Raw genomic sequence first — 288,358 nt, forward strand, 5'->3', positions numbered from 1 at the left:
GGCCGAGGGCTGCCTGGCGGGAGGGGTCTGCCCGCGGCTGCCGGCCTTGCAGACGTGCGGACCATGTCCGCGGGCTGCCTCCGCGGGTGAACAGTTAGAGCGCCCTGAATGCCGTGCTGCTTCCCACCGTGGCTATCTGTGTGCAGAAGCGTTTAAATCAGATACTGTTGGCGGAAACCCTGCAGGCGAGGTCAGAGCCCTAGGGAGGAGCTCGCAGACGGAGCAGAGTTGCTAAGAGCTGGTCGGCGTTCAGTTCAGCAACTGTGTTTGCAGTGAATGGAGTGTAAATGCAGGTCCGGCGGCCGCTCCGCTCCTGCAGTCTTTCTGTCTGCGGTGTCCTTGACTCCTGCATTCCTGGTCCCGGGCCCTAACTGTGTACTCACCGTGATGGGGTCACGGAACAGTCTTAAAGGGTTCGCTTTCTGAAATTCCCAAGCAGGAATTTCTGCACCCGAATAGTCTCCTACTATAAGCTAAATAAGTAAAAATGGTCAAGTTAGGAAAATAGCTGAAATCATGAATCACCTGCCACACCTCTTTTCTCCCCTTCATTTCTTTATGCATTTTCTTTACTTTCCCCATTCTGCAATAGGAATGTTTCAGAGTTCTAGACTTTTTTTTTCTTCTTCCGCAACTGCATTAAACTTGACCACATGTCATTTTTAGTAAGACTACCAGTAAGGATGTAGTTAGCAAACGGGACCAAGTGCTGTTCTTGTGGGTGAGTGATTCAACAGCAAATCGGCCGACAGCTCAGTGTCTTCCTGGGGTTCTCCACCCTGAGACCATTTCTGATTACGCCTGCATTTAGCACTTCTCGTGCATAATTTACTTCTGGTGAGTGTGTGCCTTCCTACTGATGTGTAATCCACAAAGTCTGGGCGCAGGCCTATGGTGTTCCCTGCTGCTCTCCAGCACCCAGTACAGGGTCTCCTGCAAGACTGGTCCTCTGCAGTTGTTGAATGGCTGATATAATTTTAAATTATCCCGTCATCCAGAATTATTTAGAGATTTGTTTAGACTTTGATTAATGTAGATGCCCACAAGACAATTTATTCCTAGAGCTCTTGGTCCAGTTTTGCAGCGAGTGTGGTCCTGGCAACGGGAAAGTAACACTTGCTGCAGTAACTTAATTCTTCACACCAGGTTGCTTCAGTTTTAATATTAAGCAGGAGATAGCCAGAGTGCATACTTCATGAATACAGAATCCTGTGTAGGCAGGAGCCTTGTAATATCGGAAATGCTCTGTTACTTGCACGCAGAGGCTGTCGACTGAAAAAAAAACGCACAAAGTGAGAGTTGTGAGTTAAGTTTTATTTGCGGGAAGATCAGGACTCTAGCCCGGGAGACAGCTTTTCAGATAGCCCTGAGAAGCTGCCCCGAGGAGGTAGGGGACGGTCAGTGTTATACAGGTTTTTAGTGCATTGGGTGCACACACGTTTTGGCAGAGGTTTGCCGCTAGTCACGAGGAGCAGATGTCACTGCTTATGCTTTTAGTGCTTTTCTAGGTGTGAGGAGATGCAAGAATTGGGCTCATGAAATCTTCTGAGACTATCTGACTGTCTGAAAGCCTGTTCCGCCAGTTTTTCCCGGAGCACAGAGCGCCTCATTCCTGATCTCCAACCTGAGCTCCTTTCAGGGGGTGCTGAAGGTCAGCAGCTGCAGCGGCTCATGATTTAATCCTTGTAAAGGTAGATGGCGAATGCCAGTGTGTAGTTGGCAGGGCATTCGGCAAATGCTTATTAAACTAAACCAAATTCAGAATACAAACTACTGTCACCATCCTGGAGTTCACATTTCCCAAAGTCATGGCAAGAGTTGTTGCATGTTCTCTTCAGCCTCAGGATTGGAGGTCTTCGTGTGTTGCCCAGATTAACCTTAAATCACCTAGTTATTTGCAAACACCTCTGTTGCATAATGGGCCTTGGTTATGATTTATAGTGAGTGCCAAGTCTGGTCTGAGGCCTGAAAGAATTTCTTTGTATCTTTCATTTGACCTGCAATGTCTGGGGAAAATCCAGGACTAAATCCTACTAAATATGGAACTGTTTTGTTCTGCAACTAAATTTCCTCGTACTATTTTCAGTACAGTTACAAGTCCATCGCCTCCTTCCCCGCCCAACAAAAAAATAAATATCTCCTCTCTAATAAAAGAGAATTAGTTTCACTGTACTTACTTTTCTGTTTGAAAAACAAGAGCCACACAACGGCATTTCCTTACTGATTTTAAGAAACATAAATTTGGCTTTTTGGGAAGATGGTCATGTTTCTAGAGTAGGACTAGAATTTGGAAATGAAGGAGAAAACTTCAGACCCTACATTCCAGAGGAGTGATATCTATGTAATTTACAAATCGAGGAAATACAAAGCAGTCTCAGAGCTGACAGATGAAAGGGAATCTTTTAACTTCGTGACAACCTTTGTTTATAGCCATTAGCACTTTGTTTTATTCCAAGGTGTCTCCTTGGTGTTGCGTCCCACTGTGATCACTTAAGATTACTGAGAAACATTAAAGTCAAAATTCAGGATTTCTCTATGACAACATAAAAGTAGCTTATCCTCTAGAAGAAAAGTGAAACAGACTTTAAGTCAGTGGTTCTCAAAATGTGGTCTCGGGTGGCCTCAGCCTGCAGCAGCTTGAAGCAGGATTTCAGTTCCCGGCCAGTGACTGAGGTCAGGTCACAGCAGTGAGAGCACCGAATGCTAGCCACTAGACCAAAGGTCAGTGACAAGGCCCTGGCCCTACAGCTTTGCAGAAAAAGAATTCCCACAAAGACGGAAAGTAGTGAAACAAGTAAAGTATTTATTAGGAGAAAAAAAAGTACAGTACGTGTGGAGAGACACACGGGCAGACTCAGAGAGAGAGTCGTGCCCTCGTGAATCAGTGAATCACTCTTATGGGGCATTTCTTCCTGGTTTCCTTTGGCCAATCATTTTGATTTGCCTGATCTGAGTCCGTATTTGGTTTATCTCAGGATTTCCCCACGTGTGCGTGCACATCTCTTAGCCAAGGTGGATTCTACTGAAGGGGCCTATGGGCCACTTAGCATCACTCCCCTTTTGACCTCCAAGGAGCCTTTCTGGGCATGTGTAGTCGGGGAGGTCTCCTGACTTGGAGAATGAGGAAGATGTGGTCTCTTATCTTCTATCTGGACAGGGCCCAGCCTCCTCTCTCAATTGTCCTGTTATTCTCCTCGGAGTACCTGAGTATCAGTCCACATGGAACGAACTGCAACCATTTGCCCCGGGGGCCAGTCTACTTCCTGCCTCAGTCTGGGCCCAGAGGCATCAAATCATAAGGGAACTCACCGGAAGTGTAAATCCAGGGGGCCCAAACCCAATTTAACAAGTCCTCTGGGCGATTCTGATCAGTGCTGAACGTTTGAAAATAGACTTTTTCAGTACATCTTTTTTCTAAAGTACATACATATGAAACTGGGTGGAAAACAGGCTTGCTTTGGTGAAAATACTCCATTCCTGGTATTCCCAGTGGCTATAAATCATCTCCTAGTAAGGAAAGTGTACTCATTGTTCATGGACCTTCCCCAGTGTTTCTTCCTTTATGGGCCTTTCTCAATCCTTTGAGCCACAATATGAAGTTGTTTTGTTGATATTTTTCACAGTCAAAGATGCTATTCGTGATGATGGGTGTGCACGGAAAGACTGCTCAAGCAACCCTTCCCACGTGGGAAAATCACCTGGAATCGGGCACCACCGCTGCTTCTGTGGGCCTGAGCCTTTAGTGACTCTTCTGTATTTTTTTTCCCTCTGAACTACCCACCCAGAATGCCACATTGATCTGCAGACTCCATTAGTTTCCCAGCATTTCAAAGCTATACTGTATTTTCTGAAACTTCTTAATATGTTAAAAACAAACAACAACAAAAAAACTACGACAAAATTTATTTAAAGTTATTTTATAGTAAGAGTCTTTAAAAACCTGGAACCTGGAACAGCAAAGAATTCAATTCTTCTGAGACCAAGCAACAAATGTAAAAACACATACCTTGCTGTGTCTAACCACCTCCCTCCACTGGAACTATTCACAGCAAAACACTGAAAAGCAGAAAAGTTGCTTTTAGCTTCTCAAATTCAGTAACCATTGAAATCTAAGTAATAAAGGAATTGTATGTGCAATTAAAAATAAAATTATACTTTCCCCAAGTCACTCGACCCTATTCTTTGAGTGGATACTTCCAAAATTTCTGCTCTATTGAACATTAAGAATGAAACCTGTTTGTGCAGACTATATTCAATTAGAAATGACTTTTAATTGGAAATTTAATCTCTAATAATATTAAACCATAATATACATCTATTTGTGTTACCCTGCTTTTATATATAGATCCCTTTTATTCTATCTAACAATACATAAAATGTATTCTGTCTGACAATACCTAATACCAAAGACATTTAAATGACTATTTCAGGCCTTATTTCTCACTTTCTCAGGGTTTACTTGAAAATAACTTATCTGATAATGGACTACTGATTCCTACATCAACTCTTTTTCTCTTTTCTGTTGGCTTAAAAGTCTTTATACTCAAAGAAGCTATGCAGATAGCCCCTTTGATCACCTAAATTGAGAAGTCTTAAGGTTACTTATCTTGTTGCATTTGCCTAAGACTCTAATTGTATACTATGTAATATTAAATTGGCCAGATGGTTTTCAAAGTGATGTATAATATCCATTTTATTAATAAGTAAATTCATAGAGATTCAGTGAAAATAAGAATAAGAAAAAAAAAAGGACAAGGGCCAGCCATGTTAAAGAGAAAATTTCATTTATTTAAAGATTTGAGAGATTGCTGTATTTATGTTCATATGTTTTTATCTCATATGATAAACGTTGGGTCTAAAATGTTGATGAAATCGATAGTTTATTACTATATACACTTAAATAGATGAAACAACTATTTTGAAGTGATGACATAACTTTAATTGCTTCGTCCTAAACAATTGAAGGGCTTCCCTGGTGGCGCAGTGGTTAAGAATCCGCCTGCCAATGCAGGGGACACGGATTCGAGCCCTGGTCCGGGAAGATCCCACATGCCGCGGAGCAACTAAGCTCGTGTACCACAACTACTGAGCCTGCGAGCCACAACTACTGAGCCCACGAGCCACAACTACTGAGCCTGCAGGCCACAACTACTGAAGCCCACGTGCCTAGAGCCCGTGCTCTGCAACAAGAGAAGCCACCACAATGAGAAGCCCGTGCACCACAACGAAGAGTAGACCCCGCTCGCCACAACTGGAGAAAGCCCGCGCGCAGCAACAAAGACCCAATGCAGCCAAAAATAAATTAAATAAATTTTTTTAATTGAAATAATTGTTTAATGATTGTATAGTTATCTTTGCCTATTTTTTCTCTTACTCTGGAACCTGCGTTCCCTCCACATGTCAGATTTCACCCCCTCTCTGACAGATTAAAAGTACAAAAAGTTAAAATCATTTCCCTAAGACAAATATTTACATTATATCTTTGTTTCAAATTTGGCAAAACAGGCTTCTTTCTGGAACTCAAATATGATCATGTGGTTTCCTTTTTCATTAGAATAACAGCTTAGGGGAGAAATTGCCCTAATAAGCTAACTATATATCATAGGTTTATATATTTTAAGCTACTAACATAATAAATGTAATGAAGATATTTTTATTGACAAAAATAGCATTTAAGATACTCTATTTCCATGAAAACTTTCAGCCTCTTCCTCTCGTCCTTTCTCCACGTCTTCACCATCTTTTCTACTGTGGGCATTCAGGCACTAGTAAATGGAAAGAGGAAGTTATTCCATTTTCAGAGATGATTAACATTTAAGAGAAGAGAAATCTAACCATCTTGCATCTGGATTCAGATCCACCTTTAGATTTTTTTTTTTTCCCTATCAAAGCTTATTCCAGAGAGCTGCCTGTGGGCAAACTTCTATTATAAACTTGAAAAGTAATGGCATGATACCTTCAAATTTGATAAGATTAGGTTTTTTGTTTGTTTGTTTTGGGGCCACGCCCGCTTCTTGTGGGTCTTAGTTCCCTGAACAGGGATTGAACCCCGGGGCCCCGGCAGTGAAAGCACTGAGTCCTAACCACTGGACCACCAGGAAATTCCCAAGATTTGTCTTTTATGAATGAATGACTGAGAAGGAGAAAAACACTGGAAGTGTACCCATTTTCATACTTCCTATTCCTTGGTACTGTGAGAATTATATTCTATAAAAAATATATATATATTACATTTGTGCTAAGAAGGAGGAGGGGGGAGGGGCGGGGAGGAAAGGAAAAGCCTCCCGCTCTCCATTTAGTAAAATTCATAGAGGCCAAATTAATTGATTCTTCTAATCCTTTAGAATTATCATTCCCATATTATCTTATTTTTAACGGCTCTTACAGCTATGTTCACATTTAATTTATGGTGTCGACAGGCCTCTCCACATAGATTGTGAGAAGCTTAAAAGAGGCCTAGGGCCTAGCACAGTGGCCCGCGGGAGGGGCTCTACCAAAAAAGCATCAGTAGAATGTTCATAGTCTATAAACCTCTGCGGGAGAGAGACAAGCAGTCTTGTTAAGTGATGCGCTCATTCGTTCAACAAGTGTTTATTAGGATGTGAGCTCTGCTGGGCAAGGAGATACAGCAGGTAACAGTTGGAAAAGGCCCTGCCTTCTTAGAGCTCATATTTTAGTGCAGCTGTACATAAACAGACAGTGGAAATTATGGGGCAATAGTATAAAGAATTTCAGAGCTAACCAGTACCTTAGAAGGCATTTGGTCAGCTCTCATGTTTTAACAGATGGATTGAGTATTAACTGTAACTTTGCAATTACAGTAGATTTCATATTGATAGGATACTGGAAGTTCTTCCAGTAAAAGGAAATATAAAAATTATCAACAAAAAAGGAATTTATTTTAGGAAAATAAGCATTTCTACTTCATTGTCTGCAGTAAATAGTGACTTCAACTCTAATATGTTTTTTAATCTATAGAGATGCTTTTCTTTCACTAGGGATACTGCTTGTAAATTAGATGCATTGAAACTATAGATTTAATTTTTTTTCATTTATATGTAACTAAATTTTAAATTAATTTTTAAAGAATCTATTAAAAATTTAATGAACATTTTCTGAGAAACTGTGATAGATGTTCAAGATATGAAGCAAAATGTGACATCATTGCTTTCTTAATAAACTTGTATTCAAATAATGCAAGGAAGAAAGTGACGCGGCACGTGCTTAAGCTATGGCATCTGAATTCTGAGATGAAGATGATAAATTCCTTGGTCAATAAGCCTGTCTTTATTGATCAGATAACTGAACCATAGTAATGAGTCCAGGCACTGAAATGATAACTAGTATTCATAGATTCTTTCTGCTCTAAATGGGTTGATAATCTTGAACACAGTAATTAGGAGGAATTGACCAGAACCAACTGGCCTTCAAATAGAGTGTTTTTTAAAAAACCCCATTAAATGGAATAGTTTGCTAAAAATAATACTAAAAATAGGGATTGTGTCAACAAATTCATTATTAGGGCAGAACAGAGAATTTAAATGAAAAACTAAAACAAAGCCTTGGCCTAAATAATCATCAACACCCTTCCTTTTGGCAAACGTGGTATAAATCAGAATGTGACTTAAAGTCTACGCTTTTTCAAGGAGATATTTACAGTCTGGTCCACCCCAAACACTCTGGAAGAGTGTTCAGTGTAGCCCAATTTGAAGGTCATGGTTAAGTGACAGAGGCAGTCCAAGAGCACAGGTGCTTGGATCACGCAGCTCCCCGGCCAGGACCAGCTATAAACCAGCACTTAACGTGAGCAGCACATCAGCTCTCCTCCTCTGCCTGGTGCCGTCACGCTGCCCGACCCCTCTGTGGTCTCATCCCCACCTTCCCCACCAACATTCCCTCTGCCTCTCTACAATGTGTCCTGTTGGACCCAGGAGTAGCACCATGTTGGAAAGAACTTATAAGGGATTCACGGCAAGATGCTTCATAGACATAATCAGCTCGGTTTCCCTCCAGGAGTATTTTTACTTAGACAACTCTCTAAAAAATGTAGAATTCTTACAAAGGAATTAACTAACGATGTTCTAATCACAGAGGACTTTGGCCTCAGCGGTAAGCCGCCACTGAATGTTACAGGGAGAGGGCTTTCTGTCTCCTTAGCTTCCTTCAATTTCTAATGAAAAGGCTGAAATATGAAATACATCTCTGACACTAGTTTATATTTTTATTCTGCATCTGTTCCTTTTCCCTTGATCTGCTTGAGCAGGTAGGCAAGCCATGTGGCTTGTGCCTTGTGGGAGAGGTGAAGTTGGCAGGACAGAGAGCTGACTTTGTTAGCACAATTATGCCCCAAGGCCTCCCTCCCCAGATGGGAATGAAACAGATGACCCTGCGTCCAGTGAGCAGCAAAGCAAAACCAAAACCTGTTTACCAAGCCAGGGGCGAGACCTCGGAGCAAATGGACGCGCAGTATAGCTGGAGAGGCCGGACTTTCAGACTTGGAGTTTCTGGTTGCACGACATTCTCTCACGCCCGTAGGGTAGAACGGACTCAGTAGGACCTCCAGAAGCCAAGGGTCTACACCAGGTGGGACAACGGGCATCTCAGTAGTAACTACTGTGAGCTGATAGCTCCAGGCCAGGACAGCCTCCTCGGTGGTTTGACCTCACACAAGAACCCAGGAGGTTTAATCATTACGGACATAGGAGACCTACAAGTATAATTCAAACGGCAATTTCTCATTGGTTCCGTAGGTTACGAACTCACACTCAAAATTCTTTTGACTAGGAAAAAATATTTGACTGTATTGACTTAGACTTTAAAATTGCACAGTCTGCTGTGGTTTTAACTGCATTCCAACATACCACTGGAGTATTACTGGACGGCTGTCTGGAGGTCAGATATTCTCAGCCCACAGACTGAAGGTGACCATCCGTCCTGGTGTGCTCGTGGCAGTCCCAGTTGATGACTGCCGTCCTGTCATGATTATTAACAGTGCACCCTTTCACTTGCAAGTGCGCAGGTTTGGATGATACACTGCATGGCTCCCCGATACAAAACTCTCAACTACCGTCTGCACAGGCTAGATTCTGCCTCTGTAACAACACAGAGTTGCCGTGGTTTCCCCCGACACAAGTTTATCAGGTGAACTCTAGGCCGCCGTCCCCGTGGGTTGGCTAAGGGTTCCAGGCCCCACCGTATTAACATGTGTTTTCCACGACCTTTACAACGGGAAAAGAGAGCTCTTAAAGCGTCTCATGCCAGCAAATAAATGATCCAACTTGCTGGCCAGGACTATTCATACGGCTCAAACTATTGGCAAGGGCAGGGGTGGGTAATTTTGCCATTTTCCGAGAAGAAAAGAGCAGAATATGAGTGTGAAAACTCTCACTGCTAGCTATTCAAGCAAGAAGCCAAGGGGCCTATTTATTGTCATGTTATGAAGCTGAAAAATGTACTCTCAAGTAGGCGGATGAGTTCTTTGCCACTTCCCTCGGGCTTAACCACAGTTCTAGTCAAAGTGACTCTGAGGTTCCTTGATGGCGCAGTGGTTAAGAATCCTCCTGCCAACACAGGGGACACAGGTTCAAGTCCTGGTCCAGGAGGATCCCACGTGCCCTGGAGCAACTAAGCCCGTGTGCCACAACTACTGAAGCCTGTGCGCCTGAAGCCCATGCTCCGCAACAAGAGAAGCCACTGCAATGAGAAGCCCGCGCACCGCAATGAAGAGTAGCCCCCACTCGCTGCAACTAGAGAAAGCCGGTGCGCAGCAACGAAGACCCTACTCAGCCAAAAATAAATAAATTAATTTATTTGTTAAAAATATATATTAAAAAAAAGATAAGAGGGTTTAAAGTTTTGTTTGTCACTAAGAAAAAAATCCAAAATACAATTCAAGATCCTTTGAGTTTGAGAACATTACCAGTTAAAAATAATAGTCATAAAACAAATGCACACTTCATAAATATATATGTATTGCCTAGCCCCTAACGTAACTAGTAGTCAGGAGAAAAAGAAAAAAAAAAAATCTAAGCTAATTCATACATATGCATTCATGGTCATTAGCATTCCTGTTGAAGAAATTAACCATTTGTTTTGACTGTAGAGAGAAACTTTATGTTTCAGTAGAAAACCATACCACAGCCTCTGGGTTATCAGATTCTAGTCCTAGTCACTGTCTTGGAGCGATGTGTCGCCTCTTTATAACCTGCATGGTATTCGTACCTACCTGTCAGTTGGGCTGGGTTCTGCTGTTGTGCACATTCTGCCCATCCTTTACCAAGTTTTCATTTCTTCACATTGGTTCATATTGTTCCCCTCCCCTCAGTGTGATCTGGGGAAGCTTGCCCAGGGGTCTGGTGGCTGCAGTCTGATGCTGCCAGAAGGTCACTACCTCAGCCCAGCTGTTACTAGTACTCTGCAAATACTGCTCGCCCCAGAAACACTTAGTGACCACTTCAGAGGAAATGTTTAACTTAGCACTTCTTTGTTATAATCTACCACGTTCTCAAAATTATCCCGTGTTGTCATTTTGCTTGATTACAAATTTTTTGTTGTCATTTTTCTTCTGAAGGCTACTTTTGTTTTTCTTATTAGTAAGAAAAAATATTCCTTCTTCAATATATTTCTATTATCTTAAATTCTTAATCATTGTTATTTGAATACATTTCAACCTGTTCCTTTTCTTAACATTTTTTTTGGAAATAATTATAGATCCACAGGAAATGATAAAGATAGTACAGAGAGTTCCCATGTACCTTTACCTAGTTTAATATCTGATGTGTTTATAATATGATATCAAAACCAACAGCTTGGGAGTTCTCTGGTGGCCTAGTGGTTAGGTTTAGGTGCTTTCACTGCAGAGGCCTGGGTTTGATCCCCGGTTTGATCCCGTAGAGCAAGCCGCAGTACGGCCAAAATAAATTTTAAAAAAAAAGCAAAAAAAACAAAGAGCTTGACATTGGTGCAGTATGCACTCTTCTGCTGGATCCAGTCTGAAGCTCTGTTGCATTCTTCACTTCATTCATTGAATCCTTCAGCTCCAGAACCGACCTTCGGTTCTTTTGAATGATTTCTCTCTCTTTGTTGAACGTCTCGTTTTGTTCATGAATTGTCTTCCTGATCTCACTGTCTATCAATGTTCTCACTGAACTTATTTAAAACATTTATTTTGAATTCTTTGTCGGGCAATTTGTAGATCTCCATATTTGGGGTTGGTTACTAGAAATTCAGTGTTCCTTTTGTAGTGTCACATTTCTTTGATTTTGTGTGTTCCTTGCAGCCTTGGTGGGTGTACAGTGGCCCCTTCCACACTTGACGGACTGGCTTGGGTGGGAAAGACCTTCCCCTGCAGTGGTGCGAGGGTGCCTGCTGGCGGGGGGGGGGGGTCACACCGCGACACGTCCAGGGATGTGGGGTGCCGTGGAGGCATGGACTCCGGGGGAGCACAACGGCACCGCGGATGCGGGGGTGTGCGGTGAGAGGGTCTCAGGGGCGCCTCCAGCTGGGCAGGGGCCGCGGGGGCAGAGGTGGCTCCACAGAGGGAAGGTGGGGTCTTCGGCCCCTCGATCAGCATCAGCAGACTGAGGAGGCCATCCTGCTCTCCTTTTTCCCCCCAGAAGGAGGCTGCAGCTGAGGGTGTCCCTCTCTACACTCAGCTGTGCAGTCTGCAGGAAGAGGCCGACGCAGGTAAAATGCTCCCTACGCTTTTCTGTGCAGCCATCCTTGGTTTTTATGCTCCACTGGGTCGCTGAAGCATTTTAATTGTATTCTGGAACTTTCCCAGAGCTACTTTCTTTCTTCCATGGGTAGTTGTTCATTGTTTTTCTGGGGGAAGGAGGGCTGGGAGGTCTTAGTCTACCATCTTGCTGACATGACTTCTGTATGTAGAACTCTAGGTAATCTTACTACATGTGTAGATTCCTGTAATCATTACTGCAGTCAAGACATAGCACGATTCTATCATCACAAAGATCTCCCATCTATTACCCATTTATAATCACATCCACCCCTTCCCCACCATTCCTAACCCATGACAACCACTAATCTGTTTTCCATGTCTATAATTTTGTCATGTAAAGAAAGTTATAAACATGGAATCATACAATAATATGACATTTTGAGACTGGCATTTTTCAATCAGGTTAACGTCTTTAATATCCTTCCAAGTTGTTGCCTGTATCAGTAGTGTGTCCCGGGCTTCCCTGGTGGTGCAGTGGTTGAGAATCCGCCTGCCAATGCAGGGGACACGGGTTCAAGCCCCGGTTTGGGAAGATTCCACATGCCGCGGAGTAACTAAGCCCGTGCACCGCAACTACTGAGCCTGAACTCTAGAGCCCGCGAGCCACAACCATTGAGCTTGGGTGCTGCAACTACTGAAGGCCGTGTGCTCTAGGGCCCGTACTCCACAACAAGAGAAGCCACCGCAGTGAGAAGCTCGCACACCATAACGAAGAGCAGCCCCTGCTCACTGCAACTAGAGAAAGCCCACACGCAGCAACGAAGACCCAACGCAGCCAAAAATAAATAAATTAAAAAAAATAGTGTGTCCCTTTTCATTGCTGACTAGCATTCCATGGTACAGATGTACCACCGTTAATTGAACTTTTCATCATCTATTGAGGGATACCCTGATTATTTCCAGTTTGGGGCTGTTACAAATAAAAGTGCTATGCGTAATTATGCTATGCATAATTTTTCTGCAGATATAAGCTTTCATAAGTAAAATTTCTGGGTCATATGGTAAGTGTATGATTAGTTTTTTAAGAGTTTGCCAGGCTATTTTCTTTCTTTTTTATAAATTTATTTATTTATTTATTTATTTATGGCTGCATTGGGTCTTCGTTTTTGCGCACAGGCTTTCTCTAACTGCAGCGAGCAGGGGCTACTCTTGGTTGCGGTGTGCAGGCTTCTCATTGTGGTGGCTTCTCTTGTTGCAGAGCACGGGCTCTAGAGCGCAGGCTTCAGTAGTTGCGGCACGCGGGCTTCAGTAGTTGTGGCTCGTGGGCTCCAGAGCACAGGCTCAGTAGTTGTGGCGCACAGGCTTAGTTGCTCCATGGCATGTGGGATCTTCCCGGACCAGGCTCGAACCCGTGTCCCCTGCATTGGGAGGCAGATTCTTAACCACTGCGCCACCAGGGAAGCCCCTGCCAGGCTATTTTCGAGCGGTTGTACCATTTTACATTCTCACCGGTAATGTATCAGAGAACTAGATTTTCCACATCCTCACCGGCCTTTAGTATTGTCATTTTTTTTTTTTTTTAACTGTCCTACTAGTAGTGATTCTGAACATCTTTCTCTGTGCTTACTTACCATCAGTATATCCTCTTCAGTGAAGTGTTTCTTTAGGTCTTTTTCTCATGTTCAAATCGAATCTAAAATAGGACACAAATGAACTTACCTACGAAACAGAAACAGACTCAGACATAGAGAACAAACTTGTGGTTGCCACCACTAGGTTTCAGGACCTCGGAATAACCATCTGGGCTCACAAATTCACCCTCTGAATTACTGACTGTCCTCTGGGCTTGTAGTCCCACCCTCTGGTTCCGTGTCTTCACACGTAGAGCCATCCTTCTTCTTTCATGAAAGGTAGCAGGTTTGCGATTGAGTAGTTTTATCAGCCTGTTTCCGGCCTGGAGAATTTGGGGAGTCTGACACCCTTGGCATCCTTCCTTCATTCTGTTCTGTCTGGTCCAGTTCAGCTCAGTTCAGTGTTTCTGCCAAGAACCGTGTGAGTCTCCCGTGTACGTCTTAGGGATTCACTCCATTAGAGACAAGAGGCTTCTCTACACATCGTTCCTGGATTTATTCCTTGTTTACACTTGTTTACACTTAGGTGGCTGAGGGTGGCCATGAGTCAAATACCTGTTCTCTTCAAAGATCCCCCTGTGTGCTTGAATACTCTCACGACAGCAAAAGATGTCCAGCCACACTCCTGGCTTGCTCTCAGAGAAGGCTTTCCTGCCAGTGAATCTCTTACTTCTAGCATCTTTTGCAATCTGAGTAGAATGTTTCCCAAATCATCAAACCCCGATTCTTTTTTGCTTCACAGTTCTTCCTTCAGTTTATCTCTTTCCTCTCACTTTTTACTTAAAAGCTGCAAGAAGAAACCGGGCATCAACTTCAACATTCTTGAAAATCTCCTCAGCTACATAGTGACAAGGACTCTCTCCTTTGACCAGACTCTCTCCTCTGAGCTCTGGTTTTGACTAGGTCTTGCCCTTGGGCTCTGTCCTTGGCTTACTTTGTCCAATTTTAGCAAGAATCCTGCTGATTCAGTTTAGTGAAAAACCCCACCCTGATCAAATTCCTCATCCTCAAACTTCGCTAGCCGCCTTCAGCAAAAATCCTGTTGGGCCAGTTTAGCCAGAATCCCCCTACCCACAGTGCCTCCTCTTAGTAATTTTCCATCCACGGACCGCCACCTGCTTCCTGGGGTACTTGTGCTTGTATTTGGCGTTAAGCTGAATCTCTTTGCTTCCTGCAAACCCCGTCGTAGTGGTCGCTGAATGAAGTCAACCTTACTGTCTTTCACATGAGTCATGAAAATTTTTCTTTACCATTGTCCCAGTTCATCACTTACAAGTTCTGCTTTCCACAGAAAGGCAGGAAACTGCCAGTATGTAACAAGGATCCCCTTCCTCCAATTTCCAGTAATGTTTTCCTCATCTCCTTCTGGGCCCTTAGAGCAGAGCCTTCGGCGTCTGTTAACGGTCTCTTCCTGATGATTCACGAACTCTCTAAAACAATATCCTTTCTCTGCCATGCTTCTCACTGCCTGCTGAGTCCATACTAGCAGACCCACTAACAACCACATTTTCTAATAGGGAAGAACAAATCTCCCTTTATTTAACCTGTGTATTCTATCGCTCTTGCTCCAAATTCATCACTAATGGGATGTTGCCTATAGCTTAAAGTACACACAATTGCCCATCTCAGGGAACCCTGCCCCCGCGCTTGAATGTTAAACTAGAATACCTTTGTTCAGCTCACAGAGAACATCCGGACCCCGCCCACCTGTAAATGGCTGCAGGAAAGAAGACATTAATACATCCCCTACAGAGTCTGGCGGAAACCCCGAGATATTTGAAACAACCTATAACCTAGTTTGCCTTTTCTGTTGTTTCTTGCTTTAACAGATGTGCGGCTAAGCCTCTGATAAAATGATAATGTATAGTTCCAGATGAGATTGTCGACTTAAAAAAAATGCCCAGTGTGAGGGTTACGAGTTAAGTTTCATTGGGGGCAAAATGAGGACTGCAGCCCGGGAAACAGCATCCCAGATAGCACTGAGGAACTGCTCCAAAGAGGCGGGGGGCGGGGGGGGGAGGTCAGTATATATATATGTGATTTTGGTGTACTGCTATAGTCACGCGGAGCAGACGTCACCGTGAAGGAATTTAGTGCTTTTCTAGGTAAGAGGAGATACAAGAATTGGGCTCATAAAATCAGCTCCTGAAAATACCTGACTATCTGAAGACCTGTTCTGCCGGTTTTTCCCAGAGCACAGAGCGCCTCATTCCTGATCTCCACCCTGAACTCCTTTCTGGGGATGTTGAAGGTCAGCGGCCGCAGGGACACCTGATTTAATCCTCGAAGACATAGAGGGTGAGTGCCAATGGCGAGTGACAATTTGTAGTTGACAAAATCTTCGCCAGACCTGGGGATGAGCATTCCTACCACCATGGGACGAAACGGTTATGAAATGCCACGAAAACCATGGTCAAATTTAGGACCATGAAGGGGCCCTGCTGGCTGAAAATTGACACTTACCACCTGCCTCTCCACTGTAGCTGCTGTCCTTCAACACGCCCTGAAAGGAGTTAAGGGTGATCAGGAACGAGGCCCTCTGTGCTCTGGGAAAAACTAGCAGAACACGTCTTCAGATAGTTAGATGTTTTCAGGAGAAGATTTGACGAGCCCAAATTCTTGCATCTTCACATATCTAGAAAAGCATCAAAATCACTAATGGTGATGTCTGCTTTGGCCATTGAGGAGAGAAATGCATTTGGAAGTAAAAATGGAGTAGCGGTGTCAGACTTAGATGCCGCCAGCCATTCTCAAAGCAGTGTCGGCCGGAATGTGGGTATCTCTGTCAAGTTTATGATTAACTTCCTTATCTGAACCTTTATTCCTTTTCTTCTTCAAAACTTGTTCTCCTCAAGACTGAGGAGTAGCAAAGAAAAGGGAGAATTGTAACCGAACAGGACCCCAGGGCCTTCCCAGGACAGACCTCCCCCATGTCCTCTGCTGTAGCTCCTCTCTGAAGGACCTAGATAGTAGTATTTGATGCGAATTTCCTGAGTTGTTTTGCAGATGTGAAAAAACCCCACCAAAGGGAAGATGTTAACAATTGGCACCATGAACACACAGCCCCAGGCCTCCTGGAGCCTAAGGATTGATAATGTGAACCCCTGTGACACCACCCTGCAACCTCAGCCGCGGGCTTCAGTAGTTGTGGCGCACGGACTCAGTAGTTGTGGCTTTCAGGCTCTAGAGCACAGGCTCAGTAGTTGTGACACATGGACTTAGTTGTTCCATGGCATGTGGGATCTTCCCAGATCAGGACTCAAACCTGTGTCCCCTGCATTGGAAGGTGGATTCTTAACCACTGCACCACCAGGGAAGCCCCTTCCGTCCCTCTTTGGAACAGCTTCTCAGAGCCACTGAGAGGTTGTCTCCCAGGCTACAGTTCTCAATAAGACCCTAAATAAAACAACTCACAGCCCTTACGTTGTGCACTGTTCCTTCAGCCAACACTTGTCAGTTACCCTTGCTCATTACGAGTTCTTTAGGGTCTCATTCTGCAGGAATTCCTGGGTACCCACTGTGAAAACACCTGTGTAATGAAGATTAGGAGTTGACTTTGGGACCCTAATTAAGTGGGGAAGAAATGAGTAGACAGAGAAGAAATATTACACATTTTGCACATAGAATTAAATGAATAAGATGAAATAATGTCTTTTCTCATATACCCTTCAATTTAAAATTGAACCACAGATCTTATAAACCTTGCTAAAACATGATGATAGATACAACTTTTACTACTATCTGGTTTTTGCAGAGAACGTAAAAGAGTGAGAACTATAAAATACGCATCAAGGATGGTCAGATCCTAAAAGTAAAGCTAGAACATTTCCACAAGGATGGTCCAGAGGCTGCGAAGTAACTTCTCCCAGCCTTGACAGGTCGCCCACCCCAGGCAATGTCAGGGATGGTGAGGAATTCTGGGTGGCATTGAAGAGGCAACCGGGAGAATTTGGGGAAGAATTGGTGTTTGCTCTGACCACTCCCCTCCCCCTCCCGCGCAGGAGGCCAAAGGAGAGGATCTCAGCAGCGTGGGGAGCTGTGGTCACCTGGGACTTGTGGGGTTAACGGGGCCGCTAGGCTCGTTCGTTCAGCAAATGGGTGCAGGAGTCACAGTGGCTGCTTTTTTAAATTAATTAATTAATTAAATTGTTGGCTGTGTTGGATCTTCGTTGCTGTGCATGGGCTTTTCTCTAGTTGCAGTGAGCAGGGGCTACTCTTCGTTGCAGTGCACACGCTTCTCACTGCGGTGGCTTCTCTTGCTGCGGAGCACGGGCTCTAGGGGCATGGGTTTCAGTAGTTGCAGCACACAGGCTCAGTAGTTTTGGCTTGTGGGCTCTAGAGCGCAGGCTCAGTAGTTGTGGCGCACGGGCTTAGTTGCTCCGTGGCATGTGGGATCTTCCCAGACCAGGGATCGAACCCGTGTCCCCTGCATTGGCAGGCGGATTCTTAAGCACTGAGCCACCAGGGAAGTCCCCGCAGTGGCTGCTTTGAACGTGAGCTCTGCTACCGGCAGCAACACCAGCTTGGGTGTGGTCCTCAGTACCTCCATGCCTTTGCTTCCTCATCTGTAGAGTGGAGTCACAGATGACCCACGTCCCAAGACTGTTGTGGGGATTTAATGACGTTTGTGAAGGATAGTACTTCTGGGGCTTCCCTGGTGGCGCAGTGGTTAAGAGTCCACCTGCCAATACAGGGGACATAGGTTCGAGCCCTGGTCCAGGAAGATCTCACATGCCGTGGAGTAACTAAGCACGTGCGCCACAACTACTAAGCATGTGCTCTAGAGCCCACAAGCCACAACTACTGAGCCCGCGAACCACAACTACTGAAGCCCGTGTGCCTAGAGCCTGTGCTCCGCAACAAGAGAAGCCACCACAATGAGAAGCCTGTGCACCGCAGTGAAGAGCAGCCCCTGCTCGCCGCAACTGGAGAAAGCCCGGGTGCAGCAACGAAGACCCAACACAGCCAAAAAAAAAAAAAAAAAGAATAGCAGTTCTGACACGTGGTAGGACTATGTGTGTAAGAACTCCGCTGATTAATCCTTGAGTGCCAGGGATTGTTTCTGTCTCTAGGGAAGCAGCAGAGAACTAAAGTACACAGGACTTTGTGATTCTGACCGTTGTCAACTGTGATCTGAACATCTCTGATTTCAAGATGCTTCATCTTTCAAAATCTTTCCAGCTCTGAAATTCTATGAAAAAGGGAAATATTACTAAATTGACAAAACACCTATCAATTCAATGCTAATTATTTTCCTACTATGATGGTTAATTTTATGTGTCAACTTGGTTGGGCCACTGTTCCTAGATATTTGGTCAAATACCAGTCTAGATGTTGCTGTGAAGGTGTTTTTAAGATGGGATTAACATTTAAGTCAGTAGGCTTTGAGTAAAGCAGATTACCCTCTGCAAGGTGGGTGGGCCTTATCCAATCAGTTGAAGGCCTTAACAGAAAGAAGACTGAGGTCACCTGAGGCAGAGGGAATTCTGCTCCAGATGCCTTTGGAATTGAGCTGCAACTTCAGTTCTTCCCTGGGTTTCCAACCTGACAGCCCACCCTGTGGGCTTCCCAGCAACCCCCATCATGTGAACCAATTCCTGAAAATAAATTTCTCTCTCTCTCTCAATAAATACATAGACAGATGGATAGATAGATAATTGGTTCTCTTTTTCTGGAAAAATTCGACTAATGTACCTACCAAAATTAATGTACGGGCCCTATGTTTTCTTGTTTGGGGATTGTAAGCAAGATTACATTGGTTAAAGTGTGATATACACTATCTGATACGTGAAACTGCACAAACTCATCTTTTTATTTATTTATTTAAAAAAAATTTTTCTTTTTATAAATTTATTTATTTTTGGCTGCTTCGTTGCTGTGAGCAGGCTTTCTCTAGTTGCAGCGACCAGGGGCTACTCTTCATTGAGGTGTGTGGGCTTCTTATTGCAGTGGCTTCTCTTGCTGCAGAGCACGGGGTCTAGGTGCGCAGGCTTCAGTAGTTATGGTACGTGGGCTCAGCAGTTGTGGCTCACAGGCTCTAGAGCTCAGGCTCAGTAGTTGTGGTGCAAGAGCTTAGCTACTCTGCAGCATATGGGATCTTCCCGGACCAGGGCTCAAACCCGTGTCCCCTGCATTGGTAGGCGGATTCTTAACCACTGTGCCACCAGGGAAGTCCTAACTCATCTTTTTAAATTGCTCAAATCATTAACCAAGGAGGTGAGTATATAAAATGGGCAATTGTTAACAGATGTCAATTCCTTCCTGTATCTCACTAGCCTCTCCGGTTTCCTACTAAATTTAGATACTGTAAGATATTAAAAGAAAAAGTCCCCACCAATTTAGGTTTTATTTTATAAGCTCTTCTATCCTTCTGGAATAATAATAATAATAAAAAAATCCCAAGTTTAGCTGCTGGAAGCTGCATCCTTCTTAGAGGAGGTTTCCCGAGATCTGGGACCATCTTCTCGCCAGCTGAAACCCAGTTATCATCCACACAGGACTGGTTCAAGAAGCATTCAAGGCCCTGCTTGCATTTGACCATTATAAAGGTGAACTGTAGTTTCTGCATAAGTTAACTTGTCTCTAAATTGAGGTTTGCTGGCCTGGGGATTCAGGGGCGGTCACGAGCTGGCCTGGCCTCCCCGGCTTGTCAGGTGCCCTGGAGGAGGTGACAGCTTCTGTCCTCTGTTCCCGACTCCATCCCAGAGATTTGGAGTCTCCAGGTCACAGGCAGCTCCCGGAATCTGGGGGGCTTCTGATCCAAATGTGAAGAGAGACTTCCTTTCCCTTTGTTTTGTCCCAAATTTAAGGTATGAGCCCCCTAGAGAAGAGTTTTCAGTAGTGTTTTAATTTTGCGCCCCAAAGAACACTCAGAAATACGATATTTTCTGCACCAGTTTCTCCATCTTCTACTGAGGCAAAATTGTTTTGCTTGTTGTGCTTTGGGTTTTGGTGATGTGTTTCAAAGTTCTGAGAACTGGAGGCCCAATGTTCTCAGGAGAGGTGACCAGAAAAGTGTTCATTCATAATTTATCACAGGGCTAACAATAGTACCTGCCTGACAGGCTGACCTGGAGGTTTGCTAAATCAGCACCACCGTCAAGCTGTCCAAGTATCAATCAGCACATAACGAACGGGTGCCACGGATCTCAGTTAAGGGAACCTGTGGTCAAGCTTTGTAGAGGCTGCCTTAACCCTAGCAAGGGGACCTGCCGCCCTCTTTTACTACTCCAATAGCATTAAATTGCAACCCTGCCTTTCTTATTTGAGGGCATGGAGGGGAGAACTAGATCTGTTTTGTAACAAAAATGTAGCAAAGTTCCAAGCATACAGGAGGCTAGAGCAAGATGAAAAGATCAAAGACCATCTCCTGCTTTTGTTCTGAGACCAGAATAGCAGCATGCCCGTTCCCTAAGGCAGTTTATCCAGGCCAGACTTGCAGAGGGATAGAAACACTCCCCACAGGCAAGGAGGCAAGCTGTGGCGTCCCAGGGTGTCCAAGTGTCTCAGGCACGTTTAGGAAATGGGATTTTTGATACCCACCTCAGATAACTCTCATGCAGGTGGTTTCAGGATCACAATTTTGAGAAACAAGGGTCTAGTCCCTTATTAAATTTCAATCAAACTCAGAACTTTTAAAATACGTTGCAATTTAATTGAATAAACTGCCTGAGGTTTTCTATTCTTTGTAATTTTAGATGAGATAGGAATAAAGGACTTAATAACAGTTATGCTGGATTTTTACAAAATGTAAAATGTGCAAAATGTTCTTTGCATAGGAGCAGGTTCCTTTATTTAGCATTTCTGACCTACTCCTTAATTTCACATTAGAGTCCTTAATTCTTTTTCTGTTTTGTAAATGACTGAGAGGCTTCAAGCAACCCAGGTGCCTGCATTCCAAGCATCGGTTGTCTGGGTCTATGCACTGAGTACAATTTTGTCCACTGGGATTTTGTTCAATGCTTTTGCAATGTGCCACGGAAGACGGTCCAACAATGTTTTAATTGGTTATATCAAAAACAAGAAAAAAATTCATGGTGGATCAAGCTGTTAAGATAAATGTTTGTAGCCATAACTTAATAGTACATGAAATTGTTTTGCTTTTTTTTTTTTTTTTGAGTTGATAAATGTGGGCATGTTTGTGGGTAAATTTACCTGAGGCTTTACTTCTAACTTTGTCCTTATGTAACTATTAGGAAATGGCTCATATGGGACACTTAAAAAAAAAAAACACAGTGCCATAAATAAATGTCACATCTCACAGAAATCAAGATTTTCCCAAAGATGAAAATCACAGGAAACAGGACTGTTGAATTCTAGGAAGTCGTTGTCTGTACCAAGGACAATGGTCTTTTAAATTTCGACATTCCTTTTAAATTGTGCCTTTTCAGATAAGCCAGTGGGCCAGTAGGTGGTTATACACAAGGCCTTTGGGTTCTGTTCATGGATTGGGAAATTTCTGGCCTTTTCAAAATGCTCAAAGTTACCATGTCATAGCCCAGCACCCTCCTTGTGTCTTTGTTGAAAATAAGAAGACCTATACTAATGGAAAAAAATCAACACTGTTTTTGTGAAGTATTTTTTCTCCTAAAGAAAAGAAATGCCTTTAGTAAAAAAAAAAAAATTATCTTTCTATCTCCAATGTGACATAACAGGGCCTTTAAATATTCTTTTGTACTCATATGGTGAACGTACCATTCCCTACTTAATGAGGATTAATTCATGAAAGTAGCAGATGGTCAGGAGTGGGTATGAAAGGTAGGGGCTCAAGGGGAACTACAGTGTCACAGTGAGTGGGAGAGAGAAGTAATGACCACCCTTATCTAAAATCATCTGAGGAGAGAGAGAAATCCTCAGAAGATGCAGAGGCAGCGGTGAGTGGCGTGTGACAGAGGTGATGTTAATTAAATGAAACAGCAAGAGGACCCAGACCGTGTGAGCGCCTACAGGCTGTGGGTGATTTTATTAAGGAAGGTATTCGTGGCACAAATGTAGAAGGATGCCCATTCCAGAAGATTCCAGAGCATTCTTCCCAACCTCATCGTAGGCGAGGACGTCGTCTTTCTTGCCTAAGCTCTTTCCGCCACTTTCCACATGGCCACGAGGACAGAGCCCCCATAAATGCTTCCACATTTTCACCGCTGCTTGGAGAAAAGAAATTCCACCCTTCTTAATAATTTAGACTCACAACCCTTCGGATCCAAAAGATCTAGGTAGAATTGGGAGAACCTTGGCCAGTTCTGTGGAATTGTGGAAACCTGTGGAAAATTCTGTGGAGCCTGTGGAAAATGAACCTCCCCTAAGATTTTATGGGAATTTCAGAGCCTGTTCTGAGTCTACACTTCTGTTTCTACGAGAGCGGTCTCTGGGAAACACAATGCTGTCCCATGGGTGAAGCCCACGAATGATCAGGGTGATCCACTCATACAAACTGTGGGTCAACATGGACGTGCAGAGGTGCTGGAGGTCTGTGGTCCCTGGGGAGTGACACACGGGGTCCCCACCCTGCCCTTCCCTCCTCTCTCCTCACACTGTTCCCCATCTCCTTCCCTGGGGCAGAACCACACTTTTCCCACGGCTGCCTGTGTAGGCATTTAACCACCAGCGTTTGGGGGTTCTTGGGTGTGCGTTTGGGGTCTCACCATCCATCTCAAGGCGCCCACTGAGGCATTTTTCCCCCATAAGGAGTTCTCCTGAGCTGCACATCCTCTTACTGTCCCTCAGAATTTTCACTCTGTCTGGCTCTGCGGCCCAGCGAGCCTGGGGACCACATGGGCCAAAGTCCCTCATCTTAGGCTCTGGTCACATCAGCCAATGGAGGCTCTGAGGTGATGGGGCCGGGGTGGGGGCCTGTCCCCAGCAGCGTCCCCAGGGAGCGGCGTTAGCTCTTGCTGGTGTCCTGAAGCCGTGATCCCTCTTGGTGAACTGTCTGCTGATGATCTCCGGTTACCAGCCTGACGAGGAGGCAGGTGCCTCTGCTCTGAGTGCTGGAATTTGCCCACTTGATGTCACAGGAGCACCAACACGTCATGGTTTGTTTGCATCCTGTCTCCTCTCTCCAAACGCCCGGCCTCTCCTTGAACCCAGCAGTGTTGTCCCTTTGCTTCCCCTCCTGCAGCACAAGTCTCCTTTCTGCCCACACCTGCCTCTCCATCTCCAAGGCCCTTCTCAAGCATCCTGGGTCTGGGAGCCTTTCCCCTGCCCCCTCGCCCAGAAGGGCTTGGATTCCTGCCCCTGACTGTTTTGTGGCATGTCTGTCTGCCCCACAGGAATGATGTCTTCATTCCCCCAAACAAATGTACGTTGAGCATCTTCTATGATTCAGGCGCTGTTCTACATCATGGGACACAGCATCGATCAAAACCCCATCCCTGCACTCCTGGAACTGAGACCCTCGTGGAGAGACAAACAATAGACCAGGAAGCAAGTAGGTCTGTGAGGCATCCAGTGGGGATGGGTACCACGGAGACAAATGGAGTGGACGGAGGGTCCGTCTGTGTTGGAGAGAGGGGTCCCCAAAGGCAGAGAGTTGTTGCCAGGGGCGCCTGAGTGAAGACAGGGTATTTGAACAGAGGCCTCAGTGAAGTGCGGTGATCTCTGAGGCTACGTCTGTAAGCCATGGAAACAGCAGTGCAAATGTCCTGAGGGAGAAATGGGTTTAGCACTTCCTTGTGAGGAAGAGCCGGGAGCCGCGGGCTGGGGGAACCCTAGGACAGGAGGTGGGGGGTGCCCAGGGAGGTGAGCCCAGGAGCACAAGATTCAGAGGCCCCTGGAGAGCTGTGAGTTGGGGGAGGGACCCGGACTTGACTGTGCAGCCGGCTTCCCCTCCCCAGGGCCCAGATGAGCAGAGTCATTCACAGTTAATTCTGTGCTTTTTCTTTCCCCTTTTGCCAACATACTTTCCTAAGTGTTATCAAAATAACTGTAGCTTTTCTTAACTACAAAGCACCAGGGCAGCACAGCTGACGCCCACGGGGCCAAGGCTGGGAGGTGGCCCGTCCGTCCCCAGCTAGCCTCCGCCTGTGTGTGGGTCTCTCTGTGATGTGTGAAGTTCCTTTCAGTCTCGGTGCCTGGGCTCCCTGCACAAGCGTGAGGGCAGGAGGTGACGAGGCTCTTCCACCTCTGTCAGGACCACTGCGCATAGTGGTCACAGATTTTTTTTTTAATATAAATTTATTTATTTATTTTTATTTCTGGCTACCTTGGGTCAGAGTTGTTGCGTGCAGGCTTTCTCTAGTTGCGGCAAGCGGGGGCCGCTCTTCGTTGCAGTGCGTGGGCTTTTCATTGCAGTGGCTTCTCTTGTTGCGGAGCACGGGCTCTAGGCGCGTGGGCTTCAGTAGTTGTGGCACGTGGGCTCAGTAGCTGTGGCTCGCGGGCTCTAGAGCGCAGGCTCAGTAGTCGTGGCACACAAGCTTAGTTGCTCCATGGCACGTGGGATCTTCCTGGACCAGGGCTTGAACCCGTGTCCCCTGCACTGGCAGGCGGATTCTTAACCACTGCGCCACCAGGGAAGCCCAGTGGTCACAAACTTTGCCTGATTAGTTCTACCTTCTTAAATCAATTTTTATTAAAATTTAAAAAGATGGTAAAAAGAATGATTTACACTAAGAAAAATGCATGCTGATAACCCATGAATTAACAGAATGGTCTCCTTGCTAAGGATAGATTTGTGAAACGTTTTATATTCTCATTCATGAATCAAAATATGAAGTTACCTGTAAAATGTATTAATTTCATTATGCTTTTTCCTCCTGTAAATTTTAGTATCATGTCATTACTCGGGGGAATGAGGATATAGATAAAAACAGAAAAAGCTTAACCTCTAGTTCTGCACTGAATATTTATTTTAGTTTCTGGATTATGCAAATATTTGACCAGAAAGAAACTATTCTAGAAGTACATATTTATCCGTGTAGTTTATTGTACTTGCAGTGAGCTTCATTGCTTCTATTAGGTATACTTTGTGATTGAGAATTCCAAAAGGAAAACTTATAAAAATATATATGTTTAAATTTCAAAACAAACTAATTTTTGTGTGTGTGACATGGTGGATGGATTTGGGTGAGGCAACCAGGAGATCCGGGTTTTTTTTCCCGTTATCTACCATTCTTTATTTATGACTTATTTTACTGAACTATAGCTGATTTACAATGTTGTGTTAATTTCTGCTGTACAGCAAAGTGACTCAGTTATACACATATATGCATTCTTTTTCATACTCCTTTCCATTATGGTTTGTCACAGGTTATTGAATAGAGTTCCCAATGCTATACGGTAGGACTTTGTTGTCTATCCATCCTGTATATAATGGTTTGCATCTGCTAATCCCAAACTCCCAATCATCCCTCCCCCACTCCCCCTCCCCTTGGCAACCACAAGTCTGTTCTCTGTGTCTGTGAGTCTGTTTCTGTTTCGTAGATAAGTTCCTTTGCGTCATATTTTTGATTCCATGTATAAGTGATATCATATGGTATTTGTCTTTCTCTGCCTGACTTATTCACTTAGCATGATCATCTCTTGGCCCACACATGTGACTCTCTGTTTTTATTTTTTTATGAGCACCATCCTAATGAGAAGTGGGTTTTTATTTAAATTAATTAATTAATTTTTGGCTGCGTTGGGTCTTCGTTGCTGCCCGCCGGCTTTCTCTAGTTGCGGAGGGCGGGGGCTGCTCTTCCTTGCAGTGTGCAGGCTTCTCGTTGCGGTGACTTCTCTTGTTGCAGAGCACGGGCTCTAGGCGCGTGGGCTTCAGTAGTTGCGCCATGCAGGCTCAGTAGTTGTGGCTTACGGGCTGTAGAGCACAGGCTCAGTAGTTGTGGCGCATGGGCTTAGTTGCTCTGTGGCATGTGGGATCTTCCCAGACCAGGGATTGAACCCGTGTCCCCTGCACTGGCAGGTGGATTCTTAACCACCGTGCCACCAGGGGAGTCCCTCGCAGTGGTTTTGATTTTCATTTCCCTAATGGTTAGTGATGCTGAGCATCTTTTCATGTGCTTATTGGCCATCTGTGTGTCTTTGAAGAAATGTCTATTCAAGCCTTTTGCCCTTTTAAAAATTAGGTAGATGGCTTTTTGTTGTTGTTGAGTTTTAGTTCTTTATATAGTCTAGATATTAATCCCTTGTCAGATATATGATTTGCAAATATTCTGTGGGGGACATGGTTGAAGTAAAAATTTTAAAAGTTACAAGTAAAAATATTCTAACGGGAGTCAGATAGCACACAGTGGGAAGTGTCGCGGGCCACAGCTGATTTCCCAGAAACTGGCCTCTGTGTCGCTTATTTTCTTAGGCTGCGCGCCAAGAGCGAGGTTTCCCCAGATGTTCGTCTCCAAGTGGGATGATTTAAGTGATCGCAGACAGGCTGACACCACTGAAGGTTTCCCAGCACCTGCCCGTAGACTTGTTTTCAAGACCCTGTGTGACCCTGAGTAAGTCATTCACACTCTTGGGGCCATAGTTTCCCATTTCCAAACTCCCCTTTAATGCTAAGTTCCTCTGTGGATAAGTTATACCACCAGCACCCCTGGTTCTTGTTCTTGATATTGAATAGGCTATTTCTAGAACTCACTTGGGCAGAAAATCCAGCATAATCTGTAGAGAATATTCTCACGATTTGCAGTAGCTTTTAGAACAAGTTAAATTCAGAGTCACTAATCATGTACTTTCTCTTCTCTCTCCTCCTCTCTCCAACCTCACGCTTTTTCTTATGATCTTAAAATATTATGTGGTGCTATAAATATATTTTGAAGTGAAAATCTTTACATTCTTTCATGTAAGGCACTCAGGGTACTAACTTTATTAGCAAATTAATTGTAGTCAATGTTAATATTGTACAAGTTATTAACATTTTATTGCCAATAATTTCCAAAAACCGTTTTAGTTACTAAGCATTTAGTATCCAACATTACGGCACCCATAGTCGGATGGTGATTTCCTCTTGCTTAAATTACGTTTCAGTACCCACCAGTCCTGCGTGAAAGCACTAGAAGTTTCACGTTATGGGACGCGAATGATGGCAGCTTCGGACATGGCGTGTTCAGATTGGAGTCTGTGGAGGTCAACATGCTGGGAATGCGGCGAGTGGTCTTAGCTCTGGTTACTGTTAGGGAATTCCCACCGTTACCCATCTCACTGCCTGGCAGCACTCAGGACCTGGGGTTTATACGCCCTTACTAAGCATGACTCTGGGCTCCCCTATTGCTGGTTCTCCCCCTGTAAGGTCCCTGACAACCCTTCCATCAACCTGCCTTGCTATTTAGAGCTAAATAGGTGTTGGAAAGCCCTCCTCTTGAAGGGCTTCTGCCCAGGAGACTAGTTTGGTTAAAGGGCCAATGTGCTCCGAGATACTGAGCACATCCAAAGACCCTGCAGCTGTTAGCACCTGGCTGGGACACCCTTGGTCTTTTTTTTTTTTAAAAAAACCACTATTTTATTTATTTATTTATTTTAAAAACTTTTAAAATTAATTTATTTATTCATTTATTTTTGGCTGCGTTGGGTCTTCGCTGCTGCACGCGGGCTTTCTCTAGCTGCGGCGAGCGGGGGCTGCTCTTCGTTGCTGCACGCAGGCTTCTCATTGCGGTGGCTTCTCTTGTTGCGGAGCACAGGCTCTAGGCACACAGGCTCAGTAGTCGTGGCTCATGGGCTCAGTTGCTCCGCGGAATGTGGGATCTTCCCAGACCAGGGCTCGAACCCGTGTCCCCTGCATTGGCAGGCGGATTCTTAACCACTGCGCCACCAGGGAAGTCCCTGGCACCCCTGGTCTTTGATCCCTCTGCCTGGTGAATGTTTTACTGGTGAGAAAAGCCATATTCCACACCGTTCCTGGCCCTGATGGTTACTGTAGCCACTCAGTGCTGCCCAAACAACCCAAGGAGCAGCCTGTCGTTCTATTTTCATATTCTACTCGAGCCGTCTGTCTAAGGGACACCTTTGCAGCCTTTCCCTGGATTCTGTGTTCAAGTTTACTTGAACAAACAAACTTGCTTATTTGTTTGTTTCTTTCCTTAACGTACATTGATTGTAGGATATATCACCCAGAGGTAAGACTTTTAGGTATTTCCACAGGGTGACAATATTTTTCTACATTATATTGGTGATGTAAATGATATTCCTTCTGTCTTCCATCTTCCCACTTCAGTGAGCTCCCTCCAAAGCTAAATGTTCCCTACTATCAGCGCATCAGGACACTGGTGGCTTGGGTCTGCCAGCCTCCAGTGTAGGTCCCACCTGTGACGGAAGAGACAGCCACCAGGTTCTGCCTCTCGGTGGGTCAGAGGCTGCCCCCGACCCCGAGCATCTGGGCAGACTTCAAATAGAATGTTGACTTCCTGTGACACCAGCATCACGGGATCAGACAACACTTCCATCCCCGACCTCACAGTGCGTTTCGGTCAAGACTCACATACATTAGTAAAGATCTCCTGGCTTTATGTGAACCGTCAGGCACGTAAGGCCCACTTTCTAACCGGGGCAGGGTGAAGGCCAGGCAGGGTAAGAGGGGTTCAGGGTTTCTGAGGTGACTGTTTAATGAGACAGGAAATTAACAGAGACAGTAGATTAAGCGTGGGAAATGGGACTTAAGGCAGGTCTGGGTTTCAGAGCACCCCCCTTACTTGTGATGTGTACTCTGAGATCTCAGTTCTGGTCAACCCCCCGCCCCTCCCCTCCCTCCATATGACACCAGGGTCTCAGAATCAAGCATTTCCACGTCTCACAGGGCGGTAGGATCAGTGACAAAAATACCACAGAATGTGTTTGTCGAGAAATCACATTTTGTCTTCATTTTGTAGACCGCTTCCCTATTTGCAACGCGGACAAAGCCTCCTGTGGAGCCCGTTGTTTCCATGACAACCCCTCCCAGCACCGCCTCCCACCCCTGCACAGCCTGTCACACCTGGTGCCCCCTTCTGGCCCTCGAGGGGCAGGACGCTGCGCCCAGGGACGGTGAGTCCAGGGTGTGGCCCGGATGCCCTGAGCTGGCTGCGCCAACACCTCCCACGCGTCCCTATCTCTGTTTTCTCGTTCCCCTTCCAGCTCCGAACTCCTGGTGGCTCTGGAGCCGAGCTGGGGTGATGGAGGCGACCCCCTCCAGCCCCTTTACCGGCACACGCACGGCTTTTTGCTAATCACGGATCAGAATTCAGGTAAAGGAAGCCGTGGCCTCCCCAGATCGCATGGGCAACGCCTCTGTGTGGTGTGGGATCGAGCGCAAAGTCCCCACAGCCCGGGCCCTCGGGGTCCTCGGAGGCAGCTCGCTGAGGCTGGGGGCTTTGGAACGCAGGACGGGGTCTGCTCCGAGACAACCAGGAGGTGAGCGGGATGGGAGAGAGAACAAGGGCAGGAAGACCCTGAGAGGGGCGCCCGGCCTCCCGGCCCTGATCTTTTACGAGACGATAGGTCCCAAATAAAGTCACTTACACTGAGCCCATGTTGTCAAACTGAGACCTAACTGCATTAGTCTCTGCTCTCCCAGAAACGGAATCTTAAACCGGCCAAATGGGAATGGTCGTCCAGCACCAGCGAGGTCATGTGCCTGGTAGACCCCGGGCGTGCCCTGAAGGGAGTGACCTTGACACACTAGCCTGCTGTTTGCTGGCGTAACCTCCTTGCTCCCTGCCTGTAAAGTCTCACTGCATGCAGCTCCTCGGAGCGCCTTTCCATCTGCTGGATGGGATGTCGCTAATTGGAATCATTTTTTTGTTGTTGTTGCTGTTTTTGCAGTACGCGGGCCTCTCACTGCTGTGGCCTCTCCCGTCGCGGAGCACAGGCTCCGGACGCGCAGGCTCAGCGGCCATGGCTCACGGGCCCAGCCGCTCCGCGGCATGTGGGATCTTCCCGGACCGGGGCACGAACCCGTGTCCCCTGTATTGGCAGGCAGACTCTCAACCACTGCGCCACCAGGGAAGCACCTGGAATCAATTTTTGCACAAATAAACTCTTATAAACTTTAATATGCTTCAGTATATCTTTTAACACCCGCTTCAGCCCCCTTTTGCTCTAAATGAGACCAGGATTGTCATTCTTATTCATAAATGCATCCTTGAGGGGGAGACTGAGCCACAGGCAGCAGGGAAAGGAGGGGACCTGCGCTGTGCTTGGACCCCCTGCCCTTGGGCCACAGGCCGGCATGGGGAGCTGATGTCCTTCAGACGCAGCACCGGAGCCTCAGCCAGAAGACGGCAGACAGGCCAGGCCAGCAGCCTTGACGGGACCCCTCCTGACGCCTGTCCCTGTGGTCTAAGTGCACAGTCTAGAGCCTGGGAAATGTCTCATGCATTTGTACACAGCGGGGACTTCCTGAGTCTGCCATCCCAAAGAGCATCGCGACAGCACGTCCCTGCCGTCTGGGCAGCTCTCCTTTGGCAAGTCCCCAGTGTGTACGCCCAGAAACCAAGCGAGAGCTGCTCTTGTCAACAGAGGTCTCCCCAGGCTTCCACCTTGAGTGACTTCATATTCTGTGTCTATCAGAGACTTAATTAATGAAGACTGTGTCGTATAGAATGTAGAACTTTTCGAATAAAAGCTACAGAACGGAAACTCTTATCCCAACGTTAATTTTCTCTTCATGGGGCTTGGCAATTAGTTTTCACACAATCCCTGAGAAACTAAAATTTTCTGGAAACAGAATAGAAACCCTGTAAATGAATTTAATATAGTAACACTGGATACCTCTGCTAGAAAACAAAAACGCTTCTAAACGCTGAACGATAAACTGTGAAGTGCAGCGGTTAATTCCTCCATGTCAGATTCCAGTACCAGATGCTATGGGGGAAGGTTTAAGGGTAGGGTGTGTGTGTGTGTATATGTGTATATATGTGTGTGTGTGTGTGTGTGAGTATGTGTATATGTGTTTGTGTGTGTGCAGCGCATATATGTGTATGTACGTGCATGTGTACATGCGTTTGTGTGTATACGCATATATGCGTGTGTATGTGTGCATATCTATGTATGTATGTGCATGCATATACATGGGTGTATGTGTACGCGCATGTGTGTATGTATACGCATATGCATATGCGTGTGTATGCTTATGTGTATATGTGTTTGTGTGTATGTATGTGTGTGTATATATGTATGTGTGTGTATATGTGTGTGCCTGTATATATATATGTGTATGTATATGTGTGTGTGTGTGTGTGTGGTGTTACTTGGAGAAAGACCACATTAAAGCAGGAACTGAAGGAAGATTTTGTCTCTTCTCCTCACTTGCCCCCGGGGTGGTAGATTTGGCAGTAAAGGTGAATGAAGAGGCCAAGATGATGTGTGTAGACAAAAAACCCAGAGGGGCGGCTGGACCCAGGATCAGCGACGGTGTCTGCACGGGTGGAGAGCAATCCAGGAGGAAGGAACAGTAGATGCCAGAAAGCAAAGACGAGGGAGGACAGATCAAGGGGGCAGCAACCACAGTTGGAGAGATGGCCCTTTGGTCTGAGGAATGCGTTAGTTTCCCAGGGCTGCTGTTACAAGGTTCTGCAGGATGGGTGGTTTAAACAAAAGGAATTCATTTTCTCCCAGTTCTGGAGGCTGGAAGTTGAGATCAAGGTCCCAGCAGGGTGGGGCTTCCCTGGTGGTCCAGTGGTAAAGAATCTGCCTTCCAATGTAGGGGACGTTGGTTCCATCCCTGGTCGGGGAACTAAGATCCCACGTGCTGCGGGGCAAATAAGCCCGCGAGTCACAACTACTGAGCTTGTGCTCCACAACGAGAGAGCCCGAGTGCCATAAACTACAGAGCCCACATGCCCTGGAGCCTACGTGCCACAACTAGAGAGAGAAAACCCGCGTGCCAGAACTAGAGAGAAGCCCACGCCCCACAGTGAAATATCCCACATGCCGCAACTAAGACCCGACACAGCCAAAAAATAAAAGAAAATAAAGAAATAAATATTTTTTAAAAAAAGAAAACAAATAGCATGATATTTAAAAAAAAAAAAACCCACCAGGGTAGGTTCCTTCTGAGGCCATGAGGGAAGGGCCTCTCTCCTTGGCCGGTGGGTGGCCGTCTTCTCCATGGGTCTTCACACAGTCTCCCCTCCGTGCATGCATGTCTGTGCTCACCTTTCCTTCTCTTATAAGGACACCAGTCACACTGGACTAGGACCCACCCTAATGGACTCATTTTAACTTCATTGTCTCTGTAAAGACCCTGCGTCCAAATATAATCACTATCTTAGTGCATTTGGACTGTTTATAACAAAAATGCCATGTAACTAACTTATATGTGGAACCAGCCGCCAAAGCAAACCAAAACGAAAGAACAAAACAAAAATAAACTCATAGATGCAGAGAACAGATTGATAGTTGCCAGAAGGGGGTGAGGTGTGGGTGAATTGGGTGAAGATAGTCAAAGGTACAAACTTCTAATGATAAGATAAATAAGTCCTGGGATGTAATGCACAGCGTGGTGATTATAGTAAACAATACTGTACTGCAAAAAGTTACTAAGAGAGTATATCTTAAAAGTTCTCGTCACAAGAAAAAAAATTTGTCACTATATGTGGTGATGGATATTAACTAAGCTTACTGTGGTCATTACTTCGCAACATAGCCAGGTATCAAATCATAATGCTGTACACCTAAAACTACAATGTTATGTGTCAATTATATTCAATAAATAATAAAGAGAAGCAAAACGAGAAAAAGGTACAAGGATTAGAAGATAATTATGGGAGGTCCAACATCAAAATAATAGGAGTTTCAGATGTACTACAACAACAAAAATTTTAAAAAGGGGGAGGACATTTTTAACAGGATACTTCAAAAAATGTTTATGTTGGGAAAAATATTTGCTTCTCCGTTTGAAAAATTTACGAAATATCCAGCAAAAGAAATGAAATGTAGATATTTTCCATCTGTTCTCATCTACACTAGGACTTTGCCTTCCTTCAATCCCATTTGAGAAAAAACTTGGCCAAGCCAGAGGTTATTTTAAAAACTGGCCCCTAGAGGGGAGCCCAGCAGGTTCTACCTAGACCTCCCGGCAGGTGGAGATGTGACAGACGGGGGCCTAGAGGAGGCTGGTCTGAGGGGGTTCCCACTGGGGACTTGGGCAGCGGGGAGGTCCCCAGGGAAACAAGTGCCCGGTGTTCCTGGGGGCTGGCTTTGCTAAAGACCTCGTCTTCAAACTTGGCTCAGAATTATTTGAGCTCCCAAACTTCTGGACTTGGACTGTGAACTTGTTAGCAATGTCCAGTGTTCTGGAAGGTGAGGAAGGAAAGGACCTCGTTCAACCCCCAGGGGGGGACTTTAGAAAAACTAAATTTGTCTTGGAGAGATGCAAACCCTGTGACTTTCCTCATCCAGGGAGTGAAGCTCAGGCTTCCTGTGAATGGAATCTTTTATCCATTTAATGCAGCAGAAATAAGAAATAATCATAGCTCCACCAGAATGTTTGACTCCACATGTGAAATTCAAAGCAAGAGTATACGGAGTAGGAATGGTCTGGGTGCTGTAGGGTCCGTAATCAAGTACGGGGAGCATCTCCATGGGAATAAAACCTATACACCTGGGGAAGAGAATTCGTAGACTCGGGGCCCTTAAGCAACATTTATTTCTCACTGTGCTGGAAGCTGGGGAGTCCAAGGTCAAGGCTCCGGCAGATCTGGTGTCTGGTGAGAGCCAGTTCCCTCGTACATGGGCCAAGGGACTCTGCCCTCGTGACTGTGTGGGACCCTGGGTGGGTCGCCCCCAAAATGTGCCTCAACAGCACATTGGCTATTTTTGCACTAAAGTTACTTAAGAAACACCCGATGCAAGAGGGACACTCTGACCCTCTGCTCTATCTCCCTGAAGCAGGAAATAAATCTCCCTTGTGAAACGTGCTTCTCCCTGCGTCCAGAGGTAGAAGGACGTCCTTATCTCCAGAGATAGGGAATTCGGCCAAGCAGGCTGGATGAACAAAACTTGTGACTCCTCTCGTTGACTCCCCAGGCCCAAGGTCTCTTTAGATTCTTCACGAACTGAGCACCCAAACCTAGGTTTCTTTGTCCTGTCAGTTCCTCACCAATGTATTGTTTCTTTGTCTAAAAAATATAAAAGCTGCCTGCTTTGACCACTTCTTAGTGTCATTTCTCTGGAACCTCCATGCACACAATTAAAATTGGTTTCTTTTTCTCCCGTTCTTCTGTCCCGTGTCAACTTTATTATTAGTCCAGCCACAAGAACTCAAGAGGGGTAGAGGGGGAAATTTCCCCTCCCTGACATGACTTAATCACCTCCCAAAGGTCCCACTTGCCAACACCGTCACACTGGGGGTTAGGTTTCAGCGTGAACTCGGGGGTGGGGGTGGGGGGGTGGGGGTGGGGGCTGGGGGGGGAGGGCGACACAAACACTCAGTTCACAGGAGACACATTCTGATGCACTGCGCTTAGGGTTTCAACACATCAATTGTAATTCAGCCCGTAACAAGGAAACACGTTTTTTATTCCTGTAACAGAAGGGGAAAGCTGGGCAGACCTGGGTAGGTGTGTGGACTTGGGGGCAGAGATGGGGGGAGGCTGCGTAGTTTTCGGGGTCTAGCATCTCAGGGAAACAAGTTGCTTGTTGGCCATGAACTTGCTGAAGACACAGAGCAGGAATCCGGGCTGCGGGGAGGCCTGGTTCAGGTCATGAATTTAAAGTGAAACCAGTCAGCTCGGTCTGTAATTTCTTCCAGCAGCTGCTCCGGAAGAGCAGAAGAAAGGGGAAGGGCCCTTTACCAGCAAGCGCCACTCACCCCCCGGAATGAAAATAACACGCAATGACCAGGGGGTAGAATCCATCCCTCTCTTCACCCAGTGTTAGCTGCTACCAATCACACATTTATCTCTTTCTGGTGCTCTCCGAGCTTGGATAAACGAACTTGCATCCAATGCTGTCTTAGAACCAAGACTTCCCACTGACCGTGTCACATCTCCGGGCTTCAGAATAGCTGACCCGGGCCAGCGAGATCCTCTAGATGAGACTCGGGAGAATCCAGCTGCAGGGGGTACAGCAGCCAAAGCTCCAACCTGGGGAAGGCTGGGAATCCACTGACTTTCTTGTTCCCTTGTAACCAGGGAGCCTGGAGAGGTTCCAGCGCTGCGCGTTCACAGCCTACAGCGAACTCCTGTTTGTTGGCTCAGCAGACGTGTCCTGAGAGCGTTCCACGTGCAGGTGCTGTTCTCGGACTGGAGGAGGTGAACAGATCTCTGAAGTTTGCAGGGACATAAATGTAAGCAAAATTCCTGTGATTTAACATGTGGATAGCACTATGAAGAAAATAAAGCGCAGGAAGGAGGTTGGGGGCCGGGGAGTCAGCCAGGCGTGGAGTGAACTCAGAGGACGTGCATTTGGGGAACACATGAAGGAAGTGAAGGACAGGCCCTCCGCAGGCCTGCAGCCCCCAGAACCCTTTGTGCTCAGTGTTTGCTGAGCTGCAGGTGGAATGACGATAAACCTGTGCCTTGAGGATTCGACTTCCTAACACACAGCGCTTTGCATACAAAGTTGATTAGCCGCTGCTTTACTGGAAACGTGGCCACAGGGTAAAAAAGTCCTGTTATCCAATTATTAGTGAATACACAACTATTGTTTCCACTGTACCTGTTGGTTCCCCTATAGCTGAAGTTTTAGTGACTTTTTAGTACTCATAAACAAAGTTAATAGAGACGTTGAAGGCACACAGACTGTCAGTTTTCACGGACAGCGGCTGGATACTAAAATATTCCCCCGCCCCCATCATTACAACTGCTAAGTGGGCTTTTGGACTAGGGGACTCTTCTGATGACACAGGGGATATTTCCACATCACAGGACTGTCACATGAGCTTTTTCCAAATATAAATTCATCTCTCTGCCAAGGCACCACGACATGCTAGCTAGACGAGTTTGGTATTAAAAGCAGTGGAGACATTTAGAGAGAGATAAGGTCACAGTTTAGAAGGAAGCTTGCGCGCGCGGCGTCTATGTAGATATGTGCGTCCATCTCCCAAAGTGCTACACTTCTGCCTATTTCAGCACATTTAGGAGTCCACAGGGGGTGGTTTCCGTTAAGGTAGGTCAGCCCCAAGGTGCTACTTCATTTAGGTGATGCCTTTTTAGGGTAGTACTTTGCGTCTGCCTCTTTGCCATGTAGTTGAAAATATGCTGTTGGTTCAGCTTCCATCAGGATGGATTCCCACCAGAAACGGTCGGTTCCGGCGGATCAAAGAATCCGTCTCTCTTCTCCTTGGCCGACCACCGCTCAGTCAGGTGAATAAAACAGTGGATGTAAAAGCCCTTTGAAAACTGAAAAGCACAATACAAATACACAGCTCTGTTGTGTTTCAAAACCGTTCAGAGAACGATAGATGCACATTTGTCCATCTGTAGGAGACTGGTTAATTATAATATATTATCATATAGCGAATATTTCTGGAAAGTTCCGAATGCACAGCTTCCATTGACCTGAGGACGTGGAACCCTCTCAGCATCAATGCCTGATACGTGGAGTATTGCTGAGCAGGGCAGCTTGTCCGGGGTTCAGTGTCAGGGTTTTTACTGAGACTGTATCACAGGGCATGGTTGATTGACTGAGTGATTGATTGCCCGAGGGCTGACTCAGTCTCCAAGCCCACCACCTGCCCCAGAGGTTGGGCTGATGTAAAGTGGCCCATATACCCACCATGCGTCAGCTTGTTAACATAAACTGTCAGGGTCATTTGAGGGGCTCAATGAAGATACTATTATTGCTTCAGAAATTCAAGCGGTTTAGGGGTTCCCTCCCAGGAGTTGGGGACAAAGGCCAGACCTCTTATGGGGTAAGGTCAGTTCTTTACCACACAACCTTTTTTTTTTTTTTAAAAGCTATTTTATTTATTTATTCATTTATGTCTATGTTGGGTCTTCATTTCTGCGCGAGGGCTTTCTCTAGTTGCGGCAAGCGGGAGCCACTCTTCATCGCGGTGCGCGAGCCTCTCACTATCGCGGCCTCTCCTGCCGCGGAGCACAGGCTCCAGACACGCAGGCTCAGTAGTTGTGGCTCACGGGCCTAGTCGCTCCGCAGCATGCGGGATCCTCCCAGACCAGGGCCCGAACCCACGTCCCCTGCATCAGCAGGCAGACTCTCAACCACTGCGCCACCAGGGAAGCCCCACCACACAACCTTTGTAACAGAGTTGGACTACTATTGTTTAACTAAATCATGAAAACAGAAATTCATGCATATTGGAAGCATGCAAAGCTAAAACTATATATCTTGCACATATGAATTGCTTATAAAAAGTAAAAAAACCGGACTTCCCTGGTGGCACAGTGGTTAAGAATCCACCTACCAGTGCAGGGGACACGGGTTCGAGCCCTGATCCAGGAAGATCCCACATGCCACGGAGCAATTAAGCCTGTGGGCCACAACTACTGAGCCTGTGCTCTAGAGCCCGCAAGCCACAACTACTGAGCCCACGTGCCACAACTACTGAAGCCTGTGGGCCTAGAGCCTGTGCTCCACAACAAGAGAAGCCACCGCAATGAGAAGCCTGTACACCGCAACGAAGAGTAGCCCCCTCTCGCCGCAACTAGAGAAGGCCTGCGTGCAGCAACGAAAACCCAATGCAGCCAAAAATAAATTTAAAAAAAGTAAAAAAACCTTATTTTCTTATTTAGATAAATGATTTGTCAAAATGTATCAAAAAGTCTTAAAAAAAAAAGCATGCATTGCATCCAGTGATCTCATACTGTGACTCATTCAAAGAGTAATATCAAATATATTAAACAATTAATGTCGAAAAATTGAAAATAACCTAAATTGGGAAATGTTTATGTTTGGAGGAATTTAATGAAGCTCTTTGAATCCACCAAATTGAGAAATGTTTCTATATATATAGTGTTATCTGAAAAAGTATGTAAAATTATACATGTTACATGAGTAAAATGATATTTTAGAAGGCGTACTAAAATTTTTATGGTAGCGATCTTTGATCTGTAGAAGAGAAATAAATTGCTAATTTAGTTTTACTTTTCTGTATATTTCAATTTTCCACAAGCATGAATTTATAACAAATTAAAATTTAAAACATAAAACACAAACATAAATTTGCATGGAGAGTTAGTTTGTAAGTAGACTCCTTATGTACCCTTCACATACATGGTGTTTAGTTGTTTTAATGGACTTAGACACGATTCACACACAGAATTTGTACAAAATCCTTGATTGAAGTTTGGATCTCAAGAAAGGATGGGATTAGATTACTCAAAGCAGGAGACACTGCCCCCTTGTGGCAAGATTGAGAATTTCAGGGATGGTGCCCGAAGGAGTAAGTCAGTTGGAGTGTTAATTTATAAACTAGGGTGGACGCCATATTATTAAATCACAGTGAGTCAAAAGAGTTGTCTATTTTGGGGCGGGGGGAGTGAACGACACTGAAAAACTAAGTGAAGAGGAACTCGTACCTATCATAAAAGTCCAGTACACAATATTTTTGGGGTGGGTTTCAAAGTATGGCCCAAGGAACAATCCTAAACGGAGTTGACAAACTGAACGCTTATGAAGTAAATTTGTACAGTGTGACATTGTTCCCCACCCTGCAAACTCCTCCTCCCGTAGGCCTTACCTGTCAGAAGCCCTGTCACCTGTAAGAAACCTTGTCACCTGTAAGAAGCCTCATCCCACTGTCCAAGCAGGGGCGGCCACTCCCCTCTCTGTGGTCCCATGACATCAAGGATGTCTTGCATAGCAATTATTGGATAAGTAAAATTCGAGAAAAAAACAGATGATTTAAGATTGTTTCCAGCCTTTCTTCTTCTTCCAAACCAGAGATGGAAGGGATAGGAGGAAAAGCTGGAGGCCAGCAGAGGAAAGAAGTTTATCTCTGGGGAGACCGCAGGGCACGTAAGAAATTTTAGGAGAGTCTCATGTTCCCTTAGAGTGTTTGAAACTACGGAAAGTCCAGGGAGCGCACCCCTGTGACCCTGTCCAGCCGGGGCCCCCGGCCTGCCCCCCGCTCACCTCCAGAAGCCCCTGGGGAGATGCAATGTTACAACACACCTGTTACTGGCTTCGCTCCCTCCCCGTCTACTGGCCGCGTTTCCCGGGATCAACTCCCCCGTTTCGGGGCCTGGGAAAACCCAGGTTGACTTTAAACTCACTCTGGATGGACCGTGTCCTGGCTGTCACCACTCACTCCAGGACCGGCAGGTGAGGTCCTCCACGTGACTGTCTCAGAGGCCTGGTCTCATCGATCTAACGAGCAGCAGATTTTTGTGAAGTGAGTAAATGTATGACTGAATGAAGGCGACCCCAGAGCGGCCACACGGTAACGTGGGAGATTCCTAAAATGCTACCAGTTAGGGTCCCCATGGCTTTCCACTTCAGCAGACATACCCACTCTTCACGGACCGAGCCATGTTAGGTAGTGAGTGAAGCTCTGAATATCTGAATCATGTGTGCGCTCTCCAAATGAGTCATTGTTTCCAAAACTATGTAATGCATTATTGGCTTTAAAGATGTTTTCACTACTTCAAATGATAATAATTCAGTTTCAGAGGAAGAACGTTTTACTGAGTTTAATGATCCCGGAGACTCATTACTTTTCTTTCTTGAAACACGGAATCAAAACATTTCCATCTCTTCCTAAATCATTTTTATGAAGCTGACTTCCTCCACCACTGAATTTAGAGAGAAACCTCTTAATTCAGAATCAGATATTACATACTCTGTGTTAAGACTTAAATATGTAAGTATATATGTAAAGTAGCTTATTTTCTGCACCATGGAACAATACAATATTCAGGTTGATATTTTAAAGTCAAAATACAGAAACTGAAAGGAATAAGTGTTAATTATTTTTAGTGGGTTAGGAATCAGGTTTAAGACGCTAAAATATTATATTCAGCAGAGGATGGTTGATACTCTTCACATCTCATGTGTGGTTTGAAAGCATTCTAATTTTTTTTTTTTTTTTGCGGTACGTGGGCATCTCACTGTTGTGGCCTCTCCTGTTGCGGAGTACAGGCTCCGGACGCGCAGGTTCGGCGGCCATGGCTCACGGGCCCAGCCGATCCGCTGCACGTGGGATCCTCCCAGACCGGGGCACGAACCTGTGTCCCCTGCACTGGCAGGCGGACTCTCAGCCACTGCGCCACCAGGGAAGCCCCCCCTTTAGACTTTTTAGGATCAGGTGAGCCATCCGGTGGGTCTCCCCTCCCCCTGCAGGTCGCTGGTGTGGGTTTCTCTGCAGGGGCCACTCCCTTGAGCGAGGGCTGGCTTCAGAAGGTCAGCAAGGCGGGCAGGTGTGTGGACGGCAGGTTTCACTTTAGGGTCGCGGGCAGGACACAGGCAGGCGCGCCGAGGGCCCGAAGCGCCAAGCAAAGCCAGCCTTCCCTGGCTGCGTGGTATTCCCGCCCTGGGCGAAAGCTCCCTCTTCCTTTCCTTCTCGTTTACGTTTGTGTTGCTGGTCCAGGGGTTCCTGAGACACACCCACTGTCTTAGGTGTTTTCTCCCCACCAGAAGGCTTCCTGGGGCCTGAGTTCACTCTCTGCACAGGGCAGGTTTCAGGTTTCAAGCTCTGGTCCCGGCCAACCGCTGACGGATGCTGCACCCTGTGCGTGTGCACACAGGTGTACACATGTGGATGTGCGTACACGTACACGTGTGTGCATGTGCATACGCGTGTACACAGGTGTGCAAGTGTATGTATGTATGTGTGTGCATGTGTGCACGTGTGTGTGTGGCAGGGGGAGCTCTCTGCCCACCCACCTGCTACCAGGATGAGACTCGCCGTGGCCTCAGCGGCCAGGATTCCCCACCGGCTCTCGTCCACTGATGCCCACTTCCTGGTTCCCAAGGCTGCTGTGTATTTCCTGTTTCTGTCCTTCCTTTCTTTTCCTTTTCCTCCTTCCCTGCCTCCCTTCTTTCCTTCCTTTTTTTTTTTTTAATTTGTATTGGAATATAGTTGATTTACAATGTTGTGTTAGTTTCAGGTGTACAGCAAAGTGAATCAGTTATATATATATGTATCCACTCTTTTTAAGAGTCTTTTCCCATAATGGTTATTAGAGTATTGAGTAGAGTTCCCTGTGCAATAGAGTAGGTCCTTATTAGTATAGTAGTGTGTATGTATATATATTTTATGTATAGTAGTGTGTATATGTCAATTCCAATCTCCCAGTTTACCCCTCCCCCCTTACCCCCTGGAAACCATAAGATTGTTTTCTACATCTGTGATTCTATTTCTGTTTTGTAAATAAGTTCATTTGTACCATTTTTAGATTCCGCATATAAGCAATACTGTAGGATAGTTGTCCTTCTCTGTCTTCCTTCTTTTTCTTGTTTCCTGTCATTTTGTTTTCAGTCCAGTATCTGAATCCAATCCTTCTTACTTACTTACTGGAGCCCCATTTTTCTTGCCGGAGAGACCGTGCAGGATGGTGGCTGAGAGCGTGTACCCTGAGGCCAGGCAGCCAGAGTTGGAGATTCAGCTCTTTCATACATTCTCTGTGTGACCTTGGGCAAGTTGCTTTACTTTTCCGTGCTCAGTTTCCACCTCTATTTGATTGTTTTAAGGATTCAAAGTTAATATGTGTAAGTCAGTTAGAACATTGCCTGGCAAAATATTTTTATTGTTTTATATATTATGTTCTTAAAATTCAGTGGGTTCTTTTTTTTAATATTATGATTAAAAAAACTTTTGGTTTTATGGATTAAACTGTTCATTTAATTTACTTAGTCCAAAGGTGAGAAAAACATAATTTGTATAAAGATAGTTGTACAATGTATTATTCACAACTAGAAGTGATTCACATGTCTAACAATTAGAGAATGGATAAGTAAACCACAGAATATATTATTGTGCATTAAAAGGCAGATGTGTAGGAAAAGCAGATTCACAAGTATTTGTGTGGCATAACTAGTAATATTTATACATTGTTTTCATGTATAACATTTGAGTGTTTATATATAACTTTTGAGTGTTTGAGTTTTATATATAACCTAATAATATTTATACATGATTTTATATATAACTTCTGAGTGTTTCTGATTAGAATCAAAAAGATTACATTCTACCTTTTTTTGTTTTAACTTGGTAGATTGTTATTTGCAAGGAAAGGACAGAGAAAGGAGACGCTGGAATTCCTGTAACAACCAGCTCAGGTTTTAAGTTTATTTTTTATTTTTTTAAATTATTTTTTTGGCTGCGGTTTTGTCTTCTTTGCTGCACGCAGGCTTTCTCTAGTTGTGGCGAGCGGGGGCTACTCTTTGTTGCGGTGCGTGGGCTTCTCATCGCGGTGGTTTCTCTTGTTGCGCAGCATGGGCTCTAGGTGCGCGGGGTCAGTAGCTGTGGCTCGTGGGCTCTAGAGCACAGGCTCAATAGTTGTGGTGCACGGGCTTAGTAGCTCTGCGGCATGTGGGGTCTTCCCGGACCAGGGCTCGAACCCGTGTCCCCTGCATTGGGAGGCAGATTCTTAACCACTGCGCCACCAGAGAAATCCCCAGGTCAGTTTTCAGATGCCTCCCAGCTCTTCAGGCCTGGAGATCGACGATGCTCTTGTTCAAGCAGGCTAGAAATGAAGCCTCAGATGCCGTAATTGCCACTGGGACCCACCCTAGTCTAAGAAAACAATTCTGAGACTCTATTTTGCTGAAATGAAAGAGCTCTTTGTGTTTCAACGTTCGAAGGCGGCACTCCCTGCCATGTATATTACAACACCATAGCTACAGTCAGAGCTTCTAGGAAGAATTTTCTAGCGAAGAACAAAGCTTCTGGAAGCTGAGATTAGAGGACTCCAAAGGAGCCTAGAGAAGGCGGTTCATATTAAATACGCCCGACAGTGTTAACGTAAATAAAAATGAGGATATAGTTGGTGAAAAATATTTTAGGTTTCCTTTTAGGGGCGGGTCCTGGGACAAGATGAGCCAGATACTTAGAGTGTTTCTTTCTTTCTCGTCTGATTTAGGCTTAGACAATCAGCAAGGTATTTTTAAATTGTGGACAAGCAAAGAAAGCTAGGGGTGTGGTTAACATGTATGATTTTTTTTAAATGCATGTTTTGATGGCTACATTTTGGAGATTTTATAATTTTATTATCTAATAATCACCTGCATTAAAATATTTTAAAAGGGTAATCATATCCAAGCTGGTGTTGAGCACCTTTAATCTTTTTTTATTTATTTATTTATTTAATTTTTTTTGCGGTACGCGGGCCTCTCACTGCTGTGGCCTCTCCCGTTGCGGAGCACAGGCTCCGGACGCGCAGGCTCAGCGGCCATGGCTCACGGGCCCAGCCGCTCCGCGGCACGTGGGATCCTCCCGGACCGGGGCACGAAGCCGTGTCCCCTGCATCAACAGGCGGACCCTCAACCACTGTGCTACCAGGGAAGCCCCCCACCTTTAATCTTTTAAAAATTAATTTGAAAACTAATTTTTCAATCATGAAAGTAGGGTTAAGCTTATCATTCATTAACGTGTTGCTTCATTTTTGTGTTGTAAACAAGCGAGAAGGATGTTTATACATATATATTTTTTCCTTTTAGGAGATCAAATTCTGTACAATAATACTGATAAACCCTGATTTGTATACTTTAAAAAAATTATATGTGGAAAGATACACTACATCCCTTAAAATGTCTCTCTGATATTTTCTTTTAGTTAACAAATTAAAAGGGAAAAAAAGAAATGTGACAGCTGAGAAATAGGAAAGAGTGTATTTACTAAAAACTAGTTTACAGATCGAGTTAAAATAATGTGCTGAGGAGGCTTCCGGCAGACACATAGGACTTGTTTACGTTTTGATTGCAGTTTAATAATTTGTTGATTGCATTATAATCACAGCAATATTGCATTTTAATCACATGCATACATTTGGTTAACAAAATTAATGCCTTTAAATCACAATTTGATTTTTGCTAATACATAACCAGTTCTTTTTCTGTCCCTGCTCCAATAAGGATCATAAGCAGTAAACCTGGTTTTGGTGAACTCCCTAGCCACAGCCGGCTTCTAGCCTACCAAAGACACTATCTTTCACACAAATGTGGAAAAATGAATAATGCTTCATAGAATCATGTATAATAAATTGGGAGCATGCCTCATCTAGCATAAACCTGCAATATTCCCTGTGTGAGTAAAAGCCGCAATTACGGAGGCCGGCAATTGCTCTGCTCTTCACACACTGGACACCTGTCTACTTGGTGCCGAGGCGGCCTGGCTTCAGAGGACCAGTGGCTGGACCAGCTGTTGCAGGAGGGGACCCAGGCACGTCATCAGACCCGCTCAGATCTGCAAACACTGTGAAGCTTGTAACGTGCCTCTCCCCACAGGAGTCCAACATCTACTCATTTTTAGTAGAAAATATTATAAGAAAGCAAAAATGACTCATCAGCCACTGCCCAGAAAATCTCTGTGCCATTTTAAAAATAAAATGAAAGTACTACACCTGCGGTAGAACATTCAAACCATATAGAGGGGTTTGGAGTGAAAATAATTACTTTCCACTCATTCCCACCTCATTCTCTTTCTAGAAAGTCCACAGTGCCATGAAGCCCTTCCAAAAGAGTTTTCTCTAACAGAAGAACATTGTTTTACTTCTTTACGTCTGAGATGTGATGTTCATGAATAGGCCAGTTCTACTTGAATTGTATCCCTTACTCCTTACAGCTTCAGGCAATATCATCTCATTTTTACAGATGAGGAAATTGAGATTGGATGGATGAATCTACCCGAAGTTGTGCAGCCCAGAAGTGGTGCACCAAGTTTTGTGCCCAAGGCCCTCAAGTCCAAAGTTATTTTGCACTGGGTCAGTCAGGGGACAGTCAGAAAGTGGAAACCACACCAATGGAGAAAATTTGCGTAACGTTCACTAGTGTCAAAAAAACGGAAAACTCAGAAAGGTGGACACTTCTTCCTGTGTCTCCTGGACTATGAAGGTGATCGTTGGAGCCCTGGGCACCATATTGGACCTTGAGGTTATCTTAAAGATAAGAACCACAGGACTCAGAACTTGAGGATAAAAAAGCAGAAAGAAATTTTGAGGATCTCAAATGACAGTGGAGTTTATGTGTGATAGAAATAGATGTTTATCTTGGACTTCCCTGGTGGCACAGTGGTTAAGAATCCACCTCCCAATGCAGGGGACATGGGTTTAAGCCCTGGTCTGGGAAGATCCCACATGCCACGGAGCAGCTAAGCCCGTGCGCCACAACTACTGAGCCTGCGCCCTAGAGCCCACGAGCTACAACTACTGAGTCTGTGCTCTAGAGCCTGCAAGCCACAACTACTAAGCCCACGTGCCACAACTGCTGAACCCGCACACCTAGAGCCCGTGCTCTGCAACAAAGAGCAGCCCCTGCTCGCCTCAACTAGAGAAAGGCCACGCACAGCAACGAAGACCCAATAAATAAATAAATAAGAAAAAGAAATAGATGTTTATCTTGTTTAAGTCACGGTCATTTGGGGTTTCCTTTACATGTAACCAAGCACAGTCCTAGCTACTTATGGATACAGGATTCCAGGAATATTCAGTAAATTGCCTCAGATCATGCAGTGTATTAGGAGCAGAGCTAGGACTCAAATCTAAGATCTGATCTTCCTTTGCATCTCATAGAGTACTATGCAGTACTGAATAATAACACATAATACATTTATATCAATTTATATCAGTTCATTAGTGCAGTTCACTTTCAAAGCTCCACTGGCATACTGAAATGGTACTTAAATGAAGTAGCAAAAAAAGATCAAATATTAGGATCAAAGCAGGGTAAGACAGTTTTTTTTCTTTAAAGTTTAAACAATCTATTATCCAGATCACTGATGGTTTAACATTTTTAAACTAGGACATCTGCTTTCATCTCAGCAATGAGCTTCAGCGGTAAGAAGCTTTCAGTGACTGGGTTCGTGGCAGAATGCCGCTGTAGGAAAAGGTGCAGAAATTCTGAGCTGTACAGGTACTGCCGCTATAGTCCAGTCTGGAGCTGATGGGGGAGCTCTGTGACCGCTGGGTCAGGGCGAGGCCGGCTGGGACCGGGATGCTGCCCTCCTGCGGGAGAGGCTGCTGTGTATGCGTTGCTAGGGCTTTTCAGGGCGCAGGCTTAGAAAGGAAAACCCAACTAGAGGCAGAAAGCTTGCTCAGTCCCTTTCTCTGAATTCACCTGAGCCCCATGTCCTTTAGAGCTCTTGGCAGGATAGATTTTTACTGATTAGCCTTTATTTTACATTTTAAGTAACAGAGTCTTAATCAATAATCTGAAAAGACCACATGTTAGAAAATATAAATCTAAAAGCCCAAATGACAATAAAAAAATTTGATTTCGACCTTCCTAGGTACATTCTCATCTTTTGCATTTACATACTCAGTTTTTTTTTTTTTTTATGTTACGCGGGCCTCTCACTGTTGTGGCCTTTCGCGCTGCAGAGCACAGGCTCTGGACGCACAGGCTCAGCAGCCATGGCTCACGGGCCCAGCCGCTCCGCGGCATGTGGGATCTTCCCGGACCGGGGCACGAACCCGTGTCCCCTGCATCGGCAGGCGGACTCTCAACCACTGCGCCACCAGGGAAGCCCCCTACATACTCAGTTTTAAGCCATCTTAGGGATTTGATGATATTTTAATAAATTGATACAGTGAGTTAGTATAATTAACATAATTATGACATAATAAATGAAACTTTGTATTTTGTTTGACACTTACACCTTGGTGAGTTAGGTAATGATTAAAAATTATACCACTAGGGCCTCGATTTAATTAGTGTTCTTTGACTTGAAAGATGCAGTTGCTAGGTTATAAGAATGCTGAATTGAGATCATTTAGTCATTTCAAAGAAAAGGACCCTTTCTTTAGTCCCATAGGATATTATAAAGTCTCTAAAAGGAGAGCTCTTCAGAAAAGGCAAATTGGGTGAGAATTTTTTTTTTTAATATTTATTTATTTGGCTGCATTGGGTCTTAGTTTCAGCATGTGGGATCTTTTGTTGTGGCAGGCGGGCTTCTCTCTAGTTGTGGCGCATGGGCTCTAGAGCGCACATGGGCTTAGTTGCCCCATGGCATGTGGGATCTTAGTTCCCTGACCAGGGATCGAACCCACATCCCCTGCATTGGAAGGCGGATTCTTAACCACTGGAACCCCAGGGAAGTCCCTGGGTGAGAAATTTTAAATGCTAATGATTCAGTTCTTAGTTTCGGGCTACTTTAACCCAGTGAGGAGGTGCAGTAACACTGCGGCTGATTGTGGAGGCATTTGAAGCTGATGCAAGTGGAAATGAAGGGAGAGGAGCATCATGGGAAGCCACAGGAGGACGGATGTGGCTGGAAGGATGTACGGGCACTAGTCCCAGCAGCCCTGGGACTTTCGTCATCATCAAACCGCCACACAGCCCCAGGGAGGGGTATCAGCTGCCTCTGGGCTTGGTGACCAAAGGGTAGACTGTCCAGCCTGCAGTACTTCTGAGGATAAAAGGAGTCTCTAAGTTTAATAAAATTGAACACTTGTTGGTTTTATTATAGCGGTAGACCTGTAAAATAATTACATTACAAATAATGTTCAAATATAAATTTTCTAAAAACTAAAAGTAGCATATGTTTGCCTACATTAAGGAAAACATGTAAGCTACTTCATATTGGTTATCTGATCATTAAAATAACACAAGCAAGATCATTATTCTTGGTATATATTGAAACACTTTAATCAATTTTTTTAGACATCTTTTTTTTTTTTTTTTTCTTTTTTAAATACCGTGGCACTGGTATTTTTTCTGGAAAATGTTTCACAATTTTTGTTATTTTGTTAAGTTTTAAAAAATAAAATTGCCTGCAGTTTTTTTCCAAATTGCCTTTAGCATTAAAGTTGAAATTATTGGTACTTCCCACTGAATTTTCTGTATGGACCGTAATTGGTTTTTTTTTGGCTCAAAACAACATTTATTTTCTCACAGTTTCTGTGTGTCAGATATTCAGAAGCAGCTCAGCTGGACAGATCTGGTTCAGTCTCTCAAGAAGCTGGAAAGATAGAGTTGCCGCACGATCCAGCAATCCCACTCCCGGCATGTAACTGGAGAAAACTTGAATTTGAAAAGATACATGCACCGCAATGTCCATTGCAGCTCTATTTACAATAGCCAGGACGTGGAAGCAACCTAAGTGTCCATCGACAGAGGAATGGATAAAGAAGAGGTGGTACGTATATACAATGGAATATTACTCAGCCATAAAAAAGAACAAAATAATGCCATTGGCAGGAACATGGATGGACCTGGAGATGTAAGCCAGGCAGAGAAAGACAAATATCATATGATACCGCTTACATGTGGAATCCAAAAAAACGATACAAATGAACTTATTTACAACACAGAAATAGACTCACAGACGTAGGAAACCAACTTACGGTTACCAAAGAGGAAAGCGGGGGCAGAGGGAGGGATAAATTCGGAGTTTGGGGAAAAGAAAAAAGAATTTGCCGTCAAGATTCTTGGACCGTAATACTCTTAGCTGAGAAAATTCTCCACAGGTGTTGAGCACTCGGTAACCGCAGAGTAAATTCTGCTTCGTGGAAGACGCTTAAGACGATAATCCGGAACGTTTTGGGGGCAGCGCAGCAGGACAGTGAAAGTGGTGGCCTGACTAAGTGGAGAAAACCAGGAGCAGGAAAGCCCCGGATTTGGCCGAGGTGTAGACACCATCCCCAGCGCGCCTGCACCCGCTGCAGTGTCGCTTGGGTCTAAAGAGAGGCCGCAGCTGTCAAAATGCACGAGTGTTCGTACACGTGTCCATTGCCGAGCGCATATCGTGTAATCCTTAAGTGCTGGCCTGAGTCCTTGAGAAGGAGGTGTTAGTAAAACGCTTCTGGAACGGCCGAGAAAGGACATGGGCTGTGGCCGAATCGCCCGCACACGGTCGGCCTCTGCTCACCGGGCAGGGGCCTCCCGTCCACCGAGAGCCACCGAATACAGGGCTACAAACCCTTCCAGCTTATTTCAGTGCAGCTATTAGCGCTACTTTGTTTAAAGATCAAAAACAAATCCAGGAGAAGCGCCAAACTGGATGATTCTGTCAGGACACTAGGTGCGATGTAAGGCTGTCCTGGGGGCCCCAGGACAGGGGGCCCCCACCCTTAGGCTCTGCGTCAGTGATGTGTCCAGCAGAAATCTCACACCCGTCCGAGAGGTCATTTAAATAGTAAAAAAGGAAACAGGGGACTTTTTTTTTACAGGTGACATTTTAAATGATATGCTTTTAACCGGTAGCTTCAAGATGTTCTAGCTGTCGAGGTAGCTGTCGTGGAATTGCTGATGAGCTTCTCCGTGTGCTCGTCCGGGCCTCTGGCTTCTGCGGTGCATTTGCAGCTCGAGGCTTTCTCCTGGGACCATCACACTCCACGTGCTCAGCGGCCTCCTGTGCCCAGCGGTCCCTGTGCTGGACAACGCAGCTGTAGATGACAAGCCACTCGTAGGCGGCAGAGAGGCTCCCACCTGGGTCTGGTGGCTCTGGCGCCCAGGGCCCCTCACTCTTCTCTGCAGAGGCAGCTCCGTCGCTCGGCCTCAGGGCTGCGGGGGGCCCCCATGAGATCGCTGCGCCCAGGTGCTGCCCCAGGACGGGGGGCATTTCCCCTTTTCCTGTCACCCTCGGGTCCCCGGCCCTGGCAGCAAGCCACCACTCAGCCACCCCCAGGCCTCAGGCTGCAGGTCCCCCAGGTCCACCCCTGGAGGAGAGACCAAGGGAGAGACGAGAAAGGCTGGACGTGGACGCAGGCATCTGGGGACGGAATTCTGAGCCCCTCGTACCTGGAGGAGGGGCGGGGACGGCAGGAGGGCCTGGGGGCGGGGCCCGGGGGGGCCTGGGTCTAGGGGTGGACTGCGTTTCATTCGTCTCCTTCATAAATAACTTGCTAAGTAAGTACTTAGCCTCATTTAGAAACTCAGTTTCCGCAAACAGTTCTGGGAATGACCTGAGATCGGTTCAATTCTACCGATGTGTCCACAGCTGCCCTCTTCTCTCCTAGCATCAACCCTGCACTTGGGCAGCCCCAGGCCTGACCCACCTGCTTCCCGGGCAGTAACTCGATTTCCTCCCCGCCGGGCAGTACCCCTGCTGGTCCCTCTGTGGGGTGCAGTCCCTCCCCTTCAGACTGTCCCCACCCAGGGTGCTAGGCTTGGTCGAGATGCGGCCGTCCCTGGTTGTCCCCGTGGACACGGTCCTCATGAGGTCCACGTGTCCGGTCACTGTTCGGGCGCAGGTGAGGCCTCCTGAGAGGACGGGGCGGGGGCAAGGGGGCGGCCCACAAGCCCCAGGGTCTCTCTGTTGCTTTCATCACCTGCCACGTGGTACAGCAGGGGTGGGCCGCGCTCAGCGTAGGTGCAGATTACGGTGTCTGGTATTAACTAAACCAACACCACAAAACGAACAAGAGACCAAAAAGATTCCTGCAAAGACATCATGACTTGAAGATAATAGCACCGAAATAAACACAAGCTAAAAATAACAAAACTGCGGAGCTGTCACTCTGACCCCTAAGACAAGCCCTTTATCAGTCACACGACAAGGCAAAACCCCAAAAAGCAACAAAAATCAGATCTGACAATAAACCACACAGAATTGAGATTATCAATAAGACAACTTTGAAAAATAGGTTTGTACATGTAACCATGAGCCTCAGCCCCATCCCTTGAGGAGCCCTAACGATAGTGCAGAGCGCCCCAGAGAGCAGCATGTTTACCAGAGCACAGAGACACATCACTACATCTTTGTACACGTGATAATGAAGACAGAAGCTCCCTCATAATCACCAGTATCTCTTGTTGGTTGTTAGAAAAAGAAAGCAAATCCCAGCAAAATACACGATAATCGGCAATATTGGGTTTTCTAGACAAACCCTGACATCCTTTCTGAACAGCCTTCCTGCAGTTTGCCCGTTGTAATGACAAGACCACCCCTTGCAGTTCTGTGAGCTGGTCTAGTTTGTGAGAACCCCTATACTTTGGGTTCGTTACAAAATCAGTGTTATGACCACCTAACTTCCTGCTGGGAATAATCCCTTTCTCCTGGCAAAGCAGTTCTGAACGGATGACCGTGGAGATTTTAAATGTGATGTCTGAGTTCTTCATCTTCAACAATACTGAATTCAAAACTTTAAAAATATTTATTGAGTTAAATGAAAAAGTGATTAGAAGCCGTTTTGTGAGTTTTTGTTTTTAATAGCAAAAGGCAAAAGCCACATGGTATTGGGGAACCACCAAAGCCCACCGGAACACACCAGGAACACACCAGTTGAGGAAGCTGGGTTATTGCTGGTTGCAGCCAGGGAGGGCACACACCATGGGGAACGGTGGCCTTCTCAACAGAGGGAGCCGGAAGGAAACGACTGTGGGATTTGGGAGGAAGGTTCAAACGAGAGGGTTCTGCTAAGGCTTGATGCTGTCAGGGAGCAGGGGCGATTCTACGACTGGGCATCGTACTACATCTTGCCCTATTTCTAGCACAGAAGCAGGGCTGAAGCCGGGGTCTTCGCAGAAGCCGCATTACCTGTCCTGGCCGGCAGAGGGGGATGTTTGGTCATTTGTGCCTGAACCGCTGGTGTTCTATCTGGACAGAGTGGTCTTGCTTCTGTCCCCATGGGTCATGGTCTCAGAACGGTTTGTCTGATGTCGGTGTCCTGTGAATGGTTCCACAGGAGGACACCCAGCCTGTCCGTGAGTGCCACGCGACTCCGACGTCAGGGCTGTGCTTCTGAGAACTTCAGCAAGTGCTCCTAGGAGATGGGAAGCTGCTCCAGGGCTTGAGCTCAGGGGCACCGTCATGGGATGCTGGGCGGGGCGGACAATTTATTTTACAGCAGAGTGCTTTTATATACTTAATAAACAGTCTCAAAGCTATGAACTAATCTTTCATAAAAGTGCTTCAAATACTGCTTCTTTCTGCTGGTCAATTTGCCAAGGCATCTTGCGTTGTATCTTAATGACTACGACAGATAGAGCCTGAAACATAGTAACCCTGATTTTTGCATACAATTTATTCCTATAAAAAATTCAACCAAAATAAAAATAAATGAATAAATGAAATAAAATAAATAAAAATAAAAATATTGAAAATAAAAATAAATAAAATAAAACATATTTTTATGTCTCTGGCATCTTTAATGCACTTGATTGTATTAGCTTGAACATAAGAAAAAAAAAAAGAAATTACTTTAGTAAGACACTTGATTTTACACTGTAGAGATAGAAGAGAAATGTGTATTTTGCCTAATTATTACTTTATTTTAGTAAAACTTTAAGCTCCTCGCTCAGGATACCCAGTGCTACACATTCAAGTAAACAAATAGAAAAGCATCTCAGCAGTTAGAAGTCTCCAGACTTAGTAAGTCTCATCCTCCTTTCTGGAAATGAAGGGGCATTTAGGGAAATTTGGTTTGTACCAGCTGTGCTGTCACAGATTGTCTCTTTGCCCATCCTGCCTATCCAGGGGTAGGACGTTACACACCAACATGAGAATCCTCTTTTGACAACTTCCCTAAAATGTTCATGTCATTCTGCTCCTACAAGTATTCCTTTATACTATTTATCATTTAAAAAAGTAATGATTAAATATTTAACATATTCAAAAACACAGTAAAAAACATAACAGGAAACTATAACCCATATTTAACAGAGGTCAACATACTTTCCTAAGAAGATACCCTCAGACCTTTTCTTAGAGATTAATGGGTTTAGGGTTGAGATTTTGTGGACAGGAAGTGGACAGAGGAGGATTCTATTGGATGTCAAGTGAACGGAGTGTGTTAGTCCAATGTAAACGCCATCAGCGATGTTTAAACATTCCCACCATATTTTCGCCCCATGGACGTGATCTTAAGTTTCCGGCATCAACCGCACATGGCAATGTGGTGTCCAGGAGTCGGATTTGGGGTATCCAGCACACGAAGAATTTTATAAAACACGTCTTACAAAGTGAAAACCATATTTTGTAAAAATAGTTCTGAAAGGACAGATGCCTAAAGACATATTTCCAAAATGCATCTTCTAGTGGGCTGTGAAGTACAGCTAGAGCAGTGGGAAAACCTCATCTTGTCATTTTTTGTAATAACCTATTGTCAGTTTGACTTCTGATTAGGGAGACAAACCAAAAACACAAATTGTATTTCCTTGATTAACTTGTACAGAATAATTTCCAGGATGAACCAACTGGCTTCCATCCTTGAAACTCAGAATTTGTGGACCTCAGAGGTCCTCAGTCACTGGAGATTTGGTTAAATACAAAATCAAACCTAATTCAGGCCATTAATTACAGAGCCCTGATGCTCTATTCAGCTCTGATAGCTGTATTCTTTTGAAGAAAACGGCAACAATTATAAAAGAGTTATTCCTGTTGGCTTGGAGATTCCAAGTTCTTTGGGATTCTACCCAACTCTAAATTTATTAAACCTTATTTTCCCACGTGCTAGGAGCGAGGTGCGTTGGGAATTTGCACAGATCCGCTAGGGTTGTCTCGCATTCAGCATCGGCACAAGTAGGCAGAGCTGTGAAGCAGGAGGACAGGACCGATGTCGTCCTATCTGCCCAGCGTCTGTTCCTCCTCAGTCATGACGGCCCATCCACTCCATCCACACAGCCTACGTCTCACTGGGACTCTAAGCCAGCACTTCCCCCAGCCTGTGCCATCAGTGGTGACCTGATGGGACAACGAGATGCCCTCCATCCGTCCATCCCAGACTCCGCTCCTCCCAGGTGTCCAGGTGTCCAAGCATCCCTGTCCCCAGGTCTCCAGAGCTGCCCGTGGTTCCCATCAGCCCAAAGCCCAGTTCTGCAGCTTCTCTTCCATCCCGGAAACCACCTGAGGGCCTGGAAGGAAGTCCCTTTTTCCCTGTTACACAGAGTGCGTTCCTGTTGCTTATAACCAGAGAATTCTAGCTAACACATTTAAGAAAATTTGTATTAAAGGGAAAATATTTTAATCTCAGCATCATCTTTTTTTTTTTTTTTTTGGGATACGTGGGCCTCTCACTGCTGTGACCTCTCCCGTTGCGGAGCACAGGCTCCAGACGCGCAGGCTCAGCGGCCATGGCTCACGGGCCCAGCCGCTCCGCGGCATGTGGGATCCTCCAGGACCGGGGCACGAACCCGTGTCCCCTGCATCGGCAGGCGGACTCTCAACCACTGCGCCTCCAGGGAAGCCCCCAGCATCATCTTAATCAATGTCCGGTGGCCGTCCTCCACCCACCGTCTGATGATGGACCCCCGTCGCTGGGCGCAGTCTGCCAGCTCCCCCAACCTGACCTGACTTTCTCATCTGTAAAACGATGATACGAAGATGACAAGATACCCTTTTATACAGACTTGCTGTGACCGCAAGTTTTTTTTTTTTAAACGGAAATAAAACTTTTTCAAATCACAAAGCATTCTATAAAGTAAGGCATTTTTATATACCTCTCACTTTTTCTTTTAACAGATATTTCTTTAAAAAAACAAACTGTTCCTACAGAAAAATCTACCCTGGGGATATTTTAGTGTTCATAGTACATGTTCCAAAGAAGTAGTCAGCTGTTCCTTAAAGTGTGTATCTGTGTATCTGAACATTGACTGTGGGCTAAGATTGTGGTCTTAGGCTTTTCTAAGTCTTTTCCTTCACTTTGGTGTGGACAAAACCGGATTGCAAGTCCACACGGTCATGGCTGCATGGCACCTGTGTCACAGATGAGCTGCGTCCTTATTTCTAGGTGAAGAGAATGAACTTATGAATCTGGTCTTCAATTCAAGTGAGATATTAGAGTTTAATGTGCTTCACGTGGAGATGTTTGTTGCATGGTCTCTTTTAAATTATTCTCAGGAGTTAGGTCATTATGTTTCCTTTTTTGTTTTCTAGAACGTTTTGCATTGAGCCATTCTTCAAGATAGTGGACGAGAAACACCCTGGACCCACGCTCACCAGGCTTGGCAAAGGGTGAAGAAAATCAGGAGAATAGAGAGAAATTCCACAGGTGGCTGGCAAGATGCCTCAGTCCTCCCCCGACTGCTGCCTGGCATCCCCTCCAGCTGGGACGTGGGGACTCTTCTCTGGAGAAACCCAACAGCCTCAGGGAAAATGCCGAGACGAGGGACCCAGAGGCCCCCAGCTCCCTGGCTGATTCGTCTTCAAGTCCTGCCCACTGAGAGGAGGTTCCGAGAGATGTGTTAGTGTCGTATTCTTAGTTATGAATTAACAACCATCACCAGCAGTAAGTCATAAACTCAATGATTCAAGAAGGAAAAACAAAATAGGAAAAAAATGAACTCAGTTGGAAAACGATAATAAAGATATTAGAATGAAACAAAAAAAAAACACTATGCTTAAAACCCTTGGAGAAATAAGAGATGACATTTTATTCAAGAAAAAAATATCGCAAGGGACAGAGAGGGAAAAAGAAAGAGCCCTGTACAATAGAATATGTGAGAGTTGAAATTACAAACTCGGCTGAAGATTTGGAAGAGAGAGTAGAGAAGACCTACCAGGAGAAATGAAAATAAAATGGTAAAAAAAGAAAAACGAAAGAGGAAGAGTTAGAAAATAAAAAAAATAGTGTTTGTGTTCCAACGTATTTAAAAGAATTTCATTAAGAGACAAAGAGTGGGAGAGAGAGAACGTTTTTGTTTTTTTAAATGCAGATTTGGTTTTTTTTCTTTCCAAAACTGAAGAACATTAGCTTCTGGTTTAAATGCCTCTCCTCCCACTAACCTGATTCCCCACGACAAAGAGCAATAAAGCAAGTGCAGAAGGTCAGAAGCTCTGATATTTTTGAAGATCGCTCTCTACAGTGGAGATGTAGCTACAAAATGTCAAAGGAAAATAGTCCTACCCAGTGATGGCAGAGAAAATGAAACCACAGAAAGGCACCTCGGGGGGGCTCTGAGGGGCTCTGGGTCTTTTTTTTTTTTAATTTATTGTTATTTTTAATCTTTTTTATACAGCAGGTTCTTATTAGTTATCCATTTTAACAGCTGATGAGAGTAGACTTGATCCAGGAATCAAAGAAGAAGTCGTTTCATGGTAGAGAAACTTCCAGACCTTTCAGAAAGGAGTCAAAGAAAATGCAGTGAGAAGTAGGGCCTGGGCTATTATACGTCATGATACAGGTAAAGGGAAAATAACTACTCTGCAAACTGTGATTTCCTGGTTTTGCAAATGGGACTAGTCATGACAGCACCTTCCTCCGGGTGGTCGTGAGGATGTGCTGACACAGGGCCGGGTCCAGAGCCCACTGGGCACACAGAGCTCACGCCAGACGTTCGCAAGGGGTCCCCGAGCCTCTGAAACTTCCCCCACGCTCACCACTTTCCACATTGAATTGCCTTTTGGTAAAACAGTAGTAAAAGCTGAAATACCAGTGCCTTTCTCTTTCCTGAGGCAGCAGAGAGAAAGTGACCTGGAGAAATCAGGACAGTCTGGTGGCCAATCTCTAGAGGAAGGCAGTGGGATGTCCTTGAGAAAGGCCATGTGCAGAGAGGAGGGAGAAAGCTCAAATCTTGAAGGTCCAGGCAAAACCGGCTTTAGGGGCCCACCTGGCAGGAGGCGCAGGTATCATTTTCTGACTCAGAAATGCCCACTGTCCAGCTGCAGACTCCCCCTGGCATCCGCCTGCCTGTGCGTTTCCCGAGTCCTCCTGTACCTGGTCCTGTGTGTTGGGCCTCAGGGCAGGGAGACAGCTCAGTGCCGTGTCTTCAGCCGCTGGAGCCGGGCGTTGCTAGCCTTTAACCCACCAGAATCACACCTGGGCCCGTTGCCTCCAAGTTCCCAGACTTCTGGCATGACGGGCTGGCATCTGTGGCCCACTGATCTCTTTGGTCCTTTGAGCACTGTGTACCCCTGGCGGGGTGAGGAGTTGTCTGTGATCACGTTGGTGAATTATGGTCTTGTATATTCAGCCTTACCCGTAACTGCAAGCAAGACTCAACCTAAAGAGAAGGTGAGATGCATAGAAAATGTTCACGGCCTTTTTAATTGTCCTGGGCTTTTCTTGTCTTTGAGCTCTCGCGCTTACATTAGTGCTGGAAACGGTTCATCGAGTCATTCAGCAAATATTTGAGTATGAACTGTATGCCAGCTACTGCAAGGCAGGGCAGAGGCTACAAAGTCAGAGATGTCCCAACCCCCTGGGGCTTGCTGTCACACGTACAAAAGTAGCTTTGGGATTCTGCAGGTATGACCACCCTGGAGCGAAAGAGAACAGTGTTTCAACTACCGAGACACTCATAAATTATCTGGAAAGTTTTCTGACCTCAGACCCAGAGAGTCAGTGCTTTCCCAGCCTTGTTTGTCTCCTTTAAAGCTCCATTGAGGGGACTTCCCTGGCGGTCCAGTGGTTAAGAATCGGGCTTCCACTGCAGGGGTTGCAGGTTCGATCCCTGGTCAGGGAGCTAAGATCCCGCGTGCCAGGTAGTAGTGCAACCAGAGGGAAAGAAAACCTCCATTGGGATTGTTACACAGTAATCTATGTTAATTTTGTGAGAAACAGACAGAAAATTTCCCTGAAAAGCGACACATTTATGTTTATCACAAGTGGTGATGAGAAGATGGAGAGAAAAGTACTGCATTGGAATGGTCACCACGTCTGACCTTCCGGGATTTTCAGAATGAGCTCCAGAGTCTCTTAAAGTCAAATAGTTGTTTTTCATTAGATATTCTTTTTATATTATTCATATATTGAAATGTGCCTCTTCTATGTTGAACAGGAGAATAGATATCTCCACAGTCTTTAAGAAATACATGGGCAGGGCCACTGGGTCCTGGAAACACTGTGTGTTTTTCAGGTTGGAACAGCTGTGGATGGTGAATCATCCTTGCCTCTGAGGTGAGCAAACAGTATTCAACTACTTAATCCTATTATCAAAGTGAGTTAACAAAATTCAATGTAAATTGCATCCGTTCAGAATTGCTAGTGCAGATCTTCTGGTTTCTCTGGATATAAGACGAATACCGTGGGTTTCAAAGTGTCTAACACCGTGCTTTTCAGAAACTGAGGACCCACGTCTGTGTGTTTGCACACGTGTGTGTGCTTGTGCATGCATGTGTGTGTGCGTGGGAGTGTGTGTGCAGGTGTATGCGTGCACGTGTGTGATGTGTGTGTTCGTTCAGCATTAAATATATCCCTGACATTTGACTGGCTTGTGCTTTTTCATCTCTGTTGAAAGAATGCAAGTCCTTTTCCAATAGCCACCGCCTCTTAGTTGACTAGTATTTAAACTTAGAATTTTCAGGAAGAAAATTGAAACGTAGACGTCCATCGATGGGTATTGATTCTATGCCAACATCTTTTTAGTAAACACTTTACTGTTATTGAAAAATAGTATAATATGTAAAGACATGTTAGACATGCAGTGTTTGACTCTATAGAAAAAACGGGAGAGAATGAAAACTAATAGGTCAGAATGAGGTGGAATAATAATAGCTAGAATATAAAAAAGGAAGATCAGTAAATTTTATAGGAATTCAGAAATCACAATCAGAAATGCAACTTACAGATAAACAAAATATTTGATCTAGAAAAAATCTGAACAGAATCTATCTTCTATGTTATCATGAGATAGTCATAATTAACCTTGTTCCAAAATTATAAATGAGTCCACACTACTAAAAGGTGTTCTGACATTGAGAGCTCTTTTCTAGAGGAAATAAATAGACCTAATTTTCAATGTACTTAAACTAGAATCAAATTTTAAATGAAGTCAGCATACGACTTAGCATCAGGTTTTGCAAAAGTTTGATCATGTTGAATGAGCAGTGTCAAATGAAATATTTTTTACTTTTAAATTAAAACTTAGAGGGTATATGAATAATATAAAAATCAGATGGCAACTAATTCAGATGGAGTTTTACCATTATCACTAACATTCACGGCATGAAGAGGACCAAAAATGTTTTTGCCAAGCACAGGATCAAAAGTTTGTAAACTGCTCTGTCGTGCTGGTGTCAGTACTAGCAACCTTCACATATAAAAAGTGGGCTCAAATCACGCATATAATTCACAGAGCATCTTTGGGATAGATGTTCTATTTTCTGAATACAAATGACAATTTGCAAATGTAATTCCATTTTCTAAAATACGTTGGATTCCTAATAACACGCTCCTCTGCTCAAGCTGCTTGGAATGTCGGGACTCTTTCCCTTACGCCACAATGTGGAGTTTGCTGTTAACTTTGGGGAGGATTCTCTTGAATTCTACTACAGCAAAACTGTGGTTGAATTGTGACTTTCTTCTAGAAATGAATCTCTCAAGCTGAGTCTATGCAGTATTAAGAGAAGGGATTATCTGGAACTTGTCCAGTTTGGAGTGAAGAAAGAGATCATGTCTGGATAATGGAAGTCTCCAGGTGAACGTTTGGAGTCTGACAGTTTCCACAGTTGAAGTCAACCCAACAGATTTCATGTCAGCCCAGAACCCTCTGCGCTTGGAAGCGGACTTGGCTGTCTCTCAGCGTTTAACATGTGTTCAGTTCCCCTTAAGCTGTCCCAGCCCTCGGAGCAGCCAGATGTTTCAGAATCTTGTAGAGAAAGCCCAGCGAGTAACAGATCTTCCAGAGGCGGGAATCCTGCTGGGTCAGGGCTGACCCTGCACTTGGGGAGCCCAGGACTGTCCCCGGGAGGGGCAAGCGCCTCCTGCTGTGGGCCTGTCTCCTTACTGGGGTGCCCTTGACCTTGGTGGTCTGTCCCGTCCCCTCCCACCGCCACTCCCACCAGCAGGAGGCATATTTAGCAGGTTTCAACGTTCTGTCTGCCTTCGCCGCTTTCTAACCCAAATTTAAGAATTGAAGCCTGCCCCTGTCCCTTAGCGCTTTTGGGTTCTATTTTCCTAAAATGCTTCTCCAGGTGACGGATCCATCAATCCCATTCGATGATTAGGTTTCCGCTGTTTCCGCGGCTTCATCTTCATTCCTCTGGAAGAGCTCGATCTCCTCACCTCTCACCCATGGAGTTCACTGTCCGTCCTTCAGGGAAACGGTATCATCAGTGTCTTTGTGGCTTTGGACGCTCGCAGCTTGAGATGGGGATGGAAATACAGCCACTCGGTGTAGTGAGCACAGTCCCCTCCCCCATGGCTGGCATCGTGGCTGTGGCTCATCCCCACCCGTTATCCTAAACCCCCCCACCCTTTTCTTCCTGCTGTCCCCATAGCCCCCAGGCTGGTCTCCGCACTCAGACTCCACCCACCCCAGGACATTTGTTGCTATGCTAGCGGGATAAACGAGCTTTCGAAAACTCATCCTGAGCATGTGATTCTTCTGCCTAAAATTCTTCAATGGCTTGCAACTGGGCAAATTCTAAAATCCTTCTCATGACATCTGAAACCTTTGAGAACTGAATTTCTGCCCATGTCTCGGTTCCACACTAGAGCTGGCGGCCCCTGGGGACCTTCCTGCAGGGCCTGTGGGGTCTTCCTGCTTGGGGACCCTGACCCTGTCACTGGGAGGCCTCCCATGACACCCCTACTCTGTCCCTTTCGAGAACCTAACATGAGATTTTTTTGCATCATGTAGTGTAGTGGATTACTGTTTACTTGTCTGAATTTCCTGTTAGAGTCTAGACACGGAGCCCTGTGGGGATGGACCATCTCTCTTTATATTGGATTTGTTTTTGCCTGTTTAACACATAGTAAATTCTCAAAACTTTTAGTGGATTAATAATACATTTGTGAAAATCTGAGGTCAAAATATATTCCCAATATCCTTTCCTTGAGTAATATAATGATCAATCATCATTTGAGTCACTGCGTCATTTACCTGTCACATCTTTCAAGAAAATGCAGTTATCTTTCGAGAAATCTACATCGTATCATTACAGGGAAGCTTAAACAGCAGGAATTACACAGCATAGGATGGGCTGGAGGCTATGATTCTACCTTGACTGTTGGGGAAAAGCACAGATAAAAAGGCAAAAAATAAAAACACACAAAAAATTACCTACCATTGAGTGCTATAGCTTAGCTTAGAAACCTTTAAATATAGAAGAGTTCTTTTGTAGCTGCCGTGCTCTTTCTACTGACTGTATCTCCTCTTCTCCTACCAAACAAGGATGGTATGAATGTCCTGGTGGGGAGTGTCTTGGCCTTGGGAGTCCATCAGGGCCATATTTACAGCTTGGCTCCTGCAGAGGCCTGGAGCCCGCACACCCTCCCAGGCCAGCATTCTGTTTGGGCAGAGGCCGCCAGGTGCCTGATTGCACAGAGAGATGGGATGGGACCACTCAGTGTGCAGTCAGGGAAGGTTTCACAGATCGCGCGTGTTTGCAGGGGCTAGTCACCATCGCGCCATGGAAACGCGGCCTGCCATCTTCCCGCTAAACGGGGGGGATCCGCCGAGCAAGAGGCCAAGGTCACACGACAGCACCGCTCCTTTGGATGATAAGCCCGGAGAAAGGAACGCCTGTGGTGTGACATGGGTGGATACCATTGTTTGAAAAAAAAATTCCAAACTCTGTTCTTTACCTGATCAGCCAGCAAGCACGGGAAATTGGAGTTTAGCATCACTCAGTGGATAATAGCCTTTAAGTAATGACATTTTTGCAGTCCGTCCTCAAAGGAGTCCAATGCCAACTTTGTTGTAAGGCAGATGGTGGGGAAAAGGTGGATGTGACTCTGATCATTTAGCAGGCAGATTAATTTATGTGACAATAGCCAGCGTCCAAATTGGGTTTATTGACTCATTACATTTTCTCCCTATGAAATTTAGTAAAATGCCAAACTCTATGTTTTAAAGGAGCTGAAGGTTATTTTCCCATTTTAAAAGGGGCACATTCAGCATTTGTTAGGATCTATAGGAACAATATTCCCACAGCTTCAAGGTAGTTGGTGATTTTTCTGTAGTTTCCAGATAATTTGTTGGTAATAAAATTTTGGTCCCCTCAGCAATCCTTAGTTAATCTTAAAAATAATCAATTATTTGATTGCCGGGTCACTTTTTTTTAGGAACCCAAGTAATTAAGAAAATAGATTGAGTAAAACTTCAAATTATTTTGATAAGTAAAAAATAAAATAAAATAAAGAAGGAATGAAAGGAAAGAAGGATGAGGTGAAAATGTTAATGTCATTTTAGCTGCTCCTTGAGTTTGCAAGGTCTGCTTGTAATAGAAAGGTTGTCTTATTTGACCTGCTAAAGCCAAAGTAATGAAAAGGAAGGGCTTTGACTCTAGAAAATCAAGAAGAGAAACAGAAACACAGACATTATTGATTAAACCGTAGACTGTGCACTAAATTCTTCTAACCCAGACCTCAGAATCGCTGGCTGGCCCTGCAGGACCGTGTCGGTGTCCATCCAAAGCGTCTCTGAAGGTGGCCTTGTGCTGGCAGCAGCAGGAGGCTCCTTGGGCAGGTTCTCCAGGCCCCGCCCACCCCGCTGCAGACTCCTGGACCTGCTCATCTCGACTTTTAAAAAGCCACATCTGGGCTTCCCTGGTGGCGCAGTGGTTGAGAGTCCGCCTGCCGATGCAGGGGACACCGGTTCGTGCCCCGGTCCAGGAAGATCCCACATGCCGCGGAGCAGCTGGGCCCGTGAGCCATGGCCGCTGAGCCTGCGCGTCCGGAGCCTGTGCTCCGCAACGGGAGAGGCCACAGCAGTGAGAGGCCCGCGTACCACAAAAAAAAAAAAAAAAGCCACATCTAACCCACATTTTCTCGCTTTAGTTTTTGCTTATCTCCACAAGCCAAGAAAATTTGGTAGAGGTTTCCTTTTTGTCCACAAGACAAAAATGATCAGTTTGGGAACCATGCTTTTAAATTTATCTTTTAACAAAATTATCACATATATACATTCTTTTTTTCTTTTTTCTTTTGGCTGCATTGGGTTTTAGGGGTGGCACCTTGTGGCATGCGGGCTTCTATCCGATTAATTCCCCGACCAGGGATCCAACTGCGTCCCCTGCACTGGGAGGCGGATTATTTACCCCTGGGCCACCAGGGAAGTCCCTACACATTCTTGTCGGCGCAAATGTGAGTGGTGTGGTTGGATACAGGCTGACAAGGGCGTGTTCCCGGCCCCTCCAGCGCTGCTTCCGCGTGGCGTCTTTGTACTAGGCCCACGGAGGTCTGAGTGGGCTGCGGCCGCCCTATTTGTTCTCTAAATGAGTCGGCGGGTCCTGTGATGCTGTCTGCTGCCGCGCGTGATTCACAGAACGACGTGTGAGTTCTCCGAACCGTGCGGCATCACACAGCTTTTCCACCGCTGCAGAATACTCTGGGGTGTAACTGCATCGAGTTTGTGTATCCAGGCCTTTTCTTTCCTCCTCTGAGAGGACGACATAGGACACATCTTCCTCGTTGCGGGAAAAAACTCTAACGTCACCATTTTCTTACGTCTTGCCCAGAGGGAAGATCTGGCAGGACACATGGGAAAATAATTATAGCAAAGCATAACTAGGATTAACGACCTTTAATGTATCTAGGAAGCCATGTACCCAACAGATCATTTCTGTAAAATGCTCTCAAGCTGGTCCACCCAGTATGTCCCCTAAAACACACACTCCATTGCCTCCCCCCCGCCCAGGGGCCTCCCTGCCCCCTGCTTTTCTGCTCCTGCCTGGCCTTGAGCCTGACCGCAGACCGTTCCTCCTATGACCCGGATCACGGCACCTTGTGCGCAAAGATCGCTAACGGCTCTGCCAGCCGTCGGGTTTGGATTAGCCGAGTCCATGCACTGATACTCAGGGCCCCTCGCAGCCCAGCCTCAGGACGGATGTTCTGACCCGTCTCAACCACTGACCAGCCATGGGCTCGTCCATCACGTCGCTGACCCTCCCCCCGTGGCCGTGTCCGCACGTCCGCAAGGGGGGATCTTGACTGCGTAACCTGCGTCGTTCTTCTCCATTGTGAGACCCTCAGCGCATCTCAGTGACGATCAAAGAGCTGGGAAACTACTCGCGGCGCCAGCTCTCAGATCCGCGTATTTCATCCTCACTTCAACACGGTTTCAGTTCTTTTGAAGGATTTTGCTTCCGCTTTAAACATATGAGTGCGGATGTTTATAGAAATCCGAAAGCCCCTGGGGCCTGGCTCACTCCCAGCTTGCCGCCACTTGTGGTGACCGACGGGTGAGCTGGGCGGCTTTGGGCAGCAAGGCCTGCTTTAATCAAACGCTTTCGTCTGAAAGGCAGTTCACAACTTCTGGGGGGCAAAGAATAGCTCCCTGCAGGGTGGATGTACAAGGCTGTGGTGCTGAGCTCTTTAAACACGTTCAGCGGGAGGGAAAGCTCCTTTCACCGGACGAACTTGCAGCACGTGCTCTTTGGGGTCACTGTCCTGAGGACACGCGGTGACCACGACGATGTTCCTGCCCTCGTGTGGCTTTGAGTCCAGCAGCGCCTAAGCCAGCAGCACTACCCTGTGTTAGAATATGGCAAACGTCACTCTCGAAGTTCCAAAAACTCCAGGAGCTCACAGAGGGGAGACGACACTGGGGACCAAGGCGAGGAGGGAAACCGTCCCGAAGAAAGTGGACTTTGCGTGTTCTTTGTTGGCGTTTGTGGCGGTTAAAAGGGTTAGGAGTAGGCAGTCGGGACTCGAGGTTAGCATTGCACACGGGTGTAGACTTCACTTCCCCTCGCCTCCCCAGCCAGGCATGACTGTCAGCTGAGACCCAGTGATACACCCCGTGAAAAGCGCGGCTCCCCTGGAGCATATGTCCTGGCATTAGTGGCGGGAGGGCCGGGGTGGCAGAGCTTCAAACAGGGACCAGAATGTTGTAGCCACCACGCTCTAAGTCCCAGGCTGTCCAGCATCTCCAGCAGAGCTTTCTGTTACCGCAGTTGAGGTGTGAGTGGTGATAATCCTGCACACTGGGACCCTTCTCCAAGTGTGCAACCGTGAAGGAGGTGCAGAAACCACAGGGGTCTGTCCTAGCGCGCTGCTGAGGTGGAGAATGAGGATGGGGTCTGGCCAGCAACGCCCTGCCCCGCACCCCTTCTCCACCCGCCTGAACGGACTCCCCCCGCCCCCCTGAGCCACAGGCCCCCCACCTACAGGCTGCAGTGTTGACTGAACGAGGGAGGGCAGGCTGAGGCCAGGTCAGCCGCTCCTGTGGAAGAGGAAGGGGGGGCCACCCAGACAACTCGTACCCTGGGGATTCACCAGTGAGAGAAGCCACGCCTCCCCTGGGGAGAGTGACGAGGGGCAAAGGCCAGGGGTGTCCTTCTAGGAAAAGTGCCCAGGGAAGTTTCCAGGGACTGGAGAGTGTTCCTGGGGGCTGCATCTTCTACCACAGGCTTGTGGTGGGACCCTGGGTGGAGGAGATCAGAAGTCTGATGTTTTCTCCCCCAGCCTTGCTCCGGCTTCTTGAGCTGGGTGCCGCTGCCCGTGTCCCCCGAGATATACGTCAGCTGTATCAGCACAGGTATTCATGCACCTGTTTTCTCCAGGACCGTGTTGTTCTGAGCCGACAAGCCCCTTCCTGCTCTACCTGCGGCCCTTGTCCTGCCCAGTCGGGTAGTCAAGTGTAGATCTCCAGACATCATAACGCGAGGGACAGGCCAGCACACTCCCAGCAAAGTAAAAACGCTCCAAATTTGACCACTGTAAATTCCTGTACGCAAACAGATCTCCAGGGAGAAAGACGAAGCCCAAAATAGTCCTGACCAGTTTTCATTCCTCTCTGCCTCTGCCAGGACGTCTCCCCTGTGACCCCGGGTAGCAGCCGAGGCTCAGGCTGCCTCCGCATCCCACGCTTTCTTCCGGACCCTAGAAGTCCAACCGCTTCAAGATGACGCACGTCTCTCACTGCTTCCCTTTCTAAAGAATCATTAAGAAATCCCAGGAAATCCTTAGGCTATGGAGGTTCTATGGCAGTAACTCCACAGGCTGAGGATTAAGTGCCCAGGATATAACATGATTTTCCTTCTTTCTTTCTTTCTTTCTTTCTTTCTTTCTTTCTTTCTTTCTTGCTTTCTTTCTTTCTTTCTCTTCCTTCCTTCCTTCCTTCCTTTCTTTCTTTTTTTCTTTCTTTCTTTAAAAAAAATATTTATTTATTTAGGCTGTGCTGGGTCTCAGTTATGGCATACGGGATCTAGTTCCCCCACCCAGGATTGAACCCGGGCCCCCTGCACTGGGAGCGTGGAGTCTTACGCACTGGACCAACAGGGAAGTCCCTAACATGATTTTCTTAAATACATTACGCATAAACTTCCACTGTCTCCATTCATGAAAATAAAAATGACAGAATACATATTTTATATGTATAAGAAGGGTTGGAATCATTCCACTCAAATTTGAGGGCTCCTGGAGAAAACAACATCAAGGCAAAGGCAGGCGCTGCCCCTGGTCACCTCCCCGAAGTGACACAGCCTGTGCCCGGAGGTGGCCGAAGGGGACAAGCCCCGGACGCAGGGATGGCTCTTACCCGTGGCTCCGAGCCCGCGGCTGGGCTACCACATTCCCTGCCTTCCCTCGGGGCCACGGGAACGCTCGCGGCGCCGCAGAGGCAGGTCCATTCCTGGCAGAGGCCACGGCCGCTTCAGAGACGCCGGAGACACACCAAGCCCAGCTTGGAGCCTGAGGGAATGAAGGCGAATGTTTTCTTCTCAGCTGAATGTCCCATAATTTATTCCTTTTTCTGTCAATTGTAGCAGATCCTTGGATTCAGCTGTGGTAGTTAATATTTAATCAGAATGGAAAGTGAGGATAAAAATCATCCCCTCGAATTCAAACACAAAGGCTTCTTCCAGAAAGTGGCCCCTGGAGACCCGTCCTCCACCCACCGGTGACCAAGCAGCTTTGCAGGTGTAGCTGCCAGGGGCTGAACTGTGTCCCCGCATCACATGTGCTGAAGCCCTAACCCCATCCCTGAGAAAGGGACTGTGTTTGGAGGCAAGGTCTTTCAAGAGGTGATTAAGGTGAAATGAGGTCATTAGGACGGGTCCTAATCTAACCTGACTGATGTCCTCACAGGAAGAGGAGATCAGGACACAGAGACATCAGACAGGTACACACAGAGGGGAGACCACGTGAGGACATGGGGAGAAGACGGCCGTCCACACGCCCAGGAGAGGCTTCTAGAGACAGCCCTGCCGACACCTTGACCTCAGACCTCCAGCCTCCAGAACTGTAAGAAATCAATTTGTGTTTTTAAGTCACCCAGGCTGTGATGTTTTGTTTTACTACCCCCTCGCCCTGCCAGGAAACTAATGGAGTAACACACACATTTGATTTTTCACTTTTGTTCTGCGTGAACAAGTAGTGAATCTGATCCAAACTCACAATCTCTTTTTCTAGAAAACTAAGGAGAAAATGTGTGAGGTCTGTCTCTGAATCCTTTTCTCCTACCAAGTGTCATATTTTGTGAGAAAAGTAAGGGATCAGTCATAATTCTGGATCAATTCCAAGGTTTAAAAGAAAACAAATGACTCATCCACAGTTCTTTAACAAATAGACACGATGTATACATCCACTAAATTAGACAACGAAACAGAAAGCGTTTTCAGAATCAGGAAAATATTTTCCAAGATAAAGCCAACCGGTATTCATAAATTGGCGGGTAAATTCGCTTTGCTCAAACTTCTGCAATTGTTCCTGACAAGGATGATTTTCAAGAGGTTTTAACAGACACTCGAATGATTATTTCAGCTTCAGACTAGATTACAGTCAGAACTGGGTACACTACAAACTCAAGCTTCCAGTCGGAATGCTGGGGAGTGCCCTGATCCTGCAAAAACACTGTTTCTCCACTAACTGACAGTGGCCGGACCCAGGGTACATCTTGATACAGAAAGCCTAAAAATGGCCAAAATGAAGTGACTATTTTCCATATTCATCTTATAATGTTATGTGAATTCATAAAAAGAACCAGATGAATGACAAAAGAAGCCTAAAACAATTTTAAAGGTAACTAGTAACAATACCCTAAAAGCTTTTCTTAATGTACATCACCTGAGAATGTCAAGATCAAGGTTTTGTACAGGTTGATTTTAAAGGGATTTGGGAGGGGCAAAGTTTTTGGTTGCTTGCTTTTGAACAAGTAAAAATCAAAACACGGAGTAGCTGATAGCAATTAGGACACGAAGGCTTCTGCTGCTCTGAGGCACCGGAGAAATCGGAAGGACATTTCAGCTGAGGATGTGGCCTGAACTTTGGATTCTAATTTTTGTCCAGGCTTTTTTTTTTAACAGACTTCTTGTCATGTAATTAAAATAAAGGCCAGGGAGCAAATGAAATGCATGTTCAAACACCTAAGGACAAAATGTGTCTATACAGTCCAATTTCTTAAGCCGGATTCAGGGTACACGAGTGTTTATAAAATTACCTTCAAAACGTTTTGCGATGTCTGAAATATCACATAATAAGAAAAATAAAATGAAAAGAAATGTATTCTCAGCATTTTAAAATTTCCTTCTTTTGTGGATGATGACCCCGGCCCCCTCCCTCTGTGTGCGGTGGGTCCCTGTGGCTGGATGAGCAGAAGGAAACCTGATGGCCTGTCCTCAGGGCCCTTAGAAGGTCTGAGAGGGCCTTCCATGCCTTAGGACCAGCCTGGCCCTGTGGTACCCATGACTTCTGTTTGTGTCGCCATATAAAAATGCACTTGGACACCTTCAAGTAGGGAATCAAAAATTTTTTTGATGACTGGGAATCTCATAATGCTTCAGGAAGCTCTTGTGAGGTTTTAGAGATTCAAAAAAGGGAATCCTTTGATACCGGGGTGGGAAAAGCAGAAGAGCCACTGTCAGGGGGTGCCCATCGCTAGTCACTGGTTAAGGCAGATGGTTTTGTTTAGAATGTTGGAAACAAAAGAGTGTTAAGATGGGAAACAAAGTAGCTGCTTAATAAATACAGAGAGTGAGAAACATTTGGGTAGAGGAGCCCTAAATAGACCGCCCTGCTCAACTTATGCAAAAATATTTAAACTGTGTTATTCCACACTTACTAAGAATCTGTTGTATAGCAGACACTTCAACCTCTACTGCAGAACTTCAACTTAAATGAAAACCTGGTGTCTCCATTTGAGTTGCCCATTCTTTCTGTCTTCAGCTCCTCTCCTCTCTCTAAAGACCAGAAAACTCCCAAGTTAGCCAGCGCTTGGGGAGCTCGTGGGGATTGGAAGTGGAGGCTCTGAGTCCAGCCCACCTGGGGCCTGAGAAGTGGATAAGCAGGGTGGTGAAGATTCCTAGTGAATTCTAGCGAATGTTCAAAAAATTAATACGAATTCTTCATAGACTACCTACCCCCAAAAGAAGACGAGGGAACACTTCCCATGAGTATGGAAGTCTTCCTGTTTATTTAGTTATTCTTTAATTTCTTTTAATGATGAGTTGTAGTTTTAGAATTTTGCACTTTTTTGTTAAATTTATTGCTAAGCATTTTCTTCTTTTTGATGTTACTGTAAATAAAATTGTTTCCTGAATTTTATTGTTCGTTGCTGGTGTAAAGAAATGCTACTGACTTTTGTATATTGGTCTTGTATCCTACAGTCTTGCTGAGCCTATTCTAATAGCTTTAAAGTATACTACCTTGGAGATCTCTCTCTCTCTCTCTCTCTCGTATATCTATATCTATATCTATCTATCTATCTGTCTATCTATCTATCTATCTATCTATATATCTCATCCAAGGAGAGAGGCCTCAGCAGAACCAAACCTGCCCACATTTGATCTTGGACTTCCAGCCTCCAGAACTGTGAGAAAATACATTTTTGTTGTTAAGTTCCCCAGTCTATGGTATTTTGTTATGGCAGCTGACTAATACAATAACTGTGATAATTACCTTTTTCATCAATATTTTTCCCCAGAAATCTGAGCCAACGCTATCCCATCCCCTCCTCTTACCACTAAAAAAATTCCAAAACAAAATAAGACAAATCCTGGCATTTTTTTCCCAGGTGGAAGTGGTGAGAGACATTTCCACTTTCAGATGGTTTTCTCTGTCTTTTTGGGCAAACCTCCAAAAGAACCGATCCCCGTTAGCTCACTTTTCTGAAAATTGGATGGTATTGCAGGATTTTGGAGGGTTTATAAATCACCCTTTCTCCCCAACACACACACAATCCCTGTGGGTTGAGAAGCAGGAGTGTGAGCTACTCAAAAGGCTCAGTCCCCTTTGTCTTTCTTTCTTTCTTTTTAGCGGTACGCGGGCCTCTCACTGCTGTGGCCTCTCCCGTTGCGGAGCACAGGCTCCGGACGCGCAGGCTCAGCGGCCATGGCTCACGGGCCCAGCCGCTCCGCGGCATGTGGGGTCTTCCCGGACCGGGGCACGAACCCGTGTCCCCTGCATCGGCAGGCGGACTCTCAACCACTGCGCCACCAGGGAAGCCCTTGTCTTTCTTTTTGAATCACCCTCTTTTCAAAGATCCTAAGCAGTGTGAAGTGTGTCCCTCCCCTCGTGGAACGGCTCCTGCAGAGTTTAAACTGCTTCTAAGCTTCGTTACGGTCTATTCTGTTCAGTTTTAGAAAACAAGGGGTTGCTTTCTGGCTTCATTCTGCCACGATTTCGTTATTTCATTCTTCCCTCTGGATTCAGAGGGGCCTCTCAGGTGGAAGAAAGATGGTGCGAAGGTGGGCTTCCCAAGTCCATCCTGGGAGGCTTGGATTCTGTCTGAGGCAAACCTAGAGGGTCCTCAAACTAGGTTTTGCATTTCTGGCAGTGGTCTTGTGTGAGTGTCATCAGATGCCTCTCTCCTGCCGTGCGACAGAACATGGAGAAATGTGTGACCTAGGAAAACACGCTTCTGAGCGGCACCAGCAACAAAATCTGCTCCTCCGTGACTTAAATCATAATTGGAATTATCAGTCCAAGGGTGGTCTCGATGCTAAACAGTACGCTCGTGCCATCTGTTCCAACACCGTAGTCTGGGGAATTTCGATGTGATGTACTGAAAGATTATTTTAAGAGGTGCAGCTTACGGTGAAGCCTTCCGATAGCGCCTCTTCACTAAACCAGTTCAGTATTTATAAATGCCTAGGGGCGAAAGAGCCCTGAAACTTTATCCCCACCTTCAGAAACATTTTGAAAGGGCTTGTTGAATGTTAATGTAGTGTACAGTTACTTTTGAGCTCTTGCCAAGAGTGCCAGGATAATATAGGATATGCATGTCCCAGTGTGCCTGAAAGCCAAGCTGCTGTTGGTAGATTTGAACTTGAGGGCAGATTCTGCAAAAGGGGAGGAACATTTGCAAACGTTGGCAAATAGGCAACAGAATGCAGCCCGGGGCTGAGAGCACGTTAATGCGCGTGAGATCACAAGTCCAGGGGGAGATATTACATAATATTCAAAAGGACGAGATGCGTCAGGGCCTGCAATTCTACAGCCGAGGTCACAGGTGTCTGTGAGGAAAAGGGAGGCGTGGAGGCCAGATTGCCCCGCTCACGAGTCCTCACACCCTTGTCTGTTCTGGTCTCTGCGGTACTCGACTTCTCTCTTCTAGTTTCTCCATCATTTCATTAAGCTGAAAAACCAGCTTTCTCTGTTCTCCATGCCCTTCCAGATTTTACCCTGGGGACCTTACCTTTTCCCTCAAAAACATTTTCCCTAAACTAAGAGCCACCTACTGTGAGATGGATTGTGTTATCTTCCCTCATGTTTTAAATAGCACTTTTCCTTATCTCTATCATGTCATCATCCTTTCATATAAAATGGGATGTATTTGTATGGATTATACAAAAAATGCAAATTGGTATTAGCCTGAAAGAAGATGGCATAACGTTTAAAATATAAATAAGCCAAGCTTGAATTTAACACTCTGAACGGGAGCTGGGGCCTCTTTGCTAATTATCTTTTGGGTTATACAGATAGTATGTGCACAGAAGTCCTGCCATCTAATGGCTAATTCATGCAATAAGAATTTATTCTAACATTAATTAGAAAGCAAACATCACAAAAAGGCTTTCTATTCAGGGAATGGAAAATAGGTGCATTCTTTGTAGACTTACGTAAATTTTCAAAAACTGTCCCTGCAACGAATAGATGAACATAAATGTTAGCGCCAGTAATTGAGTGCGATTATTTTTATTAGAAATACTTTATCTTCATGGAGGATATAGACAGAACTAAAGAAAAATTGAATAGGATCTTGATACATATCACAATATTATATCTAATCAACAAAAAATGTAATATCAAGAGTGATACAGGGATTTTTTATTACTGCTCTCCAGAAAAAGGAAGTAGATTGCGGGGAAGTTAAGCAAGGTCCAAAATCACACAGAGAGTGATCAGCAAAGCCGGGAATTCACTCCATGTTTGTCTAATTGCAAAGTTCATGCTCAGGCCAAATGGGAAAGGGGTGCTTAAAAGTCCTGTACTCTCAGTGGTGCTCAAAATAGTCGCTTTAACATACATCTAAGGCTAAGAGGTGTCCCTTGGGGCCGAGGCCTCTCGTTCCACGGCCAGGATAGCGACACCGTACAGTCACTGGCAGACGCCCCCTGGACACACCATGCTGTCACCGTGTCTGCTGTCCTGCCGAGGGCACAGGGGGCGAGGGAGCCCCTCCATCTAGAAATTCATAGTCTCCATCGGGGCAGAAGAACGGAAGCATCAGCTTTGTTGTTTCAAAGACACCTCGCTGTTACTGTTTTCTGGCATTCCTCATCCCCAGGCAGTGAGGCGGAACTTGTCCCGTTCCTACGTGGGCACAGGGAGCTTGAAGCTGGCCTGGGGGCGCCTGGACTCTTACTCGGGTCCTTAGACTGAAAGCCTGAGCTCCACCAATCCAATGAATGAGTAACACTGGACCTTGATTCTGGACCAGGAGGAACCAGTCTGCAGAACCAAAGTGCGTGGAGGCCTTGGAGAGCGTTTGGTAAAGAGTGTCTTATTGTTGCAGAACCAACGACCTCGAAACTTTGCCTCCCAAACCGCGACCCTCTGAAGTTCCCTGACTCTGGTTAGGGATTCAGACGTTCATCCTACTCCATGCGGCGTCTTCTGGGGCTGCACCAGGGTGTCCTCCTCACTTGTTTCTGGTTCTTCGGCTCAGGCGGTTCCAACAGGGGGGGATGGTGGGCACCCTGGACGGGGTGGGGATGTCTAGGTCTTGGGGTCTCTTCGTGGGCTGTGGCCCTCTGCTCCCCTCTGTGGAGTCACAGGCTCTCTCCTCTCTCTCTCTCTCTCTCTCTCTCTCTCTCACTCACTCTTATACCCTGGGTCCTGTCCACCTGGTCTCTCCAGCAGGCTTCTACGTGGAAGCTCAGGGCTCCCAAAAGTGCACAACTGAAAGCTTCCAGAACAGAATCAGTGCGATCCTATTTCCTGTTTACATAAGGGAGCTGGATTTCATCAGTGAGGCCAGGGTTACCCCACATGCGGTAGCGTCATGGCACAATTCAATTTCACTGCAGAACAAACCGGTAAGAATTACAGAGCTATTCACTCTGTTCTCCCAACAGATTCTTTCCTTGTCCAGATAGTAGGAAGGACGGGCATGATTACAGCTGGCCACGGTGTGGTTAGTTCTGGGCTCCAGGTCAGTTGGGGGCAAAGCTCACCATCCTGTCTTAGCTGAGAGGCTTCTATTGAGGCTGGTTTCCATGCTGCGCCCCCCTGCCTTCTACAGAATATTTCCCGCCCCAGCCAACTGTACTATAGAATGTGTCTGATTCTGACTTACTCTTGGAGTGAAGGCAGTCACAGTGCATGGAGGTTAATTACAAGCGGCCTCTGAGAATTTCCATGGCTTTGGAGGTCCACAGATTTCCCACAGGAGTGCCTCTCGGACCTCATCAGCTCGAACGAGGCCGCTGTCCCACTGGTGCTGCAGCCTCCATTGTATTAAAATAGTCAGGAGGCCCTGGGGGTCAGGGCACAGCCTCCACAATGCTGGGCCCGGGCTCTACGCAGCCAGGGTGTGTGTTGAGTCTGCCTGACCTACTCACTAAAGCCTCATTCTCTTTCCAGGTGGCTCTTCTGTCGTGCCTCTTCCTGGAAGAGAATTCCCTCTCTTCTTTTTCTTCTCCTTAAAAAATCTCCCCGTGAATTCTGCTCCTCCTTAAAGGCAGCTTCACCTTGACCTGGGACCCCTAAGCCAGCAACCATCTCCCCTCAAGCCGTTCTCTGTCTTGCCAGCGTTGTTTAATCCACCAGGAACGTCATTGCCCTTGTGAACTGATGGCCTGGGTGCAGTTAGAGACTTGATCTGTACCCCGAAATCCCAGGTCCCCCACCTGCAGGTCAGGTGAGCTGTAGTCACACCCAGATGTGATTTCATCTGAATATGCCGCCCACAGCCTTCCTTGTCTCAGGTGCGGCCACTTCCCAGGGAATTTTGGACCATGTGATGACCACTGCTTAGTTCCCATCATCCTTTCCTATTGTTTCATAGCTTTTCATCCGCACAAAAGGGCTGGTGTATATTTGTGCGCACACACACGGCTGCGTGTCGGCATGCAGCTGCTGTGTTTTTTGGTTTTTTTTTTTGCGGTTCGCGGGCCTCTCACTGTTGTGGTCTCTCCCGTTGCGGAGCACAGGCTCCGGACGCGCAGGCTCAGCGGCCGTGGCTCACGGGCCCAGCCGCTCTGCGGCACGTGGGATCTTCCCGGACCGGGGCACGAACCCGTGTCCCCTGCATCGGCAGGCGGACTCTCAACCACTGCGCCACCAGGGAAGCCCCGCATTTTTTTTTTTTTAATTGAAGTACAGTTGATTTACAAGGTTGTGTTAATTACTGCTGTGCAGCAGTGATCAGTTATTCATATACACATTCATTTTTAAATATTCTTCTCCATGATGGTTCATCACAGGGTATTGACTATAGTTGCCTGTGCTCTACAGTAGGACCTTGTTGTTTATCCATCCTGTATGTAAGAGTTTGCATCTGCTCACCCCAGACTCCCGGCCCATTCCTCCCCCCACCCCTTGGCAACCGCACGTCTGTCCTCTAAGTAATTCCTTGTTTTGAGCCTCCCTGGAGGCAGGAAACATAACATTGAGTTTCCCTTGTTCCGTAGCTCACGCATGCGTTCCTTTACTCTCAGCTGCTGGTTCTCTTTTTCTCCATGTGTCACTGATTTTCCCAGACTTTTCCAGCTTGGAAGAAATACTCGATCACACCACTGTGCTGGGCCCCTTGCCGGCAGCAGCGTTTGCCTAGCAAGTGCGTCGCTGTGGGCCACTCCCATGGATACAGGGCCGGTGCACACGCGGATGTGACCCGAGGGCTGTCTCCGCCACCAGGTGACACAGCCGCCTTCACTGCCAACGCTCATTTTGCCAGACGGGGTGGAGGTGTGATCCACCTCTCGAGGCCCGTGGCAATTCTAGCGTCAGGGTTTAAAGGTGAAGGTCCTGCTGAGGGGTCAGCCCCGCAGCTGGAGCTCTGGTCCCGGAACAGTCGCGGTCACGAGGGAGGACTGTGCAGGTGTGCACGGCCCTCCCTCCCGCACCCTCTGCCCCAAACGCGTTTCTCCACGCATGCGCAGAGCCAAGCCCACCGTCCCCAAGTTAGTCGCGCTCACAGCCCACTTTGGTAAGATCCTAATGGCAGGGAATGTCAGTAGTCTCTTGGTTTCGCCTCCTCACCACCTAGACTACCTTCTTGCTGGTCAGAGGTCCTGGGGTGCTGTCTGTCGTTCCAGCATAAATTTTCCTTTTGTCAGTGGTGCTGAGACTAGAGATGCAAACGCAGAGACATGGGGGCAGGAGGTAAGTTGACGAGAAGGGAGGTCCCCGAGGTTGCAGTGTGGTGGAGAGTCCTCTGGGGAGCAGTAGGGCAGGAACCAGGGGACACAGGGTCTCGTAGCCTTGCTGGGACCCTCCTGTGTCCCTGTGCAGGGCGCTGTCCCCGCAGGGAAGGCTCCTGGATCCCTTCCACCCCAAGGGGACCCGTGAGTTCCCTGAATGGTGGGACTGGGAGACACAGCCCTTCTGGGCTCTGTCTTTGTCGGGGAATCCACTTGCCCGCAGAAGGCGTGTGTCACGTCTGTGCTTGGCCGTGTGATGAGGTCTGCCTGCCCTGTCCTGGAGCCCAGGATCGTCCAGCGGTTCCACTGCGCAATCCAGGGCAGCAGAGTCAGCAGCCCCGCTGGCTCCCACCCGGAGCTGCATTCCCCAGCAGTGCTGTCAGAAGCAGAGACGGTGCTTTGCCCGCTATATGTCCGTGTCCTGTGTCCGGTAGGACACAAAGATATTATGTAGGTAACCCATGAAAAACAGGCATTAATAACTTAATTTTTTTTTCCAGCTGCAATGGGAAGATTTTGAAGCGTTTCAAGTTGCGGTTGGGGGTGAAATGATCTGATTTATGTTCTGTAAAGATCGTTTTGACTCCTGAGAGCAGAATGAAATGAGGAGGTCCAAAATAGGAGCTCGTTAGTAATCCAGCCACAGGAGGAAGGTAGGTTAACTTGGGATGTGTCTGGACTGGACGTGGGGAAGGGAATGAATGGTAGGGAGGAGTGCATGGTATCCCTTGGTTTTTAGGTTTAATCGTGTGGAAGGAGCTCACAGGTACTGAGGTGGGAAATTCTGTTTAAGGGCGTATCTGTAAGAACTGCGTTTGCGATTTTTAGTTTGAACTTCCAGTAGCTAGTCAAGTAGAGACATCAGGTATGCAGCTGAATTCGATGCTGAAGGTTTGGGTTACGTCAGGACTCTGGAAGCACACGTGTGGAAGTCGTCAGCAAAAGGTGGTATTTAATGTCTTTAGATTCTGAATAAAACATAACAGGTGTTTGGCAACTGTAATTATGTAGTGGGTGAGTGTGATGCCATAACAATTCGGGCTTGGGGGGATGAGTTGGAGGGCAGCGATCACAATTACCAACGACAGAAACAGTTGCTTTATGAAATACACACTCTCCCCACAGCTGAGGTGATGGGACGGTAAAAAGGCATGAAGCCAGAAAAACACTGTCAGGAAGGTTGTGTTTCACCAAGAGCATGAACCATAGTCTCTGATTTTAAAATGACTTATTTCACTCTTTTATGATTTATTGCTAGTGTATAATTTTTTGAATGTTATTCATAAAACAGAATTTCAGAAAACAGGAAGAATGCATATATCAACAGTCAAACCAGGAAAAAAAATTCATTTTGCTGCTGCTTACCTAAAAGGACAGGTTCAAAATGTATTGAGGGAAAAAAGTCCTAAAATCCAAGGGAAACCAAGGATATGTAAAACGTTATGGAAAATTATGTAATTTTTTAATCATTAAACAAAAATTTGGATTCACTTATGAGAATGAATAAAAGAGACCCTCCCAAAGTCTTTGCCATATGAAATTGAATTTTTTTCACTGTAAAAACGTGAGCCATGGCTGCTGAGCCTGCACGTCCGGAGCCTGTGCTCTGCAACGGGAGAGGCCACAACAGTGAGAGGCCCGCGCACCGCAAAAAAAAAAAAAAAAAAGCAGCTTGATAATAACATAAAAGGATGAAACCTTTTTTTTTTTTTTTAAATGATGCAAAATGGATAAAAACCATCACAACCACTGCCAGGAAAAATCCGACAAACAGACTCTGCTCTCCTGTTATCAGGTTGGTGTCAATAATTATCCAGGCACCAAATGGCAGTTTGGAGAATTAGTGAAAGAAGACTTTCAGACCAATTCTTCCAGTTGAGACATTCAGGGACGGAGAAATGTGTGGAATTGAATTAAAACACTGGTAAAGCAATCTGTTTTCTCTTCTCGGTTACAAATAAGCTCATGGAGCCTGCTGGTGGACTCTCGTAGCTGGAAGAGGGGAGGGGAGAATGAGGTGACATCCACCGAGACCAAGGGTGCTGGGCCCCCGGCAGTCGGTGACGATGGCCGCCACGTCTCCCCGCAGCTCCTGGATAGACAAGGGAACAGACAGAATCGCTCTTTCTGGATGAGGACACACAGGCCGAGTGAGAGGATGGAGAGGATGAAGGGAGGATGCCCACCGGCTCCCCTAATGTGTGCTGGCGGGGCTCCCGCCCAGCCTGGTTCAGAGCAGAGAGACTGGAGGTTGGAGATGTGCTTTGCCGGGTGGGCGGGCGTCTGTAAGGCATTTGCGATCCACTGGTCCATTCATTGAACACGTAGAGTGTGCTGCCAGTGGGCTTATGGGGTATGGACCTGTGATGTGTCCTTTCTCACAAGATTTGATGGCCCAGCAGGAGGTGATCATTATGGAGGTGACAGGCAGTGTGGAAAATATTGTGACTAGAAGCACCAGGGTGTCTACACTTCTCTCCTTAACAACCCACGCCAGTAACTGAGCCCCAGCAGAACTCCTGGACCCTCTCAATCCCTTTTGATTAATATGAATGTTGGTTATCAAGGGCTTATAGCCAACTTGACCGAACCGATAGGTCAATCAATGCATAACTGGTGGGTTATTTTGGGGGGTACGTATGATTCCTCTGGTTCTAGGTTGCTCACCATAACTCCCCAGTTTTGTCTGGGAACAGGAGGAATTGCTGAAACTCAATTCTGTAACCAATTTTCTCATTTGCATGTTGGCTTAGAAAGAGAAGGTAAGAAAGTAAGTTTTAAACTATCTGGAGATTTCAGTGATTCATGCCTTGGTTGGCCTCTCTTTTTGTTTCTGAAGAGGTTTATCTGCCGTTCCCATAATTTGACTCATTATGGAGTAGGTATGTTAACCGTCCTGATGTCTTTGAAAAAACGGAATCAACTTGAGAGTTTTAAAAATTAAACTTGCCATTTGCAGCAACGTGGATGGACTTGGAGGGCATTATGCTAAGTGACATAAGTCATCAGAGAAAGACAAATACTGTATGATCTCACTTACACGTGAAATCTAAAAACTACAACAAACTAGTGAACATAGCATGAAAGAAGCAGACTCACAGACATAGAGAACAAACTAGTCATTACCAGAGGGGAGAGGGAAGCAGGGAGGGGTGACACGGGGTGGGGCAGTGGGAGGCACGAGATACTGGGTGTAAGACAGACTCAAGGATGTATCTATCGCACAACACGGAGAACAGAGGCAATATTTTGTAATACCTGTAAATGGAAAGTAACCTTTAAAATTGTATAAAAATTAATCTTGAAAGATATAAAAATATAAGTTTATGGTAGTAAAATTTAAAAGTCCATATTGAAGAAAAGAAATATAAATATATTTCAACAGAAATCCCATTAACCAAAGATAACCATTGGTAATATTCTGTTATATTTTTACATTGTTTTAAAGTTTACAATTTTCTTCTTAGGCATATATCAGGAAAAATTTTTTCTAGATTAATGTGTGTAATTCAAATTATCTTTTAATGGTTATTGAATTCTACTACATGAATATGCCATAAGTGACTAAACCATGCTCTTATTTGACAATGAAGGTATTTCTATATTTCCATCATAAGCAATGCTACAATTAACATCTTTGCACACATCTTTATTAGGCCTGATTTTTAGAAATAAAATTGCTGCGTCCACGATAGTAACACTCGTAAAGTTTTCGATACATCTTGCCAGATTTTCTTCCAGAAACGTAGCAATTTATGCTCCTGACAGCAGTGTAACAAAGGCTTATTTCAAAAACCCTTGTCAAGACTAGTTTTATCTCTTTTTTTATCTTTACCAATTTGAAATAAGTGCAGCTCATTGTTTTTAATTTAAAATATTTTAAATACTAGGGTGTTTTATGTTAAGGTATAGTTTTTTTTTTTTTTTTTTTTTTTATGTTTTAGGCAGACAGCACAAAGCAGGGGAAGTTAAACATATGCTTTAAGTACTGAGGCTGCATGGGTTTAATTCATGACAGGAAGGAAAGCTTTCTTTGATTTCAGACCGGATAGGAGGTGAGACTCGCTAAGGGTCAGAGTCCTGAAGGTGGAGTGAGGCAGGCGAAAGATCTCCAGCCCTGGTCATTGGCTCTGGGCCTGTGAGCAAGGAATTCTGGAGGGTGAATGAGTCTTTGGCAGATCCTAAGATGAGCTGTCTGGAGATGCCTGGGGAAGGGGAATGAAAGCTGGGGTGGGGGGCGCGGCAGAGACACTGGGACAGAGCCCAACGGGAGATTACAGGAGACGAATGAGGATGTTATGAAACCGCTCAGAAGTGAAGAGCAGAGTGACCCAGAGCCTGTAGCTTTGGTCATTTCACAGCTCTCACCACTGCCCTCCCTCCTTCAACCACGGAGATCTGGGAAGAAAGGACTCACTCACAACTTGCTCTTTTTTCTTATTTCAAAAACGCTATTATTTAAGCATCTTTCAGTAGCCGTTAATGCAGATTTCAGTCTACATACAAGGCACCTAAGATAAAGCACCTGTCCCTTCTGACATAGGAAAGCAAGAAAGCTGACCAGTGAGGGTGAAGAAGGGTACGTTTTCACCCAAGGACACGTGTTGGAGTTAAATGAACACCTGCTATATCCATACCGGGCATTGAGAGAGTCCAGGGGGCGGAGTTTGGTCCATGTGGCTCCTCCCACTGGTCTCAAGTCAGCCTCCATCCTAGAGGGAAAAACAGCTTTCTTCTGGGGAGACTTCTTACCACCAACCCAACTAACAAAGCAACATCCACAGAGAGGCAATTATGGTTGTTCACAGATTCGCAGGTTGGAAAACTCTAGATAAAGCACGGCCAAGAGTAAAGACGTCCCTCCACAAGCCCCTTCATCCTTTATGAAGATGTGTAGGACATAACATAGAAACTGTTGAATGTTCATCTTTGTCTCCTACACTATCTTTTTTTTTTTTTGCGGTACGCGGGCCTCTCACTGCTGTGGCCTCTCCCGTTGCGGAGCACAGGCTCCGGATGCACAGGCTCAGCGGCCATGACTCACGGGCCCAGCCGCTCAGCGGCATGTGGGATCTTCCTGGACCGGGGCACGAACCCGTGTGCCCCTGCATCGGCAGGCGGACTCCCAACCACTGCGCCACCAGGGAAGCCCCCCTTCATCCTTTAATCCAGCGATAAGATCAGCTGGTTGACTGTACATCACGAAGTATCACAGAGACGCTTTACAGGCACGACTCTTCTTTCTCAGGGAAACAGTCCGCGGGATGGGGGGACTGAGGCTGTTACCTAATGTCCTTAATCACATCAAGGTCTGTTAACAACGTTCTCTGAAGTGTTCATGTGCCTATTGCAAAAGTGAAATTTGTTTTCTTGGTGTTTCCTTTCGAATGTTATCAGATCAGAGGGAGGGATTTGCCCTTGAACATCACTCAGATACAGACGATTAGTGGTACAATGGCTCATCATCTCTGTCCCAGGAGAGGGAATTATGGGGGTGTCATATGGTTACACGTTACACCCTCCGTATTTGCCCTCCAAAAGAGGGTGAGGCTCAGAACCAGTTTGGACTTTTGAAAGAAAAAAATAAGAATAAATCTCCCTGGCAGATGGCGTAAATGAATCCAGCAGAAGGTTGTAACTAATGTAAACAATATCTAAATGTTGAATCGTATTTTGGGTACAAGATAAATGAATAATACGAAAGCCTGGACTTCCCTCAGTCTCTTGTTGTCACAAAATGTCCATCTTCTTGTTTGTTTTCACAGAATCAATATTTAGCTTAAAGAGTTGAGACAATTAATTTGGACCAACACCAAAGGCATCTAGCCATAGCACGTTTAAAAACCAAACTTATGATAGTTGAGTTAAAATACAAATATTACTTTTCTCTCCACAAATAATGTCACAAAACCAAATTTCTTACTCATGGTATAAATCAGAAGAAATTTACCATTTGTTAAAGTTTATCCATTCTAACATTAGAAAATACCCACCTTTTAGGAATTTCAACACATGTTGCCAATTTTTTTCTGCTGTGAATTCAATATTCTAATATAATCTGTCATCACTAGAATGACTTCCCTCAGGTCATCTTAGACAAGTTTCTGAAAATCATGAATGAAGATGTTTTGATCTGTTCTTGCATAAATAAGCTCTCTTGTGGCTCAGCCCCAGAAAGAAAATGATATTAATGTGGAATTATTAGATTAAGTGAGTTTACTGGTTCCAGAGCAATTTTCTTGATGGACATAGAATTTCTTTTGTTTGTTCCAATATGTTATTTAAGGCGAACTCTAACCTTAACTTCATTCTGGTCTGACTTATTCATTATGAACTGTACCTGGACCAGATGACTTCTGTTAAGAGGATTATCTTCTATTACTAGTACTGGTGTTAAAAAGAAATGGTTTAGAGAGAGATAGAAGAAACAGTAAAGTAGCACTGGGACTATCACAGATAAAACAATTACGAACATTCACGTACAAAGATTCTCACGGACATAACGCTTTCACTTCTCTTGGGTCAATACCTAGGAGTGAGAAGGCTGCTACTAACAGATTTAAATGTTTAGCTCTGTACTAATCCTCTCCTATTAGAATGTCTGGAAATTGAACCCTTCTCTGTATGGCCAGTCGGATGATTTTAGGCAGAAAGTTTCTATAGAGATTGTCCTAGGCTCACAGGATGACCTTAGCAATACTTTTGACAAGAGCAATGAATTTAAAAAAGTCTGTGTGGCTTCTGAGGATTTTATTTAAAAAGAGAGAATTAATGTTGCCTGTAACATCTATAATTTTCAAATAATATTTTCAATAGCATAAAATTATCATAATGAGATGCTATTAACCAGAATTTATACTAGTGATTGTAATAAACACAAATTAATAGGTCAGAAGTTTAATTGATACAGGAAAGTAATATTATGAAGGTGATGGAAGGGGATGTAAAAGACAGATAGTTGAAAGAAGATGAAAGAGGTTAAAAAGGATGCCTGAACTGTCATTTAAGCACATTTCTTTATAGATAATACCTGTGCCTCTAACCAGTTCCTTCCCATCCGCCTATAATCACGTTCAAGTCTTTTCCCTGAGAAAGGAAACAAAAGGACACCTCGCACCTGCCCTTCCCGTGGTGGCCTGTCCCCTTTCCTTCTGTCTTGCACCCGACACTGCAGAGCCAGTTCTCTGGGAAGGTCCCATGTGCCTGCAGGTGGCCTCTTGGGGAGGATGGGTTTCCATCATCGCCTCATAAGACCTGTTTACGCATCTTGTGCTTCCTGCTTAGATGCCAGCTTCCCTGAATTCTGGGCCACTGCTCCCGGCCCAGCCCTTCTCCTGCATCCTCACCTTTTGGGTGGACCCCTCCCCTCCATCCCATCAATGACACCGTCCTCGCCACGCTTTGCTCTCTGTACACACTTGCTTTGCGGCCGCGGCGAGGACTTCAGCTTCCCTTGAGTGAATTACAGACACAGGAGCCCCTTGAATGGGATGAATTAGGAGAAGGCAGCCTTCCCATCCAGAGGCACCGTCGAGCCTAGGGTGCACGGCTCCCCAGAATCCGCACCCTCAGGCGCCGCCCTGTGGGCACCCGTTTCCGGCTCAGGGTGACTCTTTGCTTCCTGAGGGTTTTCACTGTTTCGGGAAATGCAGCTTAACACGTATCTCTGCACGGCGGGTCTCCTCCTTTAACTCACCACCCCTTCATTCTGCTCTGGTAGATGAGACCAGCGTCTGTAATTACAAACAAGATTCACCTCCAACTGGCATGTTTTCTGAGAGCAGCAGGAAGCACAAAATTACTTACAGTAATGTTTTCTGGATAAAATTACACGGTTTTTTTTCTTCAGAGTCGTTTATCAGAAAGGTTTTAACTGATGTGATCTTCCCACTCATCTCTCCAGCTATAAAATTTTAATACAAATATATGTGTTCATTTATGTTAGGAAACTTCTTGGAGAAATATTTGGGAGAAGGTGAGAAGGAATTTGCTGCCACCAGGAAATGGCCGCTGATGAATGTGTCCATTTAAAGATCAACATTTCATAAAATCTCTTTGTAACATTTCTTTGTATTTCCTAATTTCCAGTGCACTTTTGTCTATGTTTACTTGCTAATGTATTTGTGTGCCAGTGAAGAATAATTTGCAAGAAGAAATACAACCCAATATTAAATAATAACCAACATCATCACTGCTATTTCCACCAGAGGTCAGACCAAATAAACGTGGCAGAGACTTTGCTCCTGTGTCCTTCATGAAATATAATAAAGCCGAGCTATTTCCAATGCATATTAAACACATGCCTGTATTTCTCCTAGCTTTTCCACGGAGCCAAGAGAGAATATGTCTAGTACTGTAAATTATATAGTTGAAATCGTATCTGTTTATTACTCTGACTTTTAAACGAAAAGTTTATGAATTAGTAATGAAATTGTAAGCATTTGTAATGCTATATTCCTTACCCAATTGTTGCTAAAGCGACTCATAAAGATAGATGAAGTTTCATATATATTTGAAAAAGACATACAACGTGAATCAGTGAAAGGGATTTTGCTCGAGATTCTTTTATAATAACTAGCCTGCCTTACCCCTTAGTAATGAGAATATTTTATACATTATAGTATCTTCTTTACAGGATATGTTAGAAATAGACTCACAGACATAGAGGACAGACTTGTGGTCACCAAGGGGGAGGGGGGTGGGGGAGGGAGGGAGTGGGAGTTTGGGGTGTGCAGATGGAAATAACAGCAAGGTCCTACTGTGTAGCACAGGGAACTCTATTCAGTATCTTGTGATAAACCATAATGGAAAAGAATGTTAAAAAGAATATATATGTGTGTGTGTGTGTGTGTGTGTGTGTGTGTGTAACTGGTCACTTTGCTGTCCAGCAGAAACTAACACAACATTGTGAATCAACCGTACTTCAATATAATTTTTTTTTTTTTTTTTTGTGGTACGCGGGCCTCTCACTGTTGTGGCCTCTCCCACTGCGGAGCACAGGCTCCGGACGCGCAGGCTCAGCGGCCATGGCTCACGGGCCCAGCCGCTCCGCGGCATGTGGGATCTTCCCGGACCGGGGCATGAACCCGCGTCCCCTGCATCGGCAGGCGGACTCTCAACCACTGTGCCACCAGGGAAGCCCAATATAATTTTTTTAAAAAGAGCTTTGTTCAACATTAAAGCTCAGTAAGATCCTCACATGTACCAGGAGGATCTCCCTGCAGCGCAGCCCACTTCCCCAGCCACATCCTACCCTTGAACCTTTGCTATGAAGCAGGAGGGGACAGGTCTGGGGGCAAGAGGACCCGGCTTTGATTCGGGAACTGTGTGATCTCAGGTGAGCTCAGTAATGTCTCTGGAGTCATGGCTGAGGTTCACAGTGGGATTCAGCCACGTGGACCAGGGCCACAGCTGCGAGGGCTCTGCGGGGTCACCCGGATCCGTGCAAGCAGGAATTCATAGAGAGAGAGGCCATCAGAATGCGGTCCCTCTGGGGATCCTCGTACATATTGGAGAAGCTGCTGGAATGCCTATAGCTTACGGGGTAGAGACTTGGTTTGCAATTTCCTCTAATACCCAAGTGACTCAGAAGCTAGAACTTGAAGACATTATAATACAAGTACTGCTGCCCAGAGCTAATATTTTGTCTTGTGCAAGACGGTTAAGTTAAACAGATCTTACAGGTGGAACACCATTAGCTCCTTGGATCCCATCTCCCGAGTGTCACGGATGTGCTGTGACCACTTCCTGCGGACCCCAGCCTCTCCCCGTTCTGAGTCTTCCTCCGTCCCGCTCTCATTGCCTCTTGTTACCGTACCTTTCCTCCAGGTGCTGCCCCTGTGTTACCGTCTGCACTAGTCAAATCCGACCGTTCACTGTCCGGCCCCCGGCCCCATCCTGCGCTTCGTGTGCTTCCTTCCTCTTTTCCTGCCGTTTCCTTTGCACAGGTGTCCATCTCCCATCTCTTTCCCGTGATTCTGTCCATCCTTCAAGTCCCAGCTCAGATATTACTGCCTGGAAGGGAGGGCCTGGGGGGTGCACCCGGGCCCAAGCACCAACACCCCTTCCCCAGTTTCTGGGAGGGGGTGCCCTTCCTGGAGGGAGCCCCCTGGGCCAGGCCACTCCCGACAGGCTGCTAGGTCTCAGGACTCATCTGTGGGTCCGAGGCGGGTCTTGAAGGCCCAGACCCCTTGCTTCAAAGTGGACCACCTCTGCAGGGGCATCCCAGCCTCAGAGCCCCCCTTAGGCTTGGCTAAGGTCTCTGCAGTGACTGCATCACTGCTCAGCCCCTCCCTCTGCCCCGTCCTGTTTCCACAGGGCCTGATCCTAAGGGCACCTCCCACTAAATTTCCCCCATGCAACTTCCACCTCAATGCCTCCTTCCTGGGACCTCGCCTCTTCCTCCTTGCATGCCCCTGGACTGTGTCCGCAGTGAAGGTGCTGAGATCGCACTGGCTGATGGACAGAGTAGAGGCTCTGAGCCCCGCCCTCTGTCAAAGCCCAGCAGCCAAAGGGGTCCAGCGTGGGCCTCAGGCTCATGACAGTGACTCTGGGCTCTTGAGAGGATGTATGCAGGAGACCGGCCCTTTTATTCCTGGGTGGGAAGGCAACACATACTGAATCAGATCAAAGCCCGGCCCGAGAGCGTGGATGAAACAGAGGCCAAGGAAGGTTACAAAGTTCCCCGAGATCACACAGCTCGGCGGGTAACAGAGCTGGAGCTGCAGGCCGTCCCGGTCTCGTTAGGGACAACTGCCCCCGAGTCACGAGCCTGTGACTCCAAGTCTCTGAAATCTTGATTCCGGCAGAATTATTATAGAAAACAATTTCCTAAAAATGAGAGCAAATCAGGTCTAGCTCCACCTTGGACTTCACGTTTGAAGCCCTACTTCACCCCTGAGCTGAAGTCCCACCTTCTTTGTTGAAGCCGCCGGTGGTCTTCTCGTGGTCCCCACTTTCCCTTTCACAGTTTCATCGACTTCTCTCCGGAACCTGGGCCCTTTTGGGGTGGTCTCTACCTGCAGCTCTGGGAATTTTCTTTGAAGCTGGGGTGTGACTGTCCCAGGCATCACTGGGAGTGTCAGGCATCCCTGGGCTGCAGGGCGGAGCTGGGATGAGGGCTGTGACGCGGGAGGAATGGAGAGTCGGTGTAATAGAGTCCAGGTTTCTGTCCCCAGCGTTACGACACCAAACCCCGATTAGAGCTCTGCACGGACCTGCTGAAGCCGGCGGGGTCGTGTGGCTGGAACACATCCCGGGTGGACTCCGCTCCGGACAGACACCGAGTCAGCTTCCTGGAGCCCAGCACCTCCTCCTCTCTCTATCCTGCAGCCTCTCAGAGACGAGGTTACGTCTGCTCGACAGCTTCGGGGATCAACCGTCCTTGGCGGATTCTCCCATGGTTCCAGGGGGCACAGTGTGGAGGGCAGAGGGCCCTTCCTTCCGGCTTGAGAGGATGCCCTGCAGGGGATCCCCCCCGGAGGAAGATGCGCAGGAGGTGATGTCTGTCGGGTGATCTTTGGGAGAGACAGGACGTGCCCCACTAGGACTGCTCCTTATGCTTTTTATCTGGTCACTTCTTTGGATTCCCCAAAGTTAAAAAAATGTAGAGTTTATTACCAGTTTTTTTGTTTGTTTTAATTTTTTGGCCACACAGCGCGGCAAGTGGGATTTAGTTCCCCTACCAGGGAATGAACCCGTGCCCCCTTGCCGTGGAAGTGCGGAGTCTTAACCGCTGGACCACCAGGGAAGTCCCTATTACCAGTACTTTTAGAAAAAGACTTCAAATATTTTAGGGGCTATTAAAGGACATTATTAAGAGAAAATTTTCTGGGTCTATAAAAGAGGCTGGAGATGAATTGAGTATAAATAGACGGACCAGAGCTTTTGACCAAATTCAATCAGAGAATAAGTTGGACTAATCTTCAAATAGAATATTGTGTAGGTTTGACTGGAAAAGAGTCATGACTGCAGAAGAGATGGAGGAAAAACAAATTAAAATGAGTTGTTGAAAGCTGTCATGGTCTGTGAAATCCATGTAAACTGGCCCCCCTGTTAGTGAGTTCCTCCCTACAGATCCTGTAAACCAGACCTTCTCCTAAAGAGTCAGGTGTCTCTCTGTGACAGACGCATGTTGAGCGCTAACCAAATCAGGTGTTGGAGGAATCAAGTGCAGAAACAGCCTCACAATCCTGAGGGAACATTCAGGAAAAAGATGCACATGATGATAGGAAATGAATTTGGAATCAAGAGCGTCGTGGGAAATGCACATAATTCAGTCATAGGAACAGAGGCTAAAAAAGGCTATTGAAACCTTGATTCACTCATTGTGCAGGGCCAGATCCAAGTGTAATTGCAGGGGAGAAATTAGCATTCCATTATGGCGTAGCGGTTTTGAAAAACTGTGTCTTGGCCAATTTGTTTCTCTAAATCTGTATAACATTATAGAACTTGAGTCAGGCGATAACATTTTTCTGGCTCTGCCTACGTAGTGCCAAAACCGCTAGATGCAAAGTAGAAGAACTGCATTCATACAGATGCAGATGTTATTAGCTCCACACCAAATACCTCACCTACAGTTTTTGTTATTATGAATCATAGTTTACAGGCTTTGGGTGAAAAAAAACCCCCAGTGATTTGCCTGTTAGGTAGGATTTTTCAAGGTGGAGTGTAGAGGGTGACAGTCCTGGCTCTGGGTTACCTGTGGGAATTTTAGGATTGGGGTCTTTTAGGAACCACTCTTTAAGCCCCTCAAATTCAGTCATATACATAAATGCATATAAACTTTGGGCATATGCAATCCTTTTAAGGAAGAGTCCAAGAATTGCAAACTTCTATTTTTCAGGAAGAAGAAAGACTTACCAGAGTTATAAAAATAATAAATAAAAAGTATTTTTAAAATAATGATTTTTAAAATTGCATTGAGAGGAATGCTATTATTTGAAGAACACTCACCCAATTCTACCCTGGATAAATGAGTCACAGGTAATGCTCTACGTCAAGTGGACTCAGAGGTAGAGGATGAGAGATGAGTACCTCAACATCCATTCTGTTCCCACTGAGTAACAGAACCCTGAACTCCAATTTTTGGCTACATACATTGTTATCCAAAATAAAAGATTTTGTCTAGAGTTAGCTAAGTCCACGTGACTAATTCTGGCCAATGAAAGTAAGTACCCTCAAAGTTCATTACAGCACTATTTACAATAGCCAGGACATGGAAACAACCTAAATGTCCAACGATAGATGAATGGATAAAGAAGATGTGGTACATATATACAATGGAATATTACACAGCCATAAAAAGGAACGAAATTGGGTCATTTGTAGAGATGTGGTTGGACCTAGAGTCTGTCATACAGTGAAGTAAACCAGAAAGAGAAAAACAAGTATCGTATATTAACGCGTATATGTGGAATCCAGAAAAATGGTACAGATGAACCTATTTGTAGGACAGGAATAGAGACGTAGACATAGAGAACGGACATGTGGACACAGAGGGGAAAGGGGAGGGTGGGACGAATTGGGGGATTAGGTTTTACATAAATACACTACCATGTGTAAAATAGGTAGCTAGTGGGAACCTGCTCTATAGCACAGGGAGCTCAGCTCAGTGCTCTGTGATGACCTAGATTGGGGCGGGGGGAGCGGGTTCACAAGAGGGAGGGGATATAGGTATACAAATAGCTGATTCACTTCATTGTACAGCAGAAACTAACACGACACTGTAAAGCAACTTTACTCCAATAAAAAAATAAATAAAAATATTTGCTAACAGGAAAAAAAAAAAAAGAAAGTACAAGTGTTATATGTGGTGCATGGGATGGGTGGTTAAAGGGATCTGCTAAGCTTTGTGGGTCCCTTTTTTGCTCTTTTGTCATTCTTTCCAACCTTCTTTTAGTCTAGGATGCAGGTGAGATGGCTGGAGCTCTAGCAGCCATCCTGGCTCATGTGATGACCCTGAGGATGCAACCTAGTGATAGAATGAGAGCTCAGAAAGACAGATGAAACTAGAGCCACATTAGACTGCCTGCTATTCAGCTTCCTGAATAAAGAGAGAAAGCGAGAGAGAGAGAGAGAGAGAAACCTTTCTATCACTTGTATTAGGGTTTTACTGTTATGCTCAGATGAACCAAATCTATCTAATATAACTACTCTTTTTTCTATTAAGTTAGAAAAGCTCTGACATAATTATAGGTCATTACGATGAAGGCAACTGCTTCGTGGCTCTGGCAGGAAGTTGGATTGAACTTGGATTGAACATGGACGCAGAAACAATCCTGAGATTTCTCATTTCTTACTAGTTTCAATGCTTCAAAGGTATCCCTGCGACAAATACCTCACCCTTGAACACTGAGCGATTGAATGTTAACTCGGACGATAGCCGGGAATGGCTTCCTAACCCCTTCCTTGCTTGTATGTGTCTCTGAAAGCATTCTGGAATGTACTTGATCTTAGCATAGTTGATTCTACTCTTTGAAATGTTTCCTTGAACTTGGTCTCCTCCCAATTTCCTTCTCGGTCACCTTTGCTCAGGACCTCACCGTCTGCTCAGCTTTGCAAGCGCCTTGGCATCTTCCCACATCTGCCCCACCGTCTACTTCCCACCCCGACCCCTCCCCTGTCCCCAGATCTGGGATTTTTCTCAATCAAGGATCAGGTTCAGGGTAGCGAGGTGGGAGCACCGTGGTGTTTGGAATCAGACAGACCTGGGTGTAAATTCTAGCGGTTCCATCGCCAGTTGGGTCATCGGGGACAAGTTATTTCACTTTTTGGAGGCTTCAATAAAATAAAAATACAGCGGCCATGCCTCGTGGTGGAAGATGTCCTCAGGTCACACAGTTCAGCAACTGGCAGCTCTGGTTTTCCTTAGATATCCCTCCCGTGTGTTCTGCCCCAGGCCTCTGCGCATCACTTCCACCGCACTCAAGGCTTACCTGTGGATCTGCTAAGGGCGAGGGCGGGGGTGGCGGGTGCGTTCTCATTAGCCCTTTTCACGGTGTCCAGGCTGACGTCGTTGCCACTGGTAGGTAACCGGCTTGTGCCTACCAGGTTCTGAGAACATGCTGTGTCGCCACACCAAGGAGCGCGTGCTGACACTGGCCACCTGGTCCCCACACGTTTCCTGAGGCCGTCCCTGTCAGCTCTAGGGCCCTGGGATTCCTTAAGTCCGCAGTAGAATCGCTGCATCTTTACCTTGGTGAGCAGAAACTACCCCCATGGTTTACCATATAAATCAACACGGCCTTCCCGTTGCAGGGCCTTTAGGCACATGGCTTTACCAGTCCAGGGAGTGCTGCCCAGGACGGTAAAGCTGCAGATCACCACCTTGCTCGTTTCAGGAACCACCCCCCCCCATATCCACTTACATGAATATTGGCCAATCAACCTCAGTATCCGTTTACCCTCCCCTTCTAACCACGGAAAGATCTGCCCTAAACGAGTAACAGCCACCTTCCCCTTCCCTTTCAGGAGCAGATGAGCTCCTGCTGTGGGAACAATAAACTCAGATTCCTTTCCCACAGATGATCACCCTTGCTTAAAAGAAAAGAGATACACACGATATTTTTTGGTCCTCTAACTCCGGATCGGTTTCCTAAGCTTCTAATTCAGCATCATACGCAGATATGTACTAAAAAAATTATTCCAACTATCACTGTGATCTTTTAAAACAGAATTTGCTTCTGTAGATTGGTAATTGGTTTTAAAAAAGCAAAAATGAGTAGATTTCCCGGTTATGTGACCGTATTTGACATAGTTACAGATTTAATGGTGCGATTAGCCACTTCGGTTTTTTACCTGAACACGTAAAGCTTATGTTCTCAGATGTTTTCATAATTTGTTCTCAGATGGTTTCATAATTTGGCAATTTCTCCCTCAAAAAAGCAAAAAAGGGAGAAAAAAGGCCTTGTGATTTCTAAGCTGCAGAAATTCACTCAGTTTTTCTTCTTGAAAACTCTCAGGCCTCTTATAGAAGGAACGGTCAGATAACCCCTTCCAAGAGAAGTAGTGAGAGCCACACGTGGACTTTACATTTTCTAGCAGTTACATTGAAAATAAGTACAACGAAAGGAAAATTAATTTTAAAACTCTATTTTATTCAAGCTACCATATCTAGCCTGGTTTTAGGTTTCCCTGTGGCACCAGCCAGCACTCATGCGGGCCGCTCCTGTTCAGGACACGGGAGGAGGGGCAGGTGGGCGAGGGCGGCAGGAAGGACGGGTGTGGACAAGCGCGTTCTCTGGGGACTAGAAAGGGGCGCCGCGGCCGGCTGGCCTCAGCTGAGCTCACGCGGCTCGGCCACCGCGTGACTCCTTTTCAAAGTGCGTGATGAGTATAGTAATCCAGAGCTCTCGGAACTGTGGTGAGAATTAAATCGAGTGTTCATGGCACTTAGGAAACTCCTGGTGAACATTAAGCACTGAACACACGTTAAAACAGACACGTGTGCGTGCGTGCGCACACACGCACGCACGCACACCTCTTTTTAAATCCTCATGGGTGCTTGGCGGGACCCGTGGGAACCAGTCAAACTCTGGGCTCGTCCAGGCCCAGGAATTAGCTTCCGTTTTTGCCCATGAGGAATTTGCGTGCACTTTTCATTTACTTTTTCTTTTTTTTTTTTGCGGTACGCGGGCCTCTCACTGTTTTGGCCTCTCCTGTTGCGGAGCACAGGCTCCGGACGCGCAGGCTCAGTGGCCATGGCTCACGGGCCCAGCCGCTCCGCGGCATGCGGGATCTTCCCGGACCGGGGCACGAACCCGTGTCCCCTGCATCGGCAGGCGGACTCTCAACCACTGCGCCACCAGGGAAGCCCTTTTCATTTACTTTTAAAAAACCATATGATACGAGGGATGGCTCATTTTCTATCCTTTTTCTTCTCTCTTCCTCTCCTCCATCCTTCCCTTCTCCCTCCCCTGCTTCTGCTCATTATTTACGTTTTTGCCATGGACCCAGGTGATTCTCTGGAGACAAAGGGCATGTGGGGAGAGCAGAAGCATTTGGTTTTCCTCTGTGTTCACAGAAGCGCCCAAGAGGGTTGTTGGCAAGGCTCGGAGTTAAGCTTTCAGATTTGTGATGAGTCTAATCGAGCCACCGATTTATCCACTCACGGAAAGACGGGAGCTGTAGGTGTAACTCGTGGCGACGCAGGAACTCCTTGGGTCTGTCCAGTGCTGCACCCACAGACAGCACAAAGCTTGGTTAATGTAACCCTGGCAGTCCCCTGAGGAAGGTGCTGCGTGGTTTGAGGAGGGCTCTGCCTGGGATGGTGGGATTGGCCCCTGGGGGTTTTCCCCACGTGCAGGTTTGGAAGAGATACTCCCAGCAGAGAGCATCTCCAAGAGTTAACGGTCATTTCGGGGCGTCTGTTGTCCTGGAAGGGTGTCTCCAGCGAGAGCACGCTGAGTCCTTCCCGATCGGATACGTGTATTGTTGAGAAGCTGCTGAACAAGTACTGAAGATATTTAAACTTTTCCGTCCCGGGCAAGGATTTCCCTGAGTGGCAAAGGCATGTCAGGGAGACACCAGTGGTCCAGGTGTGTCAGAGCCCAGCACAGCCAGTGGTGGGCGTGGAAGCTGCTGGTCCTCTGGGTCTTGGGCCTTATTTTTGGAATTCAAGGACTCTAGTCTTGGGGAGGAATGTTCACAATGATTTCCAGTGGCTAGAAGTTTGATCCTTTAAAAGCATTGTTAGTGTCCTGTCCCCGGAGTGCCATTCTTACTTCAAAACATCTACAACATCTACCCCTTTCCCCCAGTCCCGGATCTCATTCCAAACTGAATTAGGTAATCAGTCGCAGAAGGAAAATGACTGCATTTATATGTGATAAATACATATCTGAGGGGGAAACTCTGAAACAGCAGCTGTTTCTTAAGAGCAGGAAATTCACATTCTCCTTATGTTTTTGCATATTTAGTAACTGGTAAAGGTCGGTACAAAGTGTCCTTCTACTTGTCAGAGGCCAATGCAAAGCTGTCAGGCATACACAAAGCAGCTTATGACCGAACACGATAATCATGTTGTTTCGCCTTAAAAACAACAACAAAAAATGAGTTCTTTCCATTTTCCTTATTTTGGGGGCAGCAATGACCCGTATCAAGATTTTCAATCCCAGTTCGTCAAATCGATGATTAGGGTGTCACATTTGCATGATGTGCCGGTACAAGAAAAGCACATCGTAACAATGTGGCTAAAATGTGAAAGTGATGCTTCTTTGAACAACTTTATCCGGACTGGTGATTGAACTGGCCCCTCCTGCCCGCGGGCTGTAATCTGAGGCAGGTTGGGATGTTGGCCGGGGAGTTGGGGGTTGGCTAGACGGTGCTGGTGGCCTGCAGAAGGGGCAGGAGCTTCTCGGGGGGTCAGAACTGGGTTGAATCCTGACCTTGGACTTATCTCTGGGGTGTCAGGCAAATTCTCCACTCTCCAAGTCTCACGATGCTGGTGGGAACACTCCGTTGTGTTGTGTCTGGGAAGCTAAGAGATTCAGGAGCTCAGGACACCAGGAGGTACTGCTGTCACATCAAGATTTAGGGATATTCCATGTGTCTGGGCCCAACAAAAATGTTTGTTTGTTTGTTTGTTTTTTTATATTCAATATTGGAAACTGCATAGCAGTATTTACTATAGCTGGCCCTAAAATTCCATTCTTAGTTTTAGGCCTAATAGAAATGAGTGAGGATCAACAGATATCTTTTTCTTTTTAATTTTTATTGGAGTATATTTGCTTTACAATGTTGTGTTAGTTTCTACTGCACAGCAAAGTGAATTAGCTATATGTATACATATATCCCTTCTTTTTTGGATTTCCTTCCCATAACAGATATCTTAACCTTGACTAATTCTTGTTTTCTTTCTTGCAGGTGAGACGGCATCTAACAGGTGAGTAGACAGGTCCCCATGGGTTAGATCTTAAAACCAGTGGAAAGTGTTCAATCTGGCTGTGCCTTTTCCCAGTTTTCTGGTGTTGGGCAGCTTACTAACTTTTCTGAGCAGCAGTTTCTCCATCAGTATCACTGATATGATATTTACTACATAAACGTGTTTGAGGATTTCAGGAGCTGAAGCATCCAGGCATCGTTGATGGGGTCTGACAGTGCAGACAGTGATTAGCCAATTAAATCTGCTTGCTTTGTAATTAGCTGCTAAATAAAGAGAGGAAATAGCAGGGTACTATTCCCAGACCACAATACGATGGATGTAATGTGTGGAAAGAGATGTAGAAAACATGAGTTTTAAGAAGATTAGTAAAATATTTATGCACCATGGCAAGTTAATTTTTAAAACTTTTTCTAGGGAGGCAAATCAAGGAATCATTTACCCTCTTCTTTTCACTCAAAACGTGGTTCCAGTAGAAGCGTCTAAGGCTCTACTTCTGTGTCTAAGGCTCTAGGGCCTTTCATGGGCTGGTGACAAGGGTTTCCATACAGCAGCCCGCAACTGATCACAGCAAAACCCATTATCAATTTTTATTTCCTACCAAGTATCAGAGGTACAGCACTGAGCACAATTTTGTTGCCTTCAGGTAGGAAATGGTAATTGTTTGAACTGATGGAATAAATTGTCTCTAATGGAAACCCGATCTTGGCATTCTTTGGTTTAGATCTTTCTTTGGTATTCTGGGGTCTGCATGTGGAAATTACAGTTCTTTACCTTGGATGTTTAATATGACTCCCTTTCCTACCTACCTGGGCTTTTTGCCTCACTTCTCACTAACTTTTGGCATTTTAATTACCTGCTCCGTGGATGACTGTCTCACCGTCATCTTCTGTAGGTGCTGTTCGCGCTGTGCAATGCCTTTCTCCCGACTTGCCAGCTCATCTGTAACCAGCCCTTTTCCCAGGAAGTCAGAGGCAGGTGGTACCCTGCACAGTGTTTCCGCGGGAGCCTGTGTACCCATCACTCATTTCCCCTCCCCCACCAGGCTGAACCCACATCGGGGTGGGCCTGGCACACATGCCTTCTGATAAAACATCTGTCATGTGAACATAGGACCCTTACTGTTCTCTTCGACATGAGATGGGAAAAACATGCAAGCCAAACAGGTGCTGTCAAGAATTATTTTCCGGGGCTTCCCTGGTGGCGCAGGGGGTAAGACGCCTGATACAGGGGGCCCAGGTTCCATCCCTGGTCAGGGAACTATATCCCACATGCAAGCCGCAACTAAGAGTTCGCATGCCGCAACTAAGGAGCTGGCGAGCCACAACTAAGGAGCCCGCCTTCCGCAACTAAGACCCGGCACAACCAAATAAATAAATAAATATTTAAAAAACCACAATTGATTATTTTCCTTGAATCTGTGTTCAACTGGCTTACAGGAATGCACGGATATACTCAGCCCCCAAAGTGATGTCAGCATCAGGAGGGCGGGGCCTCTATCTTACTGCTCACTAGATGCAGGTGAATTTCCTGCTGGCGCAAGCAAAGGTTTCCTGATCTCAGAGGCATCTGCTGGTTTGCACGTGTGTTTACTGAACCCCAGGCTGGGGCAGCTACCAACTGGCAAAAGTCCTGTCCACTTGGGGTGAAAAAATAAGCCAAGCAGACTAGCAGACCCCAGGGCATCAGAGCGACTCACAGGCTCAGCTGTGCCCTCCCCCCGCTGAGCTCCTTGGTGGGAGGGCACAGTGCTTCCCATGGGATGGCCACAAGCGTCTCTAGTAGCTCAAGAAGGACCACAGCAAAACTCTTATCAATTTTTATTTCCTACCATACACCAAATGTACAGCACTGAACACAGCTGGTTGCTTTGATGTAAGAAATATTAATTGTTTGAAGAAACAGTGTACAAACTACTTCAAATTAAAAAAATGCGTACATCATTGCCTTTCTGTTGTTTACAAAAGACCCAATTTACAGCATCGATCATTAACATAGTGGAAAGGAAAAAAAAATTCAGTGCACATTACAAAACAGATCAAGTACAAAGGAGGCAAATAAATACAAACATCCTTCACAGAAACGTCCTGTTCAAACTACGCAAACACAAATCGACGAACTTGAAGTCACAGTAAATTATAATAATAAATACATAGGTCGGTCAGAGGTTTCTTTTAAATTAAATAAAATATATAACAAACTTGTTAAAATATTTAGCAAATTAAACTTTTGTCTTTGTAATAAGTGAACTCATCTGTGTGCATCTATCAAGGACTGTACAGCAAAATGTTTGCAAGTACATAACTTTAATAGAAAATTTTGTTTGGTGTCCCATTTATAATAGACAGCACACATGGTAGCTCTTTTTTTTTTTAAAGTTGATTTTTAAATACCCACCGTTCCTACCTAAGAACAGACATCTCATTTTCACTAGACTAAGAGTCAGGGTTCAAGTGAACCCCAAACCAAAGATAAGCCCCACTTAATAGCGAACAATGACCAGTGTCATGGGGTGAAATCACCGTGGACGGTGCTGTAGTTTGTGCAGTAACAGTAACAACAGTGGAAAACATCAAGCCTGTGAGCGCCATCGCATTCAGTCTACACACCCAGGAGGCTAAGAAAAATAAACACTTCATTACAGCACAGAAATCAAGCCCATTTACACAGAGGCACGTTGCACACCCGGGGTGTGTGCACAGCAAAAAGGCAGTTTAGCTGGTTGTCTATACCTTTTTCTTAAAAAAAATAAATATAAAAAAACTTTTGAAACAATGCTTAACTACTTTACAATCCCTGAAATAGACATTGCCTTTACTATAGCAACTCCTAAACTCTGATCCACCCAGAAATGCGAGATTGTGGGCTCAATTTCGTGTCTGTGAGTGTGTCTGTCTGTGGGTTGCGAGTGCGTGTGCTTTGTAGCACTTGTTGTTCTGCAGAAAGACTTCTGTCAAATTGAAAGCTGTCTGGCTGCCTAAGGAGGCTGAGACAACGTCGCCAGCATTTCAAGCAACGACTCAGATCTGGGTACCATTTTTGCATGTGTGATTATATTTTCCATTTCTTCCCAGTCAACCCAGTAAGATAAATGCTATTTCAGGGGATATGGTATCTACACAGTTTTCCATTTGGATGCGTTTACATTTGCTAAGTACAAATCTACATCAATATCGTCCCTTGTATATTGTGACAACGTGTGGCAGGAAAGCCTGGCTGGTCACATCAAGCCTTACTTCTCATCTCAGGGTCAGAGCTGCCCACTGTCTGGTGTGACTTGAAAGACAAATGGACAAACCTGCATCACTAAAAAAGCTTGTTTCTTTAAACCATTTCAAATAAATAATTCATATGAATTGAAACCGTACAGCCAAGTCGAATACTTTGCTGATTGCTATGTTTAATTATTGCTAACAGATTTGGAACAGGCTGTTTTCCAGTCTACTGTGCTTCTGTGAGGGCGCACATCCCACGAGTGGGTGCCTTTTATCTTGCTGTCCCTCCTGCGCACCTTACCTAAGCCTGTCTATAAACACAAAGCCAGTGAAGGTGGGACGGGGGTTGGGGTAGAAGTGTGCAATAAAAGTCAAACCGGACCACAGTGCAGTCCGTAGACAAGGATTTCCTTCATTCTTATCTGTCTTCTCCTTTAAACCCAGCAAGGTATGTGATTTGAGAAGAGCATTTCTATTTAAATTCTATTGGAAAATAAATTAATAAACACACTTGTAAAAATATGGCAGACTTCAAAATGCAATTAAAAGATAAAAAAACTCTTTGATTAGAAATAAATAAAATATAAAAATGTCACGTTTATTTTACATATACTGTACAAAAAGAACCCAAAAGAGTGCAATGAAGAAATAAAAGGAAAGCATATGAAAATAAATAAGATCTAATATTTGACTGCATTGCTTTTCATCCAAAGAGTCTATCATAGTTTTTCTTTCCTTTTCACGTTAGCTGGGGGGGGGAAATTAGTGCAATGTTGCAATTGTAGATGCAGTACGGCGCCTGCCTGCCTTAGCGGCCGGGGGCCCTCCAGATCCGTACACGCGGCTGCCGGTGGAGAGTCCGCGGCCCGTGGCGCTGTGCTCCTACACGTGGATGCCCTTCACCGCCTGCTTGATGCTCTCCAGCAGAGCCTTGCATTCTGGGGAATAGTCCCGTTCCAGATTGCTGTACATGTCTGTGAGCGTGTTGACGTACGCTTCAAAATTCTGCTCACTGATGGGCCCCTGAAGGAGGACAAAACACATGGCATCAATCACGTGACCCAGGCTGCTGGGAAAAGGGGAGCAAGTCCACGGGGGGTACCATGACTCTGGCATCAGGGAGGGACGCGGGAAGGCAGGCGGCTGCGCGCTCTTCACTCGGTTAATGGGGTGAGCGCGACTGCCCGTATTTTGGGGTCAGTTTGGAGCCACACCAGGTGGAGGTCTCGCTGCTGGGCTGGGCCCTTCCCAGCTGCACCCTCCTCCCGAGAGGGGCTCTCGGCCTCCCTCACGTGCACGTGCTCAGCATGGAGACCTCGTCTGCAGAAGGCGGGTGTGGGCCAGGCAGGAGGAGGGCTTTGCTCGTCCAGAAGCTTCCTCTGACAGCCCTGGGCCGGGGTTTCAGGGCTGTGAGGCTGGACAAGGTGTCACCAGCTGTCTGGTGGGAATTGTCCTCCTTCATCGTCAGACTCCTTTGTCCATCTCCGCCTTGAGGGTCCGAGCTAGGCTTTCCCCCTCCCTCTGTCTTTCCAGGTGGAATACGGGATTCACATCGTCAGACTCCTTTGTCCATTTCCGCCTTGAGGGTCAGAGCTAGGCTTTCCCCCTCTCTCTGTCTTTCCAGGTGGAATACGGGATTCACAGAGTCCGGTCTGTTCACCCCCTGCTCTTTGCTTGTGCGTGGGCACCTCCTGTCCCTAACGCGGCAGCTCAAACAGAGCAGCCCCTCGCAGCGTGGAAACTGCACGAGTGGAAGGAACGAGTGGCTGGGGAACTGCCGCTCCGCCACTTCTTGGGCCTGCATTTCCCAGCTTTTTGGAAACGTGCCTTACTTACTGCACAAGAGGCGTGGAAGAAGGGACTTGTACAAGGTCTCAGTGCAAAGGAATAAAGGGTATTCCTGTGATTGCTGCTGCTGAAGAGCTCGGCTTTCTCAACGTGGAGCTGATTTCACTGTGCCCAGCCGAGCACTGACTCCACCAGCTGCCTGACGCGGCTCTCCGTTCCCTTGTCATTTCTGCCTTTGCCGTGTCACGAGTTTCTAGCTGGACGAGGACCCGGATGGCAGAGTGATAAAGGCCACCTCGCTTGTGCAGGCTTTGGAACCTGCATCAAGTTACGTAAGGCTCATAGCCTCCAATCCCTCCCCCACAAGATGGGAGACCAGTGCTCGAAATAAATTGTGAACATTTAGTGGGACCCGCCCCCACATCACCACGAGAGTGCCTTGTATGTAACTATGCAAAGTATATCTTGCACGGTAACTGTGACTTTTATGGTGCCACTGAAGAAAAAACTATTACAGAATACAAATTTGAAGTATGAGAGAAATGTTAAGAAATAATATAACAAAACAAGAAATAATATAACAATAATATTCAATAATTACCTTAATACCGGCCATAAAGTAATCATTTATTTTCCTTTGGGTTCTTTTTTATTACATTATTGATTTTTTAAAAAAAATATTGTTTTCTTTTCTTACTGTCAGGAGACATATTTGGAATTGGTGAAGATGAGGGTTCCATGCTGGGAAGTTGGACAAATTGCGAGATTTCTTGCTTTCAGGAAAACCAATCCTATTTCTTTATTAAATTGCTGCTTTTTCAAACCCTCTGTATATAAAACTTGCAGCTTTAGAAACCTTGTTCTAAACATGCCTGTACTGAGGAAATGGAAAGCATTCAACAATGCAGCCCTCTTCCAAATGTTTATTATATTTATGAAAATGTAAAGGAAATCAATCTTCTATGAATTTTAAATAGTTGCAATGTCTCAAGCATATGGTTAGGTTTTGGAAATAGGATTCCTTGCTCACTCTTGTGCTTTTTATTCTATATGAGGAGTACTTATATATATGAAGAACATACTTAGGTAAAGACGCAGACGTAGAGAATGGACTTGAGGACACGGGAAGGGGGAAGGGTAAGCTGGGACGAAGTGAGAGAGTGGCGTGGACATACATACACTACCAAATATAAAATAGATAGCTAGTGGGAAGCAGCTGCACAGCACAGGGAGATCAGCTCGGTACTTTGTGACCGCCTAGAAGGGTGGGATAGGGAGGGTGGGAGGGAGATGCAAGAGGGAGGGGATATGGGGACATATGTATATGTATAATTGATTCACTTTGTTATACAGCAGAAACTAACACACCATTGTAAAGCAATTATACTCCAATAAAGATGTTAAAAAAAAAAAAGAAAGCATGGGTCTCAGATTGTGTAAGCCACGTTAGCAAGCTTCCCATCTGGAAACAAATTTTGAGAGCGGGAACTTTGGCCTCCAATTTTCATTTTACATGATAAACCTAGTTTCAGATAAACCCTCATCATCTGTGAAAGGCTCCTGCGGTATCAGAAGCCCTTGGTCGTGACATAGGCTCAACGTAAACATCCATCACGTTCCCAGGGATGAAGTGTGGGTGGCCCGTCCCCTCGGAGCCGACTTTTCGCCCCAGCCCTGGGTGACGGCTCGCCAGCAAGGGCAGCCCTGGGACGGAGCCGCGCGGCCTCAGACTCACCATCTGCGGGAGTTGGATGTCAGCGAGGCTGGAGATGAGGGCTTGACTCAGGCCCGCCAGGTCCTTCAGCAGACTCTCGTTGCTCTGTTCTATCAGTTTGTTTTCCTCCTCTATCGTCTTTAAGTTGCTCTCCATAGACGTGATCTGAAATGGAAAGAACTTGGGAACGTGGGAAGCGGGGTTTGGAAGGGCGGGGCTTTATTGGGGTCCGGCGCTGATCAGGCCTATGGCCACCTGTCCTCAGAAAGCGGCAGCCCTGCCCGCCCCCGCCCCCCCACCTTCGCTCTGAGGGCCGGAATCACAGCCCCAAGTGCGGCTCTTCAGCCCAGATTCTCCCACGCCTGCAGTTCCACACCTCCACGTGGCTGTAAGGCGGACTGCAAGGGCAAACCTTCACTATTTCCCCAAACCCGCTCCCTACACAGCCCCCTCCTTCCCAGCTGATGGCAACTTGCTCGCTGCCCAGGCCTGGGAGGCGTCCCTGACAGCGCTTTGTCTCGCACTTCATGTCCACTGGGCTCCCCCGTCAGAGGGCCCAGGACGGAGATGGTGCCCACCTGCACTGCTGCTCCCCAGGGGCAGCCGCCGTGGTGACTGTGACCCCTTCTCAGGGGCGGCCCTGCACCCAGCTGGGCACCACCCAATCTCTTGCTGACCTGTCTTCACCCCACCTACCCACGCGGGTCTCTTCAAATGTCAGGCAGATCGTAGATCAAATATGATCGTGTTAACCCTTGGCTCTAAACCCCGTAATGGTTCTGCGTTCATTCAGAATAAAAACCAACGTCTTAAAAAGGGCCTGGGAAGCCCTGTGTGTCCCCGGGGCCTCACCTCCTACAACCCCCAGGTCACTGACCTGTAGCCACACTCACTCTGCTATTTCTCAAAACGCTGGGCCTTCTCAAGGGTTAGGGGCTTGGCACTGGCTGTTCTACTGTTGGAAACACTCCTCCCCCTTCCTGTTTGGCTAACGGCCTCAGCTCCTCGAGTCCGGCCACATGTTTCCTTCTCCCTGTGGCTGAGCCCCGCTCTCCTCTCTGTATCGAACCCTGGCTGCTTCTCCCCATGCCCTGCCCTCGTGCGATGTAGTTTATCGCTTCTGATTTTTTTGGTTATTGTTTACCTCCCCTTCTAGACTGTAAGCTCCATGAGGGCAAGGCCTTTGCTTTCTTCACTAATGTTCTCAAGACAAGTTCTCATGATTGCGAAAACCACGCATGACGCTCTCTTTGTAGCTTAGATTGCTATTAATGGAAGATTATGACACTGGTCACGCAGAAACCTGCTTTTCAGATGGACTAAAAGCTTCTGTTTTAGGCCCCTGTGAGTGAAGACTTCTGAGAGTCAGTAACCTCAGTGGCCCAAACCCCACGTTTCAGGAAAGGAGAAAAGGGAGAAAGACACTTCAACTTAACTTTGTCTCATTCTTTTCCTTCTGATTTATTGCAATAGAGTTATTATGAGTGTTTTTAAAAATCCTGGACTCGAGAGTTCCCTGGTGGTCCAGTGGTTAGGACTCGGTGCTCTCATTGCTGGGGCCCGAGTTTGATCTCTGGTCAGGGAGCTAAGATCCCGCAAGCCTTGGGGCATGGCCAAAAAACAGACAAACAAAAAAAGACAAAAAACAAATCCTGGACTGAACTTTTAATTCCCTCGTGGGTAAATTTAATCAGGGGCTGGGGCAGACCCAGGAGAATGCGGAATTGAGAAACTGCTTGAATTTTCAATAAAGAATGTCAGGAAAATCTGGGAAAAGATCCATTTCTATCAAAGACTGACTCATTCAGAGGTGTTCTAGAAAAATTAAATTTAAAAAGTTGCATTGCTTTACTTGAATTTCCAATAAAACTAAGGCCTCCTATATCTTCTCGTGACGGTTTTTCTAAAGCACCACATACTCCAGAGGCTCTGCAGTTATAGGAAGATCGTCTTACTTGCTGATACAGCCCTTGGTGCACCCAGGCTCACCCAGGTGAGCAGTTTGGCTACAGCTGCCAAACCAGCGATCGTCCAGCGTGATCCATGGATTCAAGCCTTCACAAGGATGTGTACAGGAGACACACTCTGTGTGTTCATTGCAAAAGATCCGTATGTTTTTCTTAAAATTTATTTTATTTATTTTTCGCTGCGTTGGGTCTTTGCTGCTGCGTGCGGGCTTTCTCTAGTTGCAGCGAGCGGGGGCTACTCTTTGTTGCGGTGCGCGGGCTTCTCTTGTGGAGCACGGGCTCTAGGCACACGGGCTCAGTAGTTGTGGCACGTGGGCTCAGTAGTTGTGGCGCACAGGCTCAGTAGTTGTGGCACACAGGCTTAGTTGCTCCACGGCATGTGGGATCTTCCCGGACCAGGGCTCGAACCCGTGTCCCCTGCTTTGGCAGGAGGACTCTTAAGCACTGCGCCACCAGGGAAGTCCGATAAGTTTGTTTTTTATCATAGGGTTTAATAGTTCAATGTGTTCCCTCCATTTAGGATTATGATTACCTAAAGATAACTCATTGCTCTCCTGCCTTCTCCTTTCCTCCATCCCTTCCCCCACTGCTTTTCCCTTCCTTCTTCCTTTTTTTTTTTTTTTTTTTTTTTACCTGCGTCTGGAGTTTCATCATATCTGCTTCGATTTTAAGGTTGGACTCATTGAGTTCCTTTATTTCTTCATCCAAATGCCTAATTTCTTCATCACTCTCTATACCTGTAAAAAGTCAGACTCTTTTAGTTCAAACAGAAAATAAGAGACTGAGACAAATCTGAGCCCTTTTACACTGAGTTTGTGGTTTGCTAAGTGAAAATGAGACTTTAATTTATAACGTTGAATTTTTACCCATATTCAAGATTCTTAAAAAGTGGGTTCAAAGAGTTGCAGGATTTTCTTCCTTAGTAAGAAATGCCCCAGCGTTTAATGTAGGTCTGCTGTGTTCCAGGTCTGCTGCTGGACCCTGTGGGGCAGATGTCATCACCCTTCCTTCCCCCCACAAAGGCCAGAGCTTCACAGAGGTTAAAGGAGGCCACGGTGACCCCCGACGGGGTCGCATCACCTGCCCCGGGGCCAAAGGAAGGGCAGAGCCTGCCTGAGCTCCAAAGCCCGGGCATTCTCTCTTGTGCGACGCTGCCAGGACAGGAAGACCTGGATGGTGCTGACTAACGACCAAACGTATGGGGTCTTATGAGCCATTATTAGAGGCAGAGGGGGTCCTGGCAGGTGGGCTCGAGCCCAGGGACACACAGCTCGGCTTCTCCCCGGACCAGAATCAGAAGCAAATGCCGCCCGGGGAGAGTGTGGCTTTGGAGTTTGAATGCTGCCTGGCTCCTGTTCCTGAACTTGCGTCACTTACTTCACGTCCTTGTGCTTCAGTAAAACGTTGTGAGAATTAACGCAATAAAACATAAAGTGCTGAACATACAACGGGTTCTCAATGCACGGGAGTTATTTTCCCATCATTCTTTTAGAGAAGGCATATGAATACATTTTAAAGATTTTAAAAAGCTGGGAAGAGGAGCTCGTGATCAGGATGCCAGAAGCAGGATTTAAGGTCATTTCAACAGTCCAGAATGATGACTCTAGACCAAGAGATGACAGTTCAGCGGGATAAACGCGAATGCCAGCACTTAGATTTAGTGAGCCCAATGCGTGAGCAGAGCTGACAATCTGTGCGAAACAGCTCTAGGCTCTGGTACTTTCCTGGGTCGCTGCTCTAGAGCACAGCTCCTCACCTACTGAAGGTGGACCTCACATGCCCCACAGCCCAGCAACGCCGTGCCTAGGCACACACCTGAGACAAACCTACAGCAGCAGGAGGTGTAAGGTGCACGTGGTATGTTCTTCACGGAAGCACAACCTGGAAGCAAGCCACCCTTTTTAAGAGTCACACATGGATTTAAAAGATGGAGTGATGCTTTCAGAGAAATAAAGTAACAACAGGTCACAGTCCCCGGCTTGGTTCTCCCCATGTGCTAAAGACGCCATCAGATAAAATCCCCAAAGTAAAGTAACTGTTTTGCCTTTGTTTCCCAGATGCGTCAGGATGGTCTTCGAAGGAAACAACACACGCCTGAGATAATGCTGGAGAGAACTCAAGAAAAGTACTCAAGAATCAGAGGGACACAGGAGGATCCAATATAGACCTCAGCTCAGCCACTGTGTACATTAACTGTGGTTGGGGGTTGACACTAGGAAGGCATGTAGAGAAATAGAGATAGAGATGCTAAATTAAACCATGTGGATTCTCCACAAAAATACCATTCTGAGGGTAGAGCAGAATTTAAGGATTCAAACATAGGTGCCCCAAACTTGAAATTTGATAGAGGGCTTATACCAGGAGCGCGCGCGCGCGCACGCGCGCGCGCACACACACACACACACACACACGTGCAGGCTCATACAAAAAACTATCATTTTCAGGACTGAAGCACAAAAGTTCAGCCAGTGCACCCTAATTCATCAAAAGTCTCATTGCTTGGTTTTCTCTGCTGGAGATCCTTCTTAAAAAGTAAGGTAAACCTAAGACATGGACACCACTAAATTAATTAAATCAGCCTGATTTTTAAAACAATTAGCATCTGCAACACCACATTTACACTTTTATTTTATCACAGCAATTAAAATTCCAACTGAAAAATCAGTAGAGTTGGGGTGGGTTCTGCACGACTCCAAAATCTTAGATATTTTTCTGAGAACTAGAAGACAGAATTTTCTCTGAACTCTGTTCTCTGAAGACCTGAGCATAAATGAGAGCAGAAAGGCATTTTGTCCAGTAGCAAAAGAACATTACATACCTGTTTGTCATGCTGTGTTTATATTCCTTTTTATGTATTAAAAAAAAAATTGTCCTGCTCTAGACTGATCTTTCAACCTACAAGTTTCTGGAAAAATAACACACCAGTCAACACGCACATCTGAAGGCAGCTAATTCCGAATTTGACTCTCTTTTCTTGTGACCTAAGTCATCTTCTCATGATACCACTTGTGTTCACAAGCCTGAGTATTCCCAGGAAACTTTATTCTTCAAGCACCCTTTGTCACATGTCGCCATGCTCTGCTAACTGCCCTAATCACATCACCTGTGAATCTGACCCCCAAGGGTGACAGCTGCAGCATGTTCCACTCTCTCATCATCCCTATGAAAAATCAAATATGGAAATTTTACCCCCATAACATAATACTGCCAAACATTTTAAATTGATACCTGAAAAAGAAGGTTTGTACCTTCTTTTTTCTCCAAGATGGCTAAAGTATTCCTTAGTTGTATCTTTTATTTAAGTTTTGGATTTCACTTAAATCTCCACACATTTTGAACTGAGCTCCACTCGCTGTGCTGTATGTCACTAGAGGCCACTAGAGGTCACAACAAGGTCACTAGGCTATTCTCTGAAAACATCACACAGTATATACAAATATACCTATTTCAGCATTTTAACATCATCATCAGGAACTCTAGCCCCCATGACCTAATACATTCCAGCAAACAAGCCCCCTTCCTCACCTACAGGTGACCAACGAGTTCACACCAGGACTCTGGCCTGTCCTTTGAAATAGCTCTTGGTCCCTATGATGAAAGTGATGGAACTCTGATATATCAGAGCCATTTCCAAACCAACTAGTCACCCCCATGTCACTTGCAATGAAGAAAAAAAAAAAAAAGTAAGGAAAACAACCCAAGAGATTGTTCTTTAGAGAAAGTGATAGTTTAGTTCAAAGTTGAGGAAAGCTTCCTTCTTGCCTAGTCAAATAGCACTTCCCGCACGGAGGATGGTTTAGACACAGGACCCGCCGGAGACCAGGGTCCAGACCTCGGAGGTGGCCGCCCCGCCCTGCCCTCTTACCTCCAGATGCTTTGACCTTGATGGTCATTAGTTCCTCAGAGACCTTGCCCTTCTTGATGGCTTGTGCGTTGAGAGGACATCCAGATAAGCTGTGAAAAGAGAAATCATACCGATATGTGAAACACATAATACTTCTTACAAAAATTAAAATTTTGTACTCGCTACTTCCTCTTTAAGTCTTTGCCTGCCTACTCATTACATTACAATCTGCAGTCTCTGTGCAGAAAGTAACAATATCTATTAAAACAAAAGCAAAAGGCCCTCAAATAAAGTGTTTTGTGTTTTTTTCTCAAATCAAAATACAAATAGCTACTGTTGATAATTATCACTGAATTAATTTTGTTAAAATGTTACTACTTTGCATTCATGTAAGGGCCTTTTTTTAGTAGTGGTTATTTTATTCACTGTAAATGTAAAACTGTATGTATACATTTTGCATAAGATTTGTTCCAGATTAGTCAAAAATGCCATGAATAATAAATCTAGCTCTTCCTGTCTTTATACACACTGTCATTTGATCTTTACAGAATGACTCAAATTGATACAAGCCCCAAATAATATCCCTCCCCCCCGCTTCATGGCAAATCCAGTTTGGGTAGGGGAAAGTTTCGAATTTATTCTTTAACTTGTAAACATCATTTTTCATTAAAGAATCTCTACCTGAAAGGAACAGAAAAGGCAGGGCTGTAGGTGTATTTAAGCAGCCTCACTGCCCACGCAGTGCGCTGCCCGGCAGGCTCTTTATACACTTTTCCTGGAGATCCACACCCTTCACACCTGCGTCCTTCCTATAATGTCATCTGTTTTGTTTAAATTACACCAAAATGATAATGACAACATTGAACGATACTTGTTTCCTGTAGCACATGATGAGATGATTTCGTTGCTCTATGCAGCCATTAATTCTTTTGTCATTTGGTTATATTTTTGGAGATACCATTTTTAAATAGAATTAAAAATGATAATTAGCCATTGAAAATATTTTTTCCCAGAGAAATTTGTTTACAGTTCATGCATGAAACAATCATTTTCCATCCAAAGAGTGGAACACTTGGCAGAGTGAAAGGAGAGTATTTCTGAAACAAAGCCCTTAATAAATGTTTGCAGAATGAATTTTTTTTAAGAATTTAAAATTGTTCTATATTAAGATTTTATGAAATAAAACAATAATAGATATGTAATACTACATATAAAAAGAAGGCTCTGTGGGTTGCCAAGGTTTGATAAATTATGAAATATTTTACACAGGAAAAGAAAATAATGGAAAAGCACAAACTGAACTTTGAACCTGACTTTTCTATTTTGGAAGCTGCTCACTAAAAAGAGTGGCCTTTATAAGCTACATTATCTTTTTTTTTTCCTGGAAAGTTTGTACAAGTCTGTCTTGTCTTCTGTCACATATTGTGTTCTGACAAATGGTTACAAACAGGAGTAATGGTTGGCTGGTAAACTGGATTTTAAAAGTCACCTGTGGGAGGTTTGTAACAAGATGGATGTTAATACTTCCCAAGAACTTCTGTCTCTCCCGTCAAGGGTCTGCACTGTTTAGACAACACAGGGTGAGCGTCCAGGGGGGACAGCCGTGTGGAATGCTAGTGAAACTCCACAACCATGTGCGTTAGAACCGAGTACAGTTAAGTGATGGGAGGGAGGCTTTGGTCTAAAAAAATGCCACTGGATATTTCGTACCTCCCAATGTGGTTATATCTTCCGGGATATAAAACAAATCCTAAATTTAAGAAAACTGGGGCAAGAAAATATTTTTAATGTCCCTTTTCCTTTTGAGGATGCCACATCCTCCACAAGGCTCGGTCTTGCCGCTCAGGAAAACAGGGAGGTTGGCTGGGCGTCGCCTTTGGGGTTCAGGCTCCGTATCGTAAGGCAGGAGAAACATGCTTTATACGGCCTGGACCAAATTCACAATTCTATGAAGGAAGGGAAAGGCAATTTTTTTTAAAAAGATTTTTAAAAAATTGTTTTTCAAAATTTATTTATTTTTAAAATTTATTCATTTATATATATATTTTTGGCTGCATTGGGTCTTCCTTGCTGCACGCAGGCTTTCTCTAGTTGCAGTGAGTGGGGGCTACTCTTCGTTGCGGTGCGCAGGCTTCTCATTGCGGTGGCTTCTCTTGTTGCGGAGCACGAGCTCTAGGCACGGGGGCTTCAGTAGCTGTGGCTCACGGGCTCAGTAGTTGTGGCTCGCAGGCTCTAGAGTGCAGGCTCAGTAGTTGTGGCGCACGGGCTTTGTTGCTCCGCGGCATGTGGGATCTTCCTGGACCAGGGCTCGAACCCGTGTCCCCTGCATTGGCAGGTGGAGTCTTAACCACTGCGCCACCAGGGAATCCGCAGGGGAAGGCAATTTAAAACTATATCTTCATCTGCCCTGTTACAGTAAAACGGCAGGTGACAAATCTGTGTGGTGGACATCATTATTTATAATATGTTAGTAAACCTCAATAAAATTACAGTTATGGTGTGGCACTAAATGAGTTCTATTAGTCACAGGACTTCTGGTTTTAAAGCTGCAGACATCCATAATGATGTGTATTTAATATAATGCCATTTGTCTTCTCAGTTGCTATTCTTTCAAAGTGGAAGTCTGTAACATGAAGTCTTAAAGAAAGGTTTTAAAGTAATTAGTATGTAAACAAAATGCTGATGTAATGCACAGGTAATTGTTCTCAGCCATCCTCTAAGGTAAGTTTTGTAATTATTCCCATTTTGCTGAACCTTAAATGGGAAAAGTTACAGACCTTGCTTTAGAGGACAGCTGAGGAAAGTCTGCACGAGTGCCTCGTCGTCGGGAGGATCCGGGAAACACCAGGGATGGGCTGGTACCCAGCTCGGGAGAGGGGCTCTGGGGCCCCGATGCTGTGAGCTGTGCAGGAGGGGGGCAATCCCTGAACTTCCCTGTGCTCTGATTCTTCTGTCAACTGAGGGCCACCGCAGTCCCTGTAGCTTACAGGGTTTGTAAGGGTTTAAAGGGATAAGTCACGTGAGGAACTTAGAACAGGCTGTCTGCTGGGACAGAGCAGCCTGGAATAGCAGTTGGCCCTTGGCAGTGACGGGAAAGAGAACAGAACAAGTCAGGACGTCAGGGTTGAGAACAGGACAGATAAAGGTGTAACGTAGGTCAGTACGTGTGATTCCAGCATGTCATTCCTACTTTAATGAATTATTGCATAGCTACACATATATTCATATAATTGTACAAAAGGGAAAGGAAATAGTCTGTGCTGAACACTTACTATGTACCAGGCAATAAGCCAGGTATTTTATTATCTTATTTGCTTAAATCCTACACATAGTAAAGAAAAGCATTCCACCCCGAAGAGAAAACCCCAGGTTACATTTGGGCTCTTAAATCCTTTGAGTAGCAAGAGTGAAAAACAGTGAAATCTGAATTATTCATCTGTCTAAATTCTTAACTGTTTTTCTTCTCCTAGAACATAATATCTCTGCATTAATACTGCAGCCCATATTTTTGAACTCATAATTTCCTTTTCTTATTATGAAATAAATAGTATGTACACAGACACATACAACGTGTACTTGCAGTTGAAAGAATACCCTTGAGGGGCATACCTTGAATTTACCTTCAAACACAGAACGCGCTTTGAAGGTTCACCTGCCCCGTAGCAACAGCTGTCCCCTGTCCCGCAGAGACAGCCAGTAACTCCAACTGCAGATGAAACATTACCTAGTTTTTTAAAACGTGATTTTGCTACACGTTTTTTCACTTTGTGGGACAGAATCCTACCACACGTAGCCCTCAGCACTCTGTCCCACTCAACACCTGCTCCAAGCCCGCCCGCCGTGCCTTTGCAACCACACGGATCCGAGGTCCTGCAGGTGGAGCCACTCCTGTGCCCTGCGCTGCAGGGGCCAAGGTGGCGGGCAGGCGGTCCCCAGCCTAGCGCCGGGAAGCCGACCTCCTGGCACACGTCCGTCTCCATCTCCGGGTGCAGGAGAGCCTCTGGGACTGAGCCTGGACGCCTGGCGGCTGGACAGCAGGGCACCCTCACCAGCTCCCTTACATCTGAGGCATCAGCTTCCTGACATGGTTCTACCAATCCCTCTTCCACTTAGAGCTCTGAGGGTCCCTGCAGCTCTACATCCTCACCAGGCCTGGCGTCATCACGTAAAACCACTCCAGGATTTTTCAAGAGAAATCTGTGTTCTAACTGAGGGATGCACTCGCCACAATCCAGTATTAATATTTCATTATCGATGTCAACATGGATATGACAGGGTCCATGGTGAGAAAGCACAGCTGCTGTGCAGCTACGAGGCTCACTTGACGTGTGACTGTCCTTCCTGGACAGGAAACGATGGTACAGACCCAGAAGAAAACAACGTGCACTGTTGTGAACGTGATCAGGCATCTGAGAACCGTCAAAAAATAAACCACCTGAAGAGATCAGGTTTCCTCCATAAGCAGGTGTAGCTCTTGGAAAACTTCATCTCCTGACACCGTCGGTGTGCACCTCGAAACCGGAACCAGCTTTGCTCTGCGGGCATCCTGCCCATAAGCAGAGCTTCAGGACTCGCGAAGCTTTGTTAGATCCTAAATCTGTATCGTGCACCACAGCCCCACGACCAGAGACGTGTGCAGTGAACCTTCCAGCCCCGCTCCTTAGTTTGTAGTTTGGCCGTGCCGCTTGGCCCGTGGGATCTTAGTTCCCTGACCAGGGATCGAAACTGCACCCTTGGCAGTGAAAGCGCGGGGTCCTAAGCACTGGACCGCCAGGGAATTCCGCCAGCTCCTCTCCTTGATGGAGAATGTGGACAAAAGCCTGGTTTAAGATCAGTGCTCCTGACAAAGAGCCTGGTTGACATACGTGCCGCTCGATGATGAAGGAGCTGAGTCCTTGTGAAGCTAAAAGAGTTTTCTCAATCTCTCTTGTCCTCCGTGTACTTAGTAATCGCTGTGTCCTTTTCTTTCTGGCCGCTGGGGATGACTCACAGCTTCCCAGCTGCAACATAACTACCATTTGGCCTGAAATGGAGCCAGTTGGCGAGCAGAAGGGCATGACGTAAACACGTAAAGTGAACGTTCACGATCACACGACAGAAGTGAGGAGCTATCACCACTTAGAACTGAAGTGAACCACTGACAGAACCATTAAAAAAAGCAGCACAAGCAATATTTTAGAATAAAAAAACCACAAGCACGGTTTCACAAGTGGTGGAAAATCGTGCAGTGAATTTCAGAAATAGAGAAAATAACAGTTTCCATCCTTCAAACTGGTCGAATATCTAACTGGCAAGACTCATTACTTGGACATCTAAGATGCTATGATTAATGACCTTGAGGGGGTCGCTCCCTCCCCCGGACAATCCAGGTGACAAACAATCACAGCAACCACACATTAAGAAGCAAAGCAGGGCTTCCCTGGTGGCGCAGTGGTTGGGAGTCCGCCTGCCGATGCAGGGGACGCGGGTTCGTGCCCCGGTCCAGGAAGATCCCACATGCTGCGGAGCGGCTGGGCCCGTGAGCCGTGGCCGCTGAGCCTGCGCGTCCGGAGCCTGTGCTCCGCAACGGGAGAGGCCACGACAGTGAGAGGCCTGCGTACCGCAAAAAAAAAAAAAAAAAAAGAAGCAAAGCTTACCTCCTGTGGGTGACAAACACGTTGTTCACGTGGCCCAGCCCATTGCAGCCGGGCAGCGGGCAGTGGGGAAGTTCCTGTTTGTTCAGCTTCCAGGAGAGGGGGGCCCCATTGAGAGGGTTCTCCTTCTGTCTCTTGGCGGCCAGGGGACAGCCAGAAGCCGTGCGGTGGGATGTGTATTTACCTGATATGTGACCTTGGCCGTCACACCCGATCACAGGGCATCTGGAGAGACACAGACAGTCGTTAGCAGCTGGGAGAGACGAGATAAGCCAGGTGACTTACTGAGGCGAGGCACTGAGGCGAGCAATCGAGGAAGTGGTGGTGAGAGCAGACCACACAGGGGGCAAGTGGGGAAACGACAGCGTCTACCAGATGTCTTCCAACCAGGGAGACAGCAGTGCTGGCAGCAGGGATGGCCCTCAGGCTCCCAGCTAAGCAACCGTCATGCATTATCTCACGTGAGCCTCACTGCTCACCTGGTGGGCAGAGACGCTGTTACCCCACTTTAGAGGGGTGGAGAATGACTTCTAGAGCTCAGGGGACTTGCCACCCGTTTAGAAGGAGTGGAGTCAAGTGTGTGGCCACACTTCTCAGCTCCAGAAACAGCCAGGGGAGCCCTTGGTTACGGGTTACGTTGCCTCCAAACAAAGACCAAGGGTCTAACGTGTCAACTGGCGCTCCCTCATCACAGAGTCCCTGGCTCAGAGGACGGGAGTTCTGATTTCCAAATGTCTAAATATTGCACGTTGTCGAGCAAGCCTCTGTACATTTCTGCACCTGTATCTGCATCTGTCACCCAAGACCTGAAGCATGTTTCTCAGAGGAGGGAGTTCGCTTTAGATAAAATTGCGCCTTAAGTTTCAGGGGAGGCCGCAGCCATGTGTGTCACACTAGGGCATGTCCACGAGGCTGCTTTCCTTTAAAACCGCTGGGCAAGGACCAAGTCCTGCTTTCCTTTGCACCATCGGAGACCCGTGTGAGCACGACTGGGGAGGGTGAGGTGCTCTGCAGCCTCCGAGCTCCCATGCTGCTCCCAGGGCCTCGTGATGAACAAGACATGCAGTTGCCTCCCAACCGAAGTCCCCCCGTTTGTCCCACAAGTGGCCTCTGCCCTGATGCCGCCGCCTCAGTTGTCACACTTACTTGAGTTCAGGGTCTTCTTTTTCTTCCTTCGTAGGGGTCACCTTGACACCACCTTTCCTGGCACGAGGGCAGCCGGACAGGCTGAAATACGGACCCAACAAAGAACAAAACAGAAGCATGTGATCTCACGGGCGCGGCTGCCACCGCTCTGATTTCCATCTCGGGCATGGGGTCAGTCTTACCTTCGGTGGGAGGCATAGTTTCCGGTCACGTGCCCCGAACCGTCACAGCCTGGAGTGGGACACCTGGAAGACACGAGAGCGGAGCTGGGGCCGCGTAGCAGTGGTAGGGGGTCACAACAAATCACACAGAGACAAGCAGTCAAACAGAATGAGCTGATTTGTGGGACTCTTCGCTTGTACAGAACTGGTTTTTGGCTAAGAATCCTTTTTTAAAAAAATAAATTTATTTTTAATTTATTTATTTTTGACTGTGTTGGGTCTTTGTTGCTGTGCGTGGGCTTTCTCTAGTTGTGGCGAGCGGGGTCTACTCTTTGTTGCGGTGCGCGGGCTTCTCATTGCAGTGGCTTCTCTTGTTGCGGAGCACGGGCTCTAGGTGCATGGGCTTCAGTAGCTGCGGCACGTGGGCTCAGTAGTTGTGGCTCGCAGGCTCTAGTGGGCAGGCTCAGTAGTTGTGGCACACAGGCTTAGTTGCTCCGCGGCATGTAGGATCTTCCTGGACCAGGGCTCGAACCCGTGTCCCCTGCATTGGCAGGCGGATTCTTAACCACTGCGCCACCACAGAAGCCCTAAGAATCCATTTTTAAAGGAAATATTAAGATGTGTTAACTACTGTCCAATGCTTGGAAGACACCGTATTCATTGTTACCCTCCATTCTTTTTTTCTTTCTTTTTAAGCCTTCTATTTTTAATTGAAGTGTAGTTGATTTCCAGTGTTGTGTTAGTTTCAGGTGTATAGCAGAGTGATTCAGTTATACATATATGTATATACATATATATATATATATATACATAAAATTTTTCCGATTCTTTTCCCTTATGGGTTATTACAAGTCTCGAGTATAGTTCCCTGTGCTACACAATAGGTCCCTGTTGTTAAACCTTATTTTGGAAGGAATCTGAAATTCAACCCACAACTTACTGCTGGGCTTCTGTCTACATCATGCAAAGTTCTTATCTTTTGCTTAAGAAAAAAGAGTTTCCAAATTGTTTCTGTGTGTAATTTATTTCCTTTGATTTGCTCCAACACCATGATAATCCCTTACATTCAGATGGACAGCAGTGGTGGATGGGACAACCGACACCTGGTGGATTAATGCACCTGCCAAAGAACCTAGGACATTTGCACCTGATCTGTTGTGCCTCAGGGTCCACCTGAAGAAGTCTTGTGGAAACTCTACCAATAACTCTGGCTGACAGTCAACCGTTAAATTCAGAGTCAGGGGAGTGAAGGTGGAAGGAGATTCCAATTTTACCTAGAATGCTAATTAGGAACAGGGTTTAAAATACACTTGAATGCAAAAATATACAGAGATTCTCACTCTTTTGTTGCCTTAAAAAATGCCAGATACTAACACAAATGTAGAGGTGGGCTTCCCTGGTGGCACAGTGGTTAAGAGTCTGCCTGCCAATGCAGGGGACACGGGTTCGATCCCTGGTCTGGGAAAATCCCACATGCCGTGGGGCAACTAAGCCCGTGTGCCACAACTACTGAGCCTGCGCTCTAGAGCCCGTGAGCCACAACTACTGAGGCGGCGAGCCACAACTACTGAGTCTGCACTCTAGAGCCCATAAGCCACAACTACTAAGCCCGCACGCCACAACTACTGAAGGCTGCGCGCCTAGAGCCCGTGCTCTGCAATGAGAGGCCACCGCAATGAGAAGCCCACGCACCGCAATGAAGAGTAGCCCCCTCTCGACGCAACTAGAGAAAGCTCACACGCAGCAACAAAGACCTAACACAGCCAAAAGTAAAAAAGTATAAATAAAACAAATAAATAAATTTATTAAAAAATAAAACGCAGAGGCTGTCGTAAAATGTTTGCTTTCCCGAAAGTTCTTGTAGACAAGGTCATTGTTATTATTTCACTTGTATGCCCACCTGGGTTCAGATTTCTACTCAAACAAGAGTTTGAGAAAGATAATAATCCAAAGAAGAATGTGAACATTATTCCTTTTCTTAAACTCTAACCCACTGAACTTTCACAGAAATTCTTCTATATTCAATCTTGAGGCGGAACATAGGGAGTGAATGCTTTTCTCGAAGGAAATATGCAATCTGCATATGTCTCCTCGAGCTAACCAGAGAACCCTGCAATGATTCTCTAATCAAACATTTAGAGATTTAATACATATTCTATACTGTAAGAAAGGCTCAGATGCTATTAATATTTTTAGTAAAATAGTGGTTTACTAGCACATTGCAATTCTGGAAAAGTCTATGCCAAAAAAACCTTGTTTTGAAATTCTCCCTGAATATCCAAACAAGAGGTCAATGAAATGTCCCCTTTTCTTTCTGTACAGAAAAAACCACAAAGATGTTACTTATTAGGTGACTGTATAAAGCAGGTAAGTACTGAACATTGCTATAGAACCACTCAATCCACATGTTTTCAATGTATTATCAACATTTTCTTCTAGAAATAATGTTTAGAGAAAATACTTAGGAGAACTGATAGCTATTTTTAAGATACGGCAATATAGAAGTTCAGAGCAATTGAGTAAGACTGAGTGAGTATGCCTAGCCCTTCTCTCCTTTCAATCTGCTAATAAGTCTCCACTTCACGTCCTGCCATTTCAATCTAGAAAAATGGTAGCCAATAAAATGATTCTAGAATCTACACTGACACAATCAATTGTACACTCACTTTGTATATTTTAGAGTTGTCTTTACTATTCATGGTACTAAAATTCTGAATTTTTATACCTGTTTAATATCACATCTTGTTTCATAAACGTTTTCCAGATAATTTTTAGATAAATTTTAAACAAGTTAAAAAATGGAAATACTAGCAAAATATTAAGAAGATATATTCTCTGAAATTTTACCTGTAATTTAGACACCAAGTGTTAATTCTACTATTTACACAAATATTATTTTATCACTAGACTTAGTAACACTGATTTTTCCTAAAATATTATGTGCAAATGCATTTTTCTAATTTTGATTAATGTTATTCTTCATCTTTTCTAAATGTATGCCTTATATTTTTAAAGGGTAAATAGTGGATTATAACTTTTTATCAGTCTACAAGTATTATAACAACACATGAAAATAACAAGTGAGAAGTTTGGGATAAAAGAAGATAATAGTAGGAAAAATCAAATCAATCAACGAAAGTTAATATATGTGTGACTTTGAGATCCTGTAGACAAGGTGAAAATGAGCCAGAATTGTATGTCGCCCCCGAAAGTGAAAGGCTGTCGTATGATTCAAAATGCCCACAAGGTGAAGTGCTGTGCAGTTTTCCTAAAGTCAGACGATGAAAATGCTGGCCGTACCCTCCTAGGTCTGATTAGTACACACGTTCTGAAGGTAACAGAGAAAAGGTGTCGTAGGTGTTCAACATCATTGCTTTTAACATTTTTTTTTTTTTTTCTGTACGCAGGCCTCTCACTGTTGTGGCCTCTCCCGTTGCGGAGCACAGGCTTGGGACTCACAGGCTCAGCGGCCACGGCTCACGGGCCCAGCCACTCCACGGCACGTGGGATCCTCCGGGACCGGGGCAAGAACCCGCGTTCCCTGCATCGGCAGGCGGACTCCCAACCGCTGTGCCACCAGGGAAGGCCAACATCATTGCTTTTAAAAACATTGTATAATACAAACTCTCCAAGTCCAGCTAATTAACTAAACTAAATTCCAGCGATTTGGTTTTAGCTGTTTGAGCTTTTGGTGAGAGAGCTCGTGGTCGTAATTTACTCAGGTGCCGTCTGCCCCTGGTTAAGGCCACCCTGGCCGGACACTTACTTGAGTTCCTGAGAGTTGGCCGCCATGAGGGATTTCAGAGTCTTATCTGCCAAAGGACATCCAGAAACACTGAAGAGGGAGGAGAAAGCAAAAACAGAGACACACGCGCTGACACACGCAGGTCCGACTTGGGGGCAGCCTGAGCTGGTGAACACACGTTCAATCCACCGACGGGGTTTGGGACAAAGTCTGAACCCGGCTTTGCTGCTCTAGTGAGTCCGGGCTTTGGGCACCTTGACTACTTGTCACAGACTCTGGTTTGCTATTTACCAAACCAGGGGCTTTAGCCCAGCGAGACCCCCGGCTCCAGTGATGACTGACCCAGAGAACCCTCCCTCTGCATCCCGAGGGATGGTGCTCAGAAGTTAAGGCCCTGCCCAGAGGGACAGCGAATCACATGGGTGACACAGGTGGGAGGAAGGGCCGAGCACAGCCTCTGCACTACTGTCCCTCCAACCCTTTACTGAAGCCTTCCACAGCGTAAAAGGTCAGTTCAGGTCACTGCTGTCCTCCCTGGGTTTCACTTGAGCCCTAAAGCTAGACAAGACCCGAGCCTGACATGAACTCTAACTTCTGGCTGTAGCCTGGATCATAGGATCAGAAAATCGTTATTGACCAGAGAAGTACACTTTCTTTACAATATCAGTAAAAAGACTGAAGACTTAGCTTTATTTCTGAAAAACGAAACGAACCAAAACCCCAACTAACTCAGTCTCCAACTCCTGATCGAGATAATATCTTTCTAGAGAGGGTGAGGGTGAGTCCTTACGGAGGACAGATGTGGAACGCCTAAGTGAGAGGGTGGGGAGCTACCTGCGATGAGATGCATAGTTGCCTGTGACGTGCCCGCTCCCGTCGCATCCTGGCGTTGGACAGCTGGGTCAATAAAAACATAGAATCAGGGTCAGGTGCCTTCACGGATGCACTTGCTCTGACTGGGTATGAGGTAGCTTCTCTTTTCAAGACCAGTTAACACATATGGGACGTGAAGAAGCTAATGAACTAAAGATGTAGATTATATAAGGACCAGCAGACGAGACAAGAGGGAACTGCCATGGTCCTGAGTTACTAGTTTCCAGGATCACATCAGCTCTCTGATTCAGACGATGGAGGACAGTGATGCTAAAATACGTGTCCTGGCAATGGATGTGAGTCAATCGACGGTCAGTGGTGTTCTATTTCTTTGAAAATATGAGCTATACAACATAAATATAAAAAACCCATGCTTCACCATGATAGCAGCTCTTAGGTACCAATTATATCACAGATGTCAGAAAGAAATTTTTGTGACTTTTTTTAAAGAAAAAGATAACATAGTAACTTCATAAGCATGTTAGAAAACACCTGAAAAAGAAGATCTTTGAAAATACTACATATGGCTAAAATGTAAACTGACATTTTAGATGGGACAGTTGCCGATAGTACAGAAAATAGTTACGAAGTTTCGTTAAGAAAGCCTGTGATCAGTTTCATCCGAAGTTTTGAACCCAGCAAAGACGATGAGGAATTAACCACCTAAGCGGTAGGCTCTGCAGGCTGCCTGCCCAGGACCAGAGTCTGTCCCGGGCACTTCATTTGTCTCAGAAGCTGGTCACGTCCTGCGCATCTTACGTGTGTTTTAAAAATAGTGCCAGTGGATAGTTACCCGGAGCAGTTTTGCCGCCAGAGTTAACAGATTCCTTGGTTTCGGAGCCCTTTCTTTCCCTCTGACGCTGCTTGAAAGTCGCTGGTGTGAGGTAAGCAGATTGACCCCAGCCCACTCGGTGGTCTTTGTGTCAATAATCAGGGACATCAGCTACGTCACTCGTGCTTTCTGATGTTTTCGGCACCCTGCCTAACGTGAAGGCTCACCCACGTGTGGCACGCAGACTCTGCCTCTTTAAAGGGGCATTTGGGGATAGATTGCTGACATCCAAGATTTCTGAAACGTCACCTTCTCAGTATTTTTTTTCCCTGTGAGCTACGTTCCAATCATTCTCAGGTACTCTAAGAAACTGTAAGAGTTAGAACGTCTTCATCTCTCAGAGAGATGCTTGATTTCCGCAGCTTGATCCGAGCTGAACCAGCCATGCAACATCAGAAAGGAAAATGCGGAAGCTACAAATATACGTAAACAAGTAAAGAAAAAAAAGAACAACGACTAACATCTGAGCTGAGTTATCTTGCAAGTGCCACTCACCCGCTAAACAGAGAAAAAATCTTTTCTGATAATTACACAGCTGGAATATTCAGAGCGCGAGAGATGGGTCACAGTGCCCTGCGAATTCCTACTTTGGAAATACATCGCCACCTGGTGTGCCAAAATAGCTTTGCATTTATTTTATTTTACTTTAAATTTTATTTCTATTTTTAAATTATGCCTATTAACACTGCCAGGAGAGGCAAAGTGCCAATGATTTTATAAACCAGACAGTTATAAATTACTTAGGAAGTATAATGATAAAGTGTGCACTTAAATAGTGGCTATTTTGTTTCAGCTTTGTGGTATAAAGAGGTCAAGGAATAAAGCCAAGATTGAAGGGGGCGAGGTGGTGGGAAAAGGTCCTGTTTTGGATCCTGACGGCTGGTTTAATTTACAGATCTTCAATGAGAAATCTTGTACAATAACATGTGCAGATCCCAGTTGGGTGATGTATTCTGGGAAGATTTGCAAATGAGAGTATCACAACTTACAGAAAGGAAACTAGCTAGTTCCCTCAGTAAGTGGTGCTCAAACTCTAAGCAAATTCATGTTGATCAATGACATCAAAAAGTCCTATTTTAGCGGAACAGTTTCTGGTAAGCAATTAAGGTGCATTTATCTCTTAGAAACATAAAACAAAGCATAATAAGGACAGGGTGAAACTGTAAAGCAGTGAGACATTTACAGAACCAGTGTGTGACACAGGTGTGCAGAAGTACGTGGTACCCACCCAAGCGCTCCCCTGTTCCGAAAGGAGCGGAAAACCACGAGGCCCCTAGAGAGTCAATTTCCTAGGAATTCATGATTATATTCCAAAAGTTGTTCACCATCTTTTTGGAGCCCTTTCTCTTTGCACCCATGAGAAGTGCCCATTACAAAATGATCCCACTTTATTTTTCTGTCTAAAATGGTGATGCGGGTTAATTACCAGTTCTTTACAGTTCATTTAGCTTGGAACGACTGGAAATTTCCAAAATCTACCTTCAAAGGATAAACATTAGCCCTTTTGGAAGATATCTGAGATCATATGCAGACACAAAACGCATCCAAAGATTTTAGGAACTCGACTCGCAGGCCCACGGCAGCCTTGACACGGCTGCGCCAGGGCACCTCCCGGAGGGCACTGTGCTTGGGGCCGTGCAGCTCTGGTACGTGGGCCCTACATCATCAGGAGCCGTAAACCTCCTAAGAGAACATCATGCTCGAGGCAGCAATGTCTGCCCACGAAATCCTGAAGGAATGCAGCATAACCAATTATTTAAAAATCACTCGACCATAAAAAGAAATGAAATTGAGTTATCTGTAGTGAGGTGGATGGACCTAGCAGCTGTCAGACAGAGCGAAGTAAGTCATAAAGAGAAAAACAAATACCATATGCTAACACATATATGGAATCTAAAAAAAAAAAGGTCATGAAGAACCTAGGGGCAGGACAGGAATAAAGACGCAGACGTAGAGAATGGCCTTGAGGACACAGGGAGGGGGAAGGGTAAGCTGGGACGAAGTGAGAGAGTGGCACGGACATATATACACTACCAAACGTAAAATAGATAGCTAGTGGGAAGCAGCCGCATAGCACAGGGAGATCAGCTCGGTGCTTTGTGACCACCTAGAGGGGTGGGATAGGGAGGGTGGGAGGGAGACGCAAGAGGGAGGGGATAGGGGGATATATGTATACGTATAGCTGATTCATTTTGTTACACAGCAGAAACTAACGCACCATTGTAAAGCAATTACACTCCAGTAAAGATGTTAAAAAAAAAATCACTTGAGTGTGGACAGGACAGACTGATGCTGGACTGGGGTCTTCCGATCGACAGCTTGTGTGTGCAGGGCCTGTGCAGCGTCTGAGGTGTGTCCCTGTCACCGGGGAAACGAGCGGCAGTGCAGTGGTACCAGGGGCCCGCGCGGGGATGTGGAAGAAGCAACCTCAGTGGCTGGAACAACCTGCCCTCCTGGGAAAGGGGGCGGGAGCAGTGGGGCTGGGAAGGGGGGACCACAGCAGCCGGGAAGGCCTCTCGGATGGGTGACACGTGGGGGAAGAGCTGAGGGAGGGGAGGACGGCCCCGCAGAGGTCGGTGGGCAGTGCATTCTACTCAGGACAGGGTGCTTAATCTATTGTATTAGAAAAACGTAAATGTACTTTTCTGCTGGGGGAAAGGGTCCCTCTTTGCTAGAAACTCTCATTAGCTGGCAGCTTTAACTGTATTGGGTGAGAATATACATGAACGTTTAATCACTTTCCTGTGGAAAAGATTTTCTTGCATGTCACTCACTCACTCCCGGCAACCACCCCCCCGGGACTACACTATCTGCTGAGGACATAAATGTCCCAAAGCCACGGTTCCCGCCTTGCCTTTGCCTGAAAGCCCCTCCCCTCCCTGTGCCCTCTCTCCCTCCCTCAACGTCCACCCTGATGTCTCCATGTCCCCCGCACGGTGGTGACCGGAAGACGAGGAGAAGACGGTCAGGACGGCCTGTGTCCTGGCGATGGCCCGGGCGAACTCACACCCGTAAGCGAGCCGTGTGCACCGCACTCTGACCTCCAACGGTCCCCGGCCAGAGATCTTCGGGGTGAAAAAGGAATAAGGGTGTGCGAGCTGGGCTCAGGCCACAGTCCTGGTTAACGTCCCTGCGTCATTTGGCGGCACGTCCCTCGCACCCCAGCTCTGTCCCCGCGCCCCGCTCCCGCCGCGCGTCCCCCCGCTGGCTGGCCTCGCTTATTCCCAAGGCCCGCTCTCCTGGGGTTTGCCCTGCCTTCTCTGCTTTAACCTCTTTCAACTTGCTGTGGCATCTGAAACCATCCAAGGCCCAGGTGGGAGTTTTCTGAGCTCTCAGCTCCCATGACCATCACTTGCCTCCCCCTTGGCCCCAGGTCTTTGTTCTTCGTGGGCTTCTTTTTCCCTGTCAGGTCCCAGCAGGATGCGTGCCCTCGGATTCTGGGCCGGGCACTCTGTCCTCTTCCTCTTATACATCTTCCCTGGAGGCCCCATCTCCCAGGCCGCAGCTCACGATCTCACGTCTGCATCTCTAGCCAACATTTCAGGTGATCTTCCTGACGCCAGACGGTCCCCATGCGCACCCGGCGCCTGAAGAATTCTGCACACTGCTCTTCCTAAGATACCCCAGCCCTAGTGCACTTTTCTGCCCAAACACCCTGTGGCTTGTTCATGGGAAACCTGGCCATCTTCTCAGGGCCCTCACCCTGCTCTCTCTCTCTCTCTCTCTCTCTCTCCAGGTCACCTGGTCCTGGGGCTCAGCTTGGGCCCTTCTGCTCCGGACGGCCGGGCCTGTCTCAGAACCCACTGCAGCTCGACTAGTACTTCCTGCCCTGTCCTTTCAACTTCTGAGTCACGGAAGCCCTTGAGAATGTGACGAAAACCATGAACCCCCTTCCCAATAACACTCTGCAGTTAAGCTTTATGAGTCTGCAGGTTCCCTGAAGCCCTGACTTGGATCCTCTGAGGCCAGCGGGTGTTAGATTAAGATCTGCTGATCAGAACATAAACATTTCTAATTGTTTTACATGTTTTGTTTTTCAGTCGATTAGACTTTTAATTCTCTTAGCATGAGATCATGTCAGGTACATTTTTTTCATAATCCTCTTAGTTCTGAGCATAGGTCTAGGTATATACAGAACATTTAACTACCAACGGGTTGAAATTGCCCTGAAACATCTGCAAAGTCAGCTCCATAAGCCAAGGCGTCATTTGTTACTCAAGGTTTTGAACTGGAGTCTCCGTTCTAGAACCACAGAGTAAGCCACTCCAGATGACTACTTACGTGATTAGCTCTTTCTTGAGATCTCTTGCGTGGAGCTTGGGTTTAGGGCTTGGTATGGAGGCCTCTCCAGGGAACTTCTTTTCCTCTAAATTTTCTAGAGAGCTCACTGGGTCTTTCTGAAAACAAAAATAATACAGAAGCACACAAGGCATTAGGAAACCCTGGAAAGACAACTGTATTTGAAGTCATTGGGGTCAAATTTGAGTTTTGGCTTAAAGACTTAGATGACTTCCCTCGTCGGATTTGTACACAAAATAAATAAGATAATGAGTATAAGGGTAGATCTGGACCGCTATGGACATCTATGCTCAGTGAAGAATGAGAAATTGTAACTCACGGGCACACCTTTAGAAAGTTTGCATTTTGGCAAATATAACTACAGAGGTATTTCTTGAGCTATGTAAATAAGTTAATATTTTAATATATTTTAAGTTTTACAGCATAGCAAACATTTCGTAGAGAACATAGGAAGAGTTCTTTATGCACACAGCAGTCATTGGTAAAAGAAACACTGCAAAAAATGAATCACACATATTTTCAAACAGAGAAGGAAGAAGTAAATTTAGGCTAGGAGAAAGTCCTTTCTTTTTTTTTTTTTTGTGGCAATACGTGGGCCTCTCACTGTTGTGGCCTCTCCCACCGTGGGGCACAGGCTCCAGACACGCAGGCTCAGCAGCCATGGCTCACGGGCCAGCCGCTCTGCGGCATGTGGGATCTTCCCGGACCGGGGCACGAACCCGCGTCCCCTGCATCGGCAGGTGGACTCTCAACCACTGCGCCACCAGGGAAGCCCAGAATGTCCTTTCTGATAAGCAGATAATTAAGATTTAAATTGTTTAAATATGTAATCACTGAGTCCACAATATCTAGGCAACATTTAGTTTGATTTTTCTGGATAATTGCTTTTAGTCTCACATCACTTCCTGTTTTCCTTAAACTACCTCTTTTGCTAAGTTGGCATTTTGTAATGGTTTTACTCATTGGATGGAATCTCTTGTTGGGTTATCACTAATTTTCATGGCCTTATTTTAAGCTTGGTACCGATCCTGATTTCATAAGGAAATCTCACTGATCCTTTCAAATCATTTATTTACCATCTGATATATTATCTTACAGAAAACTAATGACGGTTTTATTCAGTCACATAATTAGCTTACTTTTATCATTAAGTTTATATCCAGTAAATATAATACGTTCTGGATTTAATATTAAAATCAGATTAACTAATATAAAAACACTGTCTCCTAAATCTCAAAAGTACTGATCCATTTAAGGTGAGAAAACAATTTTGAGTTATTCAAGATAAATCTCATTTAAATCAAATGAATATGAAATTGCAAGGGCAAATACAATTTTAATAATCCTGAGTCTACACCCAAAATCAGTGGAAAAACAAAATCCCTGGATTTTCCCAAACAAAGAAAAACTCTAAGCCTTCATCTCAGTCATAAAGGCAAATGCAATCTCTTTCATTAATTACTTGGATAACAGTTCAATCAATTATTTTACATAGGACCACACAGTGGTAAATACGTTTCCACGACCTCAAGTAACATTATCTTCAGACCCAATTAATAAAACCTGGTTTGGTCTAGCTTCTTCTTTCATATTATTTTTAATACTGAGTATTCCATTTTATATTATTGATTAATGTTTGAAAATAGTAGCAGATGCTAATACACCCCTGAAAAATAAAGAGAAATAGGTGTTTGATGATAGTTGTCTACTAAGGTAGAAGAGAAGGGCTATTTTAATGCTGCTTCCGTGGAATCTATAGAAAAGAAGTGAATTATGTGTATCCTTTTCACGTTTCACAGCGTTAAGGCCTAAAGCGAAGCATTAGCACTACCTTCCGTTTCATTTGGAGCTACCTGGATTCAGCCCGGTGGTGTTTTCCACTATAATTTACAAGCGACTTGGCCTTTTGAAAGTCGACACAAATGATAAACCCAATTTTGTCTCAGTGTGGAGCAGCTTTTGTTTTTCTGTTCAGATGCTGAATTTTTCACAAAAATGGCATAAAGTGAAAAAGAGCGATTTTATTATTTTCTTTGCGATGAACGAGAGCAAAGTATCTCTAAGGAGGCATGTACAGATGAACACATAAAGGTCATTAGCTGTTGTTTGTTGAATCTGCACATTATGGAAGACAAGGGAATAAGGGATTTTGAAAGAAATGATCAACTATGAAAGTTTAACTTATTTGACTCAAATGCATTCAAAATTAATGCTTGCAGAATATATGGTATTTAACTTAGCACAGTAGTATGTGCTGATGTTTCAGTAGGATAATTTTATTGGATATGACCTTTTAAATATTTTGTAACTTCTTTTAAAAACTATGGACTCTTGGGTATGTGATTGCATTATGAAATAGTTGTCTTTTTCCCTTTTTTTTTTTTGCCCAGCATTCTACCTCTAGAAGCTCGCAGAGAGCATAGGTATTAAAATACAGGTGACCGTCACTATAAGAATGCTTAATTTTGTTACAGAAGCATTGTATATTGGATAAACTCCTAAAAAGCACACCATAAAAATATGCCAACATCATTTGTCAGAATTTTTTCAACATTTAAAGTATCATTTTGAAAATAATAAATTTATATTGGGGAGACATAAAGAGAAAACGTGGCATACATATATGTGTGTGTTTAGAGAGTATATGGGTGCAATGAAATTCCTTTAATGTACAGACAGAAGTTTACATAGATTTCAGTAAAGACCAGAACATAATGGGAACATGAATAACAGATAATAGCATCTGGCACTTTTAACATTTGAAGCCCTGAAATCTTTGGAGAACTGACAGTTGAATGCAACTGACAGCCTAGTTATTTCTCAGCGCTTTCCTTTTGAGATAATTTGAGGTTTTTCCAGATTCAGGATTTTGCTTTTAGAGGGCATCTGGACAGGCTATTTCACTGAGAGAGACAGACAATATTTTCTGAAAATTACCACCAAAATGAGGCAACTGTTGTGCATATGAACTAGATAACAATGAATTGGAAATAATCGCCCAGTTTCTGGTCGTGGCAACGGGTGTGAGTCTCGTGTGGGATGTGCGGGGCTGGGGAGGTGGGAACAGTCCACGTTCACAGAGCACCACTGGGGCCCCGAGCTGCGTCTCTGCGGAGCTCACGGGAAGGACAGCCAGGACCATCCGTCCCTGGTTTGTGTGGTCACGTGGAGTCACGTCCTGTAACCGGGCTCAGGGGCTCTGGTCCTGCCATCCTAAGAAGCACCGAAACCACTGTGGTCTCCAGCACACACCTGGCCAGGTACCACTGCTTCATTATTCTCTTTCTCCTTTCCTTTCTGCTTTTTCTCAGTATTTCCTAGCTGTCTCCATTTCCCTGTGTACTTTTTTCTTTTCCTTTTCTCCATTTTCTCCCTCTCCCTTTTCTTCATTTTAGGGAAGCCCAGGCCCATTACTTATTTTCTATATGACCAAAGAACAACAACTTTACCCCGGCAGGCCTCAATTTTCTCCTCTAGAAACTTTGATAATAATCCTGCCTTTCAGAACTGGTAGGATAATGAGATGCTGTTTATAGATCTTTAATCTTTATTCTTACTCAACATGGCCTCCCTCTGCTACCTTCCCAACGACGACATTGAATACAATCTACTTTTTCAAAATAATAACTATTGAGTATCACATTTTTCATTTAGGGATTCAGAACAAAATGTGAAAAATACTCTCTATTGGTAAATTACCTTGGCACGGATGAAAGCACAAAGAACAAGGGTGAGAAGCTGCCCCAGGAGTTACAGGGGTTCAGAAGCACCTTTGTGTGTGTCCCCGCGGGGACAGCTCCCCAGCAATGAACCACCCACGTTCAGACCGTGACAATAGGCGTTAGGCTGAAACCATATTTGTCAACTCAAACCTAGTGCAGGGCTTCCCTGGTGGCGCAGTGGTTGAGGGTCCGCCTGCCGATGCAGGGGACACGGGTTCGTGCCCCGGTCTGGGAAGATCCCACATGCCGCGGAGTGGCTGGGCCCGTGAGCCATGGCCGCTGAGCCTACGCGTCCGGAGCCTGTGCTCCGCAACGGGAGAGGCCACAGCAGTGAGAGGCTGCGTACCGCAAAAAAAAAAAAAAAAACCCCTAGTGCAAGCACTTGGACTCCAAGAACTCAGTTGATGTCTCCGAAGTCCTCTTTGCGGCTCTCAGTAACACTGAATTTCCACTTAGCTTGTCAGTTCCAGACGTCAGGATACTCAGGCTGCCATTTGCAGCAGTGAGTCTACACTGTCAGACCTGAAGGGGCGAGCCATTCCGGAAGGAGCAGAAACCTAATCTGAACAAATCCTCTCCCCCACGATTTTGCAGGCACGTTGCACACTGTCACAGGTCCGTCAGCCTTAGATAGGAACGTGCTCCAGCTGAATCCATGAAGCCGCCTGGATGAATCCACATGTTTTGATAAAGAGAGAATATTTGTCACGAGACTGAACTTTCTGGTGATCTGAGGGATAAGTACATACAAGGAGGTCCCTGAGGTGCTCACTAGACCCCCAAGCAGCAGGAGTGTCCCGGAATATGAGGGTTACCCTGTAGACATCGCTGCACAAACTTAAAACCAATGTCCAATGACACAAACACCCTGAAGGGAACAAGAACCCACTATGCTTCGTTACTGGTCGGGACTGGACTGGACGCCTGACTGTGTGTGAACAGAAAGGAGACTGCTTGTCAACGGTGACCTTGGCCTGTGCACAGCAGGCTCGCAGGGGTGAGGACAGAACGTCTAAGCCCCTGCACGCAGCACCGAGACTCCCCAACACGGGGGGTTCCCTTCCAGCTGGATCGCCCAGGAACAGGGACGCCGTGATGCTTATCCGGAAGGGACCGTCCTCCGTGCCACGTGCCTTTGACTGGACCTCTACCTCCAGGCCTCGTAACTGCCATTAGGTCCCCCTGTGGGGAGTGGAATAGGCCCGGTTGGCAATCGAGAGTCTCGTGGACCGCGGGCGTCCCCTGTCTCGGGAGCTGATGTGCACGGACTGGACCGAATCCACAAACTTGCTCTCAGCCCACTCCCCCCGCCTCCTGACTTCCATCTCAGACTCGCGTGCCGAGCGATCGCTAATGCGAATACCGGCAGATTTCTGGATTGCGTGATGACGTAAGTTAGGTGTAACTTCTGTGACTTTGCACAGCTGAAGCAGCTGGGGACGTGGAAGAGGGCAGAGATGCACACTCACCGGTTCACAGTCACCACCTGAGGCGAAGCAGCTTCTTACACGTTGCAGGGTCAGTTTTATATTTATTAGAGTCAAATGTATATGATTTAAGAAACAGTTCTTCTAAAACAGTGTTATGACAGATTAACTAAGACCATCCCTAAATACTTGGGTGAATATTTTTTAATAAATTTATTTATTTATTTTATTTTTGGTTGCGTTGGGTCTTCATTGCTGTGTGTGGACTTTCTCTAGTTGCGGTGAGCGGGGGCTACTCTTCGTTGAAGTGCACGGGCTTCTCATTGCAGTGGCTTCTCTTGTTGCGGAGCACGGGCTCTAGGCGCATGGGCTTCAGTAGTTGTGGCACACGGGCTCAGCAGTTGTGGACTGCGGGCTCTAGAGCTCAGGCTCAGTAGTTGTGGCTCGTGGGCTCTAGAGCACAGGCTCAGTAGTTGCGGCACACAGGCTTAGTTGCTCTGCAGCATGTGGGATCTTCCTGGACCAGGGCTCCAACCCACGTCCCCTGCATTGGCAGGCAGATTCTTAACCGCTGCATCACCAGGGAAGTCCTTGGGTGAATTTTTAAAAGCCAAGCAGAATGACAATGACTATACCCCGTATGGCAGACTCCAACCTGAAGCTGCTGCTGAGTCAGTCCCCCCACCCTCCCCACGATGGTGTGGCCAGTGGTGACGCAGAGCCTGCCTTGGGTCCTGGGGGCTCCTCCGGCCCTCCCGTCTACTCTGCGTGCCTGCTAAGCTACTCGCTGGTCCGTGAGCTTGGTTACAGGTTGGTCCTCCTACCAGACTGAGCACGCGTGTGGAGGAAGCGCGTGCAGGAAGCGCGTGCAGGAAGCGCGTGCAGGAAGCGCGTGCAGGAAGCGCGTGCAGGAAGCGCGTGCAGGAAGCGTGTGCAGGAAGCGCGTGCAGGAAGCGTGGGCAGGAAGCGCGTGCAGGAAGCGTGGGCAGGAAGCGTGTGCAGGAAGCGCGTGCAGGAAGCGTGGGCAGGAAGCGCGTGCAGGAAGCGCGTGCAGGAAGCGCGGGCAGGAAGCGCGTGCAGGAAGCGTGGGCAGGAAGCGCGTGCAGGAAGCGTGGGCAGGAAGCGCGTGCAGGAAGCGCGTGCAGGAAGCGCGTGCAGGAAGCGCGTGCAGGAAGCGTGGGCAGGAAGCGCGTGCAGGAAGCGCGTGCAGGAAGCGCGGGCAGGAAGCGCGTGCAGGAAGCGTGGGCAGGAAGCGTGTGCAGGAAGCGTGGGCAGGAAGCGCGTGCAGGAAGCGCGTGCAGGAAGCGTGTGCAGGAAGCGTGGGCAGGAAGCGCGTGCAGGAAGCGCGTGCAGGAAGCGTGTGCAGGAAGCGCGTGCAGGAAGCGCGTGCAGGAAGCGCGTGCAGGAAGCGCGGGCAGGAAGCGCGTGCAGGAAGCGTGGGCAGGAAGCGCGTGCAGGAAGCGTGGGCAGGAAGCGCGTGCAGGAAGCGTGGGCAGGAAGCGCGTGCAGGAAGCGCGTGCAGGAAGCGTGGGCAGGAAGCGCGTGCAGGAAGCGCGTGCAGGAAGCGTGGGCAGGAAGCGCGTGCAGGAAGCGTGGGCAGGAAGCGCGTGCAGGAAGCGTGGGCAGGAAGCGTGTGCAGGAAGCGTGGGCAGGAAGCGCGTGCAGGAAGCGCGTGCAGGAAGCGTGTGCAGGAAGCGTGGGCAGGAAGCGCGTGCAGGAAGCGCGTGCAGGAAGCGCGGGCAGGAAGCGCGTGCAGGAAGCGTGGGCAGGAAGCGCGTGCAGGAAGCGCGGGCAGGAAGCGCGTGCAGGAAGCGCGTGCAGGAAGCGTGGGCAGGAAGCGCGTGCAGGAAGCGCGTGCAGGAAGCGTGGGCAGGAAGCGCGTGCAGGAAGCGTGGGCAGGAAGCGCGTGCAGGAAGCGTGGGCAGGAAGCGTGTGCAGGAAGCGTGGGCAGGAAGCGCGTGCAGGAAGCGCGTGCAGGAAGCGTGTGCAGGAAGCGTGGGCAGGAAGCGCGTGCAGGAAGCGCGTGCAGGAAGCGCGGGCAGGAAGCGCGTGCAGGAAGCGTGGGCAGGAAGCGCGTGCAGGAAGCGTGGGCAGGAAGCGTGGGCAGGAAGCGCATGCAGGAAGTGTGGGCAGGAAGCGCGTGCAGGAAGCGCGTGCAGGAAGCGCGTGCAGGAAGCGCGTGCAGGAAGCGTGGGCAGGAAGCGCGTGCAGGAAGCGCGGGCAGGAAGCGTGGGCAGGAAGCGTGTGCAGGAAGCGTGGGCAGGAAGCGCGGGCAGGAAGCGTGTGCAGGAAGCGTGTGCAGGAAGCGCGGGCAGGAAGCGCGTGCAGGAAGCGCGTGCAGGAAGCGCGTGCAGGAAGCGCGGGCAGGAAGCGCGTGCAGGAAGCGCGTGCAGGAAGCGCGTGCAGGAAGCGTGGGCAGGAAGCGCGTGCAGGAAGCGCGTGCAGGAAGCGCGTGCAGGAAGCGCGGGCAGGAAGCGCGGGCAGGAAGCGCGTGCAGGAAGTGTGGGCAGGAAGCGCGTGCAGGAAGCGTGTGCAGGAAGCGCGTGCAGGAAGCGCGTGCAGGAAGCGCGTGCAGGAAGCGTGTGCCAGGTGGTGCTGCATCCTCAGGACCGATCTTACTGCCTGGACGTGGGGATCACAGTGAAAGTGTGCGGAGGGAGGATGGGAGGGAGGGAAGGAAAGAAGGGGAACAGGAAACAGCCCAGCCTTGTCATCACTGCCATTGACATCGACTCATGCCCTGAGATGTTGAAGTAGATGCTAAAATCACACAAGGAACTATACTCAATATTACGTAATAACCTATAAGGGAAAAGAGTCTGAAAAAGAATACACACACACACACACACACATATGTATAACCGAATCGCTGTGCTCTACCTGAAACCTACATGATATTGTAAATCAACTATACTTCAATAAAAAGCACATGCTAAATGGAATGAGTCTTCCACCAAAGTCTCTGAGCTTCACACGCTGTAAAGGTGACGATGCGCACTTTCAAATGTCTCTTTCAGTTCCTTAAACATGGCAACTGGCAAGTACAAACCACTTCCCTGACAAACAGCATCGCCTACAGTAAAGCTGGGGTCACATCTGCAATGTCACTGAGTCTAACCAGTGGAGGGTGTGGCCATGAACTCTTCTGAATGACACCGAGTCAAGGCTAATCAGACCCAGCCAGGTTGCTCCAACTGTGAGATGTGGGCTGAGAATTCCCGCACGGCCACAATGTCTGGCTTCCGGGGGTGAAGCCACCTCCAAGGATAACCCAGCCCACGACTCTGGAGCTGCCATGGCTGAGACATCCCACGTCCACGATCAGTCCCCGGACCACGGCTCTGCACACAGGGACGCCAACACCATCCCTCCACGAAACCACGGAAGGGGATTTGACGAGATGCGTCCTTGCCCCCTATTCGTTCCCGTGTTCCGGCATCCGGTGCGGAGCACACGGAGGCAGGCGGCTTGGTGTTGAGTGACACCCTGCCCCTCACAGGCTGCCGTGTCCGAGGGAGAGATGACGTCACCTCTCACGCAGCGCACGCTATTCAGCCGTGACGGGGGTACAACGCACTCTGATGACATATTGTTTTAGGCAAGGGATGGGAAACGTTGGATTCATTTATAAATTCCTCCTGAAATTTAAAACCAACGTTTTACCAAAATCAAAAACAAGGTACAGAATTACGTATTATCTACACAGGATTGCGAGAATTAATCCAGGAGGAAAAAGCTGACCACACCCTTCGATCATGCTCCGTCTCAAGCTTATCGGCCACATTGAAACAATACCTCTTTCTCCTCCTCTGTCTTCCCGTGAGCTTTGCTATAGTTGATAGGCGTGTTCCAGCCCTCGTGATCACAGAGGGCCTGGTAGAAGGCGGCATTGACCAACAGGCTGCTGGTTTTGAATGGGGAAGAGGAAGCAGTTGGAACAGAAGGGTTAGTGGAAGTTAGGGGTGCAGCTTTGTCCAGGATTCGGTTTTTTTTCATGCTTAAGTCCAATGTGCCATTTTCATCCACTTCTATCTCGGCTCCCTGGTATACAACAGGAAACAGAAAAACATTTAAGCAGTTTGCAGTGGCAGCCTAGCCATGTGGGCTTTTAAGGGATCATTTTAAATGCAAGCTTTTATGGAAGTATATCTGATTTTAAATCTAGCTTTCCGATTTGCTTTGGTTAATGTTCAATTCTTAGGCAGACTTTTCAGAGCAGCCCCATTAGTGAGCTTCATGTTTCTGGGTTTAAACAAAGTAAGCCTAATATAAATAAGATGGTCCAAATACTAAATGTACTGGCTAAACCTGTTTTATCTTTTTTCCCCCCAAGTTTAGCTTTAAACCTTCCTTTCTAGTTTGCAGAATTATCACTCCCAATTCATCCTTTGAAGCAGTAACACTTGAGTTTACAAAGAGGCACAATATTAATCTAACGTGAAAAACACGCACAAATAACCAGCGGGAAGAGACTTTTTACTGGGAAATATGAGAACTATATTAGATTAGTAGGAAAGTGACATTTTACCCTGGGTGCCTTGCGCCAGAAAAGCTTGGTTAACTCGTGGCGGGCGTGTTGGGGGAGGCGGGCAGTGTAAACCAAAGTTCCCCTGGGGGCCTGGAGTGGAGGTACCAGGTGTCACATGACAGGACGGGGCGGGCAGCAGGGGGTAAGTTCTACAGTGAAAACTCCAGAATAAAGGTGATTCTCCTCCAGATACTCAGTATGAGACTTGAACTCTACCTCACGGCGTTTCTCTTCGGGAGACCTTTGGTTAAGCTTCGTCTTCTTTTCAAGGTTCAAGTGCCAACAAAGTCCCCATGTGCCCTGGACCTTCCACAACTCATGTGCCCGAGGATGGCACATGAACCATGGCCCTGAACCATGAACACCACCGGGCAGTAACTCCCAGAAGGCGGGGTGAACGAGCTCGTCACCCTCGCAAGTGGGTCAAATGAATACCTGAGCGGCACTGTCACTGTCATCCATCAATTCACAATTAGCTTCTGGACAATGTCTCTTCTCTTTTCCCTTTGGCCGGCAAAGCAGAAGTCTTCTCTGATATGCTCCTAAGATCCCTAACGGTTACTTCCCAGGGGTTTATTTTAACTCCCCATTTGCACTGCACCCGTACCCCCTCCCCAGCAGTTCCCCCTGAGATGTGATCCAACGTAGCGGCCGCCTGAGTTAAAAAATAAAAGCATCTCTTCTGTTTGCTTGTTTGACCTGCAAAGTTCCTATTCTCAATCTCTCAGCCTATGAGGTAGAAATGCTCTATTATATTTGTGGGAGGTAAATACGCTTCTAATATATTTGTACTAAGATGTTTGGTCATATCTTTCTGTCCTTTTCAGTAAATAGTTTAATCTCCTGTGATAGTTTTAAGCCCTGAATTTCACAGTACAGCTTATCCGGGATAATAACTTAGTAACCACCACATCTTATGCCATCTGTATAATATCAAATACGTTTTTATACCAGCATTAATAAACCTTAGTTACAAAAATCCAAGATATTAACCATATCAGTGCTACGTGCTCTCTCCACGATACAATGTATTCTGCCAGGAGTACATGAAAGCAATTTTTGGCTTCAAAACTGATACATAACTATAGAAAAGAAACAGAGCTATAGCTATCAAGTTTAATGGCCAATGTAAAGTAAAATGCTAAATATTGTAGTTGCTGACATTTTTCATAAAAAAATAAAAAAACTTGGGTTAAGACTGCACAACCAACATTCACATAAAATTCCAGACCTCTGTGACAGATGGCTTAGGAAAAAGGAGCCACGTGACTGGGCTGCAGTGTTTTATAGTGCAAAACCCATAAATAGTGCAGATTCGAGCTTGCTGAAAAAATACCAACTATTCCAAGACAACACTAATATATATTTTAGCTTTTACAGGAAAAAGAAACTTCCCATGAGTAAATTAAAAAATCGGAGATTCTCAGAGTTGCGATGGTCCTACATCTTGAGGAATCATGGGCTGATTGAAAAAAAAAATCATTCTTAATGTTTAAAAGAGGTGCTTTTCTGCACCCCGTGCCCCAGCCGGCTGCTCTGAGCACCTGACTGGGCTGGAGGCGGCCGTGTGGGTACAGAGGGGCTTGAAGTGAGCTCACAGATGCATTCAAAATTACACACAGCACCAGGGAAGGGCCCCTTTCTGCCCATGGATGGGCGGCTCACACGTTTACTGCACGGATTTTATTCAGAGCATCATCAACAGACATCACATCTCTCTGTGCTTGAAACTCCAAATGGCAGGACAACGAGGACAGGGTGGGGGGGGGGCGGCAGGAGGGGGAGGGAACGGCTGCACCCTGACATGGACCCCCAGCCCGGTGCCGAATATGCTCATTTCTTTTTTTTTTTTGTTTTTGCGGTACGCGGGCCTCTCACTGTTGTGGCCTCTCCCGTTGCGGAGCACAGGCTCCGGACGCGCAGGCTCAGCGGCCATGGCTCACGGGCCCAGGCGCTCCGCGGCATGTGGGATCTTCCCGGACCGGGACACGAACCCGCGTCCCCTGCATCGGCAGGCGGACTCTCAACCACTGCGCCACCAGGGAAGCCCTATGCTCACTTCTTAAAGGGCTGTTTTATACCCGTGTTTTCAGTATTTGAATTTTAAGCTTTTTGAGGCTGGTCTAACACTACTCATATGCTTTCCAACTTAGGAGCGACATCAGTGACCATCTACTTCAGCTACTTTTGAGTTACAGATGCTACCCTGTAATAAGACAGATGTATTTATTCATGAAATGACTGAGAAAGCACATAATATTTTCAAGCCACTATATTTACGGGTAAAAGAAAACTGAAACGTACAGTGTCCCTGACTTCAAGGAGCTTCTTTTGTGCATATAGGACATCTTTAGTGAAATAGACTATAAATTATTATTTTAAGTTATATAATTTATACATAAATTATACAATTATAAATTATTATTCAACTGAAAGTTGAGATAATTTTTCATTATAAGTCTTATCTGTGCTATAAAATAAGAAGTGACTCAGATGTCTGCCAACAGAGAAACGATACTGCGCTGCATCTATTAAATGGCACGTTACAAAAGTAAAACAAAATAAAAATAAATAAATTTAAAAAAAGGGCTTCCCTGGCAGCACAGGGATTAAGAATCCGCCTGCCAATGCAGGGGACACGGGTTCGAGCCCTGGTCCTGGAAGATCCCACATGCCATGGAGCAACTAAGCCCATGCGCCACAACTACTGAGTCTGTGCTCTAGAGCCTGTGAGCCACAACTACTGAGCCCACGTGCCACAACTACTGAGCCTGTGAGCCACAACTACTGAGCCCATGCGCCACAACTACTGAAGCCCACGCGCCTAGAGCCCATGCTCCGCAACAAGGGAAGCCACTGCAATGAGAAGCCCGTGCACCGCAACGAAGAGTAGCCCCCGCTCGCCGCAACTAGAGAAAGTCCGCGCGCAGCAACAAAGACCCAACGCAGCCAAAAATAAATAAAAATAAAAATAAATAAATTTAAAACAATGGCATGTTATGTACTCAGTCAAATGATAATTATGAGAAGTTCGTTGCAACAGGGAAAAGACTTATGTCACTGAAAGCAGGAGACAGCCTGGCATGCTGGCTATGTGTACAGCTAGGGAAAACGGGGAGAAATTCATTTTCTGAAGAAGAGCAAATGGGAAAACACAGAAATTCTTGCATTTGTAGTTAGAGGATAGGCCGATGGCTGTTTTCCTCCGATATTTTCCGGGCAAATGATGATATTATGTTGTTTCAACAATTAAAAACGATCTTACATTCAAAGATGGTGATGAAGTAAAAAAAAGCAAAACTGTAATTTTACCTTAAATGTTCTGATTATGAAAAGCATTAACTTTCAAGACATTGATAGGATAAGATAGCCTTGTTTTCCTCATTTGGCAGGTTTTCTGTTAGTACGAGAGAGGTCACCACCACCTTGCCTTTGTGACTGGGCTAAGAGGACATGCAAAGACAGGTGGCCCGCAGCCTGGTTTCTGCTTCCAACTTGCCACTTCTGCTCTTCTGCTCGTGCCTCAAGGAGTTTGGGGGAGTATCTTTTTGGTACCGAAAGTCCTCTGAAACGTTTTCAAAGCAGGCAGCGTATTGAGTAGAGTTCTCTGTGCTATACAGAAGGTCCTTGTTGATTATCTGTTTTATATATAGTAATGTGTATACGTCAATCCCAAACTCCTAATTTATCCCGTGCTATTTATAGCACAGGGCACTCTACTCAATAATCTGTAATAACCTATACAGGAAAAGAATCTGAAAAAGAATGGATATATGTGTATGTACAACCGAATCACTTTGCTGTACACTGTAAACTAACACAACATTGTAAATCAACTATACTCTAATATAAAATAAAAATTAAATTAAAAATTAAATTAATATTAAAAAAATCCTCTTGCCTATCCTCAAAAAAAAAATAAGTAGGCAGGGTATTAACAGTAAACAGATGAGAGACTTCCCTGGCGGTCCAGTGGTTAAGACTCTGCGCCTCCACTTCAGGGGTGCGGGTTCAATCCCTGGTCCAGGAACTAAGATCCCGCATGCCACAAAAATATAAAATAAATAAATAAAATAAAGTAAAATAAATCAATTAACTGAAAACATCTTATTCTTACTAAACAGCAATCGAATATTAAAACTATTAAGAGTATAGACTTGTGAAATGTACTCAATATAAATCCAGTGATGGAATTCAGAGGAGAATCAAGTGGCTGATATAAGGTATAAAATTAAAGTTGAGTTTGTAACCATTTCCCCCAAGTCTTTGTCTGGCACTTGGAATCACAGTGAAAACCCTTGGTGGGCCAGCAGTCTGTACACCAGGGAATGATAAACTCTTCAGGCAGGTCAGAAGTTAGGTGCGTGTGGATTCAAATTTTTGCTCCAATGGCCACTCGGAAGCAGTCATTTAGTATCTCCACACTACTTTTCTTCACCTGCAAAATGGGATAATTGTATCTGCTTTACAGAGTTTCTAGAAGGATTAAAAAGGATTATTATGGGCAGAGTGCTTATTTACAGTGCCTGGCACATAGTAGGTGTTCAATAAACAACAACTGATAATAAGAATAATTTGATTAGGTTTTTGGACCCGAAGAGACCTCCCTATGCTGTTCTACACTGAGGAAAAGAGGCAGTTTCCCCATACATGTCAGCTGGTTCCTTGAGATCCCAACTCAGGTCCCTCAGGACATTTCACTCATATTCTATAGCATCCTCCGACTTCAAGTTAAAGTTACTGCAAAAGGCTGGATTCTAACCGCACCCAGAGCCGCCAGGCTATTTCTGAGAGCAGGCAGCAGGAATGGCGATGTGATATCCTGCTGTGTCTAGGCCTTGTTCAAGCACAAAACAGACTTTGAACTTTAAACATTTCAAGCAAGTGTCAATTTTTTGTTTTCTTTCAAGGCACACTGTGCATATGCCACTTTGTCTAAACAGGTGGGGAAAACACCAAAACAAACAACAGAGCGCTTGGCAAGCGGCAGCGATCGGGATAAAGATAGACTGTGTGCCTATTCCTACCTCTGCTGAGGGGAGGAAGAGGAGGAGAAAGATGGGGAAGAAGGAGGATGGAGCGCGGGTCTTAGGGAACGTGGCAAACCCCCGCCGCTCACTTCTCCTGCCGCTTGCTTCTACTCAGCCCTGACCTCATCTCGGGAGCACCCGTCTCCAGACTAAAGCGGGACTGATTGAAGCTGTGGTCCATGTGAGCTCTGCAAACTCACATTAATTCCAAATGGAAGTAAAGGACATGATACAAATCTCAGCACCAAGGACCGTGCTAGCATTGAGATGGGGTTCATCCTTCAGACAAAAGTACCCATAACCATGACAATCTCCATTAGGGATTTGCTATTACTAACTTTTCCTCCTGACTTGATTCCTCAAAGAGATACTTAAAACACGCACAAGTGATTTAGGTGGCGTAGACCTGCTGGGTACGTGCTGGCCTGGATTTTAACATATAAACAATTCCTTCTAAGATCTACTTTCAGGATGTGGTGGACTCAAGCTTGGGCAGCGATGGGCAGTGTTAGCCCTGGCATCTCAGCTCAGTGCCAGGGAGGAGGTGTTTTAGTGTTGGGTGGGCAGGTGCTCAGGCTGAGAAATTCTGGAAGGGGGAGGACACTTTGGAACGTGCCTATCGTCCTTCACTGTCTTTAGAAGATGTTCTCTTGCATCTCTGAAGTCTTCCTTCACCCCCTTATCTTCCAGAAGAGTAGGGATTTTGAAAATCACGATGCAGGTCTCCCAGTAAACCTGGAGTCAGCTGTGAGTCTGCACACAGCATGAAAACCAATCTGTATTAGCTCCGACCAGTGGATGAACGCAATCTCACGGTTAGTGACCTTTGGCTTGATTCTGACAAGGTCATGCTCCTACTCATGACCTGTAATTTGTTCTCCTCTTGGGCTCTTTAAGCAACTTCAGAGAAGCTCATCGGGTAAAGGGAAGGACATGGAGGCAGAAGGAAAATAAATCCGTTGTCTGAATTCTGATCAAACTCCCTACAAGCCACCCATGTCTCCCCTGAGCCTCAGGAACATCACCTCTGAAGACCCAGTTCTCCACCTGGAATGACCACTTCTTTTGTCCTTCTCTTCCTGTAAGCTCCTTGAAGGCGGGGTCTCTGAGGGACTCTAACCTGTGACTTGGGCAGTCCAGCACCTACAGACCTTTCAGGTGGGACAGCTGAGTCCATCTTCCAGAATATCTCTGGTACATCAAAAATGCTTCTATGCTCTGCTATAGAAGTCAGGAGTAGGGAAAAGCTGTGTATCCTTCTTTCTAAGCTAGGAACTCAAGACATCTATGGATTTTGGCTAGAAAAAACAAACATACTAACAGCCTGCTATGGAGGCAACACCAAATCCTGTTGGAGAGAGAATCAGGCTAGTATTCAACGTGGAGGGGAAGATTGTTTACACTTAATCCTACATTAAGCAAAGGGCACAGAGCAGAGGGCCACACAGACAATAGAAATGGCTGTCACATGGCTTCACAGGCGAATTCTATCAAACATTTAGAGAAGAGCTAACACCGATCCTTCCCAAACTCTTGCAAAAGACTGCAGAGGGAGAAACACTCCCAAATTCATTGTGCGAAGCCACCATCACCCTGATACCAAAACCAGAAAAAGATACCACAAAAAAAGAAAATTATAGACCAATAGCACTGATGAACAGAAATGCAAAAATCCTGAACAAAATACTAGCAAACAGAATCCTACAGAACATTAAAAGGATCGTACACCATGATCAAGTGGGATTTATCCCAGGGATGCAAAGATTCTTCAATATATGCAAATCATTCAATGTGATACACCACATTAACAAATTAAGGAATAAAAACCATATGATCATCTCAACAGATGCAGAAAAAGCTTCTGACAAAATTCATATGATTTTGATTTTGATTCCTATAATAAAAACTCTCCAGAAAATGGGCATAGAGGGAACCTACCTCAACATAATAAAGGCCATATATGACAAACCCACAGCAAGCATCATACTCAAAGGTGAAAAACTGAAAGTATTTCCACTAGGGTCAGGAACAAGACAAGGAGATCCACTCTCACCACTCTTATTCAACATAGTTTTGGATGTCCTAGCCACGGCAATCAGAGAAGAAAAAGAAATAAAAGGAATACAAATTGGAAAAGAAGTAAAACTGTCACTGTTTGCTGATGACATGATACTATACACAGAAAATCCTAAAGATGTCACCTGAAAACTACTAGAACTAATCAATTAATTTGGTAAGATTGCAGGATACAAAATTAATGCACAGAAATCTCTGGCATTCCTATACACCAACAATGAAAAATCAGAAAGAGAAATTAAGGAGACACTCCCATTTACCACTGCAACAAAGAGAATAATATACCTAGGAATAAACCTGCCTAAGGAGGCGAAAGACTTGTACTCAGAAAACCATAAAACACTGATGAAAGAGATCAAAGATGACATAAACAAATGGAGAAATATACCATGTTCTTGGATTGGAAGAATCAATATTGTAAAAATGACTATTCTACCCAAAGCAATCTACAGATTCAATGCAATCCCTATCAAACTACCAATGGCATTCTTCACAGAATTAGAACTAAAGATCTTACAATTCGTACGGAAACACAAAAGACCCAGAATAGCCAAAGCAATCTTGAGAAAGAAAAATGGAATTGGAGGAATCAGGCTCCCCAACTCCAAACTATACCACAAAGCTACAGTAATCAAGACAGTATGGTACTGGCACAAAAACAGAAATATAGATCAACAGAACAAGATAGAAAGCCCAGAGATAAACCCACGCACATACGGTCAACTTATTTTTGATAAAGGAGGCAAGAATATACAAGGGAGAAAAGACAGCCTCTTTAATAAGTGGTTCTGGGGAAACTGGACAGCTACATGTAAAAGAATGAAATTAGAACACTCCCTAACACCATACACAAAAGTAAACTCAAAATGGATTAAAGACTCAAACGTAAGACCAGACACTGATAAAACTTTTAGAGGAAAACATAGGAAAAACACTCTTTGACATAAAACACAGCAAGATCTTTTTGGACCCACCTCCTAGAGTAACAGAAATAAAAACAAAAATAAACAAATGGGACTTAATTAAACTTAAAAGCTTTTGCATAGCAAAGGAAACCATAAACAAGACAAAAAGACAATCCTCAGAATGGGAGAAAATATTTGCAAATGAAACAACAGACAAAGGATTAATCTCCAAAATATACAAACTGCTCATGGAGCTCAATATGAAAAAAACAAACAATCCAGTTAAAAAATGGGTGGAAGATCTAAATAGACATTTCACCAAGGAAGACATACAGATAGCCAAGAGGCACATGAAAAGATGCTCAACATCACTAATTATTAGAGAAATGCAAATCAAAACTACAATGAGGTATCACCTCACGCCGGTCTGAATGGCCATTATCAAAAAAGCTAGAAACAATATATGCTGGAAAGGGTGTGCTGAAAAGGGAACCCTCCTGCACCATTGGTGGGAATGTAAATTGATACAACCACTCTGGAAAACAGTATGGAGGTTCCTTAAAAAACTAAAAATAGAACTACCATATGACCCAGCAATCCCACTACTGGGCATATACCCTGAGAAAACCATAATTCAAAAAGGCACATGCACCCCAATGTTCATTGCAGCACTATTTACAATAGCCAGGACATGGAACCAACCTAAATGTCCATCGACAGATGAATGGATAAAGAAGATGTGGCACATATATAAAATGGAATATTACTCAGCCATAAAAAGAAACGAAACTGGGTTATTTGTAGTGAGGTGGATGGACCTAGAGTCTGTCATACAGAGTGAAATAAGTCAGAAAGAGAAAAGCAAATACTGTATGCTAACACCTATATAGGGAATCTAAAAAAAAAAAGGTTCTGATGAACTTAGCTGCAGGGCAGGAATAAAGAGGTAGACATAGAGAATGGACTTGAGGACATGTGATGGGAGGGCGAAGTGAGAGTAGCATTGACATATACACACTACCGAATGTAAAACAGTTGGCTGGTGGGAAGCAGCAGCAAAGCACAGGGAGATCGGCTCGGAGCTTTGCAATGACCTAGAGGGGTGGGATAGGGAGGGTGGGAGGGAGGCTCAAGAGGGAGGGGATATGGGGATATATGTATGCATATAGCTGATTCGCTTTGTTGTGCAACAGAAACTAACACGGTATTATGAAGCAATTATACTCCAGTAAAGATCTATTAAAAAAAAAAAAGAAATGGCTGTCACTGGGCACTGTTTGATCAGAGCCTATTTTTCAGGGTTAATTACTTTGGCTTTTTCTCTCTCTCTCTCTCTTTTTTTTTTTTTTGTTACAATAATTACCTTTTGTGGTTTCAGGAATTTATGAGGTTCTCTTTTATATTCAGAAAATAGGATCCAACCAGGAAAGAATTCTGCAAACTGTTACAGTTGTGTGCAAATGCGGGCCTGGAAGAAGGATTCTGTACCAGGTGACAGTGTAGGGTGCCACAGTGATCCTATTTTAACAACCACGATGTCAAACAAGACAATTTTCGTGGGAAAAAGGTTCCTAAAACCGCCAGCATCACAAACTCTTCCTAAAAGCTGACTGGTGCACTTTCTGTCTCTTCCACCCTTATCATCAGTGGTTTGGCTTTGCAGTTAGGGCTTGGTTGGCAGTTTGGAGGCTGAGACGTGCAGGGGGTTCCTGCCGCCCGGGACAGGCATATCAGCTCCACAGAGCAACCCCGGCTCACAGAATGCTCCCAGCAGGAGCATCAAATACACACGGCGAGTCTGCTGTTTGAATTTTCGAAATGTGATGATCTAACAGTCACTTTTCTGACCAGAAATGTGTTTTAAGAAGAGAAGAACATATATCGATAAGGGAAAATACCTTCAAATTTTAGTCATCCTTGTTTGATTCACTGTTTGGCTCCAGCAATTAATAGAACGTGGAGAGTATAAAGGTTAAAGGCAGAATTCTGAGGAACAAAAAGTATCTACCTTGCAGATGGAAAGCCTTCACTCTACAACCATTTACTCAAGGAATTTAAGCAGATTTAACCATTATAATATCGGCACTTTTTATTGTAGGACAGCCTAGACAAAGAATAAAGCACCAGGAAGGAAGATAGTTTAGTATTTCTCCCACAAGCTGTATATTAGAATATCCCTTTAAAAAGAAGAAATGTATTCAGGTTTTTAAAAATGAATTTAAAAATAACCAAAGTTCCCTTTTAAAGGACCCTACCTCATTCATTTATGTACATAATTTCTGCCTGTGATTTTGGAGAGCTTGGCATTTTCTTTATATTTTTGAGGCAAAGTGTTTTTCTTTGTTTAAGAACCTCATTTGTTTAAGAATTGTTTTTGAGTGGTTTTTGGCCACCAACTCTTCCTGGGGTTTACTTGGCTGAGATCTGTCCAGAAGCTAATTCTGATTCTTCTGTCAAAGGCTCAACGCACTGTGCGCCCTGCTCTCCTGAAGGCCTGGCACACGGCACAGGTGGCAGCTGACCATGCCGGGGACGGGCTGAGCTTAAAGGCAAAAGAGAGCTAGAGCCTGTGCTCGCCGAGTTTCGGGTTAGAGTTTAACCTGGGCGATCTTCCACTGAAAGCAAGGGTAACATCTCTTCTCCAAATAAGCCTGGGCACTCTCCTCCAGCTGGCTTCAGCTGTCTAGGTAGGAAAATAACTTCTTTTAACAGCCCTTAGCTTGGACGGGAGTTACAGGTCCCTGCTGACTGCAGGACGCTCACGCTCCCTCCGAGGGTCCCTGTTACTTTGGAGCATCACAACCCCCTCCTCAAAAGGCAAGACATGAAGGATCTTTTTGCTTTTTGTTTTCCTCAAGGCATCATAAACACAGATGTCTACTTCTCTGCGTTAGTCGGCGAGGAGAGGTTATTAGAGAAATGTGATTAATTTCGTGAGCTCCAGAAAGCTGGGGTCTCCATAAACTTCACAGAATTTGATTTTGGATTTGAATTTGGGCCCTGAGTTCTCAAGACGCCCCCAGGGCCCTGTCTTGTCGGTTTAACGGATCCAGGTTTTAGGATGTGTCCTTCGTGAAAACTACAGCAACTCAGACCACCTTACGCTATACGACAGTCACATGTACGACAGTGAAATTTCATGAATTTTGCCAGTGTTTTACGGGGGGCTGTGTAATGGAACACGTCCTACCATCTTTGATTCGAAGGCAGTGAAAAGCTTCCGTTGTTCAGCGTGACTCTAGTGGCAATCTCTTTCCTCGTGTGCCAGAGTCCCCAACACAAAAAGAGGTTTGGAATCTATCGAGCCGCCCCCAACCGGCTTCATACCGCACCCCTGCACCAGCTCTGGGGCACAACCTGCAAAAGCGCCACTGTCTCCCTCCAAGGTCCTTCCTCCCACCACACTCATCCCTGCCCAGGTTCTCTCCCCGAGACAAGGGGGGCCGTGCTGCAGGGGCGGGGGAGAGTGTGGCCGGTTCACGCAGGCAGTGGATTCTCGCTGTGAGCCGCTGCCCCCCTCCGGGCTCTTGGCCGGCCTACCTTGGCAGGCAGACTCTGCGGTTTGTTGGAGAGGATGTCTGCAGCTTCCCTGCAGCGGGTGGAGAGGTTCAGGATGGCAGCAGCTGCCGCTACGTGGGTGTCTTCGCCGCACTGACCGTGGCTGTGAGAGCTGGCACGGCCGGGGCTCGGTGTGTGAGCGCCCGCACTCAGCAGCCGGTTAGGAAATTTCCCTGGATTGGAAAAATGCTTCGCTGTTGAAGAGAGATTTGATTAGCAATTGCTCGTACGTGGATTTAGTCATTAGATAGATTTGTTTTAAAGACAGAACTTCCTTGCATGAAAATACGTGAAGAATAAATTAAAACATGCTCCATTCTCCCTGCGTACGTTCAATGAAGGTTATTCAGAACGGTTTTCACAAAAGTTCACAGATCAGATGACGTGATTGCGGGGGAAGAAGCCTATTCTCTGAATATTGTTTTGCATTTCCACGTCTTATGACAAAAACTCCAGAACTCATGTTAGCGGGCAGGTGCCATGGCAGCGTGGGTAGCTGCAAAACCCATCAGGGACTAGACAGGCATAAGGCCGGTACAACCACAAACGGCGTACGTGTGCGGCCCAGTAACCCCAGGGGAGAGAAACGGACTTTTCGTATTTGTTTTCATAATAACAGTTTTTACTTAGCCATGGAATTGTATTGTTTTGCTATTGGATGTGGAGGTTTGTTTCGTGCTTAAAACAGCACGAGTTTTTCTTCGTCCAACTCAGGGGGACGGAGTTGGTGGCGGAGGCTTTCCTGAGCTGGCATCTTCACGCTCGGTTCGGGGCAGTGAGTGAGAGATGCACAGAGCTTCCAGGGGAACGGAAAGGCACCGCGGCGGAAAGGTAGCATTCTCAGTGCTACCGAGAATGAGCGCTGCTTTATGTTCTGTTGTGGGCACCAAGGCGTTACTGAGAGAATTAACGGGCTTCTCTCCACTCTGGGTATTTGTAAACCACTCAGGGACCAGGAAACACAGCCAGCATTTAATGTGGGCTAATATAAAGGCAGTTATAGCTGTTTCACCGTAAGTAGTGTTTACTTTAAATATTTGATCATTATTTTTCACGAAATAATTTAAAACATCACCAAATGTTATTCCTGTAGTTATAAAAATATGAAAATGTCACTGAATGTGCTACATTTTTAAACCAAAATCCATACTACATGAGCATATAAAACACTCATTAATTTGTTTCACCTGAATTCAACATATATGTATGTGTGTATATATCCTAGAACTATATCTATATCTAAATTTATACAGATAGATACAAAACATTGTGTGTGTATATTTGTGTGTATAACTTTCTTTCCTGAATCTAACAGGCTGTCAGTGGTTACTTATGTTGGCTGTGCCCTATTTTTAGTAAGAACAGGTAAACTATCTTCTGGAGTTTAATGTACTTCTTGTTGGTGGACAAACTCCTTTCAAGTCTGTTTATACACTGTTAGGTTTTATACGACATTCACGTTCTTTACGGAAGGTGACCACGGCACCGAAGGGAGAAGCACCCTGTGCTCCTAAGAGTACTACGTCTGGGTTAACTACGCGTGAGATCAAAGGGATTCCAGGGATTTGCACAACGTTGTAAAAAATTCCCGGTCTATGGAGGACTCCAACTGGGGGATTATTTTGCTTGGCAGAAATCATTCCTGGGTTTATTCCCAACATTTACTTTCTAACCTTTTCATTAAAACATTCAAGGACTCTAAACAACTTGAAGAAACTGTTAGTAAAAACACCAGGTTTTATGCGTTATAGTGTCTCTGTGTTAGCATCAGAGAACTGACACGTTTTAAATGTTTCTGCACTAATTCTTAAATCTGTGGATGAACATCTCCAAAGCCACACGTGTTTGTTTTTTTTTTCCTAGTAAAACCTTGATTTCTGAATTGAGTTCCTTCTTAGACTTTTCACTTTTTCTCCCACCTTCAGTGTGAACACTTGCTGATGTAAGTAGTATTTCCATATTTTTACCTGTATTTCTTCAGAATTACTGCATTTAGATTAAAAATGGCACCAAATTTGTAGAATAATTAATCCACTATTTACCATACTCAGTGTCACTTCATGCAAGACCAGTAGTACTGATTAACTTACTATTGTTATCCTTATTTTATTTCACCGTACAATATATTTTCTCTCCTCCCAGCAGTAAATAGTATATTACATATTTAAATACATGCCCCTCACCCAACATGCACATACACAAGATGCATTGTTTTTGGAATAAGTATTAGAATTTGAAGCTTACATTCAGGAAATGGTGGTGTTTTTCGGCCTTGACCTGTTTGTACGAGGGGATGTTTACCAAAAACCTGGGCATCGAAACTGGCATAATCGAAAGGTACTTTTCCAAATTTCTCTTGCTCTTTTGACACCGTAGCTCTGGGAGAGATGATGGCTTGGGATCGGAAATTGAACTCGATTTGCTTCACCAAGCTTGTCCTGAAGAGAGAGGGGCAGAGCTCAAAAGAAATAGGACGACACCGTTGGTGAGCATCCCAGCATCAGAAGTTAAAGCAGCTCAGGTGTGTCACACCTGGAGTTTCCCACTGAGCCCCGCACTAGGGAATAGAGCTGTGGTCACACAGGATGGGGTGGAGTGAGGGAGAAGGGGGCACTTCGGGCGCTGGGTGGCCTCAGGGAGGCTGCACGTTGTGTGTCCGAGTCTCCCATCAGTAAGAGAGAAAGTGTCATGGAACTGTCATCAGGGCACTGATAAGGTGTGTACTTCCTGCTGCTCAGGACTGTTCATCAGAGTAGCAGTGAAAAGTCACGACTGGAACTAGTGAGGAAATGTCATTATACTCTGAGGACAATATAATGTCATTATAGTCTGTTCAGCACAGCTGGCAGGGCCCTGACGCCTAACAGGGGCAGTGTCGGCACCGGAAACTGGATTCCTGAACTGTGAATTTCTTCTTAGGCGTCTCATCTTTTTCCCCACCTTCGGACTGAATGCTTTTGCTGCTTTAAGTAATATTTTAAATAGTATTTCAAAATTTTATCTATTAAATTGCCACTGTTTCAATATGAATAAAAATTACTGTATTATCACAGCTATCACATTTTTCAATAGAATTATCTTAATCCAAGCTAAATGTGACTTAAACATTCCTTTAGAATTACTGTGTGGATTAAACAAGGGTATCATATTTGTATAGCACCAATGCCGGCCAAGGAAAACACAAATGCTGTCGTGCTGTGGTCTATTGCTAAAAGGACACAAATAAATATACTTTCAGAATTTAGCAATATCAAAAATACGTATTTTTATTTTGTTTTTCACCAGAACATACCTTACTCATCAGAATGTCAACGTTTTGATGATGTTTCTTGGATTAGGTAAAAAACTTTTTAGCTGCTGCATCAAAATATCTGAGTGATCAGCTGAATTTGTTATTGTCTATATAACTTGCTTTATACCCCTAATATTGCAACAGTGTTCTAGTCTAAAACAATACTTCTAAGAAATGAGCAAAATGAAACTTAATGCTGTTTCTATGTTTAATAACTAACCTACTTAGGGAGAAACTAGAGAATACGGTACTGTAATCCTAACCAAGAACCTTGTTATGAGATTTTTAACCCGTGATTCAGTAATTCATGATATTTGCCTGATTTATATTCCTCACTCATGTGATTTTGACTCTCGGCAAAGTCATGACAATTTGAGTCTTTTAATTAAACCTACAGAAGCAAATACTAAGGGACACCATATCTTGAAAATGTTCCTAATAACTGTTTTTCATTCCAGTGTCTCGGTAACGACAATGAGGACCTGGTCATCTGCTGTAATCCCCAAATCACTTTTCTTATGTATATGATTTTTGTATTAATAAGTGTATCACCTCATACTGTGTCCTCATCCATAGTTTATTATTTCGGTGTAAGTAAGGTCCTCCAAACTACCAGAGACTCTGAAGGACCTAGGACCGACAGGAGGTATTTCCATAGTTATCAATTTGGAATGAATTTTTGTTTCAAAGAGACTGTGCGCATATCTGGAAGAGTGGGACGACCATATAGCATCACATATTTTGAGTGATGAGGGATTAGGAGGTGGAAAGGTTACGTCAACCATAAGGGGGCCCCTACCTGACTAGGGGGCGGGCTTGTGCTTAGCGACACAGGGTTTGATTAATCTGTTATCGTAGACTTTACATTTTTTAGATTCATCCACATTATGTGACCTCTGCGTGCAGATTAATTTCAAGTTAAACTTCTGGAGGGTCTAGCAGTTCATTTCAGTGACAGCACGATTAGCTGGCCCAGCCTCTCAAGTGGACACTGGTGGCTGTGCGTTGGAACGAAGGTGGCCCACGGTGAGCTGGCACCTGGGAGGAGAGGGACCCTCTGTGTAGGTGCTCGGCACGCAGGGAGTAACGGGAACCCCAGAGGAGCATCCTACCTGTGACCCTGCTCAGGACACTGCCCGGTTTTGGCAGAATCCAGCTGACTTTTGTCCTGGGACATCGCCAGTTTTTCAGCTGCAGCAATTGGACAACCAGAAAGACTGTTTAAAAAAAAAAGTAGGCGGATCTGAGTTAAAAAGATAATGTAATTTGCTCTGGCACCTACCTCACAGCATCCTTGGCAAGCACCAAATGTTAAGTTGTATTAATAGTTCACTTAGCACCATTCTCAGCCTAAAAGATCCCAAAGGGTTTTGCAAACTACTGTGTCAACGTTTGTCCCCAAACCTCATCTCAGAGGTGAGAAAAAAAGAGTCATTTTTAAGATCAAAATATTATGTAAAGGAGGAATAACTAAATTATTGAAACCTCACGATATTTTAAGTAGAATGCGCTCATCCAACTGCAATTGTCCAACTATGGGTGTCAGCACGATAATCATATGACAGCTCAGGGTCTTTTGCAAAATGTTAGGGACTTAATTTTATATCTCAGTTTAAATGGAGAGCACAGAATGTAAGTTTCCTGGCAATAGGCTTATAAGTCAACTAGTATCTCATGACCACATAATCTATACATGAAACACATAAACGATAAGCATTTTCACCAAAAGTATTTATATATATGCAATATATTTGTATATAAAGGCACATATGTGGTTCTAAGTTAGCTGCGATCTCAGTGAAATAAATCTCAGTGAAATGAAATGACGTTTACCTTCAGTAATCTGAAGCTCTTGGGTACCGTTTTAATGTGCATTGGATGGGATTCAAGACAACCCCTAAGCCACTCTTTCCAAGGTCAAACAGCTCTGGGGTGGGGGAGGTTCAGAGCAGAGACCAGGCTCTCTGTGTATCGCTATATAAGTATCTACCCCTGGTCGCCAAATACGACGTTTTTTTGTTGGCATACTTGGCTGCTCAGTGAAAATTTATAGGGGAGTAAATAATGGGGTATTTTTTACTTTTTCCTCTGCACACATTGAGAATATTTGTCACCTATGCCAGGTGCTAACATATCTGATGCTGATCCAGGAATTTTGATAACACACGGCAAGTTCCTTGTTTTCTTGGTGGAAAGTTTCTCTCGAGTCTCATCCCAATTACCTCCTGTGCGTGTTGCGGTTGCTGTTCACATGCCCTCGTCCTGTGCATCCCGGGGTGGGGCACTTGAGCACATTTTCATGCATGGCAAGAACTAGGCACGAAATAGCACATAAAAGAATAGAGCAATTTATCATCAATACATCACACACCGACAAACTGTCTCAACTTTGCATTCAAAGGAATTCAGTTACATCGTCCACCACGCTCCCTAATTCTTCGAGAGAATAAACACTTTTCAAATGCAAACCAACCAGTGGGAGCCCACGCCGGACCTTCTCCTCTCTCTGACTCTCACACTCCAGGACACTCTCCACCTGCCCTAACCCCCAGGGCCAGGTCCCAGACAACCACAGACAGCGCCAGAGGCCCAGAGCCCACTAGAAATTCCAGCTGGCCAATCTGAGGCCAGTTCACTCCGCTCCCTCCCACAAAAGCTCAAAAAGGCTCTTGCTTACAACAACTCATCCCTCCCCGCCGCGGGTCCTGGTGCTTCCCCCGGGGGCCCTGCCTGGCCTGAGGTGCCCCCTCCTCTTGGGAGCTCTGAGTAGCAAATTAGGTTTTCAATGTCAGTATCTCCTCATCTACTGGCCTCACTGTACCCCAAGTTTTCTATTAATATGCTCTGTTTTAAACACCCAGCTAGATGGAAATTGTCTTGACACAGAGGGAGAAAACTTGGTATTTCCGTTTCTGACTCCAAACTGGAGGAGGAAGTGGGTAACTTGGTGGACTTATTTCAGGGCCGGCGGTACTCACTCTCCAGGGGAACCCGCACTTTGTGAGGGCACCCTGAAAGGCTGCGGTGGTGAGGGTACAGCCCTGTCACGTGCCCTGTGCCGTCGCACCCGGGGATGGGGCACTTGGTCTCCCTCTTTTCAGGCCTCGGTGAATCTGCAGAGGAATTAAATTGAGAGAGACATCTGGTTATTCCTCTTCCCTCCCCTTCAGCAAGTGGCCTTGCACACGACCTTCTCACTCTGTTCACCCTTCTGATGATAAACATTCTTCTCACATCGCCTTGAATCAGACCCTCAGCTAAGACCTGCGGAAGCAGAAAGAATGTTTTCAATTTTCCTGGTTCCTTAAGCAGAGGCTGACACAGGGCAAGGGAGTGCTGAAACACAGTGACGGTTTTAAGTTGTCATGTCACAGATCACAGTTAGAGCCTCATTATGAAATGTCAGCCCTACACCAGAGGATGAATAGGCTCTGGAAAAGGAAAAGTAAAAAAAAAGAGAAGGAAAAAGGAAAGCATTTATTTAAACCCAAACTGTCTCCTATTGAAGGGATCTGTAAAAGGCCAGATTCAAAAATCACACGATGAAGAAGCCGCCGTATCTGAGGAGGGCCCGTCTGGGTGGTCCAGTGGGTCCTGGCAGCAGGTCCAGTGGCCCCGGAGTTCTGGGCTTGAGCAGCTGTTCCTAGACACGTGGGGAGGCTGCTCCAATAAGAGTGACATCTCGCGCCACGCCCGGCCAGGGGGAAGTGCTGTGAGGGCCCAAGACGCCCAGAGCCCCGCGGTTTGAAGCTCTGGATCAACGCGCAGTAGCTGCAGAGGAGAAGCTATTGGTTTCACTCCTAGTGTGGAAGCGGAAGACAGAGGCAGCAGGAAGAGGCTTGGCCGCACACAGGGTGGGGACCGGCTCGAGGGGTCTGCCGGGCGCTGCCAGGAACATGGGCTGCGGGCGGAGGACCAGGTGCTGCGGCAGGGGAAAGGGACACCTTGCAACCCATGCTGCCGGGCTGCCCAGAGGGGGCGGCTGAACACAGCTCGGCGCACACACTGCTGGCTTAGATAGAGGGTTATATAAATACATAAAATAAATGAGGACTAACGTGAATATTCTCATATTCGTGACCGAGAGGGTAGATAAGCTTAAAACAGAAATGCATTCTCAGAGCCGAAACTGCCCCCCTAACTCGTGCGTGGAGTGACAACGTCAGGCATCGGGGCCAGCCTGCCCCTCACATTCAGGGCATCTAGAGGAACCGGGACCAGAGCGGGCAAGGCGGCCTCAGAGAGAGGACCAGCGTGGGATGGAGGCCGGCAGGCTGCAGGCTTCTCCCAACGCGAAGTATCAGGAATCACGAACACACGACGCTGAGAGGGAAAATAAATAGTCTGTACCATCCTGCCGCAAGAAAGCTGCCGGCGATGGGTACGGGGCAGGGTCCTGGCTGCGAGGACGCCGAGGGCCCGTGTGCTCCGGCTCCAAACGTGGCACGGAGAGCAGGGCAGCGCTGCCGGAGGCGACAGACGTCCCCAGGGCGGAATTCTGCGGGGGGCAGACGTGCCCCCGTGTTGCCACGCCACCCCGGCCGTCGGACTGGGCAGGTGGGTACCGCAGGTGGTACGCGGGGCAATTATCTGGGGACGTGGTTCCAGCCAAGGGCCCTCCCCGTGAGCGCGCAGCCAGGGAGGGCGGGGTCGGCAGGGAGAGGACGCGTGTCTTGGGCGGGAAGGGAAGGACCCGAGTAGCGGGCGTGTGTGTTTCCTGAGACGGGATTTAACGCCACGAGGTGGAGACTACACTCTTTGCTGTACGAGACAAAGGTGCATACGAAGGGTTTTGACATGCTGTATGATTTTGAGGGGGTATTTTTTACTTAGTCCGAAAAGACGGCCACATTTCCAGTCCGTTTGGGCACTCACGTGTGTAGAATATGCTAGTAAAAGTCCCCAGTGTTTCCCTTTGCGGCACGGCAGAAACTAACAACGTTGTGAAGCGGCCATACTCCAACACAAATTAATTTAAAAAAAAAGAACAGAGCAAGAAATACAGATCATTTGAATAGAATTTTGACCAGAACTACTTCTTATGATATATGGGAACTTGATGTGTGAAAAAATAAATTTCTATTCAATTGGGAAAAAAAAAATCCCCGATGTTTGATTCACATGGAATTGGTAGGGGCTGGGTGCTGACACCCTGTGAGAGCGACTTGGAAAGAATCGGGAAGAAGGAGCGGTGATGTGAATGTTGATGGGCTTCCTCCCTTGGATCTGGTCCAGGTGAGGCCGCCTTTCTAAACCACACGGAGCGCTTTGGCCACACTGTCTGCGGGAAGCCAGGGAGGGTGTGGGAGATAAGGCCAGGCTGGCACCTGACCAGGTGTGGGTTGCTGACTGTCCGTCTTGCACTGTGTCTGCCAGCCCCTCCTCTGTGGGGAGCAAAGATGCCCCACGGTGCTCTCCGGGGCCGGCGCCGGTGCCTGACACGAGCTGGAGCTGCAGCTCTGGGGGGGCTCCCAGGCCTGGCTCTTCCTCTTTAATTTTCTTTGCTGGATGCTGCTTCACAAAAATGACCTTATACTCTGGTGACCTGACATCCCGGTTTGCTTGGGACTGTCCTGTTCATACCTGATGGACTCGTGGGATTGCTCCCATGGCTCCCCTTCACCCCGAAAGTGTCGTATAGGCTGTAGGATAAATTATATGGCGACTCTAGTTAGACTAGGGGGACCCAAAGTCTCCCTGTTGCTGGGTGGCAACAGGATAGCAAACCTTGGTATCGTTAGAACTGCCGACTGATCGGAAGGCTTGGGTGAAACGGTATTTTGAAATCCTAGGGTTCTGTCCCTGAGAGCAAAGTCACATGCCCAAGGTGCACGGGGATTAGTGCTTACTTAGGAGCATGGAATACTCACAGGAGAAAAAAGCTCCTCTTTCGCTCCCACACCAGGGACGGGAGCAGGACCATGAACCTGGGCAGCCTCTGGATGAAGCCTGGAGGCCCCTGAAGTCGGTCACTGTTTTGCCTGTTTCTTCCTGGTCTAGTCTGGAGCTCCCTGCGTGGACCTTACATCCCAATGCAGGACCTCACCCTACACACAGGCTACACTGTGGACTCATCCAGTCCCATCAGCGATTGTCTAAGTCTCCACCATGCACATTCTATTGCCTTGTTAATTTTTGTAAACAAAAAAACCTTTAAAAAGTTCTAAAAAATGACCAAAGTATCGTCAAGTGTTTTAAGCCATGGCACAAATAATTAGTGTCTCCAAAGACTGGATTTCATTGGCTGAAGGTACTATCAGTTGCAAGATGAAACATCATTTTATGTGCCAGTGAGGAAGGAAAAACGACTGAAAACTGAATGATGGCACATGTTTCTAATTTCACAGAGATGCTAAGATGGGAAAACTGTGCATCTTAGAATGGATGAAATATAGTATATTGGAAATGATGGGGTTTTGGAATTTGAAGTAAATTTCATCTTTTTTTTTTTCTGATTTTTTAGTTCATTAAAAAAAAAACAAAACCAACACCCACACAGGTAATTTCCACAAGTTGGGTGTGAGTGGAGTGCTCAGAGCTGCTACCACACCCTCCTGCCCCAGACCACATACTATCCTTGATATTCTGTCTCCATGCCAGCCCTTACAGTATGTTTGCACAGAACTATTATCTCACTCCTCACTAAATGACATTCTTTTATTCTTTTTTTCTCAACTCTGAGCTGCAAGACAGTATTTGACAAGACTACTTGTAGGTGAGTACTAAAATGGACTTAAAATATACAATGGATTTCTGGGTAAATCTCAGCAGTCAGGACATCTAACCACACTAGCGCATTATTCTTTTCAGCGCTTTAGGTCCACGACCTTGATTACCTCTAAGATACTCCTCTCTGAATTCTGTGGTTCTCAGATTTTAGGGTGCCCGAGAATCACCTCAGGAACTTGCTTTTAAAAACAAGCAAGTTATGCACATGAAAAGATGCTCAACATTGCTAATTATTTGAGAAATGCAAATCAAAACTACAATGCGGTATCACCTCACACCAGTCAGAGTGGCCATCATCAAAAAATCTACAAACAATAAACACTGGAGAAGGTGTGGAGAAAAGGGAACCCTCCTACACTGTGGGTGGTAATGGAAACAGGTGCAGTCACTATGGAGAACAGTATGCAAGTTCCTTAAAAAACTAAAAATAGGGCTACCATATGATCCAGCAATCCCACTCCTGGGCATATATCCTGAGAAAACCATAATTCGAAAAGATACATGCACCCCAATGTTCATTTCAGCACTATTCACAATAGCCAAGACATCGAAGTAACTTAAATGTCCATCTACAGAGGAATGGATAAAGAAGATGTGGTACATAGATACAACGGAATATTACTCAGCCATAAAAAGGATGAAATAATGCCATTTGTAGCAAGATGGATGGACCTGGAGATTATCATACTAGGTAAAGTAAGTCAGACAGAGAAAGACAAATATCATATGATATCACTTATATGTGGGATCTAAAAAAATGATACAAATGAACTTATTTACAAAACAGAAACAGACTTGCAGACTTCAAAAACAAACACAGTTACCAAAGGGGAAAGGTGGGGGGGAGGGATAAATTAGGAGTTTGGGATTAACATGTACACACTACCATATATGAAATAGATAAACAACGAGGTCCTGCTGTATAGCACAGGGAACTCTACTCAATATTCTGTAATAACCTACATGGGAAAAGAATTTGGAAAAGAATGGATATGGGTATATGTATAACTGAACCACTTTGCTGTACGCCTGAAACTAACACTACATTGTAAATCAATCTACTCTAATATAAAATAAAAATTAAATTAAAAAAGTTTTTTAAAAAAGCAAGTTCTGAAGCAGTAAGTCTCATGGGATCCTGGAAATACTCATCTTAACAAGCCAAAGACCACGCCTTGGGAAACTCCACGTAACTGGAGGCCTCATCACCAGGCCCGCCTGGTGCAAGACCCAGGGGCGGGGGCATCTTTATGGGCACACGGAACAGAACACAGCTTTCCTAAAGTCTGAGGATCGGTTTTAAGGTCTCCTCCGAGCACACTGACTGTCTCATTCAAGTCTGGTCCAGACGTTTGTGGACCCTCCGTTAGAGAGCTTGCAAAAGCACAGGCTTATGAAGGCATTAGCATCCGGTCTTGTCCTAAGAAGGATCGGGGCATCCTGCCTGGCTTCCTGGTGGCTTGACACTATTTTGAAGCTCAAAAGCAGTAGATTGGGGCTTCCCTGGTGGCGCAGTGGTTGAGAGTCCGCCTGCCGATGCAGGGGACACGGGTTCGTGCCCCGGTCCGGGAAGATCCCACATGCCGCGGAGCGGCTGGGCCCGTGAGCCATGGCCGCTGAGCCTGCGCGTCCGGAGCCTGTGCTCCGCAACGGGAGAGGCCACAGCAGTGAGAAGCCCGCGTACCGCAAAAAAAAAAAAAAAGCAGTCAGATGATCCCAGAAAGAGGGCGGGAAAGAAAAATTAAATTTCTGGAAATGATTTGATTCATAAAATGATTTAAAATCCAGTAAATACAAATGTACTTCTAACATACCCAAGATAGTACTTTTTAACAAGTACGATATATTTTTTAAAAGCAGTTCTATTAGAAGAAATACAGGTCTTTACTTTGCGTGAGTTAAAACCCTACAAACCGACCAAGCTTTAATCTGAGAACAATCTATTGAGTAGGAAAAAAAATTGCTAATTTTAAAATATAAATTAGGTTTTTAAATTGTGCTGTCAAAAAGCTATCTGGGAGAAGCAGTCAAACCTTACTCATTTACCACCCCCCCAACCTCTAAAGACATTTTAAATAAAATAGAAGCAAATCGGTGTCTTACGTTTACTGGTAAAGACTTGTCTTCCGCCCACGTCAATGACTTTGTTTTGCTTCCTCTCCCCCGACAGATGCTCCAGAAGAAGCCTGTCCAGCTCCCTGTAGGTGCTGTGGAAGACACAGCCTCGCTCAGCCTGCAGGGCGATCGCCTGCTCCAGCAAACTCAAGTTCCCCTTGGTTTTCTCCAGGGCAGCGGCTTCCTCCACCCCCGCGGCTGGACACCCGTGCCTGTGATCATCCTCCTTACTCCCAGGGAACGAGGGCTGGGCTTGGCCATCCGACGGGTCCACGGGAGCGTGCTGTGGCTCTCTCCTTTCTGTTTCCGAATCACATGTGCTTTTGCAAGAGATAAACTTGTCACCTTCAGTTTTTATTTCAGGAACTTCCAATAGGTCTTTCCTATCATCCACGAGAACATACTTTGGGACGCTCTGAGGTTTGGTTTCTTCCGAGAAGTTGGAGTCGCTGTCCCAACCATTCTCTGCACTTTCAGAGTTACTTTCGTTGTCATCGGAGGAGCAGAACCGCAGCTGGGAATCGTCGATTTTGTCTTTTCCATCGTCGGAATGAACCATAAAGCACTCATCCACTTCATCCCCCTCTGCTTTTAGAGACTGGATGCCACTGTCATTTAAGTTCTCACTTATGGTCTGAACAGATGCATTATTTTCAAATTTCCCCAAATGCATTAGCGATTTGACCACGAGCTCTTGATAACGGCCGTATCTGTCTTCCTTCCCATCGGAATTTTCTTGTGCAGTTGAATGAAGCTTCTCCTCCATGGGTTTTATCATGATTTCTTCTAGGGAAAAAAGAAGGCCAATATTTGAAAAAATAAGAACAAAAAGTATTTTAAGGGAATTACCGTGATAGATAGATAGACATATACATATATAATACATGCAATATGTGAATATGTGGACTCCATCAATTATATAAACATTGGGTAGAAAAATACATACCCTCTTGACAAAACAAAACAAAACTCAGACCTTAATATTCTGAGAATTGCCTTTAAAGAGATGAGCTATTCTAATTTTCAGCATGTCAGAGCTAAGCTCGTCTAGTTACTGAAATAAATACTCAACCATCACAGAGTCCTGAATGTGAAATTCGTGTTACTGTACCTCTTATATTTGCAAATCTCAGTCAACTGGAAGAAAATTAAGCATATGTCCTACTATACATTATAAAAAGGAAGTATTCATCGAATTTCTCTGATAGCGTGGCAATATATTTTCAAAGCTTATTAGGTTGATTTTCTCTGCCTCCGTAGAGTCCCAAACATACTTTCAGATTTTATGGAACGTTAGCTGAAATACACAACACATCTACACAAGACGATAACTAAAAGAAGCCTGAGGTTCTCGAGACTCCCTCATCACTGTCATAACTGTCACACGAAAATGCCATGACGAGGGAAACACAAGTAAATGGGAGAATGAACATGATGGAATAATATCTTGAATAGTAGCTCAGTTTCTGGCCTGGTACCTGCACGCACTTGTGTAAAAAGGAGATGAGTCAGGAGTGAGGACGGTTGGAGGATGCTGAATGTTAACCAGTTCTTCTCAGTCCTGATGGTAAAGAAGGCCTGGGACTGAGGAGAGCGCCCACCCCCCAAGCGCCAGTCTGTCCATGGGGTGTCCACTGTCCCAGAGCAGCTGTCCGTGTCACCCCCTTCCCTCTTGGCAGTGGCCCAGTCGGGGTGACAGATTGTGTGTGTGTATATATTTATATGTACAGTCACCCTCCCCAAGCCTGTCCCGGTGCAAACACACCACCTGAGGTGCAGATTCGCCAGTGCCCCAGCCCTGGCCGCGCACATGGCGGGGTCCAGGGAGCTCGGCGCCCAGAGATCGTCAGGCTGTGAAATGCACCAGATAACCAGGCAGTGGTCCCTGGCAGTCACTGAGACAAAACAAAAAGAAGAAGCAAGACTATTTCTGTGTCTCTAAAGGCAGGGTGGTGGATGGGAACACAAAATAATAAGCCCCCTTAAAGACTGTTAAAGACACCAGGTGAAGTGCATTCTGCCTTAATAAACATCTTGGGAGGAAAGAAAAGCACAGCCGTCCTGTGTAAGGGCTGCGGGAGAGGGTGTCTGTGCAGAAGACAATGTGCCTTTTTTGGGTCTCGTTTAATTTTTTATAAACATTGCGTCTGACAAGGACACTCAAAAATGCATCTCCATCATCTTCCTTTCTGGTAATTATCTCCCTAAATCAACACTGGACTGCCCGGATCAAGTAAATATTGCCATAGTAACTAAAAGCATTTTTGGATGAAGGGAAGAATTCAGTCACAACACTAGCCCCTTTAAATAATGCTGATTATAGAGTGCAGTCTTTTGTTGGGATCTATTCAACATAAACTGAAAAATTTAACATTTTACTTCCTAGAAAAGAGGCTGGCGAAACCAGCACATAATATTTGAACGGATGGTGTATCCTCTCCTGAATTCATATCAGAGGAACTCCAGGTTTAAATAATATATTAAACATAGTCTAAAATGCAAATGAAGTTTTTCTCAATATCACAGTTGGCTGTTAAGAGAAAGTGTAAAGGGTTATGATAATTTTAGAATATTATGAACTACAGAAAACAAATAAAAAGCATTTTCAGTGAATATGCTCAATTCATTGAACTATTCTCTCAACTCCACTTAACTACCCACATGTGTACAATAATGATTTATAGACATTATACCTAATTATGCATATTTGGGCTGTGTGAGAGTGCTAACAAAAGCTCTAGAAAGCAACAATTACCTCTGTTGCTTAGCTACATAGTTTAAAATATTCCTATTAAGTGCAGATCACCAGAGAGGCGGGGGTGACAGCCATGCACGTGTGCCCGACGATGCGTGTCACCGAGCCGCTGCCAGGCGAGCGTTTTGGGTCATTTCCAGTTTACATAATTGTTTGGTTCAACTGTTGGTTATATGCTAAAAGAAAATATTTATTAATTATTCTTCAGAAAGAGAGGAGCCCTGCTGGTAGAGGTGCCTTCGTGCGTCGCCCGTGGGGTTTCCAGGGGTGCTCTGCAAACCTGCAGACCAACTTCCCACGCGCCTCTGCCATCACTGTCATTGTCACAAAGAGAGAAGTTGAGTTCGCTTTTGAGCAGACGTATCTGCAACGGGGCGCCCCTTCCCCCCAGCTTTGTAACAGGCTGCCTACTTTTTCTGCGCTTGTGTGTTTTTGTTTTCCGGGGTGGCCCGGTGGTCTGTTTTGTGCTTTTGCCACTGACATAACCCAAAGAGCCCTGCGTTAGGGACCTCGTTTGATTCTGGGCCTGGCGTGTGTCTCTGTGCCAACTCCGATGGGTTCCTCCCCCTTTCTGAGCCTCACCCTCACAGGAAAGCGGGTGCCACCCAACAGGTATGCAGTGAAGGATGGCCGCTTCTCCCTTCCCTGTTACTATGGTAGAGTCAGCAAGGGCAGAGGAGACATGGGAGCTTCCACCTAGATAAGGTGCGGCCCATTTTTCATTCAGAGTAAGTAGTGACCACGCCCGCTGTGGAAGGTCACAGTCCAAGTGTGAAGAGGACTCAGCCCAGTTCACCGTCACCCACGTCACACTTGCTATGCTCGCCAACTGCCTTGGGGATGGGAGGGTCCATGCACGGCGTGGAGGGAGACCTCCCGGGTCTGAGGTCCAGAGACCGGGGTCGTGTGGTTGGCCCAGCACCACCTGCCTTTATGGCCTCGGGCAGGCCGACGTCTCCCGAGTCCTGGGTCCTCATCTTTAAAACGAGGGTGATCTGATGTCCCAATGACTGGATGACCCCGTGACATGCTAAGACAATGAACTGGTATGTTCCTGGCATGGTGTTCAGTTACTCATTTCATTTAATCCTCACAACAACTACAAGAAAAGTACTTTCAACTCCCTGTTACAGGCGGGAAACCAGCGTTCTAAAAAGCCAAGGGCTTGCTCAAGTTCACACAAGCAGCCAGTGGGGGGGCTGAGATCCGGACCCACGGCCAGGAGCCTACTAGTTTCCCATATTTGGATACTTTCAAGAGTGAATTTATAGGAAAATACCAGAATACACTTGTCAGGTAACTTGTAATGAAAAGCAACAATCCTTAAAGTATAAAGAAAAACACATAAAGACAAACACAACAACAAACAAAAACTAACAAAGTGCATCTCACAACAACGTGGGGTAGAAAATTCCTCAGGTGCATTTCTGGGGCTGGAGTAGGACAATACTTTCCTCATAGAGCAAAAAAGTAAATAAATAAACTTCCTTTCGGCCTGATATGTAAAACCTCACATCTGTTGATTTGCTTTAAACCAAAGTCTCTCCTCTGAGGGGTCTGGTAATCCTGAAGTTACCTGCTAGCGGATTCTCCATAGGTATCAACTGTTCTGCGTCAAAACAACTTAAACAAAAGAAGTCCTCTGAAAATCACATGTTTTGAGGTTGATTCCTTCCGTACAACTGGATTTCAGATTTTAGTTCTGTTTCTGTAACTATCTAAGTGACTTTTATGGGTAAATTAGTCTTCCAGGCCTCCTGAGTATGTCAACTTTGTTGGGAATAAAAGATGAATTCATCTTTCAGAGTTTTAGAATGGGAGCGGCGTATCCTTTATTTGCTGTCTGTTGAGAGATAACATAGTCAAAGTGTCATCCCAGCTCCCAGAGCCTCCACAGGTGTGACGGGTTTCCTGGAATCACGATCACGTGCTCACAGCCCGGGAGGATCCCACACACTGGCTCACCCTGCTTCTTTCCCTCGTCTGCACTGGGAACACACGAGCTCGTCCTGCCTCCTGAGAGGGCTCTGCGAGGTCACCTTCTGTTTGCCCCAGTGAAAACTGTGCATCTGCATGGTTTTGTCCAAATTTTCTTCTACCATCCTTAACGCCCACCTGCAGCTCTTTGAAAGACAGCCAGGGGAGGGCATGGGGCACAATTTTGCCATTAAAGGGATTCAAGCTCATGGCCTCAGCCTTCGTGAGCCTAACCCTCTCTCATCAACTGAACCGCCTGCTTAAGACAAAATTGGGCACACACCTGGTCAGGTGAAGACCTTGGGGTGCCTGGAGTGACCGAGACGGCAGATGAAACCCCTTATGCTGGGCTTGGGCGCAAACTCAGCTCTCTTACCTTCCGGGGGCTGGGGGTCACTTGCTCAGAGGGCTGAAGGCAACTTAGACTTTTCCTCTCTCGACCAGGGAGAGACGCATCTGTGACCTGTCATTTCTGGAAATGTGACTTCGTAATTTGACCTCGTAGGGACTTTGCCCAACTTGCCTTCCAAAGGTGGTCAGAGCATGGGAAGGGCTGGATTATGGAGCACGGTTAGCTGGGAAATAGTTATTTTGCTTGTCCTTCAATTGTTTCCTAATTATCTTCTTTCCAACGCCTACAAGCTGTGTTACCTTTAGCATTAAATCCCTTTGTCCTCAACGGTCTCATTTGTAAAGTTGTGGCCATAATAATACACACTCACGTCACTGTTGGGTGGATTAGGTGATATGATTTATGTGCTCGGAATATATTAAGAATTCAAAAATAATAGCCACTACGGCTGTAATTTTAGCATATTCATTATGATCAGTAGTGGCTCTAATACTAAAGAGTGAACATTTGTGAAGCTGCAGATAGAAGTCCATCAGTGCTTCTAAGTGAATATTTAACTGAGAATATTTGACAGTATACTTTCCTGGTGACTACCAAGCATCTACAACGATCATTCAGCTACAAAAGAAGGCGGGAAGCTGGTGGGCAGGTACCGTCCTGGTCCTTAGGGCGCCTGCAAAATGTGTTGGTGTAAAAGATGCCCATTTTCTTAAATACTTGGTAAATTAATGTCAGCGAGATGAATGATACAACCATCCCGACTCAAGGACTTTCCCTAGTACTAACCATCCCGACTCAAGGACTTTCCCTAGTACTAACCATACCGACTCAAGGACTTTCCCTAGTACTAACCATACCGACTCAAGGACTTTCCCTAGTACTAACCATACCGACTCAAGGACTTTCCCTAGTACTAACCATACCGACTCAAGGACTTTCCCTAGTACTAACCATCCCGACTCAAGGACTTTCCCTAGTACTAACCACACTGACTCAAGGACTTTCCCTAGTACTAGATTCAACCTACAATTTTCGTGAATCAACTACAACAAAAAACCGACCAGCTCAAGGAAACAAACAAAAAGGTCAAGGATGATTATAATTTACAGATGAGCCACGAGGTTTTACGCCACATGTTTAATACACAAAAGCCAGGAAGTTCAGTCAAGCACTAGCAAATCAGAATACAACTGTTTTAACTACAGAATCTCCAATTAACTGTAAGCCGGGATGACTGGAGATCTGATGATTGTGATCTGAGATCTGTGCTCACTCAGTCGATATGCTTTCGTATCTTTTCTCTTAACACCTACTGCAATTACTACCATTCTATATGCAATAGATATTTATGATCTAAGAAGCTTGCTGCCTTCGGTTTGTACAATTTATACTTCTTTTCAAGTAACAACTTATTTTGTATATTTTGATTCCTTAAAAACTCACATTCGGAAAAAAATGTGTATGTAATAGAACACACACACATCTAGTTTCATTTTCTAAAAGGTCAAGCTTTAGATTTCCATGTATTTTCTAAAATAAACTTTTGAGACATTTTGCATGTCCTTCGATTTTAGCCTCATGCACAAAGCGGTCTGTGATGGTCCAGGTCCTGGAGGCACTGGGACAACCAGGGTCTAGTGGGGGTGACCGCGAACTGTGGAGAAGCACGTCCTAAAATTTCAAAAAAAAAATGAGGGGCAGGGGATTAAGAGACACAAACTATTACGTGCAAAACAGATAAGCAACAAGGATATACTGTACAGCACGGGGAATTACACCCATTATCGTGTCATAACTTCTAATGGTGTATCTGTAAAAATACTGAATCACTATGCTGTACACCTGAAACAAATATAATATTGTAAATCAACCGTACTTCAATAAAAAATTAACAAAATAAAATTTCAAAATAGAGACTGCGTCTCATATGTCCTATCGGAAATGTCTCAAAGCTTACTTTGCAGGGGTTTTATCTCTCAGGGACTAGACATCCACCCCATTAGGGAGTTAAGGTCCTCTTCAACTTGGGGTCTTAGTCGCTTTTATTTTCTTCGGAAAGAGGCACAGTCCACACCCGTGCCTGGGGCCAAGGATGCTCTGCGCTCTGTGGCATGTGCTTAGACCCCCCACTGTTAGGGAAGGAAAACCGGTCCTCACTAGTGGATGCTGAGGGAAACCAATGTCTGGTTTTGCTCTCACGTTGGGATCTGCTTTTCCCACCATACAAACGGCACGTCCCCCTGAGGTGGGCCTGGGCCTGTGCGTGGGCAGGAACTCAAGCTGGGGCCACTCCACCTCGCTACCTGCACCGGGGTGATGGTGGGTCTCCGGGGCGCCGTCCTGCCCCAACGCCTCCGCCGTCCGCTCAGCCCGTCCCTCCTCGCGGTCCACGCTGGGGCTGTAGTGTCGGGGCTTCATGAGCAGGGACTTTCTCTTGTTGACCGGCACCCCCAGAGCCTGCTCCCCGGCTCTCCTCTTCCTGGCCGTGGAGCAGTCACGCGCAGCACTGCAGTAACGGAGACGGATTAAGAACATGATGAAAGAGTTCACGGCTGTCTGCCCTTCGACCATCACCAAGCACGACCAGAGAAACCTGGGACCCAAGGTTTGGGGTTAGTTGTCGCCATTAACGAAAACAGCCCATCCGGTGAATTCACTGAACTGTGCAGATTCTACTTTACTGCCGATCAGAAGAGCTAAAAAAAAAAAAATCATCCTTAATCCTGAGTAAGCATACGTTAATCTGTACTTTGCCTGGCACTACACTAAATACCCAGGGAGGGATGAAACAAGATTTGCACTGGTTTGTTAATCCCAAGAAAGAGCTAATGTGGAAAATATACCACCAGCTACAAGAAAACGTGTCCAGTATGGATAAATCACAAGGTTTTTCGGATAGTTGTTTGCTACTGAAACTGCTTATCTCCGCCACAGTTGCATGTCAACCTTGAGATGCCATATCCCGGGCTTTGACTTGAAAGACAGGGCATTAACGGGGGGACAAGCTGTGAACATCTGATCTGCCCATCTCCAGTCCCAGAAAAAAGTGGAAAGATGCTCGTGGCACTCTGCCGTTTGGTTCTTACCCATTTGGCACACAGAACAAACAAATAAAAGGAGGAGAAATAAGATTGGATTTCCCAAAAATGGACCACAGTTTATCCTTACTCCTGTTCTCGTACAGTTTTATTTGGAAGTCCTCCTGAGGATGGCCCTTTCAAAACAGATTTCCTACATATAGTTCACTTGGCATTAACGCAGCTCACTCTATGTGCTGAAGTTAAGACAAACATTCTCTTGGCAAGACCCAGGAAGACCAGAGGGTTTAGCCAACAGTGAGTCTCTGACATATATTTATTAAACACTCTTTGAAGAAAAATGCAAACTTAAAATAAAAAGATCCGGAGCAGAGAATCTGGACTCAGAGTAACGAGATATTACTCCATCGCTAAAAGAAGACTGAATATTCAGCATTATTCCTAAGACAAGGCCTTAAATTGTTTTGAAGCGGCAGTGCAGAGAAACACCAGTGGTGGCCCATTCGTGGAAATTATTTAATTAGCATCACACATGAATTCTTGAATTTGGAGGAGTAGGTTTTAAAACTTCAGAAGAAAAAAAAGCGCTCTTCCTTCTGGGAAAGAAAGAGATTCTGGAAGGAGAGAGAATCCAAGAGGGTTAGAAATCTCTCACAAAAGATTAAACATTGAGAACTGAAGATTATCCCAGTAAGGAAGAGAACAGTGAGTTTCCCAAATAAACTAATGTGCTTTGGCAAAATTTCTCTGATGAGCCCAAATTTAAAGTGACCACAGAGACTTCCCTGGCGAGTGGTTAAGACTTCTCCTTCCAATGCAGGGGGTGTGGGTTCGATCCCTGGTCGGGGAGCTAAGATCCCACATGCCTCGTGGCCAAAAAACCAAAACATAAAACAGAAGCAATACTGTAACAAATTCAATAAAGACTTTAAAAAATGGTCCACATCAAAAAAATCTTTAAAAAAAAAATAATAAAGTGACCACGCACAGACGATGGAGCGAAAGAGCATCTCAGCAGGTGGGCAGGAGAGCACATGCCTTTGTGAGGACACTGGAAAGTGCAGGCCTGCACGGCCTGAGCCTGGCCTGTCAAAGAGAACAGTCTACAACACACGTGTCCCGTGTCAGGGGAGCAAAGTGCAGAGAAGCAGACCCCCCGTGCAGGAGCCTACTCTGTCCAGGGGAAGACCTCTGAAGGGGGAGGGGCAGGAGGGCAAAGTTCCCAGGAATGTGCAGAGAGTTCAAGGCCCCTAAACCAAAGTCTTCTAAATCAAGTGCGTTTCCATCCAGGATGCTCAGAAGATACACAAGTGAGGCCACTAACCATTATCCCGAACCAAGAAGATTTATAGAAAAGGAGAGGCTCCTGGCAAATGACATTCAGCTATTAAAGCAGGGAAAGAAAGCAGTGGATTCTAAACACTCATGTTAGCATAGCACGGGCACTGGGAAAAGGGCTGAGAAAGTTTATTCAAACAAGCTTCGTCAGCACCAGGAAACACTGATCAAAGAGACCTGGGCTGGTGGGCCTGGTCGGTCAGACAAACGCCATTCCTTCCTTTGGTGGCTGGGGGGATGGATGAGGCTGAATGTGTACTTCCGGTAAGATCCTTGGAGATTTCGTCTTGTTAATATTATTATCGAAGTTTACACAGAAAGACAAGGAACATTCCCCAAATCACGTGACCCGTAATTGCTGGGGCTGATGTTTGAGTCTGGTCTGCTGGTCCCCAAAGCTCATGCTCTCCTACGTGTTGCCGAATCAGAACAAGGAACCTGGGTAATTTCCATCTGCCTTTGACAGCCGGGTGGAGTCGGACCCGAATAAACCAGCCACCGCTCCAGCTGGAGGAACCTGCCTACCACAGGGCTGCTCCCGACGGTTCGGGACACTCATTAGATCGGGAGATGGTGCTGAGCTGCAGCAAAGAAAAATGCTGCAAAACGTGGTGAAGACACCGCCCTGCCCCCCAACATGTCCACAGTTGGGAGCAGTAGAACGAACGTGACGAGAAGACATTAATGATAATAAAAATCAAATTCACTATTTGGGTCCAAATAATAACTTGTGGAAGGAAGGATGAAAAGGATGTTGAGGTTTTATCGAAAGTACATATATACACTAATATGTATAAAATAGATGACTAATAAGAATCTGCTGTATAAAAAAATTAAATTAAAATAATGAAAAAAGAAACAAACAAATTTAGCTTCAAATAAATTATTGTATTTGTCACTGTGTATGAAGTTCCCTAAATAACATTGGCTGTGTCATCTGTAATGAATAATTGAATCTTTTGGAACACGAAATTCCTTAGCCAACAAAGGGGGATAATAATTCCATGTTAGCACATGTTGTATGTAAAGAAGGTGACATCTGTGCTGCGGGCGAGAAAAATAGGTCAAGACAGGGCTGTTCGGACTCCTGGTTCTGACTCTCTGCACCTTGGTCTCCACCAAAACCAGGCTGAGCGTCACCTGCACAGACTCTCCAAGCTTGTGTGTCCATAAAAGCATTCTACTTTTAAACACGGTATTTGTATTCACATAAATCACATTAGATTTATACATAACATTTGCTTGAAATCTCCCTTTCTGTGCGTTTCTCCACTGCAAAGTAGCTATGGCCCAGGCAGCATTTGGAGCTAAAATGGAAGGCTTTATAATAAATATTACCCTTTGTGTGTGCATGGAAAATGGTCCCTTTCCCGCGTTTTCCCTGAGGGCGCACTATTTTGGCTTTATTGTGACACTTCACTGTGACACTGCAATGAGGGAAAGCCAGGCTTTACATGTCACTGAAAGAAATGCCACAAAATGCTAACATATCTTCTCAAGGTTGCCAGAAATAATTTCCACTGGGTTGTGTTTTCCCATCTGTGGAGCTCTGAAATGTTAAGGAAATAAATGAGCTCTATTATCTATATTTTTCTAGTAGATGAGAAAGAAAGGGAAAAAGCACACTCAGCCCTGCATTTATTGTTCTATTCAATCAAACTGTTGCTTTAAACATTCAGAGTCCTCCAGGGGACATTACCAATGAGCCAAATACCTTTCAGTGCCATATTTCATATCTGCAGTTTTGATTTTATTAAAACATCTTTAAAGGATCTGTAGTTTTACCTGAAATTTTTGGTTACCTATGTGAAAAATGCTTCCATTTAGAAACTCGAATTCTAATTGGAAACGGTACTCCCTTTGATGACAACATATGGCTGAAATTTTATTCAAAAAGTGATGGAGGAAAACAACAGTCAATAACGCTAATGGGAGTCTCATTGCTGGAGGTGTTTAGAAGTCAAATTCACTGACCTTTCAGGTTTTGGGAGAAAGTACAATAAAGTGGGGAACTGTGAATCCCCCCCAAATCTGTACAATGAACACTGGACCCTAGAACAACTTTCCAGCTTATTTTCCACTTTCCACAGTAATAAATCCTCAGTGCAAGTTACCAGAAGATACGTAACACAATTAAAAATGTAGGTTCATATATGGGAACAGAATCTAAGAGTGGATATATGCATATGTATAACTGAATCACGTTGCTGTTCAGCAGAAACTAACACAGCATTGTAAATCAACTATACTCCAATAAAAATTAATTTAAAAATGTAGGCTCAGCAATAGATACATTTTGGGTACATCCCCCAAAAAGAATGAAACAGAAAAACAAATGGAAGTTATAAATCCCTGAGTCCAAGGAAACTTGCTCCAACATTTCCATGGAAAATTCATAGTGGGTATTCCTACTGATTTCTTCTAATTAGGCAGAATACCACAGATTCATGGGAAGGGACCAGGAAGTATGAATTTGAATTAAAAAGACTGGCAGGAAAAAACAAAGGTATGATGACTGAAAAAGAAAAAAAATTATACTATTATTACTTTCAGAGACATGACTGTATTTGAGGAAGACCCCAAAGAATCTACAGATAAAATATTAAAATAAGGAAGCAACTTCAGTGAAGTCACTATTAAAGATGATTTGAACTTCTATAAACCAGTGATAAAAACATTAGAAAAAAATTTAAAATAAAACCATTTATGATGCATAGAAATATGAAATACTGAGGAATAAATCTAACACAAGACATGTACAACTTATAAAAAACAAATAACATTTTGAGAAAATTAAAGACGATCTTAATAAATGAAGAAATAAAAAATGTTCATGGAATAAAAGACTCAGTACTGCAAGATTTCAATTCTCCCTAAATGTATCTGCTAGATTTAATGCAATCCCAAACAAAATCCCATGAAGAATTTTTTTTTTAGAAATTAACAAGTTAACTCTAAAGTTTGAATGCGAATGAAAAGAACCAAGAGTAGCAAAAAGCACCTTGGATGTCAAAGTTTATCATAAGCCATCACACATATATGGTCAATTTATGGCAAAGGTGTCATTGGGGAAAGGGTTCTTTCTTCAGTGACTGGCATTGGGTCAATTGGATATTTATCTGAAAAAAAAAAGGCTTGATTCTACTTGATGGTATATACAACAAACAATTCCCCAAGGATTATGGATTTAAACCATGCACTAGAAAACAATAAAACTTCTAGAAAAAATGTGAGGATATACCTTCATGACCTTGGCAAAGACTTAAGCAGTTTACAAAAAGCACTAATTTAAAGGAAAAGACTGATAAATTAGAACACCTTAATCTTAAGAACCTTTATTCATCAAAAGATACCAGCCAGGAAGGAGAGCTTTCTATCAATATTCTGTTTCTTGATCTGTTTACATGAGCTTGTTCAGGTCGTGAAGATTCATTGAGCACTACTCCTATGATAAGTACGTGCTTCTATAGGTGTGTTACACTCTTCAAAACAGTTATTTAAAAGGCCAATAAGGGAAAGAATTCTTCCAAATAAATAAGAAAATGACAATCAATTTAAAAAGTGGGCAAAGACATGGCAGGCACATCGCAAAAGAACTGATACCCAAGTGAAGAGGTGCTCAGGCTCTTTCCTCTCCAGGTAAATGCAAAAACATAACTCACTTGTTGACAAATAAAGTGGAATTATAAGTGGAATCTTTAAAAACTTCTCCTTCCCATCATCAAAATAGCAAACCCAAACATCATATTCTAGAAGAAATGACAATGATTAGTGCCTCCCTTAACACTTAGAGGATGCATGGCTGGTGGTCCCTACATTTCTCCCTGAAATTCACCAGTGCAGACTCTAGTAAGACTGATCCTGGGGGTTAACAGCAGGCAACCACAAACACAGGCAAATAATACTTCTAACTGCAGTTGCTAGACCGAAATACGGCATCTTTGCTTTGCAGATTAACAGAGACTCAACTACGTGCTTTGCGGTCACCGACATGGCAATTACATCCTTTTCCATCTCCATCAGAGAGCGAAACCAGGAGTGTTAGCATACCAGTAACATAGAAAAGAGGGCAGATCCACAGTCCTGCTGAGGTGTGTGCAAATCCGGCTGCCCTCCGCCGTAATACAATCTGAAGGGGCCTGGGTGATCCGTGCGTCCCACAGATCATCACGTGGGTAGATGAGGTTGATGACATCGTGTTGATGAGAACAGATAAGCAAGAAGTGGCAAGTATTTTAGAAGCTCTGGGAAGACATCTGTGCCCCAGAGGGTAGAAGATAAACCGACAAAGATTCAGGGGCACATCACATCAGTGACATTCTGAGGGCTCAGTGGCCCAGGACATTTCAGGTGTCCCCAGTGATAATAAAGGACAAAGCATTGCATCTACTCTTCCCACCACTGAGAAGGAAGCACAACGCCAGACTGCCTGATTAGGTTCTGGGGACCGCATACTCCACACCTGGGCCTACTGAGCTGATCCATGCTTGGGTGACAAGGAAGGTGGCCAGCCTGGACAGGGCTACAGAGCAGGTCCCGGCTGCACTGAGGACAGCCTCGCTGGTTGGACATAAAACCTGGTAGAGCCTATGGTATGTCTGTAGGCATCTGTGGTCAAAGGAAAAGATGCTCACAGAGTTTGTGGCAAGATCTCATGGAAGGATCACGACACAGAGACACAGGTTTCTGGAGCAAGGCCACGTCGTTTGCGGCAAAGAACTACACTACTACATTCTAGAGATGGAATCCCTGACCGGGAGGCCAGAGCTGACCATTAGGAACTGGTTTCTATTGGACCTACTAAGTCATGACGTCAAGCAGGGACAAGGACGTCAATGGTTTACCTAGAAGATCAGGGTCGAGGGGATCTAAGGAAGACGCCTGAGGGTGGACCTGTGAGAGTTAGTATGAGATGAGAAGGTCTTTCCTTGCATGATGACACCCACCAGAGAGCACATACCCGGGAAGAAGCATTCAACCACCAACCAGACAGAGTGTCCTGGTCAGGAGAAGTCAGCTAGCCTCTGCCTTCGACTTTCCTACGCTGGAGTTGATAGTGGAGGAGACATCATGGCAGGGACGGAGGGACAGTACAGGCCCCATAGCAGGGCTCCCACTAAGACCGCTTTAGCTACTCTCGCAGCCCATCGTCCAATCTGTCAGCAGAAGAGATAAATGTGCCAACAGGACACCATCTCTTGAGAAGGCCAACCAGCCGCTGGACTTTTCACTGTGGAAGGGGCAGCAATTCAGCTTGACTGGAATTAACACACATTCTGGGTATGGGTTTGCCTGGCCCGTCTTCATTGCCTCAGATGGTACTGATATCTGAATGTTCTATCAACGAGAATTCTCACACGTCTCACGGACCAAGAGACCCAGTTGGGAAGACGACCATGGGGAGAGAATAAGTGGATACACCGTTGGCATCACTTATCGCACATCCTGGAAACTGCAGTCCTGATGGGGCAATAGAACAGTCTCTCGAAGGCACAGCTGAGATGCTGGCTTGAAGGAGGTACCTGCCAAGAGGGCGTGCCTTCTTTGGGGCCAATATGCACGCCTGACGATCATTACGTCATGCCACGCCCTCCATAGTCTGAATATATGGGCCCAGGAACTAACAGGAATTAGGAATGGTTTGGTTTACCATGACTCCCAATGACCAGCTTGAAGGATCTGTACAGACCTCACCCCAAATCTACCCTCCGTGGGTCTAAAGATCCTGGTCCCCTAAGGGAGTGCTTCCACCAGGGGACACATAAGAGTCCAATCAAACTTGCAGCTCTGCCTGCCTCTTGGTCACTTGGGCTTCTTGGGCTGGGAGACCAGCAGGCCAGGGAGAGAGTCACCATCCTGGCGGGAGTAACGGACCCTGGCCGTTGGGAGCAGCAAGGCTGCTGTTACGTTAGGGGAACAGAGAACACATCTGGCCCTTGAGTGACCACTGAGGCGTCTCCTGGTTCTTCCTGGCCTAGCCTTGACAGCCAATCGGCATGCACAGCAGCCAGAGAATCTGAAGGTCATGGTGAGCAAGGCTCAGCTCCCTTAGGGACGAGGGTCTCCCTTCCACTGCCAGGTAAGCCGCCTAGAGGAGCAGAGATGCTTGGCAAGGAGGGCGGGCCTCCTTCCAAGGATGGAAGAGAGCGCCCAGGAGGAACGGCCTAGGCTTCCGCAGCAACTGCACCGCAGTCTGCTTCCCACTCTGCCCTGTCCTCTCGCGGCTACTGGACCAGCTTTTACGAAATCATGAGACCCCCTGCGGGAAAGCTAAGCCCTTGTTCATTGGATACGGGCCTCCTGATTCCCAAGAGTTACAGGCCACCGCAAATGACAAATTGACTCTTACACAGGCAAGACTCTGAGACACTGTTCTTTCTTGGAGGATGGTCCCTGAATCCATGCCCAGCTCTCTCAGCCGCATCGGAGAAACTTGTGCCTGAGCTCGTGTTTACAGAGCTGAGCGGTGCACCCGCAGTAAACCTATAATTAAGCTTCTCCTATGACTCATGTCACCCATTCAGCGACTAAGTCGTTGCTATCTATTGATGGTTGGTTTGCTGTCATGGAACACTGACTCCATTGGCAAGGTTATTTGATAATATCAGGTTTTTAAGAGGGGAGAATTTTTTTCCCATAAGGCCAGAGCTAATAGATGCTTTTTCCTCATTTAATTGGGATTAAGTTTTATGAGTGATAAATTAATTGCATAACATCCACAACAGTTTTTTCATAAAATAGTCGAGCCATTAAAAGCCACATTGCAATAATAATAATAATAATAAAACTTGCTCTGAATCCTGAGTAACAGTGGAAGGAGCTAAGAAGACTCCCTGAAACCTCCTGCTGCCCCACCACCTTTTCACACCCTCACTGGCCAGACACACCTCCCTCTGGGATGTCATTCTGGTAACGCTGTCAGAACACAACCTTTTTACACCACTGTGGGTTTGGCATTTTCCATGATTATAAAACTTAGCCCTCTGAATGGTCGTTGTCTCTCCCAGGAAACTGGAACCATCTACAAGGGAACGGAGACTGCTTCTTGTTCATTTCTTATCTCCTGGGCATCTGTAAAGCTTGGTAACTGTGCCCGGAAGTTGAACGCTTGGTAACTGTGCCCGGAAGTTGAACTCCACCCAGATGCAAGTGTATAAAGATGACTTGGATGCAATTGCCTCTCCCCAGGAGAGTCATGAGAAAGCTACCCATTGACTGTTCAGACCACGTGGCTGCCCACCCCCTTGGAACAAAAGGTCACAGATCCACACCAGCTTTTGTATGCGGGGTAGGGGGAATTAAGTTAACAGGAGCAGATAACTCAGGAAATCCTACTTGGCCCACACAAGGATTGACCAAATGACCAACTGGTCATTCCCAAACTCTGCTCTCCAAGAAGGCAGAACGATCAGTCAGTTTTAAAGACAGTTCAACCCTCACATGAACCAAAATTTTAAAAGAAACAATATTTAAGCATCAACTAAAACACAAATGAATACACCAAAATTTGGAATACAGTCTAACAAGATATAAATGTCCTCCAATTTATACCCAAAGGAAAAGGATGCATCTCAGTGAAATAATGTGGAATTGCCAAGTTCCTTGTAATTGCCTATAGATTGACTAATTGATTCACTAATGTACAGCCACAGCTTAGCCATGCAATACATAAATAGCTCATTGGTCTCTTCAGAAACATAACATGATAGGTCATAAGGATTTCCCCGAAAGAAGAGAAGCTGGATCTATTAAGATAAAATTAGAAAGTAAAGACAGTAAGAGGTGGTTATTATGTGGATTTTAGAATCAGGATACCAAAAGAGTTCACAAAGAATTTAAACACAAAAGGAGATTTGTTGTTGTTTGCTAGCAAATTTGGCTTCATTAAAGCCACAGTTTGTTTTTTTTAAATTTATTGAGTAATACTTCAAATATATGTTCTAAGTATATAAAACAATAAGATATATATGGTTTTATATTAACTTTGTCAAATAGCACTATAAAACTAAAAGTATTATGAAAAATTAAACAATGATCTTATTTTGATCATGAAGAAATATAAAAATGAAATTCACAGAGTTCATGAATGTTTGCCTTAACAAAAAATCGTATCTGAGGAGAAGATAACTAAAATGGACTTACTTTAAAAAAAAACTCTAAATGATTATTGCATCATCTTAGTTGCTCTGATAAGTATTTTACTATAGATTGCATCTGCTAAAAAAATTAAATGCGGTTGAGTAATAATAGCATCTTGACAATTTAAGTTAAATGCATTTGTAGAACTGTGTTCAAAGTTACTCTTTTCACTTTAATGAATTAGGCAATAATCTGAAATTTTTTTTTACTTAAAGTTTGTATTCCTATCCAAAAATTAAGATAAAATAAAATAATGAGAGTGGTGAAATTCCATGATAATGAGGATAAAAATACTGTGCTTTATCTTTGTGTAACATGTTAGTATATGATAAGACCATATACATTCATTGTTGTGCGTATCCACAAATACCTAGTTTTAGAAGAAATTCAAGCAATCCCGTCTAATTTCCCTGGCACAGTATTTTACATAATTTTAGGTAGCAATTGAGCTACCAGCAGAAATTCTATTAGCACAATATGCTTGCAAAAATGGTTAAATTAAAAAAAGGACCAACAAGGACCTACTGTATAGCGCAGGGAAATATACTCAATATTTTGTAATAACCTATAAGGGAAAAGAATCTGAAAAAAACCATATGTGTATAACGGAATCACTTTGCTGTACACCTAAAACTCAAGTGACATTGTAAACTAACTCTACTTCGATTAAAAAAAAAAGCAAGAGGCTTGGGTGCTGTCAGCAGGGGCTGGGGGTGCCCTTGCTCCCTAGGCTGGATGGACAGGCTGCCGGCTGCCAGGTTCCCTGCCCCGCCCCCGCTTGCTGTGGAGGAACCAGCTCAGCTCGTCCCTGGGGAAAGGGTTGTAAGTCCCAAACTTGAAAGAAAGAGAAATCTTAAATGCCAGTAACTTCACGTTATTTCCACGTCCCCCCCATGAATGAGATGCTTCACCCACCCTGCTGTTTCATCAGCATCCCACCTCATCCTGTTTGGAGACGTGCAGGAGACTGATGTTCCACATGTATCCTCCCTGGCTTTATACCTTATGACACTGATTTGTACTTTATGCATGTGCGTGTGTGTAACTCAGGGCCTTCCTGGAGGTCACAGAGCATTGGTTACAATCATGTAGGCACCGTGCGAGCACTTTCTACAGTTGGACGAGGACCAGAAACCTTCCACGCACACTTCCAAGGAAAGATGACACACTTAACTTCATCATAAAACTTGGAATTCAAAGTGAATTTGAATAATCTGATTATTTGGTAATCAGAACGAGAAGGTTAAGTTTTTACAGAGGTTGTTGCCTAGAACGCTGGACCAGGATCCAGACACAGGCAACAATTTCAGTTCAGAAAGGCCATTTCAACCCTTTTTTTTTTTTTTTTTTTTTTGCGGTATGCAGGCCTCTCACTGTCGTGGCCTCTCCCGTTGCGGAGCACAGGCTCCGGACACGCAGGCTCAGCGGCCATGGCTCACGGGCCCAGCCGCTCTGCGGCATGTGGGATCCTCCCGGACCGGGGCACGAACCCGTGTCCCCTGCATCGGCAGGCGGACTCTCAACCACTGCGCCACCAGGGAAGCCCTCAACCCTCATCTTTGATTGGCAACATCAGACAGAGTACGTGACAGTGACTGTAAGAGTCACACGGGAAAAAGTCTGCTCCAAAAGTTACTCTTGAACCAAAGTAATAAAGGTAATTGCTATTTCATTCACGGTCATGTGAATAAACTCAGGATCCTGTGAATCAGCCAGACAACTCAGGAGGAAAAAGGTTTACGGTGGGCTACTCATAAAGGACACTACTATGCACCAGGTCCAAACCTATCAAATACCAAGGTCCTGTTTACGTTTGTGGCACAGACACATCCTTAGGAAATGAACACGATCTCATTTATTCACAAAGTAAAAATCACGGACTAGGGATGGGGTTTGCAGCTTCTTTTTTACCGTGGGTCATTCACTCCTGGAAACACTCGCATCAGGGCCACAGAAATAAAACCGAGTACATTGGGTAGCTTTAAATGAAGACCAGGAAGCATAAAGTCCCAGCTATTTAGCACCGTAACGAGTAAAGTACAGGTGTCCTCTGTTCTCTACCGTGAACGTGTACTTATTTTTTCTTTTCCCCAAGATGTGCAGATGTGAACTCTTTCTAAGGAGCAGGCTCTGAAGGGTTGTTGAGAATGACACAGAGTAAGGCTTCATATGCTTAAAAATTTGATGTAAGAATAACATGGTTTTACATGCGATAGATAATTATAACCATATTTTGCATATTAGAAACTAACACAGTGGCTTCATTCTCTTTAAAATATAACGAGTCCACTTCTTTAGATGAAATTTATGTACAAATACTTTTGTCAGGTAGTCTTTACATTTGATTATTTTTGTAGTAGGAAGGAGAGCCACATTATTTCTGTCACCTAGAACAGAGTTCATCAATGTTGACCTTTTTCATTATTCACTAATTTCTTTCTCTGGCCATTCCTGTTGTGGTTTCTACTATAGATATTTCTCAGTGTTCAAAAGAATGGTTTTCTCAGTTTTGAGCGTGTGTGTATGGGGTCTAGTAGAAATATTTAGAGTAGAAATTTGCAGAAGAAGGAAAGATAATATGAAAAGAAGGAAAGTGAGAGAGAGGGAGAGAGTGTTAGGCGGAAGAGTCAGTGGACGGAGGCAGGGAGGCTGGGAGAGGGGCGGAAACTAAGTGTGTGTGTGTGTGTGTGTGTGTGTGTGTGTGTGTGTGTGTCCTCGTGTGCCGTGGGCACAGTGTCACAGAAAGACCAGCAGAAGTAGACACTGAGAGCAACCAACATGAGGGAGAGGTACACCCACCGAGGGAAAACAGAACAGACCAGGCACACACACAGACACACAGACACAGCTCCATCAACTAAGACGGCGATGTTTTGGCTTTTAACATGACGACGACAAGAGACGCTTTAAGACCATGTGGCTCTTTTATGACTACTATCATAAATGCCGATTTTATTTCCTGACATTTACATGAATGCAGATACTTGGTCCATAAATCTCAGTTCCCTGAACTAAAAAAACTAGAAACCTACAGATCTACACAAGGTCTTTGGTCTGATATTTGGACGGCTTCCATTCATCCTTCTCGACTTCACCAAGACACATTATGAACCATTTCACAGAACTTGCTGTCATGCCGGAGAAATATTTAAAAGGGGGATCAACTGTTAAAATAGTCAAGTGAGTGCTGAACTAGCAGGGATCACCTCCTTTGTATGTTATTAAAATGACGTGTACATAAATGTGTGTGTCATCTGGCTACACGTGTGTGTGTAAGTATATATATATATGTATGTACACACACAAATCTGTGCCGCGTTGTGGCAGCCAAGTATCCAACTGAATCAGAAATAACTCGTGTTTAAGGGCTATTCCTGATCTAGATGCTCTCAGGCTTCTACATTAAACCTGCAAATCCACACGTCACTTCCCGTAAGTCACCCCATAAGCGTATCCGTGCCATCCTTCCCCGAGCTCCTGAGGACGCCCCCTCCTGGCCCACCTCTATCCCCAGGCCCCACCAAGTCAGGCAGGCTCGGCCCCAACATGGTTCCGCCACCCCCGGACCCGGCAGGCGGCCGTCCTCCTGGACCACTCACGGGATGCCCTTACTCCCATTCACTGGTGGGCGCAGGGCGGAGTGACTACTTTGCCCGTGCCTGCCTTGTAGTTTACTATTCCATCATGTAACTTTTTTAAAAATTCATATTCTCATTCAGAATACTGTACGATTGCTTCCCTGAGAACACCGAAGCGATAGGAACCCGCTTCCGAGCCAGAGTTCACTCCTCGAGACGACGTGGACAGTGGCCCCTGAGACACAGCAGTGCTTCTGGGCCCAGAAGTGCTCGGGACCCCGTGTTACCGCTCCACACCCATGCTGGCTGGGAGCTATCCTGTAAGTCATTGTTTTCGAAATGTTTCCACGGTTAGTAGGAATCATGAAGTTAGAAACCTGTGTGCAGGCTTGGTCTACAGTGTTGTCAAGAAACTGTCCTGCATCTGTTTTAGGTGTAGAAATAAACTGGACATCAAAGCTTAATTCACTGAGGCACAAAAGGGAAGACACTGGGATCTCAGAGTCCAGGCTTTCTATTGGTACATGATTTTTCATTGCTTTTAAAAAAACATGGGGCCATCTTGTTGAGGAAGTGGGTTTGAAGTCCTGGAGGGAACTGGCCTTCATCTACACTCAAGGGACCCCCTCTGTTCTCATCTGTCCCTCCCCCTTGACTCCCTGCCACCCAAACCCCCGGCTGGCCCAGAACCAGGCCGCTGGAAGAGTCTGCCTTGGTTAAATCTGGTTTAACCGAGTGCCTGCTTCCTGCCCGTAGGAGTTCCCTGGGCGGACACGTTCTCACCCTCCCAATGCAGGTCAAAACCTGGCCGGAATTCACTGCTCATGTCATTGTGCTCTTGTACAATAAACGCGGAGCTCCCTGATCCCAGGACAGACGGCAGGCTCTGTGTCGGCCTCCACCTCCAAGGACATGGGCCCTCAGAGGCTCTGGAGCAATTTCCACAGACCCTTCGAGGGCAGAGGGGTCTGAACTCCCTCAGCTCTCACGGGGCACCGGGGAGAGCAGAGTCTACTCCGCGGCACCCCCGGACGTGTGCCGTCATTTCCCTACAAGTTTTATTGCCCCAGCCCTGGACAACATCCTCACCTCACGAGAAGATCCCACAGGTGGGGATGCGCCCCCGACCTCAGGTAGGGACCACGGTGAGGACTTTTAAGGATCAGATGTCCTGGCCCCCAGTTTCTCCCAAGTGTTCACACGTCCAGCAGCGGCGGCTTCACCTGCTGACCTGTGGCCTCAGGGTCTCCTGTCCACAGACTCACTGGCTGATTCCTTCCTACAAGCAACTCAGAAATGGGCAGTAGGCACTTCTGTTCTAGTTGTGATTTCTTTTCTGGACTGAAAATGACCAAGTGAAACTAAGGGAGAAGTTAACAGAATTAAGAGGACCTCATTTTTATGTTGTAGAGGAAGACACGTATTGATGGTAGAAAAATAAATTAGAAATGATTATTATAGCAAGAGCAGCACGGTTTGTAGTCAAGGGGCCGGTAGAAGCTTTGTTGACTAAACAGTCTAGACTTTAAAGGGACAGACGTAGGGGAAGAATCTAAGAACTGGAAGGAAAGAGGTCACAGGCATTAAAAAAAGATAAAGAGAATCAATATGTTAAATAGAAGTTCCTTGGCAGTGAGTTACTGTGTCATTCTCAAAACAAATATTGGTAGACAATGTAAAATAAGATATCTCAAGTAACATCACGCACTAGGGATACAACGGTGAATAAAATAGATTTCTTGTCTTTAAAAAGTTTAAGGTGTATCAGAAAGGATTCTATATGATTAATTAAAGTTTTTTAAATAGTTTATTCTTTTTTTGATGTCTCCCCAACCAAATTCTAAAATTGAAGGCAGGGAACCTGCTTTCTTCTGGATGGGTGGACAGATGAATGGATGAGTAATAAAATAGCTACAATTCAAAGTAATAAGTGCTTTAAAACAGACAAGAAAAGAAATGCTTTGGGGACACAATGGAAAAAAGTATTAGTCAGCCTGGGAGGTCATGGGGACAGCTCATTGCAGAGATGACATTAGTCATTAGCCTTAAAAAATGAGTACAAATCCCATAGGGGATTAGATGAAGGGAAGAATTTTGCCAGGAATAGACTGTAACAGAGTTGAGATGGAAAAAGCATTATATAAAATAAAATAAAATAGTAAAATAATAAAATAAAATAAGAAGTAGCCTTAGGCTTGGGAATTCCTGCAGAAAACAGTCTGGTGATGAGATTGGAAGAACATTTGGAAGTGGAGGTGATTCGAAAAAAGGACTTTCTCCTTCAAGGAGGATAAAATAAATAAGGAGAAGGATCACACAAGGGGAAAAGAAACAAGTGAAAATGTAGCAAAGGAGAGCTTCAGTGGCAAAGACGAATCAGAAGATATGTCTGAATAAAGCCAGAGGTCAATTTAGCTCTGCTTGGAGATGGGGAGAGCAGTTAGGCAGAGGCCAAGACTGAAAGCGCCGTACGGAACAGTTTCCTTAGTCAAGAAGGCGGCAAAGACGTGACATCTGAACATGTCTCCAAGGTCCCACAGCTGGTCTGACCAGACCCCCAGAACCCAGGGCTGCTGTTCACCCATGTTCTCGCCACCACACGCACCCGTCAAAGTCCAAGTTTGTGTTAGAGTTACGAGAAGTCACCCATGGAGAGGAAACATTGAAAACTAAAGCACACACACGCTTTGGTTGTAGGAAGTTGATGTATCAACATTGTGGGACACATTTATCTCAGTTCACACTTCAAGCAGGAAACACACGACAGTTGTCAGAAATCTTATGTTTGCAAACATACACGGCAACTGAAACGGGACTTCGAGTGGGTATAGCTTACCTAAGAGATAAGAGCAGAAATGAAGAGCTCTGCCTGGCGATTCAACTTAATCGTTCCTTCATGGAAGATGAAGGAGAAACAAGAGATGGAATTCAATACTTTCACGTTGCACTAGAGATGCTCCAGAGCACGTCAGGGCGAGAAGATCAAGACCACATCCTAACCTGTGACGTGCCTGGGTGGGTTGAAAGGAACCTCAGCACGTTGGTTATCAACACATCAAGGTGACAAGGCAGTCACGTGACCTATGGAAGCCGATGGAGAGTCTGGACTTTGTTTGAAACATAATAGTGACATCGCCTGAGAACACACTCTAGATGACTGTAGAGGCATATAAAGTGGGGTTTCAATGCATCCTTACACGAATTCTCTTTCTAATGATCTGTGGAAAATATTTAAGGAAGATTTGGTTGATTTCAAACACGTCCAAGAGGTTAGAACAAAGACTCTCAAAAGACCAAGGCTTGTGCTTTTTGCTACACTACTGTCAACATTTTGTTTGTTCAGTGTTCTGCTTCTCTCCATCAAGTAGAAATGCAAACAGTCATTAACATTAACCCAAGAATTCACAGACCAAGAAAATTCCAAAGAATCCCAGACACTTGTCTTTCCCTGCCAACCCACGCCATGAAAATTAACAATGGAGAGAAGAGCTTTTCCAGGTACGGAGTGAAGTCTAAGCTTGTGGGTGCCTCTGGAACTTTAATATGCAGGATAACAGCTCAGAGATCTCGCTAGAATGCAGGTTCACTCCGTCTGGGGTGGGCCTGGGAGCCTGCGTTGCTAATAAGCACCCAGGGGGTGCTCGGAGCAGCCGGGGTGGCTCCCGGTGACACGTGATCTCCGAGTGGGAGGGGACCTCTCCCGCTGCAGTGTCACCCACAGTGTTGTTATCACATACTTCCCTGGTTTATTACATCCATGCGCTAATTTTGTCTCCACTGCAGTGTGGTCCTACACTGGGGCAGAAGAAGTGCTGAAGCAACAAATATAGATGGAGATATTCTTCCTCCTCGTTTGTGTTACAAGAAAAGAAGAGCTAAATGGATAAAAATATTATCTCTGTGGGCGAGCTGTGCAAATCTGAAAACCATGGTGAAGTGAATCTTCGTGTGTGGCCTGCAGGGGTGCCATGTGTCACGGTTTTAGAAAAGGTCTAATTTCTGGAGATGTTTGCGCCTTAGATTCCTTGAACCGTTGGCTGACACAGGCCACCGATATCCTTGTGATAACGTTGGAACATGGAAAGAAAAGGTAAAGAAAAGAAAGCGCATTTCCTTGTTCTTATTTTTTTCTGAGAAACTTCACTGAGTATTTACGTATAAGCCCCATGGTGTTTCACGTCATAATGCGGGCATTATGATGTAAAATAAAACATATACAGTTAAGATGGGGCGCAGCCTGCCCCATGCAATCATCATTTTATATATGCAAACTGGAAAACACATAGCTATTCAGTCTCTAAGCTCAACTGTGAAGCGACAGGAGCCCACTGCTGGCCCAGTTCTAAATGCCCGTCCTTGACCTCACGTGGACGGCAGAAAGGACACACACCTCACACTCTGTAAAATCAGTCTCCGAAGGGTAAGGCCCATGATAGCTCATCACCTGGGAGGTAGCACTTTGAAAGGAAAAACAACTAGAACGAACAGAGATTTGTATCAAATCCAGGTATTTTAACAGACTTAAAATCACATAATTAATTCATGGAATAAAAAGTCCAGAAGGAAAGGACAGCGGCCTCTTTATAATCGGCAGTGCCGTGAATCAAGAAAATGTGCTGGCAGGGAGATCAGCTCGGTGCCTTGTGACCACCTAGAGGGGTGGGATAGGGAGGGTGGGAGGGAGACGCAAGAGGGAGGGGATGTGGGGACATATGTATGTGTATAGCTGATTCACTTTGTTATACAGCAGAAACTAACACACCATTGTAGAGCAATTATATTCCAATGAAGACGTTAAAAAAAAAAAAAAGAAAGAAAATGTGCTGGGGTTAGTTTGTAGGTCTGATATATTCCACCTTGATTTATTAATTTATTGATGAAGTTTAAGTAAATATTTCCCCCAGAACTCGGATGATAAGATAGGATCCCAGTGTGTCAGTGCAGGTTCATCAGTTGTAACGAACATACCACCTAGTGGGGAAACTGATGGTGGGGGAGCCCGGGCATCTGTGGGAAGTTCTGTCTGTTCTGCTCAGTTTTGCTGTGAACCGAAAACCACTCTAAAAAGTAAAGTCTATCGGGGAAAGAAAGGAATGCTAGGGTCTGCAGTAACAGAGGACAATACAGTGGCTGCAGTGGGTCTGGGGAGGCGTGGGGTGCACCCTGGACCACAGATGGGCCCTAAGTTCTGCCTCTGGTCCAGTCTCTTATTAGTCAAAGACCTGGCGTGTATAAAGCACGTAACCTCCCTGAACCCGGCTTGTGAGTTAACTGTGGACCGTGTCACTTGTCCCAGTCACTTGTCCTAAGGGCTGGTTGTAGGGATCTAATCAGAACCTGTGCACTATTTGCCCACCTCACTCAACAGACACCTACTGAAGGCCGCTCATGGCAGGCTCAGTGCTAAATGCAGGCCCATAAGTACTGCCGGCACACAGTTAAGGGAATTTTCTTGTTAAACAACGAACTCTTTTCAGATTTTTATTCTTGTTGAAAGCCTCCCTAAGATATCTTAAGACACTTTCTTACCCCGGTAAGTACAGTAATTTCTGGAAGGATTACTCATGCCCCCGAGTTGCAGGTTGGACCCCAGCCCCCTGCCCTTTACACGGAGGCGGATGACGGGGGGGTGACGGACTGTGATGCCTCAGGCACCCCCTCGCTGGAGACTTCTCTTCCAAGTTAAGTCCTTATCTTCACCTTCTTTGGTTATCAGTCTCACTTCCCCTCAAAGGGGTTTTAGGAAAATGGGTTTTCTTTAAGGTGTCAGTTCCTTGGATTCTAAGTTATAGGTTTGGCCACGTTTAGAGAGACACCTGGCTAACGGGAACGTAATAGAGATGATATGTTATTAAATATCCCAAACATGCACTGCGCCGTGCATTGGAAATCACGGCAATGAAGGAAAGAAGAGGGTTTCCTCCTTCTTTTCTCCAACCTTGTGATTAAAACAACGTATTTCCTTTAACCTGGATAATAGATTTATGACATTTAACTTTAGAAATCAGTTTCTGTTCATTGTATTTCCTTCCGTTGAACGTCCTCTCCAGAAATTCTGTGCAACAAGTAGTTCCAAGAAAATCATGACCATTAAAGGGAACTTTAGTCTCAAGAAAAAAAGAAAAATTGGAAAGAAAACTACTAAGTATTAAATATTTAACTGACATAAAGACTTTAGGGCATGAAATAACATAGAAGAAAGAAGAGACAGCCATCTAAATCTGTAAGTCGCAAAATATTCTCACGTCAATTAAATATTGTTATTAAATCTATAGCTTACCGATTATAGAACTCATAAAATGTTTAGTATTTTAAAACTTACAAGAAAATACCAAATGCTAAGGTTTTGAATGAAGGAACAAATTACGTAAAACAAAATAAAAAGAGAAAACTAAATTAAAATTTTATTACAAAACTTAAGCCAACTGGGAGGCAGCAAGAAGACCATGAAAGGACAGTGGGATGTGTCTCTAATATAATTGAGAGCCTTGAATTCACTTGTGCCTCTAAGGAGTCACACAGGAAAGCCATTTCAGAGGCTGGAATATATTTTCCTCATTAGAGGAGAGGGGCCGGGACTGGCGTAAAACACTTTGCCAACGCAGGACACAATTACCAATATTAGTAGATGCAACTGCAGGCAGATCAGATTAAAGATAATAGTGATAAAAGAAAAGAGCAGAGAAAATCCAATGGTCACGATTTAGACGGGCTCACGAGAGCCTTCTCAGCACCACCTGTAACCTGAATTGTGCTGGAGAAAAGGCTGGAAATGCTAATACGGCACGTGATTAACGGTGGGTCTGGGGTTATAAATTGCTTTTTAATGGTGAAGACAGAGTATCGTAAGAAGATGAGAATGTCAGTATCAATTTTTATTAGTGTCAGGAACAATACGCAGTATATTTAAATCAGCTTCATTTGTATTAGTATTTGTATAGGTAGTAGCTCTGGAAGCAATAACACGGCCAATGCATTCTAAAAAGAAGAAGTAAATAAAGTTGCCAATGTTCTCCACAAAAGACCCACAACTTTTACACTGAGGAAAATATGCCACATTTCCTGAGATACTCAGAATTCAGGTGCACAAAAATGCTGGGTTCTGGACCACAACAAAGCTGCAGAATCAACTGGAGGAACAGTTGTAGCAAATGGATGAAGTTGGACAGAATTAAAAACACGCTAAAAATAAACCTTGCATATGAATCAGAATTTTTTCCCAAGATTTATGTAGAATGGCATTTAGGGTCCATATCTGGGTCAACTTAAACCATTTAAGAAACAACTCGAGACCTATTTAGCCTAAGCATGATCCGGCTGTTGAAAATAAGTAATTATCAGATTAGCAATAATCAGTAATTTTTATAAACTTACTGTTAGTAAAGAAAAATAGGTGAATTCATTTTGTTTATGATTTTCCAGCAATTATCACCAGCTTTCTGAATTGGTCTAATGACAAATTAGGTAAAGTTAAATATCTGACAAAAAGTTTTTTTAGAGAATTAGGAGACTAGGAAATGCTATTTTTAATTAAAATGTATTTTTTTTTGAATTTCAGAAAAATAGGCTTTGAAAAATAAACCATAAGGGTTAAACTGCAGAATTTTAAGAATCCAGGTTCCGAGGACATCAACAATGGACCGTGGTTTTGATTTATATTCTAGACAATTAGTATTAACTGTGCATGACAGAAAGCTCAGCCTGGTGGGTGAGAAGCTGGCTCGAGTCAGAAGTCTGGATTCCTTACTAGTTGTTTAATCTTAGGCTATTTATGTAAACTGTTCATTTTCACTTTCTTCATCTGAGAATTGGAAGTATCATAGTTTCTACCTTCTAAGGTTCTTGGAGGACTGATGAGACAGATTGCTCCAGGACCCTCAGGACTTCTGGCTCTCAATAAATATTAGTTTTATTGTAATTACTGATGCTAATAAAGTGCTTAAACAGTAACTTCTATTTCTCCAGGAGGGTCATATTAAACATTTTTCCTCTCAAAGTTGCTTCTCTCTGCTAATGTCTTCTCTTTCTCTATGAATTATATATTTCTCCTTAATCCAAAGCACACAAAGTATTCATTCCTTCAAATTTCTCTTTTTCTTTTCAAGTTATTCTTCAAGACACATTACTCTAAAGGACTCTTCCCTCCTCTGAATAGTTTGATTCCCTAAAAAGACTCCAACTGGAAACACAATTCTTCAGCTGTGGGATGCCCGAGGAACCCACTCTGGGAGGCACACGTGGCAGGCTCCTGGAGCCTTGAGCATTTTCAACTTCCCTCCGTCATTCTACAAGGACATCAAGTCTCCAAACAAATAGGAATTGTTAACGAGGGCAGATGTAAAAAGCAAGAATGTAAGGCAGCCAGACACTCCGGCCATTTAATCCTGTCCCGATGTGTGGGTGTATCTGTGTTCTGCTCTCATAAAAGTAGTTTAAAATGTAGTATTTTCAACGATACAATCGACAACATATGCAGGGCCATGGATTTCCTACAAACACATCTCCACAGAGAAGTGCACCGGCCTGAAAGCTTGCACCCAATTCTGACAGATCCAGTTCCACTAAGCTGCTGAACCGAAACTTGCAGAATGAAGGTACTAAGCTAAAGGAAATCACAGAGCACAGTGGCCTGGAAAACAACCGTGGAAATCATAAATGCATACACCGCAAATGTCAAGGTGTGCCAGACACTGTTACACATCCAGACACTGTTACACACGCTCCAGTTTTCACACATTTCCCAGAGGAACACATAGACCATCGCTGTTTCCAGAAAGGTGGATTAGACCCTGAGTCTGGGACTTTCTGGGCTTGCAAACCTAGAGAGGAGACAAGGGTTTCCTCTTTCTCCTGCAGCATTTCACTACAAAACAGCATCAGGACAGAAAATGTATTGGCAGCATGCGTTTCTTTAAATATGCACTTAAAAAAACCCAACAGCTATACCTTGCAAAGACTCTGTGAAAGAAAACCCACTTGGAGTTTATTCTGCAAAACCTAGTCAGGTGGAATTTCCAGAGCATTGCCTGAGGCGCACAGCACAGTATCTAAGGCGGAAGTGCTCAGATCCCCCCCAAACACCACCATCTCATTATCCTCAAATGTCTACTGTCAAAAATTCACGTGATTATCTGATAGGATTATCTAAATTTTTTCAAAAATTGAAGTATAGTTGATTCACAATGCTGTGTTAGTTTCAGGTATACAGCACAATAATTCAGATATATATATATACACACACACACACACACACCATATACATACTTTCCTTATTCTTTTCCATTATAGAGCTATTACAAAATATTGAGTACAGTTCCCTGTGCTAAACAGTAGGTCCTTGTTGATGATCTATTTTATACATAGTAGTGTGTATTTGTTCATCCCAAACTCCTAATTTAACCCTCCTCCCCCTTCCCTTTTGGTAACCATTAGTTTTCTATGTCTGTGGTTCTATTTCTGTTTTGTAAATAAGTTTGTTTGTATCAGTCAAGACATGGAAGCAACCTAAGTGTCCATCAACAGAGGAATGGATAAAGAAGATGTGGTACGTAGATACAATGGAATATTACTCAGCCATAAAAAAGAATGAAATGATGCCATTTGCAGCCACATGGATGGACCTAGAGATGATCACACTGAGTGAAGTAAGCCCGGCAGAGAAAGACATATCATATGATATCACTTATATGTGGAATCTAAAAAAGAATTATCTAATTATTAAAAAGAAACATGGAGCATTCTGGACTTGGGTTATTCCTCACTCATGTTCTCGGATGAGCTCAGTTCCTTACTTCCATCAGCACGAAAACAAACCACACACGGGTGTGTGCACAGAGGCAGCGCACCCTCCAAGGAGGAAGTGGAGATTTTCCCACATTACAGAACAGCGTTTTTGTGTTTTGTTATCAAAATATTAGCTTGAATTGTTTCGGATCGACAATCAGTAGTTTTTCCCTTTCTCGGTTTCTTTGGTGTAGAGACAGAGGCCAAGTGAAATAGGCCTGTTGGCTTATTCCTCACAGTAAAATGAGGATCCAGGCTTGAAAGGTACAAAACATTCTAATAATTAAAGTTGATCAATCTTAGAAAAAAGTAAAGTAGGGCAACCCTTACCTGAGCTCCTGGATTAGAGAATCCATTGGTGCTATTGACAAAAAGAAAGAAAGAAAAGGAAAATCAGTTTATAATTTTGAAAACTGTATGACAGAAACCTTTTACCGTCTAGAGATGACGACCAATGTATGATTAGTGCAGACCCCACTCAGTTTCCCTCTGGGCCAATTCATCTTTTCTGGTTCTGGTTCTTTGGAAACAAGAGGACAGGTGACCATGGCCCAGAACAGTGCCTCAGGTGACCCTGGGACTTCACAGTCATGGAATGGACTTCCAAATACCTGTCTTTAGAGATTCATTGAAGAAGTACAGGACTTGAACTATTTTTTAAATCAATTTTACTGTCTCTAGGAAAAATTTCAAAAGAATCCTGTTTACATTTTTATTGACATTAAACAAGCATTTAAATAAAACTGGCGAAGTTTTATTAGTAAATATCCTAAGATTCTGTTCCATAAATTTCATTCCTGTAGAAGGAGAAGTTTTAGTCACATTAATTTCAACATCCTATTAAAAGTAAGCTATTTAGAGAAAAAAAGAGCTTTGATTTTTCTGAGATGATGGGAACTAAAGAAGTTCATGTTTATGAATACCTGCCTACACCAGGATACGCAGCATACCGAGAGAGGTAACAGGTGGGTTTAAAGATGACTCATGCTGCACGAGAAAAAGTTGTCTCAGTTCTCCAAGAACATTTTGGCTCTATTTAAGGGTGTATATGTATGTGCCAAAAGGATTCAAAGTCCAAAAAGAATGGCAACTTAAAATACTCACATTTTAGAAGTATGATAGAGTTCTGTGCTTTCAGAAGTCAGAATAAGAGATTCCAATAATCCAAATACAGTTCCTAGAATGCTGACGTTTATGGCAGACGTGAGCCTATGCTAAATAGTGATAAAACTGTCCTTGTTTTAAAAACATGTATCCCATGGAGAAGTCTGCTGCATAAAAATGTGATATTTCCAAAACTGCATTCCAAATACTAGGATATATGATGTAATTACTTTTAAAGTAACTTAAACTAAACCTGGAAAACAGAACACTGTAAAACTTCAGTTGGGGTAGAGAAAAGTCCCATGTCTCGTACAGCGTGATTCTGCATTTTGGTTATCATGGCTGATGATAACGAGGGTTGTATTTTAACTGAAAAAAAAAAATCATCCTGGAATTTTTAAAAAAATGGGGGATTCTGGACTTGACTGAAACAGGAATTATAAACAAAGCTAATGAAAGCGTTGAATCTGGTTAGACATCTTCAACTGTACATCTCTGAACGCTTACAAACGACTGCCTGATCACTGTCGAACCCAACCTTTCCTCAGCAAGACCAACGCGAGAGGGTCAGGTGGGGAACAGCTACCCAGCTTCCTTCCAGAGGCCAGGCTAAACCTTCCATTTAGAATGAAGGGTCACACAAATACAGCTAATTATAATAAAAGTTATTTTCCTTAAGGGGTATTATTGCCAGTCAATCCTGTTTTCCAGATGTTTGGATCATCAAGGGCCTGTCTATATTTCAATATTACATTACCATCTGTTGGTTACAGAAAGAGAGGGATAACTGACAAGTTAAACCTTTCAGACGTTACTTCGCAGAGCTGCTGGAAATTCCCAGCAGGGACAGTCCAAAAGCAAACGTCGTCATTTTACCTGAACTAAGTTTAGACTGGAAGCCACTAAACGGATAACATAAAAATCAAAATCTGCTTTGGCAATAAACGAACAATTCGGTCTTTTCCCTTGGACGTTAAAGTCACGTCAATGATTTGAGGTCTCCGTGAAGTGTTCTTCCCTTGCTGACCATTATGCTACTTCGCACGAGGTTTAAATCTACTCATGATTGCATTTTGTAAAAATTAGCATCCTACATCGTTTGGACTATTCTGAGTCTTCTACTCCTGGTTCATAGTATTTAGTCTCTCAATGCCATGATCCAATGTCCTGGCTTGGTTTAAAAACAGAAGCCCTGAGGAAGTTGTAATTCTTCTGACTACACGTCAGGGACTGAGCATGGAACGCCCACATTTCATGGTGTGGTGAGCACGGTGTCGTGGAATCTGCTTGCTAACTCACCCTTGGTTCCTTTCGCACGGGTACGCAGCGTTTTATCTTCAGCCTCTGCGTCCATCTGTAACGTAAGCACAGAGTCCTGAGGTCACCGCTTTGACGTTGCTCAAAATACGAACACATGTCACTAGAAGTTCTGAAGGTCGTTATGAAAAGCAGAGTAGCCTTTCATGCTCTTGAACAGCATCTGACTCTGAAGAGAGAGAGCTGTGACTGCCTCACACCCCATGAGTTCTGGAAACACTTCTATAGATGCTGGAACCAGACGGAAGGGACAAGGGGGCAGATGTCCTTGCCCACAAGTGTTTGCTAGTGATTCAAACACTTCCGGCATGACAAAGATAGAAAGAGGGATGGTCTGATTAACAGTGATTGTGAAAGAGACAAAACCTCAAATGCCAAACCAAAAGGTTTCAGATTAATTTACTAAACCAGATTCCTTTGCATTTCTAGAAACTTTCTGCTACATGCCTCTTTCTAAGTTAGGAAAAATAATTCCCACTGTAAAAATCCAACGTGAACACAAAACCCTGAAATGCCCTCATTGTAAAATACCCCTGGAAATGTTTACGATCAACAATGGCATGCATTTACTCCCATAATTCCAGAATAAATGCGGGTTATAATCGTCCAAATCCATAAGGAAAGTAAAATTTGAGTGTTGTGTCTGTCAAATTCCCTAAAACAGCATTACTGATGATTTTAAATATAATGAAGCTAATTATCAAAGGGATGCCAAGACATAAAGAACTTGTTTTTGTCCACACGGAGATAAGAGTCTGACCTGACTACACCCAACCATTCCACTAGGAACCTCTAAGCATCTCGTAGTTTAATTCACTTTTGCACTTTATCAGAAGGAATTCTTAAGTAGAAAGAAGTTGTTCTGCTTGTTGAAAATCAGAAGCAGGCCGAAGGCGCTCTCCATGGCTCATCCTTAAATCCCGACGCCGGCGGGGGTGCGGTGTGACTGCAATGAGAATGGGAGACGCATCTCTGCTCTCCGAGGCTGAGTTGTGATGGAAAGCACTGACCTGCCATAGACTTATAATAGGGGAGCAGGTGTGGCAATGATGGACTTTAATTTCCTTTAATAAACCTTTTATGTGCCACACTTTTACTGCCATTCGACGCTCTCCAAGGTCCTGCACATAATAGGTTCATTACTTTTGATTACTATAGTCTATTGAGACAAACAACTCCAGAACACACTATATATTATGTTCAGTTAAACCAATATAGACTATTTATCCATCGTGCATTTTTTCACCTGCAACACTACAGACAAAATTAATGACAGCTCTTGTAAGCTAAAACTATTAAAACCACCAGCACCCTTTTGTCATCATTTCATAATAAACACCACACCAATCGCTGAACTGTTTTTCAAATTAGCCAACAAAAGTGTCCACTGCTTTTTTGAACAGCCATTGCTTTAGTCTAAGTAAAACGGTCCATTGTTAACGAATATTTTCAAACTACATGATAAGAGAAAACAACAGGAAAACAGAGGAGATTTTTTTTCCTCCTGTAGATTTCCCTTCTTTTAAAACCACACAGACTTATGATAGATGTGACACTGCCTGGGATTAACGTGGCTTGGTTTACACAGGACGGTGGGCACTGCGCTGTGAACGCCTCCTCCGTGAGGGTCTCTGCTGCGTATCCAGTGGCTCAGTTCACGCAAACTCCCTTCTGTGTGCTAAGCGAGTCACTTGCTTAGGAGAAACCAGTAGCTTGAGGGTTAAAATGGGCAAACCATCACCTATTTCTGAGGGAGCTCCTCCCGTGGGAGAGCATCATCTCAACTCGGGTCTGCAGTTACACTGCGTGCAGGTGCTCTGAGAGCTCCCCCCACCACTCTGGACGTCCCCATACTCCCCCGCCCCAAAACACAGGTGAAGGTTGAGCTCCACGCGTTTCTTTACAGAAACACGGTGTGCAGAGCGCCAGCAGGCATACAGAAATGTCAGAAAACTGCTTAAACGTAACCTTCTTCATAACGGCTCCAAGACTCGTGCTATTTCACAATTCAGCTGTTCGAGGACCTGAGCGGACTGCCGCCGCCCTGTGCAGCCACCTCCCTGTTAAAGTCATCGGAAGGGAGACATAAATATTCATGGGCCTCTGCTTGAAGGGGCCTGGAGTGCCAGCCTCACGCTTGCATTTCGTGGAGCTATTGGCCTCTTGCTGGTGGAGCACATACATCCCACACAAGCCTTGTAAGAACTGGCAACTCATCCATGAAGCTCAGCGTTCATTTTAACTTGCGGGCCAGGCTGCAGGTGTGGGATGGATCAGGCCCCAACATACAATCCATCCCTTTCACCTCCTCTCTCCTGTTCACACCTGAAGGACCGTGGCTGTTACTAAGTTCAGGGTCTAGTCCTGTCTTGCAGCTCTTTGGAAATGAGAACATCAGACACCTGGAGCATACGTGCTTTTCTTTGGGGGGCAACAATCATGAGAAAGCTCGCTCTCTGGTAGATCTCAGCTTAAAAATAAGCCTTTGTTCTCAAACACCTGACACGTGGGAGCAGGAATCTCTCAATATTCTCTGTATGGATTATTCTCATGGACTTTAATAAATTGCCAATGGGAAGACTTCATTTTTGTAAAATCGAACCTCAGATGCAGTGGGTACCACGTTCCGGTGATGGTTCATTCAAGGGGAAAGAAGTTCTACCTCACTGCTTGTGCTGAGACCCAGGGGGCGTGCGGCGGGGCAGGGGGACGGCCACCCCTTCAAGCCCTCCACGTTACAGAAGAGGCCACGGGCACGTACGATTCAGGACATTGATCTAACGAACATGGCCTGTATCTTGAAAACTCTACTTCCTGTTGGGAACATGGGGGTTTTTTTCTATTGGAAAAGGACACTCGACCATCTTTACTACCAAAGTCCCAAATTCTATCGACAAGCCTGCAACTGATTTTGTGAAACTTAATGAATCATTTCTTTTCCCAAAACAGAGCTTTGATTTTCTAAAAAGCTGTCCTTCTCCTCACTTCTTAGGACCTTTCTCTCCATCCCACTGTTTATGGATGGGAACAAGACATTTTCTCACATTCCTATCACGGGTTCCTCCTGGCTTTGACAATCTACTCAATCGAGATAAAACAGTAAAGGCAAGTTTTGCCACTCTTATTTTTCCTGAAACTAAGAAAAGTTCTTTTAACCTATAATTATGGATATGTTATGTATAATATTTATGTAGAAAGGGAAAAAAGTGTTCCTGCTTGCTATCTATTTCATAATAAAGCCGTGAAAAAAAATTTTTAAGACTTTCTTCCCCAGTTCTCTGGGGAGAGGAGTTAATACAAGAAGAGGCAAGAGGGAAAGAAACTTATAAAATAAAGAAGGCAAAGAAACAAAACTTGGGGGAAGGATACACCAGCACCAACAATGGAGATAAGCAGATAGGCGACAAAGAAGAAAAATGACCATAAAATAAATGTTCATTACATAGTTGCATTTGGAAAGCCTTCATTTACTATCGTCACATATTTACAGACCTACATACAGGTGTGCACAGTAATTCCCTAGTGACATGGACTTGACCACCTTTTCCTCCTGGTGCTTAGTTAGTTACATGAGGGGCGATCAGGAGATCTTCCTTCTGCATTGCTCCAAGGCACAGATCTGGTGCCTTCTTTTGGGCTGAAGAGGGACCCCTGGAACTGCTGATTTGTGGAAGGGAGAGATTCAAGGAGCAGGACACCAAATTGATAAACTCAATTTTGCTTTCATTCATGCAAGCAAATTATGGGTATGTGAGGAGATTTAGTTCCCTTTGATTTTATTTTTCACTCAAAAATCCTATTTTAACCTAATGGTTAAACAAACAAAATTATTTGTCAACAAAAACAACCTCCAAGTAAATATTTAATCACTTCTTAAGATTTGGGGAAAACAAATCTCTCGGTAATGCTTACGTTTTATTTCTCCTTTCAACAGAACCCTGGACAGTGACGTCCTCAATATTTATAAGCAGTCTTGAGTTTCTTAATATTAGTAGAAAGGCCATGGTGATCATAATGTTTTGAGGACAGTTTCTCAAAATCCTTATACAATTAATTGTCACGCTGTTTAGTGACATATAATTTCATGCGGGTAGCTACTTTCAATTTGAGAAGTCCTTCACATACATTCAACTTGCAATAAGTCCCACTTTTAACAAGATTTCATTGTGTTCCTCTCCTGAGAGCTGGGAACTGACAAAGCAGTTTTGTCTGTTGTGCCTCATGACTTGTGAGCTGTCCCTTCAATCTCAGGAAACTCACGGCAACGGTGAGAGGAAGTTAGTTCTGTGCCTGCCCAGAGGAGGTCCAGGGGTCCTCCCCACGAGGAGCACCTTATCCTCAGCGGATGCTTTCTTTACAAAATCATCTTTTAAAAAACGACAAAGAGAAACTCAGGAAGTTGGAAAAGGCTAAACCCAGAAAATGGAGCAGCTAAATGATGCCAGTACCTTGGGATGAAACTTGGCCAGATTGAAGAACAAAGAACCCTACACCGAGTGCCCTTTCTTTTGATGATTCTGGCATTATTTTGTTTTAAACATAGCTTTGGATCAGCCCAAAATGGCAGCAAAAGATGTTTCCCTGTTATACAAGAAAAAGATGGGGAAAATGAGTTGTGAGCCTAAAAGAATACTTGACTCATTGATAAGAATACCAAGGTTGAATGTTCAAGCATTTTTTTCTCTGTTCTTACCCTTTTATTGTTTTCCTGGCTCTCCTTTCACACATTTATTGATTCCTCAGGAAGAGTAATTCAGAAAGTAAAACGTAAAAACATTTAAATGAATAAATTCAGGAGCTTTGACATCACCCTTGATACCACGTTAATAATTTTGTGAACCTTTTCTGAATGCTTTATCCTGCAATGAAAATTTTCTGAATCCTCTATTTAAGGCACAGGATCCCTGATGTCAGCTCTCTGTTCCTGTCCGTCTCTATTTGTACTGCCGTTGATTCTGCATAAAAAGCTGAAGAATTGAATGGTGGTACTGTTTACACCGGTAACCCGTCTCATGTCCCCTGATCCCCCCCAGCCTGGCAAACACCACACCTAATGGAAAAGCAGGTTCAGCGCTCTCTCAGACGAAGCACAGCTGTCTGGAAAGAGCTCTCCCCGAAGGCCAAGGGCATGCACATCCGCTTTTCAAAGGGAATTTCTAGAGTCAAGTGGAAATGTCCAGCAATGAAGGAAACCTTGGGCCTGGGAGAGCTTGGGTGGCTTTAGGAGGAGGCTGAGGTGTGTTGATTCCTGCTTCTGATTTCTGAGTTTCTGCGGCTCCTGTGTGTAGACTAACCCTCTAACTTTGCACAGCTGGCCACGTGACCATGAACCAACGCCATACGTCTGTGTCCTTTTGCCTAACGACTCCAGCAAATAGTTCTATTACTCCCTTAGGTGGACAGCGTGTGCCAACGATTTCTATTAGTCGCCGAACCACGGCCTCTGAGTCACAGTTTTGTGCTCTAAGGGGGCAGCCGCCAGCTTTGTGTTTTCGGAGACTTAGAATTTTTTAATATTCCCTGCTTAAAGATAGCTCAGTGTAAGGAACACCCTAAATGGGCCTTAAATTGTTTTTTCTCTTGCTGATATTTTGAGAGGCATGTGTTGAAAAATGTTAGAAAACAAGCTCCTTCCTACAGGGATAGGTTATTCTAAACAGAATTTTTCCCAAGGACAACCTAATTCCTTACTTTTTAGTGTCCGTAGGAGTGAACTCTAGATGTCAGCTACAGTGCTTTTAAAAACATGCTTTAAAAACATCTCACTTATTTTACTCTTAATCCTCAAGTAAACTGATTTCAAATACAAATGAATTAAAATTGGAATTTTACAACTATTTTAATGCTGAATCCTTCTCTAAGGGCAAACACGTTTAAACAAGTAACACATACCAATCAACATGCTAAAGGGTTTGTAGGTACGGAGAACGTCACCTGTTTAATATTTTAAAGGATTAAAGTGACCGTACTCATGACAAAAATCATAATTCTAAATTGGGTGTTAAGAGTAAATTTCTGTCAAAGCAAATGGGCAGAGATAAAGTGCTGTTGTCGAGGAGAGTCTTTATATAAATGCTTTGGTCGGACTCATTTTATTTCGATATATTCTACTCTTTAATAAAAACGTTGCCTTACCTCTCTCTTTCTCCAGGTAACTTGTACGCTAACTTGGTTTTCCTTCCTCTCTCAGAGTGACTGAATACCTTTGTCTGCTTTAGTGAGAAATCCTGCAATTCATTCTATTAAGATAAAAAGTAAGAGAAGGCATATAAGGCAGAACAGATAAATAGAAGAGCAATAATAAACAGTGAAGTGCACAATCAACAATCACCTATAATTCCGGTGGACTACGCTACAAACAGAATGAAAGCTTCACACTAACATATCAATGGGAAAACGATGTTTAGCTTTTTTACGGTAAGCCAAATTAATTTTTGTTTTTCTTACCGAACAAAAATTGGTAAGAAAATTTTCTTACCAAACAAAAACTGGTAATTTCCCTCTCTCTCTCTCTCTCTCTCTCTCTCTCTCTCTCTCTCTATATATATATATATATATATATAATTTATGTTAGGCCTTCAATTTACTAGGAAAATTGGATAATAGGGACTCTCAGTATCATTATTGTCATTTTTACTTTTAACCACCAGAAGAAAAAGTTCAGACACGGTCTGGCACGTGCTATACTCAAGAAGTCACAAAAGACAAGATTCCAAAGGCATCTGTATTTAGGGCGCTGTTGAATGAGGCTGTCTTAAAAGGCTACTAACGCTTTTTGCCAATGTTTTAACCTGCTTCCTGTGGAAACAATTTGCACGTGGCTTCCTCGCTTTCACAGGCCTGTGTCACCTCTATTTGGTCCCAGGGATGGAACAGAATCTGTCTTCAGTCCACTTGGCCCTTGAGAGAATACTCTGAAACTCTGTAACACACTCAGCCTGATAAGAGAGTGGCTATTGGTACAAACACTACACGTATACTATCTATATTAAGGCACACTTACAATGGTTCACCGTCAGTTCTGACATACTAGAACCCAAGTCACCAACCTTCCTGGCAGAAGATTTCTCTCGTCCGTGTTTTACCCTTTGCAGTAGGTTGGTGTGCCCAGCTTTTTAACCATGGATTTCTGTGTTACTTGAAAGCTTTGACCGGACATTAAGCAGATGCTTCTTCAACTCACCTCAGCAACTCGAGTTCCTGGGGAGTAATGGGGATAAAACCCTCAAGAGACAGAGCAGATTATCGCACGGGATGTAAGGACTGAAAAGTAGCACAGGACTCGGGAGTTCTTAGTTTGTTTGATTGCAACTAAAAAAAAAAAAAAAAAAAGAGCTTTCTCTACAAACGTGTTTGGCTTCTTCTCCTTCACCCTCGGTCCACCTGCCTGTCCCCTTTGTTTGCCACACTCTAACCTAAGACAAAAGATCCCGGAAAACACTGGTGGGCAGAGCTCTTTCTAAATCCTGAAAGTAATGGCTTTTTGTCTACACCCTATCGTGTTGTGTGTTTATTAGCAATACATTTTCCATTTATTTTCTCAAAGATTGCCAATAAAGAACTGAATCACATAAGGGAGTAGCTGTAAACCCTCTGAGTTCCCTAATGTCAAACTCATTAGCATCCGAATAAGCACACAGCAGCACATCATCTGCACAATTGCAATTTTTTACTACTTTTAATAGCGCTTCTCAAAGGGCTCATTTTCAACTTTCTTCAGTGGTTAGTTGGTTCTCAGGGGAAAAGTAGCTTCCTGACGCTCGCGGCTTCCACTCAACAACCCGGCCGTTTGCTGTCAGATGCATCAGCCCTCTGCCCTAACCCCATCTGCTGTCTCTCCCCTCCCCGGGGATGAGAGTTAAGGCAGCACAGCTGAGATCCACGTGGAGCCGTGCACAGAGGGCGCCGACAACATATAAGTTTAGAAATATGATTTGACACAAACGGGCTGGGAAGTCCAAGTGCACCAAAATACGGATGGGAAAGAGGGGCCCGCGGACGCTCGCCGTTCCAGGCGTCCATCATTCGTGACTCCACCCACCGCCTCTTGGAAACACACCCTTGGCGGATACCAAAAGGAATCCTCCACTGCAATCGGTTCCCTCCATTCCCTGCTTGTGTCCTGTTACTATATCAAAGAGATACCTTAAAAAAACCCATTTTTATTCATTGCCATCTTTAATCTCTTTGATGACCTTAAACCATGTTGTAAAACTTAAGGACTTCCGAAAATTTTCATAGGAGATACACATGTTGGAATACAGTTAACCTAAGGCTTGGCATCTTGACCAAGCACCCCCAACTTGTAACTGAGTTAGTTCTATACCCCGCCTACCAGGACGGACACTTTTCCATTGAAGCCCATCTCTTCATGAAACAGCAATCTTAAAAGGTAAAACTATATGACACCCAAGGTGTCGGGAATGGGCTACACAGTCCTTCAGTGTGTGCTCTAAGTAAGACATGGCTTCCCTCATTAAATGGAGTCATCACAGAGTCCTCCATTTGTCTGCTCTGCCACATGCCAATAATAGTGGATGGAGTCCTAAATTTACAGCTGCTTCAGGGCTAAGTACTTGCTTCGGAAAAAGACGGTTCTTTAAACCTATAATATAATGTAATGAATCTGCAGTGTTATTTTTTAAAAAGGGTATATCAGATTATATTTTATTGGTGGTGGTGGTGGTGGCGGTGGGGTGACCTAAAGTGACAGGAGGCAACCGTCAATTGTGTCCTTAAAGCAGAGAACCATAGATCTACTTACGATTCAAAGAAAACTCTGTATTTAAAAAAAATCCTCCAGACTAAACTCAAAGTGAAAAGTCTGGTGAAAAGGCAAGTCAGTTGAATACGAAATGTCGTAGCCCTGGTAGCCCTGTGATACAACTACTATTTTGGGAATTTGCTTACCAATAGAACCAGTTGGGATGCAAACTGCATGGCAGGCTCCTCTCAGAAGTTTGGGATGCTAATTCAAGCTCCAAACACCACTCTCAGGTTTAGTTTCCTGCCAAGTAAAACGAAAACAGGAGAACGCCAGCATGTTAACCTCAGCACTGCGGACCCTCGAGGTCCTGTCTCCTAACCTCTAACACTTTTAACCTCTCAGTCACTAACTCCGGGATCTTCACCGATTGTTCATTAGTTGACATGCTGAAAGAGGGGGATTATTCCTGCTTGATTTTTTCTTTTAATGGGAAGGCAAGTCCTTTATAGTTCTAAGTTTCCAGCATTATTTTTATATTAATCCCCATGATAATTTTAGTGAGAGTCAAATTTCGTATAAATCTGCCTGGACAGACAATCGAATTCTTTGTCTTTCCATTTGCCATGTTGTGCCATTAAATTTCTAATGAAAATTTAAGCCCCTTATTTTGATGTTTCTAGTCAATGAGCTATAGAATTGCCTCTCCTATCATAGCAAGAGATTATATATTGAGAAACGGATGCACACAATTTACGTTAGCCTACTGCCATTTTATATTTATGCCGTCAAAGATGACTCTCTTCTTCTTCGCTTTCCAGGTTGATACTAGGGGGTTAGGCTTCATTGGCTGGGGGCAAATGAAGAGAAGTGGTGAGTTTCTTTTACGTCGTTTCAGGCAAAGAAATATACTGTTGATTGGCCACAAGCTTTACTTTGACCATCAGCCCAGAATGAGGCTCCTGGTCAATGTAGGAGTAGAAGGAAGAACTTCACCAAAACTGGAACAGCTCCGCAGGAAAAACAGCTCCCACTGCAAAGTGGGGTGGTGGTATCCCTTACTTTTAGGGGGTATGTTTTGGATTTTAAGTCGTTGCATTTTCAACAAGACTAATTCTTTGACATCAGCAACCAGATTGCTTTTCATGATCCATTCTGAACGTTTTTTGCTTCCCCAAGTGATCACTGAAGTTCAAATACAAACAAAACTTCTTGCTATGCAGTAGAGTTTGTTATTTTACAAGAAGAGGAGAAATAAGATTTGTCAATGTACAAAGTTTCCATGGACGGATTTAATTGATTTTTACTGGTTTGCCTGGCGTTTTGAAATCTCTGCCCCATGGAGTCTTTCAAGGAATTGAAGTACAAGGAATGCTATGGCAACCCTGATCTTCTCTAGAAAATGTACGCTTTTGCTTTGCAAATTGCTGTAGTCATACAGAGCATCAAAATAACTTCTGGTTTCCACTGAGATGGATAAGAAGTCATCTGATCCTTGTACTAGCAGGCATTATATTATTTGTGTTTGTCCTTCCATCACCTGTAAAAATAAAACACAGGCCTCTTCTCCTTAAACAACTCGGAAGCAAAGCCAGTAACTTGTGCAAGACCCCTATTTTTTTCCCTGCGAGAGGATTTAACTTTCACCTGATTTAAGTCACAAAATAGCCCTCAAAGCTACTTAAAGCCTTGCTGCAATTAACATAGCTGAATTCAGATGCCATTCATGACCGATAATTCCAACACCTTGTGGGGAGAGAAAGTTGCATGCTGTAAACATTATAAACATATTCAGATAAGCTTAACACAATCTGCCATGCTTACTTCTGCCTAGAGCATGGACCAGCGAAATGGTTAATGCAAATGGATTTATAATTTGCTTTGGGGGGCCAGTTTCTTCTCCTTATTTATTAGCCCAGCTGATGGGGCAGATTTGATGAGGCACTTCTGGAATAATTGAGTCATCACACAAAGAAGGCTGCTAGCATTCAGAGTGGTTTTATCAGCAGCGAGCAGCCCTGATTACTGACAATTACACTCTGATCCAGTGATGGAGGAGAAGCGCCAACGAGCGGGAAATGTCCGTGTTTCTATCCAGGAATAATTTCTACATTCATTTTACATGCTAAGTGTTTCCTATCTCTGCATAATAAACTGTAAACAGGAATCGATGGCACAATGTCCCTTAATATTTCCTGGTAATGAAGACACAAATGTACAGTGAGTGCTGATAAATATAGATGAAACATAAGCTATTCTCCTAGTCTGTATTGTTACCTTTAAAACAAATGCATCTTTCTGGTAAAAACATAATCAGAGCTGATGCAAAAAAATGACAGAAGATTGAAACTGTCCTTGTAACTACACAGAAACTTTGGAAAAGTCCTCTTAATCACGGCTGCGTTAAAGGCTCCCGGGCTGAAGGTGAGACGCTAGGAACAACGTCATTCTGCTTCTCCACAGTCAACGGTGAAGAACTCCTTGGGTTACACGCATCAGAGGACACGGCCACAGTGACTGTCTTTAGCACGCAGAGCCCATCTCAGTGAAGCTGGCACGAGGGGGGCTTCACCAGAGCGGCTTCCCGTTTCCCCTTCATCAGGCCTCTCGACAGAATGGTGATCGTGAATGACCAAGTTAGACCTGAGATGGCAGGATCTGCCTTGGAGGGCAAGGCAGTGCTCTCTCCTGCGTGGCTTTTAAACCACTTGTTTACGGCATGGTTCTTAACAAACACTGTGAGCAAAAATGCATCTCACGGAGATCGTCTCATGAAACCAGCTTCCCCTCTGACTCAGAACCTAGCTGGGAACGCCCAGGGAAAGGGAATGTGAGGACTTCTTACCGTGCTGCTATAGATTTTAGCGGGAAAACTTTATTTCCTGTAATAGCAACTTTATTTCCTGTAATTTCCGCTTTTAAAAAGGTGTAAAGCCCTGCGTAATGAACCTGCTTGGGTCTGTTTTCTTAATCTTTTCTCTAAAGCCCCTTCCTGGCTTCCAAAGAAATAAAAGTTATCCTCTGTTCTCCTGTGTAACTATGGAAACTCTGTTTTATCAAACTCACCACTTAACTTCAAGGCTTGTGTTGCAAGTAAATGTGCTATTTTGAGTAAATCTATACTAAACAACCCTATAATGTCAAAACATTTTTAATAAAGTTCAAAGAGCACTTGTTGATTCAAAAATGAGGTTTTTTATTATGTAAAGGGAGTTTTCTCTATTTAAGCTGTTTTATTATATAGATTGTTATACAATATGCTTGATATCCTAAGACATTTTCTATTTTCCTTGCCCGTTTTTAAGAGGTTTTTTAGAATTTTTTTTCAATAAGTGTGCTGCTTTTCCCAACAGGAACTGTTCGTTTTGCATTAAAATCTCCACCATATTCTGTAAAATTGAATTAAGATAAAAGAATAGAGTCATTTATCTTTATTGTCTGACTAGGAAATATGGGATGGGAGAATCTAACGAAATTTACAAAGAAATGACCTGATTCTCAAACACTGAAGTCAATGGGCACTGGATTTTTGCAGAACGATTTTTGGATTTTGTTCTCATTATAGTGTTTAATTTAATATGGATTCTGTTAATATCAATCTCTTTGTCCTAAACACTTATTATTGGGTCAATACACATTTATTGAGAACTGATCTAGGGAACTCCATGTTAGTCTCAGGCATCAAAAGATATAGAAAGCACAGCTCCTGTCCTCACGGTACAAAACAGAAAACTGAGGATTCCAGTAGGATGTGGAAAGTATGAAAACAGTTGCTTCCATGTCCTGGCTATTATAGACAGTGCTGCAGTGAACATTGGGGTGCATGTTTCCTTTCGGGATATGTTTTTCTCCAGATACATGCCCAGGAGTGGGATTTCAGGGTCATACGGTAGCTCTATTTTCAGTTTTTTAAGGAACTTCCATGCTCTTCTCCATAGTGGCTGCACCAGTTGACATTCCCACCAACAGCGTAGGAGGGCTCCCTTTTCTCCACAACCTCTCCAGGATTTACTGTTTGTAGACTTTTGGATGATGGCCATTCTGACTGGTGCGAGCTGATACCTCATTGTAGTTTTGATCTGCATTTCTCTAATAATAAGGATCTACTGTAGAGCACCGGGAACTCTGCTCAATGTTATGTGGCAGCCTTGGGAGAGAATGGGTACATGTATATGCAGCTGAGTCCTTTGCTGTGCACCTGAAACTACCAAACATTGTTAATTGGCTAGACTCCAATATAAAATAAGAAGTTTTTTTTTAAAAAAAACCCTAAATTCTCAAGTAAAAAAAAAAAAAAAAGAAAGTATGATAACGGAAGAGGCAGAAGCAGCGATGGGAGTGCAGCCTGGAAACGCTTCCCGAAATGATGAATCCTGAAGAATGCATCCTGAGAGATTCAGAGACTTTGGCTAAAATAAATAAACGTCCCCAAAGACCAGTTGAAAAAAAACACAAACAGTCGAAATCATACTTGGCTTGGTGAAACAATGTATTAAAGCCATACTTTTGTATAGTTACACGAGGGTCCAAGGAGACCAGCTGGTCAAATGACAGAGCTAAAATTCAATGTTTAGAATATGTTGATGTCATTTGTAACTTCCAAAGGAACTTTTCCCTTTGGTATCAGAGCTGAAAAATCTGTCTGTTGAAACGCAATTTGTCATCCATGCTGTGCTGCAAGTGGCCGCGCCTCACAGAATTCTGTGTCCCGGTCCTGTTCTGACGGCACCTCCACCTGGATTCATAGGTGCTGCCTGACGCCACGCTGACTCAAGGTCGCTTTATCATCCCAGCGCCAGTAAAGCTCACAGACCTGAGGGGCTGTGTAGTGTTGACCTTTCATTGCAACATGATGTTGTGGCCAAAGGAGGTGCTCAATATGTTATTACTGAATTCAAGTAAAATAAGCCAAAGATAATACTCTTCAGATGCTTGAGATATTATCCTATTAATTGTATTCAAAACATAACTTCCCAGCACAACACCTGGAACTTACAGATTCTGTCTGCTTGATTACAATGCCCGGTAAGCAGAATTCACGATGTTGTCTTCCCTTGTGTTAGAAAGTCAGCTCCCAAAACACAAAGGGGAGCAAGCATGGATTGTAACAGATTTTTATGGTCAGATTTCTTCCCCAATGTCTACTTTCATCTAATTTGCATGAAAAATGACAGCATGTGATTTAAATCAGTCCCTTTGTGGGGATAAAAGCCAAAGGTAAAATAGAAGTATTCTTATTTTTCCAAATTTGGCAAGAAAACCATTTAGGAAGATCTCCAACTCACTTAAACTCCGTCCAGTTTCCAGTTTCTGTATCTCACTTTTCTTTCTCAAAATTTGTCAGTATGGCCAGTGTCCTAACTACTACGCACTTACATTTTACCTTAAACAATGTACGTCCACATACTCTAAATGGATGACTTTTCTATTGGAGATAAAAATGGAACCACAAGGAAAGACAAAAGTCATCCTTTTTTTGTTTTTTTTTTTTTGCGGTACGCGGGCCTCTCACTGCTGTGGCCTCTCCCATTGCGGAGCACAGGCTCCGGACGCGCAGGCTCGGCGGCCATGACTCACGGGCCCAGCTGCTCCGCGGCATGTGGGATCTTCCCGGACCGGGGCACGAACCCGCGTCCCCTGCATCGGCAGGCGGACTCTCAAACACTGCGCCACCAGGGAAGCCCCATCCATTATTTTTTATCAAGATAGTAAAATGACATGGTATTTTCTAAATAAGTTGAGCTCACCTTGACTGAACTCTTGCCCCGTGAAAGACACTCTTATACGCACCATCATGCACTCTTTTCCTGTCATCATCCCGTGCCTATAGGGAGACTCTATCCATTTCACAATGAAGAAAGGGAACAAAGTCAGCGTCCCCACGCTAGCACCGGGCTCTGCGTGACAGCGCTGTGGTTCTAGGCGCCAGGCTCCGCATACACTACGACGGTCAGATCAATTTTCTCTCTGCATCAGAGAGGTCGCCTTTCCCACGGACGTTCCATTCCTCTCACCCAAGCACAGTGAAACACAGATGTACTCACCACCCCAATAAAGCAGGTACTGCTTTGTACCTTGGAGGATACAGGCATCATGTTTACAAAAATATCACATGGAGAACATTTTTGGTGTGGGCAGGGTGTTGCGATGCAGAAGACAGAAATCTCAGAGTTACTGAAATAACCATCATTACAATCTACAGATTCCAATTCCTAAAAACGACTTATCAGTCTTGGCCTCTCAAGAAATTTTTCTTCTCTTCATTCAAACACAAGAAATTCTTCATAGGATTTATACTGTCAGCTGTAAAATACGTCCCATCTATAGGTTGGCTTATCTTCTGTATCAGTTTCCTGTTGCTGCTGTAACAAAAGTCCTCAAACTGTGTGGCTTAAAACAGCACAAATAAGTCAGTATCTTATAGCTCTGGGGGTCCGGAGTCTGGGACGGTCTCACCAGCCTGAAATCAAGTCAGGCTGAGCTCTTTACAGGAGGCTGCAGGTCAGAATTCCTTACTGTCATAGGACTGAGGTCCCTGTTTTTTCAGTGGCCATTCTCAGCATCTCGAAGCCACTGCATTCTGGGGCCCAAGATCCCTTCCTCCTTCTTCAAATGGTTGGTGGAATTGAGTCCTTCTCAGGCTGCATCTGCATGACTCATTCATCTGCTTCTCTCTGAAAGTCGCTGGGATTAGCTGGGCCCACCTGGGTAATCCAGGAGAATCTCCTCATCTCTAGACTCGCAATTTAATCAACTCCCTTTGCGTGTAACGCAACGTATTCATAGGTTTCAGGAATTAAGACACAGATGCTTTGGGGGCTGCCATTATGCTACCCACCACATTCTTCAGCCACATATGTAAATCCTGACTGTGTTAAAGTATTAATACTCCTCATATGAGATAAGTGAAGTCATAAATCAAGATGAACAGGTATACACACTTCTCAAAAAAAAAAAAATACACAATTGTAACTCAAATGACCAGGATGAGACCAACACTAACAAAATCAGGCATCTTCGGCTGTCCCCTAAAACCAAGTTCCTTAAATTCTCAAGTTTTAGAAGGCCACTGAAAAGTTAGGGATACTTCTCTTTTGGGGGGGAAAGTTTATTTCTAAATAGTCTTCACTTACCTTCCCTAGCGTCCACTGGATTTGAACTGGAGAGTTTCCATTGCTACTGACGAGAAGCATCATCAGAGGGAAAATGGAAAGAAAAAGAGAAACTTAATTAAATGGTAATTATCTACAGCTTATTAACTGTATAAAACAATCTTTTCAAGTAATTTACATACTGACTATGGGAGAATGGATCAGGGCACAAACCAATCTTCAATAGTTCAATAATATTCATTTGAAAGAACTCCCCCTCAACAAGAAAAACAGGTGTCTACTGTGATCAGAAAATGCTTTTTAGATTTGAGTCCTTTTGTCTACAAGTACATTTGAGAACCTTTTCTGGGGACACACCTGAGAGTGAAAGTGAATTATCAATGACAGTCTTTTTTTTTTTTTTCTTAAAAAAAAAAAAGAATCAGTGGTTTAACACTAATTTCTAATCAGATCCTACAGAAAGGAACAGCCCGCACGGCAGCTGTACTTTTCCCAGGGTTAATTACCTTTCACTGCTCTCTGCTAATGAGTCAGCTGTCCCTGTCAGAGCACAGCCCTGCTTCATCTGGAGGCCTCGCTGTGGACAAACAGCTAGTGACAGTCCTATTTACATATGGGGGTGTTTGTTGTGCAAAAGATTTCCAAAGCCTTTTTTAAAAAAAAGATCCCTTCATTTTCACGTGTTTCCACGCTAAAAATATTCTTACAAATAAGATTTTACTTGGTCAACTATTCTTTTCTGCCCAGGCCACTGGCTTCACCACGAGAAGATGGAAAATGCCGAGTCCTGGAAAGAGGCAAACTTCACGGCCTCCACAGAAAGCTTTGTCTTACTGATTCCTCAGCATTGTAACAACGACCCTGTGGGGATGAGGCGGGACTCGAAAGTTTGCAACCTCCTTCCCTGGTAAAAAGACTTTCTAAAAAGATGCATTCCAGAAAATTAAATCCGAGGGTAGAAAATAAGATAGAAAGACACAAACACATCTTGGATTTATTTGTACATGAAAAGTGAATTAGAAAATTGAGTTTTCAAAAAAAGTTAGACTTGAAAACTATGCTTTCTCTTAAAATGTCTAGGTCATTGTGGGATATATTGATATATATGGTCTGTATATGAGTATATATGTGTGTGTGTACATATGCACACATATGATTTATTATCCAGTTAATAGCTCTGCTACTCATATCATGGTTCTACTCTCCATCTCACAATGTAGACAGGGTGCCTTTACAAATTTTTGAACATTGTAGCCACGAGGTTTACCCATCTCTTCCCCCTTTTTATTCCAGAGGGAACTGAGAGGGATCCACAAAGAGCAAAGTATCCACTGATCTCGCTCAACAAAAATGTGTGTAGTTTGCCAAGCCCTCTACTAGAGATGACTGAAAGTTTTGGCAAAAAGATAAATGGTCAGAATTTCATTTATTTAATTGCAAAATGAAGACAAACAAGGATGGAGTTATAGATAGAGGAATTACTATGTAAGTGTTTTTTGTTCTGACAAGGGACAGAAAAACTGGAAAATGGAATGAAATCACTGGTACGAAGTGGTATAAATAATAACTGGGATTCAAAGTATATCATTTAAAATATACAAACCAGATGGTAAAAGATTATATTTTTTTAAAAAAAAGGTGAGAAATAAAGAAGAAAACGGAAGTATTGATATATTGATGTAAGGTAAACACTAGAATAAAATTAACAACTTCTACCAAAAGAAATTAAAAAATAGAAATCACAATATAAAAAGCTAGGGAACATTTAATGGGTAATACTGCCTTGAAAATAATTAAGGTTTAAAGGTAATATTTCGTAGTGGTTTTGTATTTTGTTGGCTGAGTGACCTATTAACTACTTTATAAAATAAGCAAAACACAGGAACTCTTTTCTTTTTTCATGCTGTTATCTGCAAACATTTCTCTCTGTACTCTCAGGGTTATTCCCACAGTTCCCTAATATAAATAAGTTGAATTAGGGTGTTTGAATATATTTCGGGCAGTGAAAAAAAAGCATCCACTGATCCCACTTTGACAGCCTCCCAAATGCCCCTGAATGGCAGGTACCCTCCCCTGTAGGTTTCCTGCTCTAACCCTTAGGTCAGTGGCTTTCAGGTTCTAATAGGCATCAGGGTCACCTGGGTGTCTTGTTAAAGTGCAGGTCCTGATTCCGACACCCCGAGCTCCTGTAATCCTAATGAGGGTCCAGGGGCTCCCGTTGCTCCACAGGCCACACTTTGAACAGCAAAGTGTCAGAGCAGTCGTTCTCGAACATCAGCCAGCGCCAGAGTCACCTGCAGGGTCATCTGGAGAGGGCCTGAGACAGCACCTCTTCAGCATGTTCCCAGGTGATGCAGGTGCTGATGGCCCGGGGACCACACTTCGAGAACCGTTGCCTTAGAGAGTCACTAATACAGGCTTTGAAGAACTCCAATCCCAAAGGCTACATCCCCTGCATCCACATGGAACAGAGGCTCTTCCCCACTCTACTCTAGAGCTATGTATCTGCTCTGTATTTAATAGTTCACGATAGAGAAGAACAGATAAAAAGTGAACGTTCTGGCCCATCCCTGGAGTACATTCTGAGAACCACTTTATAGCTTATTGAACTTGATCTTCCCTTCAGTTGAAGCCGTTCATGTTGAGAAAGGAACAGCAATTATGTACTTCTTCATTACAGGTGCCTTTATCAAATGTGAGCTCACAAATTACAGATCTAAGACCGCACAGCATTTAAACTGGCCCAAAGCGAATAAAAGAAGAGGATGAATTAATGAAAAATGATATCATAAAAATGAATTTCCATGTCAAGCAATGATGCGTATTTCCTTGAGACGTTCAGTGTTTTACCAGCCCTAGTAAACTCGGACTTATTTCTAAACGGCACAGCGAGTTTCTCACGGACGCTATGCGAAGCGTGCCGATGGCTGTTTTGAAGAACACATTATCCTGAAAACTTCTCGAAGGATGAAAACACCTTTTAGTCTGATACTAAAAATAAGTGTGCGTCGCTGTCCTGGTAAATACCTCAGTGGCAAAGCTCTTACAAGGTCATTTGTCAACATTGTTCATTGGAATACATATTTTAGAACTAGGAGAGTACAAGCAGTTGGTAGTAAAATAAATTGTAGAAGGAAACACTGCTGAGGAGTGTTTTAGTAACGAGATGGAGGGTGATTCTCCAAACAGAAAATGACTCACGGAGCAGAAGTTAGGTGCTTTAGCAGTGATGTGCTCAGGCCAGGAAAAACTATTTAGTGTCCTGAAACATAAGCTTATTAAACAACACTCCAGTAAAGCTGGGAGAATATGGCTCAATATAAGAAACAGCAGTAAGCAAATGAGAACGGTTTTTTCAAATTCTTTTCCCATTTAGGTTATTTCAGAGTATTAGGCAGAGTTCCCTGTGCGATACAGTAGGTCCTTGTTGGTTATCTGTTTTAAAAATAGCAGTGTGTACGTGTCAGTCCCAAACTCCCAATCTATCCCTCCCCCTCCCCCGCCCCGTAACCAGAAGTTTGTTCACAAATGAGAACAATTCAATGCCCCTTCTGAATTCTCACCACCTCTTATGTCTTGCTACCCCACTGATATTTATTTAACAAAGCTATTTTAAAAGTATCAACCTCATCTAAATACAAGATAATGTCCCAAATAAGTAATTTGATTAATGCCGGTATAACCAACCTTCTCTGTATAGAACAGTATTATTGAATGAACTCATTAACTTATTCGCTCAAATCTTCACTAAGCACCTATTCTTCTGGAGAAGCGGGAAAAGTGTTTATATAAACAGGTGGAGTCCTGTAGAGTGGAGAGAGGTGTAAGGTGTGTGCCCCTCTCACAGCACAGATACTTCTGTCGAACAAAGCAAAGAGGCAATAAAATGAAAATCTTTGAGAAGAGGGTGCCGCGTTTATTTCTTGCTAAGTTGGGAGAACCATCTGATGGGTTTGACAAGCTCTCTCCTGCAGAAGCACAAACATCAGGGTGTATAGTTTGAGTAGAGAAGAACTCATAATCCTACAAATTCAGGTCAGCTGTGCACGGTGCTGTCACGGCTGACTGTTGTGTCAAGATCCTAACCGATCTCTCTGCTTGGGCGGTTTTTAAGTTACAATGAATCAGACTAAATAAGAGCCTTCGGTCATTTGAACATCTGGTTGTACAGAGAGGTCAGGACCGTTCACGTCAGGCACTTTGTCCTGTGCGTATCCAATTCCGGTCTGTTATTTTTATTGGTTTTTGTTCGTTTTTGCTGGTTTCTCTCTAGATTCCGGTGTTTCATTATCTGTGGCAGGTTACTGGGGGAATCTGATCTTAGTTTTCCATCAGAGGTAACAGACTACGTATTTTGGGGGTACTTTAAATTTTTCGAAAAGTGTACAAGGAGAAAATTCCTTGGAAGAACTACAGAATGCCTGCTTTTCAAGACTTAATTTATACAGTGTGTTTTCAAAGTGAGTAATGAGAATGCTCATGAAATGAAGACTTGGCCTCCAAGTAACCTGGATGGGTTTCCTCTCACCTTTTAACTCCTCCTCCCAAGCGTGGTTCCGTGTTCCCAAAGGAAGCCCCCCTAACCTCATAATGTATCACCCTCGACATGCTCTCCCCCTCTGCTCACTGAAGCCTCCTGCAGGGCCGGGACAATCTCCTCCCTTCTTTCTCCGTAGTCCAGAAGCTCAGTGAGAGTGCTGACTATTTGAGGACCACTGCCCAATTATTAAGAAAACAGGGAACTGTGACCAAGGCCCTGCCTCTGGGATATGAATTTTAGGAAAACAATGGATCAAATATCTAGAGATAAAGTATGAAAGTATCCAGAGCATGTAGCAAAAAGTTATGCTGGTGAAAACATACAGGGTAGATTAACTTGTAAGACTAATAAATGTAACGCTTAAAGTAGATTATTAATATCTGAAAACTAGTGAGGTAGAGAATAACAATCTTATGAACAGTTTACTTGTGAACTGAGATTAGCTTCACAAATTAAAAATAACTTTGCAAATTAAAAACGGACAGAAAACGTATGTAACTATTAGTAACCTTCATAACCATTGATGTTAACTCAAAGTGTGGGGGGAAATTAAAGCTTAAGGACTGTCACTGCCAGTTCAGTCATATGTTAAAAATAGAAGAGTGACTGGCGTGTTACAAATGCCTAAAGAAACTTAATTGGGCAGTTCTTAAAATACCATGAAATAAAATTAAAAGGTAATAGAAGAAACATAGTATTATTTATCATGAATGTGCTAAGCAACATGCTGATCTCAAATTAGACAGAGGAGGTGGTGGGGAGTAGAAAGTGGTGGACGATGCTTGAAGTGATCTGCACGAGGCAAGACGTAAACACAAAATCAGACGAGGCTCTCGGCAATCACTGCTATCAGTCGTGCCTGGATGTTCATTCACACACCAGACTAGGCATCTCACGGTCTTATTGTCTTATTTAAGCCTCACAACAGCCTAAGGAGGGTGACATTATGATTCCTAATTTAAGTTGAGCTGGTGCTCAAGACCATGTGCGATGCCAGAGTTTCTCCTGCCGTGTAGTACTGGCTAGAATGGCAGGCGGAGCCTGTATGTCTTTCTTTGAGCAAACCCTGGAAAGACCCATGAACTCAAGGAATGAGAACTTCTGTGCTGCATTTAGACTGAAAATAATGGGATAGAATGTTTAGACAATCAGTAATGCGTGTTAAGATTATGGAGACTCTGAAATACGGTAAAAACCATAAAACCATATGTGGGGAAATACAGTGATAATGACCTGGGAAATGCTTGTTGATGACAGGAGACCCTGAGCCCTGGCCCAAGGCAGCAGGTGTAGAGGGGTGAGGCCAACCTGAATTTAAATCCTAACTCTAACATTTGCTAGTTCTGTGATCTCAGGTCTGTATTTAACCTCCCTGATCTTCAGGTTCTTCATCTGTTAAAAAGATACCATAACAGATCCTCCCTCTAGAGCTGTGAGGACTCATGAGATGTCACTCATAAAAGGCACGGCACACAGTACAAATTCTATAAAACTCCATGATCCCCAAAGAGATCAGTTTTCATGCAAAGCCCACAGGTAGGTGGTACCCAATTAATAACCCTGCCTGGTCATGGTGAGGATATGTGTTGGTGAGGCTGATTAAGTCTGGAAAGTTAACACACCACTTTCTTTGTTAGTGCGAAAATTCATGAAGTTTTCATTCAAAAATCTCTGTTGACTTTTTCATTCTATTATTTCTTTGTGCTAGATACTGTTGTAAATGCTTTATATTTTTATACAGTAACTCATTTTGCACAACAATTAAGTGAATCAGGGATTATTAATCTTTCCCATCTTTCAAATGAGGAGATTAAAACACAGAGAAGTCAAGTGCTTTCCCAGAGTCACCCAGCTCTCGATGAGCAGCCCTGGGACTCTCGCTGCAAGGTCCATGTGTTTAATCACAGCAACCTTTCATCATCATGAGAGAGGAGATGGAGAAGCAAGGATGCACAAGACAGAAATGATATTCCTGGGATTATATTCTTGGAAGCCAAACCAAGAACCAAGGAAACAACACGTGTACAGCGCAATTTGAAGCAGTGATAAGCGCTACGGGAAAATAAAAGACGGGGGTATTTTAAATTGAAGTAATAATAATCTTTGTTCATTTAAGAAGGAGTACAAGAACTGTGCCTAGGTTGAAAAGAGTTAGAGCCCTCTATCCAGAATGTATAAAAAAGATCACAACTCAATAATAGAAGGACAAATTACTCAGTTAAAATTGGGCCAAGGACTTGAACAGACATTTCTCCAAAGAAGACATACAAATGGCCAATAAGCACATGATAAGATGCTCAACATCATTAGTCGCTAGGGAACTGCAAGTCAAAACCACAGTGAGAAACCACTTTACACCCACTAGGATGGCTATAATAGAAAGACACATAATAACAAGTGTTGGTGAGGATGTGAAGAAATTGGACCTTCCTGCACTGTTGGAGGGAATGTGAAATGGTGCAGCTGTGTTGGAGAAACGTCTGGCAGTTCCTCAAATGGTTAAACATAGGGTTATGATATAATAGAGCAATTCAACCCCTAGGTACATACCCAAGAGAAATAAAAACATACGTCCACACAAAAAATTGTACATGAATGTTCACAGCAGCATTGCTCATAATAGTGGAAAAGTGGAGACAACCCAAATTTTCATAAACTAATGAATGGATAAATAAAATGTGGTCTATCCAATGCATGGAATATTGTTCAGCAATCAAAACGAGTGAAGCACTGATAGATGATACAACAGAGACGAGCCCTGAAAACATGCTGAGTGAAAGAGAAGTCCCAGAAGACCACACATGATGCTCTCACATTCCTATGAAATTTCCAGAACAGGCCTATCTACGAAACCATAAAGTCGGTAAGTGGTTGCCTAGAACTTGGGGCAGAGGGAACATTGGAGGGTGATGGCTAAGGGGTGCAGAGTTTCTTTTGGGGGGAAGGAAAATGTTCTAAAACTGCTGCATAACTCTGAATATACTAAAGGCTTTTACTGAACTGTAACATTAAATGGGTAAATTGTATGGTATGTGAACTGTATCTCAATAAAGCTGTTTTAAAAAACAGATGGAGGGCTCCCCTGGTGGCGCAGTGGTCGAGAGTCCGCCTGCCGATGCAGGGGACGTGGGTTCGTGCCCCGGTCTGGGAAGATCCCACGTGCCGCGGAGCGGCTGGGCCCGTGAGCCGTAGCGAGGAGTCTGTATTTTGCTTTAAGTGGGATAGGATGCCCTCGGACAGCTGCGAGCAGAGGTGAGAAAGCAGGGAAGTGAGTGTCCAGGTCATGGCGTCATCTGGGCGTGGGCAGGTGGACCTCCCTGGGGTGGAGGTGGTAAAGCAACAGACAGCCTTGAAGTTCCGTCTTCAGCGTAAATCAAGGAAAGTACAAAAAGGAGAGCGATAAAGAACAGAAATGGATCTGCTGCCTGCTATGAGACGAACGCATCACTCCCAACGTCCTCACGAATCCTGGGTGGAGAGAAGCCAACCCCTCCCCTCCCCCTCCCCCTGCTCACCTCTTCCACATCAGCCCCAGACCGAGAACACTCTCCTCTTCCCCTCCCCCTTCCTAATCGTCTGCATCTTCTAAGACAGCTCGAAGCCCTAGCTCCTCTGGTTGTCTTCAGTCTTCTGAGTTTCCATGCCAATATCCATTATGCATAACATTTAGGAGCGAAGTAGAACCTGTTGTTTTTAATATGATGTAAATGTAATAATTAATAAAAACTAACATGTTAAAGGCACTTACAGTTTAAAACCATTCCACACAGAGTTGAAATAGGACTTTGCTGCCTAACTTGACAGAAAATTTGGGGGGCTACCTACTCTGAATGGTCCTAATGTCTCATCCTTCCATGCACAGACCTACTTCTATCTGCATCAACTCCTACCTACTCTGAATGGTCCCCATATCTCATCTTATACATGCAGGACAGCCTTTTATTTGCAGCCTCTCCTCTCTCCCTTGCTCCGGTTTTAGGGTGAGTTCCCTGCTGCTTTCTGACGGTAGGCTCTTCACTGGGCTCTATGACATTTGCTTCCTACTCGATCTAGTTTGTTTTTCATCCATATCTTCAAACTTTCCAGCCTTCTTATGTCTTCTGGTTCCTTCTCTGCAGTATATAAACACATTTCTCCCTATATCTTGTTAACTCTGTTCTTCAGAGTCAAACTTCTTAAAATCCCCAGAGGCTTTCTCTTCTCAGCACACCGTTCCTGCACAGCCCAGGGCCACCTGGCTCCCAGCCCAAGTCAGCTCGAGCGTCTTTGGAAAGACCACCAGTGACCTCCTAGCCAACGTGTCTCGCGCTGCATCGTCAGTCTATTTCCTGAGCGAGCCGGTTACGTCCTTGTCTTCCCTGAATCCCGGCTTTCTCCAGCCTTCTCTACATTCCTCCTTTGTTGGCTCCCCCTTTTCCATCGTCCCACCAAACACTGAGATTTCCCGGAGTTGCTAATTCTGATCCTTTTCTTACTCCGTGCGTTCTCCTCGGAAACCACGTCCAAACGTCCATCTCTCTGCCTCAGATCTTGCCCTTGAATCTCAGATCCACAGATCAGCTGGATACTCAGCATCGCCACCTGGCTGTCTTGCATTCAAGATGTACATCAGCTTCTCCTCTAAATAACCTCTTCCTTCTGAGTCTCTTCACCTGGTTACCCAGCCACCTGTAATCCCAGCCACACGGCTGTCATTCATGACTCCTGACTGGTTTTCAAATGGCTGCCCTGGGGCTGCCTCTTGCATAACATGCGCCCCTTGGGACTGTGAACATCAGTTTGCCCGTGTCACCTGCTATGGTATGAGCTCTTACAATACTTGTGTCTGTACCCTCCATGCGTGACAGAGATGCTGCAACATAGTAGATTCTCAAGAAGTTGGTTGAATGGATGGATTCAAGGCCCTTTAAATGCCTCTTCTATGAACTCTTCCCTGAGGCTACTGCTAGGCAAAGGTGGTCATTCTATTCTCTAGGCCATAACCTTACCTTTTAGGGGAAAATAAAACTGACTGTGCCTGGTGAGGTGCTCTGGCCCACATACAGTAGGGCTGAGTGGCAGAGTGAAGTGACGTGTGGCCGTGGCCTGTTTCATCTTTGCACCGGCCATGGGGAAGCCCCCCATCCTGTGAACAATGACGCAGCCGAGGTTGGAGGCTTCACCTACACCACCGTGCTTTGCTCTGGCTCCTAAAGTCCCTCAGGGCAGGTGCCACGTCTTACATCCACTGTCTATACTTCTGGAACCTTCTAGACAATATTCCTTAGTCAACTGAGAGCCTAAATAACCTGTTCACGATATTTACATTTCTTCCTTCACTCTCTTGGAAACTATAAATACAAACAATATCTTAAATCATATCCAGCTGGAATAAAATATTTTAATCTCCTGTGAACGTCACGTGGTATCTACAATACCTAGGAAGAGTTCCATTGTGATTGAAACTCTTCATTCTTAGGTTCTTTATTCCAACAAACACTTTTGCATTTGAACTCACAACGTTCAAAGTTCCTATGCTAGATACTGAGAAGAATAAAATTGTTTTAAATACAGTTTCTCTTCTAAAGGATTTTTGTCAAATCTCATTAACTTGACTCTTTTTACTCGGTATTATATTTTCAACATGGTATTTGCAAAAGATTAAACAGTGTTTTCGGGTTAATCTTCTATAATAATTTAAGGAAACTATATGAGTATTATAATAGTAACCGCCTAATTAAGATCTAAAATGCAAAAATAAATACTACAATGAGTCTAAACATATCTGTAATCCGTAATTTATGTTTCCAAACCTTTTTTTAAGCAAAGCGAAATCTTCACCAGTCCACAGAGAGAGGGGAGCACAGAGGCTGGCTGTGTAACCCACGCTGCCCGAGGCCACAGTGCCGGGCGGGGTCAGTCGGGCTCTCACCTGCAGCCCTGAGTCCCGGGCAGGCTGCTCCGTATCCCAGGGGGGTCTCCTCATCTAGGAAAGGGGATGATGGCAGACCTCACCTATTGGCTTTTGCTCTGGTTGTGACTGTGGTTAAAATGAAAAGAATTCTTATCTGGACTCAAAATAGTGGCTGACACCAGGTCAGTGTTGTATTGTTATCATAGCAGAAAAAAATAACGTCTTCCGCTCGACACCAAAATTCTCAGAAGAATGCAACGATCAGGTGTTTCCACGTATCTGTACTTACGCTCACAGACCTAAGATTTCTGGCTGTTTGGCAAATGTCTAACTTCGATGTGATGTTTAGTCTCAGAGCTAAAGCGCATACAGTTCTTAGAACAGGCTACTTCCGATACCAAGGTTACTGGCCTGCTAAACATCTACGTCTTAGGTATACCAAAGACAAGCTGTCCGTGAACTGTTTTTCAAATCTTGGGATGTTTCATTATAAAAGTTCATGGAGTTATAGAATTTGAGGAACGAAAAGGACCCCAGTGGACACCAAGCTCAGCCCGGAATGTGACAGATGTTATCAAAATAAAGCAACTGGTCGAGTCAAGATCATTCAACCCTTAACCATACTTGGCTGTGAGTAGAGCCCAGAGTCCATGGGACCCAGTGTCACTTGACACTATGTCGCTGACAATGTTTCTTTTTCCCTAACCTCTGTGCCCAGAGACCGCATAGCAGAGAAAGAGATTAAGAGCACGCATTTGGGGAACAGTTAGATTTGGGCTCAAGCCTCAGTCCTGCTGGTGACCTCAGGGAAAGCACCTGAATGTGCCTCAGCTTCAATTGCTTTATCCGCTAAAAAGGGGTACGAAGGGAAATCTTACAAGTATTACATCACGTAACGCGTATAGGGGTTTAACACAGCGCCGGCACAGCGCGTGCGCTGGTGAAGGACAAAGATTGCTATTTTATTACTGTCGTCACGTACGTCATCCTTGTTATGAAGCGATTCATGCGCACAATGTTTGCGTCAGAAGTTCTTTTTCTTATTGGCCAAACCTAAGAAATAGTTCTTGGGTTGCTGACTTAACAGGTGTGCGTTGATTGTGAGTGCGTGCATGTGTTAGGGAGAGGGAAGGAGGGAGGTGTGTGTTTCCATCATTTGACAAAGCCAAGTCCTGGGATCCCACGGCTTCTGTCCGTCCCCCTCAGCTCACTTGCAGTCTGCTGTGATACGGCCTATATACCATCTCCAACCACAAAATCTGATTGTTGGAATCTCCGGGATTGACCAGGTTCGATTATGTAGGAACAGTCCCAAGGAAGTAAGTGAAGCAGGCATGGGATGTCACCAAACTTCAACTGTTTATGGGAGCAAAGAAGGGCTACCAGAAGATTCCTGCCACGGGAAATCTAATCAGCTCGTGATTTCCTACAAAAACGCTTGGAAATTTGACCTTCAAACCAAAGCTCCACATCAAAATGTACAAACTGTTCTACAATCCGAAATCTATGGCTGGAAGGTAATTCAGCCGAATGCATTTCAGATAAATAAAACCAGTGGAATATTTTATTAGCTCAAAAGGTCTCAGTGAAATAGATTCCATTTACCTGTGAAAACCAACGTAAGCAATATTCGGAAAGGTCTTTTATTCGTTTGTTTTGTTTAGACTTAGAAACTGCCTTTCAGGAGTGAAAAGGTAGAGCTTTAATCCCTAGGAAAAAAATTCCTAAATACCTCATAGAATTAGGACAATCCTTCATGGAGTCAGAAGCAAAAAAAAAGAAAAAAGAAAAGGAAAAAATAACTTCCTCTACCATGAAAAGTACCCACCACGGTACCCCGATCTCCATTCTTTCCCTTCCTCAGGCCTGACATTCTGTAGATGACCGCCCTTATTTGTCCCTACATGTTTTCCAAAATATAAAAGTGAAATAGAGTCCCAAGGGCACAGTACTTGAAAGGTTATGAGAGTTGGAGAATTTTAACCGTGCCTGCCAAATCAGCAGATGGCTTGTTATTATAATTATATGCATCAATAAAACGAATAATCTTTACAAAATTTGAATTTCTACTAAAGTAAGGGATTTAGTAAGCAGATGCAACAGAATGCATTTTGTTTAACCCTTTTGGTAGACGCTGGTATATTTAACACACAAAAAGGTCAAGGGCTCTGTACATAATAGGTTTGCCCCTTTTCTGGAGTAGTCATTTTGTCAGCTTCAATCTTTTCTTGATTTCATTTTCTCCATGAGCATATTCCACCCTCACCCCTTTTTCACCCTTCAGCATAGAAATGTTAAGACTCATTCCTGACCAGTGTTTGTTATTTGAAAGAAGAAAGTTTAAAAGAGGTAAATACCTTCATTCTAATTCATACCAAATATGCCACAGACACCAAAGAGCAAACGGTAGATGCATCTTCCTAGCTGACGGTATTCCTTTACAAATTAGCTTTTCAATAACAAAATTTTTCATTTTTTGTTTTCTTATTCTCTGTAATCTACTTGCCAGGAATGAAAATACTGTTTATTCTATTTAAATAATTAACCATTTCATTTCCGGCTGCTTCTGCCTAACATTGCAAGTCCGGATAACTAAGTTTTGTCCCGTGCCAAGCATGAATTCCCTGATATAGAAATTGGACACATATATGACACATCTGAAAAAAAAAGGGTGAGGCAAGGTTTACACACTGGCCTTGGGCCATGTTTCCTTCATGAGGAAAAACTCAAAATTTAGGAAATTAAATTAAACTACCTATGTTACTTGTAAATTTCGGAAAAGGTGGAGAAAATGTACCATCCATATTGGTATACTTATTTGGCAATGAAATCATGATGTAAATATTTTCTCATGGAAATACCAAGTGTAACTCTTCGTCCTAATAGCATATCAATTAATAGGTATTTTACTCTGATAAACCAACAAATATAATATTTAGGAATATTTGGAGAACATATATTGTGCAAGTACCTCTATACCTTCATATTTACACTAAGTCAAATAAATTAAAATGCTCTGATTTTAAAAGCTATTATACTTTTGTAGTTAATACTACTTTGTAGTATAAATAAGTCACTAGTAAGACTTTGAACGCATTCACATTTCTGAGGTTGACGCAATTTACCTGTGGATACGAGATCCATAAGATCAGAAATTCTTCTTAGCAACAAAATTCTCACAGAGTTGCAACTTAAATGTACAGGTCAAACCCCATCAGAATAAACATTCCTACAATCAGAATCTGAAGAGTTAAACCAAAAAAGTAACAAACTCGTACCTGAAAGTTTATAAATTTGATGCTACATTTGACAAAATACTGTTCAAATACCTGTAAAGACACTTGGGTGTCTCTTAGAGTTCACTGGAATGAAATTTTAAAATATTTAGCCGTCCACTAGTTTCAAGTTTCTTTAAATAGTTCATAGAATAAAATATTTTCCAATCATAATGTCATTGAAAAAGAAAATTTTTTTTTTTTTACCAAATCAAAGTATCAATTAAAAGAAACAATCTAAGTCAAAACCTTATGAAATAAATCTCAAAGGGACAAAAAATAAAGATACTAATTTTAAAAAATGAGGAGTAAACCTAACAGTAGTAGATAGAGACCTTTGCTTTAACTAAATATTTAAACTATGGATATTCCGTTCTGAAATGAAATGAATTTCAATTTCACTGCAATGAAATTTAGTGTTTCTGCTTATAGACAGTTGAAATGTAATGAAATTTCAGCATACACCTGACTGCTGTTAATAAAGCTATGCATAATCAGTCTAATGACATATCAATATACATTTGGTATTTTTAACTTGTTACCTTAGACTCGATATGAGCACGCAGCCATGTAAAATGGTTTTCACAGTCTTTCAAGGAATCTCACAAAACTGAGGGCTCTGAAAGTAAACACACGAGAAAGAGCTCTGTAAGGGTGAGGCAAACGTGGCAGCATCTTCACCTGATACTGGCAGGGCCACTCACTGGTTCGAGCTCCAAGGGAAAGTTAAAGCAGCAAAAGCTTTTCAAATACTTACATTATCTTATTTAGTTTTCACAGAAGTTGTAAGGCAAGATTTATCCACCCTGTGCCCCATCTAACAGACCAGAAAACTGAGGCCCAGAAAAGTTCAATAACTATCCAGGACCACAGATTTGGTCAATGGAAGAGCCAGGTTTCAAACATATGAACTCGGGAAGGGAGTGGGGTAGATTCTCTGGTCACTTGGTGTCACTCACATGACACTTATAACGACGGCCTTATCTCTAGGAAACATGTCATAGTTCTGCTTAGATGGTGGGTAGTTAGGGCTGGAAATGAGCTCCCTGTACTACCCACAGCAAGTCACACAATCCTTTGAACTCATAATACTTATTTCTCAAATAAACCAATCTGAATAAAAGTAACAAAGTTTCCTTCTGTCAACAGAAATGAAGTTCCTCACATTTCTTTGAAGAAGCAATTTATACGGCAGATAAAACCATTTTCTTCAGGTATTTTCAGTTAAATTTTTAAAAACATTTTTCCAATTCAAGACCAATACTGGTGAAAACAAGTTCACGTAAAGCAAAAGTAAGGATCTGTGCCCTGGGATCTTAATTACAACATAGCCCCATTTTATTTTGAAGGGTGACAGTCATATCCCTGTGAAAGTAATCCCACTCAGTTTTATCCACAGCGATGCAGCTAACAGACTTGGGCCAAGATTGCCCACCGTTCGCTGGACTGGAGGGCAGCAGTCAAATACGTATAGCCATCCGAAAGGATCGTGCGTTTTCTGAACATTTCACTCCTGTAGTAACATGATGAACATGAGCACCCGTAGAAAAAATAAATTATACGTCACAAGATTCAGATTTAAATTGTTCAGCACAGAGAGAGGACCTCATGCACCTAGAACGCCCAGAAGGATGACCTAGTTGCATAACTCTGCCTTAAACCAAAATCGTTAGGTTGCACGAGTAGCCACTTTCAGACAGCTTGCTTTTTCCACGAGTTCTGTCCCATTAAAGGCCTGGTGATGAGATGACATATTAGAAAAATCTGAATTGAGTAAAATCAAAGTATCTCTCCCCTACATATAGTTTACTTGAAAGAACGAGACGCAATTATACCACCTTCTTCACAAAATCTATTTCCCTCTAAATTCTGGTTGCTATAAAAATAATACTTAGAGTTTGTAATACATAATACGGTTATATACTCTACACATACAGTCTTAAATGACTCATGTAAAGAAAATGAACGTTGGGAAAGGAGAAAAGTACTTCAAGACAAAAAAATTTAAAAAGTATGTGACCTCTGGTCACCCAGACCATATTATGAACTATTATGAATCTCCCATAAATACCAGTAGGAAGCAATTTATTCCGTATCATAATATTTCCATATTCTCACATAAATAAAAATGTTTCCGGGCAAGTAATGCAAGTTTGCAAACTGGTTTCTATGTAATATGGAGAGTTTTAATTCATGAACAGATGACATGCCATTATGATATTAAATGACAGTGTCTTCAAAAATTGAATCCTGACACAGATATTATGAATCCATCCATTTTAAAACAGCACACTTAACAATACTTTAAAAAATGTTTTCAGTGAGAGTGTCAGAGTTTATTAAACCGTGGACAATCCACTGAGCTGACAGTTCTTAGAATAAAATATGGAATTTACCTGAACGTCGTGGAACAATATCATTCTCTCTTGAACTAAACAGCCTCTGAGTACACACGTCTAAGGCAGACAGACATTTCAGCAAGGCAAATAAGACTTTCTGGCAACTTCCTGTTGCCATATTTCTCTAAAAGGATCCTGCGACGTTACAGTTCAATACTAAAAGCATTTTTCAAGGGACACAGTACCCCCGTGCTACTCAGTGTCAAATAGCTTTGATTTTTTTCCCCCAAGTACAGCAAGCAAATAACCACTAATCCTACTCAGCATTACAGATTCACAGCAATGATTTTATTTGCAGCTTCAAGAGAACTGGAACGCACAGAAAAAGAGGAGCTATTATCTCCTTGTTTTGTTGTGTCTGATTGATTGATTTTTAAGATACTGATTGAGGAAACCGTTGTCCCACATCTGTTAAATACATACTAGTGGAGGGAACAATTTTATATTAACGAGAAAGAACTTCACTGCACCCATTCATACCCCAGTTTCTGTTGTGTCTTAAAAGCAGTAGGACTAACTAAAATCAGAGTTACCTCATGCATTTGAAAGTTTCTCAAAGCTGCACACACACCTGAACGGTCGTCACTTGCAGAAGCCCCCTTTCTCCAGCCAATAGCCCACCTCTCCAATTCAAGTTCCCTTGCATTTTGGAGTACACTCGACTTTGAAATGTAAAAACTTTTATGAAATGGCAAAATGAAACAACCGTAACAGCAACATAGAGCTTTGATCACTGAAGCAGTATTTCCAGAAGTGATAGCAAAATCCCTCCATCCTGACCTACTTGTCGAGAACCGGACTTGCATCGCCACGGTTAGGCTAAGATTTGTTCTACTTTCTCCCTGGGGCTTAATTGCCAGACTGACTTACCCGCACCTCCTAGCCTTTGTTCTGCCTCTCGCGATGACCTCAGGGAAGCAGTGATGCAGAATAACGCAGGGGTGGGCTAGGGTAGTCCAGTGTTTGTGTCGTTGTGTGGTGTGCAGGGACACTCTGTGATACTCTAGTGAGCTGCTAAGCTTTTTTTGTAGGCTTTGTGTCATTTACTTAACGACCAATCTCATTAGCTGCCAGGGTACAATGGGCTGATGCATTTTCTATGTACATACTCTACACAGTGACCCTCAAGGTTGCCGAAGGTCTATTTAATCAGTCAAATGCTGAATATATTTGCAGTAAATCACTAAAAAAAGAGAGAGAGAGAAAAATATGAGACTCCCGAGGTATCTTGCAGGCTTCCTGTTGAAGGGTGGTTCCTCGCAGGTAATAAAATGCATGCATCTCTAGCCAAAACAAGGGCAGAGCAGGCGGAGAGGAATTCTCTGGTTGGCATGGGTGACCTTAATTTTTTTAAAACAGAACTTTCAGCATCAAAGATATTTTCTCCGAGCAAGGAACCCGGATTTGAAATTTAATTTCTGTCTCAGTTTAATCTTATGAGCAAACCCAAAAAGCGCTGCATCCTTTAGCAGTTTCTCCTGACTCCGAAGTTGCCCCTGCCCCAGTCCTACCCACTGCCCGAGCAGCCTTGGAACTGGCAAAGTTACGTTCCTGCCCTCTTTCCGTGACAAGGTAAAAACCCTTTTAACTCTTATGAAAAATGAAATGCTGACAGCACGGTGAATGACGACAGCTGTCCATAAGTATCAGGGAGAGCTCTATTGTCCAGCCAGTCCCTGGATAAAATGAACCCTTTACAGCAGAGGCTGTTCAGCTTGGCTAAAGAGTGTGGGGAGAAGCGGAGGAGGTCACTGGAGATTTCGCACACTAATTTAATCTGGGAAAAGGACAGGCTCTGCATCTCCCCTGAACAGACTGGCAGCAATCTGGGCCCCGCAGAACTATCTCCTTTTGCCTGTGCTCTATTTATTCCTTATCTCTGTTTACCAACCGCTAGGTCCCTTTCATTCACACCACGAGGCCGTTTTTCCTACTATCAGTCAGCAGCTGACACTGTGGAAGAGCCTCAAAGGCAAAAAAAAAAAAAGAAAAGAAAAAAGAAAAAAGATCAAAACTAAACCAAAGCTGTATAAACAATGCAACAGTACAAGTAAATGCATAAACCCTGATTCTTAACCCAACCCACAGGGTGCAAACAAACCCACCACAGTGAGCTATGACCACAGAGAAAGAAAAGACCAAAACCATTCATGAAATCACCATCCGAAAAGAAGGGTTTGAATGGCTGCTGGCTGCTGAATCAGGTCAGGGGCGTTCTTACCTCTATCATAATCAACTAAGGAGCAACCAGGACACATTTACCTTGCCAGGGAAGGTGAGCTATACATGTCTAAGGGCAAACTCGCTCTTATTAAGATGCCAGCAGATTAAAAAAAAAAAAAATCCACCAATACGATTATAAGTTAAAGGGAATCCAACAATGTTAACTTTTTCAATACCTCATCGTGTTGGTTACATGTAAACAATTCAAGAAGCTGGGCGTGAAACCTCTATCATTTTTATATGAAGATACTAAAAAGTCCCGTGCAATCCAGCCAACCAGATCTTTTTCCGTGTCCTATGTCAACGTGATTAACGTAGAAAAGGAGTTGGGAAAAGACAACTTCAAGTACAACTTTTTTATCTTTTGAAGACCTCTACAGCGTGTGGGTAAAAACAGAGGCTGGAGTAACTAGTTTGAAGTGTAGAAAGAGGAGAAAACAAAACAAGTGTTATTTTGAACCTTGCAACTTTTGAGTAAATATGAATTCTGAATCTGAAGTAGGCTTTACCTGCATTCAACTCGAGTACTAAGTAAGTCTGAATATTTCGACAAAGGGGAGGATGCCACTTAATATTAGTAGTTCACTGAAGTGATTCGGGATATATATGATTCAGAGTAGGGATACGTATATAGTGTAAGCATAGACACACACACTGCTACCCACATACACATACACAAAATGAGAACGTGTATAATTTGTAATGCTACAGTTCCCTCGATTAAAAATCGTGACTCACTTTAAATTTCCCTGATTTTTTTTATCATTGAAATGATTGGAAATGATTGGTTATTGTCATAAAAATCAACACCGTATTGACTCAGTCACTAAGACCTTTAGTAAAAAAGGGAAGACAAAATGTAGCTCATTATCTAGGATGATCAATTGGACCAGATTTCAGTTTGTGTTTTCACCTATATGCATTATGAGCAATGAAGTCTTTACTACTTTGGATCCTTTTTTCCAAATGAATTAATGAATTAAATTTATCCTTTCACCAGCTGCTAGGCAGCAGATGGAACCATTTCTGAAGCCTTGTTGAATTCAATCCATAAAACTCATTTCCTAGGATTAGCAGTCCAAAGTTTCTTTTAATGTTTATATACCGCTTGGGATTTTGCATTTCATGATGTTAAACTTTCAATTTAACTATTCTTTTTGCACTTCATATCAAACAATTATGATCTTTTGGATTTCTATAGCAGACATGGCAGGTCACATAAGGACAAGAATTAATTTCAAGAGCAATAAAGTCATACAAGTTACATTTTTTGATGTTCGTTCGCATTGCCCTACTACCATGGAAACTATTTGCACTGTGGTTTTCTTTTAATGTCAACCTAAATAATTACATATCTAGTAGCCTGTGATTTTTGTTTATTTACTCATAAATACATTAAAGCTGCAACCAGAAACATTCATTAGCATTATGGAAGCTTAAAGTTTTGCAATTGAATTGTAAGCATAAGATTGTTACATTACCTGCAAATAACTACCGTATATGCCGGGTTAATTTATCTAATAAGAATTTAATCCTGACCTTTTAAAATGGTAATAAAGCCAATTACACAGAGTATGCAGATATGCATTTTATAAATCTAACTTTTTAAAAAGCATGCTACCATGGACAGCTCCTAGCGTTTTCTATTCTTTTCTAGTTAATTTGCACTTAAAATGTCTAAGTTAAGAAGAACCAGGAAACTTTAAATCTTACTAGCTGATGTTACAGCAGAATACTAATGGCCACTCTTAAAAAAAAAAAAAGAATTTTAGAATTCCATAAAAGTTCCAGTGTACTTTGAAAGGTTTTAAATACAACTACCTTATTTATGCTCTCCAAGGTACAGTATATCCAAATTTAAAATATAAAAGCTCTTAAGCTTAAAATGATGCTGCTTCGATAACATAAATACAACTAAAAAAGAGTGAATCACTCTTATGTGCAACAGTGATTTCCGCTAATTTGGCACAAGAAATCTATAGTAATCTAATATTGGGGTAAGCCAAGAAGGCCACATAATCACCACTGAGTAACTGAATATTTAGAATAAGGAGAAAAGAGATCACTGGCAATCTTAGGTTACACACATAAGAGTAGGATAATATGCAGATGATATTTGCAAGGGGAACAAAAGTTAGGGAAAGTCTAATTTCAGTTTTATTTTAGACTCTGAATCTGATTATTCCCTGGACCTTATTTATTTTTTCCCTAACATAAAGACAGTGTACACAATTATATTGAAGGTTTCTTCGTCAATTTTTTTCCCTTGAGTTTATGGGATTTTGCAGTGCTCGTTATGGCATAAGATAAGAGTTGGTGTAACTTTTCTGACAATAAGCCACTTCCTCTTAGAAAAAAATACTGAAGAAGTTATTTTACACACTTTGCCTATTAGCTGCTTTGTTCTTTGAAATTGAAAGAAAAGCTCAGTATACCCCTTTAGGAGACTTCTATGATTTCCACATGTATCAAACCAAAGCATGTTTAATAAATGCCTTGTGAGGATGAAAGGAACATGAGGCCAAGCACTGTTTATCAAGGTATTTGAAATTTTTCTCTATCCTTTAGTAATATTTCACTGAACTCATCCTTCAGCAAAATTTTGTTCAAGGTTCATTTTAAGTCTTTCTCCTTCTTCAGCCTTTTCTAATATCACTCTTTAACTTTCTGAAGAGTCTCCTGACATCTGAATTTATCAAAAAATGAACTGTATCATTTTTTAAGACTCCAATTCTCTAAATATTTAAAGACAAGATTATAAATACCGTACTTATCATTTTAAATATCTTTGGGACTTCCCACAAACTCTTTCCCTTATGTGTAGCCATGACCAGCATTTCGACTTTCCAAAAAGAATATATGAAGCATCTTTTTGATATGGTTTTTGTTTATAAAAATAACCCATATTGTTGTGTTGATAACCCTCTTCCCCCCCGGAAAAGATTTCCTCTACCCTAGTGAGCTGTCAGATTTGGGATCTCAATGGTAGTTTTTGCGATCTCAGAAATTATTTCCACTTCACTTTGTTTCAGAGAAAAAAGTGTACTAAGTATAATTTTGTATCAAATATTCTCTGTTGTAAATTTGCACATTTCAAAAGTGTATATGAACAAAGGCATTATTGATGCAGTATCAATGCAAGTGCACCAAGACATTTTATTCTGAAATCCTTCTCAATGAAGATACAACAATCCTTTCTGCAAAAATTTAAGAAAGAGAGACAGAAAGAGCATTTAAAATAATGACCAAGTATATACCACAGGAGAAACCAGAAACAGAAGTTCAAAACAAACATCAGAAAAACCCGTCTACATACTTCTAAAGTTCAACCTTTAGTGCTCTCATTATTTTTTTCCCCCAGAAACAAAACTCAACATGACGACCTAAGACACAAAAACTTACTACAAGGATGAGGGACTTAAACCTCCGTGCGAGCAGTACGCAGTTCCAAAGTTTTCAACTTACTTTTTTGTTCGTTTCCAAAACTTATATTTCTCTCCTCCCTTGTGTGCTGAACGGAAGCACTAAAGCTGTTTCTTTGAAAGGTAGTTCCCATGATATGACATCCAGTGCCTCTGACTGCTCAGAGATAAGCACCTGCCTTGTGTCCTCTCTTTACGTCACACCTCCCTATTCAGACCTTCTCAATATGATTCCCATTTGCACATCAACAGCCTCACGCGCATACACAGATTTTTTTTCGGCTCTGGGCCCAAAACTTTCACTTTAATTTTCATCACATGATTGCCGTGGCATATGTCCTTCCAAACCTCCCATATATCAGTCATCATGCAAATGAGACGGAGTATCACTCCTCGGCAGCAGATGGCCAGGGATGATAACAATGGCTCAACAGAGGAGATGCAATGTCCCTGACTTTATCGCCACGGCAACAACAACCTAAAATATATGTAATGGAAGTGGCGCTTATTAATTTTGCAGGCTCGAGTGTTCTGATTTTGTGAGTGAATGGGCTGAGTTAAAAAGGGGGCTGTGTCCTCCTGCCTTTAGAAGACTATCTATAAAAGCCAGGGACCTGGAAATTATTTTCAGTGACTAAGAAGGCAACAGCCTAGCAATTATTTGAGTAATTAGGTGTAATTCCTCCCTGTAGGCCTTGTACCCTCCTGTGCTTGCCTCACAGAAGCTCACGCGTTAGACAGGCACAGATACTGAAAAGAAAAGTGCCTCAAGATACAGCGGGGGAGCTTGCAGGAGCCCTGTCACTTGGCCTCCACCAGGCTTGGTAAACACAAGCCCCAAGCTATAAGTAAATAGAGGCCCCACTTCACAAACACAGACCAATTAAAATGACAAAGGCGACCACACTTCTGGGTGGAGCTTAGGGAAGCTCGATGCTGCATGGGGCTCCCACACAGAATGGTCTCCAGCTCCGAGCCCCCCCGCGCCCCATCCCTGCATCCCCACCCCTGCCCCTCACACTGGACCCTGGCTTCACTTCCCTCTGCAGGTCGTGCCCAGCTCGCCAGGGAATTTTTTCATGTGGCTCTTTTCATCCCTGACTCCTAGCGGATCCTCGATCTGCTACTCACTCCTAACCGTATGGAAGAAATGAAATCATGGGAAGAAAACAAACCCAATCAATCCTTCAAAAATGTGCAGCCCTTTTACATTGGAAAGGGCAGACCCCCAAACGGCCAAGACAAGTGGGAGCTTTTAGGAAATGGGACAAAAAATCGAGAGGAAAAATCTGGCTTCCAGATATTTTCTTGGAAACTATTTTTTGAAACACCCTTGGCAGTATTTTCCGACTAACCGATAACATAATGACGATTTCACTTTTTGTTTGTTTGTTCGTAGGGTTGAACCACATAGCAACATTTTGAAAAGTTTGAGTCGATTTATTTTTCAAAGAAAAACCACCATGGCAGTAGCATCTTATGACAGCAAACTAGGTTCTGTGTCCATAATGGGAAAAAAAAGATATTAATAAGAATTTATTGCCTTAGAAGAGGAAAACTATAAAAAGATTTTTAAAAGAATTAAAACCTTCTCACATCCTTTCAACCTTGAACAAACCTCAAAGACACTGTGCTAGGCTCTCTGAACAGACGAGGGATGTGAGATAAAGGATCTTAGTGTTCTCCTCCAGCAGGACCTTAATGAATTGTTTGAGACCCTCTCCCCGCACTGTTCTGTGTCTCGGTTTCCCGAGAGGTACCAGAATCCTGCCCCCTTCCCCGACCCCAGACCTGGAGCCCAGGCCCAGGATAGGACTCCTCCAGCCTCCAACTGTCTGTTCACCGAAACAGAGCAGTCTACCACTTGCTTGGATCGGGTATGATATTAAATGCATTACAACCTGAGTGTGTGGGGTTGCCGTTCATGCTTAGATCACTGGCCTTGCGAGCGTGTGGGCCATCAGTTCACCCGTGTTTCACAACACTTTGTCGTTGTAAATGATCTGATTGCCTAGTGCAAAATTTCATCGTGCTATTTAATCCTCCAATGCAAGGACAAATGAGGAGCAGAGGATGTTCACTCTGAAAATCTCCACCCTGGGAGTGTAGGGTACTCAAATCCCGCTCTTTGAAATGAGTTGCTTTCCTGAGCTGTCACCCATACCATCAGTGAACCTGCACAAGATGCAGATGTTTGCAGTGTAGTAACGACCTGGATTTCTAGCGGACAGACCAGGCGCTTGACCAATTTCAGTGACTTTACTGACCCTATTGACACTGAAGTAAACAATCACCTACTATTGAAAAAATGTTTCAAGAACAGCTTTATTGCAATATAAATGACACACTGAATTAGTTACCCATGGAAAGTATACAATTTAATGGTGTTCATCTTGTTCATAGTTGTGCAACCATTATCACAATTTTAGAGCACTTTCATCACCCGCAAAAGAAATGCCGTAACCATTAGCAGTCCCTCGCCATTCACCCCTCTCGCCCCATCAGCCACTCTAACTCCCTCCTTCAGGCCCAGATAACCACTAATCTATTTCCCGTCACTATGAACTTGCCTATTTCGGACATTTCATGCTAATAGTACAGTATCTTGTCCTTTGTTACTGGCTCTTTCATGAGGCGTATTTTCAAGGTTCATCCACGTCATGGCACGTGTAAGGACATTTTTCTTTACTACTGAGTGTGCTGGTTCACTGTTTGGATATACCACATTTTATTTATCCCGTCACCAGCTGATGGACAGCTATGAATAGTGTTGCTATAAACATTCATATACAAGTTTTTGCGTGGAGGTATATTTTCATTTCTCCTGGGTGTATTCCTCGGAGTGGAATTACTAGGTCATTCGGTAGCCCTACCTTCTGAATTGTTTTCCACACCATTTTACGCTCCCATTGGCAGTACACAAGGGTTCTAATTTCTCCACATCTTCACCAACACTCGTTATTATCTATCTATCTTTTTTTTCTCACGGCCATCCTGGGGCATATGAATGCTATCTAATGGTTTTGCATTTCCTTCATGACTAATGGTATTGAGAATCTTTTCATGTGCTTATTGGTTATTTGAAATCTTTTATGGAGTACTGTTTATTCAGATCTTTTGCCCATTTTTACACTGGGTCGCTTGTATTTTTATTATTGAGTTTTAAGAATTCTTTATACGTGTATCCTAGATACAAGTCCCTTATCCGATATATAATTGGCAAAACTTTTCTCCTGTTGTAAGGGCTGTTTTTTTACTTTCTTGATTTTGTCCTTCAAAACACAAAGGTTTTTGTTTGTTTGTTTGTTTGTTTGCGGTACGCGGGGCTCTCACTGCTGTGGCCTCTCCCATTGCGGAGCACAGGCTCCGGACGCGCAGGCTCAGCGGCCATGGCTCACGGGCCCAGCCGCTCCGCAGCATGTGGGATCTTCCCGGACCGGGGCACGAACCCATGTCCCCTGCATCGGCAGGCGGACTCCCAACCACTGCGCCACCAGGGAAGCCCAACACAAAGGTTTTTAATTTTGATGAAGTCCAGTTTATCTATGTATTTCTTTGGTTACTTCTGCTTTGGTGTTGTATCTAAGAAACTATTGCCAAATTCAAGGTCACAAAGATTACATCTATGTTTTCTCCTGAGAGTTTTATAGTGTGAGCCCTTACATGTAGGTTTTTGATTCACTTTGAGTTAATTTTTGTATACGGCATGAAGAAGGGGTCTAACTGCATTCTTTTGCGTGTGAATATCCAGCTTTCCAAGCATCTTTGTTGACAAGGATACGTTTTCCCTGTTGAATCGTCTTGGCACCCTTGTTGAAATCAATTTACCATAGAGGTGGGGGTTTATTTCTAGACTCTCTATTCTCTTCTATTGATCTATATGTCTCTATTTACACCAATGCCACACTTGCTTGATCACTGTAGCTTTGGAGCAAGTTTTGAAATTGGGATTTGTGAACCCCCCAACTTTGTTCTTATCCAAGACTGTTTAGCTCTTATGGATCCCCTGAATTTCCATATGAAACTTAGGATCAACTTGTCAATTTCTGCAAAGAAACCAGCTGGGATTTTTATAGGGAATGTGTTGGATCTGCAGATCACTTTGGTTAGTACTGCCACCTTAATATTGAAACTTCTAATCCACGAACATGCCTTTTCATTTATTTAGGTTGTCTTTAATTTCTTTCAACAATGTTTTATAATGTTCAAAGTTTTACACTTGTCTTGCTAATTTTATTCCTAAGTATTTTATCCTTTTTGATACTATTGTAAGTAAAATTATTTTCTTACTTTCTTGTTTTGTTTATTGCTACTGTGTAGAAATACAATTGATTTTTATATGTTTATGTTGTAACTTGAAACCTTACCGAGCTTGCTTGTTAGCTCTAATAGTTTTTTTAGTGGATTCCTTAGTATTTTCTGTATACAAATCTATATACTGCATCACGTCATCTGCAAATGGAAATAGTTTTACTGCTTCCTTTAAACCTCCAGTACAGAACAGAAGTGCAAAGAACAGACACCATTGTTCTGTTCCCGATCTTAGAAGGTAAGAATTCAATCTTTCACACTATGCATGATGTGAGCTAATTCTGGAATTTGGAAAGCTCAGTGTAAACACATTTTAAATATAAAAGCTAATGTCTACCTGGGACAGTAAACTGCCCTATATTGGTGTAACTCCTGGGGAGACCAGAAAGAAATCCCCCAGCTCTACAGTTTTACAAGTACCTGGTATGCGATTTGTCACGGTGCTTACTGCCTCCTAAACTGGAGTGTGGTCTGACACAGGGGATTCATTCCTTCCAGTTTGGTCTGCCTTGGTGGCTCAGAGCATCCCCAAGGAAGTCAGTAACAGCCTGCCGGAGCTAAGTTCCAGAGTGTCCTTTGAAGTCTCTCAGGTTCTGGTAGTAATGGTCACCTGGATCCCAAGTTCAGTGACGTTGTAGAGGCCAAACTATAGGTTCAACTTCTAGGTCTTCACCTTTCATGTCAACATTTGTGAACACGCTGTCAAGGTCAGGTGTAGGTGGCACACCTAGATTCCAGCTGCTGCCTGGGATTAAACCAAACCGCCTCAGTCATAAGGATACGGCCCATCCAGTTCACATTTTCCATTTTTAACCCCTACAGATGGATTCTGAGTATTTCCTATACCTATTTGCAAAAGTAGACCTATTTGTAGCCAGTAAAACGTAGCAAATTGAATCAGATATTGGAAAACTATAGAATCAAATGACATTTTGATAATAAATGAAAGATAAGACACCCCCAATGCAGCAACATATTAGCTCGAATTATAATGAGGGTGATATTATCCACAGTAATAGTAGCTATCATTCGATTTAGCGCTTATCTTCTGGCAGGCACTGCTCTAAGTGCTTTTCACAGGTTAATTTGGAAGCTGAACCCTAAAATCTCATAAATTTCCCAAATACGTGCTGCTAGTAAAGCTCTGACCCAGGCCTCGAGCTCAGGTGGTCTGCGGCCAGGCCCCTTTTCTCAACCACCAGGCACTTCTGCCAGCTTCCCTCTTGTCCACACATCAGATCCGATCAGAGAAAACCACCATGAATCTGATGGCGAAACTCTCCAGTGAATTTGTTTTCCCTTCATCTTTTGGCATTTTTATAAGAAATGGATCCCAGTGTAAAAGGTTTCCGGTGCTCCATCTTCTCATCTTTTACAAAACTGTTATCATTCAGGAAAATGAAGATTTTTCAAGCAAAATCGATGGGGTCAATAAGAAATTTTAAAGATCTTTCTTTTGTCAGGTGACGCTTTTCCTCAGGAACCACATGAACACTGATATACAGTTAAGATACAGTGAGGAGTAAAATCTTTGCTGAGAAAGGTTTTTGGTACATGTACCTTTACTTCTGTACTTGTATGTGTACCTTTGCCTATATCTATGCCCACACCTATGTCTATATTTGTCTCTATCCATTATGTCTGTATCTATATATTTGCAATACGGCCTTGACATCAGATAGATATAGTTTTGCTTCATCCCCAGGCAGCTGAATTGCATTTGGTCCGTGGTGGGCAGCTCACTCACTCACTCTGCCTTGTGACAGGCTGCATCACTCAGCTGCATGAAATCCGTGTTAAGATCCTTGTACCTACTTCACACGTGGTGACATTGTGGCCTTGGATCATGGACTTGAGGGATCTGAACAGGGTCGCCATGGTGATGTGCTCGTCCCAGTCATCCCTCCACACCCTGCTGATTCTGGATCACATTCCTGCAGCCGGAGGTCCAGCTCTGTACATGCACTGAGCACACACAACTCATTCTAGGTGTGTGGGCCCTTATTCTCATTTCGCTGCACAACCCCTTCTCCTCCTACACACAGACACACACACACACTCACACACAGCAGTTATTCTATTTAGATAGATTTGGGCTTAAACAAATGTCTTAGCTCAGGGTGCTATAACCAAATACCACAGACTAGGCAGTGTCAACAGCAGACATTTACTTCCCACAGTCCTGGAGGCTGGTAAGTCCAAGATCAAGGTGATTCCATTCCTGTTAATAACTCTCTTCTTGGCTTGCAGATGGCTGTTTTCTCACTGTGTCTTCACATGGTGGAGAGAGAGAGAGCTCTGGTCTCTTCTTCTCCTTATAAGGGCGCTAATCCCCCCATGGGGGCCCCACCCTCAAGATCTCACCTAAATTTAATTACCTCCCAAAGGCCCCACCTCCAAATACCATCACAATAGGGGTAGAAGCTTCAACATATTAATTTAGGGAAGACATAAACATTCAGTCCGTAATAACTAGCTTGTCCCTCTCTTCTCAGAAAGGCAATCAGGCCTATTATGATTCCACTCAGGAAAAACCCTGCATTTTCTAGACTCCCTAGTTTCCGTCTCACTGTGATTTGATGTACTAGACCACAAGGTCTCCAACAAAGGATTCTCTGTGGTTTCTACAATTCATTTTGTAAATGTGTTTGGAATAAGTGTCTCCATGACTGAACAGTTAGCATTTAAAACAACAAAAAGAAGAGAGCAGAAGAGGAAGGATGATTTCAGGATGGCCCAAGCACACAAACAAGCCTGCTGGCTGACACTCTGAATGTCCTGAATGGTGGAGGAGGCCAGCATGGTGCTCTGGAGGCCCAGCTGCTGCCACTGACTTTTAAAGAGGTGAGAAGAGAAAACACATCTAAATAAATCAGTTGCAAAGACTTTAAGAATGTTGAACGTGTTTCCAGAGATCACACAATATTTTTCTTACCCTTTTTTGAACAAAGATATGACCAGAGATTATTCCGGACCCCATCCTAGGAACAAGGCAAGGATGACAAATGACAAGACTTGGGGCCGTCTCGATCCAGGCAGGCCTCCTGCAGTCCAGTGTTCACCCCACTCCACAGCACAGCTACATCCTCAGCAACCTGCAAACACCGTGTCACTGGCCTCGGATTCTAGGCGCCTGTCATTCTCACTGTTCCATGTTGGGTTAAACCCCAAACATCAACTTCTCAATCTGAACGGGAAGCTCAGATGTTAAAGTTCGAGTACTACTGAGTCACTGGGTGGACCCCTTGCTGACCGGTCTCCACGCTCCGTACGACACCCACACCCACACTGCATGCAGGACCCCAGACTCCAAGGCCCCTACCACCCCCGTAGCTACAGCCCTTTACAAACTCTTGTGATGATCCCTTTCCAACCCTATTTCCAGGGCCTGTTCCAAGTTCCCATCATCCATCATCTGAGCTCCTAACATCACGGTAGCCAAGCTCTTCCACAGTCCCAGCAATGTGCCTCCTTCCAGGACATCCTTTCCCGTGCCGCCAGCATCATTTTTTCTAGAAGGCGAATCTAGTTGTGTCCATTCTATGGCTTTTCCTTTTCTTCCTGGACAACAACCGGGCTAAGCCTCCCACCCCCCTCTTTGAGGTTAGGTGTGGCCACGTGCAGAGACAGGGCCGCAGCCTCATGCGTTCATCACTTCCCGTCTAGCCCACAAAGCCTCCCCACTGTCCTCAAGCTTCATTCTCTTCTGCCAAATGCACAGAGATGACCTTGAAAGTCATATGTTGAAGACGGCAGATCCCCAGTCAGTCTGAGTCCTGAATGACCACGTGGACCGAAGCCCCCAGCTTCCCTTACAAAACACGAAGTTTTGAGACTATTTACATGATCAAAATTAAACTACTCTTGTGTTTGTGTTATTGTACATTTTTATGTGGATTTCTTAGACAGCTAGTGTTAGCTTCATAAACACATCCTCTGCTTAGAAATCTCTTTTATCTATAGGACTAAGTCCAGATGTCTTAGTACTACATGGAGTTTCTCAATTTTATCCCACTTTGCCTCTTCAGCTACTTTCCCTGCTTCTCCTTACACACAGACTATACAGTTAGCTCCTCACTATTTACTGGAAATGTCATGCTCATTCTTGCCCAGGGACAACTTAATTTAATCTCCAGACATCATGTATAAGAAGCAATGGCAATCACATTACAGTGATATAAATGTACCAAATTTATAATGTAAATGTATAAATGCATCAAACTAACATGTTGTATACTTTAAATTTACACAACGTTATATGTCGAATATATTTCAGTTTCAACAAAGAGGCCTTAAATGTGATTCCATCTCCCCGAAGACTCCTCTCAAAAGGGGCCCAAACTTCTCACTGCTGTCCTCAGGCTATCATACTGCTTGTGTTTCTTCCCCAGAAACCCAAATATCTGGAGCGAAACTGAGGTCACAGTGCTTGTGTGAAGGGCTTCTTCTGCCTTTGCTGTCATTCTTCACTTTGGTGAGGAACTAACAGTTTCCTTAGAGAGCATCCGTGTCGGCTTCCATTTTCCGCACATGTCCCTACTGGGGAATTGACAGGTGTGGAGCTCGCTGAGATGTGGGTGCCCGGATTCTTCTACCCTGTATGGAGAGGAAGTGTCATTGCTGCCTCTTCTCCAAATAAATCACCTCCCAGGTAGACATACAGATGGCTCAAAAATACTTCGTGCTTGGCAGAGAAAAAAAGCTAAATAAATAATCCCAAAGTGTTAAGACAGATTCGTAAACCACTGATGTTAGAAGATACTGCAGTTATTTAAGGCAAGTACTTACCCAGACCTGAGTTTCACAGAACACCTTTGACAAGGATGAACTCGAGGGACCATAGAGGGAATCGGTTCTATCTTTGCAGACACCTCAGTGCCAAACGCTCTTCCCCATATTTAACTATTATTATGAGTAAGCTTGTGTTAACATTTTTCTGTGTACATTTAATCCATCGAATTTCTGATAATACCATATAGATTTTATAAGTGAAATCTATCAGAGTTCCCTTCAGTTATTTTACACTCTTTAAAATAGTGACTTTGGGGCTTCCCTGGTGGCGCAGTGGTTAAGAATCTGCCTGCCAGTACAGGGGATATGGGCGCGAGCCCTGGTCCGGGAAGATCCCACATGCCGCAGAGCAACTAAGCCCGCGAGCCACAACTACTGAGCCCTTGTGCCACAACTACTGAAGCCCACGCGCCTAGAACCTGTGCTCCGCAACAAGAGAAGCCACCGCAATGAGAAGCCCACGCACTGCAATGAAGAGTAGCCCCCGCTCGCCGCAAGTAGAGAAAGCCTGCGTGCAGCAACGAAGACCCAACGCAGCCAAAAATAAATAAATAAATAAATTTATTTTCAAAATAAATAAATAAAATAGCGACTTTTCCCTATTTAATTTATATCCAAGTATTTTGGGACGGGGATGTCCTATTTCCTAAGCATTAAGAAAATGGATAACCAAGTGGAGTTTGTACCCTCATAAATTAAGGAGGAAATATTCCTCAAGGTGAGGGCTCCAGTCAGACCGATAATGTTAAAATTCAAAATTTCAAAAGTCACTGATCCAAAATGAACAAATGAAATAACACTTGAACTTCCAATGGGAAATTATTTTTAAATTAAAAAATTGTGTTCGACTTCATTTTTTAGAGCAGTTTTAGGTTTACAGTGAAATTGTGAGGAAGGAGCAGAGGTTTCCCCAGTGACCCTCCACCACATGTGGAGTCTCCCCTGTTATCCACACCCCCACCAGATGCTTCATTTGTTACAACTGATGAACCTACACTGACACCTCATCATCACCCGAAGTCCACAGTTTACTTTAGGGTTCTCTCCGCGTTGTACATTCTGTGGTTTGGCCAGATGTATCCACCTCTGTAATATCATACAGAGTGTTTCCACTGCCCTAAAATCCTCTGTGCTCTGCCCACTCACCCCTCGCTCCCCACCAACCCCTGATCTTTTCACTGTCTCCATAGTTTTATCTTTTCCATAAGGTAATATAGCTGGAATCATGAAGTACGTAGCCTTTCCAGATTGGTCTCTTTCACTTAGTAAATATCCATTTAAGTTTCTTCTGTGTCTTTTTATGGCTTGATGGCTCATTTTTCTTTTTTTCATCATTGAGTAAAATGCCATTGTCTGGATGTACCACAGTTTGTTTATCATTCACCTTCTGAAGGACATCTTGATTGTTTTCAGGCTTTGGTAATTATGAATAAAGCTGTTATAAACATCCATGTGCAGATTTTTGTCTTGTTTTGTTTTTGCAGTATGCGGGCCTCTCACTGTTGTGGTCCCTCCCGTTGCGGAGCACAGGCTCCGGACACGCAGGCTCAGCGGCCATGGCTCACGGGCCCAGCCACTCCGCGGCATGTGGGATCTTCCCGGACCGGGGCACGAACCCGTGTCCCCTGCATCGGCAGGCGGACTCTCAACCACTGCGCCACCAGGAAAGCCCGATACTCTTGATTTTTAATTGCTAAATATCTAAGTTACAGTAACTTCCATGCCTTTAAGTCGAGACTTAAATATGTGAATGTATATATCTGGTCAAGTTTGTTATTGAAAAGAAATTTTCATGCTCTACCAGGTTGTCACCAAAATAATAGCGTGGAGCTATTGTCACTATATAATACCCCGATAAGTTGTATCATAAGACAGCGTTGTGAACTTTTCCTGGGCTGCTAACCCATATCACTACTAATAATAGCTAATATCTATTAAACACTTAGTGACCCAGGCACGGTGCTGATCACTTTATTTTCCTAATGTCACTTGACTCTCACAAAAACACGGAGAAGTATGTGCTACAATCGCCATCATACAGACAAGGAAACTGAGGCTTAGATTGCATAAGAAAGCATTGGCCAAACAGGGTAATCTCTTCACCACTAGGTTGAGTCAAAAAGAATTGGAGGTCCAGCTGTGGCAGTAAATCAATATATGAAATTAGACCAGGTTTTGTGCCTTAGTTTTTTGATTCTATAAGTGAGAAGAGTAGAAGCAAACAGATGGAAACTGTAAGATTTTTTTTTTCGCAATAAACTTTTAGTTATTATTATTTTTAAAAACAAACCAGTGAAGGAAAGGACAAAAACCTTTGGTTCACGTATGTATTTATGAATGGAAAACATTTATAATGCAAATTCACTCATTAAAAAACTTAGGTACAAATGACAACATTACAGGTAGGCCTCTTTTTGTTTTCGTTTCACATGGAGAACTTAGAGACTCAATTCTTTTCAAGAGACTAAGTACAAGTACTCCAAGTAAATATTACACAGATTGGAAGCATCTTGGATTCTTTTTTTTTTTTTTAATATAAATTTATTTATTTATTTTTGGCTGTGTTGGGTCTTCGTTTCTGTGCGAGGGCTTTCTCCAGTTGCGGTGAGCGGGGGCCACTCTTCATCACCGTGCGCAGGCCTCTCAGTGTTGCGGCCTCTCCCGTTGCGGAGCACAGGCTCTGGACGCGCAGGCTCAGCGGCCATGGCTCACGGGCCCAGCCGCTCCGCGGCATGTGGGATCTTCCCAGACCGGGGCACGAACCCGTGTCCCCTGCATCGGCAGGCGGACTCTCAACCACTGCACCACCAGGGAAGCCCTGGATTCTTTAAGTATATTTCAATATATAAATTTGTATGCATGCTTTAAACAAACACTATATTTCAAGAGGTATGAGACAAAGAGAACAAGGTGTCCTTGAGGTTTGTTAAAGGAATTTTTAGACTCTGAGACCAAAAAAACGTTAGATTCAGCCTAATTTTCTCACCGTCTTTCCACACATGTATTATTGAGGAGTAGTAGAATGAGATGTGAATGGCTGAAAGCACAGGACGTGTCTGCTGGGGGGTCAGCAGCTGGGGCATCTCCCACAGAGGATTAGCACCTGAAGGCCAGCACCCGGGAGCTGGGGCAGCACCCCCCATCAGGAGCGGCCGAAGTCTCAGCACTGCTGTGCACATCAAAACACGTACTACGATGAACACTCTCCTGGGGAATTTTCCTCTGAAACCAGAGAGATGCTTTCTCCTTATCGATGGATCTGCGGGTGGGGATTGTTGTATCATAATATGGTTCATATTTGGGGTTTAGAAAATTCACCATACTTGGCCGATGAGAGCATTTCTCTAAGATCTTTGGACTTCAGCTCAGAGCAACCAAGGCTTCGTGGTTCTCGGTTGGCTGAGATATAAATCTGAAGCTACAGACATCATGTTTCCAGGGGTACGGAGGAGATGGTCTGCAGCAGGAGAGAAGGAAGCTCATAAAAAAGGAGATGCAGACACAACAGGCTAAGGGATAACGTTCCTGGTTTCTATTGTTCCTGAAACCCAGCTACATTCCTGCCCTCCCCACAAGATACGTCTGCGCTTGTGGTCTGAGTTACAGTTCTGCCCCTTGTCAACAGGAGTCCTGATGAGTACACAGCATGGACTCCAAATACAAGACATGGAGAAATGTTCAAGAATAGGGTTTGACAATGAGAAAACAGAAGTCTGTGAGGATAAATCCTGACTATCCAGGGCACTGATTCTAAAGATGCTCTGGGGGAGGGACCCTGACTCAAGAGAAACTCGGAAAGGTGGCTTGTGTGCGAATTATCTTCCATAGCCATCGTTTGCTTCCACAGTCCAAGTACTCCTCTCTAATCCCCTGGGATTAGTCATGACCTTGTAAACGCACAGAGTTTGCTAAAAAAAAATGCAGGAAAAAAATGTTAACAAAATACAAATCTTAATAATTTTTTAATTGCCCAGATGAGCACTTGCTGGGAAATAAAAAGCAAACTTTTTGCATGAGCTCTCTACCTAATTCATTTTAATTTTATGTAGACAATTCTACTTGACAGTATTATTCTAGAGGGAAATGTACACTGAATTTTAAAAAAACTCTTTGGGTTAAAAATTGACTATGTACATTATCTAAATATCACTGACATCTCATTATAAATATACAATGTTGTAACATACCAATATTAAAATAGTACTTTGTGTTATATTCTCCAGGGCTCATTCTTTTAAAGAACCAATAAATAGATGGATACAACAGTATGAGTCAAGACAATGAAAATAATTCAGTGTTGGATCTTTAGGAGAAGAAAATGTCTACGATAAGGGGCTAAGAAAGTATTACTTATAAAAAGATTACTTATCCATCGTATAGCTATTTTCATCAGGCGTTATAGAATAAAAACTGTCAATTCTTAGTCACCAAATAGTTAAACTGACCTCAACGGTCAATTCTACAAGTATCTGGTTTCTGGAGGTTATACTGAGATGCCTGTTTTTAAACGCTATGGACGCAAACACTTAACAAGTATTTATGAAGTCCCTGCCACGCGTCTGACACCACTCATGCCCAGTGGAGAACGAGACAAGGTACCTGTCACCAGCGAGCTCGAATTCCAGAATAAACAGAAAAACAAAGGAGTACAACATGGGAGCCGTGTGAGCAAAGTGAAGGTGTGAGTGGAAAAGCAGGGCGACCGGCTAGAGCCCCCTGTGCGTGTGTGGAGGGTGGGATTTGTGACAGAAGGCATCATAGAAATCATCACTTGGAGTTTAGATCTGAATGACTCCAGAGACTTGGCTGGTGGAGGGTCTGAGGGCAGAGTCCTAAGCAGAGGAAAAGGCAGATGCAAAAGGAGGAAGACAGTGAGGCTGGTCTGACTGAGAGAATAGGAGGTCTGCTGGTGGAGCAGAGTGACCGGGGAGAACAGGAATTGGGTCAGGTGTTGGGGGCCACACAGTGGCCACGTGTGTACATTTACTGCAGCTCAAGTGGACCTTGCTGGAGGGCTCCAGCCGGCAGAGAGATGCAAACTGGCTTAGATCACACTCTAGATACTAGGTGGAACAGGTAGAAGGGAGACGGAGGGCGAGCAAGGAGTCAAATCAAATGCCACTGAAATACGCCAGGCAGCACTAAAGGAGCTTATGTTCTAGAAGGTGAACAATGGAGATGGGGAAATATGGCCGGATTCGAGAGATATGTCGGAGCTAGAACCCATAGAACTTGTTGGAAGTGTGATAAGAATTACTTCTTATTTGGGGCTTGAGCAACTGCACGGAAGGTGGTTCATTTAGTGACAAAGAGAAACCAGAAGGAACAAGTTTGGGTAGGGGTAGGGGAGTAAAGAGTGGTCTCTTGCCCACGTTACAATTAAGACACCTATGGCATAATCCTGCATTTCAGTGGAAAGTCCGGTTCAGAAGATACACATTTGAGTGTCAGAGCCATGAAGATAGTATCTAAAGCCAAAGGGACTGGAGAAGATTACATGGGGAGAGAACAGCTACAGGGAAGGGTAGAAATCCAGGGACCACACAAAGGAACGAGATGATACTTAGCCACCAGCACAAGAGGAGAAGCCAGGAGGGGAGACTGAGTAGGTGACAGCACAGACGTCAAGAGAAAAGAGTTCATCAAGAAGTGTGTGGTCGGGCCTCCCTGGTGGCGCAGTGGTTGAGAGTCCGCCTGTTGATGCGGGGGATGCGGGTTCGTGCCCCGGTCCGGGAGGATCCCACATGCTGCGGAGAGGCTGGGCCCGTGAGCCATGGCCGCTGAGCCTGCGCGTCCGGAGCCTGTGCTCCGCAACGGGAGAGGCCACAACAGTGAGAGGCCCGCATACCGCAAAAAAACAAAATAAACAAACAAACAAAAACAAGAAGTGTGTGGTCAACGGTATGAAACACTGGCAAGCGGTCAAATAAGCTGAAGACAGAAAAGTGATCACTGAATTGGCCATTTGGAGTCAACAGCAATTTGAGGCAACGGCTATTCCAGGAATGGTAAGGAAAATGGGTTGGAGTGAGGGCAGAACGGGAGGTACAGAAGTGGAGACTCGGGTGATACATGGCTCTCTGAAGACGTTTCTGTGGCAATGAGCAAAGTGACAGGCATGTAAGTGTGGTTGTCAAGAAAAGTCTGTTCAAGAAAAGATACCTCGTTTTGTTCTCCTGGGAATTATACAGCAGAGAAGGACAAACTGACCATGAAATGGAGAGAGGGTTGTAACAGGAGCGGACTCTTAAGGGAGAGGAAGGCTGTGGAATCCACAGGACAGGTGAAGGCGATGCCTAGATTCAGAAGGGCAGCGTGTTCTCAGGAGGAGAACCAGGAGTTTCCATCTGAGCCTGTAATTTAGGAAAGCAAGGGAATGCTGGGGGCAGGGAAGACAGTGGCGCTCCGTGGGGTCCGGTTCTCCAGCCCTGCATGGCTGCCTGGGCCCAGGCACAGAGCTGGGAGACGCTAGCTGTAAAGAGGATGGTTGTAGGCAGGTGAGTGCAGGTGGGGCAGGAGGGCGGCAGTGGTTCCCATGGCGTGTAATGATGGGCCGTAGCACCTACACTTGTAAAAGAGGGAAAGCAATCAGGAGACAGGACGCTTATGCCACCCGCTGCGCCACGTCGCAGCTATTGATGACGACAAGGTCACAAGTATCATATGAGGATGAACCCTGAGGGGGTTAGAAGAAAAGATCACTGGAGGCGGGGAGGTCAAGGAACCGAGGGGCCGGTACACGAGATGCTGACTGGGTCGCGAACAGCAGCCTGAGGCGTGAGGTGAAGAGGAAGCAGTGAGAGTGGCCAGAACCCCTGTGAAACTGCAGGGACCCCGACAAGGGGCAGGAAGATCACGTCGACTTCCCCAAAATTGGAATTTTCAAAATTTGAAGGAGAAACAAATGGGAAGTAGCCATGGGGAGCAAGGCTACCAAGTGTCCCTCAAACTCTGAGGTGAGTGTGGGAAAAACCCCACAGCCTCTCCTTGGGAAGGATTCAGAAGATGATGTACCAGAAGGTCCTCGTCCTCCAGGGCTTCGTAGTCTAGTGGGAAGATACATAGTGTTAACTTACCAAACACATGGCAGAACGGTTACCATGCAGCCCATATTTAAGACAAGTGTGGCACACGTGCTCTCTGCTCCTACAGATTGTGAGCAGGGTGTTCACGTCGACACCCTCCACCTGGGAACCGCAGGGTGCACAGGGCTGCCAGCTCCACGGCAAAGAGCAGACGTATCTTCCAACTGCCGAGCTGATCTCAGATGCATCCTCCCTCCCTGGGATTCCCTCAACTGCTGTCTCATTCCTGCCTTTCATCTTTGCATCTAATTCATCCCGGCACTGACAGCTGAGATCAGAGTGGGATGAAAAGGAAGCAGGACATGAAAACAGGCAGGATGATCCTAGAGCACCCTTTCGTGGCAACCGGGTGATTTATGGTTGTTTCCTCACCATGTCTGCAAGCTCCCTTTGGGCAGAAAAGAGGGCACTGAGGACCCCTCGCTGCGTATTTGCTGACTATGACAAAATTCAAATATTGGGAAACAGCGGTGAGCATTTGGGTCCAGTGTCACGCGTCTGTCCATGGAAGAACGAATCCCCATCCTTCTTCATTTCCAAAACTCGAGTGTCAGTTTGCACAGCAACCGCAAGCAGCCCTCCTGAGGCTCCTTATCGCCGACTTTTACTGTCTCATCTACTAAGTATTAACTAATATAGAGACCAGTCCCTTCCTCGGCCGGTCTCAAAATCTGGAGCAGACCAAGGACAGGCACCAGGGGAGAGGCGTCTCCCATCATCTTTCCACGCCTCCAGACCAGTTGGTGGTGACGCCGAAGAAAAGACCATCAATTTATTTACTGACTTGCTAATGTACTGCTTGTTCCAGGGAGAACTTAAAGCAGCTTATAGGAATCCACAGAAGGAAAGAAAGTATAATAAGTCTCAAGGAGGAGTAAAGGAAGGAGAAGCCGAGTTGGCGGATGTAGAACTGGGCGGGGATACGGCTGAAGAAAGCAGAGCAGAAAGCCCTGTGCCCTTGCTGTGGGTACGGCAGCGGCCCCGGGTGACAGTCACACGGCCCACGGCAGCTACGACATCTCAACAGACCCACTGCTCCGAGAAATGCAGCCACCGCCGGCTGCACAGCTGGACTTGTGCCTCATCAGGAGGACCCTGTGTCCTGAGATGCACGGTGCACTCAGCAGCGTCCTCCCAGGCGCACGCGGACTTAACACTGCTGCTCAGCACAGGCTTACGACATCAACCTACAGAGCATGGAGTTCAACCCGGATGGGGTTTTGCTGCTGTAACTCAGTCTCGGAATGCACTTCAGAACACCTAAAATGTCCTTTAGCGACCATCACCACATATCATTCCGAGGAGAGAAGATTTAGACCGGCGCCCCGTGGTGACACTCCTATGATCCTCTCTCGTGGAGGTCAGCCCTGTAACGTTGTCAAGTCAAATAAGACCCCACTCTGGGGAAAATCCAAGCCCCTAACCAGACAAGCCCCTAACCCCTGACAAGAACAGCCATTCTCCCCTATTTGGATGTGAACTGGGGGTGGGGTTACTCCTAGGGAACCTTTAGGATGAACTGAGACGCATTCTGCATAGCATGACTGATGATTTTCTCCAGGAGACTGGCCAAGAAGGATAACCTGATGCCCCGTTGGGAGTTACAAGACGAGCCCAGCCTGGGATACCAGGTTTCTGAAGGCCTTCCTGGGGTGGTACTCAGCAGCAGGTTAGAGCTACATGGAGGTCCAATGTCTCATTGCTACAGACGTGTCTGAGAGCGCAGCGGCTGCCCTTCAGCCTCTGAGCAGCTTGGCTGGCGTGAGTACAGGGTGAGTAAGTGTGGTTCAATGCACTTGGCAATCTCGCTTTGGAGTGGTCTCTGGGCAGATGAGAGAACCCCGCAGAACTGCCCGGATTGTCCTCTGAGTGTCACGCTAGCTGGAGCCTGAGTACCAGAATCTTCTGTGTCAGAAGCGGATGGCCCTTTTCTCCACACTGTCCATTTCATGCTGGGATCACAGAATCAAAGTGGAAGATGCTGAAGGGTCCTTAAAAGTCACTCAGCACAAGCCCTTCAGTTTATAGATGAAGAAATGGACAGAAGTTGGTTTGGGCCTAGTTTCAGGGCTTACTGATTGGATCTCTGACCCAGAATCTGATGTCCTTTCACCCTGGACCCCTCTTCTGGAACATCGCTTCCCACAAGTTCAGGGACGGAGACTCTGCCGGGTGAGTCCATGAAGCCTCTTAAAAACTTGACTTTGATAATCATGGCAAAACCTCATTTTTACCTCTTGTAGCTGACCTATATATATATATATTTTTTTTTTTGGGGGGGTGGTGTACGCGGGCCTCTCACTGTTGCGGCCTCTCCCGTTGCAGAGCACAGGCTCCGGATGCGCAGGCTCAGCAGCCATGGCTCACGGGCCCAGCCGCTCCGCGGCACGTGGGATCTTCCCGGACCGGGACACGAACGCGTGTCCCCTGCATCGGCAGGCGGACTCTCAACCACTGCGCCACCAGGGAAGCCCCTGAATACTTCTTAAGGTGCTGTTCCCTATGCTCTTAGTATCGAGGAGCTTATCAGTAGATACTCAACATTCCTACTTCATAGCTTTTCCCCCAACCCTCTCTTCCCCCCTCCCCAAAGCTCGTGGATTCATGACATTGGAGCTTTTTAATTTATTTTTTTAAACAATACTATATTAAATGAATAGATAAAACAATTATATGAGCTCAGCTACAATATGCATTAAAGCAGTAAGCAGTATATAGGATAGCTGTCACATCAAAGAGAACAGAAGAAAAATGACAAGTCCTCAAGATCATAGTGCAATCTCGAATCTATCAAATAAATAAAGATGGACAGAAATGTCACATATAGACATGTAGACGTGGCAATGACTTATTAAACCATGTACGTGATGCACTGAAAACTGAACACAGTGTAATACATTTTTATGGGAGGGCGAGAGAATCACAAGACTTTGTTCTAAAAGGTTGTGACATTGACACGGGAGGTTTTTGCAGGAAACAGATCTTACGGAAGTCATGTGAGTGAGGATCTATGTTGTTCACAGCAAGAATTTTCCTTCTGGGCTCTCTGTCCTCCACCCGTGCACTATTAATATCTCCCAACGCCATTCAGCCTACTACGCTGTCTTTTATCTTTGTCCTAATATATTCCCCATTGAGAAATCCTCTCCTGAGAACAGGAAGTATCTTCCACACAAATCCAGCGCTTAGTATAGCGTATGACATCCAGCAGAAGACACTCAACGAACGTTTACGGAATACACACAAATAAAAGGACAATTCCTTTCTCAGCGGTGTTGCAAGTAATTTTAAAATAAACTTCTGGTCTTTAACTTCTTAAATGCTACATTTAGCTTTATAAATGTAGCCATCGAATGGAGGAGAGAAAAGAGAACATGCCTAAAGTATTTGCAAATTAAGGCAGAGAAGGGTTCGATAAATGTCTGAATATATGACCTAAGACCCTCTGGAGAATCTCTATACGAGAGAAGAATTCGCAGAAGTTTAAATGCCTAAAAGCAGAAGGTTATCACGAAAAGCATTTTGAAACCTGGCACTCACTCCCGGAGATGCCGTAATGGCCTAATGAGTGGCATTTCAAGAACACAATAGAATGAGTTAACAGAAAACACACCACGATTCCTTGTGTCTAAGAGTTTCAGTTCAACTCTAACACCATCCGCACTGAGTTTTTTAAGCTTAGAAGCATATAAGGATCTGTCAACAGAAGCCCTTTATTTCTTACAACAAGAGGACGCTGTTTATAATGTGACACCAGCTGCTCGGGCAAAATGGGTTCTATTAGAACTAATTTAATTTTACATAAGTTGATCTATTTGCATTCTGAGTCCCCCGTTAGACGACTTGGTACTACTTTACAGACTGATCTTGTTTCAAGCTCCGGGGTATGGACAATGCTTAATCAGTGTGTACATCAGAAAATAAACATAATCATCAAGTACACTAATTAAGCCTAAAAATTTTGCAACATGCATACAGTGTATGGATTAACAAGCAATTCATCAAAAATCTTAATGACAGATACTATGTTTCTCATACATTTTATTCCACGGTGCTTCCCAGAGGCTCAGCAGTTCTATAACCCATTGACATGCCTCTCTTTAGTGAATTTCTTTTAAATCATGACACATTTGGGTATTCTCCCCACACTGAAGGCCTCTGTAGAAATAATACTTCTCACCTTAAACCAGACAACTTGACATCTTTTCTTAGAGCAGCTAAAGAAGAATAAATCAAGCGACAGTACAAACACCGAAAGTAATTAAAGGACGGAAATTTATCAAATGCAATCATCACTAAGCAGTAGCCCACACTTCCACACATTCACTCTTAAAATGTGATGATTGATGTCTATGTGCTGTTCAGATTTCCTTTAGAAGAAAATACATCGAAAAAGGTTAAAATAAAATATGTATGTAGGTAAAACATGCGTATCTGTATACACATGTGTATATATTACATACACGTACATGTTAAATATAAAAATATACGTACGTGAAATGTATACGTCCTTTACCTCCAAACTTAGTTTTCAGAAACCAGCATTTTTCAAGCAAAATTCTGTTCATGAATGTGACAAAAATAGAAGGAAAAAAGAGTTGTCTGGTATTTCAGTGACACAACCTATTTTTCTTCTAAAAAGCAAATAATTTCCAATGATATGTAAGTAGAGGGAGGAGGCGAGGGGTGCAGCCTGCTTACACCATCTTGTGAAACACCTAACCATAAACTCAAAAACCCACAACAGCAAACCCTGGTTTCACGGCAACATTGCACTACATTCTAATTGCACACAGCTTTGATATGTAATAAGTCAATTTTCAAAAAGCCATCCAACTAACACATAGTCCGATTTTTAAAACTTGTCTAGATGTACAGTCATACTCTAAAGGCTGTAAAAAACAGTCCAGTTAATTTCATAGTTTAATAATTGGTGCATTATTTTCTCTTTTCCCAACTTTTTGAATTCACAGAAAGCTATTTCCTTACTAATGAAAGAATGAAATTTTGTCTAAATTTTACATATTTACTTGTCTGAATATGTAAAATACACAGAAAGTTTTTTTTGTTTTAATCTTAAGCCAAACCATATACAGAGTTTTATAACATTTTAATTCTGATGCTCTTTTACTAAAAATGTTACTTATTCCACCAGATCAAAAACCCACCAGTATTGGCAGGTTTGGTTTCTGTATGATGTTTAGTCCAAATCCTAGATGTTAACTGATATAAAATTTAAATGAGAATACTTAAAAGTAATTGAAGGAGGGATACCTCTATGTCTTTTTTTTTTTTTTTTTTTTTTTTACTGCAAGTAAAATTTTAGGATACACCCTTACTATTGAACTTGGAAACAGGGAAACTACGTAAGCGAATAAAAGCTTTTCGACCTTGTGAATAGGAATTGCGTACCGTCTTCTACTATCTAGATGATAATGTTGTCTATTACGTTCTTTTAAAAAGTAAATTATAACTAAAATGAGACGGATGACTTTTGTTAAAGTTCGCTTCAGGTTGAAATTCATTTGTTTCAGTTTATCGACCTGGAAGCAATTTCGTCTCAGTGCGTTTGGTGTGTCATATCATTGGCTTTGCCAAATCCAATCCATCACAGCCAAAGGTCCAAACAATCACAGTTTCTTCATTACTGAACTGCAAGTACAGTGCAAGCAGATGTTTATCGCTGGTAGATTATCATCCTTCTAACTAAAAAGTTGGAGGAATTAGAGAAAATGTGCCATGAATTCTAGAAACTAAGCAGACTTATCTCTAAGATAGGCTGTTATAAAAAATCATTTAATATGTTTCTAGGAGAGGGTATCACAAACTGTTTTGTGAAGGTGATAACACCTGTGGACCCTATTTCTCGGCAAATCGCATGCAGTTATAAACACAAGATTTTTCACAGCACCGGAGCACAACGCTTCTCATCCCCAGACCACAGAAGTGAGATGAAAGAAAAGAGCTGGAAGTCTCCAAAATTTGGAAGGTCAGAGCCCACCAGTGGAGTAAGAAACAAACATGAAACGCACTTCTTCGGGGAGCCATGATTCCGGGAGAAAAACAAACACATACACACACCTATCGGAGCACAATGTCCTCCAAAAAGCCCCCAAAGAAAGATATTTCCCCAGTTCTTTTAGATAAACTTTGACTGGCATTCCAGGATCCTGTACTTCCTGGCAGGAAGCAAACACCTTGCCCAGGTGAGGAATCAGAACCTTCTTTCTCTTGGCCCTTCCTCCAGGTCTGCCCCGGAACCTGCACCCAGGACCCGCCCCCTCCGCCAACGATCAGCTCAGTCACTGTTCACTCGGCCAAGCCCACACCTTCTAACTCCACAGGGAGTGAAATAATCTACTTTGAGAGTCAAAACAAGAAATTATTCGTGCAAATTACGTTCAGAGCTGCAAATCACCTTATGTTTCAGCTGTGTTTCACAGCTTTAAGGTTGTCTGAGGACAGATGAGGGCAGAGGGCACTTTGGTGCTGAGCAAACCCGCTCTAAGTGGCTTAACTCTTTCTGATGTGAAGGGAGACCAGGGTCTGACACTCACTGAATTTCGTCCCTGCTCCACCCTGAGCCCTGTTTCCTGGCTCACGAGTCAGCTCAAGTCCTCTCCTGCTTTGAGTCCCTGAAATCATGGCAATCATGGATCTTCCGTTTAACCCGAAATTAAAATAATACTCAGAGCAGCAGAATACAGTACCTTCCTCCTCTTTCCTCCACTGCCATGCTGAGATTTCAAACCAAGGGAAGGAATTCCCACCTCCTGACGTTCTTACACCTCAGAAGAAACGTATTAAATCTCATTCAGTCCACGTTTGTGGTTTCGATTGTATAGGCTGTGCCTCGTCCCAGAGAGAATTTGAATAATGAATATGCTTTTTAAGACATGCTAAACGTGTAAAACAGCATACTTACCATCAAGGTGAATACCAGCAAGTTGTAACTTTACGAGTAGAATCAGAACTAGTAGGTTATTAACCTCACCACTAGCAATACTTAGAAAGTGTTAAATAACGAAAGCATTTTAGGTCATCCTTGAACTCCGGGATTCCTCGTGAAGTTCCTATTAAGTTTCTTAGGGTCTGTTGCTGAGATGAATATATTTCCACGTGAGGAAAAAGTGATCTTTTGAGACCATTTTCATCTTGTAACTCTTAACTTTCTCTGCTTCCAGGACAACCAGGGACTTGATAGCAATCCCATTACTGAAGTGACCACGACACACTGTCACGTTTTGCACAAGATTATACAAATTCACAAAAACCTATAAAATTACTTATTTTGTGCAGATATACTACGCAGACATAACTTCCAAGCGGATGACACCCCCACCACACCTGCTCATGGTGGCGACAGCCATGCATGTTCAACTGCTTACCTTGATGACACCCCCACCACACCTGCTCATGGTGGCGACAGCCATGCATGTTCAATTGCTTACCTAGATGTGGGTGCTGTGGCTTTTGATCTAAATGTTGACACTATCCTACTGACTGATCTCCGGCCAGGAATGAGCATAATGCTTGTCCCCGGCATCATAAATTCTAGAAAAGAGGTTTTATTCATAGAGGATAGGCATTATGTAGTCTTCATTTGCTGGCAATATTTAGAGTCAATAGTGTAAAAAAACAAAAAACCTTTCCATGAAAAATAAATAAAAATATAGACTATTTTAAAAAATAAGCAAAATGATGAAATCACACAGGTGATTCCGGGGACATCTGCCTGTCCCTGGTTCCCGGGAGCTTTGGTTCCCGTTAGCTGTGCAGAGAACAGACAGAGAGGCTCCGGCTGTGCAATCTGGGAAGAGACTTGGAGGTATCATCTCAGCCCCACTCCCACCGCTAGGAAAGCCTGGACCCATGGAGAGAAACACCCCAAATGAAAAGATGAACCAGAAAAAAATGTGCCTCACAAAGGTAATGGGGAGGAATCTCGCCTGCCCTTGGGCCTGGCTCTGGGCGAAGGTGGGAAATAACCACGAACCTGTCACCCACGGTGGGCACTTCCACCTCCAAAGAGTAATAACGAAAACTCGCGGCAACAGTTAGTCCCTCGTGTGGGTGTGGCGCCTGAATCCCCCCCAAATCCAAGTGAAGACTTTACAGTGGCCTGGGTGGCCTCCTGGTGGAGGCAAACACAACTTTTCCTAAAGGAACAGACCTTCAGTCAGTCCTCAAAGAACTCCCACAGAGAAGGCTCTAGGGCATATGAAGGCAGGCGTGTTCAAAAGATAATAATAAAACAAATGGTAGAGCGCTGGTAAGCGGAAGACAAGGCGAGCAGTGTTATAAAATTGCAAATTGTGGCAATAATGGCTATAGAATATAAAATACATTTAGCATAGTTAAAGCAATAAATGAACACACCTAATCTATGATTAAAGAACAAGAAACTATCGAAAACGACCAGGCGGATTTGATAAAGAACATACAACATATAAGAATGAAAAGTATCACGAACAAAATAAGAACCTTGGTAGGTGGACTGAACAACAAATTCGATACATGTGAAGAACTGGGAGACAGATCTGAAGAAGTCAGACACAGAGAGAAAAAGAAATTAAAATATTAAAACGATTAGAAGATGTGGTGGCTGGAATGAGAAGGCCTAACGTACATCTAACAAGCTCAGAAAGAACTATTAGGAAGAATCAGGGAACTGTAATATTCAGGGAGACATTGGATGCAAATGTCCTCACATTTCCGAGTCACAGTGAATTCCAGTCAGAATAAATAAGACAAAATCTATACCTGCATACCCGACAGCGAAAGTACAGAATACTTGATAAACAAGAAGATTTGAAAGACAATCAAAGATTACTTGATACAAAATGCAATAACCTGCCAGGAGCCTTCTCTGCAAGAAAAAAGGAAGCCCGGAGTCCATGGATTAATCTCTCCAGAGGCTAAGAGAAACTGAGAGAAAGTAAAGTCATGTAGAGTGAGCAATTCTGTCTTCAAAAGTGGAGGGGAAAGAAAACCGTTTTCAGACAGATACAAATAGAAAGACTTTACTAGAATACAGATAGGCCCGTCCATCAGGGCTCCTCTAAAGAATGAACTTCAGGAAGAAAGAAGTCACCCAAAATGAAAGTCTGACATGCAAAAGCATTAATAAAGGAAAAAGAGGGTAACGTGTGAGCAAACGAAACAAATGTTGACTCCATAAAGCCATAAGAATAATGTCTAATGTGGGGAAGAGTTATTAAGCTATGGTTTGAAGCCAGGAGGGGTGGGTTTCATTTAAAGAAGGCTGTGGCTATATTGTCTGAGAGGAGGGAAAGGGTACTGATTAATTTTAATTTATTAAGTAAAACATATATATGAAAGCTTCTAGGGTAACCAATGAAAGAAAGAAGTATGGATTGAAGAAAAAATTTTTATCAGTCCAAAATAAGGAAGAAAGAATAAAATAAACAAAGAAAAAGCATATAATTTGCCATTATATGACAAAAATGTCAGTTTATCAGGAACACATAACACTTCTAGTCTTGTAAGCATCTAATAACATAGCCTCAAAATACATAAAGCAAAAATTTAGCGAACTCTGATAAAATCAGCAAACCTCTGATGATGGTGTAGACTTTAAATTGCTCAGTAACTGACTAATAACACGAAGATCAGTAAGGCTGTGGATGATTAAACAGTGCGCAAACCTGAGCTAACAGACACATACAGAAACCATTTATTATTTTATTTCTTTTAACATCTTTATTGGAGTATAATTGCTTTACAACGGTATGTTAGTTTCTGCTTTATAACAAAGTGGATCAACTATACATATACATATATCCCCATATCTCTTCCCTCTTGCGTCTCCCTCCCACCCTCCCTATCCCACCCCTCTAGGTGGTCACAAAGCACCGAGCTGATCTCCCTGTGCTGTGCGGCTGCTTCCCACTAGCTATCTGTTTTACATTTGGTACTGTATATATGTCCATGCCACTCTCTCACTTCGTCCCAGCTTACCCTTCCCCCTCCCTGAGAGAACCTATTTTTTTAAAAAATACATAGAATATTATGAAAGTGACAATATACCAAAAATAAATTTTAAAGATTAACATCATGAGACCATGTTCCTTAAGCGTAAGGTAGTTAAGGTGGAAATCAACAACAAAGCGTAACTTAAAAGAAAAGTAAATATTAGACAATTAAAATTTACAAATGCTTTTAAATAACTCATTGAACACATGGCAATTGGACAATATACTTACAGAAGGATAACAAGAATATGAGGTCTTAAAATCCAAGGGATATGGAAACATGTTATCCACTGAGGCCTTAAATGTGTGTAGACTTTACATAAAAAAGAAAACAATCTGAAAAGTAATGAGTAAACAGCCAGTTTAAGAAGTTAGAAAAATAAACAGAAGAATAATCATAAAGAAAAGATAAGAAAGGAAGTAATAGATAGCAGGTATTAATGCAATGAAAATAAAATTGAGGGGCTCCACAGAATCGAAGCTGTCTTAAAAGCCTGATGTAAGAAGGGAAAAATCAGGTGAGAATTAGCAACAAGAAAAATAAGGCGAATACGCAACATTAGAAATGAGAAGAGGGACTTACAGAAGCATTAGGAATGTAAATAATACGGACAACTTTATGCCAGTACATTTGAGGACTAGTTAAACAAACAAATTCCTCTAAAGACATAAAGGTTTAGCCTGACTCAGGGTTATCTAGACTTCTAATGGTCTCATAGCATTAACTAAATTGAGATGGTACATAAAATTCTCCCCTGAAAAACAAACAGTTCCAGAAGGTTTAACAAATGAATTTTACCAGAGCATTAACAAACAGATGATTCCAATCATATGCAAACTCATGCAGAGAACACGGAAAGAGGGCATACTCTCCAATTAGTTTTATGAAGTTAAGTAGAATCATGATATCAAAACCGGGGGCAGAGGGGAACAGGGGGAGGAAGAAAATTCCACCATACTCTTACTTGTGAACTTAGATACAAAGTCCTAAGCAAAATGTTAGTGAACTCATCTAATAATATACCAAAAAGATAATCTGTCATGAGAAAATTGGGTTAATCAATTTCAGTAATACAAGGTTGATTCATATTAAACATTCTAATCAGATAACAGCTTAAAACAGGAAAACAAAGTCTGTGCTGATGACTGAATTACCACTGTGGGCATCTGACGTTCAAACCCCACTGGGGACTCTGAGAAACACACCTGGGAATGGTCCCAGGCTGCGGTACTGCCCTTCCATAGGGGGAGGGTCCCTCCCTGGCCAGGCTGAGCACAATTTCAAGGTTAGGGAACAGCCCTCGGGCAGAGAAACGCGAGGGCTTGAGGTCCGAATCCCTGGCCTGTAGCAGAACAATCCTCAAAGCCAGAGGTGCCCTTGGGTGGCCAGTGGGGTAAGGATGTGGCTCTCACAGCATCTGCTATGGGGACAGGGGAGAAGCACACGCAGGGCCCTGAGAAAGCAGCGTCCCTGGTGCACCCAGGGCCGGGACTGTCTGAGACCTCGGAGTGGAAGGAACTGGCTCTTACTTCCAACGAAAAGGAGGGGTTTGAGCAGAAGAGTGACATAGTATTTGATTTTGTTCATAAATGCTCTGGCTACTGTGTTGCGAACAGTGTATAAGAAAACAGGGGTTGAAGCAGGAAGGCTAGTTAGGAGGCTCTGATCCAGGCACAAGGAGCTCTCTGCTTGGACCAGAGCATTGGGACAGAGCAAAGAGAAGCGGTAGCATTCTGGGTACATTTTGAAGCTGGAATCGACAGTTTGCTGCTGCATCAGATATGGAACCAAAGAGAACGAGAGATATTAGGTTGGCTCCATGTTCCTGACTCCACAGCAGGACGGCTGGAGCTGCCCTAGGGAGAGAAGGAAAGCGAGGGCAGCACGTGGGGGGACATAACAAGCTCCTGACGACCCCGGAACCGGTGAGACGCGGTAACGCAGGTGTTGAGACGACGGGCGGGTGAACCCAGAGCTCAGGGAAAGCTGGAGACGTGCACACTGTTGATACAGGGATTGCGTTCAAAGCCACAGGGCTGACTGGGACATGGCTCAGGTGCGGTCTGGGACCCTCATCAGGTCATAGGTCAGGGGACTGACCAAGAAGCAGCAAAGGAGACTGAGGAGGAGCCAGGGAGACAGGAAGGAAAGCAGGAGGTGGCAATGAACTAGAAGACTGGTTAGAAAAAACGGGAGTGAGAGGGAGGAAGGAAGAAAGAGAGAGGGAGGGAGGGAGGGAGAGGGAGGAAGGAAGGAAGAGAGAGAGAGAAAGAGGATGAAAGAAAGAAAGAAAGAAAGAAAGAAAGAGAGAGAGAAAGAAAGAGGAAGAAAGAAAGAAAGAGAAAGAGGATGAAAGAAAGAAAGAGAGAGAGGACGAAAGAAAGAAAGAAAGAGAAAGAGGATGAAAGAAAGAAAGAGAGAGAAAGCGGATGAAAGAAAGAAAGAGAGAGAGAAAGAAAGAAAGAAAGAGGATGAAAGAGAGAGAGAAAGAAAGAAAGAGGATGAAAGAAAGAAAGAGGGAGGGAGAAAGCGGATGAAAGAAAGAAAGAAAGAGAAAGAAAGAGAGAGAAAGAAAGAGAGAGAGCGGATGAAAGAAGAAAGAGGGAAAGAAAGAAAGTGGATGAAAGAAAGAGAGAGAAAGAAAGAAAGAAAGAAAGAGGGAGGGAGAAAGCGGATGAAAGAAAGAAAGAGACAGAAAGAGAGAGAAAGAAAGAGAGAGAGAGAGCGGATGAAAGAAAGAAAGAGGGAAAGAAAGAAAGTGGATGAAAGAAAGAGAGAGAAAGAAAGAAAGAAAGAGGGAGGGAGAAAGCAGATGAAAGAAAGAAAGAAAGAAAGAGAAAGAAAGAGAGAGAAAGAAAGAGAGAGAGAGCGGATGAAAGAAAGAGGGAAAGAAAGAAAGAAAGAGAGAAAGAGGATGAAAGAGAGAGAGAAAGAGTATGAAAGAGAGAGAAAGAGAGAGAGAAAGAGGATGAAAGAAAGAAAAAGAGAGAGAAAGAAAGAAAGAGAAAGAAAGAGAGAAAGAGGATGAAAGAAAGAAAAAGAGAGAAAGAAAGAGAGAGAAAGAGGATGAAAGAAAGAGAGAGAAAGCAGATGAAAGAAAGAAAGAAAGAGAAAGAAAGAAAGAGAATGAAAGAGAAAGAGAGAGAGAAAGAAAGAAAGAAAGAGAGAGAAAGCAGATGAAAGAAAGAGAGAGAGAGAGAGAAAGAAATAGAGAGAGGAAGGAGGGAGGGAGGGAGGAGGGAGAAGATGCACTTCCAGAAGACCACGATGATGAAGATAATGCTTCCTGGAAGGAGAGGTTAACCATATAAGATACCGCTGGTAAGTCAAGTTAGGGGAAGATGGACGTGCCTGTACGCGGGAGGGATGTTAAGTCAGTCCCTGGCCGTTAGGAGAGCAGCGTCCACGCAGTGGACGGTGAAACCCTGAGCACGGGCAAGGCTGAGAGAAGAGGAGAGGGCCTGGGTCCAGGGAGTCCCGAGGGCTATCTGAGGAGGGTTTCTGGCAAGGAAAGCAGAGGGTGAGGCACAAGGTGGAGGAAGCAGTTTCTACAAGTATCACAGAGGAGGGAGAGACGAGAGCTTTCTCTGCTCACAGGATGGCCCAGGAGAGAGGGGAGACGGATGGACGAGGGGCAGAGAGCGGCCGCGGGGCCCTTGGGTTGCAGACACGAGCCGGGCAGGCCCCGGGACGCAGAAGGCTGGCCCTGGACGGAGGGGCTGCAGGTTATGGTGGGAAAGCTGGGTGTTTGCTGAGCCAGCGGGTGGGGAGGCGGTAGCTCGCGGAGTTCTCCGATGGCTGCAATCTTCTTAGTGAACGTCACCAACTAAACGGGCGGATGCGAGGTGTTGGAAGTTTGAGGACACGCATCTGAAAGAGCAAAGGCACGCGACGGCCATGCAGAACAAGGGCTGAGATCTGTGGTCGTAAATTTAAAAGGAGATCAGTCAGCCGGGCTGAGATTTAACCCAGGCACATTCAACCACCCTGGAGCAGACACACAGAGGCAAATATGGGACTTAACCTAGGGGTTTTTAGCCAGGATCTAACCAAAGATTTTTCCCGAGAAAGGAAAGCGAAGCAAGAGAGGGGCAGGGCGGGGGTGCGTGGTGTGCACGGACGTGACTCGGAAGTTTGATTGCGACAAGTGTCCTTACTGGTGTTGTAAGATTTTAGAGCCTACTGCGGTCAAAGGATGCTGGAATTGGGATGTCAGAGGCTGGCTCGGAAGAGGGAAGGCGCCGTGCTCGGAAGAGATGCTCGGAAGTAAGACAAGGAAGCACTGTGCTTCTTGGCCGGGGCGTAACCAAGAGAGTGAGTGTCTGGGAGGAATACAAGTCACTGAAATGCTAGGATTTTGAAAGGAATCCTCTAGGACATAGTTGCCACGTGGAGGTTGAAATCACCCAGGAAAAATCACCTGGTGTGCGTAAGAGAGTGGCTGTGAGCCTGGAGCTAAGATCTTCAAGAAACAAGGGGGCGTGACCAAGGGACCTTCTACGCTCCCCAGGAGAGGATACAGAGCCGAGGCTCTTTAGGGGGGAGGGGAGAATGTTCCGGAAGCAGCAAGGGGTTGGGAGTAAGGAGGACTCCTGTCTCCCCTCTGACCAGGCTGTGGAGGCATGTGGGTGAGGAAAGAGCCCCCACTTCTCAAGAGCTGCAGGGGATGCAGCATCCTCCAGGGAAATCCAGGTTCTGGTTAGAACACAGGTTAGAGAAGTTCGGGTTACAGAGAACATTACTGATGATGGACCATGAGTCTCAGGGGACCCGGCCTCAGGGCCTCAGGAAATGGGACAGAAGATGGGGGTAGAACAGGGAACTGGAAAATCCTCAAGGGGATTAGAGTGAAGGAGAAATCAGACTCCTCTCTGCTCCCCTGCTCTGCCCCAAATCATATGTAGCTTTAATTATGAGTTGGTCCATTCTCATTTGGAAATATCTTTAGGAAACTTGCTTTTCGGACCTGTGAGGGGTTTTTTTTGTCCTATGTTCACATTAGAAGGCACGATTATGACAATAGATACAGGTGAAAAGGAAGAAAATGCTGGCCAGTCGTTAAGGAAGGGTGTTCCTAAAGATCAGACCTACTGGAAAGTAAAACAAGCTGGCTTATCACAGGACGTGTGGGCAGGGGGCTGGACGGCTGTCCACGGAGATGTGTCAGAGGAGGCTGCCGCAGGGAAGGAAGCTCCGTGGGACAGCATCCAAGGTCTCTTTCAATTCCAAGGTTCTCAGGGCTTGGCTTCCACGAGAAAGACAAACATTCATCCCTGTGTTTGTCGTCACCATAATGCTGGATTCTGATCCAAGCTGAAAGCTACGACCGTGGTCATTGCCCCCTTTGCAGCCCTTTACTGTTAGAAATAAAGGCTAGAAATATGACTCCTTAAATGTAACGAGGATAGAAATTCTTATCTGGTGTATCCAACACATCCCTTTAGTTTAACTGTCTGCTGCTGTCTACATTTCCACAACAGAATCACCCTGTGTTTTCCTTGCCATCCTTCTCACTGGGTCCAGCCTCTCCTGCAAAAGCGTGGGGTCGGACACCAGGCTCTGGCCCAGACTGGTCGGGATTAGGTTTGTAAAGCAAACAAAATGTGTTTCTGAGCCCTGATGACAAGAAACACACGAAGCTTCCAACCTGAGAGAGCAGGGACTTCAAGACTCACTCTGAAGGCACCCAGAGCGGGAGCCCCTGGGGGCCCGGGGCCGTAACCCCAAACGATGGGCTTCTCATTCGGGAAACGTCCAATCTCAGCCACATTTTTCCGTGGGTCCTCACTGGCTCTTGCGCTCAGGAAGCATGCCTTCCCCTTCATATGCTCAAGGGCAAATCAAAATGCCACTTCTGAGATTAATTCTCTTTTTGTTACCCCCCACAACGTAAGGAATTATATATAACTGAATATTCCTTCATGTGAGGCTTAGTTTTAGTCAATTTCCAAATGCACACACTTAAAAGCAAAACTGTGAGCCTTAAAAGGAGGTAACGTTGCATTTACCGTTGGGGAGGGTATGACGCTGGCGTGGGGTTTTTCCACTTCACATGTGAGAAACACTAGTGTTCAAGAGGTGAAATGCCTTGCCTGAAGTCACACGGTGCTGCGCAGAAGACAGCAGACAGCAAATCCAGGTGTCGGACCCCAATTCCATAATTTTCCTGCTGCCTCTCTGTACTTTTTTTTTTCTTTTTTTTTTTTTTTTGCGGTACGCGGGCCTCTCACTGTCATGACCTCTCCCATTGTGGAGCACAGGCTCCGGACGCGCAGGCTCAGTGGCCATGGCTCACGGGCCCAGCCGATCCGCGGCATGTGGGATCCTCCCGGGGCACGAACCCGCGTCCCCTGCATCGGCAGGTGGACTCTCAACCACTGCGCCACCAGGGAAGCCCTGTATTTTTTTTTAAGCCGTAAACTCCACACAAATAATTATTTGCATCATCATTATTATAATTTCTTCCTTATTGCCATTTCTTCTCATTTAACAGGCTATGAAGATTATGAAAATCGGGACAGCTGGCCAGTAGCCGGGAACGCATGTGAACACAGGAGATGGGTGGCCTTTGCTCTGCACCGACTCTGCATGGCCAGGCTTTGGGGATTTTTCTCACGTTTGAACCCAGACATAGACATGACTCCAAAATTCATGCTCATTCCACTAAACCACACTGCCTTACAGCAACGTTATCCGACCACCAGATAATCACCAAGTCAGTGGTTCTCAGTTTGGCCTCTAGACCAGCATCACCAGGGAACTTGCTAGAGGAATGCACAGTCTTAAACCCTGTCCCAGACCTGCTGAGTCAGGCACTCTGGGGTAAGGCCTGGGAACCTGTGGTTTAACACGTCTTGAGATGATGCTGGTTAAGAGGGATGCATGCAAGCTTGAGAACCATCACTCTAAAGAAAAGACTGGGCGAAAATATTTTATCCACAATGTCTAAGGCAGAAACATGGCACTGATTTTTATAAGAAAACTGTTCAAAAATAAAAACCTCATACTCTAGTAGGCCTTTTAAAAGACTAACAACAAAATATACAAAGGTCCAGATAAAACAGAATTCAGAATGTTGGTCGTCCCCAAATTTCTATGCACGTACAATAATCTATCCAAGATACCAAATGTTTTACAACGATTGCTGAACATTTTTTAATAATTACTTTATCTGCTAAGATTATAGTAAGATTATCTGGATAATGCTTTGCTATATTAACTAGTTTCTTTCTCTCCTTGTATTTCATTATATTCAGTATATGCTCCTTGTCTTAGAGACAATGGGTAGGAGGATAAGAGAGTAGCTTACGAGTCTTTCTAACTTTTTTTTTTATATTAAACGAACAAACAAGCAAATAAAAATACAATTTAAAAGCTTAGTCATGGAAGGGATTTTTAGACACAGATAAATATCTCCAACAAACTCTTAATAGAATTTCCCCAGTATAGCAAGAAAGGGAGAACACAGAAAACAGTCTCACTCGGTATCAGAGAAGTCCTGCCCTTGCTGGTCGGAAAGCATCTTGGAAGCTCTCCAGAGACAAAAATAAGGTTTAGTTCTGACAAGAAAAAAAAAAAAAAGCTTACCGTTGAGCCTGAGTCTTTCCATTATATCTTAGTAATGACCCTATGAATAAAATAGACTTCGGGAATGGAACGTTCTGTCCACGATACTCAAACTGCACTAGGATGCCACACACTGCTCTGCCACTCTGGTCACCTAAGTCAAATGGTGTTTACTTCCTTCTCAAGGAATAATAAGCCCTCAGGGTGGGTGCTCACAAGGCCGAAACAATGGATCATTACTGGTACCTGCGCCACCCCTGCATGGACCGCATCTCAGCAGTGAAGCCTTCAGAGCACCTCCGCAGAATGTCCCCCCATCCGAGCCCCCTGCTGGTTTCATCACAGCATCCATCACCGCCTGATACTTCTCGCCCACCTGGTCTTCTCTCCCACCACAATATAAGCTCCAGAAGATCAGAGATGCCGTCCCCGTGTTGAACACCCAGAAGGTGACACCAAACATCTGCCGAATAAATGCAATTCTCCGACAGATGCCGTTTCCCCGGTAGGCAGGTCCCACGTGCTGTCTCGTTGCTCTGCGCCCAGGGTGGCTGGCAAGACCTGGTACCTCTTACGTGCTCAGTGAGTTTGCGGAGATCTGAGTGATTGTTGTTAACGAGTGTTGTTTCTGTTGTCTGCTTTGGAAAAGCAGAGTCAATCTATGACCACAATTGGCTCAACCGCTTATCAAAAATCTTTTAGATCGTTGGAAATTGTTAAGTTGAAAACTAAAGCGATCTTGAGTGCTTCCCTTTTGCGGAATCATCGTAACAATACGAGCCATGACTGCTTCACGTTAATTATATTCCCAGATGAGTTCATCCACATTGAAGAGTCACAACTGCTCCTTTCTGTTCAAAATATATTCATAGGTTTTGAATGTTTTGGTTTACAAATAGCCCTTGTTATACTGCATCTCCTTTCTCGCTTTTCAGTTTCATTAATAGGTATATTCTCCATTCTTTCACATAATATTCATAGAGAGTATGCACAGAAACTCGACTAGTATTTACTGAAAATCACTAAAATAGGTGTTATTAACTTCTGTCAGAAAAATACTTTACGTGCAAAATTGAGAAATCGCTGGGGCCCCTTCCAGCCCTCCATGCATTAACGCTGAAAAAAACATTTATTTTTGCACAGTGCTTAAGAACTACGTATTTATATGCTTTAAAGCAGTGTCACTTCACTTACGGGCAGAAACGCACCGAGGGAAGAGATGCCCGTGTTTGGGGAAGCCAGATGGTTCTACATCAGACGACAGCACTGAGGCAGAGAGAACCGTGCCATTGTGAGCGTGTGTGTGTGTTTCAGCGGAAGAAATGTTTGATTAAATGTATTCCTCGTGCATGAAATATCTGCTCGGAGACGCGATGGCAGAAGATACCCACCTAATGCCTTAAACAGCCTCAGGTGTGTGTCTTCTCACTCTGGACTAGAACACCTTATCATGAATAAAATGAATAAACGCCGACACAGCATCCTGGGGGAAACGGTCTTGGCTCGGCACCCCCGCAGCCGTCACTGGAAATAAGGCGGAAGGCATTCAGCTCCAGCGTGTGTCTATTGAGTTTAATTGTTTTTACGTTTATTCAGATTTACAACTGAGTGTTTTCAAATGACGGGGCTCATCGACAACACCTCGTTCCACAGGCAAATAAACACAAAGCCTTGGTTTTGTAATTCCGAGACACTAATGCTTAGAAATGAGCTTGTCAGTCAGCTCTGTCTCCTCCCAGTAGATAAAGCAGGAACATCTCAGATATGGGATCTGTGTTTAATGAAGTTATTCTGGCCCCTTTCCTATGAACAAATAGGCACATGGAACCCGTCAAATTGAATATCCTCCTACAACGGCCTCAACAATGTCTGTAGAAACTGGATGATCAGAAGAAAATGTGGGTTTGCTACACGTGCGAAGGAGTAGAAGCCTCAATTCTGCAACGTTATGTATGAAGCGGTTTAGTTCTTCATCTGATTTTCATCATTCTTTCGAGGTACTAAAAAGGTACCGCAAGATAGTGGAAGAGATAAAGGGTAGGGTCAGAGGCAGGCTTAACTCTGTTCTGCAGGCTCTGCTGGGTAGTACAGAGAAGCTCCCTGAGTGCTGCTTGGACCAGAGCTGGCTGTGTAGACCATCTCAAGGGAAAGTAGAAAAGCAAGGGCACACGGCATACACTGTTGTGTGATACACGCCCACAACATACACCGTTGTGGCCAGTAACTTATAGAGCATGTACAGTGTTGCACCTGCCCAGTGATAACACATCTTCCTTTGCTCCACGTTCAAAGACGAAGTCAGGTGCTTTTGGCCTCGTGTTTCCATACATTAGGTCAGCAGCCAGGGCTACGTTTGTCATCGCACTTTGGTTCTCATTTCCCGCACCCAGAATATGATTTTTGCTGAATTCTTTTTTTTTTTTTTTTTTTGCGGTACGCGGGCCTCTCACTGTTGTGGCCTCTCCCGTTGCAGAGCACAGGCTCCGGACGCGCAGGCTCAGCGGCCATGGCTCACGGGCCCAGCCGCTCCGCGGCACGTGGGATCTTCCCGGACCGGGGCACGAACCCGCGTCCCCTGCATCGGCAGGCGGACTCTCAACCACTGCGCCACCAGGGAAGCCCTGCTGAATTCTTTACATGGAAAAAATTGGGTTTTTTCCCATTTTTTGTGACATTGCTTCCTTTATTTTATTTTGTCTATGAAATTTGACTAAATTAGTTAGAGACTCAGTTTCCTCACTGAGAAGTGGGGATAATACCTTCCTCGGTATGTACAAATAAGAGATCGTTTTAAAGCTATAAAGTACTGCCCAAATGTTAGTAATCTTTCCAGTGGAACTCCAAAGCCGTATCAATCATTTCCTGTCCCGGAATGGAAGCTGAAGCTTTATCTCAAAGTAGAAAGGGATCGTTTCCTTTAAGTTCAGGTTCAAGTGACACCGCAGCTGACCTGGGGTTTGGACAGCGGTCCAGAGCCCAGTGTTCCGTGCACGTTTGCACATGGCCACAGGTGTGTGACTTTGACCGTCCAGGTGATCTGTCCAGATGAACTTGGGTGCAATGTTAGCAGGGGCTCCAGCCCTGTTACAGCTCCCCTGGGGCCTCACACTGGCCCGAGGGAAGACCTTTTCACGTGTCAGAAGTGTGACAGTCGTTTACATTTGGTATCTATAAGGGAGGAAGCATCGCCGGCCCCCAGTGAAGCCAGCCTGAGATCCGTCATTTGCTTCTGACCATGAACCAGAAAGGAACTGCAAGATGGACTGGTCGGACTCCCTGAAACAAATGATGCTTGAGCAACTTCATGCATAATAACTGCCTCTGATGTAAATGGGGCCATCAGTCAGCAGCCACCGGCACGGCAGCGACCCTCCACTGCTGCCAGCCTGCACGCGGGGACTGAAGCCCACCCACGTGCCGGCAGGCAAGAGCCCCCTGGTCAAGGACCCTCTCTTCTGAGAGGATTCCTGGGGAGGACTCAAGGACCCTGGTAGGCGGGGATCTGGCGGGGGACGCTTCTGAGCAATATTATTAGGGAATTTGAAGTCTTAGCTACTGTAGGCCTACCCCCGCTCCCACAAGAATAAATAAAAAAACTAAATATAGAGCTGCCATGTGATCCAGCAACCCTACTACTGGACATATATCTTGAGAAAATCATAATTCGAAGAGATACATGAACCCCAATGTTCACTGCGGCACTGTTTACAATAGCCAAGATATGGAAGCAACCTCAGCGTCCATCAACAGAGGAATGGATGAAGAAGATGTGCTATACACAGTGGAACAGTACTCAGCCATAAAAAATGAAATAATGCCATTTGCAGCAACCTGGATGGACCTAGAGATGATCATACTAAGTAGGTCAGACAGAGAAAGACAAATACCACATGATATCACTTATATGTGGAAGCTAATAAAAAATGATAGAAATGAACTTATTTACAAAACAGAAACAGACTCACAGATCTTGAATTCAAACCTATGGTTACCAAAGGGGAAACACGGGGGGGAGTGATAAATTAGGAGATTGGGATTAACATACACACACTACTATTCATAAAATGGATAATCAACAAGGACCTACTGTACAGCACAGGGAACTCTACTCAGTATTCTGTGATAACCTAAATGGGAAAAGAATCTGAAAAAGGATACATGTATATGTATAACTGATTCACTCTGCTGTACTCCTGAAACTGATGCAACACTGTACACCAACTGTACTCCAATAAATTTTTTTTAAAAAGAGTAAATTAGGCGCCATCCTCATGAAGCCCAAGGACAGGTGGTGCCTTTCAACATCATCCTCAGAGGTAAAACTAGGAGAAGGTTCCCTCGGCCTCTACCCTCCTGTGCACCGGGTCGGTGGCCGAGGAAAGATCGTGTCAACACTCGACCCTCCCGTCCGCCGTATCCGGCGCGTGGTTCTCGATGGGGCAGAGCCCCGATGAGTAGACCTCATCCCTGGACTCCAAGCTCCTGTGCAGCGAGAAGGGAAGGGCCCAGACGAGCACCAACCCCGCCGTTCCCTCCCACGGATTAGCAACTTGCTGCGTGCTGTGGCCCTTCATTTCTTTTCAAACAAAGATATGCTTCTACTTGGGTTTTGCATGATGAACTTAGCATGCGAATAAAAGGAGGGGGATAGGAGTCATTTTCAGACGAGATCCAGCTCGAAGGAGCCCGCAAACAGCCCTTCATCTCCTTACCTCTAGCCTGACAAAACACTGACATTCAAATCAAAGGCATGTGCGAATCGTCACGCGTGTAACCACTTTTTCTTTTCCTCACATCTGTATGCTACTCACGAGAAGCAAAAATAGAGTTAGATTGGAAATCAAAGATGGGTTGTACACAGGTAATAGAGTGCTGGAGCGCTTTATTTAAAGATAGAAGGCTCTCGAACCAGGCTTTATTATTGAACTCAGACTATCTATCCTTTTTGACACTTTTTAAATTAAGTTCTTCCTCTAATTTATGTTTTTGTCAGCTTTCTTCCCTTACCTGGTTTTAAACTGGCTTTTTCCCCTCTCTCTCGAAGTAATAAACTACTCCAGGGCAGAGAAAAAAAATGTTAATGACCCTAGAAATTCAGATTAAGAAGATGGGTCATTTGTACACAGTCACGGAATTATGAAGCCTTCTGAAATGTCGGTGAGGAAAGTTTGCCTGATGCAAAATTTCATTTTCTCGCTCTCTGACATCTCGCCGGCTGCCCCCTTTTTCAAACGGGATGGCTGTGGTGCTTTTTTGGGAAGGTCAAACCCTGAGAAGGAGAGGGGTTTGGGGGACCATTCTGAGGCTCAAGCAGAAAAGCTTTTTCTCTTCTTCTGAATTAAAGGACACAAGCTCCTGTCTGTGTGTTAACACAGCAAACAGGAAATCGGTTGCAGAAGCTGGACTTGCACCCCCGTCCTGCCGGCCTCCTGCCTGGATGTCAACCCTATTACTGGCAAGCCCGCCTGCCCCCCCAAGTATGTTCTGCACCTGACTTTGTGGAGCTGGGGGGAGGCTGGGACAAACAGAACAGGGGAGCAGCTGCACGGCCATGCATGCAGCAGCCAGATAACCTCCTCTGATGTCTTGTTGGAAAAAGTCGGGGACAATGTAATTTCCCCAACTTGACACAAACCCTGCCTGGAAAATGCAAGCCAGACGCAACATGTAAATTCTTCTGTTGCTTGGCACCTTTTATTTTTTTATTTATTTATTTTTTTTGCGGTACGCGGGCCTCTCCCGTTGCGGAGCACAGGCTCCGGACGCGCAGGCTCAGCGGCCATGGCTCACGGGCCCAGCCGCTCCGCGGCACGTGAGATCCTCCCGGACCGGGGCACAGACCCGCGTCCCCTGCATCGGCAGGCGGACTCCCAACCACTGCGCTTGGCACCTTTTTCGATGTAACATAGTCCATACGGATAGAAAAAAATTAGTGCAATGCTAGGGGAAAGTGGAAATTTTAATTACTTAGATTCGATAAAGAATCCCTAATTAAAAATTATTTTTAAAATAACAATGACTTGTTTGTAACATATTCCCCATTTCTCCCCGCCCCCCCAAAAGAAAAACCTATTTGATTTCTCAACAGAATTTGCCACTGAAGTCTGGTTGATTTCCACAAATGGCCTGTTTCTGCTTTTCCCACATTATGCAAGCTGTTTCCTCTGCTGGGAATGTGTGCACTTCTCGCAGCCTGCCTGGACCCTACCACCCATCCAAGTGGAGACCTAAGGCGCCTGGGGGGACTCCAGATGTCACCTGTTTCTCACCACCTAACACTCCAGTCAGCGGCGGGCAAGCAGCACACTGAGCAGAGCACGCAGCAGGGCCAGCCAGCTCTCAGCTGGCCTGAGTTCCGACGCTGCCAGGCTGTGTGACCTCTCCAGGCCTCAGCTTCCCCACCTCTAGAATGGGGCAGTAATCACTCCTGCCCTACCAAGTGGTCCTGTGCACTAGAATAAAGCCTGGCCCGTAGGAGGTGCTGTTATAGCATGTGCTAAAGACACTACATTCAATCCACACGATCCATTTTAAAAGAATTAAATCAGACATTTACTGAACAACCATGAGAAATCACAGTGTAAGTGCTACAGATAAATATCACTTTCTTAGAAGACTGCTGTCTAGTACAGGATCTAAGACAAGTGCGCAAAGAAGTAATAAATAAGATAGAATGAATAGTAACATGTTTCCAAGAATGAATTCCAAAAGAAAATATCAGTAAGGTGTAATTGAAATGTAAGGAAAGATGAAGTTGCAAGGAGCTGAGGGAAGGCTACAAGCTAAATGCACAATGGCATTTCACATGATTTGAGAATTACTAAAATTTTAATAGTAAGATGATAATGCATGAGTCAGAGAGACAAATAGAACAGAACTGATAGCCCATGGCAAGACCTCCATTCCTATAAGAATCTGTGTACAGTAAGGATCATCACCTTGACTCTACAGATACCCCCTCACACCTGCAAGAAAACGGTGCTGCCACAGCATACCTGGCACCCAGGCTGCAGGCGTGGGGGTGTAGGGCCAGCTGGCCTGGGCGCAGACCGGGGTCTCCCACTTCTCAGCTCTATCTTCGTAGACTAGATACTTAAGGCTACTCAGCTCTCCTTCATCTCTCAACTAGGATGCTCATAACAGTACCCTCTCACTGCATTGTTGCAAGGATTAAATTAAGCTGTGCATGTAACACAGTTAACACTTGCTCGAAAAGCACATGATAAATGGCATAATTACATTTTTGTTTTATTACAATTATTTTTTAAAAAGTTATGGGCTTCCCTGGTGGCGCAGTGGTTGGGAATCTGCCTGCCGATGCAGGGGACACGGGTTCGAGCCCTGGTCTGGGAAGATCCCACATGCTGCGGAGCAACTAGGCCCGTGAGCCACAACTACTGAGCCTGCGCGTCTGGAGCCTGTGCTCCGCAACAAGAGGGGCCGCGATGGTGAGAGGCCCGCGCACCGCGATGAAGAGTGGCCCCCGCTTGCCGCAACTAGAGAAAGCCCTCGCACAGAAACAAAGACCCAACACAGCCAAAAATAAATAAATAAATTTATAAAAATAATAATAAAAAAATAATAAAAAGTTAATGTTAACTGTTATTTCCCACCTGTAAACATAAAATGAATTGCAAAGTAAAAAATTTAATGCAGAACTTAAAATCTGTCTAAAAAATATGCTTGTTCTAGGAGGGCTCAGAGTCTAAGAATAAACTCAGCAGAAGAAATTATAAACAACAACAATAAAAAATGGATCTGACTTCATAAGGTTTAAAAAGTTAAAGGGAGTGCATCAAAAATATCATACATTATAAAAGCTACCGGCAAAGTGAAAAGTATTTGTAGCATACCTGTAATATATAAACAGCACATAAATTTTAAAAAATACATTCTAAACGCGACAGTAAAATGGCAAAGGGTAGAAAATAAAAAGTCACATATCAAGGAAGCCACTTTTTCTAAAACACCTGCTATATATGCCCAGGAAAGGGTATGATCATTACAAACCACGAGTGAACCATCTCTCCCTGAGTTAATGAGAGCTGCATGCAGAAGTCATCGAAGACCGGGGTTTCTCTTCTGAAAGTCATCGGCGACTGTATACATTTTTTTTCAGCTGTTTTTCCCAAAGGACGATGGTGATTTCTTCTATAACCTCATTCTTGTGCCCTCTGGGCCCAGCTGCCCGCTTCTAAATTGACACCAACAGGAGGAGGTGGAGCCCCCCACTCGTGGCCGCCCACTGGGGGGCACCAGAACCCTCCCCGCCCCGCCTGCAGGCAGAGGAGGGTCCCACGAGGAATTCGGGGCCTGGAAACGGTACCTTTCAGCTCTGCACGTATTTCACTGGTCAGAACACAGTCACTGGCCCAAAATTAATGCCCCAAAGCCTGGGAAAAACAATCTGTGTGCCCAAGCAGAGGAAATGGGATTGGCAAGCAGGGCGCTGATCTCAGCTACATTATGCTACATTCAGACCATGGAATGTTCCGTAGCAGTGGTGATATTTCTGAAGAATATTCGATGTTACGGAAAAAGCCTCATTTTGTAGTAGTGATTCAAAAATGGGTCATATCAGCATGAAACTAATTAAGTAAAAAGCACTAATAAACATGACTAAAAGTATTATAATATATTGAAATATTAACAATTGATAAATTATGGATACCTTCCATTTGCTTTTCTACTTTCTCTCTTTTCCTAATGGTGTGCAACAAGCATGCATTACATTTATTTAAAAGATTAAAAAAAAGAGTGAGAAGCTTTCCTTTTCAGATGGAGATTTGAGCCCCGCTCTCAAATCCTCTATCCAACTCTGGAAAACAGACATCCAAGGAGCCACAGAATGAGACGAAATGGTGTCTACACACGTGCCATTTCCTTCAAACATGAGCTTTCTGCATCTCAAACTTCCCATGTGAGACGCTGGCTCAACGTCAGGTAGATGATTGGTGATTGTCTTGTTTCCTCTCCATCCTGAGACACTGTCTTGCTGGGTCTTTCTCTCCACTCACTAAACATACTGTTCTCTCTTCCAGACTCCACTATCCTGCCAGAAATTCCGTTATCGGTCCAATATCTGTTTCTCTGTAAGTGATCCCTCTTTTCTAACTGGTCATGCTTTTTGGTGTTCTGAAGTGTTATTACTGGGTGTAGACGTCCTTTATCTGGCTTTAGAATTGAGTTTCCTGGATTTGGGACTTGGCATCTTTCATCAGTTCAGTGAAATTCCTAGTCATTGTGTTTTGGAATATTGCCTCATCCTCACACTATTTTCTCCCTCTGGGACTCTGATACATAAATACACACGTGTGTTTATATACGTGTGTGTGTGTGTGTATATATATATATGTATACACACACATATATATGTGTATATATACATATATATTAATAAAGACATATATATTATATAATCTATATAATAACTTCTCATTCATTTTGTCTCCTAGCTACACTGTTATGTTTCCCATTCCTTTGTTTCTCTCTGGGCTGCATTTTGGGCAGTGTTTTTAGTTTATCTTCTATTCATGGATTCAATTCTCTCTTTGGTTTTGCCTAATTTGCTCTTTACCCATAATGTTGAAAAGTTTTAATCATCTTTTTCGTTTTTAGTTTTTTCATTTTGCTCTTTTTCAAGTCTTTGATGTCAGTTTTAAATACATGCTCCATTCTCATATCTTCAAGCCTCTCTATTCTATATTAAAACATATTAAACCTACTTAGTTTACATTTTAAATCAGATAATTGCACTTCCTGATCATGTTCAGGCTGAGGTTTGCTTTGTTACTTCTGTTCTTTCCTTTGGAGATTTTAAAATGTGAGCCCCTGTGTTTTGTAGAAATTTTTGTTCAGATCCACCTGAAGTAGTATCTCTTCCGAGCATGTTTTTATTTGCTTTTCTGCCAATCACACGCAGGCATTAGCAACCTGACACCACTTTTTTTTTTTAATACTTATTTATTTGGTTGTGCTGGGTCTTAGTTGCGACAGGCGGGCTTCTTAGTTGTGGCTCGGTGGCTTCTTAGTTGTGGCATGTGAACTCTTAGTTGTGGCATGCATGTGGGATCTAGTTTCCTGACAAGGGATCAAGCCCAGGGCCCCTGCATTAGAAGCGCGGAGGCTTATCCACTGTGCCACCAGGGAAGTCCCAACCTGAGACCACTTTACGGTAAATTCTCCATTTCAGCTTTTCAACCCCAGAGTATGAATTCAGGTGACAAGTGGGAGTGACAGCCCCTCGGGATTACAAATGCTCATGGGAATTACTTTTCTCCCTCAGGGCCCAGCCCAAGTCACGCAGCTTGAATTCTGTGCTCACCCCTTCCTGAGGTGGAGCCCCGAGGCGCCTGCTCTTTGCTCTGGAGACCGGGGGAGATGCCTTCCCTCCTGTGGCCCGTGAGGAACCACAGCAGAAGCTCTGGATCCCAAAGAGCTAGCAGATAACCCTCTTAGGCCAAAGTTGCTTTGACACTTTTTAATCTGTCCTGTGAGGTCTCTGATTTTAAATTGTTTTCAGCCTTCTGCTGACTCCTTCTGTTTCTCTAGCTCGGCGACATATTTCAAAACAATTAATCCAGCTTTTTTTTTTTTTTTTAAAGTGATTTCCATTGGGAGAGTGTGAAAGTTAGTTTGTCCACCAGGCTGCCAAACATAGAAATGCTTTTCTCTGTCTGTAATCTCTTACTTGTTAAGCATGGTAATGAGGACATGGTGGTTTGTTATACTATTATACAGACTGCTGTGTACTTAAACATTCACGAAAAACAGTAAAAAACAAAACAAAACTAAAAGCCTAAGCATTAAACTCAAGGAGACAGAAAAAATAAATACTAAAATAAAAAAGTAGATGGCAGGGATGACTAAATTCTTAAAATCCTAAGTAATTTAGAGAACAAAGAACTAGATAGAGATATGATAAAGAAATTTAAGTGTTTTTTGGGTTTCATGTTTTGCCCGAATCTGTAAACCAGACTAGGGTTTGGGAAACTGTGGCCTGCAGGCCAAACCCTGCCTGCCACCTGTTTTTGTATGACACTCGAGTTCAAGTGGTTTTTAGATTTTTAAATAGTTGGGGGAAAATGAAGAATAATATTTTGTGACACGTGAAAATTAAATGAAATTCAAATTTCAGTGTCCATAATAAAGTTCTATTGGAACCCAGTCACACTCATTTATTTATGTCTCTGGCTACTTTCATGCTACAACGGCAGAGCTGAATAGTTGTGATTGAGGCCGTATGGCTCACCCAGCCTATATATTTACTCCTTGGCCCTTTACAGAGAAATCTGCTGAGCCCGAAATAAACAAACCATTGACAACTGCCAGAGAGAGAGAGAGAGAAAGAAAAACAGAAAAAGTAGAGATACACAACACACATTAAAAAGGAACATAAACACAAATATAGAAAAGATTTTTAAACATTACAGTTCTCTTTGAAAGTAAACGTGAAAAAGTCCAACACATTTTCTTCTAGAAAAATGAACATTACTAAAATGTTGTCAGGATGAAGTAGAATGTCTGAATAGCTTGCTGACAATGGAAGAAAGGTTTAAACTTGTCACAGAGATATACCTCCTTCCCTTCAAAATGGCCATATGTGCTAATGTTTTATAAGCCAGTTACCTCAAATCAAATAATTTCTATTTTAGTTAACTCTTTTGAAGCATAAATTAGAAAGGAAAGTTTTTTGATGTTTTCCAAAATTAATATAACCTTGATACTAAAATGTGACAAAGACCGCATAATCAATAATACAAAATTCCTGAAAAATAATGAATTTTAAAAAACTATATAGTTAAAGAATGATATGATTTAAACAATTAGGGTCTTTTCCAAGTGTGGGAATGTATTGATATTTATTAATATGTTCGGTTATATTGCAACATCATAAGGAAAAAAGTCAAACTAATATCTCAATATATCGCAAAAATGCATTTGATAAAATTCAACATTCATTCTTGACAAAAACTAAGTAAAACAAGAATTGATACTTATTTCTAATGTAAGAAAGTCTATCTCAAACCAACTGCCAATATTCGCACGAAGTTGAAACTCTAGAAACATTTCTAATTAAGAAAAAATATATTAGCCTCACATTATTCAACATTTTCTTGGAAATGCAATTCAGTGAAATATTAGAAAGTTAGTAGAAAATCCATCATTATTTACCAATGTTATTATGATCTACTTGGAAATTCTAAGAGAATCAATTGAAAAACGATGAGACACAGTGTGTCCTTCCTCCCTCCCTCCCTCCCTCCCTTCCTCCCTTCCTTCCCTCCTTCCTTTCCTCATCCTTAGAGTAGAATTCCAACAAACATACGTGGAAGGAATGACTCCATTAGAACAATCACCATTTGGCAATCGTAATGGTAATAATTAATTAGGCCAGGAATCATCGATGGATCCTAAAAACTGGTGAGTAAAAGTTTTATAAGGACTTTCTTACTTACTCCCAAAGGACTCCCCTCAGGAAAAAAAAAGCTTACTTATTATAAAGGGAAAAAGTAATTTTATTATGGAGGAATCTGGCAGATACTACCTTGTATTCGTTTTTTGGGGCTGCAGTTAACAGATTACCACAAACTGGGTGACTTAAAATGACACAAATTTATTCTCTCACAATGCTGGAGGCTAGACGTCCAAAGTGCAGGTGTTTGCAGGGCCAGGGGCCCAGTGAAGGCTCCAGGAGAGGGTCCTCCCTGGCGCTTCTAGCTGCTGGCAGCAGCTGGCCATCCTCAGTGTCCCCTGACTGTGGCTGCATCACTCCAATCTCTGCTTCCGTCATCACGTGGCTTCATCCCTCTGTGTCTGTGTCTTCAAATCTCTCTCCTCTTATAAGGACACCAGTCATTGGATTTAAGACCCTCGCTAATCCAACGTGAGCTTATCTTAACTTGATTACATCTGCAAAGATCTTATTTCCAAATAAGGTCACACTCAGAGGTACCAGGGCTTAAGATTTCCCATACCTTCTTGGGAAAGACAATCCAACCCACAAATGCACCTTTTCAAGAGATCAAAGTGGACATCAGCAAAGGGACAATGAGAAGGATGTGGCATCACTCTTGTGATGTTCCTGCCAACGGCCCATACACTCAGTGTCATCATGAAGAAACTGAGATTCAAACTGACAGATGATCTATAAAAAAGGTCTATAATACTCAAAAGTGTCAAGGTCGTGGAAATTAGGAAAGACTTGGATCTATTCCAGATGGAAGGAGTCTAAAAAGACACAACACTAGATCCAATGCTTCATCCTGGATTTGACTGTTTTCCTATAAAACACATCATTGGGACAATTGGCAGTAGCTGAATGGGTCTATGGATTGCATGGTAGAAATCTAACAAGTTTATTTCCTGATTCTGATGGGAAATTACTGTATTGTGATTATGTCCTTACTTCTAGGAATTACTAAAGTATTTGAGGTGATGGGCCATATGTATGTAACTGACTCTAAAATAGCTCTGGAAAAAAGTTTTGTTTGTATTAGTCATGCATCTTTTCTGTAAGTCTGAAATTATTTAAAAATCATCATCACAGGGCTTCCCTGGTGGCGCAGTGGTTGAGAGCCCGTCTGCCGATGCAGGGGACGCAGGTTCGTGCCCCGGTCCGGGAAGATCCCACATGCCGCGGAGCGGCTGGGCCCGTGAGCCATGGTCGCTGAGCCTGCGCGTCTGGAGCCTGTGCTCCGCAACGGGAGAGGCCACAACAGTGAGAGGCCCGCGTACCGCAAAAAAACAAAAAAATTCATCATCACTTTAGCATGAAAAAGACACAAAGATAAAAAATAACTGAAGAACATACAATAAACTTAGTTAAATGAAGAAACACATAATGTTCCTTGATGGGGAAATATGTATATTAAAAATGAAATAATTATGTAAATTTTAAGCAAGTCCAATTAAAATGCCAACAAGATTTTTTCATACCAAGTAAATCTGAAAAACATCAGTGTGTGAGAACATATATGTGCACACACACACACCTATACTTATAAAATAAAAAATAGTTTAAGAAACTTAACATCTGAGAATTAAAATATAAATTATTTGAATTTAAGCAGTTAGATGGAATTTTTCAAATCCTTTGGATCCAGAAACATTAATTCTAGAAATTCACCTGAAGGAAATGATTTTATATTACTCAAATATATATATATACTCACAAAAATTATATTTATCATATCAAAACTTATAAACAAATGAACAGTCATATCCATATTGTTGGAATTAGGATGATTTTTTTGTTCTGCTTTTTCTTAGCCTGTTCAGGCTGCTATAATAAAATATCATAGGCCGGGTGGCTTAAACAACAGAAATTTATTTCTCACAGTTCTAGAGGCTGGGAGCCCAGCACCAAAGCACCAGCAGACTTGGTGTCTGCCAAGGCCCTACTTTCCCATGTTTCCTCACAGGAAGGAAGGGGCAGGGGAGCTGTCTGGGGTCTCTATTATAAGGGCACTAATCCCCTTCATGAGGGCCCCACCCTCACAACCTAATCACCCCCAAAGGCCCCCACCTCCTAATTCCATCACATCGAGAGTTTAAGATTTCAGCTTACGAACTGGGGAGAGAAGGGGCCAGAAACACTCAGTCTATAGGATGCTATATTTGAATTTACTGTTTTTTCTTAATGAGTATATAATAATTAGGTAACACATGTAATTAAAAATGTAAGAAGTATCTCACATACCAAAATGTTGAGAGAAGATGACTTCTTTTAAATAAAGCTGGAACACAGATAGGAATTTTTAGAACATGATTCATGAAAGTCGCTAGACCCATCTGGTTCAAGAATAAAATATACATATTAGGTAACGTCTAGGTGACATGGCTAGAAAACGGTTTACACCAGAGTAGACGGGTGCATTTAACACAGCACCTCACCCTCCTCCTGTAGCAGATTTTTTGCTTTAGCTTCCTGGAAGACTCCCTTGGTTTTCCTCCTAACTCAGTAGGCATGGCTGCGTCTGCTCTGTTGGTGTCTCCACAGCAATCACACTTTTATCTGGGGGGGGGCGGGCGGGGGGGTTGTAAGGGCTCGGTCCTCAGGACCTCCCTTTCTTTATTTATGCTCATTCCTGCACTGATATCAACAGGTCTCATGGTTTTAAGCACGATCTCTCTGTGAATGGCTCTCAGAGTTGTAGCTCCAGCTTGAATCTCTCCCCCGACCTCCAGACTTGCTTTGCCTCCAGGGTGGGAAGTGGACACCTCAAACATCACACTTCCTGATGGTGCATTCTCCTCCCCACTTCCCCATTCCTGCCCCATCCTCGGTCTCCCCATCTTAGTTAATGACGACCCACCCTTCCAGCTGCTCAGCACGAAATCCCAGAAGCACACTTGACCTCTCTTTCTCTCACTCCCCATATCCAATCGGTCAGCAAATCTTTAAGCTCTTTCTTCAAACCTATTACCCAGGTCAGGCCACTTGTCACCCCCTCCATGACGCCTGCCCACCACCTCAAGCAAGCACCATGACCTCTTGGGGGACGACTGCGACGTCTCCTGGCAGGACTCTCACCTCCACCTTCACCTCCTCCCTGGTTTTCTCCACATCACTGCCAGAGTGTTCTCTCTAGAGTTTCTCAGATAAATCACGTCTCAAGCCCTCCAGTGGCTCCAAGGCTCTCGGAGAAGAGCCCTCATCTGTACCCACCAGCTCTGCATGACCTGTCTCCTGCCCCCCCACTCTGGGCTGGACACACAGGTCACCCTCCACAGTCCCCTTGCCCAGAATGGCCTTCCCCACATCACCTTCAGATCTCTGCACAGAGGCCACCTTTTCAGTGACGCCCACTCTGGCCATCCTAACTGAGATGCTCATTTGACGCCTCTTCCCCTGCACCATGGGTCCTCCTTACAACAACCACACCCTAGCATGCTTAGAAATTCACTTATTTTTTATGCTTATTCTCCAACCTCTCAGCTGGACCGCAAACTCCTTAAAGCCGGGGATGTTTGTTACTGTGCTGACTGATGTGTAGAACTTGGCTGGCACGGAGGAGATGGCCAGTAAGCTTGATGAAACAACAAATACAAGGAAAAGAAATGTGAAGGGTATCGGGGACCAAGGTGGGGAGCCTGTACCCACCTTGGTGCGTGGGAGAGAGGGAAGAATCCATGCAAGATGCTTTTAAAAATATGACGGGATGGAGTTGTACTCTAAGTAGATTCACGTGGTAACAACTTAAAGAATAAAGTCCAACAGGAGAAAAGGCGTCAGGACACTTGCTGGAATACAGTACCCCAGGAAAGAAGAAATGGAGGCCTGAAATAGGACAGAGATGGAAGCCGGATTTGCCCAGTTTTACTATTGGTTGTAATATAGGTAACGAGAAAGAGGTACCGCACCTCAAACATATATCCCAGGCGTTGATGGTGATGGCAAGAACACAGAGGGATTCAGTGAGAGAGCTCTCCAGACGGGTAATTCAAAGCACGATTCTGGGTTAAGAGCGTCGGGTACAGGTAGGAAATCCCAATCAAGATCTAGAGAAGGCGGTTGGAATCGTGGCTCTGGGGCTGAGGAATGGGATCAGGTTGGAGCTATAATGTGGGGCCTCATGAGAAAGAATGATGCTTGACAAGTACATGGGATTTTCATGGAAGATGGATGTACTTCAAATACAGGTTCTTGACCCTGGAATGACAGCGATTAACAAGGAAAACACAAAACAGGCAAACAAAAGCCTAAGGAAATAATTACAGCTGAGTTCTTGGATTTCCTTCTATTTGTCAAACACGTAAAAGATAGTTTAAAGCACTAGAAAGATCAATTATTGCAACCTTTCTTAGATTCTATGGTTAGTACATTTAGATAGATACTAGATATACATAATCTTATTATGCAGATACACACACAGATATAATATGCGTAAGTATATTTAGCTATTGGATTTATCGGATTAGGTAGTCCAGTATTTATCTGAAATACGAACCAGGATCTGTGTGTCTCCTAAGCACAGCTTTCAACCTGAGTGAGGGCTGTAACAATAGCAAAATTCAGGATGTGTGCTGCCTGCCGGGGTGCGGACTTACGAAGAAACTACACTGGGTGATTCTGGACCATAAACCATGCCAGCTGCCAATGCCTAGAAAGTAACTCCCTAGGTGAAGCTCTCTGAACTTGCCCGAGTTCCAAGGTCCAAAGCTGGAGATCCTAATGAGATCCTGAGTGGCAGCAAACAGTGACCACTGCTCCGTCCTCTGGATGGTTTGAGGAGGTCCGTCATCTTCATCATACTCCGGGGCATTCTGTCAAATTCCATGTCAAAAGTAATCCTTAGTAACTAGGGACCCAGTAAGACCTATGCCGATTAGATGGCCTAATAGTTTTCACCATTGTATTTTCCCTCACTCGTTGCGGTAACCTCACTTTTCACGATTGTAGTTTTTTCGGAATTATAGAAACAACACATGGGCACTTGCAAACATTCGATGAAGTAAAAAACCCACCTCTGATCTTGTCAACCAAGATAACCACCGTTAAGATTTCAATGTGGCCCTTGCATCTTATGTCCCATGTAAGAGTGTGTGTGTACATGTGCACGTACGCTGTGTGTGCATGCAACACCCAGTTTTTACATGCCCTTTGGTGCTCCTGTATCTTCTGCATCTCTTCGCGTATTATAGCAGCAGAAGCAATTCCCTGTTGTTAAAACCCTTCCCAAGAATCACATAATGGTTGCATAATACCTTCTGTGTGTACAATAAGTTAATCAACCCTTCTCTCATGTTAGATATTCTGATGTTTTCTACTGAAAGGGTAAGTTTCCGTGTGTGAGACAGGGTAAAGAGAGAAGAAAACAGAGACTTGGGTGGTGTGGACCCTCTGCCTCCTGAGGAGGGAACGTAAAATGTTTTCCAAAGTAACCTTCGGGTCTTTTGGTTCCCCCCTGATTACTCGATTACTACCGTGACATGCTCTGAAACAGTGTGGAAGGCCATTGGATCTCTGCCAGGAAGACCCGGGTAGAGGGAACAAGGCCACGTCAAACCCAAACCGTCCTTCGCCGCTTCTCGGCGTATCTTTGTACACAGTCATGCTCGTCTGTTCTCCAAACCAAGATGGGCCCAACGCACCACAGACGGAGACAGACAAACCCGCACAGGCTGTGAGGACAGGCACGCTCTCACCAAGCCCGACCCTTCCAACCACATCGACACAAACAAGACAGAGGATGTCATTTGCCTCTTCGACTTTGTAGAACGTTTTACTATGACTTTTCTTAGTTAGTTTGGGAAATACCTCTGTGGATCTGAAAGCGCAGCTAACTGTATTATTTTCCCTTCTGGGGACAAGTGTGGCTCAGACAGGCTGCAGGACCTCTTGAGGCTCACTCAGCCCAGAAGCATCAGCAGGGTGATGGGGGAAGAGAGGCTCCCAGCGTTCTCTCTGCGACGCTATTTCCGAGGAAAAATGCTGGATTGCCTAGAGGTTCTAGAGAGTAAGAACGTTTCCCAGAAACCCCTCCTTGAGCTTTACTGCTGTACACGAGTCATTTCTCCCTTCTGAAAGGGTAACCGTGGCTGGAGGGTGGGTGCCTGAGGCCGACGTTTCTGAACCTTTCCTGGCACAGGGAGGAGTCACCTGAGATCAGCCAGCCTGCCCAGGCCTGGACATGAGTGAGCACAGATGCGGGGTGGGCGGTCAGCACGGTCACCGCACCACCACGTTCCCGTCCAGACTCCTGCACAGGCTCCAGGGGATGCGGGTGGGTGACCAGGCAATATCAACGCCGACACTTCACCTGAACTTCGCAAATCTGCTAGTACTCCCCGTGGTACAGGGAAGCACACTGTGTTTCTACGCTACTTCACTAAATATCGAGCGGAGTGCCTACCGGGTACCGTCGCTGTGGGAGTCCTCCTTCCGGTGAGTCATAAGGGTACAGACGAAGACCTAACGTACGGGTCGGCACTGATAGCCCTGAAAAACCAGGGAATGCGGATGGGGGCAGGCAGTGGCTATTCTAGTGGACGGGTCAGTTCTGTGTTCCTTTTAATGGTGTCAGAAGCACGGGCTGTGTGTTGAACTCTAATAGGTGGGTATCGTGGCTCAGTGTGAGGCTAACATTTATTTATTTTAAACAGTGAGTTTATTGAAATCAAAATATTGATAAATAATAGTAAAGTGATGCATAGATATAAAATAATTAGCAAAGTAGGCCCCCGACGGCAGACATCCAGGGTAGGGAAGGGGGAGCTTGACCACACCCTTCTGCCTCGTTCTCTGGTCTGCAGGTCTCTAGAGAGGGACCACCACTGCCCCATAAGACTCGGGGCAGGATGGATTTCACAGCCGGCAGCTCGAGCCCTTAAAGCAAACCATTTTAATTTCCCCGCCCAGGACTCAGAAACAGAAGCCCTTCATATAAAAACCTGGATGCTGGTAACTCCTTTTCAACCTGCCTCACGTTCTACATTATACTCCTAACGTATACCGTGTACGGGGATGATGGAAAGACACCGATCAGGTGATTATTCTGCGTCCTGAATTCAGAGACCCCAGTCTGGTTGCTTAGTCATTCAAAACCTCACTTAGTGTTTAATCTGTATACATTTTCAATCCCACCTTCGTGACACGTTCCACACCCGTGACACTGCGATGCTTAAGATACGGATGAGAGAGAAGGAACGAGACCTCATTTTTCTTTCATACCATTTACCGGGTGTGGGGATGACATGGCAATTAAGCATCTTGGTTGCTATAGATATCACCAGTGATGGGAACAGACAGAAGACAGATAAAGCAATTGGGACTCTGGGCCATGTCTGTTTGTGACAATAAAATAGCAACAGTTCCACAATCAAGTTCTCTGCACACCTACACACATGCGCTGTGCACGTCACTGGGGCTGCGTACCTGGCGTGTCCTTCGTTCTCTCCAATTGAAGGCGGCTCAGTATTTCCACTAGAAACTCTGGTTTCTGTGGCAGCTGGATTTTGTGTTTTAATTGGAATGATATAGAAATTGAGAGCAAGCAAGGTGGCGGGGGACTGTTTGACAGTCCTATTCTGTGCTTGCTTTTGATAGAAAAAAAACTGCTGAAGAAAGAAATCAATTCTGAGGGAAAATGAACGGAATTTTGAAAAGTCAACCCACTTTTTGCCCACCGTGTTCCCACGGCTGTGAATGTCTTGCTTCCAGGACACCGGTGAGACTCCCCAGCCCCCTCTTCCCGGCTCACCCACCACGCCACCTCCGGTTTAACCGCAGGTGGGCAGGTGAGCCCCCGCTGGGAGCTTGGATTTCAAGCCAGGTGCAGCAGGGGGTCTGAGGGCCATGAGCAAGGGCACGATGTGACCGGGTTGCACTTGAAGAGTCCCCAGCGGCTCTGGGGGCGTGGGTGGGCGTGTAGCAGTGTACACCAGGGCCACAGGGACACCTCTGCATTGTCGGAAGGAGAGTCACTGACCCGGGTGGCTGGGGAGCTGGGGGATGGGCAGCGGTCAGATTCAAGGCTCCCTTTGGAATGAGCACTGAAGGATGGATGGGATACAGGGATGACAGAAAGACAGAAACTCCCAGCCCCTCTCCCGGGCAAGTGGGCGAGCAGTGCAGGCGTGGAGGGGACACCGTTCTAAATACTTCAGGCAGGTTCTCTGAGGCCGTCAGCGGGCTCAGGAAAGGACAGAGCAGAGCTGAGGGGGCGAGGGCGCCTCCCGGGTCCCCCTGTTATTTTCCTGTCCCGAAACGTGAAAAGCCTTGACTGCTCTAAGGCTGCTGTGACGCTGCGCCTAACCCCACCCTCGCCCGAGGTGCCTCCCAAGACCTCTGGCGAGGACTTTCTTCCTGGGTGAAAAAGACAAGCTGATGTCAAGCCCCAGGGGAGAAGCTCAAGGCTGGGCCTCGGAGTTCGCAGCGAGGAAAGGCTGACGTTGGCAGGGACCCCCAACAGGGGCCCCCCGTGCCAGTGCCCGCACCCACCCCCGGCGCGGCCTGGGTCCTCCACCGCAGCAGCGGCCCTTCCCAGCGCCTGCGGCCGGCCCCGGGCCGACCTCAGGGCACAGGTGAGCTGCACGAGCTGGACCCCAAACCACGCTGCCTACCAGTTACCTGCGGCACCCCCAAATCGCACTCGTGCTTGGATTGGCCAGGGACGAGGCGGCATGTGCTGAATGACCCAAGCGTGGAAAGCGCCCAAGCTGTTTGTAAGAGGAGTACGTGGGGGGTTCCGTCCACCTGGCCCATCTCCGCCGTAAGGGGTGCGCCTTATGCATCCCTCAGGAAGGGGCCTGGGTCAGGCCAGCAGGTCAGCTACTCACTGGAGAGCTGACAGCTGAGGCTCAGAGGAGCTGGGCAGGGGCTCCGCCGCCGGAGCCGCGGCTGCTCCCCCAACGAACCCCTTCCAAGGGTCTGCCCGGAGAGGGAGGGCCCGAGACGTGCGGCGCGGCGCGCTGGGGTCAGCTCCCCTCCCTTTTGGGAAAGAGCTTCCTTTCAGCATCCCGGCGTGTGGTCCGGAGCCCACAGCTCCTCTGATGCCTTCGGGGGCCCCTCAGTGGGTCCAGGCCCCGGCAGGCGACCACCCCACGTGGGGCAGCGGGGCAGCGGCCTGAGCTCCCGGGGCTGTATCTGCACTGCCCGGGCCCCCGCCCCATCCCACCTCCCCCGCTTCTTTCTCTCGCAGGCCTGGACGCCCGGTTAACCTCTTGCCCACCCTCCTCCCCAAGACCACCCGGCCTCAGCTTCCAGGGCGGACGCAGGTGCCGGGTGCTGGTGCGTGGACGGGAACATGACGGAGGGATGAGAACATGCTTCCGTGCCACCCGCCCTTCGGACCCGCAGGGAATTTCCTGCCCACCCTGCAGGGCAGGTGACGTCACAGCTGCCACCCGCCCCAGGTCCTGAGCGGAGTCCTGTACCTCCTGCTCTTTGAGCTGCCAACTAAAGCCGTCCTGCTTCAGGTCTGGTTCCGCGGGTCACAGCTGGCCGCCTTGCTTCTCCTCTCTTGCCGTGACCGCTTTTCCCCCGTCCTGACGATGCCCGTGACTTCAAACCTTCCAGCCAACCACCACTCTCCTGCCCCAGCGTCACCTAAAGTCCTCCCAGCACCCCATCCCCAGCGGCCCAGCATGCATCTGCCGCCACTGTCCCCCACTGGCACCTTCCCTCCCACCCCCTGGGGAGCTGTCTTTCCTCGGCCTGGTCCTCCCGTCTGAGACACTACCTTCACACCACGGAGAGACGCTGTCCCCTGAGAAAGCCAACCAGCCCCGATGTCAAAGCAGGTGAGTCCCACTAAGATGCAGAGACCACCTTTTCCGAAGACAGTGAAGCTGCATGGGAGGGGGGAGGGAAGGGTGCACCCCGGCCCCTCACACTGGGGAAGCCGCGGAAGTGCCGAGGGGAAGCCTCAAAGCACCCTTCATAAGACTGAGATGCCGGCAGCGCCTCCGCTGTGAAGAGACATCAGAGTTCCTCTTTCACAGACGGCCAACGCTCTGATTCTACATTGCTTATCTAGAGGGAAAACAGACGGATAAGGTCAAAGTGTCGGATTTAATTATATTCTATTTCACCCTTGGAAAGAAGTAAAACGGGTTCTACGCAATAAGGGAATGAGTAAGGCTTTGCCATACTTCGATGGTGACCCTCTGCTCGGATACAGTATTGAACAGTATTAAACAGTATTAAACAGAAGACGTTCTCAAGACTGCTTTGGCTATTTGGGGTCTTTTGTATTTCCATACAAATTGCAAAAGTTTTAGTTCTAGTTCTGCGAAAAATGCCATTGGTAGTTTCATAGGGATTGCATTGAGTCTGTAGATTGCTTTGGGTAGTAGAGTCATTTTCACAATATTGATTCTTCCAATCCAAGAACATGGTAGATCTCTCGGAGATCAGCTCGGTGCTTTGTGACCGCCTAGAGGGGTGGGATAGGGAGGGTGGGAGGGAGACGCAAGAGGGAGGAGATATGGGGATATATGTATACGTATAGCTGATTCACTTTGTTATACAGCAGCAACTAACACACCATAGGAGAGCAATTATACTCCAATAAAGATGTTATAAATAAATAAATAAAATAGAAGACGTAACTATTAAGAGGCTTCACTGTAAAGACAACACACACAACTGGGCTTCCCTGGTGACACAGTGGTTAAGAATCCACCTGCCAATGCAGGGGACATGGGTTCCAGCCCTGGTCTGGGAAGATCCCACATGCTGCGGAGCAACTACACCCGTGTGCCACAACTATTGAGCCTGCACTCTAGAGCCCGTGAGCCACAACTACTGAGCCCGTGAACCACAACTACTGAAGCCCACGCGCCTAGAGCTGGGGCTCCACAACAAGAGAAGTAACCGCAGTGAGAAGCCCGCACACCGCGATGAAGAGTAGCCCCTGCTCGCCGCAACTAGAGAAAGCCCACGCGCAGCAACGAAGACCCAACGCAGCCAAAAATAAATAAATAAATAAACGTAAACTCTCATAACAGCCCCTCACTGAGCCGCCAACCTCGGAAAAGGACTCACATCACGAACCCTCACGTGTCACGTGGCTGCTCCTCCACCTGCACATTCTACTGAAAACTGTATCGGGGGGAGTAGCCGGCGTACAGCGGGGCTCCTAAGTGTTTGTTGAAGAAAGTATATTGTACAAATAACTGCACATTAGCTGTTCCGGTCAAGAAAATTTAAATTTGTATCTGTTTACTTATAAACCTATCCCATGTTCTTTTGGGGATGTACATCCCCATTATTTGTTCTTTCTTCTATTATTTTTCAAGGACTCAAGTCAAACAAGAATAAATCCTCCTTTTAAAAATTGTTACAGATAATACTAACATTTGACATTACTCTGAAACTGTAAGAAGGCTGATGGGTACCCTCCAGAATCGGCTCGACTTATTTACACACCCATAGATGGACCCATTAAGAATGATCTTGGTGTTTTGTGTTTTTAAGTGAAAGGCATCAGACTGAACATATTCTACAACTTAAATGTCTCAAGCAGGGTATATGGTTTAGATCATGGAGGCAAACTTTAAATTGCTAATTAGAATCTCATTGTGTGAATATACCAATTTAGTTTTCAGTCATTCCCTTAATGATGGGCATTTAGGCTGTCTGGCTATACCATCATTGACTATACCTTCCTCTGTTTATGTGCAAATTTTTTTAACTGTAAGAGTTTTACTGAGATATAACTGACATCTAGCACTATGTAAGTTTAAGGTGTACAGCATAATGATTTGACTTACACTGTGAAATGATCATCATCATAAGTTTAGTGAACCTCCATCATCTCATATAGACACAAAATAAAAGAAAAAGAAAAAAATAATTTCCTTGTGATAAGAACCCTTAGGATATACTATCTTTTTTTTTTTTTTTTTTTTTTTTTTTTGCGGTACGCGGGCCTCTCACTGTTGTGGCCTCTCCCGTTGCAGAGCAGAGGCTCCGGACGCGCAGGCTCAGCGGCCATGGCTCACGGGCCCAGCCGCTCCGCGACATGTGGGATCTTCCCGGACCGGGGCACGAACCTGTGTCCCCTGCATCGGCAGGCGGACTCTCAACCACTGCGCCACCAGGGAAGCCCAGGATATACCATCTTAACTGTCATATATAACATTCAGCAGTGTCAATTCTGTTTATCACGTTGTATATTACATCCCGAGTACTTATAACTGGAAGTTTGTACCCTTTGACCTTCTTCATCCAATTTCCCTCCCACCCGCCGCCTCTGGTGACCACAAATCTAATCTCTTTTACTATGAGCTTGTTTGTTTGTTGTTCGAAGGATAACTGCATGTGCAAATATTTCCTGAATGTGAATAGCAGGTAGTGGAATTTGCAGGCAATGGGATATACACACTTTAGATTTTCGAGGTGTTTCTGGAGAAAACTATACAAACGCGGTCCGGGTGCATGTGCTGGCTTACCCTGCCTTCAGCGGCACACAGCAGATCTGTGCCCAGATCCTCACCTCCCCTTGACATTCACAAACTTTATCATTTCTGCAAAACTTGCTATAATTTGAGTAGAATGGACACTTTTACAACACCGAGGCTTCCCATGAACAGAACAGAGCTCTACATTCATTTAAGTTTTATTTTATGGATTTCATTAATTTTTTATAGTTTTCTCCATAAAGACTACGGTTATTTTGGTTAGCTGTTATTGTAGACACTTTCTACTTGCTGTTACTATTTTGAGCATAATCGTTTTTCCCTGTTACATTTCCGAAGCCGCTATCACCCATCTACAGAAAAGCTAATCATTTTTCCCTTGTTCACGTCTTCTTCGCAGAGTTTGTCATTTGGTTCTACTTGTCTTTTTAGTGGGGGCCATCTCGTATGCAGCACAGTACAGGTCCTGTTCAAGATGTTCTTGTTTTACTGTTTTAGTGAGAATGTCCAGGACCATTGGAGAAGCAGTGGTGACCGTGAGTTTTCTTGACTTGCATGGGGATATTCTTTTTTTAATTTTAATTGGAGTATAGCTGATTTACACTGTTGTGTTAGTTTCTGCTGTAAAGAAACTAAGTGAATCAGTTGTACATATATTAATACATGTATCTACTCGTTTTTAGATTCTATTCCCATACAGCTCACTACAGAGTATTCAGTAGAGTTCCCTGTGCTATACAGTAGGTCCTTATTAGTTATCTATTTTATATCTATTTTATATATAGTAGTGTGAATATGTCAATTCCAATCTCCCAATTTATCCCCCCTCTTTCCCCCTGGTAACCATAGGTTTCTTTTTTGCTGAATGGGGATATTTCTAAAGTTATCACCCTGATTGGGAATTTGGGAAGATGACCCCTATCAAGTGAAGAAAGATTTCTTCTCTTCCCAGCTCACAAAGAATGTTTAACATGAGTTAGTGTTATACTTTTGTAATTATTCTTCTAGTTCAGTGAATTTTGTTAGTATTTTAGAAAACCATCTTCTGATTTTATTTCTCATGAGTTGAATGGTCGCCCCCAAAGGATATGTTCACATCCCAGCCTCAGAGCCTGGGAATGTGAACTTATGTGGAAAAAGGGTCTTTGCAGATGTAATTGGCGTAAGGATCTTCACCTGAGAGCATCCTGGATTATCTGGTGGCCCTAAATCCAATGCCAGGTGTCCTTCTAAGAAGCAGAAGAGGAAAAGAGAGGGACACAGAGGAGACGGCCCTGGAAGAGAAAGGACAAGACTGGAGCGATGCTGGGAGCCGCCAGAACATAGGAAACGCAAGAGTCCTCTGCTGGGGTCCCAGGAGGGAATGTGGCCTGGCAGCACCTTGACGTCAGACCTCTGGCCTCTAGCAGTGAGCAAAGATACATTTCTGTTGTTTTGAGCCACTCAGCGTGTGATTTGTTACATCAGCACTCAGAATCC

The 288,358-nt window shown here is 44.6% G+C and overlaps 1 protein-coding gene across 5 annotated transcripts; it reads right to left on the reverse strand.

Moving 5' to 3' along the window:
• Positions 1-96,519: 96,519 nt before the first annotated feature.
• ST18 (ST18 C2H2C-type zinc finger transcription factor) lies at positions 96,520-228,327 on the reverse strand. Of its 5 annotated transcripts, XM_060287693.1 has the most exons (23): positions 228,307-228,327; positions 220,762-220,838; positions 206,533-206,575; positions 190,678-190,732; positions 188,605-188,635; positions 164,702-164,904; positions 157,303-158,100; positions 151,449-151,583; positions 150,693-150,783; positions 149,583-149,687; positions 147,423-147,616; positions 145,161-145,372; positions 132,877-133,122; positions 123,915-124,030; positions 118,763-118,825; positions 117,950-118,018; positions 114,205-114,267; positions 114,023-114,103; positions 112,880-113,101; positions 107,265-107,353; positions 104,033-104,136; positions 101,454-101,597; positions 96,520-98,953 (listed from the first exon to the last, which is right to left on the reverse strand). In XM_060287693.1, the coding sequence occupies exons 4-23, from the start codon at positions 190,730-190,732 to the stop codon at positions 98,813-98,815; spliced, it is 3,162 nt and encodes a 1,053-aa protein (XP_060143676.1). In that variant the 5' UTR covers positions 206,533-206,575; positions 220,762-220,838; positions 228,307-228,327; the 3' UTR covers positions 96,520-98,812. The 5 variants fall into 5 exon arrangements, with proteins under 5 accessions (XP_060143676.1, XP_060143677.1, XP_060143678.1 ...); XM_060287694.1 differs by lacking the exons at positions 206,533-206,575; positions 220,762-220,838; positions 228,307-228,327 and adding exons at positions 196,831-196,934; positions 197,879-197,895 and having other exon boundaries at positions 157,303-158,097; XM_060287695.1 differs by lacking the exons at positions 206,533-206,575; positions 220,762-220,838; positions 228,307-228,327 and adding exons at positions 196,831-196,934; positions 197,879-197,895 and having other exon boundaries at positions 145,161-145,351.
• Positions 228,328-288,358: the final 60,031 nt, after the last annotated feature.

The sequence above is a fragment of the Globicephala melas genome, chromosome 17 (assembly GCF_963455315.2).
Source record: "Globicephala melas chromosome 17, mGloMel1.2, whole genome shotgun sequence".
NCBI classification, from domain to species: Eukaryota; Metazoa; Chordata; class Mammalia; order Artiodactyla; family Delphinidae; genus Globicephala; species Globicephala melas.

Coding starts and splice junctions, on each gene's coding strand:
- ST18 (XM_060287693.1), bottom strand. CDS start 190,732: ATGGACGCAGAGGCTGAAGATAAAACGCTGCGTACCCGTGCGAAAGGA. Junction 149,688..150,692: donor AACCGCAACACGCACAGGAG/GTAATTGGGATG, acceptor TTTTTTAAACAG/TCTTTCTGGTTGTCCAATTG. Junction 101,598..104,032: donor TGATGAAACTCCAGACGCAG/GTAAAAAAAAAA, acceptor TTTCCATTTCAG/ATCACGTCTATGGAGAGCAA.